This window comes from Phalangium opilio, unplaced genomic scaffold (genome assembly GCF_054372755.1).
Source record: "Phalangium opilio isolate 3A_F unplaced genomic scaffold, DU_Popi_V2 ptg000024l_1, whole genome shotgun sequence".
Taxonomy (NCBI): domain Eukaryota; kingdom Metazoa; phylum Arthropoda; class Arachnida; order Opiliones; family Phalangiidae; genus Phalangium; species Phalangium opilio.
Genome location: NW_028324155.1, coordinates 9,767,945 through 10,000,000, shown reverse-complemented (window position 1 = coordinate 10,000,000; position 232,056 = coordinate 9,767,945). Strand labels below are relative to the sequence as shown.

At 39.4% G+C, this 232,056-nt stretch overlaps 19 protein-coding genes and 3 long non-coding RNA genes across 57 annotated transcripts; 10 read left to right on the top strand and 12 right to left on the bottom strand.

Moving 5' to 3' along the window:
• The first annotated feature begins 23,683 nt into the window (after positions 1-23,683).
• LOC149692812 (uncharacterized) lies at positions 23,684-29,023 on the top strand. Its single transcript, XM_089868777.1, has one exon. It carries the CDS (start codon positions 23,684-23,686, stop codon positions 29,021-29,023), a length of 5,340 nt encoding a protein of 1,779 aa, XP_089724903.1.
• A 36,634-nt stretch (positions 29,024-65,657) lies between these two features.
• Positions 65,658-68,669, bottom strand: LOC149692811 (uncharacterized). The gene is made up of 2 exons (XR_016382919.1): positions 68,381-68,669; positions 65,658-66,631 (listed from the first exon to the last, which is right to left on the bottom strand). It is a non-coding gene; the product is annotated as an uncharacterized LOC149692811 (long non-coding RNA).
• A 4,619-nt stretch (positions 68,670-73,288) lies between these two features.
• LOC149692810 (uncharacterized) lies at positions 73,289-75,455 on the top strand. 2 transcript variants are annotated; one of them, XM_089868720.1, is made up of 4 exons: positions 73,289-73,444; positions 73,548-73,707; positions 73,778-73,865; positions 74,201-75,455. In XM_089868720.1, exons 2-4 carry the CDS (start codon positions 73,576-73,578, stop codon positions 75,151-75,153), a joined length of 1,173 nt encoding a protein of 390 aa, XP_089724846.1. In that variant the 5' UTR covers positions 73,289-73,444; positions 73,548-73,575; the 3' UTR covers positions 75,154-75,455. The 2 variants fall into 2 exon arrangements, with proteins under 2 accessions (XP_089724846.1, XP_089724845.1); XM_089868719.1 differs by having other exon boundaries at positions 73,503-73,707.
• Positions 75,456-76,455: 1,000 nt separating this feature from the next.
• Positions 76,456-83,665, bottom strand: LOC149692809 (uncharacterized). 2 transcript variants are annotated; one of them, XM_089868716.1, is made up of 8 exons: positions 83,533-83,665; positions 82,076-82,399; positions 81,710-82,000; positions 81,507-81,637; positions 80,217-80,282; positions 79,997-80,039; positions 79,087-79,410; positions 76,456-78,950 (listed from the first exon to the last, which is right to left on the bottom strand). In XM_089868716.1, exons 2-8 carry the CDS (start codon positions 82,358-82,360, stop codon positions 78,333-78,335), a joined length of 1,758 nt encoding a protein of 585 aa, XP_089724842.1. In that variant the 5' UTR covers positions 82,361-82,399; positions 83,533-83,665; the 3' UTR covers positions 76,456-78,332. The 2 variants fall into 2 exon arrangements, with proteins under 2 accessions (XP_089724842.1, XP_089724843.1); XM_089868717.1 differs by lacking the exon at positions 80,217-80,282.
• A 4,556-nt stretch (positions 83,666-88,221) lies between these two features.
• On the top strand, positions 88,222-91,542 carry LOC149692808 (N-acetylglucosamine transporter UNC93A-like). The gene is made up of 4 exons (XM_089868718.1): positions 88,222-88,568; positions 88,626-89,127; positions 89,268-89,535; positions 89,588-91,542. The coding sequence occupies exons 1-4, from the start codon at positions 88,222-88,224 to the stop codon at positions 89,809-89,811; spliced, it is 1,341 nt and encodes a 446-aa protein (XP_089724844.1). The 3' UTR covers positions 89,812-91,542.
• Positions 91,543-91,635: 93 nt separating this feature from the next.
• On the bottom strand, positions 91,636-96,958 carry RabX4 (RAS oncogene family member RabX4). The gene is made up of 7 exons (XM_089868746.1): positions 96,756-96,958; positions 95,866-95,926; positions 93,948-94,008; positions 93,792-93,869; positions 93,182-93,271; positions 92,739-92,852; positions 91,636-91,814 (listed from the first exon to the last, which is right to left on the bottom strand). The coding sequence occupies exons 1-7, from the start codon at positions 96,877-96,879 to the stop codon at positions 91,716-91,718; spliced, it is 627 nt and encodes a 208-aa protein (XP_089724872.1). The 5' UTR covers positions 96,880-96,958; the 3' UTR covers positions 91,636-91,715.
• Positions 96,959-97,598: 640 nt separating this feature from the next.
• LOC149692806 (uncharacterized) lies at positions 97,599-104,714 on the bottom strand. 2 transcript variants are annotated; one of them, XM_089868714.1, is made up of 6 exons: positions 104,563-104,714; positions 104,001-104,178; positions 103,699-103,922; positions 100,779-101,093; positions 100,147-100,652; positions 97,599-100,054 (listed from the first exon to the last, which is right to left on the bottom strand). In XM_089868714.1, exons 1-6 carry the CDS (start codon positions 104,572-104,574, stop codon positions 98,830-98,832), a joined length of 2,460 nt encoding a protein of 819 aa, XP_089724840.1. In that variant the 5' UTR covers positions 104,575-104,714; the 3' UTR covers positions 97,599-98,829. The 2 variants fall into 2 exon arrangements, with proteins under 2 accessions (XP_089724840.1, XP_089724841.1); XM_089868715.1 differs by lacking the exons at positions 103,699-103,922; positions 104,001-104,178; positions 104,563-104,714 and adding an exon at positions 101,915-102,338.
• A 3,112-nt stretch (positions 104,715-107,826) lies between these two features.
• On the top strand, positions 107,827-123,667 carry Tm1 (tropomyosin 1). 21 transcript variants are annotated; one of them, XM_089868738.1, is made up of 9 exons: positions 107,827-108,139; positions 109,111-109,236; positions 113,972-114,105; positions 115,864-115,981; positions 116,850-116,920; positions 117,951-118,026; positions 119,464-119,526; positions 120,429-120,498; positions 123,104-123,667. In XM_089868738.1, the coding sequence occupies exons 1-9, from the start codon at positions 108,026-108,028 to the stop codon at positions 123,184-123,186; spliced, it is 855 nt and encodes a 284-aa protein (XP_089724864.1). In that variant the 5' UTR covers positions 107,827-108,025; the 3' UTR covers positions 123,187-123,667. The 21 variants fall into 21 exon arrangements, with proteins under 21 accessions (XP_089724864.1, XP_089724863.1, XP_089724859.1 ...); XM_089868737.1 differs by lacking the exon at positions 123,104-123,667 and adding an exon at positions 121,739-122,540 and having other exon boundaries at positions 107,832-108,139; XM_089868733.1 differs by lacking the exon at positions 119,464-119,526 and adding an exon at positions 119,605-119,667 and having other exon boundaries at positions 107,836-108,139.
• A 914-nt stretch (positions 123,668-124,581) lies between these two features.
• Positions 124,582-159,248, top strand: Syx1A (Syntaxin 1A). 2 transcript variants are annotated; one of them, XM_089868723.1, is made up of 11 exons: positions 124,582-125,129; positions 125,261-125,645; positions 142,008-142,085; positions 152,844-152,943; positions 153,045-153,119; positions 153,187-153,260; positions 154,153-154,261; positions 154,331-154,404; positions 154,469-154,606; positions 154,678-154,788; positions 154,923-159,248. In XM_089868723.1, exons 2-11 carry the CDS (start codon positions 125,613-125,615, stop codon positions 155,001-155,003), a joined length of 873 nt encoding a protein of 290 aa, XP_089724849.1. In that variant the 5' UTR covers positions 124,582-125,129; positions 125,261-125,612; the 3' UTR covers positions 155,004-159,248. The 2 variants fall into 2 exon arrangements, with proteins under 2 accessions (XP_089724849.1, XP_089724848.1); XM_089868722.1 differs by having other exon boundaries at positions 124,582-125,645.
• LOC149692804 (uncharacterized) lies at positions 147,114-148,719 on the bottom strand. The gene is made up of 3 exons (XR_016382918.1): positions 148,019-148,719; positions 147,332-147,947; positions 147,114-147,249 (listed from the first exon to the last, which is right to left on the bottom strand). It is a non-coding gene; the product is annotated as an uncharacterized LOC149692804 (long non-coding RNA).
• A 510-nt stretch (positions 159,249-159,758) lies between the features above and the next one.
• Positions 159,759-162,530, top strand: LOC149692802 (uncharacterized). The gene is made up of 4 exons (XM_089868721.1): positions 159,759-160,522; positions 161,051-161,396; positions 161,457-161,820; positions 161,891-162,530. The coding sequence occupies exons 2-4, from the start codon at positions 161,092-161,094 to the stop codon at positions 162,362-162,364; spliced, it is 1,143 nt and encodes a 380-aa protein (XP_089724847.1). The 5' UTR covers positions 159,759-160,522; positions 161,051-161,091; the 3' UTR covers positions 162,365-162,530.
• A 72-nt stretch (positions 162,531-162,602) lies between these two features.
• On the top strand, positions 162,603-171,722 carry FER (tyrosine-protein kinase Fer). Its single transcript, XM_089868713.1, has 14 exons — positions 162,603-162,752; positions 163,584-163,636; positions 163,723-163,794; positions 163,870-164,266; positions 164,949-165,045; positions 165,118-165,448; positions 165,522-165,767; positions 165,825-166,107; positions 166,632-167,006; positions 167,094-167,270; positions 167,741-167,954; positions 168,400-168,675; positions 170,381-170,503; positions 170,652-171,722. Coding segments are annotated over exons 3-14 (2,670 nt in total). The 5' UTR covers positions 162,603-162,752; positions 163,584-163,636; positions 163,723-163,792; the 3' UTR covers positions 170,801-171,722.
• LOC149692801 (uncharacterized) lies at positions 169,157-169,758 on the bottom strand. Its single transcript, XR_016382875.1, has 2 exons — positions 169,341-169,758; positions 169,157-169,231 (listed from the first exon to the last, which is right to left on the bottom strand). It is a non-coding gene; the product is annotated as an uncharacterized LOC149692801 (long non-coding RNA).
• A 1,215-nt stretch (positions 171,723-172,937) lies between the features above and the next one.
• On the top strand, positions 172,938-176,070 carry Oda (Ornithine decarboxylase antizyme). 2 transcript variants are annotated; one of them, XM_089868712.1, is made up of 4 exons: positions 173,064-173,224; positions 174,508-174,668; positions 174,803-175,046; positions 175,130-176,070. In XM_089868712.1, exons 3-4 carry the CDS (start codon positions 174,911-174,913, stop codon positions 175,243-175,245), a joined length of 252 nt encoding a protein of 83 aa, XP_089724838.1. In that variant the 5' UTR covers positions 173,064-173,224; positions 174,508-174,668; positions 174,803-174,910; the 3' UTR covers positions 175,246-176,070. The 2 variants fall into 2 exon arrangements, with proteins under 2 accessions (XP_089724837.1, XP_089724838.1); XM_089868711.1 differs by lacking the exons at positions 174,803-175,046; positions 175,130-176,070 and having other exon boundaries at positions 172,938-173,224.
• Positions 176,071-178,592: 2,522 nt separating this feature from the next.
• Positions 178,593-189,800, bottom strand: Rbcn-3B (WD repeat-containing protein Rbcn-3B). Of its 8 annotated transcripts, none has more exons than XM_089868664.1 (23): positions 189,517-189,800; positions 188,931-189,116; positions 188,601-188,707; positions 188,442-188,520; positions 188,188-188,356; positions 187,674-187,765; positions 187,040-187,159; positions 186,678-186,823; positions 186,467-186,490; positions 185,198-185,288; positions 184,448-184,616; positions 184,294-184,376; positions 184,068-184,227; positions 183,780-184,000; positions 183,185-183,701; positions 182,584-183,112; positions 182,283-182,507; positions 181,607-182,205; positions 181,164-181,551; positions 180,659-181,063; positions 180,481-180,580; positions 179,413-179,517; positions 178,593-179,327 (listed from the first exon to the last, which is right to left on the bottom strand). In XM_089868664.1, exons 2-23 carry the CDS (start codon positions 189,090-189,092, stop codon positions 179,142-179,144), a joined length of 4,677 nt encoding a protein of 1,558 aa, XP_089724790.1. In that variant the 5' UTR covers positions 189,093-189,116; positions 189,517-189,800; the 3' UTR covers positions 178,593-179,141. The 8 variants fall into 8 exon arrangements, with proteins under 8 accessions (XP_089724790.1, XP_089724793.1, XP_089724795.1 ...); XM_089868667.1 differs by having other exon boundaries at positions 180,659-181,027; XM_089868669.1 differs by having other exon boundaries at positions 180,659-181,012.
• Positions 189,801-190,150: 350 nt separating this feature from the next.
• Vha14-1 (V-type proton ATPase subunit Vha14-1) lies at positions 190,151-191,178 on the bottom strand. Its single transcript, XM_089868710.1, has 5 exons — positions 191,050-191,178; positions 190,745-190,826; positions 190,602-190,684; positions 190,420-190,542; positions 190,151-190,360 (listed from the first exon to the last, which is right to left on the bottom strand). The coding sequence occupies exons 1-5, from the start codon at positions 191,098-191,100 to the stop codon at positions 190,331-190,333; spliced, it is 369 nt and encodes a 122-aa protein (XP_089724836.1). The 5' UTR covers positions 191,101-191,178; the 3' UTR covers positions 190,151-190,330.
• A 39-nt stretch (positions 191,179-191,217) lies between these two features.
• Rpe (ribulose-phosphate 3-epimerase) lies at positions 191,218-192,186 on the bottom strand. The gene is made up of 4 exons (XM_089868707.1): positions 191,959-192,186; positions 191,654-191,896; positions 191,496-191,582; positions 191,218-191,429 (listed from the first exon to the last, which is right to left on the bottom strand). Exons 1-4 carry the CDS (start codon positions 192,184-192,186, stop codon positions 191,322-191,324), a joined length of 666 nt encoding a protein of 221 aa, XP_089724833.1. The 3' UTR covers positions 191,218-191,321.
• A 130-nt stretch (positions 192,187-192,316) lies between these two features.
• On the top strand, positions 192,317-195,175 carry LOC149692795 (mitochondrial mRNA pseudouridine synthase Rpusd3-like). Of its 2 annotated transcripts, none has more exons than XR_016382872.1 (7): positions 192,317-192,645; positions 192,712-192,768; positions 192,977-193,109; positions 193,182-193,289; positions 193,365-193,579; positions 193,683-193,966; positions 194,030-194,166. XR_016382872.1 is itself a non-coding variant. In XM_089868696.1 (7 exons), the coding sequence occupies exons 1-7, from the start codon at positions 192,447-192,449 to the stop codon at positions 195,164-195,166; spliced, it is 1,050 nt and encodes a 349-aa protein (XP_089724822.1). In that variant the 5' UTR covers positions 192,317-192,446; the 3' UTR covers positions 195,167-195,175. The 2 variants fall into 2 exon arrangements, 1 of the variants encoding a protein (XP_089724822.1); XM_089868696.1 differs by lacking the exon at positions 193,683-193,966 and adding an exon at positions 194,963-195,175 and having other exon boundaries at positions 194,030-194,163.
• On the bottom strand, positions 195,173-196,062 carry RpL24-like (ribosomal protein L24-like). The gene is made up of 4 exons (XM_089868708.1): positions 195,870-196,062; positions 195,608-195,794; positions 195,395-195,541; positions 195,173-195,316 (listed from the first exon to the last, which is right to left on the bottom strand). Exons 1-4 carry the CDS (start codon positions 195,948-195,950, stop codon positions 195,225-195,227), a joined length of 507 nt encoding a protein of 168 aa, XP_089724834.1. The 5' UTR covers positions 195,951-196,062; the 3' UTR covers positions 195,173-195,224.
• An 8,079-nt stretch (positions 196,063-204,141) lies between these two features.
• Positions 204,142-210,265, bottom strand: LOC149692793 (kinesin-like protein KIF18A). Of its 3 annotated transcripts, XM_089868677.1 has the most exons (13): positions 210,058-210,265; positions 209,831-209,985; positions 209,370-209,768; positions 209,201-209,298; positions 208,871-209,141; positions 208,727-208,801; positions 208,277-208,666; positions 207,862-208,194; positions 207,726-207,777; positions 207,500-207,649; positions 206,761-207,003; positions 205,187-205,313; positions 204,142-204,332 (listed from the first exon to the last, which is right to left on the bottom strand). In XM_089868677.1, exons 1-13 carry the CDS (start codon positions 210,158-210,160, stop codon positions 204,308-204,310), a joined length of 2,421 nt encoding a protein of 806 aa, XP_089724803.1. In that variant the 5' UTR covers positions 210,161-210,265; the 3' UTR covers positions 204,142-204,307. The 3 variants fall into 3 exon arrangements, with proteins under 3 accessions (XP_089724803.1, XP_089724802.1, XP_089724804.1); XM_089868676.1 differs by having other exon boundaries at positions 207,726-208,194; positions 210,058-210,263; XM_089868678.1 differs by lacking the exon at positions 207,500-207,649 and having other exon boundaries at positions 207,726-208,194.
• Positions 210,266-212,497: 2,232 nt separating this feature from the next.
• On the top strand, positions 212,498-218,863 carry LOC149692792 (uncharacterized). The gene is made up of 6 exons (XM_089868675.1): positions 212,498-212,798; positions 214,429-214,588; positions 214,665-214,843; positions 214,915-215,152; positions 215,213-215,391; positions 215,450-218,863. Exons 2-6 carry the CDS (start codon positions 214,429-214,431, stop codon positions 217,658-217,660), a joined length of 2,967 nt encoding a protein of 988 aa, XP_089724801.1. The 5' UTR covers positions 212,498-212,798; the 3' UTR covers positions 217,661-218,863.
• A 31-nt stretch (positions 218,864-218,894) lies between these two features.
• On the bottom strand, positions 218,895-220,347 carry LOC149692791 (protein disulfide-isomerase A5). Its single transcript, XM_089868702.1, has 7 exons — positions 220,156-220,347; positions 219,867-220,061; positions 219,664-219,802; positions 219,534-219,599; positions 219,369-219,464; positions 219,171-219,296; positions 218,895-219,104 (listed from the first exon to the last, which is right to left on the bottom strand). Exons 1-7 carry the CDS (start codon positions 220,298-220,300, stop codon positions 218,951-218,953), a joined length of 921 nt encoding a protein of 306 aa, XP_089724828.1. The 5' UTR covers positions 220,301-220,347; the 3' UTR covers positions 218,895-218,950.
• Between the last annotated feature and the right edge of the window lie 11,709 nt (positions 220,348-232,056).

Sequence of the window (232,056 nt, the reverse complement as noted above, 5' to 3'; positions counted from 1 at the left end):
TTAGCTTCGCTTAGCTTCGTTTAGCTTCGTTTAGCTTCGTTTAGCTTAGCTTAGCTTCGATTAGCTTCACTTAGCTTCGTTTAGCTTCGTTTAGCTTAGCTTAGCTTAGCTTCGTTTAGCTTAGCTTAGCTTAGCTTCGTTTAGCTTCGCTTAGCTTAGCTTAGCTTCGTTTAGCTTCGTTTAGATTAGCTTAGCTTCGTTTAGATTAGCTTAGCTTCGTTTAGCTTCGTTTAGCTTAGATTAGCTTCGTTTAGCTTCGTTTAGCTTAGCTTAGCTTAGCTTCGTTTAGCTTCGTTTAGCTTAGCTTAGCTTCGTTTAGCTTCGCTTAGCTTAGCTTAGCTTCGTTTAGCTTAGCTTAGCTTCGTTTAGCTTAGCTTGGCTTAGCTTCGCTTAGCTTCGTTTAGCTTCGTTTAGCTTAGCTTAGCTTAGCTTAGCTTAGCTTAGCTTCGTTTAGCTTCGTTTAGCTTCGTTTAGCTTAGCTTAGCATAGCTTAGCTTAGCTTCGTTTAGCTTCGCTTAGCTTCGATTAATTTCGCTTAGCTTAGCTTAGCTTCGTTTAGATTAGCTTAGCTTCGTTTAGATTAGCTTAGCTTCGTTTAGCTTCGTTTAGCTTCGTTTAGCTTAGCTTAGCTTCGATTAGCTTCGTTTAACTTAGCTTAGCTTCGTTTAGCTTAGCTTAGCTTAGCTTAGCTTCGTTTAGCTTAGCTTAGCTTCGTTTAGCTTAGCTTAGCTTAGCTTCGCTTAGCTTCGTTTAGCTTCGTTTAGCTTAGCTTAGCTTAGCTTAGCTTCGTTTAGCTTCGTTTAGCTTAGCTTAGCTTAGCTTAGCTTAGCTTAGCTTCGTTTAGCTTAGCTTAGCTTAGCTTAGCTTCGTTTAGCTTAGCTTAGCTTAGCTTAGCTTCGTTTAGCTTCGTTTAGCTTAGCTTAGCTTCGTTTAGCTTCGTTTAGCTTAGCTTAACTTAGCTTAGCTTCGTTTAGCTTCGTTTAGCTTCGTTTAGCTTAGCTTAGCTTCGTTTAGCTTCGTTTAGCTTCGCTTAGCTTAGCTTAGCTTCGTTTAGCTTCGATTAGCTTCGTTTAGCTTCGTTTAGCTTAGCTTAGCTTCGTTTAGCTTCACTTAGCTTCGTTTAGCTTAGCTTAGCTTAGCTTCGTTTAGCTTAGCTTAGCTTCGTTTAGCTTAGCTTAGCTTCGTTTAGCTTCGTTTAGCTTAGCTTAGCTTCGTTTAGCTTAGCTTAGCTTAGCTTAGCTTAGCTTAGCTTCGTTTAGCTTCGCTTAGCTTCGTTTAGCTTCGTTTAGCTTAGCTTAGCTTCGTTTAGCTTCGCTTTGCTTCGTTTAGCTTCGTTTAGCTTAGCTTAGCTTAGCTTAGCTTCGTTTAGCTTCGTTTAGCTTAGCTTCGTTTAGCTTCGTTTAGCTTAGCTTAGCTTCGTTTAGCTTCGTTTAGCTTAGCTTAGCTTCGTTTAGCTTAGCTTAGCTTAGCTTCGTTTAGCTTCGCTTAGCTTCGTTTAGCTTCGTTTAGCTTCGTTTAGCTTCGCTTTGCTTCGTTTAGCTTCGTTTAGCTTAGCTTAGCTTAGCTTCGTTTAGCTTCGCTTAGCTTCGTTTAGCTTCGCTTAGCTTAGCTTAGCTTCGTTTAGCTTAGCTTAGCTTAGCTTCGTTTAGCTTCGTTTAGCTTCGTTTAGCTTAGCTTAGCTTCGTTTAGCTTCGCTTAGCTTCGTTTAGCTTCGCTTAGCTTAGCTTAGCTTCGTTTAGCTTAGCTTAGCTTCGTTTAGCTTAGCTTAGCTTAGCTTCGCTTAGCTTCGTTTAGCTTCGTTTAGCTTCGTTTAGCTTCGTTTAGCTTAGCTTAGCTTAGCTTAGCTTCGTTTAGCTTCGTTTAGCTTAGCTTAGCTTCGTTTAGCTTCGCAAAGCTTCGATTAATTTCGCTTAGCTTAGCTTAGCTTCGTTTAGCTTCGTTTAGATTAGCTTAGCTTCGTTTAGCTTCGTTTAGCTTAGCTTAGCTTCGGTTAGCTTCGTTTAACTTAGCTTAGCTTCGTTTAGCTTAGCTTAGCTTAGCTTAGCTTCGTTTAGCTTAGCTTAGCTTAGCTTCGCTTAGCTTCGTTTAGCTTCGTTTAGCTTCGTTTAGCTTAGCTTAGCTTAGCTTAGCTTCGTTTAGCTTCGTTTAGCTTAGCTTAGCTTAGCTTAGCTTCGCTTAGCTTCGTTTAGCTTCGTTTAGCTTAGCTTAGCTTCGTTTAGCTTCGTTTAGCTTAGCTTAGCTTAGCTTAGCTTCGTTTAGCTTCGTTTAGCTTCGTTTAGCTTAGCTTAGCTTCGTTTAGCTTCGCTTAGCTTCGTTTAGCTTCGCTTAGCTTAGCTTAGCTTAGCTTAGCTTCGTTTAGCTTCGCTTACCTTCGTTTAGCTTCGTTTAGCTTCGTTTAGCTAAGCTTAGCTTCGTTTAGCTTCACTTAGCTTCGTTTAGCTTCGTTTAGCTTAGCTTAGATTAGCTTCGTTTAGCTTAGCTTAGCTTCGTTTAGTTTAGCTTAGCTTAGCTTAGCTTAGCTTAGCTTCGTTTAGCTTAGCTTAGCTTAGCTTAGCTTAGCTTCGTTTAGCTTCGTTTAGCTTAGCTTAGCTTCGTTTAGCTTAGCTTAGCTTAGCTTAGCTTAGCTTCGTTTAGCTAAGCTTAGCTTCGTTTACCTTCGCTTAGCTTCGTTTAGCTTCGCTTAGCTTAGCTTAGCTTCGTTTACCTTAGCTTAGCTTCGTTTAGCTTAGCTTAGCTTAGCTTCGTTTAGCTTAGCTTAGCTTTGCTTCGCTTAGCTTCGTTAAGCTTCGTTTAGCTTCGTTTAGCTTAGCTTAGCTTAGCTTAGCTTCGTTAAGCTTCGTTTAGCTTCGTTTAGCTTAGCTTAGCTTAGCTTAGCTTCGTTTAGCTTGGCTTAGCTTAGCTTAGCTTAGCTTCGTTTAGCTTCGTTTAGCTTCGTTTAGCTTAGCTTAGCTTCGTTTAGCTTCGTTTAGCTTAGCTTAGCTTAGCTTAGCTTCGTTTAGCTTCGTTTAGCTTCGTTTAGCTTAGCTTAGCTTCGTTTAGCTTAGCTTAGCTTAGCTTAGCTTCGTTTAGCTTCGCTTAGCTTCGTTTAGCTTCGTTTAGCTTCGTTTAGCTTCGTTTAGTTTAGCTTAGCTTCGTTTAGCTTCGTTTAGCTTAGCTTAGCTTCGTTTAGCTTAGCTTAGCTTAGCTTAGCTTAGCTTCGTTTAGCTTCGCTTAGCTTCGTTTAGCTTCGTTTAGCTTCGCTTTGCTTCGTTTAGCTTCGTTTAGCTTAGCTTAGCTTAGCTTAGCTTCGTTTAGCTTCGCTTGGCTTCGTTTAGCTTCGTTTAGCTTCGATTAGCTTCGTTTAGCTACGTTTAGCTTAGCTTAGCTTCGTTTAGCTTCGTTTAGCTTCGCTTAGCTTCGTTTAGCTTCGTTTAGCTTAGCTTAGCTTCGTTTAGCTTCACTTAGCTTCGTTTAGCTTCGTTTAGCTTAGCTTAGCTTAGCTTAGCTTAGCTTAGCTTAGCTTCGTTTAGCTTCGTTTAGCTTAGCTTAGCTTAGCTTAGCTTAGCTTCGTTTAATTTCGCTTAGCTTAGCTTAGCTTCGTTTAGCTTCGTTTAGATTATCTTAGCTTCGTTTAGCTTCGTTTAGCTTAGCTTAGCTTCGTTTAGCTTCGTTTAACTTAGCTTAGCTTCGTTTAGCTTAGCTTAGCTTAGCTTCGTTTAGCTTAGCTTAGCTTCGTTTAGCTTAGCTTAGCTTAGCTTCGCTTAGCTTCGTATAGCTTCGCTTAGCTTCGTTTAGCTTCGTTTAGCTTCGTTTAGCTTCGTTTAGCTTAGCTTAGCTTAGCTTAGCTTCGTTTAGCTTCGTTTAGCTTAGCTTAGCTTAGCTTCGTTTAGCTTAGCTTAGCTTAGCTTAGCTTAGCTTAGCTTAGCTTCGTTTAGCTTAGCTTAGCTTAGCTTAGCTTAGCTTCGTTTAGCTTCGTTTAGCTTCGTTTAGCTTAGCTTAGCTTCGTTTAGCTTCGTTTAGCTTCGCTTAGCTTCGTTTAGCTTCGTTTAGCTTAGCTTAGCTTCGTTTAGCTTCACTTAGCTTCGTTTAGCTTCGTTTAGCTTAGCTTAGCTTAGCTTAGCTTAGCTTAGCTTAGCTTCGTTTAGCTTCGTTTAGCTTAGCTTAGCTTAGCTTAGCTTAGCTTCGTTTAATTTCGCTTAGCTTAGCTTAGCTTCGTTTAGCTTCGTTTAGATTATCTTAGCTTCGTTTAGCTTCGTTTAGCTTAGCTTAGCTTCGTTTAGCTTCGTTTAACTTAGCTTAGCTTCGTTTAGCTTAGCTTAGCTTAGCTTCGTTTAGCTTAGCTTAGCTTCGTTTAGCTTAGCTTAGCTTAGCTTCGCTTAGCTTCGTTTAGCTTCGCTTAGCTTCGTTTAGCTTCGTTTAGCTTCGTTTAGCTTCGTTTAGCTTAGCTTAGCTTAGCTTAGCTTCGTTTAGCTTCGTTTAGCTTAGCTTAGCTTAGCTTCGTTTAGCTTAGCTTAGCTTAGCTTAGCTTCGTTTAGCTTAGCTTAGCTTAGCTTAGCTTAGCTTCGTTTAGCTTCGTTTAGCTTCGTTTAGCTTAGCTTAGCTTCGTTTAGCTTCGTTTAGCTTAGCTTAGCTTAGCTTAGCTTCGTTTAGCTTCGCTTACCTTCGTTTAGCTTCGTTTAGCTTCGTTTAGCTTAGCTTAGCTTCGTTTAGCTTCACTTAGCTTCGTTTAGCTTCGTTTAGCTTAGCTTAGATTAGCTTCGTTTAGCTTAGCTTAGCTTCGTTTAGTTTAGCTTAGCTTAGCTTAGCTTAGCTTAGCTTCGTTTAGCTTAGCTTAGCTTAGCTTAGCTTAGCTTCGTTTAGCTTCGTTTAGCTTAGCTTAGCTTCGTTTAGCTTAGCTTAGCTTAGCTTAGCTTCGTTTAGCTTCGTTTAGCTTCGTTTAGCTTAGCTTAGCTTCATTTAGCTTCGCTTAGCTTCGTTTAGCTTCGTTTAGCTTAGCTTAGCTTCGTTTAGCTTCACTTAGCTTCGTTTAGCTTCGTTTAGCTTAGCTTAGCTTAGCTTCGTTTAGCTTAGCTTAGCTTCGTTTAGCTTAGCTTCGTTTAGCTTCGCTTAGCTTCGTTTAGCTTCGTTTAGCTTCGCTTTGCTTCGTTTAGCTTCGTTTAGCTTAGCTTAGCTTAGCTTCGTTTAGCTTCGCTTAGCTTCGTTTAGCTTCGTTTAGCTTAGCTTAGCTTAGCTTAGCTTCGTTTAGCTTCGCTTAGCTTCGTTTAGCTTCGTTTAGCTTCGATTAGCTTCGTTTAGCTACGTTTAGCTTAGCTTAGCTTCGTTTAGCTTCGTTTAGCTTCGCTTAGCTTCGCTTAGCTTCGTTTAGCTTCGTTTAGCTTAGCTTAGCTTCGTTTAGCTTCGTTTAGCTTCACTTAGCTTCGTTTAGCTTAGCTTAGCTTAGCTTCGTTTAGCTTCGTTTAGCTTAGCTTAGCTTAGCTTAGCTTAGCTTCGTTTAATTTCGCTTAGCTTAGCTTAGCTTCGTTTAGCTTCGTTTAGATTAGCTTAGCTTGTTTAGCTTCGTTTAGCTTCGTTTAGCTTCGTTTAACTTAGCTTAGCTTCGTTTAGCTTAGCTTAGCTTAGCTTCGTTTAGCTTAGCTTAGCTTCGTTTAGCTTAGCTTAGCTTAGCTTCGCTTAGCTTCGTTTAGCTTCGTTTAGCTTAGCTTAGCTTAGCTTAGCTTCGTTTAGCTTAGCTTAGCTTAGCTTCGTTTAGCTTAGCTTAGCTTAGCTTAGCTTCGTTTAGCTTAGCTTAGCTTAGCTTAGCTTAGCTTAGCTTAGCTTAGCTTCGTTTAGCTTCGTTTAGCTTCGTTTAGCTTCGTTTAGCTTAGCTTAGCTTCGTTTAGCTTCGTTTAGCTTAGCTTAGCTTAGCTTAGCTTAGCTTCGTTTAGCTTAGCTTAGCTTAGCTTAGCTTAGCTTCGTTTAGCTTCGTTTAGCTTCGTTTAGCTTAGCTTAGCTTCGTTTAGATTCGTTTAGCTTAGCTTAGCTTAGCTTAGCTTCGTTTAGCTTCGTTTAGCTTCGTTTAGCTTAGCTTAGCTTCGTTTAGCTTCGCTTAGCTTAGCTTAGCTTAGCTTCGTTTAGCTTCGCTTAGCTTCGTTTAGCTTCGTTTAGCTTCGTTTAGCTTAGCTTAGCTTCGTTTAGCTTCACTTAGCTTCGTTTAGCTTCGTTTAGCTTAGCTTAGCTTAGATTCGTTTAGCTTAGCTTAGCTTCGTTTAGCTTAGCTTAGCTTCGTTTAGCTTCGTTTAGCTACGTTTAGCTTAGCTTAGCTTCGTTTAGCTTAGCTTAGCTTAGCTTAGCTTAGCTTCGTTTAGCTTCGCTTAGCTTCGTTTAGCTTAGCTTAGCTTCGTTTAGCTTCGCTTTGCTTCGTTTAGCTTCGTTTAGCTTAGCTTAGCTTAGCTTAGCTTCGTTTAACTTCGCTTAGCTTCGTTTAGCTTCGCTTAGCTAAGCTTAGCTTCGTTTAGCTTCGTTTAGATTAGCTTAGCTTCGTTTAGCTTCGTTTAGCTTCGTTTAGCTCAGCTTAGCTTCGTTTAGCTTCGTTTAGCTTAGCTTAGCTTCGTTTAGCTTAGCTTAGCTTAGCTTAGCTTAGCTTCGTTTAGCTTCGTTTAGCTAAGCTTAGCTTCGTTTACCTTCGCTTAGCTTCGTTTAGCTTCGCTTAGCTTAGCTTAGCTTCGTTTACCTTAGCTTAGCTTCGTTTAGCTTAGCTTAGCTTAGCTTCGTTTAGCTTAGCTTAGCTTTGCTTCGCTTAGCTTCGTTAAGCTTCGTTTAGCTTCGTTTAGCTTAGCTTAGCTTAGCTTAGCTTCGTTAAGCTTCGTTTAGCTTCGTTTAGCTTAGCTTAGCTTAGCTTAGCTTCGTTTAGCTTGGCTTAGCTTAGCTTAGCTTAGCTTCGTTTAGCTTCGTTTAGCTTCGTTTAGCTTAGCTTAGCTTCGTTTAGCTTCGTTTAGCTTAGCTTAGCTTAGCTTAGCTTCGTTTAGCTTCGTTTAGCTTAGCTTAGCTTCGTTTAGCTTAGCTTAGCTTAGCTTAGCTTCGTTTAGCTTCGCTTAGCTTCGTTTAGCTTCGTTTAGCTTCGTTTAGTTTAGCTTAGCTTCGTTTAGCTTCGTTTAGCTTAGCTTAGCTTCGTTTAGCTTAGCTTAGCTTAGCTTAGCTTAGCTTCGTTTAGCTTCGCTTAGCTTCGTTTAGCTTCGTTTAGCTTAGCTTAGCTTCGTTTAGCTTCGCTTTGCTTCGTTTAGCTTCGTTTAGCTTAGCTTAGCTTAGCTTAGTTTCGTTTAGCTTCGCTTGGCTTCGTTTAGCTTCGTTTAGCTTCGATTAGCTTCGTTTAGCTACGTTTAGCTTAGCTTAGCTTCGTTTAGCTTCGTTTAGCTTCGCTTAGCTTCGTTTAGCTTCGTTTAGCTTAGCTTAGCTTCGTTTAGCTTCACTTAGCTTCGTTTAGCTTCGTTTAGCTTAGCTTAGCTTAGCTTAGCTTCGTTTAGCTTCGTTTAGCTTAGCTTAGCTTAGCTTAGCTTAGCTTCGTTTAATTTCGCTTAGCTTAGCTTAGCTTCGTTTAGCTTCGTTTAGATTATCTTAGCTTCGTTTAGCTTCGTTTAGCTTAGCTTAGCTTCGTTTAGCTTCGTTTAACTTAGCTTAGCTTCGTTTAGCTTAGCTTAGCTTAGCTTCGTTTAGCTTAGCTTAGCTTCGTTTAGCTTAGCTTAGCTTAGCTTCGCTTAGCTTCGTTTAGCTTCGCTTAGCTTCGTTTAGCTTCGTTTAGCTTCGTTTAGCTTCGTTTAGCTTAGCTTAGCTTAGCTTAGCTTCGTTTAGCTTCGTTTAGCTTAGCTTAGCTTAGCTTCGTTTAGCTTAGCTTAGCTTAGCTTAGCTTAGCTTAGCTTCGTTTAGCTTAGCTTAGCTTAGCTTAGCTTAGCTTCGTTTAGCTTCGTTTAGCTTAGCTTAGCTTCGTTTAGCTTCCTTATTAGCTTAGCTTAGCTTAGCTTAGCTTCGTTTAGCTTCGTTTAGCTTCGTTTAGCTTAGCTTAGCTTCGTTTAGCTTCGCTTAGCTTAGCTTAGCTTAGCTTCGTTTAGCTTCGCTTAGCTTCGTTTAGCTTAGCTTAGCTTCGTTTAGCTTCGTTTAGCTTAGCTTAGCTTCGTTTAGCTTCACTTAGCTTCGTTTAGCTTCGTTTAGCTTAGCTTAGCTTAGATTCGTTTAGCTTAGCTTAGCTTCGTTTAGCTTAGCTTAGCTTCGTTTAGCTTCGTTTAGCTTAGCTTAGCTTCGTTTAGCTTAGCTTAGCTTAGCTTAGCTTAGCTTCGTTTAGCTTCGCTTAGCTTCGTTTAGCTTCGTTTAGCTTCGTTTAGCTTAGCTTAGCTTCGTTTAGCTTCGCTTTGCTTCGTTTAGCTTCGTTTAGCTTAGCTTAGCTTAGCTTAGCTTCGTTTAACTTCGCTTAGCTTCGTTTAGCTTCGCTTAGCTTAGCTTAGCTTCGTTTAGCTTCGTTTAGATTAGCTTAGCTTCGTTTAGCTTCGTTTAGCTTCGTTTAGCTTAGCTTAGCTTCGTTTAGCTTCGTTTAGCTTAGCTTAGCTTCGTTTAGCTTCGTTTAGCTTAGCTTAGCTTCGTTTAGCTTAGCTTAGCTTAGCTTAGCTTAGCTTCGTTTAGCTTCGTTTAGCTTCGTTTAGCTAAGCTTAGCTTCGTTTACCTTCGCTTAGCTTCGCTTAGCTTAGCTTAGCTTCGTTTACCTTAGCTTAGCTTCGTTTAGCTTAGCTTAGCTTAGCTTCGTTTAGCTTAGCTTAACTTTGCTTCGCTTAGCTTCGTTAAGCTTCGTTTAGCTTCGTTTAGCTTAGCTTAGCTTAGCTTAGCTTCGTTTAGCTTGGCTTAGCTTAGCTTAGCTTAGCTTCGTTTAGCTTAGCTTAGCTTAGCTTAGCTTAGCTTAGCTTCGTTTAGCTTAGCTTAGCTTAGCTTAGCTTCGTTTAGCTTCGTTTAGCTTCGTTTAGCTTAGCTTAGCTTCGTTTAGCTTCGTTTAGCTTAGCTTAGCTTCATTTAGCTTCGCTTAGCTTAGCTTAGATTAGATTAGCTTCGTTTAGCTTCGCTTAGCTTCGTTTAGCTTCGTTTAGCTTAGCTTAGCTTCGTTTAGCTTCACTTAGCTTCGTTTAGCTTCGTTTAGCTTAGCTTAGCTTAGCTTCGTTTAGCTTAGCTTAGCTTAGCTTCGTTTAGCTTCGCTTAGCTTCGTTTAGCTTCGTTTAGCTTCGCTTTGCTTCGTTTAGCTTCGTTTAGCTTAGCTTAGCTTCGTTTAGCTTCGCTTAGCTTCGTTTAGCTTCAATTAGCTTAGCTTAGCTTCGTTTAGCTTCGTTTAGATTAGCTTAGCTTCGTTTAGCTTCGTTTAGCTTAGATTAGCTTCGTTTAGCTTCGTTTATCTTAGCTTAGCTTCGTTTAGCTTAGCTTAGCTTAGCTTAGCTTAGCTTCGTTTAGCTTCGTTTAGCTTAGCTTAGCTTCGTTTAGCTTCGCTTAGCTTAGCTTAGCTTCGTTTAGCTTCGCTTAGCTTAGCTTAGCTTCGTTTAGCTTAGCTTAGCTTCGTTTAGCTTAGCTTAGCTTAGCTTCGCTTAGCTTCGTTTAGCTTCGTTTAGCTTCGTTTTGCTTAGCTTAGCTTAGCTTAGCTTAGCTTAGCTTCGTTTAGCTTCGTTTAGCTTAGCTTAGCTTCGTTTAGCTTCGTTTAGCTTCGCTTAGCTTCGATTAATTTCGCTTAGCTTAGCTTAGCTTCGTTTAGCTTCGTTTAGATTAGCTTAGCTTCGTTTAGCTTAGCTTAGCTTCGTTTAACTTAGCTTAGCTTCGTTTAGCTTAGCTTAGCTTAGCTTAGCTTCGTTTAGCTTAGCTTAGCTTAGCTTAGCTTCGTTTAGCTTAGCTTAGCTTCGTTTAGCTTAGCTTAGCTTAGCTTCGCTTAGCTTCGTTTAGCTTCGTTTAGCTTCGTTTAGCTTAGCTTAGCTTAGCTTAGCTTCGTTTAGCTTAGCTTAGCTTAGCTTAGCTTCGCTTAGCTTCGTTTAGCTTCGTTTAGCTTCGTTTAGCTTAGCTTAGCTTCGTTTAGCTTCGTTTAGCTTAGCTTAGCTTAGCTTAGCTTCGCTTAGCTTCGTTTAGCTTCGTTTAGCTTAGCTTAGCTTCGTTTAGCTTCGCTTAGCTTCGTTTAGCTTCGTTTAGATTAGCTTAGCTTCGTTTAGCTTCGCTTTGCTTCGTTTAGCTTCGTTTAGCTTAGCTTAGCTTCGTTTAGCTTAGCTTAGCTTAGCTTCGTTTAGCTTAGCTTAGCTTCGTTTAGTTTAGCTTAGCTTCGTTTAGCTTCGTTTAGCTTAGCTTAGCTTCGTTTAGCTTAGCTTAGCTTAGCTTAGCTTCGTTTAGCTTCGCTTAGCTTCGTTTCGCTTCGTTTAGCTTAGCTTAGCTTCGTTAAGCTTCGCTTTGCTTCGTTTAGCTTCGTTTAGCTTATCTTAGCTTCGCTTAGCTTCGCTTAGCTTCGTTTAGCTTCGTTTAGCTTCGATTAGCTTCGTTTAGCTACGTTTAGCTTAGCTTAGCTTCGTTTAGCTTCGTTTAGCTTCGCTTAGCTTCGTTTAGCTTCGTTTAGCTTAGCTTAGCTTCGTTTAGCTTCACTTAGCTTCGTTTAGTTTCGTTTAGCTTAGCTTAGCTTAGCTTAGCTTCGTTTAGCTTCGTTTAGCTTAGCTTAGCTTAGCTTAGCTTAGGTTCGTTTAATTTCGCTTAGCTTAGCTTAGCTTCGTTTAGCTTCGTTTAGATTACCTTAGCTTAGCTTAGCTTCGTTTAGCTTAGCTTAGCTTCGTTTAGCTTAGCTTAGCTTAGCTTCGCTTAGCTTCGTTTAGCTTCGTTTAGCTTCGTTTAGCTTAGCTTAGCTTAGCTTAGCTTCGTTTAGCTTCGTTTAGCTTAGCTTAGCTTAGCTTAGCTTAGCTTCGTTTAGCTTAGCTTAGCTTAGCTTAGCTTAGCTTAGCTTCGTTTAGCTTAGCTTAGCTTAGCTTAGCTTCGTTTAGCTTCGTTTAGCTTCGTTTAGCTTCGTTTAGCTTAGCTTAGCTTCGTTTAGCTTCGTTTAGCTTAGCTTAGCTTAGCTTAGCTTCGTTTAGCTTCGTTTAGCTTAGCTTAGCTTCGTTTAGCTTCGCTTAGCTTAGCTTAGCTTAGCTTCGTTTAGCTTCGCTTAGCTTCGTTTAGCTTCGTTTAGCTTCGTTTAGCTTAGCTTAGCTTCGTTTAGCTTCACTTAGCTTCGTTTAGCTTCGTTTAGCTTCGTTTAGCTTAGCTTAGCTTAGATTCGTTTAGCTTAGCTTAGCTTCGTTTAGCTTAGCTTAGCTTCGTTTAGCTTCGTTTAGCTTCGTTTAGCTTCGTTTAGCTTAGTTTAGCTTCGTTTAGCTTAGCTTAGCTTAGCTTAGCTTAGCTTAGCTTAGCTTCGTTTAGCTTCGCTTAGCTTCGTTTAGCTTCGTTTAGCTTCGTTTAGCTTAGCTTAGCTTCGTTTAGCTTCGCTTTGCTTCGTTTAGCTTCGTTTAGCTTAGCTTAGCTTCGTTTAGCTTCGTTTAGCTTCGTTTAGATTAGCTTAGCTTCGTTTAGCTTCGTTTAGCTTAGCTTAGCTTCGTTTAGCTTCGTTTAGATTAGCTTAGCTTCGTTTAGCTTCGTTTAGCTTAGCTTAGCTTCGTTTAGCTTCGTTTAGCTTAGCTTAGCTTCGTTTAGCTTAGCTTAGCTTAGCTTAGCTTAGCTTCGTTTAGCTTCGTTTAGCTTAGCTTAGCTTCGTTTAGCTTAGCTTAGCTTAGCTTAGCTTAGCTTAGCTTAGCTTCGTTTAGCTTCGCTTAGCTTCGTTTAGCTTCGTTTAGCTTCGTTTAGCTTAGCTTAGCTTCGTTTAGCTTCGCTTAGCTTCGTTTAGCTTCGCTTAGCTTAGCTTAGCTTCGTTTAGCTTCGTTTAGCTTCGTTTAGATTAGCTTAGCTTCGTTTAGCTTCGTTTAGCTTAGCTTAGCTTCGTTTAGCTTCGTTTAGATTAGCTTAGCTTCGTTTAGCTTCGTTTAGCTTCGTTTAGCTTAGCTTAGCTTCGTTTAGCTTCGTTTAGCTTAGCTTAGCTTCGTTTAGCTTAGCTTAGCTTAGCTTAGCTTAGCTTAGCTTCGTTTAGCTTCGTTTAGCTAAGCTTAGCTTCGTTTACCTTCGCTTAGCTTCGTTTAGCTTCGCTTAGCTTAGCTTAGCTTCGTTTACCTTAGCTTAGCTTCGCTTAGCTTAGCTTCGTTTAGCTTAGCTTAGCTTAGCTTCGCTTAGCTTCGTTTAGCTTAGCTTAGCTTAGCTTAGCTTAGCTTCGCTTAGCTTCGTTTAGCTTCGTTTAGCTTCGTTTAGCTTAGCTTAGCTTAGCTTCGTTTAGCTTCGTTTCGGAGCAGGACAATTTGGTCTCGCCGAATTGGTCTCGCCATTTTGGTCTCGCCGATTTGGTCGCGGGACTAATTGGTCTCACCGATTTGGTCTCGGTACTATTTGGTCTCGGGACTATTTGGTATCGTGATTATTTGGTCTCGGGACTATTTGGTATCGTGATTATTTGGTCTCGGGACTATTTGGTATCGTGATTATTTGGTCTCGGGACAATTTGGTATAGTGATTATTTGGTCTCGGGACTATTTGGTATCGTGATTATTTGGTCTCGGGACTATTTGGTATCGTGATTATTTGGTCTCGGGACTATTTGGTATAGTGATTATTTGGTCTCGGGACTATTTGGTATCGTGATTATTTGGTCTCGGTACTATTTGGTCTCGGGACTATTTGGTATAGTGATTATTTGGTCTCGGGACTATTTGGTATCGTGATTATTTGGTCTCGGGACTATTTGGTATCGTGATTATTTGGTCTCGGGACTATTTGGTATCGTCAAAAGTGGATGAGAGGAAAAGTATGAAAATGGCCAAAAGTCGCGAGTCATCAGAGTTTCGCCGTAGTTGATCGTTTTATTGGCGTAGCTATACTGGGCCTGTTCACTCCCTTAAAATAGGTCTTGTGTTAATACGCGGTTACCGTCGTCTGCTATTGTGTATGCTAGAACTTCCTCAATTTGTGTTTGTAGTCAGGACAGAGTAGCTGATAATGTTTTAAAAGGTATTTGAAGGTATAATATGGATTTAAGTAAGGTTATCGAAGCAATAGAAGAGCACAAAAAACTAGATACGTTTAAAACAAATCTCGGTAATTTAGCTATAGCGCGAGCAGCTTGCGTCGTGATGCGCGTGATCGAGTGGACTATGGTTAAACCAAGGAGCATAAATGTCTGAACTACTTTCAGTCGAGAGTTTGCAAGTCCATCAGTCACTAGTAAACTAAATAGTTATTGGCTTCGCTTAGCTTCGCTTAGCTTCGTTTAGCTTCGTTTAGCTTCGTTTAGCTTAGCTTAGCTTCGTTTAGCTTCGCTTAGCTTCGTTTAGCTTCGCTTAGCTTAGCTTAGCTTCGTTTAGCTTCGTTTAGATTAGCTTAGCTTCGTTTAGCTTCGTTTAGCTTAGCTTAGCTTCGTTTAGCTTCGTTTAGCTTAGCTTAGCTTCGTTTAGCTTCGCTTAGCTTCGTTTAGCTTCGTTTAGCTTAGCTTAGCTTCGTTTAGCTTCACTTAGCTTCGTTTAGCTTCGTTTAGCTTAGCTTCGTTTAGCTTCGTTTAGCTTAGCTTAGCTTAGCTTCGCTTAGCTTCGTTTAGCTTCGTTTAGCTTCGTTTAGCTTAGCTTAGCTTAGCTTAGCTTCGTTTAGCTTCGTTTAGCTTAGCTTAGCTTCGTTTAGCTTCGCTTAGCTTCGATTAATTTCGCTTAGCTTAGCTTAGCTTCGTTTAGCTTCGTTTAGATTAGCTTAGCTTCGTTTAGCTTCGTTTAGCTTAGCTTAGCTTCGTTTAACTTAGCTTAGCTTCGTTTAGCTTAGCTTAGCTTAGCTTAGCTTCGTTTAGCTTAGCTTAGCTTCGTTTAGCTTAGCTTAGCTTAGCTTCGCTTAGCTTCGTTTAGCTTCGTTTAGCTTAGCTTAGCTTCGTTTAGCTTCGCTTAGCTTCGTTTAGCTTCGTTTAGCTTAGCTTAGCTTCGTTTAGCTTCACTTAGCTTCGTTTAGCTTCGTTTAGCTTAGCTTAGCTTAGATTCGTTTAGCTTAGCTTAGCTTCGTTTAGCTTAGCTTAGCTTCGTTTAGCTTCGTTTAGCTTAGCTTAGCTTCGTTTAGCTTAGCTTAGCTTAGCTTAGCTTAGCTTAGCTTAGCTTCGTTTAGCTTCGCTTAGCTTCGTATAGCTTCGTTTAGCTTAGCTTAGCTTCGTTTAGCTTCGCTTTGCTTCGTTTAGCTTCGTTTAGCTTAGCTTAGCTTAGCTTAGCTTCGTTTAACTTCGCTTAGCTTAGCTTAGCTTCGTTTAGCTTCGTTTAGATTAGCTTAGCTTCGTTTAGCTTCGTTTAGCTTCGTTTAGCTTAGCTTAGCTTCGTTTAGCTTCGTTTAGCTTAGCTTAGCTTCGTTTAGCTTAGCTTAGCTTAGCTTAGCTTAGCTTCGTTTAGCTTCGTTTAGCTAAGCTTAGCTTCGTTTACCTTCGCTTAGCTTCGTTTAGCTTCGCTTAGCTTAGCTTAGCTTCGCTTAGCTTAGCTTCGTTTAGCTTAGCCAAGCTTAGCTTCGCTTAGCTTCGTTTAGCTTCGTTTAGCTTAGCTTAGCTTAGCTTCGTTTAGCTTCGTTTAGCTTCGTTTAGCTTCGTTTAGCTTAGCTTAGCTTCGTTTAGCTTCGCTTTGCTTCGTTTAGCTTCGTTTAGCTTAGCTTAGCTTAGCTTAGCTTCGATTAGCTTAGCTTAGCTTAGCTTAGCTTCGTTTAGCTTAGCTTAGCTTAGCTTAGCTTAGCTTCGTTTAGCTTAGCTTAGCTTAGCTTCGTTTAGCTTAGCTTAGCTTCGATTAGCTTCGTTTAGCTACGTTTAGCTTAGCTCAGCTTCGTTTAGCTTCGTTTAGCTTAGCTTAGCTTAGCTTAGCTTAGCTTCGTTTAGCTTCGTTTAGCTTCGCTTAGCTTAGCTTAGCTTCGTTTAGCTTCGCTTAGCTTCGTTTAGCTTAGCTTAGCTTAGCTTCGTTTAGCTTCGCTTAGCTTCGTTTAGCTTAGCTTAGCTTCGTTTAGCTTCGTTTAGCTTAGCTTAGCTTCGTTTAGCTTAGCTTAGCTTAGCTTAGCTTAGCTTAGCTTAGCTTCGTTTAGCTTCGCTTAGCTTCGTTTAGCTTCGTTTAGCTTAGCTTAGCTTCGTTTAGCTTCGCTTAGCTTCGTTTAGCTTCGTTTAGCTTAGCTTAGCTTCGTTTAGCTTCGCTTAGCTTCGTTTAGCTTCGTTTAGCTTAGCTTAGCTTCGTTTAGCTTCGTTTAGCTTAGCTTAGCTTCGTTTAGCTTACCTTAGCTTCGTTTAGCTTCGCTTAGCTTCGTTTAGCTTCGCTTAGCTTAGCTTAGCTTCGTTTAGCTTCGTTTAGCTTCGTTTAGATTAGCTTAGCTTCGTTTAGCTTCGTTTAGCTTAGCTTAGCTTCGTTTAGCTTCGTTTAGCTTAGCTTAGCTTCGTTTAGCTTCGCTTAGCTTCGTTTAGCTTCGTTTAGCTTAGCTTAGCTTCGTTTAGCTTCACTTAGCTTCGTTTAGCTTCGTTTAGCTTAGCTTCGTTTAGCTTCGTTTAGCTTAGCTTAGCTTCGTTTAGCTTCGCTTAGCTTCGTTTAGCTTCGTTTAGCTTCGTTTAGCTTAGCTTAGCTTCGTTTAACTTCACTTAGCTTCGTTTAGCTTCGTTTAGCTTAGCTTAGCTTAGCTTCGTTTAGCTTCGTTTAGCTTAGCTTAGCTTAGCTTAGCTTCGTTTAGCTTAGCTTAGCTTAGCTTAGCTTAGCTTCGTTTAGCTTCGTTTAGCTTAGCTTAGCTTAGCTTAGCTTAGCTTCGTTTACCTTCGCTTAGCTTCGCTTAGCTTAGCTTAGCTTCGTTTAGCTTAGCTTAGCTTAGCTTCGTTTAGCTTCGTTTAGCTTAGCTTAGCTTAGCTTAGCTTAGCTTAGCTTAGCTTCGTTTAGCTTCGCTTAGCTTAGCTTAGCTTAGCTTCGTTTAGCTTCGCTTAGCTTCGTTTAGCTTAGCTTAGCTTCGTTTAGCTTCACTTAGCTTCGTTTAGCTTCGTTTAGCTTAGCTTAGCTTAGCTTCGTTTAGCTTAGCTTAGCTTCGTTTAGCTTAGCTTAGCTTCGTTTAGCTTCGTTTAGCTTCGTTTAGCTTAGCTTAGCTTCGTTTAGCTTAGCTTAGCTTAGCTTAGCTTCGTTTAGCTTCGCTTAGCTTCGTTTAGCTTAGCTTAGCTTCGTTTAGCTTCGCTTTGCTTCGTTTAGCTTCGTTTAGCTTAGCTTAGCTTAGCTTAGCTTCGTTTAGCTTCGCTTAGCTTCGTTTAGCTTCGCTTAGCTTAGCTTAGCTTCGTTTAGCTTCGTTTAGATTAGCTTAGCTTCGTTTAGCTTCGTTTAGCTTCGTTTAGCTTAGCTTAGCTTCGTTTAGCTTCGTTTAGCTTAGCTTAGCTTCGTTTAGCTTCGTTTAGCTTCGTTTAGCTTCGTTTAGCTTAGCTTAGCTTCGTTTAGCTTAGCTTAGCTTCGTTTAGCTTCGCTTAGCTTCGTTTAGCTTCGCTTAGCTTCGTTTAGCTTCGCTTAGCTTAGCTTAGCTTCGCTTAGCTTAGCTTAGCTTCGCTTAGCTTAGCTTCGTTTAGCTTAGCTTAGCTTAGCTTCGCTTAGCTTCGTTTAGCTTCGTTTAGCTTAGCTTAGCTTAGCTTAGCTTAGCTTAGCTTCGTTTAGCTTCGTTTAGCTTAGCTTAGCTTAGCTTAGCTTAGCTTCGTTTAGCTTAGCTTAGCTTAGCTTAGCTTAGCTTCGTTTAGCTTAGCTTAGCTTCGATTAGCTTCGTTTAGCTACGTTTAGCTTAGCTCAGCTTCGTTTAGCTTCGTTTAGCTTAGCTTAGCTTAGCTTAGCTTCGTTTAGCTTCGTTTAGCTTCGTTTAGCTTCGCTTAGCTTAGCTTAGCTTCGTTTAGCTTCGCTTAGCTTCGTTTAGCTTAGCTTAGCTTAGCTTCGTTTAGCTTCGCTTAGCTTCGTTTAGCTTAGCTTAGCTTCGTTTAGCTTCGCTTAGCTTAGCTTAGCTTAGCTTAGCTTCGTTTAGCTTCGTTTAGCTTAGCTTAGCTTAGCTTAGCTTCGTTTAGCTTCGTTTAGCTTCGTTTAGCTTAGCTTAGCTTCGTTTAGCTTCGCTTAGCTTAGCTTAGCTTCGTTTAACTTCACTTAGCTTCGTTTAGCTTCGTTTAGCTTAGCTTAGCTTAGCTTCGTTTAGCTTCGTTTAGCTTAGCTTAGCTTAGCTTAGCTTCGTTTAGCTTAGCTTAGCTTAGCTTAGCTTAGCTTCGTTTAGCTTCGTTTAGCTTAGCTTAGCTTAGCTTAGCTTAGCTTCGTTTACCTTCGCTTAGCTTCGCTTAGCTTAGCTTAGCTTCGTTTAGCTTAGCTTAGCTTAGCTTCGTTTAGCTTCGTTTAGCTTAGCTTAGCTTAGCTTAGCTTAGCTTAGCTTAGCTTCGTTTAGCTTCGCTTAGCTTAGCTTAGCTTAGCTTCGTTTAGCTTCGCTTAGCTTCGTTTAGCTTAGCTTAGCTTCGTTTAGCTTCACTTAGCTTCGTTTAGCTTCGTTTAGCTTAGCTTAGCTTAGCTTCGTTTAGCTTAGCTTAGCTTCGTTTAGCTTAGCTTAGCTTCGTTTAGCTTCGTTTAGCTTCGTTTAGCTTAGCTTAGCTTCGTTTAGCTTAGCTTAGCTTAGCTTAGCTTCGTTTAGCTTCGCTTAGCTTCGTTTAGCTTAGCTTAGCTTCGTTTAGCTTCGCTTTGCTTCGTTTAGCTTCGTTTAGCTTAGCTTAGCTTAGCTTAGCTTCGTTTAGCTTCGCTTAGCTTCGTTTAGCTTCGCTTAGCTTAGCTTAGCTTCGTTTAGCTTCGTTTAGATTAGCTTAGCTTCGTTTAGCTTCGTTTAGCTTCGTTTAGCTTAGCTTAGCTTCGTTTAGCTTCGTTTAGCTTAGCTTAGCTTCGTTTAGCTTCGTTTAGCTTCGTTTAGCTTCGTTTAGCTTAGCTTAGCTTCGTTTAGCTTAGCTTAGCTTCGTTTAGCTTCGCTTAGCTTCGTTTAGCTTCGCTTAGCTTCGTTTAGCTTCGCTTAGCTTAGCTTAGCTTCGCTTAGCTTAGCTTAGCTTCGCTTAGCTTAGCTTCGTTTAGCTTAGCTTAGCTTAGCTTCGCTTAGCTTCGTTTAGCTTCGTTTAGCTTAGCTTAGCTTAGCTTAGCTTAGCTTAGCTTCGTTTAGCTTCGTTTAGCTTAGCTTAGCTTAGCTTAGCTTAGCTTCGTTTAGCTTAGCTTAGCTTAGCTTAGCTTAGCTTCGTTTAGCTTAGCTTAGCTTCGATTAGCTTCGTTTAGCTACGTTTAGCTTAGCTCAGCTTCGTTTAGCTTCGTTTAGCTTAGCTTAGCTTAGCTTAGCTTCGTTTAGCTTCGTTTAGCTTCGTTTAGCTTCGCTTAGCTTAGCTTAGCTTCGTTTAGCTTCGCTTAGCTTCGTTTAGCTTAGCTTAGCTTAGCTTCGTTTAGCTTCGCTTAGCTTCGTTTAGCTTAGCTTAGCTTCGTTTAGCTTCGCTTAGCTTAGCTTAGCTTAGCTTAGCTTCGTTTAGCTTCGTTTAGCTTAGCTTAGCTTAGCTTAGCTTCGTTTAGCTTCGTTTAGCTTCGTTTAGCTTAGCTTAGCTTCGTTTAGCTTCGCTTAGCTTAGCTTAGCTTAGCTTCGTTTAGCTTCGCTTAGCTTCGTTTAGCTTAGCTTAGCTTCGTTTAGCTTCGTTTAGCTTAGCTTAGCTTCGTTTAGCTTCACTTAGCTTCGTTTAGCTTCGTTTAGCTTCGTTTAGCTTAGCTTAGCTTAGATTCGTTTAGCTTAGCTTAGCTTCGTTTAGCTTAGCTTAGCTTCGTTTAGCTTCGTTTAGCTTAGCTTAGCTTCGTTTAGCTTAGCTTAGCTTAGCTTAGCTTAGCTTCGTTTAGCTTCGCTTAGCTTCGTTTAGCTTCGTTTAGCTTCGTTTAGCTTAGCTTAGCTTCGTTTAGCTTCGCTTTGCTTCGTTTAGCTTCGTTTAGCTTAGCTTAGCTTAGCTTAGCTTCGTTTAACTTCGCTTAGCTTCGTTTAGCTTCGCTTAGCTTAGCTTAGCTTCGTTTAGCTTCGTTTAGATTAGCTTAGCTTCGTTTAGCTTCGTTTAGCTTCGTTTAGCTTAGCTTAGCTTCGTTTAGCTTAGCTTAGCTTCGTTTAGCTTCGTTTAGCTTAGCTTAGCTTCGTTTAGCTTAGCTTAGCTTAGCTTAGCTTAGCTTAGCTTAGCTTCGTTTAGCTTCGTTTAGCTTCGTTTAGCTAAGCTTAGCTTCGTTTACCTTCGCTTAGCTTCGCTTAGCTTAGCTTAGCTTCGTTTACCTTAGCTTAGCTTCGTTTAGCTTAGCTTAGCTTAGCTTCGTTTAGCTTAGCTTAACTTTGCTTCGCTTAGCTTCGTTAAGCTTCGTTTAGCTTCGTTTAGCTTAGCTTAGCTTAGCTTAGCTTCGTTTAGCTTGGCTTAGCTTAGCTTAGCTTAGCTTCGTTTAGCTTAGCTTAGCTTAGCTTAGCTTAGCTTAGCTTCGTTTAGCTTAGCTTAGCTTAGCTTAGCTTCGTTTAGCTTCGTTTAGCTTAGCTTAGCTTCGTTTAGCTTCGTTTAGCTTAGCTTAGCTTAGCTTCGTTTAGCTTAGCTTAGCTTAGCTTAGCTTAGCTTCGTTTAGCTTAGCTTAGCTTAGCTTCGTTTAGCTTAGCTTAGCTTCGATTAGCTTCGTTTAGCTACGTTTAGCTTAGCTCAGCTTCGTTTAGCTTCGTTTAGCTTAGCTTAGCTTAGCTTAGCTTAGCTTCGTTTAGCTTCGTTTAGCTTCGCTTAGCTTAGCTTAGCTTCGTTTAGCTTCGCTTAGCTTCGTTTAGCTTAGCTTAGCTTAGCTTCGTTTAGCTTCGCTTAGCTTCGTTTAGCTTAGCTTAGCTTCGTTTAGCTTCGTTTAGCTTAGCTTAGCTTCGTTTAGCTTAGCTTAGCTTAGCTTAGCTTAGCTTAGCTTAGCTTCGTTTAGCTTCGCTTAGCTTCGTTTAGCTTCGTTTAGCTTAGCTTAGCTTCGTTTAGCTTCGCTTAGCTTCGTTTAGCTTCGTTTAGCTTAGCTTAGCTTCGTTTAGCTTCGCTTAGCTTCGTTTAGCTTCGTTTAGCTTAGCTTAGCTTCGTTTAGCTTCGTTTAGCTTAGCTTAGCTTCGTTTAGCTTACCTTAGCTTCGTTTAGCTTCGCTTAGCTTCGTTTAGCTTCGCTTAGCTTAGCTTAGCTTCGTTTAGCTTCGTTTAGCTTCGTTTAGATTAGCTTAGCTTCGTTTAGCTTCGTTTAGCTTAGCTTAGCTTCGTTTAGCTTCGTTTAGCTTAGCTTAGCTTCGTTTAGCTTCGCTTAGCTTCGTTTAGCTTCGTTTAGCTTAGCTTAGCTTCGTTTAGCTTCACTTAGCTTCGTTTAGCTTCGTTTAGCTTAGCTTCGTTTAGCTTCGTTTAGCTTAGCTTAGCTTCGTTTAGCTTCGCTTAGCTTCGTTTAGCTTCGTTTAGCTTCGTTTAGCTTAGCTTAGCTTCGTTTAGCTTCACTTAGCTTCGTTTAGCTTCGTTTAGCTTAGCTTAGCTTAGCTTCGTTTAGCTTCGTTTAGCTTCGTTTAGCTTAGCTTAGCTTCGTTTAGCTTAGCTTAGCTTCGTTTAGCTTCGTTTAGCTTAGCTTAGCTTCGTTTAGCTTAGCTTAGCTTAGCTTAGCTTAGCTTCGTTTAGCTTCGCTTAGCTTCGTTTAGCTTAGCTTAGCTTCGTTTAGCTTAGCTTAGCTTAGCTTCGTTTAGCTTCGTTTAGCTTAGCTTAGCTTAGCTTAGCTTCGTTTAGCTTCGCTTAGCTTAGCTTAGCTTAGCTTCGTTTAGCTTCGCTTAGCTTCGTTTAGCTTAGCTTAGCTTCGTTTAGCTTCACTTAGCTTCGTTTAGCTTCGTTTAGCTTAGCTTAGCTTAGCTTCGTTTAGCTTAGCTTAGCTTCGTTTAGCTTAGCTTAGCTTCGTTTAGCTTCGTTTAGCTTCGTTTAGCTTAGCTTAGCTTCGTTTAGCTTAGCTTAGCTTAGCTTAGCTTCGTTTAGCTTCGCTTAGCTTCGTTTAGCTTAGCTTAGCTTCGTTTAGCTTCGCTTTGCTTCGTTTAGCTTCGTTTAGCTTAGCTTAGCTTAGCTTAGCTTCGTTTAGCTTCGCTTAGCTTCGTTTAGCTTCGCTTAGCTTAGCTTAGCTTCGTTTAGCTTCGTTTAGATTAGCTTAGCTTCGTTTAGCTTCGTTTAGCTTCGTTTAGCTTCGTTTAGCTTAGCTTAGCTTCGTTTAGCTTCGTTTAGCTTAGCTTAGCTTCGTTTAGCTTCGTTTAGCTTCGTTTAGCTTCGTTTAGCTTAGCTTAGCTTCGTTTAGCTTAGCTTAGCTTCGTTTAGCTTCGCTTAGCTTCGTTTAGCTTCGCTTAGCTTCGTTTAGCTTCGCTTAGCTTTGCTTAGCTTCGCTTAGCTTAGCTTAGCTTCGCTTAGCTTAGCTTCGTTTAGCTTAGCTTAGCTTAGCTTCGCTTAGCTTCGTTTAGCTTCGTTTAGCTTAGCTTAGCTTAGCTTCGTTTAGCTTCGTTTAGCTTAGCTTAGCTTAGCTTAGCTTAGCTTCGTTTAGCTTAGCTTAGCTTAGCTTAGCTTAGCTTCGTTTAGCTTAGCTTAGCTTCGATTAGCTTCGTTTAGCTACGTTTAGCTTAGCTCAGCTTCGTTTAGCTTCGTTTAGCTTAGCTTAGCTTAGCTTAGCTTCGTTTAGCTTCGTTTAGCTTCGCTTAGCTTAGCTTAGCTTCGTTTAGCTTCGCTTAGCTTCGTTTAGCTTAGCTTAGCTTAGCTTCGTTTAGCTTCGCTTAGCTTCGTTTAGCTTAGCTTAGCTTCGTTTAGCTTCGTTTAGCTTAGCTTAGCTTCGTTTAGCTTAGCTTAGCTTAGCTTAGCTTAGCTTCGTTTAGCTTCGCTTAGCTTCGTTTAGCTTAGCTTAGCTTCGTTTAGCTTCGCTTAGCTTCGTTTAGCTTCGTTTAGCTTAGCTTAGCTTCGTTTAGCTTCGTTTAGCTTAGCTTAGCTTCGTTTAGCTTAGCTTAGCTTAGCTTAGCTTAGCTTCGTTTAGCTTCGCTTAGCTTAGCTTAGCTTCGTTTAGCTTCGTTTAGATTAGCTTAGCTTCGTTTAGCTTCGTTTAGCTTAGCTTAGCTTCGTTTAGCTTCGTTTAGCTTAGCTTAGCTTCGTTTAGCTTCGCTTAGCTTCGTTTAGCTTCGTTTAGCTTAGCTTAGCTTCGTTTAGCTTCACTTAGCTTCGTTTAGCTTAGCTTAGCCAAGCATCGTTTATTTTCGTTTAGCTTAGCTTAGCTTCGTTTAGCTTAGCTTAGCTTCGTTTAGCTTCGTTTAGCTTAGCTTAGCTTCGTTTAGCTTAGCTTAGCTTAGCTTAGCTTAGCTTCGTTTAGCTTCGCTTAGCTTCGTTTAGCTTCGTTTAGCTTCGTTTAGCTTAGCTTAGCTTCGTTTAGCTTCGCTTAGCTTCGTTTAGCTTCGTTTAGCTTAGCTTAGCTTCGTTTAGCTTCGTTTAGCTTAGCTTCGCTTCGTTTAGCTTAGCTTAGCTTAGCTTAGCTTCGTTTAGCTTCGCTTAGCTTAGCTTAGCTTAGCTTAGCTTCGTTTAGCTTCGTTTAGCTTAGCTTAGCTTAGCTTAGCTTCGTTTAGCTTCGTTTAGCTACGTTTAGCTTAGCTCAGCTTCGTTTAGCTTCGTTTAGCTTCGTTTAGCTTAGCTTAGCTTAGCTTAGCTTCGTTTAGCTTCGTTTAGCTTCGCTTAGCTTAGCTTAGCTTCGTTTAGCTTCGCTTAGCTTCGTTTAGCTTAGCTTAGCTTAGCTTCGTTTAGCTTCGCTTAGCTTCGTTTAGCTTAGCTTAGCTTCGTTTAGCTTCGTTTAGCCTAGCTTAGCTTCGTTTAGCTTAGCTTAGCTTCGTTTAGCTTCGCTTAGCTTCGTTTAGCTTAGATTAGCGACGTTTAGCTTCGCTTAGCTTCGTTTAGCTTCGTTTAGCTTAGCTTAGCTTCGTTTAGCTTCGTTTAGCTTAGCTTAGCTTCGTTTAGCTTAGCTTAGCTTAGCTTCGTTTAGCTTCGCTTAGCTTAGCTTAGCTTTGTTGAGATTTGTTTTATTTTAATGTATCGCGACGACTTGTTTAGTTTGAAGGTATCGCGACGACTTGTTTTTTGTTATTGAACTGATAAACCGACCACCCAGTATGGAGCCATTCCCCTTTTTTTAGATCACTATCTAACCCTAAAAGTTCGCGCTTGTTAACCTTTTTCGAATACTTTTACCTAAAAATAGGAGTGCCTCCCCCCTTTTTGAAAGAAGAGAGGACTTTTTACTTTGACCCTCTCTAAAAATATCTCTCTTGTACTAGCCACCGAGCTGTAAACATGTAACCAATTTTAACTCAATAAATTTAACTCATTTTCTAGTTTTTACAATTAAACTAACGTCTAAATAATTTCCCTGACGACTCGAATTACAACATGGTGCCGAAACCCGGGAACCCCTTTAGATAATAGTTAGATTTAATTAAAATGAGTGAAATTTCCCGATGAAAACTTTATTGTTCCCGAAACGACCCGAAACGAAGAAAGACGAAAAGACTGAAATTAAAAGTAACAATTAAGGTGATTGTGAAATTACGCTAAAAGAATCGACGACATGGCAGACGAAATAGACGACGATACTGGATTACGAATGATGAAACAAAAGAGAACGACTTTAAGACGAATGACCACAACGCTAATTAACAAGATAGAAAGAGAAGTAAATTCACCATCGACCACAGTTTCCAACATGAAGGTTCACTATGAACAGTTAAGTGCTAAAGAAAAGCTCTTATTCGGATTAGACGAAGAAATTATAAACTTATCCGAAGACGAAGAAACCTTGAACCAGGAAATGGAAAATGCTGAAAATTACAGAGAAGGAATAGTAAGAGTAAAATGTTTATTGACTGAATTTATAGAAAGTAGAAGACTTCCTACACTTGATTATGCATCGATCAACCCTTCCGCAAATGGAAACGGTTCCGTTCATAGTCAAGAAAGAAGAACCCCATCCATTAAGCTACCTAAATTGGTTATTGAAAAATTTATGGGAGATCCAAGTCAGTGGAATGGATTTTGGTCCCAATTTGAAATGGCCATCCACAACACTGCAGAAGATGACGTCACTAAGTTTGGATACTTAAGGTCATACGTTGGAGGAGAAGCCGCAGGCTCAATAGATGGTTTCTCCTTAACCTCTGCTAATTATAAGAAAGCAGTAGATAAACTCAAGAATAGATTTGGGAGAACAAGGATTATCAAGAGTGCTCACATGAAAAATCTCTTGAGTGAAAACCCAGTCAAGGATATGAATGATATTAAAGGACTCAGGAAATTGTACGATCGGATAGAAGTTCAAATTCGTAGTCTAGAAACTATGGGGGTTCCGCTAAGCTCGTATGACGTCATGTTCATGCCGCTGTTAAGAACCCTTATACCCGATGAAATGTCTTACGAATTTGATAGAAAACATCCAGATGATGATGATTATGGAGGAGAGGAAATTCTGGAATTTGTTAGACAAGAAATAGAAGGAAAAGAAAGGCACGCTATTCTGACAGGATCATGGAAAAGTTTGCAACCCAAGAAACCCCAGTTTCCACAAAACAGTCAGCAGGACCGTTTTAAAGCCAGAAATTTCAAACAAGAAAACGCGCCAAGGATGAAAATACCTACCGCAGCGGTGCTACACGTTAACGCCTCCAAGGATGTAGAGGTAAATCCAGAACTAGAATGCATTTTTTGTGGAAAAACTACCCACAAGACCAAGGATTGTACGTCATACAGCGCTACCGAACGAAAGGATATTTTGAGAAGAAAAGCACGTTGCTTTATATGCATGCAGTACAGACATAGAGCGAGAGATTGTAAGGCCGAATTGAGCTGTCCACTATGCCAAAAGAGACACGAAGTCTCGGTTTGTGAAATGAAGTTTCCGGACAAAGGCAAGGAGAGGGAAGCAGAACAAACAATAAGCCAAAACTGCGCCCCTCTCGCTCGAGAAGGAAGGGAAGAAGTGGTTTACCTGAAAACTGCAGGTGTTCTTGCTATTCATGAAGATTCATCCATGAATATTCGACTTTTTCTTGATGACGGTAGCCAGCGTACGTTTATACGCGAAGACGTTTCAAGAAAATTGAACCTGCCAACTATGGGAATAGAAAACGTGAAAATATTCGCCTTTGAATCGACCATTCCTACTATAGTTAAACGAAGACGAGTCAGGTTAACCTTAAAGGACCTCGAAACAGAAATGGAATTAACAATAGAAGCCCTAGAATCTCCTAAGCTATGCTCTGGCACGCTGCAAATTCCTAGCTTAATACTACAAGAAGAAATGAACAATCGAGGATTAAAATTGGCGGACGAAAATTTAGAATCGAAAGAAATAGATCTTCTCATAGGAAGCGAATATTATTGGAAGGTAGTCACCGGAAGAATGGAATTTTTAACACAAAGACTAGCAGTGGTAGAAACAATTTTTGGATGGACTGTCCACGGATTTTCTGAAGGCTCAGATAAAGAGATTGCCGTTAATTCCGTAACAGTTCTTTCTGTTACCTCTCTAGAGACCGAAGAAGAACTAGCTTCACAACAGTTGAAAAAATTATGGGAACTGGACGCGATTGGAATATCTGACCAGACAGATTCGCTGGAATCCACTGAAGAAGGGAAAGCAATCGAATTATTTAAATCTACAATCAAGTTTGAAAATAATCGGTACGAGGTAAACCTCCCGTGGAGAGAAGAAAAGGAACTTTCCTCAACAAATTATGGCAATGCCAGAAAGCGTTTCGAAAGTTTGAAGAAAAGATTCATTAAGAATCCAGAGCTATACTTAGAATATTCGAAGGTCATAAACGATTATCTAAGACAAGGAATCGCCGAGAAAGTATTGATGCCAGATTCCACAAACAAAGTATTCTACTTGCCGCATCATCCAATCATTGACAAGCAAAGAACGAGTACGAAATTAAGAGTAGTATTTGACGGTTCTGCGAAAGAAGAAGGACACCCCTCTCTTAATGAATGTCTCTATACCGGTCCAACCATGAACACGGATCTATTGAAGCAGTTGATCACATTCAGGATGAAAAAGGTTGCTTTCACTGCCGACATCGAAAAGGCATTTTTGCAAGTTAGCCTGGCGGAATCGGATAGAGACGTGGTCAGATTTCTTTGGACAGAAAACCCCCAAGAAGCAACTGAGCCATTGGTTTTGAGAATGACGAGAGTCTTATTTGGCGTTTCTCCAAGTCCCTTTCTCCTCGCTGGAACAATTAGACATCATATTGAAAAGTACAAGAACACGCACCCTGAGGTCTACGAGCTCTTGTTACATTTTCTGTATGTAGACGATTTGACTGGGGGTGAAGATGATGTGAGAAAGGCCCTTGAAATTACACGGGACTCTAAAGAAATTATGATGGAAGCCAACATGAATCTCCGCAAATGGAAGACTAATTCTAGCGAATTAAGAGAAAATTGGGATGAAACAATGAAAGAAAAGGAAGAATTAACAGAACATCAAGATGGATTTTCTCTATTGAAGGTTTTGGGAATAAAATGGAACCCTGAACAAGATGTCATCCAGTTTGACGCTACGGATCTTCTTAACTTCCTTGAAGAAAGAAAGGACACGAAAAGATTTGTATTAAAGGCTTCTTCAAGAATATTCGACCCTGTTGGATATTTGGCCCCTTTTATCATTCGCGTAAAATGCCTTTTCCAAGAAATCTGGGAAAGAGGTACAGACTGGGATGAGAGTCTACCTTCAGATATCCAAGAGAAATGGAACAAGTGGTGTGAAGAACTACCTGCCTTAAATGAGGTATACATTCCAAGATATTACTTTGAAGAAGCTGAAGACGGAATCATAAGGAACGTAGAACTACATTGTTTCTCTGACAGCAGTGAGAAGGCTTACGGAGCTGCTCTCTACCTAAGATTTAAAACGAAGAACGAAAAGATCCGAACGATACTCGTAACAAGCAAAACACGAGTAGCACCCCTGAAGAAGATAACGCTACCACGCCTTGAATTAATGGGAGCGGTGATTGCTGTTCGCTTAATGAACCACACTAAAGATTACTTTTCTAAACTTAACCCAAGAATGTTTTACTGGACTGATTCAACCATCACCCTGAATTGGATTCAAGGAAGCGCCAATAGATGGAAACCTTTTGTAGCGAACCGAGTTCGTGAAATTCAGCAAGGCTCTGAACCAAGCACTTGGAAACATTGCCCCGGAAGGTACAATCCGGCAGATTTCCTAACTAGAGGAATGAAGTTACAGGACCTACTCCAAAATACGAGTTGGTGGACTGGTCCAGAATTCTTAAGAACAGAAGTTGAATTACCCAAGCCATCAGAAGTAACAGAAAACTTTGAAATCGTCAACGAAGAACTCCGACCGAAATTTGATGAAATAATTCAAAGTCCATGCGTCATGGAAATCAACGAGCCTCTTTTCAACCTTGAAGACAAGAGCAAACTTTCGCGGGTAATTCGCATTACTGCTTGGATTATGAGATTTATAGAAAACTGCAAGAAAGGAAATCAAAAGAAGAAAGAAACATCACTCGATAGCGAAGAAGTTAGAAAGGCGGAGTTGTATTGGATCAAACGATCACAAGCCGAAGCTTTCGGTCCTGAATTGAAGATTCTTGAAGCTAAGAAAATTGTACCGAAAGAATCCAAACTCTACGACCTCTCCCCATTCCTTGACGAAGAGGGAGCACTAAGAGTTGGTGGAAGATTAAAATTAGCAGAATTCTCTTATGCCGAAAGACATCCCTATATAATTCCAGAGAAACATTATTTCGCAAAACTACAGATCTTGTATCACCACGAGAAATCAATGCATGGAGGTCTATCCGCAACTTTAACTCATCTTAGAGAAACATTTTGGGTGATCAGAGGTCGTCAAGTGGCCAAATCTATTCTAAAGAAATGCATGACATGCAAAAGGTATAACGCCAAGCCTCCTATTGTAGCTACAGCACCTTTGCCTAAAGAAAGAATGCTAGAATCAAGACCATTTGACGTCACGGGGATTGACTTCGCGGGCCCAGTTTACGTCGAAATTGAAAAAGAATCAAAGAAGGCTTACATAGCTCTATTCACCTGCAGTACAACAAGGGCTATTCACCTAGAACTCGTTACAGACCTGACGACAGACAAGTTTCTCCTAGCTCTAAGAAGATTTTTTGCGAGAAGAGGAATCTGCTCTGAAATTCAATCAGATAACGCAAAGACCTTTAAAAGGGCCGAAAAGGACTTGGAAGAATTATTTAAGCTAACTAAAGAACCACCCGTACAAAATTATGTTGGACAAGAAGGAATCAAGTGGACCTACATAATTGAAAGAGCCAGTTGGTGGGGTGAATACTGGGAAAGGCATGTTAGAACAGTGAAGACGGCATTGCGTAAAAATTTGGGAAAAACTTCTTTAAGCTTCGAAGAGTTCCAGACTACTCTAAGTGAGACAGAAGCCGTTTTGAACTCCCGCCCCCTCTCTTACGTCATGAATGACAAGGACGAACCAGTTCCGTTAGCTCCCTCGGACTTTCTTACCGGAAGAAAGGTCACGTTACTACCACCGAGAACCTTTACGAAAGTTCAACTCAAGAAAAACGACTTGAAGAAAAGACTGCTCTATAGACAGACTCTATTAGACTCCTTTTGGAGAAGATGGAGGAAGGAGTATCTACTTGAGTTGCGTTCAGCCCATCGCAGTCAGTTCGTTAAGGGAACCAAAGAATTTGAAGTGAATGACGTGGTTTTAATCACAGAAGATGTTAGGCCAAGATCCATGTGGAAGATGGGAAAAATAACTGAAGTATTTCGAGGACGTGATGGTCTCATTAGATCATGCTCGTTAAAAACCACGAACGGAAACATCATAAAGAGGCCTGTTCAGTTGCTTTGCAACTTAGAAGTTAATGACTAGAAACATGAATGACAATGTCATTGCGCGGGGATGATGTTGAGATTTGTTTTATTTTAATGTATCGCGACGACTTGTTTAGTTTGAAGGTATCGCGACGACTTGTTTTTTGTTATTGAACTGATAAACCGACCACCCAGTATGGAGCCATTCCCCTTTTTTTAGATCACTATCTAACCCTAAAAGTTCGCGCTTGTTAACCTTTTTCGAATACTTTTACCTAAAAATAGGAGTGCCTCCCCCCTTTTTGAAAGAAGAGAGGACTTTTTACTTTGACCCTCTCTAAAAATATCTCTCTTGTACTAGCCACCGAGCTGTAAACATGTAACCAATTTTAACTCAATAAATTTAACTCATTTTCTAGTTTTTACAATTAAACTAACGTCTAAATAATTTCCCTGACGACTCGAATTACAACAAGCTTCGTTTAGCTTCGTTTAGATTAGCTTAGCTTCGCTTAGCTTCGTTTAGCTTCGTTTAGCTTCGTTTAGCTTAGCTTAGCTTAGCTTAGCTTCGCTTAGCTTCGTTTAGCTTCGTTTAGCTTAGCTTAGCTTAGCTTCGTTTAGCTTAGCTTAGCTTAGCTTAGCTTCGTTTAGCTTAGCTTAGCTTAGCTTAGCTTAGCTTAGCTTCGTTTAGCTTAGCTTAGCTTCGATTAGCTTCGTTTAGCTACGTTTAGCTTAGCTCAGCTTCGTTTAGCTTCATTTAGCTTAGCTTAGCTTAGCTTAGCTTCGTTTAGCTTCGTTTAGCTTCGCTTAGCTTCGTTTAGCTTAGCTTCGTTTAGCTTCGCTTAGCTTCGTTTAGCTTAGCTTAGCTTAGCTTCGTTTAGCTTCGCTTAGCTTCGTTTAGCTTCGTTTAGCTTAGCTTAGCTTCGTTTAGCTTAGCTTAGCTTAGCTTAGCTTAGCTTCGTTTAGCTTCGCTTAGCTTCGTTTAGCTTAGCTTAGCTTCGTTTAGCTTCGCTTAGCTTCGTTTAGCTTCGTTTAGCTTAGCTTAGCTTCGTTTAGCTTCGTTTAGCTTAGCTTAGCTTCGTTTAGCTTAGCTTAGCTTAGCTTCGTTTAGCTTCGCTTAGCTTAGCTTAGCTTCGTTTAGCTTCGTTTAGATTAGCTTAGCTTCGTTTAGCTTCGTTTAGCTTAGCTTAGCTTCGTTTAGCTTCGTTTAGCTTAGCTTAGCTTCGTTTAGCTTCGCTTAGCTTCGTTTAGCTTCGTTTAGCTTAGCTTAGCTTCGTTTAGCTTCACTTAGCTTCGTTTAGCTTCGTTTAGCTTAGCTTAGCTTAGCTTCGTTTAGCTTCGTTTAGCTTAGCTTAGCTTCGTTTAGCTTAGCTTAGCTTCGTTTAGCTTCGTTTAGCTTAGCTTAGCTTAGCTTCGTTTAGCTTCGCTTAGCTTCGTTTAGCTTCGTTTAGCTTAGCTTAGCTTCGTTTAGCTTCGCTTAGCTTCGTTTAGCTTCGTTTAGCTTAGCTTAGCTTCGTTTAGCTTCGTTTAGCTTAGCTTAGCTTCGTTTAGCTTAGCTTAGCTTCGTTTAGCTTAGCTTAGCTTAGCTTAGCTTCGTTTAGCTTCGCTTAGCTTAGCTTAGCTTCGTTTAGCTTCGTTTAGATTAGCTTAGCTTCGTTTAGCTTCGTTTAGCTTCGTTTAGCTTAGCTTAGCTTAGCTTCGCTTAGCTTCGTTTAGCTTCGTTTAGCTTCGCTTAGCTTCGTTTAGCTTCGTTTAGTTCGTTTAGCTTAGCTTAGCTTAGCTTCGTTTAGCTTCGTTTAGCTTAGCTTAGCTTCGTTTAGCTTCGTTTAGCTTCATTTAGCTTAGCTTAGCTTCGTTTAGCTTCGCTTAGCTTCGTTTAGCTTCGCTTAGCTTCGTTTAGCTTAGCTTAGCTTAGCTTAGCTTAGCTTCGTTTAGCTTCGCTTAGCTTCGTTTAGCTTAGCTTAGCTTCGTTTAGCTTCGCTTAGCTTCGTTTAGCTTCGTTTAGCTTAGCTTAGCTTCGTTTAGCTTAGCTTAGCTTAGCTTAGCTTCGTTTAGATTCGCTTAGCTTAGCTTAGCTTCGTTTAGCTTCGTTTAGCTTCGTTTAGATTAGCTTAGCTTCGTTTAGCTTAGCTTAGCTTAGCTAAGCTTAGCTTCGTTTAGCTTCGCTTAGCTTAGCTTAGCTTCGTTTAGCTTCGTTTAGCTTCGTTTAGCTTAGCTTAGCTTCGTTTAGCTTCGTTTAGCTTCGTTTAGCTTCGTTTAGCTTCGTTTAGCTTAGCTTAGCTTCGTTTAGCTTCACTTAGCTTCGTTTAGCTTCGTTTAGCTTAGCTTAGCTTAGCTTCGTTTAGCTTCGTTTAGCTTAGTTTAGCTTCGTTTAGCTTAGCTTAGCTTCGTTTAGCTTCGTTTAGCTTAGCTTAGCTTAGCTTAGCTTAGCTTCGTTTAGCTTCGCTTAGCTTCGTTTAGCTTCGTTTAGCTTAGCTTAGCTTCGTTTAGCTTCGCTTAGCTTCGTTTAGCTTAGCTTAGCTTCGTTTAGCTTAGCTTAGCTTCGTTTAGCTTAGCTTAGCTTCGTTTAGCTTCGCTTAGCTTCGCTTAGCTTCGTTTAGCTTCGCTTAGCTTAGCTTAGCTTCGTTTAGCTTCGATTAGATTAGCTTAGCTTCGTTTAGCTTCGTTTAGCTTAGCTTAGCTTTGTTTAGCTTCGTTTAGCTTAGCTTAGCTTCGTTTAGCTTCGTTTAGCTTAGCTTAGCTTCGTTTAGCTTAGCTTAGCTTAGCTTAGCTTAGCTTCGTTTAGCTTCGCTTAGCTTAGCTTAGCTTCGTTTAGCTTCGTTTAGATTAGCTTAGCTTCGTTTAGCTTCGTTTAGCTTAGCTTAGTTTCGTTTAGCTTCGTTTAGCTTAGCTTAGCTTCGTTTAGCTTAGCTTAGCTTAGCTTAGCTTAGCTTCGTTTAGCTTCGTTTAGCTTCGTTTAGCTTCGTTTAGCTTAGCTTAGCTTAGCTTCGTTTAGCTTCGTTTAGCTTCGTTTCGTTTAGCTTCGTTTAGCTTCGTTTAGCTTAGTTTAGCTTCGTTTAGCTTCGTTTAGCTTAGCTTAGCTTAGCTTAGCTTCGTTTAGCTTCGTTTAACTTCGTTTAGCTTAGCTTAGCTTCGTTTAGCTTCGCTTAGCTTCGTTTAGCTTAGCTTAGCTTCGCTTAGCTTCGTTTAGCTTCGTTTAGCTTCGCTTAGCTTCGTTTAGCTTCGTTTAGTTCGTTTAGCTTAGCTTAGCTTAGCTTAGCTTCGTTTAGCTTCGTTTAGCTTAGCTTAGCTTCGTTTAGCTTCGTTTAGCTTCGTTTAGCTTAGCTTAGCTTCGTTTAGCTTAGCTTAGCTTAGCTTCGTTTAGCTTCGTTTAGCTTAGCTTAGCTTCGTTTAGCTGCGCTTAGCTTCGCTTAGCTTCGTTTAGCTTCGTTTAGCTTCGTTTAGCTTAGCTTAGCTTAGCTTCGTTTAGCTTCGTTAAGCTTCGTTTCGTTTAGCTTCGTTTAGCTTCGCTTAGCTTCGTTTAGCTTCGTTTAGCTTCGCTTAGCTTCGTTTAGCTTCGTTTAGCTTCGTTTCGTTTAGCTTCGCTTAGCTTCAATTAGCTTCGTTTCGTTTAGCTTCGTTTAGCTTCGTTTAGCTTAGCTTCGTTTAGCTTCGTTTAGCTTCGTTTAGCTTCGTTTCGTTTAGCTTCGTTTAGCTTCGTTTAGCTTAGCTTAGCTTCGTTTACCTTCGTTTAGCTTAGCTTAGCTTCGTTTAGCTTCGTTTAGCTTAGCTTAGCTTCGTTTAGCTTAGTTTAGCTTCGTTTAGCTTCGTTTAGCTTAGCTTAGCTTCGTTTAGCTTCGTTTAGCTTAGCTTAGCTTAGCTTAGCTTAGCTTCGTTTAGCTTCGTTTAGCTTCGTTTAGCTTCGTTTAGCTTAGCTTAGCTTAGCTTAGCTTAGCTTTGTTTAGCTTCGTTTAGCTTCGTTTAGCTTAGCTTAGCTTCGTTTAGCTTCGCTTAGCTTCGTTTAGCTTCGTTTAGCTTAGCTTAGCTTCGTTTAGCTTAGCTTAGCTTCGTTTAGCTTAGCTTAGCTTAGCTTAGCTTAGCTTCGTTTAGCTTCGCTTAGCTTAGCTTAGCTTCGTTTAGCTTCGTTTAGCTTCGTTTAGTTCGTTTAGCTTAGCTTAGCTTAGCTTCGTTTAGCTTCGTTTAGCTTAGCTTAGCTTCGTTTAGCTTCGTTTAGCTTCGTTTAGCTTCGTTTAGCTTAGCTTAGCTTCGTTTAGCTTAGCTTAGCTTAGCTTAGCTTAGCTTCGTTTAGCTTCGCTTAGCTTCGTTTAGCTTAGCTTAGCTTAGCTTAGCTTAGCTTCGTTTAGCTTCGCTTAGCTTCGTTTAGCTTAGCTTAGCTTCGTTTAGCTTCGCTTAGCTTCGTTTAGCTTCGTTTAGCTTAGCTTAGCTTCGTTTAGCTTAGCTTAGCTTAGCTTCGTTTAGCTTCGCTTAGCTTAGCTTAGCTTCGTTTAGCTTCGTTTAGCTTCGTTTAGATTAGCTTAGCTTCGTTTAGCTTAGCTTAGCTTAGCTTAGCTTAGCTTCGTTTAGCTTCGCTTAGCTTCGCTTAGCTTCGCTTAGCTTAGCTTAGCTTCGTTTAGCTTCGTTTAGCTTAGCTTAGCTTCGTTTAGCTTCGCTTAGCTTCGTTTAGCTTCGTTTAGCTTCGTTTAGCTTAGCTTAGCTTCGTTTAGCTTCACTTAGCTTCGTTTAGCTTAGCTTAGCTTAGCTTAGCTTAGCTTCGTTTAGCTTCGTTTAGCTTAGTTTAGCTTCGTTTAGCTTAGCTTAGCTTCGTTTAGCTTAGCTTAGCTTAGCTTAGCTTAGCTTCGTTTAGCTTCGCTTAGCTTCGTTTAGCTTCGTTTAGCTTCGTTTAGCTTAGCTTAGCTTCGTTTAGCTTCGCTTAGCTTCGTTTAGCTTAGCTTAGCTTCGTTTAGCTTAGCTTAGCTTCGTTTAGCTTAGCTTAGTTTCGTTTAGCTTCGCTTAGCTTCGTTTAGCTTCGCTTAGCTTAGCTTAGCTTCGTTTAGCTTCGTTTAGATTAGCTTAGCTTCGTTTAGCTTCGTTTAGCTTCGTTTAGCTTAGCTTAGCTTCGTTTAGCTTCGTTTAGCTTAGCTTAGCTTCGTTTAGCTTCGTTTAGCTTAGCTTAGCTTCGTTTAGCTTAGCTTAGCTTAGCTTCGTTTAGCTTCGCTTAGCTTAGCTTAGCTTCGTTTAGCTTCGTTTAGATTAGCTTAGCTTCGTTTAGCTTCGTTTAGCTTAGCTTAGTTTCGTTTAGCTTCGTTTAGCTTAGCTTAGCTTCGTTTAGCTTAGCTTAGCTTAGCTTAGCTTAGCTTCGTTTAGCTTCGCTTAGCTTCGTTTAGCTTCGTTTAGCTTCGTTTAGCTTAGCTTAGCTTAGCTTCGTTTAGCTTCGTTTAGCTTCGTTTCGTTTAGCTTCGTTTAGCTTCGTTTAGCTTCGTTTAGCTTAGTTTAGCTTCGTTTAGCTTCGTTTAGCTTAGCTTAGCTTAGCTTAGCTTCGTTTAGCTTCGTTTAACTTCGTTTAGCTTAGCTTAGCTTCGTTTAGCTTCGCTTAGCTTCGTTTAGCTTAGCTTAGCTTCGCTTAGCTTCGTTTAGCTTCGTTTAGCTTCGTTTAGCTTCGCTTAGCTTCGTTTAGCTTCGTTTAGTTCGTTTAGCTTAGCTTAGCTTAGCTTCGTTTAGCTTCGTTTAGCTTAGCTTAGCTTCGTTTAGCTTCGTTTAGCTTAGCTTAGCTTCGTTTAGCTTAGCTTAGCTTAGCTTCGTTTAGCTTCGTTTAGCTTAGCTTAGCTTCGTTTAGCTGCGCTTAGCTTCGCTTAGCTTCGTTTAGCTTCGTTTAGCTTCGTTTAGCTTCGTTTAGCTTAGCTTAGCTTAGCTTAGCTTAGCTTTGTTTAGCTTCGTTTAGCTTCGTTTAGCTTCGTTTAGCTTAGCTTAGCTTCGTTTAGCTTCGCTTAGCTTCGTTTAGCTTCGTTTAGCTTAGCTTAGCTTCGTTTAGCTTAGCTTAGCTTCGTTTAGCTTAGCTTAGCTTAGCTTAGCTTCGTTTAGCTTCGCTTAGCTTAGCTTAGCTTCGTTTAGCTTCGTTTAGCTTCGTTTAGTTCGTTTAGCTTAGCTTAGCTTAGCTTCGTTTAGCTTCGTTTAGCTTAGCTTAGCTTCGTTTAGCTTCGTTTAGCTTAGCTTAGCTTCGTTTAGCTTAGCTTAGCTTAGCTTCGTTTAGCTTCGCTTAGCTTCGTTTAGCTTAGCTTAGCTTAGCTTCGTTTAGCTTCGCTTAGCTTCGTTTAGCTTAGCTTAGCTTCGTTTAGCTTCGCTTAGCTTCGTTTAGCTTCGTTTAGCTTAGCTTAGCTTCGTTTAGCTTAGCTTAGCTTAGCTTCGTTTAGCTTCGCTTAGCTTAGCTTAGCTTCGTTTAGCTTCGTTTAGCTTCGTTTAGATTAGCTTAGCTTCGTTTAGCTTAGCTTAGCTTAGCTTAGCTTAGCTTCGTTTAGCTTCGCTTAGCTTCGCTTAGCTTAGCTTAGCTTCGTTTAGCTTAGCTTAGCTTAGCTTCGTTTAGCTTCGCTTAGCTTAGCTTAGCTTCGTTTAGCTTCGTTTAGCTTCGTTTAGATTAGCTTAGCTTCGTTTAGCTTAGCTTAGCTTAGCTTAGCTTAGCTTCGTTTAGCTTCGCTTAGCTTCGTTTAGCTTCGTTTAGCTTCGTTTAGCTTAGCTTAGCTTCGTTTAGCTTCGCTTAGCTTCGTTTAGCTTCGTTTAGCTTCGTTTAGCTTAGCTTAGCTTCGTTTAGCTTCACTTAGCTTCGTTTAGCTTCGTTTAGCTTAGCTTAGCTTAGCTTCGTTTAGCTTCGTTTAGCTTAGTTTAGATTCGTTTAGCTTAGCTTAGCTTCGTTTAGCTTCGTTTAGCTTCGCTTAGCTTCGTTTAGCTTCGTTTAGCTTAGCTTAGCTTAGCTTCGTTTAGCTTCGTTTAGCTTAGTTTAGCTTCGTTTAGCTTAGCTTAGCTTCGTTTAGCTTAGCTTAGCTTAGCTTAGCTTAGCTTAGCTTAGCTTCGTTTAGCTTCGCTTAGCTTCGTTTAGCTTCGCTTAGCTTAGCTTAGCTTCGTTTAGCTTCACTTAGCTTCGTTTAGCTTCGTTTAGCTTAGCTTAGCTTAGCTTCGTTTAGCTTCGTTTAGCTTAGTTTAGCTTCGTTTAGCTTAGCTTAGCTTCGTTTAGCTTAGCTTAGCTTAGCTTAGCTTAGCTTCGTTTAGCTTCGCTTAGCTTCGTTTAGCTTCGTTTAGCTTCGTTTAGCTTAGCTTAGCTTCGTTTAGCTTCGCTTAGCTTCGTTTAGCTTAGCTTAACTTCGTTTAGCTTAGCTTAGCTTCGTTTAGCTTAGCTTAGTTTCGTTTAGCTTCGCTTAGCTTCGCTTAGCTTCGTTTAGCTTCGCTTAGCTTAGCTTAGCTTCGTTTAGCTTCGTTTAGATTAGCTTAGCTTCGTTTAGCTTCGTTTAGCTTCGTTTAGCTTAGCTTAGCTTCGTTTAGCTTCGTTTAGCTTAGCTTAGCTTCGTTTAGCTTCGTTTAGCTTAGCTTAGCTTCGTTTAGCTTAGCTTAGCTTAGCTTAGCTTAGCTTCGTTTAGCTTAGCTTAGCTTCGTTTAGCTTCGCTTAGCTTCGTTTAGCTTCGTTTAGCTTAGCTTAGCTTAGCTTCGTTTAGCTTCGTTTAGCTTAGTTTAGCTTCGTTTAGCTTAGCTTAGCTTCGTTTAGCTTAGCTTAGCTTAGCTTAGCTTAGCTTAGCTTAGCTTCGTTTAGCTTCGCTTAGCTTCGTTTAGCTTCGTTTAGCTTCGCTTAGCTTAGCTTAGCTTCGTTTAGCTTCACTTAGCTTCGTTTAGCTTCGTTTAGCTTAGCTTAGCTTAGCTTCGTTTAGCTTCGTTTAGCTTAGTTTAGCTTCGTTTAGCTTAGCTTAGCTTCGTTTAGCTTAGCTTAGCTTAGCTTAGCTTAGCTTAGCTTAGCTTCGTTTAGCTTCGCTTAGCTTCGTTTAGCTTCGCTTAGCTTCGTTTAGCTTCGTTTAGCTTCGTTTAGCTTCGTTTCGTTTAGCTTCGCTTAGCTTCAATTAGCTTCGTTTCGTTTAGCTTCGTTTAGCTTCGTTTAGCTTCGTTTAGCTTAGCTTCGTTTAGCTTCGTTTAGCTTCGTTTAGCTTCGTTTCGTTTAGCTTCGTTTAGCTTCGTTTAGCTTAGCTTAGCTTCGTTTACCTTCGTTTAGCTTAGCTTAGCTTCGTTTAGCTTCGTTTAGCTTAGCTTAGCTTCGTTTAGCTTAGTTTAGCTTCGTTTAGCTTCGTTTAGCTTAGCTTAGCTTCGTTTAGCTTAGCTTAGCTTCGTTTACCTTCGTTTAGCTTAGCTTAGCTTCGTTTAGCTTCGTTTAGCTTAGCTTAGCTTCGTTTAGCTTAGTTTAGCTTCGTTTAGCTTCGTTTAGCTTAGCTTAGCTTCGTTTAGCTTCGTTTAGCTTAGCTTAGCTTAGCTTAGCTTAGCTTCGTTTAGCTTCGTTTAGCTTCGTTTAGCTTCGTTTAGCTTAGCTTAGCTTAGCTTAGCTTAGCTTTGTTTAGCTTCGTTTAGCTTCGTTTAGCTTAGCTTAGCTTCGTTTAGCTTCGCTTAGCTTCGTTTAGCTTCGTTTAGCTTAGCTTAGCTTCGTTTAGCTTAGCTTAGCTTCGTTTAGCTTAGCTTAGCTTAGCTTAGCTTAGCTTCGTTTAGCTTCGCTTAGCTTAGCTTAGCTTCGTTTAGCTTCGTTTAGTTCGTTTAGCTTAGCTTAGCTTAGCTTCGTTTAGCTTCGTTTAGCTTAGCTTAGCTTCGTTTAGCTTCGTTTAGCTTCGTTTAGCTTAGCTTAGCTTCGTTTAGCTTAGCTTAGCTTAGCTTAGCTTAGCTTCGTTTAGCTTCGCTTAGCTTCGTTTAGCTTAGCTTAGCTTAGCTTAGCTTAGCTTCGTTTAGCTTCGCTTAGCTTCGTTTAGCTTAGCTTAGCTTCGTTTAGCTTCGCTTAGCTTCGTTTAGCTTCGTTTAGCTTAGCTTAGCTTCGTTTAGCTTAGCTTAGCTTAGCTTCGTTTAGCTTAGCTTAGCTTAGCTTCGTTTAGCTTCGCTTAGCTTAGCTTAGCTTCGTTTAGCTTCGTTTAGCTTCGTTTAGATTAGCTTAGCTTCGTTTAGCTTAGCTTAGCTTAGCTTAGCTTAGCTTCGTTTAGCTTCGCTTAGCTTAGCTTAGCTTAGCTTAGCTTAGCTTAGCTTAGCTTCGTTTAGCTTCGCTTAGCTTCGTTTAGCTTCGTTTAGCTTAGCTTAGCTTCGTTTAGCTTCGCTTAGCTTCGTTTAGCTTCGTTTAGCTTAGCTTAGCTTAGCTTCGTTTAGCTTCGTTTAGCTTAGTTTAGCTTCGTTTAGCTTAGCTTAGCTTCGTTTAGCTTAGCTTAGCTTAGCTTAGCTTAGCTTAGCTTAGCTTCGTTTAGCTTCGCTTAGCTTCGTTTAGCTTCGTTTAGCTTCGCTTAGCTTAGCTTAGCTTCGTTTAGCTTCACTTAGCTTCGTTTAGCTTCGTTTAGCTTAGCTTAGCTTAGCTTCGTTTAGCTTCGTTTAGCTTAGTTTAGCTTCGTTTAGCTTAGCTTAGCTTCGTTTAGCTTAGCTTAGCTTAGCTTAGCTTAGCTTAGCTTAGCTTCGTTTAGCTTCGCTTAGCTTCGTTTAGCTTCGTTTAGCTTCGTTTAGCTTAGCTTAGCTTCGTTTAGCTTCGCTTAGCTTCGTTTAGCTTAGCTTAACTTCGTTTAGCTTAGCTTAGCTTCGTTTAGCTTAGCTTAGTTTCGTTTAGCTTCGCTTAGCTTCGCTTAGCTTCGTTTAGCTTCGCTTAGCTTAGCTTAGCTTCGTTTAGCTTCGTTTAGATTAGCTTAGCTTCGTTTAGCTTCGTTTAGCTTCGTTTAGCTTAGCTTAGCTTCGTTTAGCTTCGTTTAGCTTAGCTTAGCTTCGTTTAGCTTCGTTTAGCTTAGCTTAGCTTCGTTTAGCTTAGCTTAGCTTAGCTTAGCTTAGCTTCGTTTAGCTTAGCTTAGCTTCGTTTAGCTTCGCTTAGCTTCGTTTAGCTTCGTTTAGCTTAGCTTAGCTTAGCTTCGTTTAGCTTCGTTTAGCTTAGTTTAGCTTCGTTTAGCTTAGCTTAGCTTCGTTTAGCTTAGCTTAGCTTAGCTTAGCTTAGCTTAGCTTAGCTTCGTTTAGCTTCGCTTAGCTTCGTTTAGCTTCGTTTAGCTTCGCTTAGCTTAGCTTAGCTTCGTTTAGCTTCACTTAGCTTCGTTTAGCTTCGTTTAGCTTAGCTTAGCTTAGCTTCGTTTAGCTTCGTTTAGCTTAGTTTAGCTTCGTTTAGCTTAGCTTAGCTTCGTTTAGCTTAGCTTAGCTTAGCTTAGCTTCGTTTAGCTTCGCTTAGCTTCGTTTAGCTTCGCTTAGCTTCGTTTAGCTTCGTTTAGCTTCGTTTAGCTTCGTTTCGTTTAGCTTCGCTTAGCTTCAATTAGCTTCGTTTCGTTTAGCTTCGTTTAGCTTCGTTTAGCTTAGCTTCGTTTAGCTTCGTTTAGCTTCGTTTAGCTTCGTTTCGTTTAGCTTCGTTTAGCTTCGTTTAGCTTAGCTTAGCTTCGTTTACCTTCGTTTAGCTTAGCTTAGCTTCGTTTAGCTTCGTTTAGCTTAGCTTAGCTTCGTTTAGCTTAGTTTAGCTTCGTTTAGCTTCGTTTAGCTTAGCTTAGCTTCGTTTAGCTTAGCTTAGCTTCGTTTACCTTCGTTTAGCTTAGCTTAGCTTCGTTTAGCTTCGTTTAGCTTAGCTTAGCTTCGTTTAGCTTAGTTTAGCTTCGTTTAGCTTCGTTTAGCTTAGCTTAGCTTCGTTTAGCTTCGTTTAGCTTAGCTTAGCTTAGCTTAGCTTAGCTTCGTTTAGCTTCGTTTAGCTTCGTTTAGCTTCGTTTAGCTTAGCTTAGCTTAGCTTAGCTTAGCTTTGTTTAGCTTCGTTTAGCTTCGTTTAGCTTAGCTTAGCTTCGTTTAGCTTCGCTTAGCTTCGTTTAGCTTCGTTTAGCTTAGCTTAGCTTCGTTTAGCTTAGCTTAGCTTCGTTTAGCTTAGCTTAGCTTAGCTTAGCTTAGCTTCGTTTAGCTTCGCTTAGCTTAGCTTAGCTTCGTTTAGCTTCGTTTAGTTCGTTTAGCTTAGCTTAGCTTAGCTTCGTTTAGCTTCGTTTAGCTTAGCTTAGCTTCGTTTAGCTTCGTTTAGCTTCGTTTAGCTTAGCTTAGCTTCGTTTAGCTTAGCTTAGCTTAGCTTAGCTTAGCTTCGTTTAGCTTCGCTTAGCTTCGTTTAGCTTAGCTTAGCTTAGCTTAGCTTAGCTTCGTTTAGCTTCGCTTAGCTTCGTTTAGCTTAGCTTAGCTTCGTTTAGCTTCGCTTAGCTTCGTTTAGCTTCGTTTAGCTTAGCTTAGCTTCGTTTAGCTTAGCTTAGCTTAGCTTCGTTTAGCTTCGCTTAGCTTAGCTTAGCTTCGTTTAGCTTCGTTTAGCTTCGTTTAGATTAGCTTAGCTTCGTTTAGCTTAGCTTAGCTTAGCTTAGCTTAGCTTCGTTTAGCTTCGCTTAGCTTCGCTTAGCTTAGCTTAGCTTCGTTTAGCTTCGTTTAGCTTCGTTTAGCTTAGCTTAGCTTCGTTTAGCTTCGCTTAGCTTCGTTTAGCTTCGTTTAGCTTCGTTTAGCTTAGCTTAGCTTCGTTTAGCTTCACTTAGCTTCGTTTAGCTTAGCTTAGCTTAGCTTCGTTTAGCTTCGTTTAGCTTAGTTTAGCTTCGTTTAGCTTAGCTTAGCTTCGTTTAGCTTAGCTTAGCTTAGCTTAGCTTAGCTTCGTTTAGCTTCGCTTAGCTTCGTTTAGCTTCGTTTAGCTTCGTTTAGCTTAGCTTAGCTTCGTTTAGCTTCGCTTAGCTTCGTTTAGCTTAGCTTAGCTTCGTTTAGCTTAGCTTAGCTTCGTTTAGCTTAGCTTAGTTTCGTTTAGCTTCGCTTAGCTTCGCTTAGCTTCGTTTAGCTTCGCTTAGCTTAGCTTAGCTTCGTTTAGCTTCGTTTAGATTAGCTTAGCTTCGTTTAGCTTCGTTTAGCTTCGTTTAGCTTAGCTTAGCTTCGTTTAGCTTCGTTTAGCTTAGCTTCGTTTAGCTTCGTTTAGCTTAGCTTAGCTTCGTTTAGCTTAGCTTAGCTTAGCTTAGCTTAGCTTCGTTTAGCTTCGCTTAGCTTAGCTTAGCTTCGTTTAGCTTCGTTTAGATTAGCTTAGCTTCGTTTAGCTTCGTTTAGCTTAGCTTAGTTTCGTTTAGCTTCGTTTAGCTTAGCTTAGCTTCGTTTAGCTTAGCTTAGCTTAGCTTAGCTTAGCTTCGTTTAGCTTCGTTTAGCTTAGCTTAGTTTCGTTTAGCTTCGTTTAGCTTAGCTTAGCTTCGTTTAGCTTAGCTTAGCTTAGCTTAGCTTAGCTTCGTTTAGCTTCGTTTAGCTTCGCTTAGCTTCGTTTAGCTTCGTTTAGCTTCGTTTAGCTTAGCTTAGCTTAGCTTCGTTTAGCTTCGTTTAGCTTCGTTTCGTTTAGCTTCGTTTAGCTTCGTTTAGCTTCGTTTAGCTTAGTTTAGCTTCGTTTAGCTTCGTTTAGCTTAGCTTAGCTTAGCTTAGCTTCGTTTAGCTTCGTTTAACTTCGTTTAGCTTAGCTTAGCTTCGTTTAGCTTCGCTTAGCTTCGTTTAGCTTAGCTTAGCTTCGCTTAGCTTCGTTTAGCTTCGTTTAGCTTCGCTTAGCTTCGTTTAGCTTCGTTTAGTTCGTTTAGCTTAGCTTAGCTTAGCTTCGTTTAGCTTCGTTTAGCTTAGCTTAGCTTCGTTTAGCTTCGTTTAGCTTAGCTTAGCTTCGTTTAGCTTAGCTTAGCTTAGCTTCGTTTAGCTTCGTTTAGCTTAGCTTAGCTTCGTTTAGCTGCGCTTAGCTTCGCTTAGCTTCGCTTAGCTTCGTTTAGCTTCGTTTAGCTTCGTTTAGCTTCGTTTAGCTTAGCTTAGCTTAGCTTAGCTTAGCTTTGTTTAGCTTCGTTTAGCTTCGTTTAGCTTCGTTTAGCTTAGCTTAGCTTCGTTTAGCTTCGCTTAGCTTCGTTTAGCTTCGTTTAGCTTAGCTTAGCTTCGTTTAGCTTAGCTTAGCTTCGTTTAGCTTAGCTTAGCTTAGCTTAGCTTCGTTTAGCTTCGCTTAGCTTAGCTTAGCTTCGTTTAGCTTCGTTTAGTTCGTTTAGCTTAGCTTAGCTTAGCTTCGTTTAGCTTCGTTTAGCTTAGCTTAGCTTCGTTTAGCTTCGTTTAGCTTAGCTTAGCTTCGTTTAGCTTAGCTTAGCTTAGCTTAGCTTAGCTTCGTTTAGCTTCGCTTAGCTTCGTTTAGCTTAGCTTAGCTTAGCTTAGCTTAGCTTCGTTTAGCTTCGCTTAGCTTCGTTTAGCTTAGCTTAGCTTCGTTTAGCTTCGCTTAGCTTCGTTTAGCTTCGTTTAGCTTAGCTTAGCTTCGTTTAGCTTAGCTTAGCTTAGCTTCGTTTAGCTTCGCTTAGCTTAGCTTAGCTTCGTTTAGCTTCGTTTAGCTTCGTTTAGATTAGCTTAGCTTCGTTTAGCTTAGCTTAGCTTAGCTTCGTTTAGCTTCGCTTAGCTTCGCTTAGCTTAGCTTAGCTTCGTTTAGCTTAGCTTAGCTTAGCTTCGTTTAGCTTCGCTTAGCTTAGCTTAGCTTCGTTTAGCTTCGTTTAGCTTCGTTTAGATTAGCTTAGCTTCGTTTAGCTTAGCTTAGCTTAGCTTAGCTTAGCTTCGTTTAGCTTCGCTTAGCTTCGCTTAGCTTAGCTTAGCTTCGTTTAGCTTCGTTTAGCTTCGTTTAGCTTAGCTTAGCTTCGTTTAGCTTCGCTTAGCTTCGTTTAGCTTCGTTTAGCTTAGCTTAGCTTCGTTTAGCTTCACTTAGCTTCGTTTAGCTTCGTTTAGCTTAGCTTAGCTTAGCTTCGTTTAGCTTCGTTTAGCTTAGTTTAGATTCGTTTAGCTTAGCTTAGCTTCGTTTAGCTTCGTTTAGCTTAGCTTAGCTTAGCTTAGCTTAGCTTAGCTTAGCTTCGTTTAGCTTCGCTTAGCTTCGTTTAGCTTCGTTTAGCTTAGCTTAGCTTCGTTTAGCTTCGCTTAGCTTCGTTTAGCTTCGTTTAGCTTAGCTTAGCTTAGCTTCGTTTAGCTTCGTTTAGCTTAGTTTAGCTTCGTTTAGCTTAGCTTAGCTTCGTTTAGCTTAGCTTAGCTTAGCTTAGCTTAGCTTAGCTTAGCTTCGTTTAGCTTCGCTTAGCTTCGTTTAGCTTCGTTTAGCTTCGCTTAGCTTAGCTTAGCTTCGTTTAGCTTCACTTAGCTTCGTTTAGCTTCGTTTAGCTTAGCTTAGCTTAGCTTCGTTTAGCTTCGTTTAGCTTAGTTTAGCTTCGTTTAGCTTAGCTTAGCTTCGTTTAGCTTAGCTTAGCTTAGCTTAGCTTAGCTTAGTTTAGCTTCGTTTAGCTTCGCTTAGCTTCGTTTAGCTTCGTTTAGCTTCGTTTAGCTTAGCTTAGCTTCGTTTAGCTTCGCTTAGCTTCGTTTAGCTTAGCTTAACTTCGTTTAGCTTAGCTTAGCTTCGTTTAGCTTAGCTTAGTTTCGTTTAGCTTCGCTTAGCTTCGCTTAGCTTCGTTTAGCTTCGCTTAGCTTAGCTTAGCTTCGTTTAGCTTCGTTTAGATTAGCTTAGCTTCGTTTAGCTTCGTTTAGCTTCGTTTAGCTTAGCTTAGCTTCGTTTAGCTTCGTTTAGCTTAGCTTAGCTTCGTTTAGCTTCGTTTAGCTTAGCTTAGCTTCGTTTAGCTTAGCTTAGCTTAGCTTAGCTTAGCTTCGTTTAGCTTAGCTTAGCTTAGCTTAGCTTAGCTTCGTTTAGCTTCGCTTAGCTTAGCTTAGCTTCGTTTAGCTTCGTTTAGATTAGCTTAGCTTCGTTTAGCTTCGTTTAGCTTAGCTTAGTTTCGTTTAGCTTCGTTTAGCTTAGCTTAGCTTCGTTTAGCTTAGCTTAGCTTAGCTTAGCTTAGCTTCGTTTAGCTTCGTTTAGCTTCGCTTAGCTTCGTTTAGCTTCGTTTAGCTTAGCTTAGCTTAGCTTCGTTTAGCTTCGTTTCGTTTAGCTTCGTTTAGCTTCGTTTAGCTTAGTTTAGCTTCGTTTAGCTTCGTTTAGCTTAGCTTAGCTTAGCTTAGCTTCTTTTAGCTTCGTTTAACTTCGTTTAGCTTAGCTTAGCGTCGTTTAGCTTCGCTTAGCTTCGTTTAGCTTAGCTTAGCTTCGCTTAGCTTCGTTTAGCTTCGCTTAGCTTCGTTTAGCTTCGCTTAGCTTCGTTTAGCTTCGTTTAGTTCGTTTAGCTTAGCTTAGCTTAGCTTCGTTTAGCTTCGTTTAGCTTAGCTTAGCTTCGTTTAGCTTCGTTTAGCTTAGCTTAGCTTCGTTTAGCTTAGCTTAGCTTAGCTTCGTTTAGCTTCGTTTAGCTTAGCTTAGCTTCGTTTAGCTGCGCTTAGCTTCGCTTAGCTTCGTTTAGCTTCGTTTAGCTTCGTTTAGCTTCGTTTAGCTTCGTTTAGCTTAGCTTAGCTTAGCTTTGTTTAGCTTCGTTTAGCTTAGCTTAGCTTCGTTTAGCTTCGCTTAGCTTCGTTTAGCTTCGTTTCGCTTAGCTTAGCTTCGTTTAGCTTAGCTTAGCTTCGTTTAGCTTAGCTTAGCTTAGCTTAGCTTCGTTTAGCTTCGCTTAGCTTAGCTTAGCTTCGTTTAGCTTCGTTTAGCTTCGTTTAGTTCGTTTAGCTTAGCTTAGCTTAGCTTCGTTTAGCTTCGTTTAGCTTAGCTTAGCTTCGTTTAGCTTCGTTTAGCTTAGCTTAGCTTCGTTTAGCTTAGCTTAGCTTAGCTTAGCTTAGCTTCGTTTAGCTTAGCTTAGCTTCGTTTAGCTTCGCTTAGCTTCGTTTAGCTTAGCTTAGCTTAGCTTAGCTTAGCTTCGTTTAGCTTCGCTTAGCTTCGTTTAGCTTAGCTTAGCTTCGTTTAGCTTCGTTTAGCTTAGCTTAGCTTCGTTTAGCTTAGCTTAGCTTAGCTTCGTTTAGCTTCGCTTAGCTTAGATTAGCTTCGTTTAGCTTCGTTTAGCTTAGCTTAGCTTAGCTTAGCTTCGTTTAGCTTCGCTTAGCTTAGCTTAGCTTCGTTTAGCTTCGTTTAGCTTCGTTTAGCTTAGCTTAGCTTCGTTTAGCTTCGCTTAGCTTCGTTTAGCTTCGTTTAGCTTCGTTTAGCTTAGCTTAGCTTCGTTTAGCTTCACTTAGCTTCGTTTAGCTTCGTTTAGCTTAGCTTAGCTTAGCTTCGTTTAGCTTCGTTTAGCTTAGTTTAGATTCGTTTAGCTTAGCTTAGCTTCGTTTAGCTTAGCTTAGCTTCGTTTAGCTTCGTTTAGCTTAGCTTAGCTTAGCTTAGCTTAGCTTCGTTTAGCTTCGCTTAGCTTAGCTTAGCTTAGCTTCGTTTAGCTTCGCTTAGCTTAGCTTAGCTTCGTTTAGCTTCGTTTAGATTAGCTTAGCTTCGTTTAGCTTCGTTTAGCTTAGCTTAGTTTCGTTTAGCTTCGTTTAGCTTAGCTTAGCTTCGTTTAGCTTAGCTTAGCTTAGCTTAGCTTAGCTTCGTTTAGCTTCGTTTAGCTTCGCTTAGCTTCGTTTAGCTTCGTTTAGCTTCGTTTAGCTTAGCTTAGCTTAGCTTCGTTTAGCTTCGTTTAGCTTCGTTTCGTTTAGCTTCGTTTAGCTTAGTTTAGCTTCGTTTAGCTTCGTTTAGCTTAGCTTAGCTTAGCTTAGCTTCGTTTAGCTTCGTTTAACTTCGTTTAGCTTAGCTTAGCTTCGTTTAGCTTCGCTTAGCTTCGTTTAGCTTAGCTTAGCTTCGCTTAGCTTCGTTTAGCTTCGTTTAGCTTCGTTTAGCTTCGCTTAGCTTCGTTTAGCTTCGTTTAGTTCGTTTAGCTTAGCTTAGCTTAGCTTCGTTTAGCTTCGTTTAGCTTAGCTTAGCTTCGTTTAGCTTCGTTTAGCTTAGCTTAGCTTCGTTTAGCTTAGCTTAGCTTAGCTTCGTTTAGCTTCGTTTAGCTTAGCTTAGCTTCGTTTAGCTGCGCTTAGCTTCGCTTAGCTTCGTTTAGCTTCGTTTAGCTTAGCTTAGCTTAGCTTCGTTTAGCTTCGTTAAGCTTCGTTTCGTTTAGCTTCGTTTAGCTTCGCTTAGCTTCGTTTAGCTTCGTTTAGCTTCGCTTAGCTTCGTTTAGCTTCGTTTAGCTTCGCTTAGCTTCGTTTAGCTTCGTTTAGCTTCGCTTAGCTTCGTTTAGCTTCGTTTCGTTTAGCTTCGTTTAGCTTAGCTTCGTTTAGCTTCGTTTCGTTTAGCTTCGTTTAGCTTCGTTTAGCTTAGCTTAGCTTCGTTTAGCTTCGTTTAGCTTAGCTTAGCTTCGTTTAGCTTCGTTTAGCTTAGCTTAGCTTCGTTTAGCTTAGTTTAGCTTCGTTTAGCTTCGTTTAGCTTCGTTTAGCTTAGCTTAGCTTAGCTTCGTTTAGCTTCGTTTAGCTTAGCTTAGCTTAGCTTAGCTTAGCTTCGTTTAGCTTTGTTTAGCTTCGTTTAGCTTAGCTTAGCTTAGCTTAGCTTAGCTTTGTTTAGCTTCGTTTAGCTTCGTTTAGCTTAGCTTAGCTTCGTTTAGCTTCGCTTAGCTTCGTTTAGCTTCGTTTAGCTTAGCTTAGCTTCGTTTAGCTTAGCTTAGCTTCGTTTAGCTTAGCTTAGCTTAGCTTAGCTTCGTTTAGCTTCGCTTAGCTTAGCTTAGCTTCGTTTAGCTTCGCTTAGCTTCGTTTAGCTTAGCTTAGCTTCGTTTAGCTTCGCTTAGCTTCGTTTAGCTTCGTTTAGCTTAGCTTAGCTTCGTTTAGCTTAGCTTAGCTTAGCTTCGTTTAGCTTCGCTTAGCTTAGCTTAGCTTCCTTTAGCTTCGTTTAGCTTCGTTTAGATTAGCTTAGCTTCGTTTAGCTTAGCTTAGCTTAGCTTCGTTTAGCTTCGTTTAGATTAGCTTAGCTTCGTTTAGCTTAGCTTAGCTTAGCTTAGCTTCGCTTAGCTTAGCTCAGGTTCGTTTAGCTTCGTTTAGCTTCGTTTAGCTTAGCTTAGCTTCGTTTAGCTTCGCTTAGCTTCGTTTAGCTTCGTTTAGCTTCGTTTAGCTTAGCTTAGCTTCGTTTAGCTTCACTTAGCTTCGTTTAGCTTCGTTTAGCTTAGCTTAGCTTAGCTTCGTTTAGCTTCGTTTAGCTTAGTTTAGCTTCGTTTAGCTTAGCTTAGCTTCGTTTAGCTTCGTTTAGCTTAGCTTAGCTTAGCTTAGCTTAGCTTCGTTTAGCTTCGCTTAGCTTCGTTTAGCTTCGTTTAGCTTAGCTTAGCTTCGTTTAGCTTCGTTTAGCTTAGCTTAGCTTCGTTTAGCTTAGCTTAGCTTAGCTTCGTTTAGCTTCGCTTAGCTTAGCTTAGCTTCGTTTAGCTTCGTTTAGATTAGCTTAGCTTCGTTTAGCTTCGTTTAGCTTAGCTTAGTTTCGTTTAGCTTCGTTTAGCTTCGCTTAGCTTCGTTTAGCTCCGTTTAGCTTCGTTTAGCTTAGCTTAGCTTAGCTTCGTTTAGCTTCGTTTCGTTTAGCTTCGTTTAGCTTCGTTTAGCTTAGTTTAGCTTCGTTTAGCTTCGTTTAGCTTAGTTTAGCTTCGTTTAGCTTCGTTTAGCTTAGCTTAGCTTAGCTTAGCTTCGTTTAGCTTCGTTTAGCTTCGCTTAGCTTCGCTTAGCTTAGCTTAGCTTCGTTTAGCTTCGTTTAGCTTCGTTTAGCTTAGCTTAGCTTCGTTTAGCTTCGCTTAGCTTCGTTTAGCTTCGTTTAGCTTCGTTTAGCTTAGCTTAGCTTCGTTTAGCTTCACTTAGCTTCGTTTAGCTTCGTTTAGCTTAGCTTAGCTTAGCTTCGTTTAGCTTCGTTTAGCTTAGTTTAGATTCGTTTAGCTTAGTTTAGCTTCGTTTAGCTTCGTTTAGCTTAGCTTAGCTTAGCTTAGCTTCGTTTAGCTTCGCTTAGCTTCGCTTAGCTTCGCTTAGCTTCGTTTAGCTTCGTTTAGCTTCGTTTAGCTTAGCTTAGCTTCGTTTAGCTTCGCTTAGCTTCGTTTAGTTTAGCTTAGCTTCGTTTAGCTTAGCTTAGCTTCGTTTAGCTTAGCTTAGTTTCGTTTAGCTTCGCTTAGCTTCGTTTAGCTTCGCTTAGCTTAGCTTAGCTTCGTTTAGCTTCGTTTAGATTAGCTTAGCTTCGTTTAGCTTCGTTTAGCTTCGTTTAGCTTAGCTTAGCTTCGTTTAGCTTAGCTTAGCTTCGTTTAGCTTCGTTTAGCTTAGCTTAGCTTCGTTTAGCTTAGCTTAGCTTAGCTTAGCTTAGCTTCGTTTAGCTTCGCTTAGCTTAGCTTAGCTTCGTTTAGCTTCGTTTAGATTAGCTTAGCTTCGTTTAGCTTCGTTTAGCTTAGCTTAGTTTCGTTTAGCTTCGTTTAGCTTAGCTTAGCTTCGTTTAGCTTAGCTTAGCTTAGCTTAGCTTAGCTTCGTTTAGCTTCGTTTAGCTTCGCTTAGCTTCCTTTAGCTTCGTTTAGCTTCGTTTAGCTTAGCTTAGCTTAGCTTCGTTTAGCTTCGTTTAGCTTCGTTTCGTTTAGCTTCGTTTCGTTTAGCTTCGTTTAGCTTCGTTTAGCTTAGTTTAGCTTCGTTTAGCTTCGTTTAGCTTAGCTTAGCTTAGCTTAGCTTCGTTTAGCTTCGTTTAACTTCGTTTAGCTTAGCTTAGCTTCGTTTAGCTTCGCTTAGCTTCGCTTAGCTTCGTTTAGCTTAGCTTAGCTTCGCTTAGCTTCGTTTAGCTTCGTTTAGCTTCGTTTAGCTTCGCCTAGCTTCGTTTAGCTTCGTTTAGTTCGTTTAGCTTAGCTTAGCTTAGCTTCGTTTAGCTTCATTTAGCTTAGCTTAGCTTCGTTTAGCTTAGCTTAGCTTCGTTTAGCTTAGCTTAGCTTAGCTTCGTTTAGCTTCGTTTAGCTTAGCTTAGCTTAGCTTCGTTTAGCTTCGTTTAGCTTAGCTTAGCTCCGTTTAGCTTCGTTTAGCTTAGCTTAGCTTAGCTTCGTTTAGCTTCGTTTCGTTTAGCTTCGTTTAGCTTCGTTTAGCTTAGTTTAGCTTCGTTTAGCTTCGTTTAGCTTAGTTTAGCTTCGTTTAGCTTCGTTTAGCTTAGCTTAGCTTAGCTTAGCTTCGTTTAGCTTCGCTTAGCTTAGCTTAGCTTCGTTTAGCTTCGTTTAGCTTAGCTTAGCTTCGTTTAGCTTCGCTTAGCTTCGTTTAGCTTCGTTTAGCTTCGTTTAGCTTAGCTTAGCTTCGTTTAGCTTCACTTAGCTTCGTTTAGCTTCGTTTAGCTTAGCTTAGCTTAGCTTCGTTTAGCTTCGTTTAGCTTAGTTTAGATTCGTTTAGCTTAGCTTAGCTTCGTTTAGCTTCGTTTAGCTTAGCTTAGCTTAGCTTAGCTTAGCTTAGCTTCGTTTAGCTTCGCTTAGCTTCGCTTAGCTTCGCTTAGCTTCGTTTAGCTTCGTTTAGCTTCGTTTAGCTTCGTTTAGCTTAGCTTAGCTTCGTTTAGCTTCGCTTAGCTTCGTTTAGCTTAGCTTAGCTTCGTTTAGCTTAGCTTAGCTTCGTTTAGCTTAGCTTAGTTTCGTTTAGCTTCGCTTAGCTTCGTTTAGCTTCGCTTAGCTTAGCTTAGCTTCGTTTAGCTTCGTTTAGATTAGCTTAGCTTCGTTTAGCTTCGTTTAGCTTCGTTTAGCTTAGCTTAGCTTCGTTTAGCTTCGTTTAGCTTAGCTTAGCTTCGTTTAGCTTCGTTTAGCTTAGCTTAGCTTCGTTTAGCTTAGCTTAGCTTAGCTTAGCTTAGCTTCGTTTAGCTTCGCTTAGCTTAGCTTAGCTTCGTTTAGCTTCGTTTAGATTAGCTTAGCTTCGTTTAGCTTCGTTTAGCTTAGCTTAGTTTCGTTTAGCTTCGTTTAGCTTAGCTTAGCTTCGTTTAGCTTAGCTTAGCTTAGCTTAGCTTAGCTTCGTTTAGCTTCGTTTAGCTTCGCTTAGCTTCCTTTAGCTTCGTTTAGCTTCGTTTAGCTTAGCTTAGCTTAGCTTCGTTTAGCTTCGTTTAGCTTCGTTTCGTTTAGCTTCGTTTAGCTTAGTTTAGCTTCGTTTAGCTTCGTTTAGCTTAGCTTAGCTTAGCTTAGATTCGTTTAGCTTCGTTTAACTTCGTTTAGCTTAGCTTAGCTTCGTTTAGCTTCGCTTAGCTTCGTTTAGCTTAGCTTAGCTTCGCTTAGCTTCGTTTAGCTTCGTTTAGCTTCGTTTAGCTTCGCCTAGCTTCGTTTAGCTTCGTTTAGTTCGTTTAGCTTAGCTTAGCTTAGCTTCGTTTAGCTTCGTTTAGCTTAGCTTAGCTTCGTTTAGCTTCGTTTAGCTTAGCTTAACTTCGTTTAGCTTAGCTTAGCTTAGCTTCGTTTAGCTTCGTTTAGCTTAGCTTAGCTTCGTTTAGCTGCGCTTAGCTTCGCTTAGCTTCGTTTAGCTTCGTTTAGCTTAGCTTAGCTTAGCTTCGTTTAGCTTCGTTAAGCTTCGTTTCGTTTAGCTTCGTTTAGCTTCGCTTAGCTTCGTTTAGCTTCGTTTAGCTTCGCTTAGCTTCGTTTAGCTTCGTTTAGCTTCGTTTAGCTTCGTTTAGCTTCGTTTCGTTTAGCTTCGCTTAGCTTCGTTTAGCTTCGTTTCGTTTAGCTTCGTTTAGCTTAGCTTCGTTTAGCTTCGTTTAGCTTCGTTTCGTTTAGCTTCGTTTCGTTTAGCTTCGTTTAGCTTAGCTTAGCTTCGTTTAGCTTCGTTTAGCTTAGCTTAGCTTCGTTTAGCTTCGTTTAGCTTAGCTTAGCTTCGTTTAGCTTAGTTTAGCTTCGTTTAGCTTCGTTTAGCTTCGTTTAGCTTAGCTTAGCTTAGCTTCGTTTAGCTTCGTTTAGCTTAGCTTAGCTTAGCTTAGCTTAGCTTCGTTTAGCTTTGTTTAGCTTCGTTTAGCTTCGTTTAGCTTAGCTTAGCTTAGCTTAGCTTAGCTTTGTTTAGCTTCGTTTAGCTTCGTTTAGCTTAGCTTAGCTTCGTTTAGCTTCGCTTAGCTTCGTTTAGCTTCGTTTAGCTTAGCTTAGCTTCGTTTAGCTTAGCTTAGCTTCGTTTAGCTTAGCTTAGCTTAGCTTAGCTTCGTTTAGCTTAGCTTAGTTTCGTTTAGCTTCGCTTAGCTTCGTTTAGCTTCGCTTAGCTTAGCTTAGCTTCGTTTAGCTTCGTTTAGATTAGCTTAGCTTCGTTTAGCTTCGTTTAGCTTCGTTTAGCTTAGCTTAGCTTCGTTTAGCTTCGTTTAGCTTAGCTTAGCTTCGTTTAGCTTCGTTTAGCTTAGCTTAGCTTCGTTTAGCTTAGCTTAGCTTAGCTTAGCTTCGTTTAGCTTCGCTTAGCTTAGCTTAGCTTCGTTTAGCTTCGCTTAGCTTAGCTTAGCTTCGTTTAGCTTCGTTTAGCTTCGTTTAGATTAGCTTAGCTTCGTTTAGCTTAGCTTAGCTTAGCTTCGCTTAGCTTCGCTTAGCTTAGCTTAGCTTCGTTTAGCTTCGTTTAGCTTCGTTTAGCTTAGCTTAGCTTCGTTTAGCTTCGCTTAGCTTCGTTTAGCTTCGTTTAGCTTCGTTTAGCTTAGCTTAGCTTCGTTTAGCTTCACTTAGCTTCGTTTAGCTTCGTTTAGCTTAGCTTCGTTTAGCTTAGCTTCGTTTAGCTTCGTTTAGCTTAGTTTAGCTTCGTTTAGCTTAGCTTAGCTTCGTTTAGCTTCGTTTAGCTTAGCTTAGCTTAGCTTAGCTTAGCTTCGTTTAGCTTCGCTTAGCTTCGCTTAGCTTCGTTTAGCTTCGTTTAGCTTAGCTTAGCTTCGTTTAGCTTCGCTTAGCTTCGTTTAGCTTAGCTTAGCTTCGTTTAGCTTAGCTTAGCTTCGTTTAGCTTAGCTTAGTTTCGTTTAGCTTCGCTTAGCTTCGCTTAGCTTCGTTTAGCTTCGCTTAGCTTAGCTTAGCTTCGTTTAGCTTCGTTTAGATTAGCTTAGCTTCGTTTAGCTTCGTTTAGCTTAGCTTAGCTTCGTTTAGCTTAGCTTAGCTTCGTTTAGCTTAGCTTAGCTTAGCTTCGTTTAGCTTCGCTTAGCTTAGCTTAGCTTCGTTTAGCTTCGTTTAGATTAGCTTAGCTTCGTTTAGCTTAGCTTAGTTTCGTTTAGCTTCGTTTAGCTTAGCTTAGCTTCGTTTAGCTTAGCTTAGCTTAGCTTAGCTTAGCTTAGCTTAGCTTCGTTTAGCTTCGTTTAGCTTCGCTTAGCTTCGTTTAGCTCCGTTTAGCTTCGTTTAGCTTAGCTTAGCTTAGCTTCGTTTAGCTTCGTTTCGTTTAGCTTCGTTTAGCTTCGTTTAGCTTAGTTTAGCTTCGTTTAGCTTAGTTTAGCTTCGTTTAGCTTCGTTTAGCTTAGCTTAGCTTAGCTTAGCTTCGTTTAGCTTCGTTTAGATTCGTTTAGCTTAGCTTAGCTTCGTTTAGCTTCGCTTAGCTTCGTTTAGCTTAGCTTAGCTTCGCTTAGCTTCGTTTAGCTTCGTTTAGCTTCGTTTAGCTTCGCTTAGCTTCGTTTAGCTTCGTTTAGTTCGTTTAGCTTAGCTTAGCTTAGCTTCGTTTAGCTTCGTTTAGCTTAGCTTAGCTTCGTTTAGCTTCGTTTAGCTTCGTTTAGCTTAGCTTGGCTTCGTTTAGCTTAGCTTGGCTTAGCTTCGTTTAGCTTAGCTTAGCTTCGTTTAGCTGCGCTTAGCTTCGCTTAGCTTCGTTTAGCTTCGTTTAGCTTAGCTTAGCTTAGCTTCGTTTAGCTTCGTTAAGCTTCGTTTCGTTTAGCTTCGTTTAGCTTCGCTTAGCTTCGTTTAGCTTCGTTTAGCTTCGTTTAGCTTAGCTTAGCTTCGTTTAGCTTCGTTTAGCTTAGCTTAGCTTCGTTTAGCTTCGTTTAGCTTAGCTTAGCTTCGTTTAGCTTAGCTTAGCTTAGCTTAGCTTAGCTTCGTTTAGCTTCTCTTAGCTTAGCTTAGCTTCGTTTAGCTTCGTTTAGATTAGCTTAGCTTCGTTTAGCTTCGTTTAGCTTAGCTTAGTTTCGTTTAGCTTCGTTTAGCTTAGCTTAGCTTCGTTTAGCTTAGCTTAGCTTAGCTTAGCTTAGCTTCGTTTAGCTTCGTTTAGCTTCGCTTAGCTTCCTTTAGCTTCGTTTAGCTTCGTTTAGCTTAGCTTAGCTTAGCTTCGTTTAGCTTCGTTTAGCTTCGTTTCGTTTAGCTTCGTTTAGCTTCGTTTAGCTTAGTTTAGCTTCGTTTAGCTTCGTTTAGCTTAGCTTAGCTTAGCTTAGCTTCGTTTAGCTTCGTTTAACTTCGTTTAGCTTAGCTTAGCTTCGTTTAGCTTCGCTTAGCTTCGCTTAGCTTCGTTTAGCTTAGCTTAGCTTCGCTTAGCTTCGTTTAGCTTCGTTTAGCTTCGTTTAGCTTCGCCTAGCTTCGTTTAGCTTCGTTTAGTTCGTTTAGCTTAGCTTAGCTTAGCTTCGTTTAGCTTCGTTTAGCTTAGCTTAGCTTCGTTTAGCTTCGTTTAGCTTAGCTTAGCTTCGTTTAGCTTAGCTTAGCTTAGCTTCGTTTAGCTTCGTTTAGCTTAGCTTAGCTTCGTTTAGCTGCGCTTAGCTTCGCTTAGCTTCGTTTAGCTTCGTTTAGCTTAGCTTAGCTTAGCTTCGTTTAGCTTCGTTAAGCTTCGTTTCGTTTAGCTTCGTTTAGCTTCGCTTAGCTTCGCTTAGCTTCGTTTAGCTTCGTTTAGCTTCGCTTAGCTTCGTTTAGCTTCGCTTAGCTTCGTTAGCTTCGTTTAGCTTCGTTTCGTTTAGCTTCGCTTAGCTTCGTTTAGCTTCGTTTCGTTTAGCTTCGTTTAGCTTAGCTTCGTTTAGCTTCGTTTAGCTTCGTTTCGTTTAGCTTCGTTTAGCTTCGTTTAGCTTAGCTTAGCTTCGTTTAGCTTCGTTTAGCTTCGTTTAGCTTAGCTTAGCTTCGTTTAGCTTAGCTTAGCTTCGTTTAGCTTAGCTTAGCTTAGCTTAGCTTCGTTTAGCTTAGCTTAGTTTCGTTTAGCTTCGCTTAGCTTCGTTTAGCTTCGCTTAGCTTAGCTTAGCTTCGTTTAGCTTCGTTTAGATTAGCTTAGCTTCGTTTAGCTTCGTTTAGCTTCGTTTAGCTTAGCTTAGCTTCGTTTAGCTTCGTTTAGCTTAGCTTAGCTTCGTTTAGCTTCGTTTAGCTTAGCTTAGCTTCGTTTAGCTTAGCTTAGCTTAGCTTAGCTTCGTTTAGCTTCGCTTAGCTTAGCTTAGCTTCGTTTAGCTTCGCTTAGCTTAGCTTAGCTTCGTTTAGCTTCGTTTAGCTTCGTTTAGATTAGCTTAGCTTCGTTTAGCTTAGCTTAGCTTAGCTTCGCTTAGCTTCGCTTAGCTTAGCTTAGCTTCGTTTAGCTTCGTTTAGCTTCGTTTAGCTTAGCTTAGCTTCGTTTAGCTTCGCTTAGCTTCGTTTAGCTTCGTTTAGCTTCGTTTAGCTTAGCTTAGCTTCGTTTAGCTTCACTTAGCTTCGTTTAGCTTCGTTTAGCTTAGCTTCGTTTAGCTTAGCTTCGTTTAGCTTCGTTTAGCTTAGTTTAGCTTCGTTTAGCTTAGCTTAGCTTCGTTTAGCTTCGTTTAGCTTAGCTTAGCTTAGCTTAGCTTAGCTTCGTTTAGCTTCGCTTAGCTTCGTTTAGCTTCGTTTAGCTTAGCTTAGCTTCGTTTAGCTTCGCTTAGCTTCGTTTAGCTTAGCTTAGCTTCGTTTAGCTTAGCTTAGCTTCGTTTAGCTTAGCTTAGTTTCGTTTAGCTTCGCTTAGCTTCGCTTAGCTTCGTTTAGCTTCGCTTAGCTTAGCTTAGCTTCGTTTAGCTTCGTTTAGATTAGCTTAGCTTCGTTTAGCTTCGTTTAGCTTAGCTTAGCTTCGTTTAGCTTAGCTTAGCTTCGTTTAGCTTAGCTTAGCTTAGCTTCGTTTAGCTTCGCTTAGCTTAGCTTAGCTTCGTTTAGCTTCGTTTAGATTAGCTTAGCTTCGTTTAGCTTAGCTTAGTTTCGTTTAGCTTCGTTTAGCTTAGCTTAGCTTCGTTTAGCTTAGCTTAGCTTAGCTTAGCTTAGCTTAGCTTAGCTTCGTTTAGCTTCGTTTAGCTTCGCTTAGCTTCGTTTAGCTCCGTTTAGCTTCGTTTAGCTTAGCTTAGCTTAGCTTCGTTTAGCTTCGTTTCGTTTAGCTTCGTTTAGCTTCGTTTAGCTTAGTTTAGCTTCGTTTAGCTTAGTTTAGCTTCGTTTAGCTTCGTTTAGCTTAGCTTAGCTTAGCTTAGCTTCGTTTAGCTTCGTTTAGATTCGTTTAGCTTAGCTTAGCTTCGTTTAGCTTCGCTTAGCTTCGTTTAGCTTAGCTTAGCTTCGCTTAGCTTCGTTTAGCTTCGTTTAGCTTCGTTTAGCTTCGCTTAGCTTCGTTTAGCTTCGTTTAGTTCGTTTAGCTTAGCTTAGCTTAGCTTCGTTTAGCTTCGTTTAGCTTAGCTTAGCTTCGTTTAGCTTCGTTTAGCTTCGTTTAGCTTAGCTTGGCTTCGTTTAGCTTAGCTTGGCTTAGCTTCGTTTAGCTTAGCTTGGCTTAGCTTCGTTTAGCTTAGCTTAGCTTCGTTTAGCTGCGCTTAGCTTCGCTTAGCTTCGTTTAGCTTCGTTTAGCTTAGCTTAGCTTAGCTTCGTTTAGCTTCGTTAAGCTTCGTTTCGTTTAGCTTCGTTTAGCTTCGCTTAGCTTCGTTTAGCTTCGTTTAGCTTCGTTTAGCTTAGCTTAGCTTCGTTTAGCTTCGTTTAGCTTAGCTTAGCTTCGTTTAGCTTCGTTTAGCTTAGCTTAGCTTCGTTTAGCTTAGCTTAGCTTAGCTTAGCTTAGCTTCGTTTAGCTTCTCTTAGCTTAGCTTAGCTTCGTTTAGCTTCGTTTAGATTAGCTTAGCTTCGTTTAGCTTCGTTTAGCTTAGCTTAGTTTCGTTTAGCTTCGTTTAGCTTAGCTTAGCTTCGTTTAGCTTAGCTTAGCTTAGCTTAGCTTAGCTTCGTTTAGCTTCGTTTAGCTTCGCTTAGCTTCCTTTAGCTTCGTTTAGCTTCGTTTAGCTTAGCTTAGCTTAGCTTCGTTTAGCTTCGTTTAGCTTCGTTTCGTTTAGCTTCGTTTAGCTTCGTTTAGCTTAGTTTAGCTTCGTTTAGCTTCGTTTAGCTTAGCTTAGCTTAGCTTAGCTTCGTTTAGCTTCGTTTAACTTCGTTTAGCTTAGCTTAGCTTCGTTTAGCTTCGCTTAGCTTCGCTTAGCTTCGTTTAGCTTAGCTTAGCTTCGCTTAGCTTCGTTTAGCTTCGTTTAGCTTCGTTTAGCTTCGCCTAGCTTCGTTTAGCTTCGTTTAGTTCGTTTAGCTTAGCTTAGCTTAGCTTCGTTTAGCTTCGTTTAGCTTAGCTTAGCTTCGTTTAGCTTCGTTTAGCTTAGCTTAGTTTCGTTTAGCTTAGCTTAGCTTAGCTTCGTTTAGCTTCGTTTAGCTTAGCTTAGCTTCGTTTAGCTGCGCTTAGCTTCGCTTAGCTTCGTTTAGCTTCGTTTAGCTTAGCTTAGCTTAGCTTCGTTTAGCTTCGTTAAGCTTCGTTTCGTTTAGCTTCGTTTAGCTTCGCTTAGCTTCGCTTAGCTTCGTTTAGCTTCGTTTAGCTTCGCTTAGCTTCGTTTAGCTTCGCTTAGCTTCGTTTAGCTTCGTTTAGCTTCGTTTCGTTTAGCTTCGCTTAGCTTCGTTTAGCTTCGTTTCGTTTAGCTTCGTTTAGCTTAGCTTCGTTTAGCTTCGTTTAGCTTCGTTTCGTTTAGCTTCGTTTAGCTTCGTTTAGCTTAGCTTAGCTTCGTTTAGCTTCGTTTAGCTTAGCTTAGCTTCGTGTAGCTTCGTTTAGCTTAGCTTAGCTTCGTTTAGCTTAGTTTAGCTTCGTTTAGCTTCGTTTAGCTTCGTTTAGCTTAGCTTAGCTTAGCTTCGTTTAGCTTCGTTTAGCTTAGCTTAGCTTAGCTTAGCTTAGCTTCGTTTAGCTTTGTTTAGCTTCGTTTAGCTTCGTTTAGCTTAGCTTAGCTTAGCTTAGCTTAGCTTTGTTTAGCTTCGTTTAGCTTCGTTTAGCTTAGCTTAGCTTCGTTTAGCTTCGCTTAGCTTCGTTTAGCTTCGTTTAGCTTAGCTTAGCTTCGTTTAGCTTAGCTTAGCTTCGTTTAGCTTAGCTTAGCTTAGCTTAGCTTCGTTTAGCTTCGCTTAGCTTAGCTTAGCTTCGTTTAGCTTCGCTTAGCTTCGTTTAGCTTAGCTTAGCTTCGTTTAGCTTCGCTTAGCTTCGTTTAGCTTCGTTTAGCTTAGCTTAGCTTCGTTTAGCTTAGCTTAGCTTAGCTTCGTTTAGCTTCGCTTAGCTTAGCTTAGCTTCGTTTAGCTTCGTTTAGCTTCGTTTAGATTAGCTTAGCTTCGTTTAGCTTAGCTTAGCTTAGCTTCGCTTAGCTTCGCTTAGCTTAGCTTAGCTTCGTTTAGCTTCGTTTAGCTTCGTTTAGCTTCGTTTAGCTTAGCTTAGCTTCGTTTAGCTTCGCTTAGCTTCGTTTAGCTTCGTTTAGCTTCGTTTAGCTTAGCTTAGCTTCGTTTAGCTTCACTTAGCTTCGTTTAGCTTCGTTTAGCTTAGCTTCGTTTAGCTTCGTTTAGCTTAGTTTAGCTTCGTTTAGCTTAGCTTAGCTTCGTTTAGCTTCGTTTAGCTTAGCTTAGCTTAGCTTAGCTTAGCTTCGTTTAGCTTCGCTTAGCTTCGTTTAGCTTCGTTTAGCTTCGTTTAGCTTAGCTTAGCTTCGTTTAGCTTCGCTTAGCTTCGTTTAGCTTAGCTTAGCTTCGTTTAGCTTAGCTTAGCTTCGTTTAGCTTAGCTTAGTTTCGTTTAGCTTCGCTTAGCTTCGCTTAGCTTCGTTTAGCTTCGCTTAGCTTAGCTTAGCTTCGTTTAGCTTCGTTTAGATTAGCTTAGCTTCGTTTAGCTTCGTTTAGCTTAGCTTAGCTTCGTTTAGCTTCGTTTAGCTTAGCTTAGCTTCGTTTAGCTTCGTTTAGCTTAGCTTAGCTTCGTTTAGCTTAGCTTAGCTTAGCTTCGTTTAGCTTCGCTTAGCTTAGCTTAGCTTCGTTTAGCTTCGTTTAGATTAGCTTAGCTTCGTTTAGCTTAGCTTAGTTTCGTTTAGCTTCGTTTAGCTTAGCTTAGCTTCGTTTAGCTTAGCTTAGCTTAGCTTAGCTTAGCTTCGTTTAGCTTCGTTTAGCTTCGCTTAGCTTCGTTTAGCTCCGTTTAGCTTCGTTTAGCTTAGCTTAGCTTAGCTTCGTTTAGCTTCGTTTAGCTTCGTTTCGTTTAGCTTCGTTTAGCTTCGTTTAGCTTAGTTTAGCTTCGTTTAGCTTCGTTTAGCTTAGTTTAGCTTCGTTTAGCTTCGTTTAGCTTCGTTTAGCTTCGTTTAGCTTAGCTTAGCTTCGTTTAGCTTCGTTTAACTTCGTTTAGCTTAGCTTAGCTTCGTTTAGCTTCGCTTAGCTTCGTTTAGCTTAGCTTAGCTTCGCTTAGCTTAGTTTAGCTTCGTTTAGCTTCGTTTAGCTTCGCTTAGCTTCGCTTAGCTTCGTTTAGTTCGTTTAGCTTAGCTTAGCTTAGCTTCGTTTAGCTTAGCTTAGCTTCGTTTAGCTTTGTTTAGCTTCGTTTAGCTTCGTTTAGATTAGCTTAGCTTAGCTTAGCTTAGCTTTGTTTAGCTTCGTTTAGCTTCGTTTAGCTTAGCTTAGCTTCGTTTAGCTTCGCTTAGCTTCGTTTAGCTTCGTTTAGCTTAGCTTAGCTTAGCTTCGTTTAGCTTCGTTAAGCTTCGTTTCGTTTAGCTTCGTTTAGCTTCGCTTAGCTTCGTTTAGCTTCGTTTAGCTTCGCTTAGCTTCGTTTAGCTTCGTTTCGTTTAGCTTCGCTTACCTTCGTTTAGCTTCGTTTCGTTTAGCTTCGTTTAGCTTCGTTTAGCTTAGCTTCGTTTAGCTTAGCTTCGTTTAGCTTCGTTTAGCTTCGTTTCGTTTAGCTTCGTTTCGTTTAGCTTCGTTTAGCTTCGTTTAGCTTAGCTTAGCTTCGTTTAGCTTCGTTTAGCTTCGTTTAGCTTCGTTTAGCTTAGCTTCGTTTAGCTTCGTTTCGTTTAGCTTCGTTTCGTTTAGCTTCGTTTAGCTTCGTTTAGCTTAGCTTAGCTTCGTTTAGCTTCGTTTAGCTTCGTTTAGCTTCGTTTAGCTTCGTTTAGCTTAGCTTAGCTTCGTTTAGCTTAGTTTAGCTTCGTTTAGCTTCGTTTAGCTTAGCTTCGTTTAGCTTCGTTTAGCTTAGCTTAGCTTAGCTTCGTTTAGCTTCGTTTAGCTTAGCTTAGCTTCGTTTAGCTTTGTTTAGCTTCGTTTAGCTTCGTTTAGCTTAGCTTAGCTTAGCTTAGCTTAGCTTTGTTTAGCTTCGTTTAGCTTCGTTTAGCTTAGCTTAGCTTCGTTTAGCTTCGCTTAGCTTCGTTTAGCTTCGTTTAGCTTAGCTTAGCTTCGTTTAGCTTAGCTTAGCTTCGTTTAGCTTAGCTTAGCTTAGCTTAGCTTAGCTTCGTTTAGCTTCGCTTAGCTTAGCTTAGCTTAGCTTAGCTTCGTTTAGCTTCGTTTAGATTAGCTTAGCTTCGTTTAGCTTCGTTTAGCTTCGTTTAGCTTAGCTTAGTTTCGTTTAGCTTCGTTTAGCTTAGCTTAGCTTCGTTTAGCTTAGCTTAGCTTAGCTTCGTTTAGCTTCGTTTAGCTTCGCTTAGCTTCGTTTAGCTTCGTTTAGCTTCGTTTAGCTTAGCTTAGCTTAGCTTCGTTTAGCTTCGTTTAGCTTCGTTTCGTTTAGCTTCGTTTAGCTTAGTTTAGCTTCGTTTAGCTTCGTTTAGCTTCGTTTAGCTTAGCTTAGCTTAGCTTAGCTTCGTTTAGCTTCGTTTAACTTCGTTTAGCTTAGCTTAGCTTCGTTTAGCTTAGCTTAGCTTAGCTTAGCTTCGCTTAGCTTCGTTTAGCTTCGTTTAGCTTCGTTTAGTTCGTTTAGCTTAGCTTAGCTTAGCTTCGTTTAGCTTCGTTTAGCTTAGCTTAGCTTCGTTTAGCTTAGCTTAGCTTAGCTTCGTTTAGCTTCGTTTAGCTTCGTTTAGCTTAGCTTAGCTTCGTTTAGCTGCGCTTAGCTTCGCTTAGCTTCGTTTAGCTTCGTTTAGCTTAGCTTAGCTTAGCTTCGTTTAGCTTCGTTTAGCTTCGTTTAGCTTCGCTTAGCTTCGTTTAGCTTCTTTTAGCTTCGTTTCGTTTAGCTTCGCTTAGCTTCGTTTAGCTTCGTTTCGTTTAGCTTCGTTTAGCTTCGTTTAGCTTAGCTTCGTTTAGCTTCGTTTAGCTTAGCTTAGCTTCGTTTAGCTTCGTTTAGCTTAGCTTAGCTTCGTTTAGCTTAGCTTAGCTTCGTTTAGCTTCGTTTAACTTAGCTTAGCTTCGTTTAGCTTCGTTTAGCTTCGTTTAGCTTCGTTTAGCTTAGCTTAGCTTCGTTTAGCTTCGTTTAGCTTAGCTTAGCTTAGCTTAGCTTAGCTTCGTTTAGCTTCGTTTAGCTTCGTTTAGCTTCGTTTAGCTTAGCTTAGCTTAGCTTAGCTTAGCTTAGCTTAGCTTTGTTTAGCTTCGTTTAGCTTCGTTTAGCTTAGCTTAGCTTAGCTTCGCTTCGTTTAGCTTCGTTTAGCTTAGCTTAGCTTCGTTTAGCTTCGTTTAGCTTAGCTTAGCTTCGTTTAGCTTCGTTTAGCTTAGCTTAGCTTAGCTTCGTTTAGCTTCGTTTAGCTTAGCTTAGCTTCGTTTAGCTTCGTTTAGCTTAGCTTAGCTTCGTTTAGCTTCGTTTAGCTTAGCTTAGCTTCGTTTAGCTTAGCTTAGCTTCGTTTAGCTTCGTTTAGCTTCGCTTAGCTTCGTTTAGCTTCGTTTAGCTTAGCTTAGCTTTGTTTAGCTTAGCTTAGCTTCGTTTAGCTTCGTTTAGCTTCGTTTAGCTTCGCTTAGCTTCGTTTAGCTTCGTTTAGCTTCGTTTAGCTTAGCTTAGCTTCGTTTAGCTTAGCTTAGCTTCGTTTAGCTTCGTTTAGCTTATCTTAGCTTAGCTTAGCTTCGTTTAGCTTCGTTTAGCTTCGCTTCGCTTAGCTTAGCTTAGCTTAGCTTAGCTAAGCTTAGAGTGGCTAGAGTGGTTTAGAGTGGTTTAGAGTGGTTTAGAGTAGTTTAGAGTGGATTAGAGTGGCTAGAGTGGTTTAGAGTGGTTTAGAGTGGCTTCGCTTAGCTTAGCTTAGCTTTGCTTAGCTTAGCTTAGAGTGGCTAGAGTGGTTTAGTGTGGTTTAGAGTAGTTTAGAGTGGTTTAGAGTAGTTTAGAGTGGCTTAGAGTGGCTAGAGTGGTTTAGAGTGGTTTAGAGTGGCTTCGCTTAGCTTGGTTTCGCTTAGCTTAGCTTAGCTTAGCTTAGCTTCGCTTCGCTTAGCTTAGCTTAGAGTGGCTAGAGTGGTTTAGAGTGGTTTAGAGTAGTTTAGAGTGGTTTAGAGTGGTTTAGAGTAGTTTAGAGTGGCTAGAGTGGTTTAGAGTGGCTTCGCTTAGCTTCGTTTAGCTTAGCTTCGCTTAGATTAGCTTCGCTTAGCTTAGCTTAGCTTCGCTTAGATTAGCTTAGCTTAGCTTCGCTTAGATTAGCTTCGCTTAGCTTAGCTTAGCTTCGCTTAGCTTAGCTTAGCTTCGCTTAGCTAAGCGAAGCTAAGCTATTCTAAGCTAAGCCATGTCTTTTCTCTGTTATTTCAAAGAGAATATACCAAGAGGAGCGGAAGCTCTAGCATTTTTTGGTAGCCCTGAGTTTTAGTGTTCTAGATCCGTTGAGTCACGTGATCACGAAATTCGCGTCGTCTATTCCGTAGTCTGCTAAAGTAGGGTTAGTTTCCTTATATCAGACAACAATGTTGTTAACACTATGGGATGGTTTAAAAAAATGTTGAAGGTAAGTTAATAATACAAAAATATTACAATTTAAAAAATGTACTTTTCTCTCGAATACTAGCGCATTTGAGCGCATTAATCAATTGTTCTTTAGCTTCTGTTAACACTAAGACTCGGCTCTAAAATTGTCGATATGCAGACGACATATTCTAACCAATGAGAGGTGTAGCGAATAAGCCAATCACGAGAAACCGGATGTAGTTCCCTAAAGCTCAAAGCCACCAATTTTAAAAGCCTTGGCAAAGGCTAAAGCTTCCGCTCCTCTTGGTATATTCTCTTTGGTTATTTCAACATAGTATAATAAATTTATAAATTTCCTCCTACCATGGCTAAATAATTCTACATCAACAAGAAATTAGTGTTGCCCATTCACGTTTTCGCCGTTCTGTGTTGGTTGGCGACGAGTAGACCACTCTGATCAATACGGTAATCCAACTATAGGCCTACTTTATTCTGCAGTACTCGCTTCAGGGTCATTAATACTTTAGTCCAGGAATGACATTTTACGAGTTTGTTCTTTCCCCCATACCTAGTTCCAGTTTTTAAATACGGCATAAACACTATTCCAAGTATACATATTTTATTCCTGTTCGTTATTATGCCATGTTCCCATTATACTTTATTCCACCATCCCTTGTTAAACATTATGCATGTCAAAAATCCCCGTTAAAAACTTAATGTTAATAAAATTTAATTGTGAAATGGTAATATAAATTCGAAATGGAAATTCTAAATTAATGTTGTAATTAACTTAATAGATTTCCTTGAAAAAACCATGAGTTTCATCGAGTTTTCTTGTTTTATACTTTTCATGCAAAATAAAATTGGTTTGAAACCTGTGAAACCCTCGATAATATGGTATAAAATTAATCGCTAAATTATGAGCGTAAATAACTTAATAAGTTTCCTTGAAAAAACCATGAGTTTCATCGAGTTTTCTTGTTTTATACTTTTTTATGCAAAATAAATTTGGTTTCAAACCTGTTTAACCCTTGATATTATGTTATAAAATTAATCGCTAAATTATGAGCGTAAATAACTTAATAGGTTTCCTTGAAAAAACCATGAGTTTCATCGAGTTTTTGGTAAATTTATGCAATTTAGTATTCTTGTAGCAAACTTTTGAAATTAGCGGCCTTATGCATGGGGACGTTTGTTGGTGAATTTTATGCAAATTAGTATATTGGCTGCAAACTAATGAAAATACTGGCCTTATGCAAGAAAAAGTCAGAATTTATGCAAATTAGTATTTTGGAAGCAAACTTTTGAAAATGGCGGCCTTATGCAAAAAAATTGGTTTCCTGCAAACTTATGCAAATTAGTAGCGTCCGATTTTAGCGCCGAAAATAGCATTCACTAATTTACCGCCAACTTAGAATCTGCCGAAAATTGCCGAAAGCAAAAAACTCAATAGTACAATAGTACTTTTATCACTATGCGTCGTCTGCTAGAAAACACCCTTTGGCTACTCTTGCTTTGGCTAGATTGACTTGGCTTTCGTCTTAGGCGGTAAAATAGAGTATTAATTCGGCAAATCAAAAGACTAGGCGGTAAAATCCAAAAAGCCATGATTAAAGCTAAATAACGACTTCATTTGAATATAATACAATGTACTCCACCCTCGTCTAATGCAAGACCATTTAAATACGTTTAAATATTAGAAATCAGAGAAGAAGTTTGATGAGAGGGAAAACAAAGAAAAAGGGTTAGCCTGGGAAGAATGACGTTACATATCTGAAGAATTAAGAGGATACAGAGTGTCATCCCCTTCTATTATTATTATCCCCTTCTGCTATAACTAACGTTTTTACTAGTATTATATTAAGAAAGTTACATTTATGAAAGTTAAGTAACTTAATTAAGGTATGGAGTTGTCAAAATGACAACCAATAATCTATATCTATATAAATCAAAGTCCTGACTGACTGACAGACTGACTGATAATCAACGCCCAGCCCAAACCGCTTGCCCTAGAAGGCTGAAAATTTGCAGGAACGTTGCTAATAAGTAGTAGGCGCGTACTAAGAAAGAGTTTTCCAATCCGCCGCCATCTTAAAAAATGGCGCCCAGAAATGTAAAAAATATTCTCTATACAATTAAGTACGCGCGTTTCAACCGATTTCACAAATATTTAGTACACTGGTTTGCTTTAACCTTAAGACGGGCTGAATGGTCTTTCGGGTTCGATTTTTCGCCATCTTTTAAAATGGCGCTCAGAAATGTAAGAAAATATTCTCTATGCAATGAAGTCCGCGCGTTTTAACCGATTTCACAAATATTTAGTACAATGGTTTCCTTTAACCTATAGACGGGCTGAATGGTATTTTGGGTTCGATTTGTTGCCATCTTTTTAAATGGCGGCCAAAAACTTAAAAACCCTTCTTTATGGAATAATGTCTGCGTGAAAGGTAATAAAAATGTCCCGACGGGCTGACGGGCAACGCCGAGTGCCCTCGCTCTTAGGGTGCTACAAAAATATTAGTCATCAGTAAAATCTACACATCCTTTATATCATTTTAGATGTAGTTCTTATTACACGCGAGCGACGCTGCGGGTAACGGCTAGTAAGTTTCATATGTCTTCAAAACGATCCAAATTCATTTTTTTCACACCATTATTAAATATTTTAATTTTCATAATATTTTACATGAAAGAAACCTCAGCTTTATTATTTATATTTTTTCAATATTAACTAATTATTTTTTTAATTTTTAGTCAGGTATTTGACAATTTTTGAAATCTTATCCGTTGAGTTAATCTTGCGTACTAATCAATCTAGTAATGGCGACGTTTAGTCTTTGCGGGCATTTTAAGAACCCAATAGTTTGGTCATCGGTTGCCCGAACGCAGGACAAGATGGTTATGTCCTTTTCGCGTCCTTGGTAACCATCTACGGTGTTAAACTCGAACCTTCGGCGCGTAGGTTGCGGAAAGTTTCTCATCAGTAACTCGCGTTGTCCTTGGTTAGGGGTTAAAATTAAAGTTTTGTCATTATTAGGAACTATTTTGACTATTTCCTTGCACATTTTTTGTATGATTTTAGCTTCGGCGTCATTTTGAAAGCTGGTGTTGCTACTGTTGTTACTTTACTATCTTCGAGATCGAAGAAAACGAACGGTTTTAAAGGAAAGTTGTTCAATGTTTTGTCGACGCCGTTGGAAGTATACAAAGCGTTGTTGTAGAAGTACATGGATGGGAATGAGCAAATTTCCGAATGCATTCGGTACTGTTCTTTCAACATAACGATGGGTGACTCTTTAGATCGATAAGAGTCGTAAAACCTCTCGAAGAGTGATTTTTGAAAGTTAAAGGGCTCCTTCGGACCCTTAGACACATGGCCCCACGGATTTCCGAGCCCCCCTACCTAGCCAGAGAGAGGGAGAGTACTGAGGAAGATCGTCTATGAAGAGGGGATGGAAATCCGCGGGGCCATGTGTCTAAGGGTCCGAAGGAGCCCTTTAAAGGACGCGGCTTTTATAAGCCTTTATCTACCTTCTTCATTTGTTGTTCATGGGGGTGGAGTGGGATGTTCGACTTCTTACTAGAGGGCAAGACAAACACCTACCTCTTTTCACTAATGATTCAACCTCGGTAACGCTAGACAAGATGTTAGAATGCAGTCAGTTGTGGAGAGTTAAGGCCTTTTAACGGGAACGAGGGGCTTATAAAATTTCTGAATCAAAAGTGACCGCGTTTGATGGTATGTGTCAATTAAGAGTCAAAATAGATTCTAATCCAAATTCTAATCCAAATTTTAATATTCAACATAATATTCAATCTTGTTCATAAATTTTCACAAACTTTTTAGGGGTCAAAATAAGAATTTAAACAAAGTTTAAACTTACATCTAAGGGAGGTTTTCGACTTATAACCTCTTTTGAATGTCTCCTCAATTGGAGTACCACCTACAGCCTTTAAATTTTAAATGTAAATTTAAGGGTATTAGGGTAAAATTTTATAGTTACGCACTAAAATAATATTGTTCAAAAATAGAAAATTAAGATTTTAAAATTGAATCAATCCGTCAACCATAATCTAAGTTCTTTAACCATAGTTTCAAATCAGTTTATCAAAAATAATATCAAGTTTTTAATTTCTAACGCCAAATAGTTTTTCTTCCATATTCATCTTAGGGGTTAAGGGTTTCTCTGGGTTCTTGAAAAATACTTTGGTTGCTAAGTATTTCATTTTGCACTGTAGATATAGGGGTATAGGATAGTTCTAGAAAGTTCTGTGTCAATTTTGATGGGCTAGTTCATCTTCTATTGTACGAAGCCGTGAATTTCTTTCAGTTTATTTTAAAGGGATAGGTTTAAGTTTAAAGGGCTAGTATTATCTTTATAGTGTTAATTTAAGGTATTTCGTTATTAATTTAAAGATCAATCGAAAATTTAATTTGATTTTCGAGACAAGATGGTTATACTCTTTGCGACAATATTTTGGCCGGTAACTGCTGAGGATCGCCGATAAGTATCAACTTTGATATCGGATACTGTAATGGCAGTAAAATGTCTGGTTCGCAGCACTGCGCAGCTTCGTCAACTATGCAAGCGGTGAATTGTAGCTGAGGTTTGGCGTTAGGTCCAAAAACGCCGTTAATGTTCCAATGAACCACCTCCAGCATGGCCGTCGAGAGAGGGGGCAATTCGGTCCATTTTCCCGGGGTCCGTACCTCTCGGGGGCCCGGCCGGGTCTCGACCCTTGTTAATTCTAGAGGATAATCGTTGTGAAAATGTAAATATTGAACTTAAAAGAATGTTTTCTTCAACTGAGTGTTAAGAGACTGCAAAGTGGTCGGCGGACCGTTGAATTTGTTTCGAAAAAGTCACCCGACCCCCTCACCCCACAATCATTGACGTCAGCAGCTGATGTAAAACGTGTCAAAAAGGAATTATTTCGTGATTGTTAAGCGGTTCCTCACATCAGGTCAATCTCTCTTGTGATTGGTTGTGAGCCACCCCGCTCCGGCGTTTACCCTGGCCCCACTTCCGAGAGTTCGAGACCCCGCTGCGTTTGTTAGAACCAGCGATCGTACCAATAGCAAAGCTACTAGAATTAGCCCTTTGCCGGATGAGAAAAATGCCTTAATACTGTTTTCTCCTAGGGGGGAGGGGGGAGGGTTGTGACGTCAATAACGACTTTTTCAAAATAAAAATTCAACGGTCGGCTGACCTTTTTAATACCCTTTTAACGGTAAAAGACAAAAAGGTAATGAAGAGTGGTAGTTTTATAACTTGATAATTCTCTATAAATGCTCTCAGTCTCTTTACTCATTAAGCATGAATGACTGAAAGTAAAATGTTAACCATGGAAAAACTTCCACATTCTTACAGTTGTTTCTTTGCTGTGGACGATGAGGCAAACATAAATATTATTAAATGGATAATAAGCTAATAAGTCACATAGCAACAATTTTCTAACTTCAAAGCTGATGGTTAAGGGTATAGGCAATGTCGTCTAATACTTTAACAACGCAACAAGTAGTACAGACAGCGTCTCGAAGTCGCTCATAAATGGGTGCTTATTTGTAACTTGATATTTTGCGAGTTAAAATTAAAGAAGCCAAGAGTATCCTATGTGAACTTATAAACTAAATTTCCGTACAAAAACAATAACTTGTAAAATTATGAAGAGCTTCACTTTGGACCTGCTACACTCTGGAGTGCTTTTAGCGAATGCACGGAGTGCTTATTTTGGCGGACCCACAGTTGTGCACCCATATGTTTTTCTAGGGGCCCGACCGATAAAGATTCCCGGGTCCCGCAAAGTCTCTCGCCGGCCCTGACATCATACGAATGAAAATCTACTAAATCGCGAGGTTCCATGATATCGGGGCCTGGGATAATGTCATGGGCGCTAAATGGCTGAAGTGGGAAAATGGGCAATGCTGACGTAGAAGGAACCCTAAATTGTGCTGGCCTGAAAACTAGATCATGACTATGAACTAATTTAGCGTTGGTCACTCTGTAAGCGCCTCTATCCCGTACCTATATGTGTTATAGGTTGGTCCGTGCTTTCAATAAAGGATCTCAAACGTGTTTTAAAGCAAAAGCGTATAGAAACCAAAAAGTGTAGTTCATTACCGCCTGGGCTGAACGTGTTAAAGTAGGAGCCCCTTCTCTATCGCGTTGTTCCGACCCCCCCCCCTTTTATTTAAAGCATTTATTGAATTAACTAGTATCGTCCGTTACATACTGCGCGTACATTGATATCTCCCGTCTTTATATATGGATAAATAAAAAGTTGATAGACCTACACGATAATTAAATATAGTACATATTATTTGGCCTACTGTGGATGAAACACAATTTGGTCTACAAAACACAACACTATGTAAACGCGCAATTACTGACATTGTGGCCTTTCCTAAACCGTAAGTGACCGTTTTTTAGTGGTCTTTACGGGACCTCATTAGAACGATTGTTGAAATAACTAAATTATGGCGCCTAAACAACTTACCTGTATCGGTCTTGAAATACTGCAACGTGGCAAAAGTGGCTCCAACGAAAATTTGGGGTTGTCATTTTATCAGCGATCAAGATTTAAAAGAATTCAAAATTGCAATTTTACTCTGGAGGAAACTTCGCCTTGATTATTTTTTTTTCATGAATATCCCCGTTATCATTGATCAATCTGAAGTAAAAAGACGCAAAAAAATTCACATTCTTAAAAAAGTCATTTCCGCTCTTATAAAAAAACCTTTCATCTTACGCTTCCCCTGGCACGAGACCTGTGACTGTTTTTTGGCCTAATTGGCCATATGTCTAATCAGCGCCACTAGCGGATGGTCTGAAAACTACTCCAATAGAGTCTAGGTATATTTAAGCGGGTTTGCAGAATTTCCGTCAGATGGCGCGGCGTTCGAGCCACCTGGCGGAAATTCTGCAAACCCGCTTAAATATACCTAGACTCTATGGGAGTAGTTTTCAGACCATCCGCTAGTGGCGCTGATTAGACATATGGCCAATTAGTTAGACTGATAAACTCAGCTTCACCATCTAAAAAACTCGCCTGTAACAAAACCAAATCAAGTGAAATATTAGTTGTCCCGCCGTCGCCGGGATCCCATAAAACGTGTAAAGCGCATGCGCGCGCGTATACATTAACAAAAAATAGAGATAAATATTGCCTCAAGATCCGGTAGCATGGTGGCTATTTAAAATTTTTGTTCCATTTATTTAAATAAAATTTCATTTAAAAACTCATTCTTTTATTTAAATAAAATTTCATTTAAAAACTCATTCTTTTATTTAAATAAAATTTCATATAAAACCTCATTATTTTATTCCATAACAATCCAACATTACTATAGGTTAGGCCATAAGTTTATCATGCCTCTAAGAACACAAATATGGGTTTCAACTGGGCATCTTCCGCAGGCTACTGCGACGTCAATTGGCTGAAATAGCTTTGCACAGTGTGTTTCTGTGGCGCAGTTGGTAGCAACAGTGAATGCATTAACGCAGCTTGAGTTTGAATTTTTCTTGGCGTTCAGTTGAAAGTTGCTGAATGTTATTTTAAGAAATTAATACCTAAATTTTTCATAATTGGTTCATTGGAATGTATGGAGACCTTTATAACTATCCGAACGTTTGTGTCAAGGTGGCATTATTTACATCCCCGTATCTCTAGTAGAACCAGAGTTACAAGCCTCCCAAACTTTAGCGTAAAGCTATTCCTATGGAGGGTATGGTTATAAACATTTTCCTAAATTACTCGATCCCCACGTTTTAAGTATCGTTGGATGGGGGAAAATAGGACTATAACATACTCAAGGGTCATCCCTGTATATATAGTATAACAATAGTTACGAGCCATCAAAGTTTAGTGTAAAGTAACATTCTAACTATAAGTGAGACCAGAGGTGGTTTTGCCGCCTAAGTCGAAAGCCAAGTCAATCTAGCCAAAGGGTGTTTTCTAGCAGACGGCGCATAGTGGAAAATTTCAGACAGATTCCATGTTGGCGCCCAAGGTTGGCGCCGACTTGACGCCGGTAATATAGTGATCGCCCGATGATTTTAGCTTTGAAAATCGGCTCCCCTCAGGCTCAGACCCTCATAAACTTGGAATGAGGGGAAAATTGAAATAGCAGACGAAATTAGTGATGTTCGGATTCCGAATCAGGGTTGGAAATAAGACAGGTTTACAAGTCCAAAACCAGTTTATTAATTGCTCGGACCAGTTTATTTATTCCAAAACCTGGGGTCAGTGGTCCCAGGGACCACTTTATTAATTATCGTTTTTGGAAAAAATAGACGGTGGGACCAGTTTAATAATTCGGGGTTCCTTATTATAATTTTTCAAGCTCAACACATTTTCTACCAATTTTACTCTTATGTAGTTAGTACTCCTTGGCTACAGTTTCCCTACAAAAGTTTTGTAGTCTATTGACTATTGATCTTGACTAGGGTCTGTTCTAGAATGAGTCTCTTGTAGTCGACAGCCTAGACGATAGTCAGTACTAGTTGTCAGTAGTTGCATTAGGCTGTAGTGTATGGTCACATTACAGGATTTTGATCTGGCTTACTGATAGCGAGAAAAGATATTGCCACCGAATTTATGTAAAATGCAATAAGGAATAGGGATAGTTCAGAAAAGGATTCAGAACTTCAAATATCATTAGACATGTTGATTGATATTTAGTGGCAACTAGTTGAAAAATAATGATAAGAAATAAAAGTTAACTATTTTTAATTTTCATACGCTACTTTTACTGTCTTTACGTGCTTTTTATTCGCACCAGTTTAGAAATTTAACTTATAGTGGGACCGGTAAAATAATAATTAATGTGAGGGTCACTGGTCCCAAGGACCAGTTTAATAATTCCAACATGAGGGGTCACTGGTCCCGAGGACCACTAACCAAATTGACCTTATTTCCAACCCTGTGAATCCGAATAGAGTTATCTCAAAAAGTCAAAGCGCTACGTCACACATGCCTTTTGCCCATAGAACCTGAGCGGTACTAAAGTTGGCCACCGAGTGCCAAACCTAAGTCCGTGACGTTTTACTTCGACACTGACGTCACAGCTGGGATTACTCTATGCATGCACTCTCCGTGGTTTAATCATAGATAATAAACACAAGGATCGGAAGGTATGCCTTCCGTAGTGCATCTCTCTTTGCCGCGCTTGTGCGGGGGGGCCGCACACCAAACTTCTGCATTTGACTTCCGCTTATGCGCAGACGAGGTCTGAACGCTCGTTTTTCGCGCCGCCCCGTGGCACCCGTGTGGCCCTTAATCTAAACCGAGGCTTAGGATGTTTTTCAATAATTATGGAAAATACTAAAGTATAAATTAACCTGACCTTTAAGGGCTATCCTTCTTTTGTTTCTAGTAAGTAGTTTATAGTCAGTTAAAGCCAAGATATGCTCATATGATACTATAAGATGATAACCGATAGGCCTAAAAACTTTAAAGAATGCACGTGGGAAAATTTGTTTTTCCACACGTGCATTATTTATCCATGATTCTACGCTGTACGCATGCGCTGGTTTCCGGAAGTAGAACCTACCCAGTTTGTACAAAGCGCGGCAAGCTCTGCCCCGACCTACTGATCCTGGTGTTTATTATCTATGGTTTAATAGCCCACTCACCACTCAGCCTCGCTCATCTCAATAGAGTAATTTCTTTCCCATATACGGCAACGTCATAACCCTCTATCTCTTACCTTAGTGATATCCCCCTCCCCTTCCCTTCCGGGGGCAAATAGTATTCTCTAGTACAAAGTTGCCCCTAACGTGGGGATACACAGTTCACCCCCCTCTCAACCGAAATTACTCTATACCGCTTTAGTATGAAGTTGGAAAATATTTTCTTTAGTACCTTACATTGAGTTGGCTATGAGATTTCGTTTTGTAAGTACTGGCCGAGGGGGCCGTCGCTCCTTCAAATCTCGTACACCTAGGTTTTCAAATCATTCAAATCACGTCCCAAATCTAGCAAATCACTTCCCAAATCTAGCAAATCACTTCCCAAATCTAGCAAATCACTTCCCAAATCTAGCAAATCACTTCCCAAATCTAGCAAATCACTAAAGTCGCTATGAAATTAATCAAATCGTTCAAATCGCTGCACAAATCAGTGACCTTCAAATCTCGTACACCTAGGTTTTTAAATCATTCAAATCACTTCCCAAATCTAGCAAATCACTAAAGTCGCTATGAAATTAATCAAATCGTTCAAATCGCTACACAAAGCAGTCAAATCAAGAAATCGTCAAATCATTAAAATCAGTATCAAATCATTCAAATAAAGAAATCGTCAAATCATTAAAATCAGTATCAAATCATTCAAATCACTATACAAAGCAGTCAAATCACTATACAAAGCAGTCAAATCACTATACAAAGCAGTCAAATCAAGAAATCAACAAGTCATTAAAATCACTATACAAAGCAGTCAAATCAAGAAATCAACAAGTCATTAAAATCACTATCAAATCAACAAATCATTAAAATCACTATCAAATCAATGCCAAATCACTCGGATTCATTCAAACCACTACCAAATCACTCGGATTCATTCAAACCACTACCAAATCATTCAAATTATTTTCCAAATCATTCAAATCCTCGACAAATCATTCAAATCATTTTCCAAATCCTTCAAATCACATAATTCGAATCGAAATCATCGTAAAATCGTGAAAATCACTCTCAAATCGGCTTCAAATTAGCAAATCATCAAATCTATAGTGATTTCAAATCTCGTACGCTCTGCTCTGATGCGTAATGACGGCCCCCTCGGTACTGGCATGGATTTATAATAGAAGCTTACGCTTCCTGGATATTCCACTCGCCTTAAAACGCGCACAACATTTATTCCTCGTCTGAAATGGCGCGAGCTAGTAGGAGCCTGGCAGGCGCGTTTGTGACGTAGAATTTGAGGCAAATTCAGAGGGGGGTGGAAGTTTTTCACGCGCTTAAGTTTTAATTTTTAATAGCGCGCGCGAAACAATTTTTAGAAAAGCACGCGCGCCGAGAGAAAAACGTTTGCCTCAATTTCTACGTCATCAGCCCCCCAGTCCCCATCCGCGTGAATTTTATGACATAAATGTGTTTAAAATCAAAATGCCTTACTGAAGGCTACAGTGGAATATCCAGGAAGCGTAAGCTTCTATTATAAATCCATGGTACTGGCTTCCCAAGTTCCCAGCCGCCAGCAAAGAGAATATAGGGGCGGAGTGGAAAGAGGGGAAAATTTTGTCACTCTTTTCTACCGCGCATCTTCAACGCGCAGTACCGAGGCATTTCCGTTTGAGACATTAAACGGTATCGTAGGTGGCGCGACTGAGCCGGAAACTCCCTCGTAACGCTAGTATAATTTAGGCGAGACATAACTATTTACGCTTGTGGAGCGGGGGAGGTTCCACTCCTCTCCTATATTCTCTTTGCCGCCAGCGCTTTTCAGTTGCCACCACTGAGTCCACTCTAATTCGACCGCTTATGAAAATATGAAATTTGGTTGTTTATGTGAACAATGCGATTAAGTTAGATAAAACTTGGAAGGTCTCAACGCTATGTAAGTTTTGTTATTTCTTCATAGTGGGTGTATTAAATATATATTCTTGTATTTAAAGAGTATTCTGACTCTGAGAGTCTCTCTCTGACTCACTTTGCGTTAGCACTTGGTCACAGCCAAACAACAAAGAAATGAAATTGACTATGGCTGCGGACTTGAAACACTTCCCTCACAAACCATTGGCGTTTATTTCATTGGCATTGGGTTTCCTTATTATATGGACCGCTGTACTTGCTGGAATCCTGGTCTCCAGAACAGTCAAGGTATCTTAATTGGTATTATACAAATAAAATATTTACCTTATCATATAATTGTTTATTTGTAATTACTTAGGATCAAAGTATAGCTGATGAAACCATAGATGTTTTCCATATACACGAACATGTCGGCAAAATATCCTTCTCATTGGGTCACGAAATGGGTATATAATATAACCATGGATAAAGAATGCGCCTGAGGAAATTTGTTTTCACGTTATAGGATAGGTAACTCCCTATCTCCAACGACCGACCTCTTATTCTGTATATAGTCTGTTACATCATCAGTTGTCAACACGCACAGACCTAGGTTACATAGAGACCTAGCTTTGCGGGTGCTGACAACCGATGTTGTAACAGAGTATATACAGAATAAGCTGTCGTTCGAGATAGGGAGTTGCCTATCCTATAGCGTGAAAACAAATTTCCTTACGCGCATTCTTTATCCATGAGGACCATGATATAAAGTTACCATTAATTAATTTTTTTCACTTTTTAGTAACAACTGTTGATTGGTTGTTATCAGATAATCCTCAACCCACTAGGGACACTATAAAGGTCACTTGGAAGATGACGGACAATGTCATTGAAACTATTCGCAAACAAGGAGTAGCTACACACTGGGTTAAAATCAGTGAAAATAATGCTGGATTACTCGATACAATTGAAGCGAAACTTCAGCGTATAAGAGATAGCGTCACTATCAACTCGAACCCAGTTGATGTTGTGCATTTATTTACTGACCTCAACAAACTGTTGCTGAAAAAGTCCTTCAAACATCAAGAATTGATGGAACATCTTCAAACTCTTCCTTTACCAAGTGCCTCGTATACTCTCTTTGTTAAAGGAATGTTCCAACGTTTTGGCGAAGTCGCTTTGGGAACAGTTTTTGTCAAAACTGACATCCCGCTTAACAAAACAGAGTTCATCGAGCTTAAGACGAGTAGCCAAGAATTGATGGATTTGGCCTTCAGCTTTGTCCCTAATTCTCACGGACGTTGGAAAGAATTACGGGAACAAGATCCACAGATTTCCGTTATTAATAACGCAGTTGCTGAAAAAATTCTGTCTCACGATGCCTCTCATCATGAGCTGGAAAGGAAAGGATTTTCGGCAGGATTAACGATGGCCTATCTTGATGGAGTAAAGGAACAAATATCAAATCTGCTACTTACCAAAGAAGTTTTGAACACGGCTATCAGTGTTTGGGTTGATAAAACGTATCACAAGGCTAGAAATTCTTTAGCCTTTCACCTTTCAGTCTCTATTGTAGCTTTATTGGCGGTGCTAGTTTGTCTCATCGTGACCGGTTGCACCTTCACTTACATTGGAAAACTACAGAACGAAGGGAAACTGTGTCAATACGGCAATGACGCCTATTATTCCAGCAGCGATAAGGCTCAAATTTTACCAGATTCTCCAACTTATTTAAAACCTCAGTGTTATCTTTAAATTTAAACATGATTTTGATTGAACATTTTAATGTTAGTTTCTCTCTAGTATTCTTTAGAGTAGCTAATTTTTAAAATATGCACTATCTCTAGCAAATAGTTTTAATTTTTTTTTTTTTTTTAAATATAGGGTGATACGAAAATGAGTTTAACGTTTTTCCTAGCATTTTCAGTCCTGCCATTTTACACACGGTTTTACTATTTAATATTTATTCTACTTTTGAATCTCAATGGTTTGTTTTAGCTTTGTTTTTACAGAAATAAAAAGAGAATACAGTGAAAATAAAGTATATTTTATAAATATGTGGTGTTATTCATTTCTTTTTCGCGAGATTATTACCTCTCCGAGTGACGATGACGTCACGGAGAGGTATTACACTGGACGTGTGTATGTGTGTCTGTCACCGCGTTCGCAGTTGGAAAATCGGAGCAAACGTGTTCGCAGAAAGTAATTTTTGTCTTCTACTTCCATCGTTAGGATTAAGAAGTAAGCGGCGATCGGCTAAGGTTAGGAGAAACGTTTAGCCTCCCAATGGCAGGGCTTCCACCAACGGTTCACGCAATTGGGGGTTTTCTTAGCATTTATTGTGATTGATTGCCTTATATATACCCTAAATTTCCAAAATTGTGAAAGAGGCATACGCTTGAATTCAAACGTCAACAATAGCTATGTTTAAAATGATTTTAGTAATAAAGTTTCTTAAAACGATTTAACTAGAATTAAGGTAAATTAATGATCTTAATTGCATCTCGACTCGGAGAGGTTAATTTTGGCTTACCAACTTGTTATATTTGATAAACTATTAAAGAAATAGTTTTAAATAAATGAGGAAACTTTACTTGATTTCTCACATGGTAAAAACTATTGCTTGTCTTGCCGCGATGAACCTTTATAATCTTTCTCAAAGTCAACATAGATTAAAGTTGGAATTCATAAACGTCGTATGCAATGCAATTTAGTACAGGGCGAAGGCGGAGAGTCGTGCGCAAACGTACTAAATTGCGTTGCGTCCGACGTTTATGAATTACACCCTAAGTGATGTTTCTCAAAGTCAACATGGATTAAATGATGTTTCTCAAAGTCAACATGGATTAAATGATGTTTCTCAAAGTCAACATGGATTAAATGATGTTTCTCAAAGTCAACAGGGATTAAATGATGTTTCTCAAAGTCAACATGGATTAAAGGATGTTTCTCAAAGTCAACATGGATTAAATGATGTTTCTCAAAGTCAACATGGATTAAATTATCTTTCTCAAAGTCAACATGGAATACATGATTTCTTTCAAACTCAACTGAAAATTCAATTCAACAATTCTTATTTTTATTTACACAAATAACAACCAACCATTTTTTCTACACAATCTTTCACTGCCGAAAACAATTTATAACAAACGAAGTTGTTACTTCTGAATGATTAAGTTCTATCAGTTTTAAAAAAATTGACGCAATGATGGCCGCGCATTAGAAAATTATTTAATTAAATTATAAATGCGATTCTTAACTTTTCTTATTTCATAGCTACCCATTATTTGCTGTAGCCGATTTAATTATACAAAATATAACATAATTTGTTCAAAAAAAAGACGCGGTGGCGGGGGACTTGGTAACAAAATTGACTAGCTACTTTTTAAATATATCGTTAGAATCTTTGTACTTATTTAAATACATATATACTAGGGGAGATAAATATTTTGGAATCATCCTCCAAAGATGCGATAGAGTGGTATGAGGAGTTAAAATGAGTTAATTCTAATTATATGTTAGATTCGTTATATATATATTTAAAAATAAAAATACTGTCCTTCGTTAAAGAGTTGCTACAAGATAAAATAGTTGTATAGACTAATGGCACCCAATGTTATTTCCCCGTAGAGCTTAATACAGTCGAAGGCAGAGGGCTGCCATTACCCTATAGATTATCTTGGGTGACTGTTAGTTTCTTCATTAGTGTTAAAAGTTCTTATTCCATTAACGTCACCGAGTGTAATGAAAGTTACTCTTAACAATTTGAAAATCTAATATCTTTTTAACAGTAAGCCCTGATAATTTCGTGGGAAACGCTGCGTCTTTGGAACTAATTGCATTGCAATAAGAATAATTTAATTTTAAACTATCACTCCTAGAGATACTAGTACACAGTACTATCACCATGCTCCATCACGCACGAAATTCTCCGAGCTCATTGGAACTTTAAAGGGAGGGTGAAGTAGAAAATCAAGTGATTTTTTATCGATTCTTCTACCAATTTTAAGACCACTCTGCATAGTCAAACATTCAGGAAATACCAGCTCCGAATGATTTTAAAATTCAAATTAGTTTTTCTGATTTTAAGGATAATTTTAAATAAGCCCCTCCGACCAATCGCGTAACGCCTTGCCTTTTTATTAACAAAATTTTCGTGGCACGTTCCGTGTCGAATGAAATTTATCAGGAGATTTGATAATATTTGCGCGCGACGTGACAATCGTGGCGCGAGACATGGAGCATGCGTGCCACGAGAATTTTGTTAACCAAAAGACAGGGCGTTACGCGATTGGTCGGAGGGGCTTCTTTAAAATTATCCTTAAAATCTGAACCTAATTTGAATTTTAAAATCATTCGGAGTTGGTATTTCCTGAATGTTTCACTATGCAGACTGGTCTTATAATTAGTAGAAGAATCGATAAAAAAATCACTTGATTTTCCACTTCACCCTCCCTTTAACAATTTGAAAATCTAGTATCTTTTTGACAGTAAGCCCAGATAATTTTGTGGGAAACGCTGCGTCTTTGGAACTAATTGCATTGCAATAAGAATAATTTAATTTTAAACTATCACTCCTAGAGATACTAGTACACAGTATCACCATCACGCACGAAATTCTCCGAGCTCATTGGAACTTTAATAGCCCATTTTTTTTCTTTATAGCCTAAACCTCAAAACTTCTTTTAAATTATGATATTACTAAAGTATATCTGCCCGAGTGATAACCAGACAACGACATACAAGATCTATGCCACAAGCTTATATAGTCAAGCCTTTTTCATTTTAAATTTCCTAAATGTGTTTTTTTCAATGTTTCTCTAGCATCTTTAAAAGCGTTGATCATCTATATTTTTATTTTACCTTTGGAGATTGAGGGGAGAATTAAGAGATCACAAAATCTTTGTTAAGACTAAAGCATCGATAAGGAGCCTTTAAGGAGTGACGGATGTTGTTAAATCCGCGGTGGAAGCCAAAATATCTTGATAATCTTGTTCCAACACTTTATCTAAAAGTAGGCACTCTATATGATGATCGTCCAGAGTATCCGCAGTATCAGTGCTAGCTAAACTTTCCGTATCCGAAAGTAATTCTTCCCTTTGAGTAACTTTTACGGGGTCAAAGTTTGGATTTCTTAATGGTGTACTGGTATTGCTACCACTACCACCACTAGCGACTAAAGAAGAACCAATTAACGGACTAGTAGACCTATACAGAGAACTACTCTCCGCATTCTCGCCCATGACTACTCTGGCCGATGAACTCTCTCCCTCAGTTGGGTAACTTAACCCATTTGAATCGGCAACGTTTTTGGCCAAATTGTACAGTTTCGCTACGTTTTTCTCTGGTTTTTCCATTGAGGAGGCACGAGCAGACTGTAAATTATAATTAGAAGCTTCTTTGGCCATAATGGGGGCTTCTTGAGAAGATAGATTGGTAATTGTAGGGCTATGGTACGCGGGACTAAACATTCTTAAACCAGGTGTCATTGGAGTAAGCTCTTCCATTTCAGCCAGCGAAATTTTTTGTAGAGGTAGATCACTCGGTTTATTCTGAAATAACCAAAGTTTCGGGGGCAATGTTAAAGAAGAGATACGATATAAGCTCTTCCCACATGAGCAAAAAATGATCATGTTGCACCGAAAGATTTCCCCGCTTTGCCTCTATGTTCTACACTTAATTACTTACAGTGTGAGATAATTCCTGGGAAGGCTTAGCACCATTACATTGGTTTTGAGTTTGACTTTGAGGAGTGGGAGGTGGGTCTTCAGCACCAACTCCTTCCGTTCTAGTCTCAGTGACATATTTTAAATAACTATCTTCATTTTCATCCAGTTTTCGTTGTGAATCACCGTTAGGTTCTTTAGATGGTGTTCCCTCAACCTTTTCCCTCATTCTTCGACGAGTATGAATTTCGTCACTAATTCTTTCTAAGTTATGAAGGGCTTCGGAATATCCCATTTTGACTTTCATAACGCTTTCTTCTAATTGTTGAACTTTCCGTTTTTGCTCCTGAAGATTTAACAGACGTTATAACTTCAGTTAAAATTAAATCCTGAAGCTTCAAGGAAAAAGTCGCGTAACATAACATTATACATTAAAAGAACGGCCTTTTTCTAAATATATTGGTTCTGTGGCGTCTGCTAAATCGAACCTCTTACAGCCTGTTAGAGTTCAACCAATCCTGTAGGGGTAAGTGGTTCTATTTAGCCGACGCCACTAAACCTTTTATATTTAGAAAAAGGCCGTTCTTTTAAAGGGACTGTAAAGAAGGGATCGGCGGGTGGGTAAAAATTATTTGAAATACGTCAGAGACACGTGACTTAAGAAAGGCGTGGTTCAAAGAAGCTTAGTTCGTTTTATTTCGAAAACTGACACTTCGGAGAATTGGCGCTGGAATCTCGCAAAAAAAACAAGGACTAGGTGTCCAGTCCCACTCCATGTGGATTCTTTGTATCTTGTCACGTGGTGCCTGTGACGTATTTCAAAAAGTTTTTACCCACCCGCCGATGCCTACTTTACAGTCCCTTTAAGGTATAATGTTACGAGACCTGAACTTTTCCCTTAGAAAATTAAATTAAATTAACAACAGGCTAACCTCTAAAAGTTGATTAAATTGAGCTTTCATTTCAAAATAGGGCCTGGAATTGAAAAATATATTCGAGAAAAGTAAAAAAATTTGATTCAATTCATCTAAAATTCAAATATTACGCGTCTTTTCATTCAAGTAAAGAATTGAGTGCACGAACTCGATATTTTTAAGTACACGACGAGGGCATTTTATATTTTATTTTATTTTCTTTTCTTCTCATACTTACAAGAGTTGCAACTGATGCTGATTGGCTAGATTGTTCAGCTGTAGAAGACTTCTGCGTGTGGATAAACTTTGAAACAAAAAAATTATAAAGGGTGATAATAATTACCAAACCAAAAACGGAACGGAGGAAAAAATATATATATATCGTTAGTACGGTGGAGACGTAATTTGTTAAAATAAAAAAAAAAAAGCTACAACTTAGGAGGGAGTGAAAAACCAAGAAAAATTAATTATTTAGCTTTAAAGACTCGTGATTTAGATGGACGAATAATAGAGAAATAACTACTTTGAAAACTACAGCGAGCATGCTACACTGAACTGAACAAATGAAGAATATGGTTTTTTTTTTTTTTTTTTAATCAAGCAGAAAAGTTCGGATAGAGATCGGGCGACAGAAGAGGGAATACTTACACCAACCAAGGAAGTTATTGATATAAAAGGAATCCATTCTTCCCATATAGTCTATTATATCTATTAACTAAATAATATCTAAAACATAAAAATAAATAAAGCAAGATTTGAGTCTTAAAGGGAGGGTGAAATAGAAAATCAAGTGATTTTTTATCGATTCTTCTACCAATTAGAAGACCAGTCTGCATAGTGAAACATTCAGAAAATACTTCCGAATGATTTTAAAATTCAAATTAGGTTCAGATTTTAAGGATAATTTTAAACAAGGACTGCCGACCAATCACGTAACGCCCTGCCTTTTTGTTAACAAAATTCTCGTGGCACGCGCCATGTCTCGCGCCATGATTATCACGTAGCGCGCAAATTTTATCAAATCTCGTGATAAATTTCATTCAACACGGAACGTGCCACGAGAATTTTGTTAACAAAAAGGCAGGGCGTTACACGATTGGTCGGAAGTCCTTTAAAATTATCCTTAAAATCTGAACCTAATTTAAATTTTAAAATCATTCGGAGCTGGTATTTCCTGAATGTTTGACTATGCAGACTGGTCTTATAATTAGTTGAAGAATCAATAAAAAATCACTTGATTTTCCACTTCACCCTCCCTTTAAGTAACCAATCCGAAAACAAAACAAGTACAATACAGTTGTTATAGTAAAAAAAAGGGTTAAATATTTCTTCTCTTATTCGACTGAAACATTTTATACTATAGGATGTTTAAATTTAACTTGAAGTGTTTCACTGGTAGCCCATAGACTTCACGAGTTATATAAATGCACTCAATTCTTTACAAAACATTCAAAGAGCTTCTCTCTGTTATGGTTATCCCTCCCTCCTTCGTAGCCAGCCATGATAAACATGATTTATTGAGAATTACCTAGACTTTACGATGGATTTCTTCAAAAGAACGTGAAGTTGTTGAACATACTGTTCAGCAGCATTGTATGCCTGAGACATACGTTGATGGGCAGCTTTGCTGCTTCTTCTTTCGTGCTCGGAATCATTAACCTAGATTAAAGATTTCTTAACGTTAAAACTGTCCTTTGATGCCCCTGAGAGAGAGGGGGGGGGAGGGCTTACTTTCATGGTTGCATGATTTAACATTTCTTGCCAAGCTGGATCAAACGTTCGCCCTTCTTTACACAACCCTTCTTCGGAGAGTTTTACCATTTCTTTAGCTGCAGCGTGAGCACTACTGGCTCTTTCAAACCTCAAAGCCGCTTTCTGCGTTTCTTGCTGCAGTTCTTTAGCTCTCATTCTAGCTTCGTAATAGGGTCGGCCTCGTTCTATGCAATTTCCTAATACAGCTGCCATTTGATTAATACGCTGGGAAGATTCAGTAAGTAAAAGTCTAAAATTGGCACGAGCATCCTAAGAAATGAGTTGGGTTTAATTCATCAATTAGCCTCTTACGCTGCGCAATTTTCGTTTAACGTAATTACTTACGTCTAATTCAATTTCTAGCTTATTGATTAGGTCAGTGGCTGTGTTGAGTTTCTCTAGTTCTACCTGAACACGTGGATCGACCACGTCTTCAGATGGTTCAGAAATGAGTTTACGTTCATCTTTTGTGTTTGGACTAGCCAATTTAGTGGCAGAGTTTGAGTCATTTCTATTTTTTTCTTTGGAATTATACGAAATATTATTTGCGCATTCTGGTTTGTCATTTAAACTAACACTGTTCATCATGGTGCTTTGCATTTGCGCAACATCGGATAAATCTTGAGACATTGTGGTTTTGGTAAATTTATCTCTTCAAGATGACAATTACTAAAAAATAAATTCAGGTAACTTTGTTTACATAAAAATGTGTTTCAAACATTAATATATCTATTTTCAGCATTGCTTTTAAGCAGGGTTCATACAACTTTTGGAAAACAAATTTCCCTGAGATTTCCAGGTTTTTCCCATATATGGAGTATCCTATGGAGCAAATGTTAACGAAGGAAAGGGGGGGGGCAAATATGACTATTACATAATCAAAGGACATCCCCGTATCTCTAATATAACCAGAGTTATGAGCCTCCAAAGCATAGTGTAATGTTAATCCTATGGAGGGTATGTTTACGAACATTTTGCTTAGTTACTCGGCCCCTGTTTGTCGAAGCCCTAAATTTGTAGTACTGTTGGAAAGGGGACAAATAGGGTTATAACATAATCATGCGCATATCTCTAATTGAACCAGAGTTATGAGCCTCCAGTATAGACTAATGGCACCCCATGTTATTTCCCCATAGAGCTTAATACAGTCGAAGGCAGAGGACTGCCATTACTCTATAGTGTAATGTTAATCCTATGGAGGGTATGTTGATGAAAATTTTGCTTAGTTACTCGGCCCCTGTTTGACGCAAATTTTCCTGAATTTCACTAAAAATTCGAAAATTCCCTGATGTTTTAATCAACTATTTATTTCCCTGAATTTCACTAAAAATTCGAAATTTCCCTGATGTTTCAGTCAACTATTTATTTCCCTGATTTTTCCAGGTTTTCCCGGTTTTCCACGTTTGTATGAACCCAGTTAAGTTATCTTCTATAATTACAATTTAAGAATTTTGGCTAAATTGCTAAGAATCTAAATAATTTTAATCTTTAACTTCATATTACAATTACATTGAGCTACTTCCACACGTGATTTCAACGTGATAAGTACCGCAGTTCTATATAATGTAGATAAAGGAATGTTTACCCCTTGTGATAACAACTAAAAAGCTCGAAATCATCTCATAATTGCTTAAAAACTAATGATATGTCATGATAATTAAAAGAGGAAGGGACTCCTAACCAACCCACAAGGACAGCTTCTTCTACAACAGTACAACAACTGCGTTAACCAGCTTAAGCCTTTGCCACATAGCTTTTATTAGAAATAAATATCTTTGTTAATAAAAACATTGAATTCGTACCAGTTGTTCGCTTAATTATGAGGCATCTTCAAATCAGTTTCACTTTAACACAAAACACTATAATTATTAACGTCATCCGAACGGTGAACCCGATAAAAACGACATCAAGTTCTCCACCTTCGCAAGTTCGCAACTGGCCAACACCAACACCAGGAGGCAGGAAAGGCAGGAGAAATTTGTAGTTTTGCATGGACATAGCCCCCTGGATCACGCGACTCGCGGACGCAGGCTGCTCGCGCTATAGAAGCCCGCCCAATGGGCCCAAAAACGCCTATCAAGCATTTTAAGCCGAAAATCAAAGCCGTCAGCTTTTAACATGGTCGTCTATGGGAGGAACACCCTTTTTTGGCCCTAATTTGGCAAATAATGGCTCAAATCTCTTGAAATTTTAATTGGATGTGTAAAATAAGGTTTGTGATTTTTGTGAAAAATTTCAAAAGATTATATCGTATAGTTTTCTTGTAAAAAAAAAATTAAAACTTAGACAAAAATCAAAGCCGTCAGCTTTTAACATGGTCGGCTATGGGGGGAACTAAGTTTTTTGGCCCTAATTTGGCAAATACTGGCTCAAATCTCTTGAAATTTTAATGAGAGGTGTAAAATAAGGTTTGTGATTTTTGTGCAAAGTTTCAAAAGATTATATTTAGTAGTTTTTTTGTAAAAAAAAATTAAAACTTAGCCGTCTATGGGGGAACCAGGTATTTTGCCCCTAATTTTGGAAATACTGACTCAAATTTCTTGAAATTTTAATGCGAGGTGTACTGAAGGAATATTAATTACCGAGCGAAGTTTGAAAGCTCTAAAACCAATAGTTTTTTCCCTGAAATTCAATAAAGCTTTGTTTGTACATGAGCACAACCATTATTCATTTTAAATTTCCCGGTAAGGTTTCGGTGCGAAATATTGGTGAGAAAAACTGGTTACTAGCTGTTGAAACTGGTTTTCACTTTACCTCCCACTCTCCTTCCACCTTCAATCCTCCATCCTTCCAGAGAGAATTTGTAATTTTCTAGTGATAATAAAAAATTCATAAGCACATACAATTTGTTATAATTCCTGAAATGCTAATTAGTATCCACAGTTAGAAGTTCCCTAGATTTATATTTGTATGGTTAAAGCATTTAAATCTTAGAAATAGGTTTGTTTTCCCCACAAATAGTTGGGAAATTTCAGTTAGAATAACTTTGTGTCAGCTGTGAATTTTCCTCTTAAAATTAAACTGAACCACATCAGTTCATTGGCAAGCACCTGAATTCCGTATGTTAATTCCTATCTTTTCAATAGCATCTAGGAAGAAATGATTATCATATAGGTTTTTGACCAAACACGCTCTGAAAAAAGCCGACAGGTGTCAAAGGTCACCGGAAGCAATCTAGTTCTTCTGGTTGTGCTCCTGTACAAACAAAGCTTTATTGAATTTCAGGGGAAAACTATTGGTTTTAGAGCTTTAAAACTTTGCCCGATCATTAAAAATCCTTCAGTACACTTCTCATTAAAATTTCAAGAAATTTGAGCCAGTATTTGCCAAATTAGGACGAAAAAATGGTGTTCCTTCCATAGACGGCCATGTTAAAAGCTGACGGCTTTGATTTTCGGCCAAGTTTTAATTTTTTTTACAAAAAAACTACTAAATATAATCTTTTGAAACTTTGCACAAAAATCACAAACCTTATTTTACACCTCTCATTAAAATTTCAAGAGATTTGAGCCAGTATTTGCCAAATTAGGGCCAAAAAACTTAGTTCCCCCCATAGCCGACCATGTTAAAAGCTGACGGCTTTGATTTTTGTCTAAGTTTTAATTTTTTTTACAAGAAAACTACACGATATGATCTTTTGAAACTTTGCACAAAAATCACAAACCTTATTTTACACATCCGATTAAAATTTCAAGAGATTTGAGCCATTATTTGCCAAATTAGGGCAAAAAAACGGTGTTCCTCCCATAGACGACCATGTTAAAAGCTGACGGCTTTGATTTTTCGAGCAAAAATCCCCGATACGCGCTTTAACATAGGAAAATAATTCTTTGGGCGGGCTTCTATAGCGCGAGCAGCTTGCGTCCGCGAGTCGCGTGATCCAGGGGGCTATGGCATGGAGTAGCTTTATAGGAGTGATAATTGTAGATGCATTAGAAGAGCATTAATATAAAGTCCGATTTTTGACCACACAGATTTTGGTCAAAAATTAAAGTTTTAAAAGTATATTTCTTTTTCGACAAACGGTTTTTATTTTGGGTTCCAATTTCCATTAAAGCGTGATGGGGCTCTAATTCCATTTACTTTTCTTATAGGCCCTAATAATGAAAACAAATTTGTCAAAAAAAGACTCTTAGTTGGGATGTCAACTCATCAAAAAAATCTCGGTTTTTACATGGATAAAGAATGCGCGTGAGGAAATTTGTTTTCACTCTACAGGATAGGCAACTCCCTATCTCGAACGACAGCTTATTCTGTATATACTGTTACAACATCGGTTGTCAGCACGCGCAAATCTACGTCTCTATGTAACGTAGCTTTTTACGTGCTGTCAAGAGACATAAAACTTCAGGATCTTCAGGATTTAAAATATCCGCTAGGTTTTTTAGCTCGAGTGCACGGACCCCTAGGCTTAGTTTAAAATACGTTTGAAATTGTCTACAGCCTACTACACCTATTTGAAACTAAGGCCTAGAGGTCCGTGCACTCGAGCTAAAAACACTCGCGTATATTTTAAATCCTGAAGATCCTGAAGTTTTATGTCTCTTGACAGCACGTACAAAGCTAAATTACATAGAGAAATAGCTTTGCGCGTGCTGACAACCGATGCTGTAACAGAGTATATACAGAATAAGCTGTCGCCCGAGATAGGGAGTTGCCTATCTTATAGCGTGAAAACAAATTTCCGCACGCGCATTCTTTATCCATGGTTTTTACCTATTACCGTTTTCGTAAATAACCAGGGGAGTTTGTAAATTATAATTGCCCTGGTAAATTATCCTGTGTACGTTACCATGGTAAATTACCGATTTAGAATCCTAGTTCTTACCTTTCCATGATCAACTGTCCATTCTAATCAGTCGGCAACAATCCATCTAGAAATAAATGTTATTTTCATGGGCCTTTAATAAATCTATTATTCTAAAAGGAATGTTTTGGACAAGGATGTAGGCCTAGTTGGGTTTTGACCAACACACTCCCCTAATCGTAGTGAAAACATTTCCAATTTTTTAAGTTTAGCGTCCCGTAGAAAAACCTTTTTTTCTTTTTGTTTGCTTTTTTGGTGGAATCCAGAACATCGAATTATAAATTGGGTTATATTGTACGAAAAAGTCTATGAAAATATTACCGTTTCCATGGAAACGCGGCGGCCCTGTCAATTAGGCTCGTAATTCGCGATACCCCTGAATTTTGAAGTTACTTTAGTTAACGCCCGTACCTCCTCCAACAAACTACGACGCGATTAGTAAACATTGAGGGGTCGCAAACTTGTCGTAAGAAACGAAAATGGCTAGCCGAATTCCCTTAACCAGGAGTTCATAATAACCCCCCTTCGGGGAGGAAGTACGAAACTTGCCATAGAGCTAATGGTAAAAATCGCGAACAACAAGATTTTGTCGTTGCGCATATAAAGGACTAGCCTGTTGATGGACATACAACTTTACAGTAGATTGTAGTAGTATCTATACTCCTTGGTTTTCGTTCCAAAACTTGGCAGGGATCTCCGTCGTTAAGAAAAATGGCGAGTATGTGGACGTAGAAACACGATGGAATTCTTATATTAAAGATACTGGGAATCAATTTGTCCATACCGTGTTAATTTAACCACGGAGTTCTCACACATATCACAAGAGAACAATAATGACTATCGTTTAAATGTTTTGTAGAAAACTAGAAACCATCGCAAAGCCAACTTCTTAGCCAAGGCTTAATGTACACCGCGGCTGCCCGCGCCGACAGACGTGAGACGCTCACGCGACTCGCGAGCCATTTTCGCTCCCAAAATCACAAGATAAAAATAGTGCTAACCCGCAATATGGGAAATTAATGCGCGTGGGCGCTAAACATTGGGGTAACTATTTCTTTGGGAGTTAAGCGGTGTATAAATCCGCTGAGCTTTACGGCGAAACTTTGTTGTTACGGGCTTTTTAACCAGTTTCGTACTTCCCCCCCCGAAGGGGGGTTATTATGAACTCCTGCCTTAACTCAAATACACTGATTTCCCTATAGAAAATAGTTTGGCGTATTTACAACTTATTAACCGTGTTTTTGAAATGGAAGATCATGTTAGAAGATGAGATTATCCGACCCCTCAAATCTTAATATAACATAGAAGATGCCGACGTGAAAAAATTTTCCATAAAGAGTCGAGTTCTCTATTGAAAACGTATTTGTTATTTAGTTCTGGTGAATAATGCTAAACGGTTTAAGCGTCAGCTTGAATAAAATATGCGAGGGCGGAGAAAAAAAAAGAACGAAAAAGTTTGAAAAAGTCGAAGCAAAGTGAAGCGCAAAGTGCAGTCGTTTAAAAACATCAGCAGAAAAATTCACGCTAACGCATTCTTAAGAAATACTGGAGTATTTCCTTTGAATTGCTAAAGTTTGCGTCGGTGGGCGAGGAGACAAATGAGCGCGGAGTTAATTACTAGAAGAACGCCACACGTTTCTTAAATCTCAGCCGCTAAAGTCATCAAGATAATCCCCTCTCAAAAATGTTCAAAAAGGAATATTTCCCACCCGTGAAGAACTTTCTGATTCTTCTGTTGGCTTCCCCGTTGTACACCTTAGCTCCTACGTCGCTAAAGGATTTACAGACTAGCGTAATTTTCGTTGACGGACTGGGCAGTAAATCGCAGACCTTGAAACACGTCACAAAGTTAGTGGTACAGTTGACCGCGGCTACTTTCTTATCCAAAAGATTCGGTGTGAAGAATTTGTTAATCGCCTCTACTTTGGCGCGATGCGTCTTTCCGTTCGCGCTACTTTATCCGAAATGGTACGTTTTGTATCCTTCCGCCATTCTGGACGGTATGGCGGCGGCGCCAATGTCCTCGACGAGGTAAGAGCGCCAATATCCGTCGTAGCGGGCAAGACGATAGCTATTTATTCGTTTTAGGTACTCGTATACCATGGACCTTATTGAATCCTTCTCAGTCGCCAGCGGTAAAAAGATCTTCGACACATCCTCCTTGTTCTTTGGGGCCTTGAACTTTACCAACTCCTTGGGTCACATGATGGGTTGCCTTTTCTCTTACTTTGTCTTGTATCCGGTTGACAAAGTTACGGTTCTCGAGGAATACTCGAGACTATGCGGTTCGTCATTTTGCGACCAGACAGCAGCCATCGTCAATACGTCTAGGTTTAAAGAACTACCACGAGTGACCACCTATTCCCTGTACGGTGGTTTCGCCGCTTGTATGTTCGCCTCGGGGCTACTGTTGCTGCTATTCCTGGACCCGGAAAATGAAACGTCCTCGAAAGAAAGCAATTCCTCGGTGGCCAAAGTCTCATTCCTGGACACACTCAAGGTTTTCGGGAATAAGTTTTACGTCCTCTTGAGTCCAACGTCAATTTTCAAGGGCATGATGGCTGGTTTCGTCAGCGGAGAGTTTTCCAAAGTATATCCGCTCAATCCCTCTTTGGGTGCTTAGGGTAGATTAGGTTAGATTAAATGGTCGCTCAGGGTTGTCCGTCTTTTCCGGCTCGTCCCTTAACGGCTAAGCCTAATTTTGTTTTCTAAACCTCGCGTACATTTCAGGCGTACGTCAGTTGTACGTACGGTGTCCACGAAGTCGGATTAGTCCTTCTTTTGTTCACCATAACGGACTGCGCGGGCTCTTTCGTCAGCAGTTTCGTCAACAGTCAAGCGTGTCGAATCCTCTCTTTGACGTTTGCCTACGTTTCAACGGCGGCCATTTTGGTTCTGTTGATGTTGTGGATCCCTCGTTCCGACGAGAAATACGTTCTATTTCTCTCAGCCGGGATCATGGGTTTCAGTAACGCCATCGTTAGATGTCAATTAACGTGTGAGTATGACGTCATTAATGAAGCGGTTTAGCTAAACTTAATTGGTCGCAGCCTTCTACGGATTGTTATTTAGCGACGTCAAAGAAGCCGGTTTCAATATGTTCGCCATTTTGGAAGACCTCGGCGAGATCGTGGCTTGGGCTTACAGCAGTTATCTTTGCGTTGACGTCAAACTGTATATTTTGGCGCCATTTCTCTTAATAGGCCTTTTCGGGTACGTCAGCGCGGAAATGGCCCAAAGTTCAAAGGTTAAACAATTTTCGGAGGCGGCTTGAGGTGACGATGAAGGCCGACGTAGAGTGGAGTTACAGTATTACTACGAGTACAGTTCCTACGATGAAAAGCGATACAATCGTAATAAAATATACATTATAAAACATTTATTCGTGTTTTTATGAAAACATTTTTAAAGCACCTTTTTTTTTTAACAAATTTTTCATTTTTTTTTTCTTCATCTTCTCGCTTCGGTATTTCTTTTTTTTTTTTTACTTTGTATAGCAACATTTTTCGCGTTAAATTTTAAATGAACATTCCCTAATTAATAAATAAATAGTTGGTAATTAAGCGTGCTAATTTAACTTATAATTTTTGACAAAATTCTTGAATGAACCGTAAAATTACGAAAACCTTTTTGTTTTGTTTTTTTATACAACTGGGAATTACGTTTACATTATCTCTAGTAATTAGTTGGTCACGCATATTTAACAACCGGGGTTTTTCTGTTTTTTTTTAAATCTAATTGTAGGTAATTAGCACGATTATGTACATTAGTTTTGTTTATTATAAATGCTTTTAAATGTTATTTAAATTAACGTAAAATTAATCCTTACTAATTTAAGCTCGATCGTAAAATAAATAAATACGATAATAAAAGTTCTTGAACTTTGAACTCCCGTTTTACGCGCTATGTACAAGTTTTAAAATTATTACGCTAATTAACTACAGCGTGCTTGAAATATTATTCGAGGGGTTAATCACTTCGCCTCCTCGCATTTAATAATATATATAAATAAATAATCTGAAAATATTACGATTTCAAAGGAAGAAATTAATAATAGTATTTAGCCTTATTACGTCACGAATGACGTCATCTCTTACTCAGGCGGGAAACGTAATTAGTTTCGCGGGAAAGGAAGGAAGGGGGGGGGAGGAATTAATCTTAAGTTTACAAATAAGGCTATTTTTAAGTTAATGTTTCATTGTCTATCGTTAATTAAGTTTAAATGAATCAAGGTTAACTTAATTTGGTTTTCTGTTTTGAATATATATATTTACAATTACACCTAGGTTGTTTGTCTTAGCTAATTAATTAATTTATTTATTTTTAATTGGTGCTTTGACTTTTTTATATATATTAAATTAAACTAGAACAAAGCTCCGATTTCACGTTGTTGTTTTTTTTTGTTTGTTTATCACAATAACTATATTACGCTTATCGGTAGAAAATCTGATGAGGCAAAAATTAATTTCATTTCATTTCACGAATACTTAACCGTACTTTAAGTAGTTCTATATTCATGGAACTTTTGAATAAATTCGTGTTTTTTTTTTCGAAAATGAGAAGAATTTTTATCTTCATCTTTTCGAGAAAAAACTTATTTTTTTTGGGGGGGAGGGGGAGATAATTTTTGTTTTTATAAAAAGCCTCGGTTGTTTTTTTTTCACACGCCTAGAATTGTTTGTTTTTGTTTTTCTTTTAGATATGAATAAATACTTTGTTTATAATTTTATTTATTGGCGTGTTTGTATTTTTTTAAATAAAGAGATCGCGATCTTAGGAAAATACCCCAAATTCCAAATGCGGTTTAAGGTATTTCAAGAGCGCCGCGACTAACGCAAAATCGAGGTATCGGCCACTTAATCATTTGAATTAAAATCACATTTTAAGTAACCGACCCCTAAACGCGAAACAGTCAATGTTTTTTGGCTGCTTTTCCATTAATTAACGTTTAACTAATTAATATTAATACACGCTGTTATTCTTTTAAATTAAAATTTAAAAGGTTTCCTGTCTCTATATAATTACTATTTGTTATTTCAAAAACGAAGACATCACCGGTCCAATGACTACACGTGGGTTTTTTTTGGGGGGGGGGGGGGATTTTTGGGGGGGGGGGAGATTTTGAAGGTCAAGGGTTAAGGGGTTGAGGTGTGGGGGGGGGGGAGTTGGGGCCTAGCCCTAGCAATTACAACGATAAGCGTTCGAGGCAATTTGCTTATTTTGATTGAGGTCGGCGTTTTCCCATTGCTGTCTTTCCATTTCGTCAAAACGACTCGCCTAATAGTAGTTAAACTACTGGTTAATTTAACCCGTAAAAGCCGGACACTAATGCCACTCGAGTGGCTTGGTTCACGGGGAAACGACATCGTTACAAAATTGGGAAAATTCCCCTTGACTAAACCGTTGCCTACGTTAATCAAGGCCTGTGCGCGGCGCCAATTTTTATTTTTATTTTGGCAATTTAAGTTGCCAAATTCTTTCACAGGAGGCGCTATTAGCTGGACCTGAGGCGCTAATAGCTGGACCTAAATAATTTGAAATGTTCATTTTCTCGCGCTCAGAATTTTAAATACTCATTTTCGCGTGCGTTTCGGTCCAGCTGTCAACAAAGAGGGTATAGGGGAGGAGTGGAAAGAGGGGAAAATCTTGTTGCTCTTTTCTACCTTCTACCGCGCATCTTCAATGCGCAGTACCGAGGCATTTCCGTTTGAGACATTAAATGGTATCGTAGGTGGCGCGACTGAGCCGGAAACTCCCTCGTACCACTAATATGATTTAGGGGCAACATTGTAATTTAGCCTTGTGGAGCGGGGGAGCTTCAACTCCTCCCCTATACTCTCTTTGCTGTCAATGAAATCTCGCGGTAAAATAGTGTGCTACCACGAAGCTAGGGGGAAAAACTGTGACGTCAATATTGGGTCCCGAATTTGTATTGCCCAAGCTGACGACGTCTCGCGACTGCCAATATGGTCGCCTGAAAATAAGGTAAGAGATAAGAGCATGTGACGTCACTACAAAGTTCGTGGTAACACGTAGGGAGAAAATAAGAAGTCGCGTTTCTTAAAAGTCGCCCCCTTCGAAGTCACCGCGCACAAGCCTTGATTAACGTAGGCAACGACTAAACACAAGCCACACGCCTTTACGAGTGACATTTTGCCACGCGACAAATTTATGGAGAGAAAAATAATTTGGTTAACTTACCCTAGATTCTCGTTGTTCCCTGATTTTCCTAGCTAACGCGACAAAGGCCTCCTGTATATTGATGTTGTGTTTACAGCTACATTCGAAGAACGGGATATCGAAGCTTTCGGCCATCTAAACATCAGTGACGTCAACCACGCCAGTGCAAAGAGTTTCGTCAAAATTTAATAACGAGGAATTCTACCTCCCCCCCCCGCGTCTCTCGAATTTTCCGAGACAACCGCGTTAATTCTTAATCCCCCCAGTCGCTTCATTAACAGCGCTTCAACTTGTCAGACACTAAGCCTAACTTAATTAAACTGAGGCTAAGCCTAACTTCGTTACACTTTCTCCGTTCCTAAGACTGACGTTAAGCCTAATTCAAAACTTCCAGATTAAACGTATGAAAATTAAATCAGAAGTAAATAATCTATCGAAGTAAACTACTCAAGAAAAAAACCTACCTTTTCTCCTCTTTCGTATTCGATGGCCCGTTGTTGCGTGGCGTCACATTTGTTACCAACTAAAACTTTCACAACGTCGGGTGACGCGTTCTAAAGAAAAAATAAATCTATAAAACAAAGCCGTAAATCTTTTCACTTCTAACGGATAAAATCGGGTGAAACGTAAAAGCAGAAGTGAGATGAGACTAGAAGTGAAGGGCTCTAGCATTGATAGTAGATCCTGGCATTAGTGAACAAATTTGAGGATTTTATACCGCTCCCCACGCGCCTACACTACTGAGAAAAATATTGGTCGAGTCCCAAAAACATTTCTTACCCCCTTCCCCTCAACCTAAAGCGGCCGAACACGGACGCGGCTCCTTGAATCTAGTTCGGCCGTCTACCACCGCGAGCTTCTCACGTTTTGGAGGGGAAATTCTGAAACCGCTACTAGAGGGCCAACCGTTCTTGTGTTATCAAGAATATTCACTTTCGCCGAGTGAAGAATTTGGATAGCTCAGTACTTCTAGTCTCATCTCACTTCTGGTAAAAGTAATAATGGAGTTGGGCCTAACGTAGTTTTCCCCCTTAAAGGTCATGACCCGTAGAAATACGTTATCGGAATAATTACCTCTTCTACGTTACGAAACCAGTATGAAAGATGGTTGAAAGAGTCCATGTTTGTGACGTCATACATTACGATGATGCCCTGCGCGTTAAAAAAAATAAAGAAACGCCATTTAAACCGAGTTTGAAATTTTAGGCTTAACAAAAATAATTAGTCTACCATGGCGCCTCTGTAGTAAGCCGTGGTTAAAGTTCGAAATCTTTCTTGGCCCGCGGTGTCCCTAAAACCAATTGAATAAAGTTATTAAACAGTTTAGGCTAATTTAAAATAAAATCAGCCAAGGGTTAAAGGAAGTCCTATTCGATAACAGTCTGATCCGATGAAATACAAGGCCTTTATATCGATTGCAATTTTACGAAAAAAAAAAAAAAAAAAAAGGCCCGAAGCCCTGAATCAGGCCAACTAGGTCACTCAGTCAAGTTCGCGATATTTACGAGACTCTAAAGATATAGTTACGTCATCCTACGTCACTCCATTAGACGCTAGCTGCCAATGACGTAGGTAGGTCTACAACCACCCGTACCACTCTTATTGTCCGTCTTACGTTTCATCTACAAACTCGCGGGCGGTTAGCTTATTAATTTGTTAATAAAGACCTAATTAACAATTAATGCTTCAATTCATAAAGGAAACTAAGAGGAAAATTGTAGCTTTACATCGCATGCGCGCTAGAGAAAGGCCGCCTATTATAGTCGACGTCGTCATCCATTTAAATTCCAGTTCAAAAAAAAAATTAAATAAAACCTATTCCTAAACGTTCTGTCGGGTTTTTCATTAAGCCTTTGTTCAGCCTTTTTATAGGGAAATTCCAGAAGAAAGAAAAAGTTAATCACTAAAATCGATATTTGAGGGAAACGCGAGAGAGAGAAGGGGGTGGGGCGGAGGGGAAACTCCTTTTAACAGGAAATCAACAAGACAACTAGGCGCCAAAAACAGTGTTACCTTAGTGATATCACCCTAAGTCTAGACCACCGAGAAATCAATGGAGCCCTTTATAAAAGCTTCTTTAAAGGTCTCGGGTAACGATGAGACATTCGCGTTTGGCGTGTCACGTGAAATTTGCAACCCTAGTCAAAGGGTAAGGGACGGTAGGGTATATTTATTTTTACGAGATGCTGGGCTCCCTGGAAATCTAGCCAAACAATAAGGAGTTCCCGGAGAAATCCTTACTAGGAAACAAACGCAATCGGTAGAGCGACGGGTATCTCTTCCTGGGAAGTTGGCGGCAGTTCTTATAAAGACGCGGTTTTTCTTCGAATTTCTGCCAAGGACTTCAATCTTGTTTAGAGTACTGATCCTCCAAATCGCGATCATTTAATTCGTCGCGTAGCTACTTAGGTCAAAGGGTCACTTACGCATCTACAAATTAATTTTTAGTACATATTCGGTAATAGCGATCAAGAGTGGAATTTAACTTTAATCGTATCGAATTTAATTCATTTGTAAGACTTTTCCCCGAGACCCGGATTGGTTCATCCATATGGCCTTGACACATTTATTCCAGTTGGAAATGGAGCAACAACGCTATTGGATCAATGCCTTACTTCCCGGTCCCGGTTTTCCCTCTCGATTACGATACAACCTCGCTCGCTAAACGCCAGTTTAATATTACCAACTAAAGCGTATGAGCTCTTCGTCGCTACCATTTTAAGACCCTTCAAAAACGCTGTGGTCAGTTAAACTTGACTTTTCCGAGATGATAGTCTCTTTGAAGAATACATTACAATCGAGGATAAATCCTCAAGATTGAATAGTTTGAATTTCTTCTTACAATATTATTGGGGTTCATATATTCTAATTTAATTTTATTATTAAATTAAATTAAATAACATATATGCGAATAGGGGCTTTACCGATTTTCCCCTCTAAAAACCGAGGTAATGCGGGGAAAGTATTTTACAGGCGTTCTATGGGAAAACAAGGTTAACGTTTGCCCCTGCGGGTGGGCTGTTCCTAACACAGCGGTGTAAGAGGAGGTAAACAGTTCTACAGGCGCGCCTAGTAAATATGCGGGGTTTTTAACCTCCTGGATGACATCTTCCCCTTTACCTTTGGCAGGCTTAAAATTAGAACTCACCAAATTTGAAGTTTGATTGGCATACCGTCTAAATTGATTATTTTTTGTTTGAAATCGATACCTGGAAGGATGGAATATGATTATTAAAATCATTAATTAAGTCTAAAGATATTTAAGCCTGAAAAAATGGACTCGTAAATCGTATTTGTCATTTAACATTCGTAACAGTTGGTTTTATCGTTCACCAAGCCCTCGGGGATTTTAAGAACTTGTCCGTGACGATGGGACAATCGTCAAAAACCTTTGTTTTATCAATTTGACAAGGGCAGCGGTAAATGCGTCAGCTGGTCTCGGTGGCAAAAAGGACTCGTTCTAGCCTCGGATACGACGAAATCGATGACTGATGAGTCATATCATTTAATCCGGTCACGTGTCGAATGAGGACGAAAAATACTGGCCGCGACGTAGTTTCGAAAATAAGCAATTTTCCATCTTGAACGCGGAAGTAAATATATAGTTTTAGGCCTGACGAAATCCAAGTCGCGATTGTTAAGCCTTTTTTCGATGCCATAAATAATGCCGCCTTTTCCGACCTATCCGAAAATAAAACTTTGGCGCCCGAATGTCCGGCTTTTCACGGAGAGCGCGGCGCGAGCTCCTCTATTATTGGACAGTTACTTCTTTCGGAGCCATATAGACAGAACCGAGGTTTAAAATCCTCTCATTTTACGACGTCATTTAAAATTGGCTTAATCCGACCCGAGCCGAGCCTATTTTTAGATTAGGTTCAAGATATACCCTTGAACTTGAACAATAGCTTCATAAAGCCTACTTTTCAAAGACGTTATGATTAAAATTAAAGTTTACGGATGGTAAATTCAATAACTAGAGTTAGGCTTAGCGTTTTGACAAGGTTTTAGGGGAGGTTATCGAAAGGGTTATTGACTCACCGATTGTGGAGATGTACGTGTCGTAAAACCTTTCGTCGCAAAATCTGTGAACGATACACGTTTTTCCAACATTACTGTCTCCTAAGACGAGAACTTTGTACGTCGCTGCGAAATCTACCGCCATGACGCGATAGTTTTCCGATGACTGAGTGACTGACCAAACGTTCTCTGCCCTCCGAGACTATATTCCCAGCTTCTCGCCAATATCGATCTGGAATACCGACCATAGATATCACAAGTATAGTACGCCTTCAAACTACACTACGAAGTCTCGCGGACTTTGTCATCTTGAACAGCGAATGTCGATACTAAATTTCGAATAACCATGGATAAAGAATGCGCGTGCGGAAATCTGTTTTCACTCTACAGGATTGGCAACTCCCTATCTCGAACGACAGCTTATTCTGTATATACTCTGTTACAACATCGGTTGTCAGCACGCGCAAAGCTAGGTCTCTATGTAATCTAGCCTTGCGCGTGCTGACAAGAGACAAAAAACTTCAGGATATTTTAAACGATTTTAAATCCTGAAGATCCCGAAGTTTTTTGTCTCTTGTCCATGGAATAACCTTGATATACTAGAATCCTTACGATCACCTCGTTAGAGCGCACCGCAGTTTTTGTATTGCCAAAAAAAAAAAAGAAACCACTTTTTCTACCCTTACATTTAGTTGTTTCTGATATCGATGAATTTTCGCCTTGGCAGCGCTTTCCTCTAAAAGCATCCCGGCAATTGGACAGAAATTACGTCATCTCTTCATTGTGGAAAGAGCAAAGCCAACGAGAAACAGTCGTCGATTGAAACGTAGAAAAAACGAAAGAAATTGTAGTACGAGAATGAAGTATAATTTTTAATAAACGAGATACTTTATTCAACAATCTGTACACTGGTCCAATTGGTTTTTATTTATTTTTTTCAAATCAATATATACATTTATATATATACAGGGTGTTTGTGAAAAGTCCATCAATAATGAAAGGGCGTATTTATTGGGCCATTTTGAGTCGAAAATGTTCTATGACATTTTGCCGTCCGAGCCACGGTTTTCGAGTTATGATTTGAATATTTTAGGGATGACCCCTTCATTAAATTAGCGCTGTCTTTCAATTTCTTAATTAAATTTAAGGGGTCATCCGTAAATTACTCCAATCATAACTTGAAAACAGTGGCCCGAACGGAAAAATGTCATAGAACATTTTCGACTCAAAATGGCCCAATAAATACGCCCTTTCATTATTGATGGACCTTTCACAAACACCCTGTATATACCGCTTTTTCTTAATAATTTCTACAACATGATAGAAAATAAAGAAAAACATGAATGACTAGATTCGTTTATTACGCCGCCCGCGCAGCCGCCTTAATGATTGCTCTAAGCTCAATTAAAGTTTTCAACAACTGGCAAAAATATATAATTATCAGCAATCAGGGAGGATTTAAATTAATTCGTGTTAAAATTAATTAATTAAATTCTACTATGAAACTTTGCATAGTCAATTTCGAAACCTTTTAAGTAGATGGGGGGGAGGGGGGAAAGGTCGGGAAAATACTCCATAAATGATTTTTTTTCATTAACGTGCGATAGAGCTATAAAGTTATAATCGGCTGCCATTTTATAATTTACATTTTAATAATTAGGCCTATCATCATCTTGTTTAGGAATTTTTAAAGTTTCTAACGCAAATGTTAATTAAATTAACCGTTTTTCAAAATAACTCGCGGTTTCACGCTACTCGCGGAGGGATGGAGGGAGGGGGGGGGGGTTAAGAGAGAGAAAAGGGGGTGTGGCCTTTTAAATTAGTAATTTATATTTAAGATGAAATATACAAGACGCGCTGAGTTTAAAATTAAAAAAAAATAGGTAAAAATAACTTATTTACATTCGAGAGAGAGAGAGAGAGAAATAGTAGGTCAAAAACTTTCACCCACCTTTTATAGTATATTGCAATCAAAGTCGTTTTCACGCGGATTAATACTCCCTGTTTTTTTTATTTTTCGTTCTAATCTCGAGTAAGTATGGTTGAATGACAATATTAACGCGACATAATGGAAAGAAGAGAGAGAGAGAGAGAATCATTTAACAGCGAGGAAATTTTGTAATTTTTGGACGGTCGACCTATCGAGGGAACACAGATCAAAGTCAAAAGAAGCTCCGGAAACTTGATAAAGTCCCGTCTCTTCGATTAAATCCACAATCCTCTGTAAATGTTGTCGATCTTTCAAGGACATAATCTTACCTTGCAAATCTTTCAATTCGTTCAAATAAGCGTGATCCAAGACTTTCTTGGCTTCGTCGGAAACCTCCTCGGCTTCGGACGAGGCGTTTAACGAATGCGGAGGCGTCGAAGGTGGAGAATCTCTGGCGCTGTTACCATTTGTACTCGGCGTTTTGCGAAACACTTTCGTCGACGAAGAGTTTTCCGTGTTGGTAATCGTTTGCCTATTTTCTTTGGAAGAGGAACGTTCGCTTCTGGCTCGCCGACGACGTTTACTTTCCGGCGGCGGCGGTTGTTGTTGCTGTTGCTGATCCTCCTCATCGTCTTCGTCAGATTCCGATTCCTGGTCGCTCGATAAGGGGGAGAGGACCGACTGTTCCTCCATTTCCGCCATCAGGGATGCCAAAGGTCGACTTTTGATTTCCTCACCAATTCCACCACCGCTTGGCGACCTAGAGCTGGCCACGGACTCGTTACTGGAAGGGGCATCTTCCTCCTCCTTGCTTTCGGGGGGCGACTTAACTTCGGGGAGGGGAGGGGGCGGCGGTGGCGGTGGCCGAGGAGGTTTAGGCGGTGACGGGGGAGGGCTCTTTTCTTTTTTGGTCAGGGCTACACTTTCTTTGGGTTTGCGTTTTTTCCCTTCGTTTTTAGAGTTTTTGACACTAGGATTGTTTTCCTTGGAACTGGTTCCGTTGCTCGAAACCCTTTCTATCGTTTCGACAACGGGTGGTGGGGGCGTTTCTTTCGAAATCTCTTTCGACTCCTTTTTCGCGGTTGCCACAATGGCGGGAGATTCCCTTCCTCGAGATTCCCTCGTTTTAGAGGAGCTCGACGCGTTTTTCTCACCCCGCGTCATTGTTGTACTACCACCAGAGTTATTGTTGGATAGAGAGTTATTCGTTTTCGAGGAGGTGACGTTACCATCCTTGTCCTTTGGCCGTTTTTCTTTCGTTTTACGCGGTTGTTCTTTACTTTGGGGCGCTTTATCTCGCTTCTCGGGTGTCGGGGGAGTTTCCGTCACCCCCGCCTTACTCGTTTTCGATTCCTTCTTTGAAATTGAACCCGAAACCGACTTACTAGCGCTAAAAATTTGGTTAAAAACAAAAGAAAGGGAAACGTGGTCACCCGACGTAAATCAAGGTGACTTTGGGAGAAACAAATTTCAAGGACTTACCCGTCTCTGGAAGCGGACGAATCAACGGAAGTGGTTCTTTTGCGCCTTTTCGTGGGTGCGGGAGTGGCGTCCGTTTCATTGTTTGTCGTTGACCTTTTGTCAGGAGGATGAGGGGGACTTTTAGGCGTCGCGAGGCTTTTATTAGACGAAGACGAGGCGTTGTTGGTCACCTCTTTCTTCCTCTCAACCTCTTTACTCGACGAAGATGAAGAAGAAGAAGACGTATGTTTGGATGATGATTTGTGCGAAGACGATGATTTTGATTCTTTTCGCGAATTTTTCAAAGTTGCCGCGTTCGAGGATGATTTGGCAGTCGACGTCTCCGACGACGGAGCTGACTTTGAAGATGAAGATTTTGATGACTTTTCTTTGTTTGATTCCGACGTTTTCGCGTTCGACTTGGCTAATTGATCGGGAGATGGTTTAGTTTTGATGGGAGTTCCGAATATGGCCGTGAAAGGTTGACTGGCGACGGGTGGAGGCGGTTCGGGTGGCCTGTTGCTCTCCTGGGGGGTCAAATGGAGACAAAAACCAGGTCAATTTTGAGGGTAGACGCGACATATTGGGGGGCTGGACCATTGGGAAATGCTCTAAAACAAATCTAAAACTGATCTCAAAGAGAAAAGACTCGCCTTAACGGTTTGAGCGGACTGTTTGGAATTGTTCTGAGAGGAGGCGCTGGTCTTGAGTGTTTTCTTTGGCACTTGATTGGAACCTTTTTGAGCTGAGACCGATGACGATGAGGAATTATTGAAAGAGGAGGATGGTTGTTTCGAGGAAGAAGTGGGTCTACCGGCGGAAACGAGGGCGCCGCCCCCTCCCACCAGAGAAGCCTGATCTCTGGCGTTGTTCGAACCCTGATAGGGTTCAGTCTCGGTCCGAACATGGTGATTGGGTCCGGAAGACTCGTCCGCCGCCGCGAGAGATGCCGCTCCGCTTAAGGCAACCTTAAACCAACAAACAACCCCCTTCAAAATAACGCTCGAATAGATCTTGACCAACTTTTGACCATATGCTACTTGGACAAATGAAACTTTCGCCAATACAGAAAGCTGACGGATTTTTACGGGAGTTTTTAGAAATCGTCTATATTTTTAAAAGATACCTCGTTTCTTATTGGCGTGTGCGCAATATACCACGGTGCTCGACGTGGCCACGCGTCACCCCCTTCAACATTAACATTCTTAATAGCTTTTCAAATAACGATCTTAAAAAAATCCGCGTACTTCCTCCAAAACAATTTGAAACTATTTACAAACCTGACACGCACCTTTTTCAAAGGATTAAACCATTTAAATCGTATCTTTAAGACATATTTATACCAATTTCAAAATAAGAGTAAGCCTATAGTACTTCGGTCGCTTCAAAATCTCTTAAAACTAAAAATAGAAATACACACTTTTCCAAAAAACTAAAAAATTACTTCCCGAATAAATTTACGAACTCTTGAAAATTTCAAAACCAATTTCAAGCGCGCTTGACAAAAATGTAGATAAAATTTTAGTAGGACAAAGTTTAAAACTCTTTAAAACACACTCGTACAAATTATAAATTTTCCAGGTAATCATTTAAAACCCTTATAAACCATCAAAGCCCATTTTTCGGTAACATCCGTCACTTTTCCACGAAATTGATAAAACGCGAACCCTGATCAATTTCACAACTCAAAGATTTTTCCGCCAGACAGTTATACAACCTTTCCACCGCAAAAGCAATTTAAACTTTATAGAAAAAAGCCCCGTGAAAGAAAATAAAATAGAAACAATACCCTATAATTTGAGGTCCAAGAAGTTAAGGGACTATTCGGTGGCGATCTTATGGGACTTATATGAGGCAAAACCGGTGACGAAAAGTACATCTGTTGACCTCGCCAAGGAGGTAACAAAACTGTGGCGAAAACTCGTCGAAAATTAAAACTTTCACTTTGAAAAATTTATTTAAAAAAGGCCAATTTTAACTAATATATACGTCGATTGAAATATATTTGGGCGGATTTAAGCCATTAATTTCTCGGTTTTGAGCCGATTTAAAGTTAAAAGATGGTAAAAAAAGGCTTAAAACCTTCTTGAACGTAAAAACGAGGGGGAGAGGAAGACTGCCGCGTCACCATCTAGCCAGCCAAGTCAACCAACCTTCCTTCCACAACTCGCACCCACCGACGAGGAAAAACTAAAACTGGGGCACGTGTCACTGGAGCTAACTAAATTCCCCCCCCCCCTTCCCATCTTCCAGCCCAACAACTCTACACTCCGCTAACTCCCCCCCACACCATTATAACAGAGATAAAGAGGGCTGAGAGAGACAGAGAGGTTGGATACTCGAGCGCTTGCTGCCAAGTCAAGAAATATTTATTGAAAATTACTTACGGGTTTCCCCCCCCCCGCACACACACACAATTATAAAAGAGATAAAGAGGGCTAAGAGACAGAGAGGTTGGATACTCGCGCGCTTGCTGCCAAGTCAAGAAATAATTATTGAAAATTACTTACTGGTTTAATGGACATATTTTTCGTCTAGGCAACGATATTAAATCAAACCGTTATTAAAAATAAAAGAATCCGATTATGGACAAACTTTAAAATGGCATAACCCTAGCTTAAAAACTCTTCAAGGGAAATTCCTCGAGTAGGTGACGTCCCAAATTAGACTGTATTCAATTTGGATTAATGTAAAAAGCGTCGCGAATATAAACTTTGAAAAGAAATGTAACTATCCGACCCCTCCGTATCTATGATTTCATGGAAAATACACTGAAATTCCACAAGAACGTGATATTCAACAGTAATCACCATAAAGTGTCGCGAATATAAACATTGAAAATAAAGGTAACTATCCGACCCCTCCGTATCGACGATTTCATGGAAAATACACTGAAATTCCACGAGTACGTGATACTCAACAGTAATTTACAGTAATCACCATAAAATGTGGCGAATATAAACTTTGAAAAAAAAAAAGGTAACTATCCGACCCCTCCCTCAGAAACTCGCTCTTTAATAAGCAAAGTAGCCCGTGTTTTAGAAAAGGAAAAGAACAAAATTTCTAGAAGAAATTCCTTAAAAGAGGGAGAGGGGGGGGGGGTAAAAAACGGTGTTGGGGAAACTGGTTTGACAGCTTGTTTTTTCTCTTTTTTATTCACCCCCTCCTGGACTAAAGAGAGCGGGGTGAAAGGGGAGGGGGGCAGGTGAAAGTAGTTTTTTTATATTATAATTGGCTTAAGCTATTCCCCTTAGGATTTATATATAAAAAAACTGTTTATACATTACCAAAATTTATTTTAAATAAAAGCCCCGCCCATTGAAATGTAAACAAAATATGTATTTTAAAATTACACAAAATCCTGAAAATACTACTAAACATTACATATATTTAACATGGGGGCTCAAATTTCATATATTTTAAATTATTTAAGAAATTAATTATTTTCCCATTTCTTTCTTTCAAAATTGCCTAGATAAATCTTTACTCCATTTCTATATTTCTTTCCCACACTGAACTATATATTAATTTAAAACCAAAACTAAAGGTAAAAAACAAAAAAAGTGAACTTACGGCCCCTCCTTTCATCAGTTTCTTCCTAAATTCTTCCGTTGGATTTTGGAAAGTAAGTTTTTCACATCGACAATTGACAATGGGTGGTCCTTCCAAATGTAAGTAGAGATCGTAGTCGAATTTGATTCTTTTTGGTTCCTCTTTATTTTTAAAGCAAACCTCGATAATCATGTTGAACCCCGCGTAACCAGACTCATTCACTTGATAAGGGGGTTCTTTTATAACTAAAAGTAATTAAAATTAAAGAAAAAAACGTTAGTTAAGAGTCGCTTTGAATTGCGCGAATTAATATATATATTTACCTCTTTTGGGTTTTTGAAAGCTTTCGTGCAGATAGAAGATGACTTTCTCTACAAAATGTTGAATGTTGCTGCCATCAGGGCCACGAACGAATATTGACCAATCATGAGTAAATCCTTCGGCCGTTGGCTTACTCTTTAGAGCAGCGCGATGACCGAGTTCTAATTTAACTTCGACAAACTGAAATATTTAATAAAAACCACGCGTTAATCAAAGATATCTACCAGATACCCATTTGAGTAAAACCTAATGATTATGTGGTAGGTTGAAAGAAATGAGTCATTTCTGGTATATTTACTATCTTAAGCCTAAATATAACGCTATAAAACCTTACGGAATGTTTATTAAACATCAATTCAACAGAATTACAACGTTATAGCCTTCAAATACATTGTTTTTCCCCTTAATTTAATCTCCAAAACAACATTCAGCAAGATAAGAAAACAAACCCATATGCCAAGGCTTAACTCGGCGTCGTTTATTTATAGGTAAAATAAGCGTAAATTTGCCATTCCACGTGCTCTAAACGCTAAATATTTTTAGTAAAAAGGTTTAATTAATTACCTGAGCTGCCATTTTAATAATTTACGACATATTATTAACGTTTTTAGAATATATCTCCAAAATTAAGTTTCTGCATCCGAAAAATCATACTGAATTTCCCGTAATGGCGGACGAAGTAGGGAGCCAAGGAGGGAAGAGGGAAGGGGAGAAAATGCGGGAAAATCCGAACGCATAAAAAGTGAAATTTCCCTCTCTGGCAACACTGATTGAAAAAATTCCATCCTCAAAATTATATTTATATAAATAATTAGGAACAAATATTAATTTACACGCTATCAGCCTCATTATTTATACAGTAAATAATAATAAATTTTAAAAATAAAATTCAATCCCATTCTATCTTTCCATAGAGGCTAGTACAGTGAATACGCTAAACTGCAATTACGATATTAAATCAAAAAATTAAGTTTTTTTTCGTTCGCTCATTGGCTCAGTGCCAATCGAAGCGCATCCATTTAAATCTTAACGAGAAATAATTATTCATGAGCGAATAATAGCGTTTTCCTTTGGGTCCTCGCGGAGCGCTCCCATGGAGGAATAAAACTAGGAGATCCTATTCTTCAAAAACAGTCTTTAACGAAGCTGGAAACTAGTAATACCATTTTTATTGCTCCTTGGGAGCGCTCCGCGAGGACACAAAGGAAAACGCTATAAGAATAAATTCAGGGTTATAATCAGGATATGCCCGGATCTTAGACCTACCGGATGAAAGCCCGTACAAAATTCCAAGTATAAAAATCAAAATAAACTCCAAAATAGGACAGCGTGTACAAATACGGGTTATGGGAGAAATTCTCCGACTCATATTCGTAAGCAAAATATCTAAGGATAGGCCGAAGAATATCTATAAACAAAGTGTGAACGCCAGATTGGTTGGAGCGCCTGAAGAACTTTGAGAAGATGCTTTTAAAACAAAGATAGTAGGACTATTTTAGGACGGTGAATTTTTGAGAGTTACCTAACCAAACCTATCCCCCCCCCTTGAGAATTTTCATCTATATCCTTTCACCCGCGCTAAGCCTATTTCTATTAGCAAAAAAGTGTTTCTGTTGATGAGTTGTGGTGAAAGCTAGTTGTCATTTAATCTACCTTAATTCCATCTTGCGTCATCATTACGAGAGAGTAGCGTCATTAATTTGCCGTCTTAATTAAGTCTCATCAAATCTTTGAAAAAGTGGAAAACTGAACCAGGACACTTAGGAGATCCGAAAGCAGGGGTAGGAAGGGAGGGGGAAGAGCCTGCTTTCTGGCAACATTCGACTCGAGTGTAGGAGATGAGCCGAGTCTACTCTCGTTAAAAGATCTAAGCTAAACGAGTCCTATAATTTGTCCCAAATGTAAAGATTATTTCAAAGGTGTCCGTCACTATCTCTGGACCGCCTGTCTTTACTATCAGATAGGGACAATTTATGATCTAAGTATCTGACGCTCATTCGCGGGGCGGTCTAGATCTATAGAGCTATTTCAGTTGTGACGTCAGTGCCTAGGTGAAACGTCACGGGCTTAGCTTTGGCAGTGGGCGGCCATGTTTGGTACCGCTTTGGTTCTATGGGCAAATAGCATGGGTGACATCACACTAAGGCTTCTGAGATAGCTCTATTCGAGACGTGGTTGTCGTATGTCCAATTTCTTGGTTTCGTTAAATAGATTACAAGTTGATCTATCACACCCTGGAAGGGTTTCCTAATACCCTTAACATTTACAGCTTTCCGACGCCCTAAAGTTCGGATCCCGATGCCACGTCGGGTCTAAAAGGGAATCTTTATAAAAACGCCATTTTCTCGAGGCCCGCTTCAGAGAGGATCGACTACTTGGCGTGCTTAGATAGAGGACGAGAGTATCTACCAAACCTTATCATTTAAATTAGCAGAGTCGCGACCATATTACAAACAACTAAATTCCTAATCCGAGTCTTGCGAAATTTTACGCTTAAAAGCCAAAGTGTCTAGCGGGCTTAAGACCCGTTTAAACGGACACCGCGCTCTAATCTAGATTTCTCCTTCAAAAAGGGAGGAATCAGTGCCAAGATACCTTGGTTCTTAATTCGCGCTTCTCTTTCCCCAAGTATGGGTTTGTTCATTCCAGCGGGAGATTGCAACTGAAAAAAGTTTAACAGCGCCGGCGTTCCTCCGTTCGAACAGGAGGCAATCTGTGACTGACTCGAAAAGAATTTTGCCACACTTTCTTCCAGAGAGGGGACCTTTAGCTCTAATTTTAGAGAAATTCGACACTGGCAACGCGTACGCCAAAGGCAAAGGAGGCGAAATTCTTAGGGCCAAAACGAAGAAGTTTGCCATATATATAAGCCTTCCAAAGTCAATTAACGGCGTTACCAAAGAGGGGGAGAGCCTCGAAACGCCCCTAGTTTGTCCCAAAGTTCAATGGGATTTTGTAGATTTCAGATATAGCGTCATTCTCGAGGGAGCCAAGGCAAAAATTCTCGAAAAAACGCTACAACAGAGGATACGACTGTAGCATTTAAACCTTCCCGAATTTACGACGTTATTTAAACTACGGCGGATGAATATATAATGGATTCTGGCCGTAGGAATGGGGTAAAAGAAAGACGGGATTATCCTAGGAAGTTCTATCGTCACTTCCTCCCAGCTTCTTCCGCGCGCATCCCAGAATGCGACGTCACGAGCCAACGGAAGGCCCGGTAGCCAATGAGACGCGTCGGAAACGTATAGTTTTGGCCTGTTGAGGGAACTTTCTGACTTTCTACCAAAACCAAAAGATGGGTTCCGACTTCCAACAGGGATTGAGAGGAGAAAAAAAGTTCACTTTACACTGTTTGGTGGCGCATCTGGTTTCTCAAAAAATATACATGTATAGCAATGGCGCAGCGCTCGTAAAATAGAAGTACATCGTACGATGTCTTGGGATACGTGGTACTTTTAACTTTTAGGTCATCTTATAGTTTCTTGGGTCCGAAATTTAAAAATCATCCTATTGTCCATGCAGGGACTCTAACTTTAGGGACTACAAGGTAGTCAGTAAAAAACTAGGTTCGGGGACCCCCGGACCCTTCGCTGTCCTATGACCCGGCAGGGACTCTCAAAACTTTTAAAGTACTCCTACGTCCTCAAGTGGCGTATTTACTTCTACTGTTGAACTTCGTTCGTAAATAGAGATTTGTTCGCCAGAGTGTTGGTGTTCATTTAGTTATTTTTTTTTCTTTTACCCGTGATGCCTTTCGGGGCGGGGGGGAGTCGTCGGCGGAAGGGGGAAGAGTGAATGGAGGGGGAAGGGGAAGGGGGAGTCGAGAGTGTCGGTGTCGGGAAAAGTATTTTGCGCGAAACTCTTTTTAGTTCTCTCGAGATTCACTCGGTGAAGGCAAGTTAACGCGGTCGCATCGGCTTGTTGCCACGCTGCTCGAAGTTTTCTTTCAAACGAACTAAGTTCTAGTCGAGCGTATTTCTTCTTTTCGGTTTAAGTTAAACCCAACAGACACAGCCTAAAAATGGAGGCCATCAAGAAGAAGATGCAGGCGATGAAGTTGGAGAAGGATAACGCCGTTGACAGGGCGGAAACGGCCGAGCAGCAGGCAAGAGACGCCGTCTTGCGTTCCGAAAAGGTAAGATTCGACTACAAAAAAAACACCCCTATAAGGCCCGAAATTACCCCCTGGTTAACCTCCTTAACCTCGCCCCGCCCCGCCCCCACCCTCTCTCGAATCGCGCGCGCGGTCCAGTTTCCCGATCTTGACCCACTAACACCGTCGGATTAACGTAAAGAACGATTTGCGAAACGGATGGTTTAGATTTCAAAAGAGAGATTAATCCAAGTACGACCTCCGGACGTTAAACGTCAACGTCGGACGTCTACTAGCGATTGCATTCCATAGCCGTTTCCCAGAAGTCGAGGAAAAACGGACAAAAGAACGCGTACGCGTAGCTTGAGAAATTCGCCAAAAAAACCTTTCATTTAGTTCCTAAAATCTAGTTAAACCTACTTTTTGACATTAATTCGCTAACGTTAGGAATAGTTTTCTCGGAAATAGCATCGCCATTAGGCTTAGGAAGTCGGGATAAAAATATGATAGTTATGGAACGAAGTTCTGGTTAGTTTCCAAAAAGTTTCTTCAAGGCGCGTTGGAGATGGAGAGAATTCCTCTCTCTGGTTGACATTTTAGGAGGCAAAAACTATTTTTAGCCGCGCGAGATTTTACGTTGCCGCCGCGTCTCTCTTCTAAACATGGAAAGAAGCTTTTCCTATCGCGAATATTAGCCCTCTTAAAGTTTTTTTTCCCAAAACTAAACGCGAACTTTACGATCCTTCCTTATTTGGGAGTAACGCCAGGCAAAAGAGAGAATTAGTCGTCGGAAACAGTATCTCTTAATCTCAACCTCGGAACAAAGGTATAAATTCATCCGGAAAGAATTTAAATTTCAATTCCTCGAGTACCTCTTAATCCCTCCCTCCCTCCCTACGCCTCTGTCGTAAAAATATTTCAAACGATTCCATCTTCAGTTTGAAGTATTATTATCGTTATATTTCGAGTTGATACTAAATACGGTAATTGTTTATTTTGGTTCGCGTACTTAGGCGGAAGAGGATGTCCGCGCGTTGCACAAGAGGATCCAACAGATTGAGAACGAACTCGACACCGTCCAAGAAAATCTCGCCCAAGCCACCAACAAGCTCGAGGATAAGGATAAGGCCCTTCAAAATGTGAGTTTTTCACCCTCTAGGAGGGGCCCTTCGCCTCATCGATGGGGGCCCCCTGTATCGACCATTTTCGAAAAGCTATCTAATTATATCGATTAGTGATAAGAGTGGGTGCCTAGAAATCGCGGGGGGGGGGAAGACACCACCAATAATGGGACCCCAATATAAGAAGGGTTAACTAGAAATCATTGGGTCCCAAAAAGTATAAATGGAGTCTTTATTTGGAATCTTCTTCCATTAAATGCACCCAAAAATGGGGGAAATGGACCCTCAATCGTAAGATGTCCAAAATGCAATAAAAATAAACTTTGGAGCAAGGTGGGTGGGTACGTAAATTTAAATTTAGGCTTAGCAAACATGGTGGGAAACTAGACCGTTGTCCCTAAATATAAATTAGCCTTAGCATAATTTCAATTAAAGGAATAGAAATAGGGTTTCAATTTGCCAATACTCTGGATAAGGAGAGAGAGAGAGAGAGAGAGAGAGAGAGAGAGAGAGAGAGAGAGAGAGAGAGAGAGAGAGAGAGAGAGAGAGAGAGAGAGAGAGAGAGAGAGAGAGAGAGAGAGAGAGAGAGAGAGAGAGAGAGAGAGAGAGAGAGAGAGAGAGAGAGAGAGAGAGAGAGAGAGAGAGAGAGAGAGAGAGAGAGAGAGAGAGAGAGAGAGAGAGAGAGAGTGAGTGAAAAGAAAACACTTGGAACGTAAAATTTAAAAACTCGGCCAAAGAGTAAAGCCGCGTAACGCCTCGCTTAAGGAAATTTGAGTCGAGGCGCTCCGCATTCTTGGCACTCCAAATCTAGGCATGACGTCACCCATCCAAATTTGGTGCCGGGACGGTTCCGAAGGCGGAGACACCGCGCTCTTCTTCTTCTTCCATCTCTCTCTCTCTCTCTTCGTACCCCATGGGAAGTCGACACTCTCTCCCCCCCTCTCCCCGCGTCGGGGGATCTATCTCGCCATCATCTCTCCGTCTCAGCATCTTCCATTTGGGATTGAAGGAAAAGTTTATTCTAGTTTCGGTTTCTAGAAACTTCGGCGTTCACCTACCCGGGTTTAAATATAAACACACATACACACACCTCGTCGTTCCAGATTTAAAACCTCGCTTAATCCTAGAAAGGTCTACACGCGTCTGCAATTTATTTGTTATTTTAAAAGGGATTTAGGCCTACTTATGATATACGAAATGATGACGTATACATTAATGAAATTGTTTTCGTAAACAAAGGCTTAACGCGAATGTCATTAATGAGGGAATTAGAGAATGTTTAATGTTTAAAAGGTTCAATAAAACGATCTCCAAGGATCTTAGAATAGAAGGTGCGGGTTTACTTAAGATGAGGGGGTTAAAATAGTTGAAAAAGGACCAGATTCCTTCCGGAATTCCTCCATTGATATATTTCTTATATCTATGACATAAAAACTTGGGGGAGATGTACAAGGTGATAACTTTAAAGTGGGCCAGGCACTTATTGGACCGAGACACTGGCATGACGGGGGGTCAAATGTTCGTACGGGTCATAGTTGCCAAGAAATTGCGCCAAGAGTGTTTCAACCTGTACGGATCTTAGGCTCTATCTTCGAGGCAACCGTGGGACGCGTCGCTATTTTTGGAATGTCAGAGACAGTATCTCGGGGGGGGGGGAAGGGGAAAGAAATCGCCGCTTACCAAAACATTTCGTCAAAGCAATATATAATTTAAGCAAGTTATATCAAGGAAGATGGAGATAGGGAAGTTTAGTCAGTATAGGAATCTCTCTTCACGAAATGTAGCAGGTCACATGACTTATATTCGGCGTTAGTTTGAACTGCGCAGGAAACCGGTAGTGCCGCCTATCCTCAGCACGATGCACGAGAAAAGTGCGGCGCATGCGCACATGCACATCCACGCCGAAAACGGGATTTTTGGGCGACCATCTTCCTTGGTTATATATCGCGATTTTAGTTGAATAAATTTGAATATTTATATGAAAATATTCTATTTAAAATATTTCGGTGTCGATGAATAGTATAGCTTAACGCCAGGCAATGTTAAAACGTCGTTTAGGCAGCAGTTTTTTTCTTTTTGAGGAGATAAATTAATGGGGGCAAAATTGAAACTGAATCGGACATCATATAATATTATTTTTGTGGCGGCTAGAGTTCCTTAAATACGGCTCCGAATGGTTATTGCGTCAAGTATCCGAGCCCTTGAAAATTATCAGTATATCACGAAACAAAAACAGGAAGAATGGGCCCAGTTTATCTTCATATATACGAAGAAACCCGAGTCGCCCTTTTTCAACTTTTTTTTTTTTTCTTGTCGAAGGAAAGTTTTAGGAAACAATTTTTTGGGCCATGTTGTCGCGAATTAGTGACTCAATCTACAGCAAAAACAACAGTATCGAAGGAATTAGAAACTCGTCGCCTTCTTTTCAGCGAAACTCAATCCATTTTTTCCCCCGAATGACTTTACAATGAAAAATATTCCGAAAAAATATTTGGTTAACTTTCTATTCCTTACGTTCTATTTTCTTTGGGCGCACTTTAGTGGGTATATTTCTCAAGAGCGGTTAAGCTTACGTCTACTCGATGCTAAAGGATTTCTCCGTTTCTGATTTCTCGCACAATGACTTCTTTTGTCGGGTTTCGCGAATCTAGCGCGGACAAATAAAGAGCGACCAATTTAAAGCCTTTTTTAGAGAAAGTCTAAATATTTTTTTAAAGTTACGAAATTTCCCGCAATTTTTCTGGAGGGAGTCAGAGTCAGAGGGTGATTTTCGGGATATCGAGACCGATTTTGCTTAGTTTCAATGAAATTTAGTTAATTCCGGACCTAAATGACGATATTTTACTTAATTAAACGATTTAACATTAAAACAACACGGTTTTCGGGCTGAAAATCGGGTAGAAACGAGACGAAACGTTTTCCCGCCGTAATTCAAAGTTCCCCGCCTTTCACCCCACCTGTTATAATTTTAGCGCGTCAGAAGAAGCCGATAGAAACTTTATCAATTTGGAAAATAAATGAGTAACGCGCTCAAAACGGACTAAATGAAATTAGTTTATCTCAACGAGGACGTTGATTAAAAATAATCTGATAAAAAATATATAATACTTGTAAATATAGATCGCGGAATACGACTATAATAACTAAGCCAAAAAATAAAGCGCTTACTTAAAATTGTAAAATTTAACTTTCGATTCGGGGCAAAAAATGATCGGCTTAATTTTTGACAATTAAGGAAAGAGCGAGCCGGTACCTAGGGCATTTTTAATTAGGAACTACTTTGTATAGGCGTATTTAGAAAAGGGAGCGGTGTATATTACGTTATCGACTAGATTTACTACTTTTCCAACTTTATACGTATACATCCGCGTCGTCTAGGTGTTGGCTTATTTCGCGTCCGGAATTTGGTATTTCGGTAAAGTAAAGCTAAAGCGAGCCCTAATTCGATCGCGCGCCGATTTAATCGAGATTAAATTAAAAGTACGCGTCCATTTCGAAGAATAAAGTTCGGACGAGTCATTTCGTGTTCGGTTTCGATTTCAAACCGGATTTAATTATAATAATTAAAAAATTAAATTAAGCGAGTTAGGTTTTAAATTTCAAAATGACGTCCTTGCAACAAGGCACGCTTTTGGAGGTGCTCAAGAAGAAAATGAGAGCGATGAAAGAAGAATTAGAATCGGCCAAAGAATTGGCCGAGGAATCGCAAGCCCGCTTACAGGAAGAAATACGAAGACGCGAAGAAGTTAGTCTTAATTAATACTATTAATTTGGAATCAGAGTCGAGAGATCAGGGATTACCTGGAAGAGATGAGCCAGCCAGGAATGATCTCATTTGGGAGGGGATGGGCACTCTCCTCTTAGCATCCGGATGTCTGTGGGACCCTATTAGAATTTTTTGGGTAATTTTATGGGGCCCCCTATATTTATAACTGTGCTAAAAATTGAGGTTAGGGCCTTGGAAGTGTTTATTTTGATTTTTGTTACGGGACGGGGGGGGGGGGGGTGCTTATACAATTTTTGTATTTGTCTGTCTGATTACGGGTGTACTGTGAAAAATGCTTATTCTGCGGATGGGCCTCTAAGTTGAGGATGATTAAAATTAAGGTTAAATTTCACAGAGGGTTACCAATATCAAAATGAACCTTGGAAATGATAATGTACTAGAATTATGGGTTTATATGGGAGAGAGCTTATGCTATATTTGTCTCTGGGTGTCTGTTGATGTATTTGCCACTTCTGAATAGAGTGCTGTCAGTTGTGACGTCAGATCCAAGGTTAAACGTCACGAGTCTGCCTTTAGCAATGGGCGGCCATGACAGTTACCGTTTTTTCTTAATGGGGAAAACAGCATGGGTGACGTCACACCGGCGCTTCTGACAGCACTCTATTACAATCTATAGAGTGCTGTCTGTTGTGACGTCAGATCCAAGGTTAAACGTCACGAGTCTGCCTTTAGCAATGGGCGGCCATGACAGTTACCATTTTTTCTTAATGGGGAAAACAGCATGGGTGACGTCACACCGGCGCTTCTGACAGCACTCTATAGGAAACCATGAATTAATTTCCTACCCTACATTAGTGTGTGGGGGGGGGGTTATATGACCTCTGAATGTCATATAAAACAAGGTAGCTGTATAAGAAAAATTTTCTTCTTAAGTATAGCTACGTAGAAAATGGTCTATACTCATTTGGTACGCGTAATTATGGTCATTTTACTAATTACGTATTTTTAATTGCCACTAAACTCTAGGCTGAGAGTGAGGTTGCCGCCTTGAACAGGCGTATCCAACTCTTGGAAGAAGATTTGGAGCGTTCTGAGGACCGTCTTAAGACCGCCTCTGCCAAGCTTGAGGAGGCTTGCCAGTCCGCTGACGAAAGCGAACGGTCAGTTTTTAACAAAACCTATCTTAACAATTTTCCAATAACCCTATCCTTATATTTTGGCTATTTACTGTTCTATATTACACCTAAATTAAGACCTAAAAAAACATCAAAAATGTATATTTTATTTTATTAGATTATTATAAGTCTATGGGTTATCTTTAGCTATAGTTATACACAGTTTTCAGACTAGGAGGATTGATTCCACGCACACCAGGAGGCCAGGCTATTTGGCGATTTAAATGCGGCTGGTACGAAGTAGTCTGGCTTCCTGGTGTAAATGTTGTCAATGCTCCTAGTCTGAATACTATCTATCATAAATGTCGTTAATTTTAACATTATTTTATGGCGTTTTAATATTGGTCAGTCGCAATTTTGAAAGGGACCTATTTTAACAATAGAAAAACAATTTTTCTAATATATTTTACGCCCTTTCCAAGATTGTGACTAAGTATACTACCAGGGTTCATACAAACCTGGAAAACAGGGAAAACCTGGAAAAATCAGGGAAATAAATAGTTGACAAAAACCTCAGGGAAAATTCAGGGAAATTTCGAATTTTAGTAAAATTCAGGGAAATCAGGGAAATTTGCGTCAAACAGGGGCCGAGTAATTAAGCAAAATGTTCAATATAACAAATCCTCCATAGGAATAGCATTACACTATACTTTGGAGGCTCATAACTCTGGTTATATTAGAGATACGGGGATGTCCTTTGATTATGTTATAGTCCTATTTGCCCCCCCTCCCTTCCTTCGGTAACATTTGCTCCATAGGATACTCCATATACGGGAAAAACCTGGTAAATTCAGGGAAGTATATGGGGAAAAACCTGGAAATCTCAGGGAAATTTGTTTTCCAAAAGTTGTATGAACCCTGTACTACGCGTGTAAATGTTAATAACATCCCAAATAAATTTTCCTTTAATTTTAAATATACGCGTTTAATTACCCCAAATTTAGTTCAATTATTTTCGTTTTCTTAATTTTCCCTATCCTTGAACCGTAGCTATAAAAAACCCCATTCAATTATAAAGTTTTCTCATTAAAAATAAAAAAAATTGTGGAAAAATATTTTAACGAGAAAAAACAATGTATTGAAAAGGGTTTCAAAAACAAAAATAAGGAAAATATGAAAAAAAAAAGTGCGTGTTTAGAGCATGTTTTCCCATATATTTACTAACCCATTGCAGCATTAGGAAAGCTCTCGAAAATCGAACAAATATGGAAGACGACCGGATAGCCTTATTAGAATCGCAACTAGCTCAAGCTAGGTTGATCGCCGAAGAATCAGATAAAAAATACGAAGAGGTGAGTTTACCACAACAGGATAGCCTATAGGAGGAGCGTTCTTTTTTTTTTTGGTTCAAATGGGGTTATTAGTCGAAATAGGCACCAGCAGCTGGTTAGGTTAATTTTACAGCGTTTCTACAAAACGGTTCGTCTTGATACTTCACTTCGAGGCTTTCCAACGAGAGATCCGCACACCCAACTAAACTTTTCCCCATCAAACAATTCATTCCCGTCGTAGATAAAATCGTAACAACTAATAAGTTAATTGAACAGAAGCAACATAAATCTTCGTTTAACTTATTGGGTGTTCCCCGAGTGTACTTTTGTGACTAACATCAGTTCCTCAGTTGAACACGTTGACGTAAAACAAAGTAGAGCTTTGCCTCGTTGTTGTCCCCCCGTGTCCTAAAGGTTAACCGTGTTAAGGTGAAAAGGCTGAAAGAAGAACTGGGTTTTAATCTTCGTCTAGTATGCGCAAGATGTTGGAGCACAGAAATATTACAGATGAGGAGCGCATGGACATCCTCGAGACCCAATTGAAGGAAGCCAAGCTCATGGCTGAGGAAGCTGACAGGAAATACGATGAGGTCTGCTTCTTACAAAAACAATCCATCGATTTCGCTACAGCACCCCCCCCCCCCCATTTGATAAATAATAACATGCTCATGATAACTTTCTCACTGTGCGCATGACAACGAGTGAATGTTAATGAAGGAATTTCACGTGCGATTCATTTGAACGTCACTATCATATCTCATTCTTAATTAATTAATTTAATTCAAATGATTAGTATTTATTTTTTTCACGGAATCATTCAGTGTACTACATAGTATAGTGGTTTCAGTATTGTGTTAGCGTATAGTGGTAATAGTAGTAAAAGTAGTAGTTGTAGATTCACGTTTCACCACACATTTCATTTTAAATGGTATGTTTGGATTTTTAGCGCGAAAGGAAAGCATGTGTGTGCTCATTAACGTTTCTTAATTAAAAAGAAAAAAAAATACGTCGTTAATTTTTCAACAGGTTACTATTTCAATTAACAATTTACAAATTTCTCGTAGAAAATTTGAATTTTACCCCCAAATTTCAGTCGTTAAAAAATGCCTGCAACTACAGGTCTGCTTTCAACCTAACCAGCATGGTTTTAATCTTAATTAAATCTAAACAAAGTAAATTAATTAATTAAGGGAGTTAATTTGAATTGAATTAAAGTGATACTTAAATACTTCCCCAAAATAAAACGAAAATATTTTTAATACGTACAAAATCCAATAAAAGTTTACGGTGGAAAATATAACTAAAAATCTTGGTTGGATTTTGTAGTTAAATTAATATTATATTTTCAAATTGAGGTGGTTATTTAAGCGTCTCTTAAGGCTTACAGCATGGATTTTAGTGTTAGTTAATTATCTATGATACAAAATTTGAACTGGCGCCTTCTCGCAAAAATCTCAGGTCGCTCGTAAGCTGGCCATGGTTGAAGCTGACCTGGAGCGTGCTGAAGAGCGTGCCGAGACTGGTGAATCGTAAGTTACGGGATACCAAATCCCCCCAAAACCCCAAAAAGCGTGTGAATATTATTAATATTCGTTAGTTTTACGATTAGCATGCTGGTGTCTAAAAAACTTATTGATATAAGCAAAGTATAATCCGATTGCCTTTTTAGAGATGAATAATTTATATTATTTTGCTTATATTTAGTGGCGTGTACTTTTTAACTAAAAAAAATCTACTGAAAGCTATATGGGCGGGCGGGCTAGATAGCTGTTGTAGTAAATAAACTATAGTTTGAAATATATTTAAGCCAAAAATTGGCGGATTTAAGCTATGGTTTTTCGAGCCACGCTAGTAGATTTTTTTTTTAAACTGGGTTATTTTTTATTTTGATTATTGTATAACTTAACTATTTTGGAATAGGCGCAAATTAAAGGGATACTAAAATGTTCTAATATGAACATCTCCATGTTATTACTAAAATGTTTCGATACATTATTGAAGGCGTGACGGTATCCCTTTAAATCGTGTCAATCCAAATTAGTGCGTGTTTTAATTTGTGTATTAATTGAATTATATACTAACTTCTATTTAAATATTTACTCTTTCCCTTCAACCCCTTCTTCCCAAAACTCTCCCGTTTTTTATTTGTTTTTTTCTCCTTGGATTTTTTTTTTTTTTTTTGAAAACAACTCCATGTGCGTTGCATGTGTACTTTTTTTTGTGCATGGGCTTTTGCGTGGTGCGAGATAGATGGCTCGTCGTATTGCAATGTTGGAAGCTGATCTGGAAAGAGCGGAGGAACGTGCCGCTACTGGGGAGAGGTAAAGTAGTTTACCAAAACCAAAGGAGTTCATTACCCGAAATAGTTAATTAATCTCAGTTAATGAACTTCCGTTAACAATTAGTAGAGCAGCTAAGACACAGTTTTTTGGGTTTATTTTGGAAATGTTTCAGTGTGTTAGTATTATATTTGCACGAGCATGATTGATTGTTTCATTTTTGGTTTCGTTAGGTTTTCTGGCATGATTTTATAATTAATACGAATTTTAATTTCAACAGCAAAATTGTAGAGCTTGAGGAAGAATTGAGAGTTGTAGGCAACAACTTGAAATCTCTGGAAGTCAGTGAGGAGAAGGTATGTCCAAATCTTTCTTACTTTATCATTTTAATTGAATTTAAAAAAAAAAATTAAAATTAAATATCTATATTAAAATTGTATAAAGTTATTTAAATTAAGAAATTATTTTAAATAATTTTGAGTAGCAGCGTAATTTTTCGCTTTTTAGCATGAATTATATTTATTTATTTATTTATATATTGCTCAGATATTATTTATTTATTTATTTATTATTTTTATTTATTGCATGATATTTTTTATATATTTGTTTGATTACTCATACTTTATATTTTGGTTTGGAGCTAATTAGCTACACTCAGGCTTATTACTTCGGCATATAATTAGGCAGACTGGTTAAGCCCACGAGTCATTTAAATTGACCAATCTGTCATACTTAACATTTATCGTTACTTATAATCACTGTCAAACTAAATTTAAATTAACCCCAATTAAACCACAACCAGGCCTTTATATAACTACAATCATCTCGATTAATAATTGGCCAACATATTTAATCGTCAATTAGATGAAATACCCTAAAAGCCTAATTGGCCTCCAAATATTATTCAGCATGTCATTGTTATTCTGTGATTTCTCCGTTATTTCCCTGACCAACCATGGTGGGTGCTTTCCTGTTATATTATAATTTATTCCCGACCCCTTGACCCCATTGGCATGACCTTTTATTTTTTTTTTTTGAATTTTTTGAATTTTTATTTTCACTTTTATTTATTTCGAAATCAACAAATTATGATTTTATATTTTTGGCTGGCGAACTTTATTTTTTTTAAGTTCGAAGTTTTTTATTTTCTGCTGCTGCTCACGACTGTTATATAACGAGTTTGGCTTAAAATGTACATTTTTTGAAAATCCCCAGAGTTTTAAACCAATTTTTGAGTAAAACTCTAAAAAAAATTATTTTTGTAAAACCTATATTATACATTTTTTATTTTGTAAAATTTTCCTAACGAAACTGTTACTTTTAAGTCAAATTCGTTACCGCAGTTAGTATTGTGGGTATATAAAATGGTTTTTGTCGAGGGGAGAACCACTTCGTATATATTTTTTAATTATATCAAAAATAAATGTTCACTACATACAAATACGATGTGGAAAATATTTTTGTTCATATTATATTTTATTATCATAAAGTTCTCTATAATTTTGTTCAAAGAGTGGTTTGCCCCTCGTTTTTTCGTAGGATATCTATATTTTTTTAGAAATATTTACCAAACCCTAAAATTTTTTGACACTATCCAATCTTTTTTTTCAACGTTGAACGTTCAATCTCTCTCTATCTCTCTCTCTCTACTACCTTTCGCTCGAACACCAAATCTTTTGGACACTACTATTTCTTTCCGAACCCTGGCTCCTTCTCTCTCCTCCAACAAAAAACAATTTAACCCGAACACAAAAAACAAACTACTACTAAAAAACAACCAAAAACTGGGTTAGGCCGTTCAACGTGAGGAGGCATACGAGACTACCATCCGTAGCAGTAGTTCCAAACTAAAAGAGGTGAGTAAGGTGGCTGAGTGGACACTCGCGTTAATCGGTGTGTGTTTTGTGTTCTTTTCGTTGCGACGCGCAATCTAGGCTATGCAAAAGGAAGAGACCTACGAGATGACCATCAGGCAGAGTTCCTCTCGACTCCAAGAGGTAAAGTTTGGTTTAAAACAACGTCCAACGACAACAACGCCTGTCGTCAATTCCGAGGACGATCCTGACAAAACATTTCCTTCATTTTATCCCCTTTTAATTTCCCGTGGCAAACGTTTTTTGATGCCATTTCTTTCATCGTAGTTCGCCAAAGAAGGCAGACACTCTATTTCGGAATAATATTTAAATGCAATTTTTCACCTTTCGAAAACATTCAGAGTGTCTGACATCTTACATTATTTTTTCGAACAATTTTTACGAGTGTTTTGAATTTTTATTTCTCTCAAATAATTTTGGGTTGAATTTCTTATATAAAGATATCAATTTATACCCGAAATTGATTCAGCCCAAAATTACGCGAGAAAAACGCCTTCATCGAAAGGAAAAACACATTTTGACTTCAGTTACTAAAGTGTCGAATAATCTTTCATTGAAATTTCGCCGCGGAGAAAAAAACAAAACGTTTTTTTCCTTCGAAAGTTTTACAAAGTGAATCGATTGAACTAAAAACATTATTTCACGTTAAAATACTGACTATACACTTTGAGTGACTTATTTTCCATTGAAAAATCGCTTAAGCTTTTCTATGGAAAATGAAGCCAATGAAACGCCATAGATTAGAGGAGTGAAATAATGTTTTCAATTCAGCCCGAATTAGTCATTTGGAAACGAAACGATTCGAATTGATCTAAGACTAATTTGGGCAATTAAATTATTAATTAAACTTATTCTAATTGACGATGTTAATTAATTAACCTTAGGCCGAGGCTCGCGCTGAATTTGCCGAGAGGTCCGTTCAGAAACTCCAAAAGGAGGTGGACAGACTCGAGGGTATGTTTTTCATTCTTAAAATTCCGCTTCATCAACATTACCAAACATTTTCTAATACTAACAACAACAACAACAACAACATTAATATAATTTTAAATATTGCAATTGTTTTTATATATATATTTTTTTGCCGTGTGTTTTTTTAACTAATCCGTCATTTGCATATTTGCGCGTGCGCATGAACCAAAAAAAAAAACACAGATGATTTAATGGCAGAACGTGAAAAAACTTCAATGCTACAAGAAGAAATGGAATCCACGTTGAAAGACCTACAATCCATGTGATGCCTGCGACAAATCCCTTATCCCCCCCTCCTTCGTTAAACACGCTACCGAGAAACGAATAAACAAACGTCTGCATGCGTATCTTCTCTTTTTTTTAATAAATGTCGAAAAAAGAACTGCCATTCCGTATTTGTTTAAAAAAAAATAATAATGATAGAGAAAAAGCTCGTCAACGCACGTAATTAACTATTTGTTCGTTGTTTTTGATTTTTTTTTTTTACTAAAAGCCATATAAAATAAAACCAGAAAAAAAAACCGAATCATATTAAGACTATTTGTATAATATAAAAAGAAAACAAATTTCCATTTCTTTAAACTTTTTTTTTTTTTTTGGTTTATTTTTGGCTTGGTTATTTTTGAGTTTTATTTTCAATGTTTTTAAAAGAATAATCTAAAAAATAATAATCAGGGCAAGTAATTTTGTTGTTTCTCTTAATTTCTTTTTTTTAAGTTTTGGTTGTACTATAAGTAAATAATATAATCAGAAGTATATAAAACTAGAAGTAAATGAAGATATCCCAATTTTTTATATTCTCTCTAAAAAAATTTATGTAAAGCGCCGCCGATAATTTTATTCTCCTAGTTGCTATACTTCCGAATGAATTCCTAATTAACGTTTAGTTAATTAACTAACTACGAATTTTGCTGATTGATTATTGTTATTGTTATTACTAACAAATTTCCGCGCGTTGTCAATCGATCATTGGAAACTAAAAAAAAATAAAAATGTCAAATCAACGTAGTTTAACTTTAAACAAAATAGAAAACGTACGTAAGAAATTAATCTCGCTTAATTTAAACTATCACTATCACACCCGGCCGTTTTAATTTTAATTTTAACGAGACTAAAATTAGAATGAATAAAAAGCTAACTACTACTACTACTACTAGCAGCAGCGTAACGTTATAGACTATTATATATTATTTGATAATTAACTTGGTCCCTAAACGCTTAGACGAGCTGGTTCACGAAAAAGAGAAATACAAAGAAATTTCGGACGAAATGGACAAGACTTTTGCGGAGCTTACCGGATATTAACGGAGAACTATTTAAAATATAGCTTGACGCTAATTTTTCAAAAAAAAAAAACAAAAACAAAACAGCATCGACAAATATTCCACGTCTATTATTTACCGTAACTTTTGCTGAATTTTTATATACGGCGGATTTTTACCATCAAGAACTCTCAAATTTAAAACCCAATACCACCATCCATACATAGCTTTGTCTAATAAAAAAAAAAACGAAACAACAAGGAACGTATTATTTTGAAAATACCACTGAGAAAACCATGTTCTAAACCGTCTAAACTAAAACGCGAACGCGGTTATTTTAAATAAATAAATTTATTCATTTCGCAATTAGGCGCTTAGTGATGGAATTTAGGTTTTATATTTTAAACGATCATTATTAATATTATTGTTTTTAATTTTAATTAACTTTGGTTGTAAAGTTTGGACATTTTTTTTCACGTGGTACTTTGAAAATTTTCTCAACACCAAAATGACATGACAAAGCGCTTTAAAAGTTATTAATTAAACAAAAACAGATTTATAAAATTAAAAAAAAAATATATGATTTTAATTAAGATGAAAGATTAGGTTCTAAGAAGCGGCACCACCAATTTATTACCGAGCGAATAAATAAAATTTAAACAAAGAGATCATTTTCCTAGTGGGACAGGCAATAAATTTTTCCGCCTAAATTATGACTTTTCAGTGATTGAATAATAAAACAAATTAAAATTAAAAAAAAAACATCCGATTATGATTATAGTGTTTCAGTTTTCGTCCTATTTTTGGGTGATTTATTTTTTTTCCCTTCTTCTTCTGGATTGGTATTATTATTTTTGAAACATCCACTTTTTTTGGCATGCGTTCTTTTCATTTCTTTTTTTTTTTTTAATTTGAACTGATTTTCCATAGCAGCATGATTTTTTTGAGCTATGCAAAATCGGTTGATATTTATTGGGAATTTAACGAGACTGAAGTTCATCATCAAAGTCGTTTCATCAAAAAGATCCCGGCAAAACTGATCCTTATAAGTTATAACCAACCATCTTCCGATCCTCGAATTAACAAACTCTATCTTCAACGTAACCAAAATACTAATTTTTTCCACGAAAACATTCGTAAAATCCGAACTACTCTCTACCTATCTGGTCCGAGACCCAAGAATGTCCCGCGCGGCGAAGCCAAAACCGAATTCATCACCGGAAGTCTGCATGCCACGGGGACCATGATATAGAGACCTTAACGAATAGAGGCTTGTCTAATTGTGACTAAAACGGGGCTTTTTTTTCAAACTTGACTTATTCTAGACGAGCTGGTTCACGAGAAAGAGAAATACAAGTCGATCTCGGACGAATTGGACCAAACCTTCTCGGAACTTACCGGATACTAAAGATCGTTTTTGCTTGACTAACTTACGTAATTACGTCTTTTTAAATTCCAATTATCGCGTTGCTACGGGATTTTTTTTATCAACAAATTTCGACATCAATGGAATTAAAATACGACGTCCTACTCTTTCTTTCTCTCTTTTCAAAATTACTTTTAATTTTCCCTAATTAATAATAAATAACTCGAATCGATATAACATCGGAATTCAAGAGAGAGAAATGCCAGTAATAATAACGCGTAATAGTAATTCCATCTTTTTTTTTTCGAGAGCCTCGACTAATTAAAATTAATCTACGCGATTTTAAATTATTTCGGGAGTTGTTTTCAGGACAGGATCCGACCGACAAAAAAACCAAAAAAAAAAAATTGCAATGTTTATTTATTATTCGAATTGTACTAATTTATACCGAAACAAATCGAGGCTTTTCATTTTCACGGCCTTTTGTTAAATCTTAAAGCGACGCAATAAAAAATGAAATTTGTATCTGTATTTTGTTTCCTATATTTAAGCTTACTCCCTAACGATAAATGCCCCCTAAATCAATCTACGAGTTCAAAAACCGTCGTGAAATTCAGCGCCTCAAGAACGCCTGAGCTGGTGAGACCAGAAGTGAGATGAGACTAGAAGTGAAGGGCTCTCTAGCATTGGTAGTAGATCCTGGCACTAGTGAACAAATTTGAGGATTTTATGCCGCTTCCCACGCGCCTACACTACTGAGAAAAAAATTGGTCGAGTTCCAAAAACATTTCCTACCCCCTTCCCCTCAACCTAAAGCCGCAAAACACGGACGCAAGTGCTTGAATCTAGTTCGGCCGTCTACCGCCGCGAGCGTCTCACGTTTTGGAGGGGAAATTCTGAAACCGCCACTAGAGGGCCAACCGTTTGTGTGTTATCAAGAATATTCACTTTCGCCGAGTGAAGAATTTGGTTAGCTCAGTACTTCTGGTCTCATCTCACTTCTGGTGGGACCCGAAATATATAATCAGGCTCGTAACCAATACAGGGAAAACAACTTGTTTTTCATATCGCGAGCTAGATACGCATATATAAATAGTAAAAATAATTATTTCTTGATTTAAGATTTAATTTACTTAAAATTTGGGAACTTTAAAATTATTTATGGGGTTTAATAGCCCTTTTAATAAAAGGAAGTTTTGGGCGGGAAAGACGAACCTCCCAGGCTGAAACGAGCCCGTGTATTTCCTACGAGCGCCTGTAGAAATGTTTCACACGCCCAACTTCGGTGTTCAGCACTAAAGCCGACTTAAAAATCTCGCGCCAATAAACTTAATGAAAATTATAGTGTTTTTAAATAAAACCTAAACCGCGTCGTAAATAAAAAGAAAAACTGATCGTCAATAATTTATCATTCGGGGGATTGGGGGGGGGGGAAGCGCGTAAAGCAATAAATAAATAAATAAAAATCAATCAAACCGATGGATTTGATTTAATATTTGTACGATGAAGAAAAAAGTAGTACCAATAAAGGTTGAAGTTATAGATGGCGGAGCGTTAGATTAATGAAATACTAAAGGAAGGAGGGGGATAATAAATCGATAACAATAGCGTGGGAGTGGTCTATAATCCAGATGCGCCATAAGGTGATTACGTCACCAACACGTCTAGAAACAAAAAAAAAAATAGAGGAGAAATCCAACATTTTCTCTCCGTCATTATTAGACGAAATTTCGTATTGTAGTTCTTTCTGGTAGTAAATGGTGCGCGCGCGCCCGCGTCCACCGTGCAAATATATTTATTTAATTTTAAACGTAATATAATTTAAAACCCAAGTTAGGCTTAGCGACTAAAGTCTTAATATTAATAAAAAAAAATCAAGATATACCGAATCAGTTCAGAACCAGAAAACGGACGTATTTATTCGCGGAAAAGGAAACGGATAAGAGCTGAGGGAGAGTGAAAATTCATCGCCGTTGATCGTATTGGTAGCCAGCCTCTTTAATTTTACCTCGTGTTTTTTTTGTGGATTTAATTTCGATTTAAAAGAATTAAGAAGGGTCGACTAGGCGTAGGAAAAGTCTGGTCGCGTTTAATTTTAACCGTTAGAGGTCTCTAGAATTGTCGGAGGCAACGAGCGAGCCTGTGGATCAAGTTGCTCGGAGACGGTTTGGAAAATCGGGGAGAGGCTGCTGCCGCCGCCGTCGGGCCCAAGGAAAAGCGAGTAAAATCAATGAAGGCGATGGAACGCGTTCGAGTCTAAGCGAAACGTTTCGGTTCGTGGCCGCGGACAACGAGAGAAACATAAAAAAAAAAGAATAACTCCGAACAAACTATAGTGAGTCCTCCGTGGGAAGGTGCCGATTAAAATCATGTCGAAGAACGATTGAAAGGATTAAAAGTTACTAGAAAAAGGGAAAAGAAAACGCAAAAAGAGTGCGCGAGAGCGCGATCGCTTTAATCAAAAGAGGATGACCAAGGATAGATTTGCGGCTGTGAAAGCGGTGAGTTCTCCAAGCGTACGCCCCCCTTGGACGTTAGTTTCTCCGCTAACCCTAGAAGCCCTCCATTGATGCGGCAATGCGATACTTAGGGCGCTACCAGGCCTTTGCCACGACGGACAAAATTCAAAAATGGGAGCTCTATCTAATATCCGCGCCCCTTACAAAAGTCAGAAACGAAAAGTCTTATTTCGGGAGCCGAGTATTATTAATTTGTCGTGGCGGTATTGTCTAAGGGGGGCTCCTAAATATCGCCCTACGTATAGATTAGGGTGTTTCCAGTCGAGGTTCCGTTTGACCTATTTAAAAACAATCGAGGCTAGTCTACTACCGCGCCTGCTGTATTTCCTGCCTTTTTTAAAGAGAATCTAGACGTAATTCCTTCAAAACTAGGAATAGGAACTTGGTTATAGGGGCCGAGGCTTAAACATTCCGTTACCGATACTATTACGGTATCCACACCCAAAGGGGGACCCCCAGCGAATATTAATACACGGAATTTTTTCCGTCCAATGTTTCAAAGCCTAATTGAGATATAGGTGCTTTTAATCTTTAAACGGGGGAAGAAATGAAATTCCGTAATAAAGATTCGAATTTGAAGATTAAACGTTTCCTCTGGCGGCTGCAATTTCAAGGAGCCCGCGTGGGGGGGGGGAGGGGTTTCAAAGCAAAATTGCGTATCTGAAGATACGTCCTTGTTATTCCCAAATTATTGAACACGCAAATTGTGTTTTTATTTTTTTTAAAAAAAACGCGTATATTTAGATTTGAAACGCGTTTTAATCTCTGCTGCAATTGAATTCAGGACCGCGTTTATACATAGTTGCTTAGTACATTGTTAAGAATAATCTATCGGTTTCTTTATAAGGCGCTAAATGATATAGAGTGAGAGATGAAAGGAATTTAGAATCTAGGAACATTGGCGATTCGTCCTCGGATATAATATAATTCCAATATTCTCAGTTAGAGTATTTAGAGTATAAAAGCGGGTCACGACACGAAAGCGCGCATTACTCAAAAGAGGGGGGGTTGTCGGGAAAACGTGCGGATCTCTTATTTTTCGTATACTGGGGTTGGGGTTCTTCGTACGTCTTTGCACGCGGCCCGTTTTCCAATAATTAATCCGCGAACGATCACGGCAACGAAAAATGCCCCTCACCACACTCACTCTACCCTAGACCTTGAGAATCGCCTATATTTTTAGGCGCCTAGATTACGAGCGACGCTAGCCTTAGGCCTTAACCTGCCTCAAAAAGACTCTCGAAACGAAATCGCCAAAATATACGCCAGATTTCCTTTTCAGCCACGGCAAATTAGACCGTAATAACGTCATAGTTGTAAATTAAATTAAATTGGTTTAAGTACTATTACATTAGGAAGAGATAAGTCATTAATTTGAGTTACGACACCCTTCGTTATTTTTGGTCCAATTTCGATATATTTTGTATAGCCCGTATCAGAAGTGAGATGAGACTAGAAGTGAAGGGCTCTAGCATTGGTAATAGATCCTGGCATTAGTGAACAAATTTGAGGATTTTACGCCGCTTCAATCGCGCCTACGCTAGAGAGAAAAGAATTGGTCGAGTTCCAAAAACATTTCCTACCCCAGTTCCCCTCAACCTAAAGCCGCGGAACACGGATGCGGGTGCTGAAATCTAGTTCGGCCGTCTACCACCGCGAGCGTCTCACGTTTTGGAGGGGAAATTCTGAAACCGCTACCAGAGGGCCAACCGTTGGTGTGTTATCAAGAATATTCACTTTCGCCGAGTGAAGAATTTGGTTAGCTCAGTACTTCTAGACTCATCTCACTTCTGCCCGTATTCACCTCCAACTTGATTAATTTAATCTTAATTAAATAATGGTCTAGCGCTCGATTAAAAGGCGAGTCGGCGTCTACAAAAACGCCGCAGTCCCCACGCGCTCTGATTGGCTCCCGACGTGCTAAAATGGTCGGAGCAATTCGTGACTAATATTGTAGATATAACGGGAAAATGCTCAAAAATTGATTGCAAAAATGGTTACGGAGCGATTCTTTCCCCCAATTGATTCGTAGGTCAAAAATAGGCCTTCCCTCTAAACGAGGATTTTACGCCCCATTAGGTACGGAAGAATGAAGACGGAGAAGGAATGACTAAGAGGAACCCGGCAGCGGCATTGTAGAAAAATATTTCGGGAGCAATTCCCATTAGGACAACTTGGGAAACCCTAGCTTTGTCATTTTCCGTTCCCCTTTAGTCCTACTGGATCAAAAATGCCTCTTCTCCCACCACCCCAGCGTTAAGAGCCTCTTCCTCGAGAACTAGCATCGATTATCATTTAAAATATTTTACATTTGTCTCGGAGAAGCCAAACAAACTCCGAGAATAATCCCAGTAGAGTTCGAGACAATTACAACACCAAGAGGAAGGCGTGATTAACACGTGACCTCGGCGCGACATTTACTAAATCCTTCGCCAGTGTTCAACCCTAAATCTCAACTTCTCCCCAACGTTTCAAATCTATCATAGAAAACACGGACAATTTCCCTCTATCCAAGGGTAATAATTACTCGCGATTAAACCTCTAGTATTTAAGGATTGTAAACAAATTCATTTATAGACTCCACGGGTCAATTATGTCGAACAGATACGCGTTTCCCCTGGCCTGAATTTTTATTAATAACTTAATTTTAAATTATTACGTCCTTCGTGCGCTATAGATGGCGTAGATTTTGTTTATCAAACGTTTTAAGCGATTTGATTGGCTCTATCACCATGGCGTTTTGACACCGTGACCCGTAGAGAAAAACGAGAGAATAAAATGGAAAAAATAAACTCCACTTACCAATTAAAATGTTTGAGGTGTCCAATTAAGCGTAATCCAATCGTGTATCCAAAATAGACGCGCGCAAATTTTTTCACAAGCACAAAACACGCGTTAGGCCTATTCCCAGGTAGCCAGCCGTAATGCCAATCACAATTCGCGCGCGCTAATTATTAACACGAAGACCGAGGCTTAGCTATTAATAACTTTTCAATACCCGAATATTGAATATACTTATCGATTTTTTTTGATATATTAAAACTCACCGAATCGGTACTTATTTCGGAGAAATATATTTTTGCGCCCATCGCTAAAAATTAACACTTTCTAACCTATTATTTACGGATGGTGTTGATGACTATGGGGCAATGCAACTTTACCAGGGGCAAGAAGCGTCCCGCGTGAGGACGGATGACTGACGTCACAGCTCACCCCGGCGCCCCTGGAAAAAATGGACTACCTTCGTAACGGAGCTACGGGTCATTTATACCAAAAGCGGATTATGCTTCACACATAAAGTACGCAAGTCCCACTTTTCCATAGCTTTGGCCATGGATTTCATGATATTCCCGAAGTAAAACTAAGCAGACGAAAAAAAGAGGTTTTAACCAATCATAAGCCCCTAACCGTAGATAACCGCTTTAATGCCAGACCGAGGGGCTAGCCACTTATGAAATCAAGTGTACACTCGACAAGAAATCATTTTGAAATCAAAATAAAATCTTGAAATCATTTTGAAATCAAAGTAAATTCTTGAAATCATTTTGAAATCAAAGTGAATTCTTGAAATCATTTTGAAATCAAACTGAATTCTTGAAATCATTTTGAAATCAAAGTGAATTCTTGAATTCGTAGTGAAATCATATTGAAATCGTAGTGAAATCATAATGAAATCGTAGTGAAATCATATTGAATTCTAGAAATCGTCTTGAAATCATTTCGAAATCAAAACGCAGTCTTGAAATCATTTCGAAATCAAAACGCAATCTTGAAATCATTTCGAAATTAATATGAAGTCTGGAAATTATTTTGAATTCAAATTGAATACTTGAAATCATAGTGAATTCATAGTGAAATCATTGTGAATTCTTAGTGAAATCATTGTGAATTCTTGAAATCTTGGTCTATATTGGTTAAATCATTGTGAATTAGTATTAATCCTATAGGTAAATTCGAATACTACCCCAACGTCCATGTTTCTCTTTACACAATAATATTCAAATTGGTCTATTCCGAAGTATATTTAAGATGTTTGCATGACTCAGGCCGTGGGAAAATTCCGCGCTCGGTTCCGTGCCTAGTGCGGCCTAGTGGTGATTTTCCGAGGGGTCGGTCATTCATGAAATCCCGTACGCTACCCGTGAAATCCAATTTAAGAAATCCGAAATCAATGCTGATTTCGAAATCAAATAAAAAATCCGAAATCAGCAACGAAATCACAAAATCGGTAAAGAAATCATAAAATCAGTAAAAAAAATCACAAAATCAACAAAGAAATCACGAAATCAACATAAAAATCACAAAATCAGAAGCAAAATCAGTAAAGAAATCGTGAAATCCATTACAAAATTCACGAAATCCAAAATCAAAAGAAATCACAAAATCCGACGAAATTACGGGGAAAAATCTCAAAAACCGAGGAAATCACGCAAAAAAACTCAAAATCCCAGGAAATCACGCGAAAAACCTCAAAATCCCAGGAAATCACGCGAAAAACCTCAAAATCCAACGAAATCACGCGAAAAACCTCAAAATCCAACGAAATCACGCGAAAAACCTCAAAATCCAACGAAATCAAGGGGAATATCGCAAAATCAGTCGAAATCACGGTAAAAATAGCAAAATCCGACGGAATCACGGGGAAAATCTCAAAATTCGATGAAATCCATTGGATTTTATCAAATTCTGAAATCAAACAAAATCCGACGAAATCAAACGAAATCCGATGAAATCAAATGAAATCCGACGAAATCAAATGGGATTTCGAAATCCCGTACACTTTTTCCTAAACGTCCGACCCCTCGTGATTTTCCGTGATTTACCAGGCTAGCTAGATAGTGATTTCCTTGTAATTCTTGTGATTTCCTTGTAATTCTTGTGATTTCCTTGTAATTCTTGTGATTTCCTTGTAATTCTTGTGATTTCCTTGTAATTCTTGTGATTTCCTTGTAATTCTTGTGATTTCCTTGTAATTCTTGTGATTTCCTTGTAATTCTTGTGATTTCCTTGTAATTCTTGTGATTTCCTTGTAATTCTTGTAATTCTTGTGATTTCCTTGTAATTCTTGTGATTTCCTTGTAATTCTTGTGATTTCCTTGTAATTCTTGTGATTTCCTTGTAATTCTTGTGATTTCCTTGTAATTCTTGTGATTTCCTTGTAATTCTTGTGATTTCCTTGTAATTCTTGTGATTTCCTTGTAATTCTTGTGATTTCCTTGTAATTCTTGTGATTTCCTTGTAATTCTTGTGATTTCCTTGTAATTCTTGTGATTTCCTTGTAATTCTTGTGATTTCCTTGTAATTCTTGTGATTTCCTTGTAATTCTTGTGATTTCCTTGTAATTCTTGTGATTTCCTTGTAATTCTTGTGATTTCCTTGTAATTCTTGTGATTTCCTTGTAATTCTTGTGATTTCAGAAAAATTTAGATTGAATTCATATGAAATCCTTGGAAATCAGATTGAATTCATATTAACTCATATGAAATCAGTTTGAATTCATATTAACTCATATGAAATCAGTTTGAATTCATATGAAATTATGTGAATTCTTTGGAAATCACATGAATTCTTTGGAAATCACATGAATTCTTTGGAAATCAAATTGAATTAATTTGAAATCAAATTGAATTCAGTGGAAATCAAATTGAATTCATTGGAAATCAGATTAAAATCATTGGAAATCAGATTGAAATCATTGGAAATCAGATTGAAATCATTGGAAATCATTTTGAAATCATTGGAAATCAAATTGAAATCATTTGAAATCGCTTGAAATCTTTGAACTCGCTTGAAATCATTTGAAATCGCATGAAGTCAATTGAAATCGCTTGAAGTCATTTGAAATCGCTTGAAGTCATTTGAAATCACTTGAAATCTGAAATCACTTGTACACTTTTTCGCCCAGTGGCAAGCCCCTCGTGCCAGACCAATCGGCGACGGCTATTACTATTTTCTTGAATGGGACCTCGACTCGACCTCGCCGTCGACATAACCGGAAAGCTCGGAAGGCAAAATACCGTAATCGTTCGTTAGTCGTTATATTATATTCATTGTTTTAAAGTTTCGAAAATTTTGAGTTATTTAATTAAGTCTTCAACTAAATATTATAAGAGTTTTTTTTAATTTCAACAGAAAAATAGCTCTGCGAATAATAGTAGACACGAAAACTACCCTAAATTAAGCCTTGGCTAGGTATTAGCGGTATCCCGATTTCCCAGCCGCCGGCAGCTGAGCTCGCCGTAGCCGCGGGAATAGAAAACATTCCTCGTAAAAACAGATACACGGCGTCTTAAAAGTCCAAGAAAAAGCTACCCAGATTGATAAGATCTTCTTGCCTTACTCCCAAATAATCTTTCGTATTGTGAATAGTTTTCACTAAAGAATATTTCAGACACTCTACTCAATATTTATAGTAGTACCCTAATTTCAACAGAAAATTTGCTCTGCGAATTATAGTAGACTCGACGAAAACTACACTAAGCCTTGGCTAGGTAACAGCGCTATCCCGATTCCCGAGCCGCCGGCGGCTGAGCTCGCCGTAACCGCGAGAACAGAAAACTTTCCTCGTAAAACACAGATACACGGCGTCTTAAATAGTCCAAGCAAAAGCTACCCAGATTGATAAGATCTTTTTTCCTTACTCCCAAATAATCTTTGGTATTGTGAATAGTTTAAATCTAAAGAATATTTTAGACACCCTATTCAGTCTTTATAGTAGTTCCCTAATTTACGTACCAGGTAAATTGGTTCTTAAGGCGGAAGTATCGAAGGATTCGAAAGAGCCGCGTTACCGAATTTTGTTCCTCCGCGTAAGGGGAGGTTCTTTTCTAGGAGCTTGGAGAACATCGTGTAGCTCCCCCAGGCACCTGTTACGTACTTCATGTGTAAAGCCTAATCGGCTTCTGTTTATACGACCTTTCGCGGGCCCGAATCTCCAAAATTGGAGGATGCTTGACGGATTTTTCTATAAAATCGTGTTTCCCGAGTCTAACTTGGTATTTTAGAACACATTTAGACTAAACGTTACAAGATTTACGGGGTAAATTCAGACATAACCGGGAGACCGATATACACCGCGCAAGGCCGATAAAAAGCGCGAAACTAACGGCTTAGGTGATCACGTGATGCTCATAACCTCACCCCCTTGGTTTTATCAAAGATAAATACACGAGTTTGAATATTGTCATTTAAAAATGATTTTAGTGATTAGGAATAGGATATTATGAGTTTTGGCGTTTAGGCCAAAATATTTTATTTCAAAGGCTTGTAACATTGGTCAGTTGAAATAAATCCGTCGTTATTCTTTTTAAACGAAGCGTGTAAGTATCTGAAAACATGTTTTGATTTATACGGATCTCCATTATAAAAACCAGAATAGGCTTAATCCGTCTCGAAGCTATTTTTCTTCTTCTCTTTTCAAACCGAGGGGCTTGCCACTGGGCGAAAAAGTGTACAAGTGATTTCAGATTTCAAGTGATTTCAAATGACTTCAAGCGATTTCAAATGACTTCAAGCGATTTCAATTGACTTCATGCGATTTCAAATGATTTCAAGCGAGTTCAAAGATTTCAAGCGATTTCAAATGATTTCAATTTGATTTCCAATGATTTCAAAATGATTTCCAATGATTTCAATCTGATTTCCAATGATTTCAATCTGATTTCCAATGATTTTAATCTGATTTCCAATGAATTCAATTTGATTTCCACTGAATTCAATTTGATTTCAAATTAATTCAATTTGATTTCCAAAGAATTCATGTGATTTCCAAAGAATTCATGTGATTTCCAAAGAATTCACATAATTTCATATGAATTCAAACTGATTTCATATGAGTTAATATGAATTCAAACTGATTTCATATGAGTTAATATGAATTCAATCTGATTTCCAAGGATTTCATATGAATTCAATCTAAATTTTTCTGAAATCACAAGAATTACAAGGAAATCACAAGAATTACAAGGAAATCACAAGAATTACAAGGAAATCACAAGAATTACAAGGAAATCACAAGAATTACAAGGAAATCACAAGAATTACAAGGAAATCACAAGAATTACAAGGAAATCACAAGAATTACAAGGAAATCACAAGAATTACAAGGAAATCACAAGAATTACAAGGAAATCACAAGAATTACAAGGAAATCACAAGAATTACAAGGAAATCACAAGAATTACAAGGAAATCACAAGAATTACAAGGAAATCACAAGAATTACAAGGAAATCACAAGAATTACAAGGAAATCACAAGAATTACAAGGAAATCACAAGAATTACAAGGAAATCACAAGAATTACAAGAATTACAAGGAAATCACAAGAATTACAAGGAAATCACAAGAATTACAAGGAAATCACAAGAATTACAAGGAAATCACAAGAATTACAAGGAAATCACAAGAATTACAAGGAAATCACAAGAATTACAAGGAAATCACAAGAATTACAAGGAAATCACAAGAATTACAAGGAAATCACAAGAATTACAAGGAAATCACTATCTAGCTAGCCTGGTAAATCACGGAAAATCACGAGGGGTCGGACGTTTAGGAAAAAGTGTACGGGATTTCGAAATCCCATTTGATTTCGTCGGATTTCATTTGATTTCATCGGATTTCGTTTGATTTCGTCGGATTTTGTTTGATTTCAGAATTTGATAAAATCCAATGGATTTCATCGAATTTTGAGATTTTCCCCGTGATTCCGTCGGATTTTGCTATTTTTACCGTGATTTCGACTGATTTTGCGATATTCCCCTTGATTTCGTTGGATTTTGAGGTTTTTCGCGTGATTTCGTTGGATTTTGAGGTTTTTCGCGTGATTTCGTTGGATTTTGAGGTTTTTCGCGTGATTTCCTGGGATTTTGAGGTTTTTCGCGTGATTTCCTGGGATTTTGAGTTTTTTTGCGTGATTTCCTCGGTTTTTGAGATTTTTCCCCGTAATTTCGTCGGATTTTGTGATTTCTTTTGATTTTGGATTTCGTGAATTTTGTAATGGATTTCACGATTTCTTTACTGATTTTGCTTCTGATTTTGTGATTTTTATGTTGATTTCGTGATTTCTTTGTTGATTTTGTGATTTTTTTTACTGATTTTATGATTTCTTTACCGATTTTGTGATTTCGTTGCTGATTTCGGATTTTTTATTTGATTTCGAAATCAGCATTGATTTCGGATTTCTTAAATTGGATTTCACGGGTAGCGTACGGGATTTCATGAATGACCGACCCCTCGGAAAATCACCACTAGGCCGCACTAGGCACGGAACCGAGCGCGGAATTTTCCCACGGCCTGAGTCATGCAAACATCTTAAATATACTTCGGAATAGACCAATTTGAATATTATTGTGTAAAGAGAAACATGGACGTTGGGGTAGTATTCGAATTTACCTATAGGATTAATACTAATTCACAATGATTTAACCAATATAGACCAAGATTTCAAGAATTCACAATGATTTCACTAAGAATTCACAATGATTTCACTATGAATTCACTATGATTTCAAGTATTCAATTTGAATTCAAAATAATTTCCAGACTTCATATTAATTTCGAAATGATTTCAAGATTGCGTTTTGATTTCGAAATGATTTCAAGACTGCGTTTTGATTTCGAAATGATTTCAAGACGATTTCTAGAATTCAATATGATTTCACTACGATTTCATTATGATTTCACTACGATTTCAATATGATTTCACTACGAATTCAAGAATTCACTTTGATTTCAAAATGATTTCAAGAATTCAGTTTGATTTCAAAATGATTTCAAGAATTCACTTTGATTTCAAAATGATTTCAAGAATTTACTTTGATTTCAAAATGATTTCAAGATTTTATTTTGATTTCAAAATGATTTCTTGTCGAGTGTACACTTGATTTCATAAGTGGCTAGCCCCTCGTTTCAAACCCTTAAATCCGCCAAAAGAGTTGGAGAAAGTCCTCGGATCTCGGATTTGACCCGCGTTTAATAAAGAAATCCCTTATTATTTTCTCTCGGCAAATACAACACCCCCCCCCCCCAGCTTTTTCTCTGTCTCTCCCCCCACCCCACTCCAATCTTCTGTCGGAACTCGGAAACAAAGGAGGCTAGGAAACCGAGATGTTCTTATTTTAAAGGAAAAGCGTCACTTCTTGAATCGTCCTTTTAAAACGAATACGACCGCGCTTAAATCGGACCAGAGATAAGGTAGAGTTAGGACCGATAGTTTGAAATATTATATTATTATTGTTGATGAGGAGGGTACGCGCCCTAGCACCGATGCCAAAGGCATATTGTGCATCCTCGTAATCAGGCCTTGAATAGGCCTGTAGCTGCAGCGTAGCGAAGAATTCGCTCCACCGTGAGAGAGGAGACCCTCGAGGGTTCCAGGGTGTGTGAATCAAAATATTCTAATCTAAGCGAGGCGAAGTAGTCGCACTCGCAAAGTACGTGGGCGGATGTTTCTTCCATCTCCTGACACGACCTACAGAGAGGGTCGTCGGAAAAACCCATCAGATGGAGGTGCCTATTAAGCCGGCAATGCCCGGTCAAAAGACCGGTGGCCAGCCTAATATCCCATCTGCCGAGCGAAATTAGGTCCCTAGCACGAGACCTGCAGGGACCATCGACAAACAACTTTGTCTGTCTCTGGCCCTCCATGCTGTGCCAGAGCTGATTTTGTATGACAGTCAACCTGTCATGCAGACACCGTTTGACGTGCCTGTAGGGGATGGGGACGGCCGGCTCCGGCCCCAAGAGCTTGGCCTCCGCACCCCTTTTCGCAAATCTATCGGCTTGCTCATTGCCATAATATCCGCTATGCCCTGGCACCCAGTACAGCAGAACCCTGTTGCAGGATGCCAGTCGCGCTAGCAGGTCGAGGCAGCTACGCACCAGTTGAGAAGAAATCTGACACTGGTTCAGAGCGTTCAGGGCAGCCTGACTGTCAGAATAAATTCTCACAGTCCGTCCGGTATACCCTTTGTTAATACAGTAATCTGCGCAATAACAGATCGCGGCAATTTCAGCCTGGAACACACTAGCGAAGGTGCCCAGGCAAGCAGAAAAGCCGACCCTTGTGGTTTGACAGTAATAGCCGGCGCCAGCGCCGGAATCAGTCTTGGAGCCATCGGTGAACCAAATGGTTTCACCCCCAGTGCCAAGAGGCAGCAGGTTAGTCCACTCTGCCCGACTGGGGAAGTGGATACTGAATGGCTTAGTGAAATCAAAACTGGTAACGGTTTTGTCAGAGCACATCGTAAGCGACGGCTCAAGTGCGGCGTACTCCCGAAAGAGCTTCGTATGGCTGTAATCCAAAGTCTTGGAACCCAACAGCCACTAATGTTGAGCCTGTAGGCTCCCATGACAGCCTCCTCCTCAATGAAGAGATGAAGAGGAAGCATGTCGAGGAGCACCTCCAGGGAAGCAGTTGGGGTCGATCTCATGGCCCCCGTAACACCAATGCAGGCAAGCCTTTGAAGCTTGCGCAGGGCAGCCTGCACCGTCTTAAGCCGGACCCTTGTCCACCAGACAAGTGCCCCGTAAGATAGTATGGGTCTGATGATCCCAGTATAGAGCCAGTGTACAGCCTTGGGGTTGAGGCCCCAAGTCTGGCCGACAGAGCTCCTGGTCCTCCAGAAGAGCATCTTGGCCTTCTTAATACACCGATCAAGATGCGGCTTCCATGTGAGTCTACAATCAAAAGTCACCCCCAGGTATTTCACCTCGGAGGACTTTGTCAGGACCTGGCCAAAGAAAGAGATATCATTGAACAGATCCTTAGTATTCTTCCTCGTAAAAGGAACAAGGACAGTTTTATCAGGATTAACGGTGAGGTTAACCGCCTGACACCATTGCTCCACGCTAGAGAGAGCAGATCTCATAAGCGCGGCAACAGTATCCGGGAACTTCCCCGTAAAGACTATCGCTACATCGTCCGCATACCCGAAGCAGCAACAGCCCCCAGCACCCCCGAGCCTCCCCAGGAGCTCGTCCACCACCAGGCACCACAACAGGGGGGAGAGCACTCCACCCTGAGGGCAGCCCCTGCTGGTAGTCACCCCTAGAGAGTCCCCAAGGAGGGACGCCGACACCTCGCGGTCGGTAAGCATGGACTTGATCCAGCGGCCAAGAGTGGCGCTGATGCCAAATCTCTCAACAGCTTCAGTAATAACCGAGCTAGAGACCTTGTCAAAGGCCCCCTCGATATCGAGGAAGACAGCCAGTGAAATTTCCTGAAACTCGAATGCCCTATCCAGGCAATTCGTAAGGCCGTGAAGGGCCGTCTCAGTGGATTTGCCTTTTTGGTAGGCAAATTGTGAGGAAGAGAGAGGAGTTACCGAAAGTACCTCGTCTCTGATGTACCTGTCCACCAACTTCTCCAGAATTTTGAGGAAGAAGGAGGTCAGGCATATGGGTCTAAATGCTTTCGCCTCGAGATAGGAAGCCTTCCCGGGCTTGGGAATAAAGATGACCCTAGAGCGTTTCCAGTCACGAGGTATGTGACCGAGAGCAATGCAAAGTCTGTAGATCTTGCATAGCGGAGAGGCGATGTGGTCTAAGCCCTCCTGCAAAAGCAGAGGGAAGACCCCATCGGGTCCCGGAGACTTGTAGGGCTCAAAACAGTTGACAGCCCACCGAAGCTTGGGAATCGTGACAACCTGTCTGGCTACAAGCCAGTCTTCCCTCTTAGCCCTGTGCAGGACAGGGTAGAGAGAGTCAGGGTTTGTTGGATTAATAAAGGTAGAATCAGGAAAATGGACCTCCAGCATATGCTTGAGAGTCTCAGCCCCAGATTTAGTGTACACACCCTCCCGTAGCTTAATAGCATTAAGTCGATGTGTGCTGTCGTGCGCTAGAATCTTCATGACCCTAGCCGTGGCAGGGACATTGGAGATTTGCTCACAGAAGGTCCGCCAGGAGTCCTTCTTAGCAGCTCTAATGGCCCTGTTGTAGGCGTTAAGGGACTGCCTGTATCCAGCCCAGTCACCCGTGCGCTTGGCTTTGTTAAAGAGCCTGCGCGTGTATTTACGAAGCCGGCTGAGATCCGCGTTCCACCAAGGGACAAGCCTCGAGCGGTTGACGGTCTTAAGTGGGCAGTTCCGGTGGAACGACTCCATGATGGAGCACTGTAAATCACCAGCAGCCCGATCAAGATCCTTAGGTGAAGTAAGTTTAAGAGTGTGACCCCCTCCGTAGCGTAGGATTAGGTCTTCCCTATAGCCGGCCCAATTAGTCCGTTTTGGGTTGCGTATCTCCGTCCCCGCCGGGACAGAAGTAATCGCGACAGTAAAGCAGATGTGCCTATGATCCGACAGAGACGGTTCATTTGACACATGCCAGTTAGACACGGAAGACACGAGGTTTTCTGTGGCTAGCGTGAGGTCAATGACCTCCCTTCTATTAGAAGTAACAAAAGTAGGTTCATTGTTTTGATTAAGAATATAGAGTTTACAACCAACTAAATATTCTAGTAAATCATCACCCCTCTTGTTGCAGTCAGAGCTGCCCCACGTGATGTGATGAGCATTGGCATCGCAGCCAATGATTAGTTTGTCCCCTCTCTTTTCACATTGATTGACCAAATTGATCACCTCAATTGTCGGGAGAGAGTCCGCGTCGTGGGCAAAGTATGCGGAGGCAGCCGTGATAGTCAACTTGGCATGCCCAGTGGCCAGGACTAGATTCACGGCCGCCGTGTCCTGGGACGTGTACAGCGGTAGAGAGATACAACAAAGATCCCTCCGAACCAAAATACACGCCCTAGGTCTAGCAGCAGTTTGGTCATAGAATAGTGACCCCGCCGCGTCAAGACCGAGGATTTTGCCATGGCAAATCCACGGTTCTTGTATGAGGGCCAGATCAAGACCCTCTATAGCAAACCTCCTGCAGAGTACCGCAGAGGCCGCCTTACTATGGTGCAAGTTGATTTGAATTGCACGTAGCGTCCCCATGGTCCCTAAGAGAGGGGTTCAGAAGGGACCTAGCTACACCTCATCGGTCCCGAGAGGGCTAATGGCACCTCCCCCCCCGACAGGCGAGCTCCCAGTCCCAAGATCCTCCCCCTCACCAGGACCACTAGAACGCTCATCGGCTGAACCCCGAAGGGTCCCATCCGATTCTTCCAGTAGGGTGGACTCATCCATGGAAGAACAGACTTCCGAATGAGCCACCCCCCCCCTCCCCCTCTGTGCCTAGAGCGACACCAGAGAGCTCCTCCGCGAGATCCCCCATCTCGCTAGTCCCACCCCCCGCCGCAGACTCGGCTACAGTGGTTTTAGTGGTTTCCGTGTTCTGAAGGAGTTTGAAGGAACCCTTGTCCACTCCAGTATAGCCCACGAAACCAGCATTCTTAATGGCTTCCAATGAGGAGCCATCAATTAGCAGTACCCAGTACCGTACGGCCCTGTCCACGTACGTCCGGATACATTTCCAGCGTTCAGTGGCAAAACCTGCATTAAGGACCTTTAGGCGCCGAAACAGCACCGCCGGCTCCTTGGTGATCTGGTCCTTGGTGCGGAACATTACCTTAAACGGCTTAGGGAGTTCGCTAGCTCTCATTACTGAGAGCACCGCATCCCCCACCACCGAGTAGGCTAAGTTGTCCTTCAACCATTGCCCAGTGAACGAATCCTCACAGGAGTATACTAGGGCCCCGGTCGTCAGGCTAAAGTTCGCAAGGCGCGGTAGAGGGCTCCCCGAAGGTATCCCATCCAGCGCCCTTAGAATCGCCTTCTGAATTGGGCCCACGTCTTCCTCCGTGATGACCGCCGTCGGATAGCCTTTTTTGACAATGGCCATCTTTTCTGAGCTGGCGGCGTCACTATAGGACTTAGCCTTTTTCGACGCCGCCTGCGAGGTACTTGGTGAGGGAGTCGAATCCTCCGCTCTGGGCCTCTTCATTGGGTTGTCACGAGCCATCGCACCCCCAGCGGCGGTGGAGACCGTTTCAGACCCCGATTTGACCTTTTGCCGAGCAATCCGTCGTTTGAGACGACGACGCAAGGTACTTTTCGAGGGCTTGCCAGACACACGCACCGATAAATCGTCACGAGTATCGCTGGATACAAGCCCTTGTGAAGTGGTATCAGTGTGGGTTCTGCCTTGAGCAGACCCCTGCACCGTAGGTTTGGTAGTGTTAGAGTTGTTTTGATTTAATTTATCCATGGGAATCCCACGAGTAAGGGGGCAAGTAAAAGGTCACCACCCGGTAGTCCCCCACCCGGGTGGAAGGCTAGATACAACGGGGTGTCGCCCGGTGCCCCGAGGGGATCGTTAGCGATACCGAAGTTTTACTTCCCCAGTACCATGCAGCCCTCGGCACGATGCCTCAACACCTTGGCTTGGGAAGGGCGCGTATCCGCTTAGCCCACACAACGTAGTGGTTAACCAGCTCTCACCACCGAGGAGGTGTGATACTCCGCATCGATGAGGACCCAAGCTAGCGTGTGTGAAGTTAAAAACGCGAGCGGGAAGCCAAAGCAAGGGGGGGAAAAAGATACACCCCATCTAGCTTGCGTCCCCAACTTCGAGAGCCAGTTTGAAATATTAGGCATCGTAGCCGCTTTTACTACTATGACCAGAAGCGAGATGAGACCAGAAGTACTGAGCTAACCAAACTCTTCACTCGGCGAAAGTGAATATTCTTGATAAGACACCAACGGTTGGCCCTCTGGTAGCGGTTTCAGAATTTCCCCTCCAAAACGTGAGACGCTCGCGGTGGTAGACGGCCGAACTAGATTTCAGCACCCGCGTCCGTGTTCCGCGGCTTTAGGTTGAGGGGAAGGGGTAGGAAATGTTTTTGGAACTCGACCAATTTTTTTCTCTCTAGTGTAGGCGCGATTGAAGCGGCATAAAATCCTCAAATTTGTTCACTAGTGCCAGGATCTACTACCAATGCTAGAGCTCTTCACTTCTAGTCTCATCTCACTTCTGCTATGACGTAATAATTAGAGTAGCGCGGAAGGTACGAAGCGCGTGACTGTTATCGGCACGTGCATGCCGTAAACGAGACAGATACCATTTTGAATCTGGGGGTGAGGTCTACTCGAATTGGCCGTTGTAGACGAATTTCGCTGGTGATATTAGCCCTTTAAGAGTGGGCATAAACGCCAGGGTTGCCGAAATAAGGTCGAAATTACTAGCTATGTCGCCAGGCTCAAAAAAGATGAGGCTTTTATGCAAATTTGTTCGATAAGCGAAGGAGCCAGAATAGAGGGGGGTGTCAGAGGGAAGGGGGGGTCTTCAGCCCGCCACAAACAGACCAGATTTCAAAAATGAATTTTGTTCGCCGAATTAATTCGAGACTCACAATTTTTTCTCTTTCTTTTTTTTTCTTCTCTGGCGGGTGGTAATTAGGCCCAAGGTGATGACGATGTCGCCGTTAATGTCGACGATGGCCGAGGAGGAGCCTTCATGGAAGAATTCTTCGCCGAGGTACGTAATTTACACTTTCTTTCATATATTTATTTCGTGATAAAGTCCGAACCCTTTCGCGTAAAGAGAGACTGAAATGTAATTACGAATAAAAGTAAAGCGTGGAATTGGAAAGAAATGAAATACCATAGTTTTTAATCAATCAAATGAAATTATGGGCCACAAATATTAATAATCACGAGCAACCAGAACGAGCTCGGAACATGGTTGGAACGTTTTCCGTTTTAATAAATGACCATTCGGACCCCCCCCCCTTTCCACCGTCCCCTCTATCTCTCTTTGGAGGCCCGAAAAGCCAGGACCCCGAGCTTGAGCGAACGACACGCTACAACAAATTGCCCATACAGGTACCCTGATAAAAAGGGCCCATCATTTTAGGGAAGAACGCGTTGCGGTCCCGAGCAACTATCTTTCTCCGCACACCTAGAATCTATAGACGACGGTTCATCAACGGAAGTAAACCCTTAAACGCCACGATCCCAAGCCTAATTTTGACGCAATTTCAACTTAGGTCTACCCTTAACAACCAGGCCATTCAACCTCGACAGACCTGACGATTGTTGTCTAGTCTTTTCTGTCGCGAAAATATGATAAATAGGTTTTACTTCGAGTTACGTAGTTTGTGTTAAAAAACCTCGAGTAAAGACTCGTAAGAACATCGGGCAGCAGGATGTAGGCGATGGGGGGGGGGGAGAGAGAGATGGTAGGTACGGTACAAAACCGGGAGAGTTAAAAATTCTCAAAGCGTAATAATGTAGACGATGCTTTTGTGGGGAGTGGAGCAGCGCCTGCGCCAAGCGGAAAATTTCGTAAATCGAGTGGAAGGACTCGAAGTGGGGACTCGCCCCTCTATACTTTACTCTACCCCCTCCCCCGCTCTCGGGTTTTCCGTTTTCTCCAGAGTCTAGACTATAGAACTTCCTTTCGAAAGAAAACTGTTCGATAATAAAAAAATCTCGGAGTATCTACTCCCTCGGATCATCTGGAACAAGGCTCTTCTTAGATCAAGATTATAGCACCGTAGTGTTCCCCTCGAAGGACAATTCTGTCCTAGTGTCCTTGGGATTTTAATGACCTCTCCATAAAGAGACCCTGAAATATCCAGTGGAAAATGAGACTCGAAAGGACTTCTGGGTAGTAGAAAATGATATCCACCTCATGATGGAACCGCATTTATTTGAAAATATTTCAATATTTCAAATTAGGCTTAACAAATTTTGAAATTTTTACTAAGCCTAAATTTGAATGTTTTTCAAGTTAGGCTTAAAGCGACATTTGTTTTCAGGGCGAGTCATTTTCGTTAAGCCTAATCTAACGTTAAGAAATAGGTTCTCGCCGCCCGTTATAGCGCTATAGTAATAGTTTACAATTTTAAGAATTTTACAAGAAAAAAAATGAGGTTTTTCATAAAATTCTCAGCTTGAAACATCCCTCTTATGTTAGGCTTTCCCTCAAGGTTGCCTCGGTTGGTGTATTAAAGTGCGGGGAAGTAACCGAGGAGGGGGAGGAACTATTTTAAATTTGATCATTTCAATAGGAAGGGGGGTCGTGCCTCTCTCTCTCTCTCTCGCCCCCCCCCCCGAAACATTTGCGAAAGTGGGACGAACTTTCGGAGAATATATAATAAAACCGAGGGAGACGTTTTAACTGGGCTCCGAAGATCCGAGACGGGGACCGGGGGGTGAGGGAAGGCTAAAAGCCTCCGTTTATAAGCCTTTCAAAATTGGCTCCATAAAGAAATGGATCAACTAGAAATAGTTGGCAGATTATTGTACGGTCTTTCGTAGCAATTCTCCCTTGCTTTTTTTTTACTATTAATGATGAAATTGATTTACTTCGGTTTGATTTACTTTCGAAGAAATCTCGAGGATACTCTCGTGAAGGGGAGGGGGGACTTCGCAATAAGGCGGGAAAGGAAAAAATGCTTTGCTGAACATATTTTCTCGTGCTGTACCTAGCAGAAAATTCCCCCCTTTCACACTGTACACTCGTAATCCTAATTTAATTTATATCTAAAATTAAAGGATTCGAGCCTAGCTTCTATATTGGATTACCCGGCCATGGTTTAGGTCTAAAATTGTCCTAAAACGCGCGCGTTTTTCCTAGTTTTTACCTTAAATTCATTGTTTAATAGCTTGTTCGGGCAGTTTTAGCCTCTTTAAGCCTATTTTAGACCTAAGATCTATCAGAAGTAAGATGAGACTAGAAGTAAAGAGCTCTAGCATTGGTAATAGATCATGGCACTAGTGAAGAAATTTGAGTATTTTATGCCGCTTCCATCGCTCCTACACTAGAGAGAAAAAAAATTGGTCGGGTTCCAAAAACATTTCCTACCCCCTTCTCCTCAACCTAAAGCCGCGGAACACGGACTCCGGTGCTTGAATCTAGTTCGGCCGTCTACCACCGCGAGCGTCTCACGTTTTGGAGAGAAAATTCTGAAACCGCCACTAGAGGGCCAACCGTTCGTGTGTTATCAAGAATATTCACTTTCGACAAGTGAAGAATTTGGTTACCTCAATACTTCTAGTCTCATCTTACTTCTGGATCTATTAATCTAACGGGTTTAAGCTATATTTTTTGAATAAACTTTAAATATAGTTTAATGTTGACCTAATAATCAAATCCGAGAGGCTGAATTTAAATAAAAGAAAAATGAAAAAGTTATTTTTAATTTCAAATGAAGGAAAAGGATTGAAAAATTGAGCTCGTTACTCGAATCCCGAAAATGAAGTTCCCAAGAAAAGAGGATTAAATTTTTCCACTTTCTTCTACTTCGCCCCCCCACCCGCCTCTCTCTCTCCCGCCCTTTCCTTAACGGATTAATACTTCTAAGCAAAGAAAGGGGGAGGGGTGGGTGGGTGTTGACCCATCAACCCCTTCTTCGCGTCTCTTATCTTCTTGACTTTCCCGCCAAATCCATTTGGCAAACCAAAAGAGGAATGGAACCCCACCCGCGTAAACTGCCAAATTCCCTCCCTCTACCCTTTTGCCAAATTACTATAGGGTTCTAAGAGGCTAAACCCCCGCGAATCATTCCAACGATTTTCAATTTCAAGAGACTCATCTCGGTCTTCCGAAAAAGGGACTCCGCGGTTATCCCGGTTTTACGTTACGCAACTAGAGTTTCTTCTTCGTCAGTCCGCCCGCCCGCCCGCGCTTATCGTTTATTAAAATAAAATGAAATGAAGAAAAAATGGAAAGCTCGAGACACGACGACAGATCGCCACAAGAAAATCATCTGGCGCCCTTTACAATTTTCAAATTAGGCTTAACGCCTTCGTTGTAGGTTCGTTTCTGTGTCTATTACGCCGCCTTTCAATCGCTCTATTTTATCAAGTTATTTGGCTCGTTTTGGTCTACCTTGAATGTTCAATTCGACAGTTTTAAAGCCCCCGTTAGCTTTCAAAGGATTATCTCGCCAACCGATGGTTATACTCGTAGCCTATCTTTCTATACAGTTACTTCTTTAAAATACCCTTTTATCAAGGGCTAGACTACATGGTCGGGGTTAAACGAGTCAAAAAGCTGGTACTCGGAAACCATGACCTTCGATCGCTCGAGGGACACTAAAGGTGGGGTGGGGGGAGTGAGGCTTACCTTCACGCGTCCCTGAAACCTCTCCTCGTCACTCCAGTCAAAATATTGATTTAGGGAATGAGCGGATGGGGCTACAAACCTCCCTCCCCCCGGGTGGGTAAAGAATGAGACATTTTTCGATAAACTTTCTAAGCCTTGGCTAGAAATTTAATATATTCATCCAAAACTTGTCAACTGACGCGGACTTTAATTCGCCATAAAATGAGTGGGTTCATTCCCTCGACTCCTTGTCTCCCACCCCCTCGCTCAATTGCGCGTGCTTCAAAAGTGATGACTATATGAATTTTCTTTTTGACCTTAAAATAATCCCGAGTGTCCGACTTGACGGTATAGTTCATCCTCTCGAATTAATAATAGCTATCGTGTTTAGGCATTAGATCTCTTTTTAGTCTATTTACCAGTCCCACGAATATTTAAGAGACTCGTGAATATCTTAAAGTAAACGATTTAAAGGTGGCTTTCCGATCGGGCTTAGCGGTGTTTGAATAAATTGAATTAGGCCGAGGATCAGCGTTATTTCGGTGTATTTTTAGTCTATTTATACGTCACTTTGAATCTCGGTTTGATCTTAGACGAAGGTCTATATTAGTGGCGTGACTGCTAATGGAACGGGGTGTCGGTGGATGTCCCGTAAGATCGAGCCGGAGTGTCAGAGGCGCGCGCGGTGCGGCTCGAATGTCGTCTTGTTTTGACAGTTATTTTACTAGCGGCTTTATTTAGACGTAGCTAGTCGCCGAACCTTGTTTGTTTGCTTTTAGATTTAAGATTGTTTGAGAAGAGGCGCGCGCGAGAGGAGATGAGACGAGACCGTGAGGCGCGACACTCGCTTCGAATATCCCCAACGATAATTAACCTACGCGGGAGATGTCAACGAGTATCTAACCCCTCGTAGAAGAGTCAGTGCACGAGACGGACCGCGCGAGACCGGAACTTATTCGAACTTAATGAGGTAACGAACTCGAAGGGGGAAAGGGGAGTTATCCCGTAGGGTTTCCATTGATTTAAAGAGGCCCTCGGCCTATCGCTAAATGAGTGGGAAGAGGACGCACGCGGGATGAAGCCCGATTCGCTTCTAGAGGCTAGTTTTAGAGCAGCCGCCGCCGCAGAGTGACGGAGCGAAGGGGCCTCGGAATACATCTACAGAGATCCGGTGTTGGCCTATTTTCTATTTTTCTCGCCCCCTTCCCCCCCACACACACTCTCACTACGAAGCCCTAAAGCGAGGAACGAAACAAATTGGATTAATTTGTTAGAATTTACGTAATGATAATTAAACAACGCGTCTCAATTAAAATTTACCCTTTAAAACCGTTTTGGAATTTGTATTTATTTATCACTTTGGATTTATTTATACTTTTGATATTTTCAATGTTTTATTAGAACATTACGAGTTAAAGGGAGAAGCCCACGAGCAGGGTTTCTCGAGCCCATGTATTTCCTACGAGCGCCTGTAGAAATGTTTACCTCACTGCGCTTCAACGCTTTTAGGGAAAGCTTCAATACAGGCACAAAAGTTAAAATTACTTAAAGTTTTGTTTCCTATCAAAATTGACCGAGTATTCAAATTCTATAAATAAATAAATAAATATTTACAATCATTAAAATTAACTATCATTTTTAATTTAAGTATATCTATATATATAAATTACTAGAATAGGCCTGGTTTCTCTTAAGCCTAAATCTTCGAGGCTGGTGAGTTTTCAACCTGACATTTAGCCCCGCCCTCTTCTTCTTCCGGGAACCCTCTTGAAAATTCATTTTGTTTTTGTCGATTCCTTGTTTACACGCGTCTTCAGGAAGCCCGTCAAAAGGATTGAGACCCCGAACTCCCGCCATCGACCCAACTTTGACCCTCCCGCGAGACTGGACATTATCCCTAAAAAAACGCGTCCAAATGATCAGTTTCCTTTTTTAAAGCTACTTACGTTCGACCCCTCGGTTTTATCATTTCTTTTACACTCTCCAGTTCTTCATCCGAAGGGGGTGCCTGGGGGCGGGGGGTTGGCGAATCTTCTTCAAATAATATTTGAAACGTCTGACGGCTTGTCGACGAAAATCTGGAACTAGTTGCACTTTTTTATTTATTTTCTTTAAGGAGCCAAACCATCTCGTGTTCAATTGAAAGTTACGTTTTTTTAACATTTTTATTTTTCAATCAGGGAACAAGATTGCGGTACTCCCACCGCGTACCACTTCAAACTCCCGGGGGCCCCAACTTTAAAACTCTTCGGATAGACCCTAGCTATTTCACCGTGGTTTATTTAACTAGAGTATTTTAACGAGAAATTATTTATTAGGTCAAAATATAGTTAACAAATATAATAATTATTAGTTACGTTTTTTCCAATATGAGTTATGGTTTTTTTTATGGCAAAATATCTCGATATATATTTAGATTTGGCAATCTATAGCCGTTGGGTAAAAATTCAATAATATATTTTTGGGGTTCCGCCCGAAACATTTTCTTACAGTGAAGAGGAAAGGCCGAAATAATCAATAATTCGCGCGGATAGCGGCCAGAGGCACCGCCGTTGCACGCCTCGTAAGCTTTTGACGTCATTTTTAAAACAAAAATGACCAAATATCGTAAGACGAAATTTTATGGCTGGTCACGTGATTGGTTTATAGATACAACTGGTAGTTTTAAGTTTTAGCCTAATTCCTTAGATAATTAAAACTTTAAAACGCTCGGGCGCGGGCGGCCATTCAATTAAATAACTTAAATTAGGTATTTAGTTTTAAACGGAAAACCCCGTTAGGCCTTGGCGGATAATAAATAAATAAATAAACGCTAAGCAAGGCCTAACTTTTTTTAGAATGCAGCCGGTTTTGTCGGCCCTAAATTTATCAATGAAGGAACGTACGGGGGTTGTTTGAAATCCTCGTTAAGCCTTGGTTAGTTTTCCCGCCTTTCGTTGTATTAACCCTTTCTCTTTGGAATTAAGAATAAGAATAGCCCGTTGAAAATGGGAACGGTAAGACTGCGGGCGCCCGGCCAAGCCAGCGATCTATCGGACTCTCTCTCTCTCTCTCTCTCTCTCTCTCTCTCTCTCTCTCTCTCTCTCTCTCTCTCTCCCTCTTTCTCTCTCTCCTCTCCGTCTTTCTTATTATTTTCAAGTCTTTTAGATTTTTTTCGGAGCATCCGAAAGTGGAAATGCCGGGGGGGGGGGAGACTGAGTGGAGGAAGGATGACGTAATAAGATGCCCTTTGTTCTCAGTATATTCGAAAGGGAATCTCACTCTGAGAGAGGGAGACAAAAAAGCAAAAATAAAATAGAAAATAGAATGGAGAGAGAGACAGAGAGAAAGAAAGAGGATGCTGAGTTTTCTATAGTTTTAAACATTTTTTGTTGTCGCGAACGGATGGAGATAAAAAACACGCAACTTGAAAGAATTAATTTCTTCTAAACAAATTATACGATTGGCTGATAAATTCTAAATATTATCATTGGGCTAGTCTGATTGGGAGCGTTTCTGAATGACGAAATTATTAAGTCAATTTTGAGAAAATTAAATTTTTTCTCATAAATTGTGTCGGAGGGGAAGTTTCTATTAAATCTGTGATTATCTCCAAAACCAATTATAGGATTTTTTATAAAATTACACCGCGATATTTATCATAATTTAAGGCATCAAACTTTGGTTCAAATTTGAGAGAAGCGAAATTTTGTCAAGAAGTGATATCTGGTTTATTAGGGAGAAGGTGTAAGATGCCTAAGTATTCGCGCACCATAGTCCCAGTCCCCTTTCAAAATACAAAGGGGGACGTAAAAGGAGGCCGGGCTATTTCGCCTCTCCTCAGACGGAAAATTCGTAATTTTCGTCATTCGCGTCGCGCTGACGTGAGTTTTCAAGAACCAATGAGATGCTGGTTGTAATTTAGAGGCGGCGGGGATTAACTCCGGACCTACGTTTGGACTGGAGATAAAGCTAGATTATAAATTTGGCGAATTTTTACCTTCTCCCTATTCAACTAGATATCACTTCTTGATTTGGTTAAGCCCTATTTTTATCGGCGTGAAACTGAAAGAATGGCGAAAATGTTCCTTTCGCTTTCAAGGGGGGGGGGCGCCGACTCTGACGAAAATTAAGTTAATTACTCTTTACAGAATTCTTCCGTTGTCTCTAGTATTCTCTAGTTCGCTATCCGTTTAGGCGCCGCCCCCATCTCCCGCCAAACACCGAAATACCTGCTGAGGGGCTTTATTCAAATCTGAGCTCGCTCAACCTTATAGTTTAGAATGAAACTCAAACTGGGGAAATGGCTATTCCTCGCCGGCCTTAAATAAGGCTCGCGACTTAGGTTGTCGCCAAGATTTACTAGATGAAATGGTTAAGAATTTAGAAGATATTACGATTTAAAATTAAGCCTGGAATAAATTCGTATAGTAAGACTACCTAACCATCTAATCTAAGTATATAACGTTGGAATTTGGTTGACGGCGAGCGCGGTATATTTGCGGGTTTTAGGACGGGCTGTAAGCGCCAAGCACCGAGCGAACCGGGGTTTCGGGTTACGGTCTCTCGTCATTCTATTGTTCAATTAATTCCGCGAGGAAGGAGCTGTGGGAGGCGGAGTTGGACGATTTCGGATGAATAGATTCGGACCATCGGGCGACGTAAATTAGTCGACTGACCCTTATCTAATTAGAACAATATGTTTAATCTACCTTACTTACACGAATCGCGCTCCTTCCTAAACGCCTCCCGTCAACATGGACAACCACCCCAATGCCTAGAACAAATTGGCCCCGAAAAAATAAATAAGAGAGTTTTAAGAAAGTTCGAGTAGACTTCCTTGGCTTTAAATCTTTTTCATTCGGACTTAAGCCTAAATTGAAAATTAATGAATTGAGAAGCACGCGCCATCATTTTTTTTCTCGCGCCACTCAAACTTGAAAAAGGATGGACTTTTTCGTATATATTTATTAAATGATTTTATTTTCATCATAGCCCACTTGATCAGGCACGCTGGCTGCACGCGCTCTAGAGGTTCGGTCTAAACTTTCAAACCCATCTGGTTTTAACATGGGCGTCTATGGAAGGGGACCAGTTTCATCAATATTTTGGCCCAAATAGTGCATCCACTGGTTCAAATCTCTTGAATTTTTAATGAGACGTGTATTGAAAGGTTTGATATTATCCTGTAAAATTTAAAGTCTTTAGCTATAATAGTTTTTTTTATAAAAAATAAAAACCATCACATAGTAGAGAAATTGATAGTAGAGAAATCCTTCAATTTCTCTACTATGTGATGATTTTTATTTTTTATAAAAAAAAACTATCATAGCTGAAGACTTTAAATTTTACAGGATAATATCAAACCTTTCAATACACGTCTCATTAAAAATTCAAGAGATTTGAACCAGTGGATGCACTATTTGGGCCAAAAAGGTTGAAAAAACTGGTCCCCTTCCATAGACGCCGATGTTAAAACCAGACGGGTTTGAATTTTAGACCGAACCTATGTCATTTTCATTCTTAGGGTCGATTGAGGGGGCTTCTAGAGGGCGTGCAGCCAGCGTGATCAAGTGGGCTATGTTTTCATTTAATATTTGAAAACGAGTAAAACATTTTGATGAGAGTGTTATACCCCTCGAATCCGGAGTGCCGTAAGAGATTCGAATTAAAAGGAGGAGAAATTAAGGGAGAGGAAATATTTGGCGCCAAAAAGGTGTTTCTATTTAAGCCGATTTAACGACGTTTGATGTTTTCTATAAACGCGACTCTAGCTGCTGGGGCTTCCTTCTGCTACTACTAATGGGGTGACCCCCCCCCTCCGGCTGGCATCTTATATTCGAGACAAAAGGGCGGGGGTCTTCTTAAAGAGAGGCTGAAAGACTAAATATTCAAATTTACCTAAGAAAATTCACCGAATATGTTAAATAGAGGAGGAGAATTAAGTACTAAGATTCGAGTTTGAATACGCGAAGATAGCCGACATTTAGGGGTTTCGAAAGGAAGGTGTTTTCTACGAGCGCCTGTAGAAATGTTTACTCACGCGTACTTCGGCGCTCAGGGAGAAGCTGTCTTGTAGGCGCTTCGTAATATATTCCAACACGAATTATTTAAATTGTTTATAATTTATCGTAATAATACTTACGTCTATATAAAGGGATGATTATTACTACGCTTAATAGTTTCTGGATATTATTTTACTCTCTCTTTAATAAGGCCACGAATTAAAAGGTGTTTTACGTCTCTGAACTTTGCCCTTCAGAGTTGAGCGAGCGGTTAGTTAGGTTGGCCCTTACGAATAGACGAGCCAAGGACAAAATAAAAAAATAATGATAAAAAGGAAGAAAGTGGTGGAAAGTATTTTTGGGCCAATAATTTCTTGGACCCCCGAAAAATATTTATTCATTTTTTTTTTTTTAATATATAAACTATATATTTTTTCTCTTCATCCTCGTCGGGAAAATAGTGTAAAAGAAAAATGGTCATAGCCCGCAGTCATAAAAGGGCTTTTGACCTTGCTCAAATTTTTTCGACTTGATATACTGGATGAGATGGTTGAATTCTTTCCCGGAGTAAATTCAAATTCAAAATCAAACGAAACTCGGTGTAATTACTCTATTAAATGAGTAGTTTAAAGGAAAGCGCGGCTCCATGATCACCCCTAGCATTCTAGCTAATCTTCTGCACACGAATTTTACCTTGCCAAAGGCAGGAACCAATCAGACCTAATGCACAAGTTCCCATTGGCTTAACTAGCCTTTAGCAAGCTTAGCCACTGTGTAGCAGAAAAGCCATCTATAAAGGGGCATCAATGGAGCCGCGCTTTCCTTTAATATGAGTTTTTTTTTAATTTAGTTTAAGACGTAATTCTTAACCATCTCATTTAGTTCGCGAGACGTTGCTCCTTCGTGTAGAACGTCTTAGATGGAATTCTCCGTCGTTCTTTGGGATTGGGATGGCGGCGGCAGAATGTTTTATGTCGAAAGCGTGGCGGAGTACTGTCTCTACTCTTCCACTGCGGCTCCTTCACTCGGACTTTTATTTATATTTAGTTTTTAAGCGATTTTCCTAACATTTCGACATTTCTCTTAACGCCGTTCTTTTCTTCTTTCGCGACTCGGGGGGGGGGGGAGGTGGAACAAGCGGGCCTAATATTTCATTTTATTTAAAATGGACTTTTCTTATTTTATTTGACTCGAAAAGGTGGAAGAAATTCGAGAAAACATTGAAAAAATTCAAGCCAATGTCGAGGAAGTTAAAAGAAAACACAGCGCCATTTTATCCGCGCCCCAAACGGACGAAAGTAAACAATTCCTTGATTTCTTCTTTCCAAGTTTTTTGTTGTTTTTTGACGTAAGAATAAAACGGATACGTTTTGATATTATTCATTTCTTGCCCGGTCAGAGGTCAAACAGGAGTTGGAAGATCTTATGGCCGATATTAAAAAGACAGCGAATAAAGTCAGGGCAAAATTAAAGGGTAAATTAATTCGTTATTATTTAACGTTAATTGGATTAGATTTAATTGATTCAACGTATTTTGATAGTCATGGAACAAAACGTGGAACAGTTAGAGCAAACGAGCATGATGAGTGCTGATTTTAGGATACGCAAAACGCAGGTAATTTAATTGATTAAATCAGAGGTATATAATACTTCTCTTCGAGAGAAGTGTACCGCAAAGCGGGGTAAGTGTAATGTCACTCTTCCCAACATCGGAACATTTAGAGCAAGGTTACTAAACCGAATCACATACACGATAAATAGTTCCCTCGTCTTTACTCTATTAGCGTTTAAATATTTGGAAAGACGCGCTTGCGCATTTTTGTCCCAAGTCAAGACGAGGTTTGTGGGATGATTGCTGGGGATTTAGTGCCAAACAATTAAAGAATTCACCTTACGGCGCGATGCCCATTTGTAGTTTGATGAGCTGGAAAGCAAACTAAAATTGTGAGCCTGGGAAGAATGACGTTACATAACTAAAGCATTAAGAGGATACATAGTGTCATCCTTCTTCAATTATCCCCTTCTGATTAAATTCATCCCGATGGGCTAAACTTTACTTTAGCTCGCACATTCAAAATACAGTTTTTTAAATAAATATCATTTATTCAAGGTTAATTATAGGATAATTTGTTAAAATTGAGGTGCGGAAGTTAATTAAAATATATATTTTCCATGTTTTTCTATGCTTTACCCTTTATATTATAGGTTAGGTTAGGGTTAGGTTCAGGTTTGCTTAGGTTAGGTTAGGTGAGGTTAGGTTTGGTTAGGTTATATTTTTAGATATTCTATGGTATTTGGTGGCTAAGAAGAAGAAACTGGTCGGGGTTTTCTGGTCATGAAAATATTGATTTAAATAGTTTCCGCGACTTAAATGTAATTAATTATCATATAATTAACATTCAAGAAATGATATTTATTGGAAAAACTGTATTTTGAATGTGCGCGAGCTAAACCGTAAAGTTTTTCCTCACGATGAATTAAACGAATTATTTCCTTTTGTTTTTAAGCATTCTATGCTGTCTCAAAAATTCGTCGAAGTAATGACGGATTATAATAAGACGCAAACAGACTACAGAGAAAGATGCAAGGCCCGAATTCAAAGGCAGTTAGAAATAAGTCAGTGGCTTGATTTAATTTTTATTTTAAGTTAATGGGCATTAAATGAACGCTCTTAACTGATTACAGCGGGGAGAATGACGACTAACGAAGAATTGGAGGAAATGTTAGAAAGCGGAAATCCCGCGATATTCACGCAAGGAGTAAGCGTTGATCAAAAGTAGGCTTAGATATCGTCGTCCGATCTGATTTTAAATTTTCATTCAGATCATGATGGAATCGTCGCAAGCGAAACAAACGCTAGCGGATATCGAAGCTCGTCACGCCGATATTATTAAATTGGAAAACAGTATCAGAGAGCTTCACGACATGTTCATGGATATGGCCATGCTCGTAGAAAGTCAAGTAAGATCATGACGTCATCACCATCATCGTATATATATCGTTTTTCAAAACGATCGGGTCCCTTTTTTTAGGGTGAAATGATTGATAGGATTGAATATCACGTTGAACACGCCCGAGATTACATCGAAACTGCCAAGCAAGACACCAAAAAAGCGCTCGTCTATCAGAGCAAAGCTCGAAGGGTAAGTTGGTTCCCCCCACCCCCCATCGCCTCTTTTTTCTATCATTTCAAGTGTCCGACCTCAATGAGAGTTTAAAGTTTGGCCTGACAAAGTAATTAACGTTTATCTTTTAATTTTGTTCCGGCAATTTGCAGAAGAAGATCATGATCTTGATCTGCGTCGTAATTCTGGTGGTGGTGCTGGTCTCGACACTAGGAGGAGTGTTGGGATTGTAGAATAATTTAAACAAACAAACATACAAAAAAAAAACCACACGTAAAAACAGTCTGAATCTGCCTTTGCCGGTTGGAGACGCGCTGGTAATCTGGTACATGACACTATCTTTCTCCGTAATATCCTGACCTCCTTGACCCCCCAGTCCCCCCTTGACCCCTAAAAGTACACTTCTACATCGTCCTAAAGAAAGAAAAACTACACATTCCAAAAATTTACGTAAATTCCATAGTTAAAGTGACGTAAATACGTTTTTTTCTCTAACTCTAATTCCACGAAAAACAAAAAAGCTTAAGAAAAATTGGTAACTAAAAATCATCGCTTTATCTCAATCTCTTTCTCTCTCTCTCAATCTTGACCCCTCTTTGACCTCTTGACGTCATAACCCCGCCCCCCCGCGTAGTTTATAGATAACTATCCCAATTTAAAAAAAATAAAAATGTGGCTGCCTATGACCTACGACCCCTAAACGTCTTTACTAAAATTAACCAAAAAAAAGTCGTTTTAAATATATTATAGATTAAAAAAATAAAAAAACAATCGGGAAATATATAAATGTTTTTTCTAATGTTTATTAATTATTTTTTGAAACAAACAAAAAACAAATCATCATCGTCAATCGTAGGAAATTAAAGAAATTAACAAAAATTATATATAAAAACCAAAAGCTGTCTTCATCAATGTTATACCAAATAAACAAAACTGCTTTTTCTCGATGTTCTAATATCTATAAGTGAATAAAAACAAAACCCCCCCAAACAAAAAAACAATTAAAAAAAACAACGTGTTAATTTGTGGAGAAAAACAAAACGAACTATTACGTCTACGAATAAAAAAACAAAAAAAAATAAAACCAGCGCAAATTCGACCAGTGAAGGTACATTCTGTGGAATTACTTAAAAATAAGTGCATGCAAAAAAAAATAAAGAAATATATTTAAAAAACAACAACAACAACATAAGAATAAAAAAAAGGTCTTCATTCGCAATAATCTTAACTCTAAATATTCTACTGAATTTAAGCAGTAGTTAATCGTATTATTTTTAACAATATTCTCTCTAAAAAAACAAAGATTTCATCAAAAAAAAAACAAAGAATGATTTCCCCATATTGTGATAATCGTGTTAATTATATATATAAAAATAACGCGGCCTTTTTTTAAAAAGGCTCCTTAATATTATTGTTGTATAAAAAAAAATAATTATAAAAAAAAAACAAAAGCAAAATATTAGGATAAAGGTTTAAAAAACAAGATATATTGAAATTGAATGATGAAAAACAATGAGACGACGCTCTTACATAAGTGGAATGGAAAGTTGTTTTTAGGAAATTGAAACGCATTTTTTTTGAGAGAGCTATTTAACGAAAAACAAAAGCATAATACGAAAAGAGAAAAACAAAAAAAGGAACGGTATCCGTGGGAAAAAAAAACAATTTAAAAATTTAACGTAAATTTAAATTAAATTAAAACGAACCAATAGAGATATAAATATATGGCTATATTTAATACCTAAAATAGTTTTTTAAATAATTTCAGTAAACATAAATGTTCATTTTACGGTAATTATTTCGTAAACAACAAACAAACGTAAAAAACTTAAAAGGAAGTTTCACACCCCCCCCCCCTCCCCGCCCTCATTTTATTACGTAGGAAAAAAATAATAAATGAAATACGCTAATGAACCCTTTAGTATAAAGGCAAACGAAAAACATTGTAGGAAAAAACAAATTGTTTTTTTAAAAATGTACTTATTTATTTATTTCTAAGACATTCCATATTTCCGTATTATTTGTTATTTTTAATATTTATTTTATTTGTAATTAAGATTATTTTAATTTAATTTAATTTAATTTATTATTAAGTTGTTTATATTTATAATTAATTTAAAAGGGAAACTCTACTCTTAAATAAATTGTACCTTTATTCTTAAAAAATATAAATATATGTTTAAAAAAACAAAAAACAAAAACAAATTTGTTTTCATTTGCTGAAAATAAATATTAACATAGGCCCAACGCGCAACTTTAAAAAAAAAAAGGTTGTCGATTCTACTTAAAAAAACAAATAATTAACTAACCGTAATTTAAAAGTTTTAAATAATTATTAAATCGTGTTGTGGGGGAGTATATTTAATTAAAACAAAAATTAATCATTTTTAATATAGGAAAAAATATTTAGTTTAATCGCGAGACTTAATTAAAATTAAAATCAGCCGCTGATTTAATTATGGTGCGAAAAAAAAAAAATAAATAAACACCGGGCCAGAAAAAAAAAGGTGCAACGATTCAAAACTTAATTAAATTAATTAAACTCTCCGATTTAACTAAACATTTAATTATAATTAAATAATGATTACGGTAGGATTAAAATTTTCATTCGCATTTTTTAGACGTCAGGATCCGGATACATTTTTAAACCTACGTCTATAAAATTCAATAGAAAATTTTTTTTTTTAGAAAAATTATCGATAAAATTTATTTTCCAAAAATAAATAAATAAATAAATTAATTAATTAAAAACTCGGGTGTTTAAAAAAAATAAAATAAAATACATAAAAAATAAATACAAACTACATCGATGTGTTTTCACATTTTGAAAACTCTTTAGACGTCTCTCTTTCAATTTTCGTGCGTTCCATAAATAAAAATAAAACAACAAAATAAAAAACAAAGTAAATAAACAAAATACAAGAATTTTTTCTCTTTAAAAAGATTGTTGCTAAAAAAAATACCAAAAAGCTGGAATCGACGTGTTTTACATAAAATTTAAACGAAAATAAAAAACATTACGATGAATTGGTGTTAGTTACGATTAATATATAATTAACAAAATGGCCTAAAATAATTAAATTAAATTAAATTAATTAAAGGATGATTAAAATTTAAGAAAAAAAAATAAAAACAATTTTTTTTCGGTAGAAAAACAAATCCAATAAAATGGATTAGAAAATAAAATTATTTCTAAATAAATTTATTGAAAATGTCAGATCACGCGCGTAAATAAAAAGACAAAATAAAAGTATACTATTTTATTTTTTATATTAGATAAAATAAAATAACGGAAAAAGAAAAATAAAAATAAATGAAAATTTCTTTGTTGTTTAAAAATCAAGACGAAAAGAAATTAAAAACTAGAAATTAAAACAAACAAACTTTAGCAAATTGAAAATGAAACAAAACAGACTTTCGCTCTTAAAAATTGCAGCACATAGTAGGAGTTAAAGGTCACGCCCCCCCCTTTTTAGTATTTAATAAACAAAAACAAATTCCGTTTTTTCTAAAAAAAAAATAACTTTGAAGACAAAAAACAACAACAACATTAACTTAGATATTTGGGGTTTAAAAATTAATGTAAATATTACTTTAAATTAAATTAAATTTAATTAAAACACACGTGCAATATATTAAAATATATATAAAGTAGTTTATAAAAGAATGTAAAAATAAACTTTCTTATACAAAAAAAAATGAAATACAACTCGAAATGTTGAACTTCTCTTTAAAATTTGGAGAGGAAATTTTATAGAGAAAAATATTTCGTTTTGTAAAAAATTATTATCCCTTGAATTTTTTAAATTAGTAACGGTAATTAAATTAAATTATTACTAAAATTAAACCAAACCAAAAAAAAAAGTAGAAGTTTAAAGAAAAAAAAACAAATTGTCTATAAAAATTGCCTTGCCTTGCAAAAACAAAAATTAATAAAAAAACAAATGTGTGTTGGCCTTTTCATAACAACAAAAAAAAAATAATATTAAAAGAAAAATTAATCGGGCAAAAAAAAAAAGTTGAGTTAATTAAAATCATCTCTATTCTAAGTAAAAGTCGCCAATGTTCATTCAAAGAAATATCTAGTAGAGATTTAAAGATGGTTATCAAAATTTGGGCTACGCGCGAGATATTATTCATTTTTACAAAATCTTATGTACAAACTGTATTAAAAAAAAGAAGAAGAAAACTATAGAGCACCCAGCTACGTTTAAATACATTTTTTCAGTCAAAAGAAACAAACCTAAAAATTACTACGTTGAAGAGGCTATGCACCTTCAGAATCATTTCATTGTAAATACTGTTTACAATAAATTGTGGTTTGGTCACATACGTCACTTTTGCATTGAGACAAAAATAGGGAACGCCCCCTCCCCCTCCCCGACCGCCTTTCTCAGACACGTGGACTTTAAAAATAATAAAATCCACGTGCTTAATTTGGCGCGTGAAATGGGAAAAGCCCGCCAAATGAAGCGCGCGCCTGGTAATATGGATTATGGCGCGTGAAATGGGAAAAGCCCGCCAAATGAAGCGCGAGCCTGGTAATTTTGCGCGTGAAATGGGAAAAGCCCGCCAAATGAAGCGCGCGCTTGGTAACTTGGCGCGTGAAATGGGAGAAGCGCGCGCCTGGTAATTTGGCGCGTGAAAAACATCCTCAAAAGCCCTTTAGCCGTATTGGTTGGCGTTGAATATTGATAGGGGTGATGATGACTACTTTAACCCGGCGCGACAGCCTTTCTCTTCGTAAAGACAGCTTGAACAAAACCAGGAGACAAATGATGTTCGTGACAATGGAATATTTCACGGACGAAAAATACTAGCGTAGATTTATTTATTTGAGGAATCCGTCAAAAATAAAAACAAAAGTCTGATGACGTGACAGCCATACGAAAGAAATAAATTTTTAAGCAAACTTATTTGCGAATTTGTAAAATTGAAAGTGAAAATTGTTTTCCAAAAAAAAAGGGCTTGCCGCAATGTCAGGGATGGAAGTCCCTCGGTATACGTTGCCGCGTTAGAAGTAAATAACGTCATGTAGGCGTAGCGACAGCTAGTACTCTCGCTCGGTGGGTGAAAACGTACAAGTGTTTTATTCCAAATTCTGTAAAACAAAATTTGTCATTTCGAATAGAACGTCGGCAGAGTCGAAACACCTGACAACTGTTTTCCTCTACTAACCCATTTTGCTGGAAGAAGAAGAATCATATTCGAAGTACGCCGGTAAATATAGCCTTCTTAAAGTACGCGTCGCGAGGTGTCGGACATTGGTCAAAATCGGTATCGTAACCGAACCTCGAAAGCAAACCAAAATTACGCGGCTTTTCAGAAAGGGGTATAATTCTTATTGGGTGTTCAATCGGTGGTCAGGTGGCCTTATTACTTATCGCAAATCGTGCCAAGTGTCCCTCCCCTCGCTATTTATTTCTCAAATTATAAATTAAAATCGTCGTATTTCGTCAAGTACAAAACGATAACCTTGAATTGTTTAGCGATTTGTCGGTAACGTTACAAAGGTACAAAACTTACCACGGTATAGTTTAATAACTCCCCCATTGAAGTTAAAACAATGCGTAGTAGGTGCGCGCGGTAGTAGGGTTTGAAATAAATTTACAGGAACTGCCTTGTACCGAATAACTTATTGTTAAAGAAAGCTTAGTTGGACTTCGTGCTACGAAATATTTTAACCCGAGTCTTCAATCCTTTTACTGAAAAACTAAAATTATACCGTTCTTCGTTAGTCAAGTAAAACTAGGTAAGGTTTCTCTGTTTTTTTTTCGCGCTGTACCACTACAGTTTGTTGTTAATATTGGGGTTATAACAAATTAAACGAAAACCCATGTGGCGTTTTTCAAGGTATATGTTAATAATAACTGTACATCACGAGGTTGTGACTTTTTTTCTCTCCCCATTTTGCTGTTCAATGGTAAAGTTACCGCCGAGGGAGTAGTCACTCAGGCTGTATTTTACTTCAGTAGAAGCGTATAGGAATTAATGTTAGGACGGCGTCCGTAGACCTTGGTTCGTATCGGCGAAATATTATTTATTTAGTTTGTTAGTGAACGTCCCCTCGGTTTAGTCGTAAACTTTCAAAGGTCTACGTGGAGGTTTTCCGAGTAGAAAACAGAGAATCGTATATCTGTTTTGCTAATTCATTTTCGCGCTAAATTCCTCAAGGTTTTAGCCGGCTAGAAAGTACACTCTTAAAAACAAACTTTTATTTTCGAAAACGGAACTTTGTTTCGGTACTAACCCTTTTGAAAGCCGATTTTTTTTATTGTAGATAATTTGGAAGCGAAAACGGCGATTTTGTTAAGACGGAAAATGAATATCGCCGCGATATTTTTATCATTGTATTTCGGTGGAATTTTGGCCATCGATGAAAAATCTATCGTAACGAATGAGACACCCGGAGGTATTTTAGAAGGTGATACTACGATAATGAGAAATGAAAGTACGATTGGAACAAATGAAACAACCGGAAATTGGACGTCGTCCGATGATACGGAGAATACTACCACTTCCGGTTCCGAAGAGGGTACTATGGCGCGTTTTTCCCCGGTGGATTTGGCGCATATATTAGAGAACGATATGGATTCTAGCGATCCATTCGCCTTCAATAAATCCAGGTGAGTTGAAGCGCGTTTTCTTTATGGTTTTAGTATTTGAACTCTCTCGTTTATTGGCAGCCTGGATCCGACGATCGGTACTCATATCATAGCGCCATGCATGTACAACAAGGATTCATTTTGCGCCCAAAATATCCCATTGACTAGTCTCAACGCCCCGGCAGTTGTCCTGGACATGAGGGGAGTTGTTTGGGATAACGCCACCGCTAGTATCCGCCTAGAAGACGTCGTTCAATGGGAAACCATCAACGGGAACATTCCAAACGGTTCCATAGTGCTTTTCGAAACTGGTTGGAGTCGTTTTTGGTCCAACAGTACCGCTTACCGCGGATCCGACTCCGCCATTGATCCAATTCAGTTTGTCTTCCCCGATATTGACGTGTCAGTCGCTAACTGGTTGGTCAATGGAAGAAACTTTACAGGGGTAAGTTATTTGAAGCCCCAAACTGTCTATCTATAAATTCGTAGACTTGACCTTGGAGACGATTTATTAGGTTGGTATCGATACCTACTCGCTGGAACGAGGAAATGCCACGGAAGTTCACGAAATCTTAGCCAGTCATAACATGTTCGTTATGGAAAACTTGGTTAACTTGGATTACCTTGAGGCTCACGGTACCGAATTGACCGTGGTACCTTTAAAAGTGCAAGGAGCCGGGGCTGTACCTTGCGGAGTCATTGCCAAGGGCAAAGGCGAACCCGTTTTGCATCCACCACCGGTCAAACCCGAACCGTCAACGACTCTGGCAACTACTACTATTCCGGAGGTGACCACCGCGTCTCCAGCCATTTCGACAACTGAAAGCTCAAATAGCAACGTCATTCCCGACTCTCAAGAAAGCTCAAAAACTCCCAATTCCTCGGTCCACTTTCAACCGGCTAATATTTTGATGATTCTTTCGTGCATTTTCTTGGGAATCATAAGTTTCGGACGTCAGGAAAAGTTTCAATTTCATTATCTTTATTAACTCAATACATGTTTTTAATTAGAATTTAAATGGAATTATTACGTATTGTTATTGTACATAACATTTTGTTTTTGTTTGTAATATTTGTATTTATCGAAGACGTTTCTATATTAAATCACGAACACCGCTCACGCTTATTATAATTAAAGATATTATATATATTTAAAATTTACAAATTTTTGAAAAATAAACTATTTTATAAATAAAGCGCGGGATGTCGCTAGCGAGCTTAGCGGAAGTTTGTTTCCCCACCCCACTCCTCCCAGTCTCCCACTTTCCTACTGAGTGAGGGAAAGTTTAATCTTGTCAAGTTTAAAACTAATTTTAATGAATTGAAATAAGTTTAAGGTAAAGAAATCATCTATATACGTTTGGAATAATCATTAATGTAAGTAATTCCATAAGTTTTAGGGGTATTTATTTCGTAGTACTTAAAAGAAGTGCTAAAAAACGCAAATTAACTTAAGCCTTGGCTAATGACTTTGACAAGAAGCACTTTTAAATGTGGGTGGTGGTGGGTTCTCCCCCCCCCCCCGGCACCCCATGGCTAGTTTTCAACCTTAGGGGCACTATTTTGAAAGGTTTCCTTACACACGAAGAAGCCCCTTAATGAGTAAGCCTATTAATGTTATACGTAGTAGGGTAGGGTGGTTGTAAACCTTCTTCATTTTTGTCCAACATCGCAAATGCTAATTTGTTAATAGTGGTCAGCGAGAATTTACCATCACGCGGGAGGAGGGGGGGGGGACTTCCAAAAATTGCTTCCGCGTTAGATGTTACCTTTGTCAATGATAAAGACTTTCTCAATTGTATCGTATAAAGGAAAAGTGTATCGTATAAAGGAAATGTGTATCGTATAAAGGAATAGTGTATCGTATAAAGGAATAGTGTATCGTATAAAGGAATAGTGTATCGTATAAAGGAATAGTGTATCGTATAAAGGAATAGTGTATCGTATAAAGGAATAGTGTATCGTATAAAGGAATAGTGTATCGTATAAAGGAATAGTGTATCGTATAAAGGAATAGTGTATCGTATAAAGGAATAGTGTATCGTATAAAGGAATAGTGTATCGTATAAAGGGGATGTATGCATGTATCGAAAATTTGGGATGGTTACGAATGTTCCTCAAACTGGCCCAAACTTAAAAATAAAAAAAATTAAAAATTTACCCCAAAATTACTGACAGATTGTAAATTTGTAAATTTTTCAATGTTAGATGAAGTCCCGTTTTCAAAGACTGTACCGTTTGAGACCTTTTCCGCAATTATGGTAGGCTCCTGATAATAAAGTGAAAATAAATACCAATTAAGCTTATCGTTTTTGATATGATAAATGTTTATGGTTCAAATATATAGATGTTGCCTGTTTCGAAATCAACTTGTAGTTTTGCTTTTCGAATCTTTGATTGAATTGTAACCAGTAAAAATGTATTAGTATAAACGTAACCCCCCCCCCCTTTTATTCGAGCCCTTTGTCCGAGACAATTTGTTATAAATGTTTAGGAATAACAGTATGGGTTTCGCGGAAAACCTTCAAAGCAAGACTTCGCACGAAGCTTTGGTGTCTTTACAAGACGCCGAACTTCGTTTATTGGAAAATATGAGAAAATGCATCTCGCTCAGAGTGAAATGCGATCGAGAGTACGCCGTGGCCTTGAATTCCATTCACGCTCAAGCTTTAAAAGTAGAACAAACGGAGGAATTAAAAAGCAGTATCGTGGCCAGGGCATGGACCTCGATCATCGAAGAAACGAACAGTCTCAGCCATCTAGTCAAACAAAACGCCGATTTCCTGGCCACTAGAACCTTAGAAACATTGACTAATTTGATATCGGAGAAACGCGCCTTGAGGAAACATTACGTCGAGGAACACACCAGAATTCACGGAAATCTCTCAAAGGTAAACCACGCACGCGACTCAAAGCCAAATTAATTTGACCATCCTTAATTTGGCCTTAATTTCTATTAACGCTAATATTTTGGGAGATAGATTTGTAAGTACCCGAGGGACAATTTAACGTTAGATTAATTAACCCGAGGATTAATAATCGCGAAGGCATTAAAGGGAGGGTGAAGTAGAAAATCAAGTGATTTTTTATCGATTCTACTAAATATAATAGCAGTCTGCATAGTCAATCATTCAGGAAATACTTCCGAGTGAATTTAAAATTCAAATTAGGTTTAGATTTTAAGGATAATTTTAAACAAGGACTGCCGACCAATCACGTAACGCCCTGCCTTTATATTAAAAAAATTCTCGTGGCACGTTCCGTGTCGAATGAAATTTATCACGAGATTTGATCAAATTTGCGCGCGACGTGATAATCGTGGCGCGAGACATGGAGCGTGCCACGAGAATTTTGTTAATAGAAAGGCAGGGCCTTACGCGATTGGTCGGAGGACCTTCTTTAAAATTATCCTTAAAATCTGAACCTAATTTGAATTTTAGAATCATTCGGAGTTGGTATTTCCTGAATGTTTGACTATGCAGACTGGTCTTATAATTAGTAGAAGAATCGATAAAAAATCACTTGATTTTCTACTTCACCCTCCCTTTAAGATTAATCTCGAGATCAATTTAGATTCGAGAAAATGTCGTGAAAATTAAAATTGAATACGAAAAATGTATGGAGTCCTGGAAAATTGCCAAAGCTAAATACGAAGATCAGTACATTAAAGGTTAATTAATTAAATTAATCAATCGTAATTAATTAAATAAAAATTAATTTGATCGTAATCAACAAACACTAGGAAAAAGTAACAAAAAATTAGAAGAATTGAAAGAAAAATACCAAAAAAGTACTAGAAAACTTCATCGTTTACACAACGAATACGTTTTATTACTATGCGAAGCTTCGGAATACGAAGCGCGATTGCGAACAGTTCTAATCCCCGATCTACTCGAATACCAACAAATTGTCTTGCAAGAATCGGTGGAAACGTGGAAATCAATCCTGAAGGAATACTCTCATTACACGGACGTCACCAGCGAAGGCTTTCAAGCCATTCAAAAGAAAATGAGGGACACCGTCGACAGAGTTACCGGCGAAGAGGAGTACAAAGAATTCTCAATTAAAAATAAGTAATACTTAAGTGTTTCATTTAAAATTGAGATTATTTATAATTATTAATTAAGGATTATTGACCCCTTTCAGGTCAGTTCCTTTGGAACCGGTGTCTTTTCAATTCGAAGAGAGCATCCTAGAGGATTACGCTGGCAAATTAAAAGCCGCCGAGTTGACGGTGGACGATTTCACCTTTGACGCGTTAAAAGCCAAAATGGAGGAAGTTTGGAGCAAATTAACTCAAATTAAAGGAGATATTAAGAGCCGGGAAAATCAAATGACTCAATACGAAGCCGAGATCACCGCCTTAAGAAGAACGGCCGATACCGCCTTAACGTAAATTAATAATTAACTCGTTACGAACTTCGTTAATGAACTTTTTCATTAATTAAGGCTAAGCGTCAAGAAACGCGCTGTTGATATTTTAAAGAAACAATTAGGAGAATTAAAGTGCCAAGAAGAAATTCTAAAGAAGCTATGGGAGATTTTGGACGCTCCTTTGAACATGGTCGGACCCGAAGGACCTCCTCCTGGTCTGGAATTGGAAGATACCACCACGGGCGCTAACAAAATGGACGCCGCCGCCGAAACCGCCAGCATCACCAGCCATAAAGTTGGCCGATCCGCTAAAGTTGTCATTGACAGAATTTGCAATCAACTTCATATTAAACGAAATGTAAATTTAATTAATTAGCGCAAGTTTTTAATGATATCTTGTAATTACTTCGTAATACAGGGTTCATACAAACCTGGAAAAATCAGGGAAAACCTCAGGGAATAATCAGGGAAATAAATAGTTGACAAAAACCTCAGGGAAAATTCAGGGAAATTTCGAATTTTTAGTAAAATTCAGGGAAATTTCGAATTTTTAGTAAAATTCAGGGAAATCAGGGAAATTTGCGTCAAACAGGGGCCGAGTAATTAAGCAAAATGTTCGTAAACATCCCCTCCATAGGATTAACATTACACTATACTTTGGAGGCTCATAACTCTGGTTCTACTAGAGATACGGGGATGCCCTTTGAGTATGATATAGCCCTATTTGTCCCCCCCCCCTTCGTTAACGGGAAAAGCCTAGAAAATTCAGGGAATTATATGGGGAAAAACCTGGAAATCTCAGGGAAATTGGTTTTCCAAAAGTTGTATGAACCCTGTAATATGTGTAATTATTTTTACAATAAATCATTGTATCGTTGTCAGCCAGGTGAAGCTTCTCCCAAGCTTCCTCCGCGCAGTACCGTCGTTTTCAATAACTCGAAAGCCAGTCCTTTAGCCAAGAAATCATCGGTTAATAATATCAGTATGGAAGATGGGGCACCGGATTTATTGGGTCTTCACGACCACGATGACCGAGACGACAAAAGTCGAGCCAATCTCTCCTCTTCCAAGGAAATGAAAGATTTGAGGGACGAAGATTGGTTCCACGGAGTTTTACCTCGCGAAGAAGTCATCAGGTTGTTAGTCAAAGATGGCGATTATTTAGTCAGAGAAACGCTAAGGAACGACGAGAGTCAGATTGTCCTGTCCGCTAATTGGCAAGGATACAAACATTTTATCGTCCAAACAACCGCCGATGTAAGTAAATATTAAATAATGAATTTTATTATTTTAATTGACTAATTGGTGTTTATTTTAATTGACTAATTGTTGTTTATCTTGAAGGGGAAATTTCGTTTTGAAGGACCCGCTTTTAACACGATACGAGAATTAATCAAATACCAACAGAATTGCGGTCTTCCCGTCACCATCAGATCGGGGGCCATTCTAAGAAACCCCATTTTAAGGGAGAGATGGGAACTCAACAACGATGACGTTCAATTACTCGAGAAAATAGGAAGAGTACGTTTTCATTTCATTTGATATTAATATTTGAGGTTAAAGGCCGACTTCCATCGAAAAGAGTTCTAGCGAACTGAAAACCGAGCATCGAGACTAACAATTAAGCGACCGTGCCGATTTTCGAATCCCCGCTGGGTTAAAAGATGGAAGGGTTCTAGCGGCTAACTGAAAGCCGTGCAATGTGGTTCTAGCGAACTGAAGATACACAGTAGAGAATTTCCTTCAGGGGAAAGCAACAATTCGAAAGGAAATAAATTTAAAGGGATTTCTATTGTTCATCTTCAGTTCGCTAGAACCTCCACATTGCACGGCTTTCAGTTAGCTAGAACCCTTCCATCTTTTACCCCAGCGGGGATTCAAAAATCGGCACGGTCGCTTAATTGTTAGTCTCGATGCTCGGTTTTCAGTTCGCTAGAACTCTTTTCGCTGCTGGAAGTCGGCCTTTAACGAGTAATTTAATTGTTCTTTAGGGAAACTTTGGCGACGTTTACAAAGCGATTTTAAAATCAACTTCCGAAGAAGTGGCGGTTAAAACGTGTCGTATGAATCTTCCCGATGAACAAAAGAAAAAGTTCCTTCAAGAAGGTCGAATATTGAAACAATACGATCATCCAAACATTGTGAAATTCATCGGAATTGGAGTTCAAAAGCAGCCAATCATGATCGTCATGGAGCTAGTTCCAGGTATCTATTGATATTAACAGAAGTGAGATGAGACCAGAAGTACTGAGCTAACCAAATTCTTCACTCGGCGAAAGTGAATTAATATTCTTGATAAGACACCAACGGTTGGCCCTCTGGTAGCGGTTTCTGAGTTTCCCCTCCAAAACGTGAGACGCTCGCGGTGGTAGACGGCCGAACTAGATTCCAGCACCCGCGTCCGTGTTCCGCGGCTTTAGGTTGAGGGGAACTGGGGTAGGAAATGTTTTTGGAACTCGACCAATTTTTTTCTCTCAAGCGTAGGCGCGATTGAAGCGGCGTAAATCCTCAAATTTGTTCACTATTGCCAGGATCTATTACCAATGCTAGAGCCCTTCACTTCTAGTCTCATCTCACTTCTGATATTAATCCCTTAATTAGCTCGCTCCCGGCCGCCTTAATGAACTTGAAATAATAATTGTCGTTGCAGGAGGCTCTCTACTACTTTATTTGAGGAACAACAACCAAACTCTAACGGTCCCCCAATTATTGGCGCTGAGTATTCAGGCGGCGTCCGGGATGGAGTATTTGGAGGGCAAAGGGTGCATTCACCGCGATTTGGCCGCTAGGAATTGTCTGGTCGGAAGGGGCGACATCGTCAAAATATCCGACTTCGGAATGTCCCGCGAGGAAGAGGAATACATCGTTTCGGATGGCATGAAACAAATACCTATCAAGTGGACCGCCCCCGAAGCACTCAATTTTGGTAAGCAATTAAAGATGGGGGGGGCGTACATCTTGGGGACTAATAACGCGGGGGGGGGGGGGCAGGGTTCATACAACTTTTGGAAAACAAATTTCCCTGAGTTTTCTAGGTTTTTCCCCTATATGGAGTATCCCATGGAGCAAATGTTAACGAAGGAGAGGGGGGGGGAATAGGACTATTACATAATCAAAGGACATCCCCGTATCTCTAGTAGAACCAGAGTTATGAACCTCCAAAGTATAGTGTAATGTTAATCCTATGGAGGGGATGTTCACGAACATTTTGTTTAATTACTCGGCCCCTGTTTGACGCAAAAATCCCTGAATTTTCCCTGAGGTTTTTGTCAACTATTTATTTCCCTGATTTTGCCAGGTTTTCCCGGTTTTCCAGGTTTGTATGAACCCTGGGGGGAAGCATTTTTGGGTCTGAATTTTTTCCCAGAACCTTTTTTTCTCCCTTATAAGCTACCGGAGGGGGGGGGTTATGGTTTGAATTATTTACTTACCCTTTAGTCCACACTTTATTCTTGTTCAAGGACATAGTTAGGAACCACAGGCTAAAAAAGAGGAACTTTGTACTTAATGGAAGAATTTTTAAGAATAACAAGTAATAGGAGAGAACTGTTAGCCCCCCCCCCTGTAATTGCAAAGAGATAAGGTACTCACAGGAAGGCCTAAATTTAAAGGATATAATATATTGAGGGATGGTTCTTGTTACTTGGCGCCAGGGGCGAATGACTGTATGAGTAATCGCTTGTTAAGTGACTGACCCCTCGCTTTACTCCGAAATATCCTCTTTTCTAGCAAAAGTAATAAAACTTGGGATTGGCGACTCAGGGGCAGGCGGGGGTCCTTGTTACTTGAAAAGAGAAGAAAGGGACCTGTCACCTTGGCTCGAAAATGGGGGAGGGGAAGGGGGTTGGGGGTTTCTAAGTGACGCCGGCTAAGTCCCGGGCCGGGGGGAAACCAAACCGCATTCTGGTCCTGTGTTGCAATATTTGATGAAATCTCTCTCTGGCCCCAATGGGTTTAGTACCCGTCCGTTTAGGGGGTCATTTTGGAAAGTTTTACAATCCTGTCAATTTGAAATATGGCGGCCTATTCTTACTTGGGACAATTTTTGCTAGAAAAATATTCCTTTTAAGACTTGCTACTAAATTTTAAAGGAACTGCTACACAATTTTAAAGTGTATGTGACACGAATTTTCTTAATTTAATCATTTTACAACAATTATAAGCGAACCACGACGGTTGAGGGGGCAAATCAAATGGTTATATAGAGTAATGTCAGTTCTACTATGCGAACGTCATACCATAGAGTAGTGTCGATAGAGGGGGGAGTAGACTGTGTATCCCTCCCTCCAGGCGCGCTTTTGTAAGAGGGGATACTGTACGCGCCTGGTAGGGGGGGGTGACACTGAGCTAAGAGATAGAAGGGTATGACGTTTGCATACGTAGAACTGACATTACTCTAATTCTATCTCTTAGCTCAGTGTCATCCCCCCTACCAGGAGCGTACAGTATCCCCTCTTACAAAAGCGCGCCTAGAGGGAGGGATAAACAGTCTACTCCCCCCTCTACCGACACTACTCTATTAAAGCTTTTTAAAGCGTAAATTATTGGGATAGAAATTAATTGTAAGCGGGTGACGGATGGCGGCCATCTTGGGGGGAAATGATATATAAATAATTAAATATTTTTCAAAGGTAAATACACTTCGTTATGCGACGTTTGGAGTTTTGGTATATTGGCTTGGGAAATCATGTCTTTAGGCAGCACCCCTTATTGCGGACTTTCGAATAATCAAACCAGGGAATTAATTGATACTGGTAATTTAATCTCTTCTCTGTTATCATTTCCTTTTTGGAATCGAAATTCAGAAATTCATTCTCAGCGATATTTAATCTATCTTTTTTTAATTCCTCGTGACTCTGCCTCTCTCTCTTTCTCTCTCATCTCTCTCTCTCTGGTTCAAAGGGTACCGTTTACCGAATCCCGAAAATACCCCCGAAGCGGTTTACGAAATCTTGTTGCGTTGTTGGGAGTATACTCCAGAAAGGAGGCCTCATTTTAGAGAGATAAGAACGGTTTTGGAAGCTATCGCCGCTGAAATCGCTCAAACATAATGATAACTCCCCCTTCCTCTCTCTATCTAATAGTTCCTTTTGTTCCCCCCCCCCCCAAATAGATAGATTTCTTCTCGTTGTTCCGATTTAATTTCGTTAATCACGCAGTTTTTATTTTAATTACAATCGCGATTCTCTCTAGGATTAATCTTCGTCACAATGGCATTTAAGTTTTTTTTTTAGACTTTGGACGTTCCCTAGTCTTTTTGATACCAAAATGTTTTATAAGATTTTAATTATTAAAGATTAAAGATACGTTATTAAATATATTATTACGAAAGTATTAACCTATTATTTTAGCTTTATTAATTAAATATTAAATCCACCTTATTCCCCTTTCGCCGGAAGTTAGGCTTAGCTCGGGATTCATGGAGGTGAATAACGGGAAGAAATTCGTCTGTCGTCTGCTACATAAGCCAAAAATATGTACTGTAGCAGACGACAGACCAATTTATTCCCGTTACTCACCCCCCATGAATCCCGAGCTAAGCCTAACTTCCGGCGGAAGGGAATAAGGTGGATTAATGATCGTAGTTGTCTAGGAAACGTTAGAAAAGATCTGATTTTTTTCTTTTTTTTTTGGTTTTTTCGTTAGGATTTGTTTCAATTTTTAATTTAAACCTATTAAAAATTATCCCGTAATTATAATAGATTAATTTAATCAATTAAAGCTCTCAGGATATTTAGATTATATTGTTTTAAAAATGACGCGAGACGTAAAGTTTTTAATTAGAAAAGTGTTACTCATTAATTACAACACATTTTTTATTACATTGAAGTATTTTTAAATACCTGTAACCATTTTATCCTAAATAAGTGCATAATTATTTTAATACGCGCTACGTGATTAGTCAGCTCTAGTCTCGCCTTAAAAATGTGCCTTTGCAAATTATAGGGCCAGTATATTTACATCAAATTCTATGGATATAAAAATAACAATGGATTTTTATTTATTTTTTACGTATAAACATGGTGCCAATATATTGATTCCAATAAAATAGGAGTCTAAAAAATACGTTTCAAGTCATTTCATTACTATTTTCCTACATTTTCTTACGTATTAACGTATTTTTTATGATTTTAGGCCTACATTTATTTATTTATTTATTTATTGAATGAATGTGTTGTTCACAAAGTCAACAGTGTGACGTATGTGTGAACATCGTAAGTCGAGTACATAGCCATGTTACAGAAAGACACTATGGGAGCACAATAATATGGGAACGAACAAACGGTTAATAATGTAATAATAAAAAAAAAAGAAATAATATTAATAAGTATAACAATAATAATAGTAATTATACAATTAAATAATAATACTGATAAGAATTAATAGAATGTCAGAAAATTTAGAAAATAAGAATTCGCTGCACAATAATGTAATTTTTATATAATCATTGGGGGAGGGTTGAGGAAGTAGAGAGCTCACAAGTTAGCACGAAAAATGTCTAAAAATTTACGACGAAAATGGGATTTATTAGTCAGAACGACAACATCATTGGGCAACGAATTCCAATCGTCAATAACAGCACACGCAAAGTGTGTTTGTCGGAATGTAGTAAGCACCCTAGGTTTGACTAGTTTGTGTGAGTGACCACGGGTTCTTGCATTATTATGGCGGGTGAAAAATAACGAAAAATTTAAATCTAGGTTGTTATGTATAATGTCAAAAACTAAGCATAGGTTATTAATTTTATGTCGTAGAGTGATAGAATCAATATTTAATAGGGAGAGTCGTTGGGGAGCCGGAAGCTTACTAATTTTGTGTGGGAGTTTCGAATATGCGTTTTGAGCTTTTTGCAAAGCCTCTAGATCAGTTAAGAAATGGGGGGACCAAATTGGTGAACAGTAATCAATTATAGGGAGGACCAAGGAGTTGTACAAAGTTTTAATGAGAGGTATAGAGTTAAAATTTAAATTTAGCTGTTTGCAAACGTTTTAGGCGAAAATTCGTCCAAACACGTGCCAATATATTGACTCCAATAAAATAGGAGTCTAAAAATACGTTTCCAGTCATTTCATTACTATTTTCTTACGTATTAACGTATTTTTTAAAATTTTAGGCCTAAATTTAGCTGTTTGCAAACGTTTTAGGCGAAAATTCGTCCAAAATTCGTTAAGCCTAATTTCAAAAATAATTTTAAATTTTGGCGCGTAATTTTTGCGTCACATGTTTGGAAACGCAACTTTCCAAATTATCTCCGATTCTATTCACCCATTGGTTGATGGATGTTTGACGTCATCCTGTAAAGGAACAAAAGAGAGTCGCGCTCCGTGGCTGATTCCAGTTTCATTCAGTCGAGGCCACTCGGGCGGTATGAATCGTGAATCCCTTGAAGACGTGCTTTTGAGTTTAGATAATAATAATCCAAGTTTATTTGATATGCCTGCGATAATTAGTAGTAGTAGCGGACGTAGTCTTAGGTAAGTCGTAAACTCTTTTTTTATTTACTTAAATTATTCTTAAAAAGTGTAATAAAACTGTCATTTCGTAATGGCTATTGTACAGCGGCTGAATGTGCGCCTGTTTTTCATATTATCGAGTACTGTTTTAACAACTGCGTACTACTAAATTGATATGTTATTACCCCTAAATATTGCTACGTTTTTCAAATTAATTACCTTGTTTATTTCCCCAATCCCTAAAAAGTAAAAATAGGCGCACTGTAAGACACTCGTCAACCTGGCCTACTAGCTAAGCCTTGGCTATCGCGGTGTTTGTGTTTACTATAGCAATGTTTTGCATTTTAATCATTAATAAGCACGCATAATTATTATCTAACTTGCATATTAACACCGCGCTAATTTTTTTTGAAGTTCAATTTCAATATTTACGATAAATTGCTTTAGTTATATAAATTCATTGCCGTGGGAAAAAAATATTTCAAAATGGCGTTCGTTTAATCTTTAATCTCGGGTTTTTTTTAAAGGGTAGGCCTAGGTTATTTGTGACGTAGGTGCTTCTTGCTAAATAGGTTATCCCAATTTTTTTTTCCCCTCCAATAATTATCGAAAGTTTTGAAATATTTTTTTTTTATGGCACTAAAGATATTTATTGCATTGCCGCCTCTATTGACACTCCTTACACTGCTGTTTTGGGAATACTTTAATCACGATAATTCCTGGTAGTTCCGGCGCATTTTGTAGAATTAATTCCCCCGTAAGATTCCTCTTGTTTGGTTGTTTGTCTTGCCTATTTTGGTGTAGAGAAGTTTCCAGCGCGTAAAACAAATGGGATATTTCTTCAGTCACGAGTCTTGGCAAACGCTTCGCAGTTGATCAAGAGCCAATATTTTTGAAAGTTTGGCTTTGCTGCTGGGCTTAAGATTTGTTTATTTATAGCGGTTTTGTAGAGGGTTTCAAAACAAAGTCACCCCATGCTTTTAATAGCCGTCGCATTATCTTAGCATGAAAACAAAACCTCGTAGTTTGTAGTATAATGAATGGTTTGGTGTGATTATAAGAGTTTTTGCACTCGTCAGAGCTTAACCTTGGGAGTGCACCGCGCTTGCTTTTTAAGTTCATCAGCACTTGATTTCGCTCGTGTCGTGTCGTGTCGTGTTTGGTTTGAGGTTGACGCGTTGTTTGACAATGTGGGAAATGTAAGATTAGAATTCGCTCCCGCATTTGCATTTCCCGGTTGCCTTCAATTGTTTACTCGTTTGTTTCGCGCAAAATTGATGGGTTGATGTTGAACTATTTGATAGTTCGTCTTTACGACACTACTCCGTCAAACTTGGCACCGGGCCTCTGTGGTGCTCCTGATGTCCCCCACACTAAAAATTGTGCGTCACTACATGTCACAGAGGGCAGGGATGTGGGGATTTTAAGTAAAGAGCCCGTTGCAGTCAGTTTGGATTCGATCAAGGCAAGCGCAACTTTATTTATTTTCATTTCTAGTTGGCCAAATAAATCGGATTCAAATGCGCCCTTTTGAACCCGATTTTTGCGCCTTTCAAGTCGTGTCTCGCGTAAAGGAGCTAATGGTTTTACTCTTTGCAGAAAGAGTTAAGGCAACAGTCGAGAGATAATTACGTGGTATTAACGTTGGACTTTCAAGTCACCGATAATACCAGAGTAAAATGGGAAACTGTCGTATACAATAAGAAGATGTACGTTCAGGTTCCAAATGGTATTTTGCCAGAAGGTTCCAAGGAAGCTTTCGTGTCCTTATTGGAGTTCTCCGAGGAGCTACTGGAATGCGAATGCATTGTAGTCTGCTTCAACAAAAACCGCGGAGATAGAGGTAAGTACCACCACCCGGTGTTCCTTCCCAAAAAAGGGTAACAATGACACTAAAACGCGTTTCCCCCCCCCTTATTATTCTAGCCCATTTAGTTCGAACTTTCATGTTCTTGGGCTTCGCTATGCTTCCGCCGGGACATGATCTGATTCCATCAGGATCTTCGAACGAAACCCTTTTTATGGCCTATACCACCGGCTAAATTGGGGGTTCGTCACGTTGCCTTAAAACTTCTTCTTTGAAAAGCAAAACAAACACAAGTCTTTTTCAAGACTTTAATTTTTAACATCAAACGGACTCTTTTTCTATCAAATCTCCGCGTCACTATTTTTCCTCGCTGACTTTTCTTCGTAACATAGACCCAATTAAAATTGCCTTAAAAACTATAAAATATCACTTGAAAACATACATATTCAATTTTTTTAACGTAAAACGTTCAAAAGAGCAATCTCAGAAATAGTTTTATCGTTGTTTTTCAGTTCTTTGTTCAAAATGTTTTAAATAATCATTAATAATTCTTTTTTTTTCTTCGTGTCTGTATCGTCAACTTAAATGGGACCAAATTATTTCCGGGATTGTAAACAAACAAACAAACAAACAAATGATGATAATAAATCAATAAACAAAGTTTTTCTTGGGTCAAATGTTGCGGAAAAAAAAGTGTAGTTGGATGCCATAAATGTTTAAGAAATTTTATATTTGTACATTCCTGTGTGCTTTAATTATTTTTGCCCCTTTTTGTCTTAAAAATTCTTATAAAAAACGTAAACAAGACCCTCAAAATTCCCCTTCCCCCCCCTCGTCTTAAAGTTCATAGTTCATTTATTCCCAGAAAAGAATTTTTACGAAAGAAAAAGCCCAGTGAATTATAATGTTAATAACCCTAATTATTTTTAAAATAAACCGACAAAAAACACGGACTCTCTTTTCTTTAATTATCTAACAATTTAAAAAACAATATTGTATTTGTAACTCTCTCACTGTATGTCCATTGGTTTACGTTTAAAATAAAACACTTTTCAAATGATGTGTGTAAAAGATTCAATTTTCTTGGGAGAAAGGGGAATTTTTCTAGAAAATCTCTCCGTACTAACAAAAAAAGGGTTCTTTATTCTTGTTGAAAAATAGGTGGATTTTGGCCCCGAAAGGTTGAGTCACTCCAAAGAGGGAGAGAGAATCAGTATAGGCAGGTGATCCATGCGTGGTGAAAATGGGGGTAAATCTACGGTACACCGCGGCGCCTGAGCGCAGCTTTCTCGCGCACAGTTGACGTAGCTGATGACAGAGATAAGGCGAGGAGGTCAATCCCCCCATGCGCAAAGGATGTGCGTCCTAAAACTAAACGTACCGAAAATTGTTTTTACTACCCCCCTATTTTCCCATTTTTGGGCGGATTTTATAAAGCGCGTTTCTATCTCCCTCTTTCTCTCCTCTTTAGTCGCTCTTTGGTCAATAAAATCGAAAGAAAGAGTGATTGACAACCATTCTTTAAGTCCTTTCATTCTTACTGGTGCCGGACTCCCGGGGGTTGTTTGTTGGCGACATAAATAAACGAAACGGGGGGAGAAGTTTACTACCTAGTCTGTTAGCCTATTTTATTTTTGCTCTCTTTGGAATGGCCTCACGCGAAGATTTCTTACGTAATTACAAGTATGGCTGGCGTTGGTAGGAAGCCAAAAAAGTTCCCTAGACTAGATGACTGTTACTAACCGCCGCCCGTTTTTTTTTAAGTAGAGGAAAAAGCTAGCTATGCCTACCGGAGTTATCCCTGATTAAAAGTTACCAAACTGGAGTTGCGGGATTGTTTTTCTTTTCACCTGATTTAAACTGGTTCTAATTTTTATTTGTCCTTGGGCCTTTTGCGTGCGTGCGAAGTTTGAACCCTGGAATAAGGATAAGATTTGTAAATGCGATTAAATATTGCGAAAGGTATCAATTGATTATGGGTTTCGTGTCAATTTAACTCGGTATTGTTGCCAAACTTGAGGGGAAGAGCGTTTTTAAACTCGCCCGCCTCAATTGGTTTGCGCTTTGATACGCGCTTAGAGTGATAAGTTTTAGTTGATTCCACGTTAAATCCTTATCTGTTAACATTGAAGGATCAACTTAAATCTATATTTAAAACCAAAGTGGAGCGTTTGAAACTTGAACCTAGAACTCGAGGGGCTAATCACCGATTACGGATTACTCATATATAACAGGGCTGTGCGGGTCCATATTTTTGGGTGTCGGGTAAATTTCGGGTAATAGAAAATTGTACCCGCCGCGGGTATCGTGTCCAATTTTCAATTACCCGTCGGGTCTTCGGGTCCTTCAAAATCCCAAAAATTAGCTTTTGGGTCCAATTCGGGTCTCTGCTTTTCCTTACAGTCCAATTAAAAGCTAGATTTCAAAGCTGAGCCATTATCCCCCATATTGTAATTCATTAAACAATATTAATTAATAACTTAATACTAATTAAATTATTTAATTATGAAAGGCAGAAGTATTGAAACATGCGCAGTAACACGTCATGAACTGGACGCGTCAGACTCGGCGGGTATTGGCAAAGGCTTAAAATTGGGACTCGGGTACCCGTAAGGGTCCTAAAAAATGGGTATACGGACTAAATACCCCGAAGACAAAAGACCCCCGGTCATAATCCCCCCATTTTTAAAAACGTACAAAATCCCCCCTCTCTCAAGACAAAATCCCCCGGTCATTTTCCCCCCATCCAAGTTAAGAGTACAAAATCCCCCCACTCTGTAGACAAAATCCCCCTACTCTCTAGTCAAAATCCCCCTACGCTCTAGACAAAATTCCCCGGTCATAATCCCCGGTTAGGTTAGGTTTGGTTAGGTTAGGTTAGGTTGGGTTGGGTTAGGTTAGGTTAGGTTTGGTTAGGTTAGGTTGGGTTAGGTTGGGTTGGGTTGGGTTAGGTTAGGTTGGGTTGGGTTGGGTTCGGTTCGTAATATTTTGGAAATATTGTAACAATGGTACGCCTTTTCCAAAATATTATTTTTTACATTTATTTTCTTCTGAAGAACACAGTTTGGGGGGAATTTGTCCTGGGGCTGGGGGTATTTTGTCTTCGGCATCCATTCGGGGGGAAATTGTCCGGGGGATTTTGTCTCCTACCTGAGGGGATTATGTCCTTTTCTTCTCAAATGGGGGGATTATGTCCAGGGGGGATTATGTCCTACATTCTAAAAAATGTGTTTCGGGTATCGGGTTGGGTACCCGCACACCCCTGACTCGTAGAGCTATTTCAGAGGGGGTAATGGCAACGTCACCAATGCTATTTGCCCATAGAGAAAACCCTCATAAAATGGCCGTCCTACATTCAAAGGCAGGCCCAATTTTCGTAGCAGACGAAATTTTTCCCCCACTGAAATAGCTCTATAATCACTTTAACACACTCAAAGGTACAGTCGTGTACACCGATTACACTGAGTGACCAGCCCCTCGTTAAAACTAGCCCCCCCCCATTGTTCATCGGTGAATCAGTATAGACTTATCATTTAAGCCCTAAAGGGAAGATTACCACCATAAACAAAGAACACACAATCATTTTAACAATAACTAGTATTTATTTAATATCATATAGGTGTGGAAATCACACGATACACTCTTGTTTGTTTGTTGGATGCTTGTTTACCCACCTACTACACATTCCAAAGAAATAATAATAATTGAATCTCCCGGGGGTGGGGGGGGGGGTAATGTTTAATTAGGTTAGGTTATTAATTAGTTAAGGGACATTTTGTCGGTCGTTAAACACTCACATTTATACATTTAAATACATATGTTACATAACTATTATACATAAATGTTTACTACGAATTATTAATATTTGTTTTTTTGTCTTGGAAAATACAAATCACTGTACATGAATACTAATTAGTTATTTTTATTTTTAGCCAAGGAATGTTAATAGACGTATCGTTAATTTAATTTAGTTTTAATTCATTGAAATTATAAATAAGTTTGTTTGAAGAGGAAAAGGTACTTTATTTTAATTTTTATTTGTTTTTTTGGGAATATGGTTATTTTATTCATTTATTGTTTAATCTTAAATTAAATTTAGGGTGTTTTTAATTGAAAGAAAGGTTAATTAGTTCAGGTAACGTTGTATCTATATTCAGTTCCGTCGCACAGAAGTAAAATGACTAGTTTACTGGCCACCCAAACTAGTTTCGCCATTTTTAAGTGATTGCTTCTGACCGCGTCCGACAACGGAGGAGTCGAGTAGGTTCGAACGCAACGAGTTTGGGCGTTACCTAAGCCGAATAAACCAGTGGCCGTCTGCAAAGACATTGTATTATCTTTATAAAACGCGTTGTTTTGTTTTGTTTGGGGGGCCCGGGAATGGGGGGGGGAGGACACTTACCTGCCAGAAACAAAGTTTATTCTCTCCCGTGGAATACGAAGCCAGATATTTTCCATCGGGGGAAAAGGCGCAGGCTGTGATGGAAGCCGCGTGGGCGGCGATGCTCTGAGACCATGCATTATAAGAAAATGCGCTTTTTTATTCGTGGGAACTTAACAATTTAGCCTATTACAGGGTTCATACAACTTTTGGAAAACAAATTTCCCTGAGATTTCCAGGTTTTTTAATTCCCATATACTTCCCTGATTTTTCCAGGTTTTTCCCGTATATGGAGTATCTTATGGAGCAAATGTTAACGAAGGAGGGTGGGGGGGGGGGGCAAATGGGACTATAACATAATCAAAGGACATCCCCGTATCTCTAGTAGAACCAGAGTTATGAGCCTCCAAAGTTGGGTGTAATGTTAATCCTACGGAGGGAATGTTGATGAACACTTTGCTTAATTACTCGGCCCCTGTTTGTCGTAGCCCCAAGTTTTTAGTATGGTTGGATGGGGGGCAAATAGGGCTATAACATACTAAAAGGACATCCCCGTATCTCTAGTAGAACCAGAGTTATGAGCCTCCAAAGTATAGTGTAATGTTAATCCTTTGGAGGGGATGTTTATGAACATTTTCCTTAATTACTCGGCCCCTGTTTTTCGTAGCCCTACGTTTTTAGTATGGTTGGATGGGGGGCAAATTGGACTATAACATACTCAAAGGGCATCTCCGTATCTCTAGTAGAACCAGAGTTATGAGCCCCCAAAGTTGGGTGTAATGTTAATCCTTTGGAGGGAATGTTCACGAACATTTTGCTTAATTACTCGGCCCCTGTTTACTTGATCCCCAAGTTTTTAGTATGCTTGGAGGGGGGGCAAATAGGACTATAACATACTAAAAGGACATCCCCGTATCTCTAATATAACCACAATTTGACGCAAATTTCCCTGAATTTTACTGAAAATTCTTAATTCCCCTGAGTTTTCCCTGAGGTTTTTGTCAACTATTTATTTCCCTGATTTTTCCAGGTTTTCCCTGTTTTCCAGGTTTGTATGAACCCCTGTATTAACGTATTTACGTCAATTACCTGTGACTTGGAGGCCCTTAATTCGTAAAGCGCGAGATTTCCATTTTTGGCTCCAACAGCGATACGTCTCGTTGATGGACAATAGCTTATACTGTGGAATCTGACAATGAGAAACATTGAAGATTGATTGATCGAAGACTATCTTCAAGGGGGGGGGGCGTGTATAGACGATACTAACCGACAAATGGCCGGGAATGTTTCGGAGAGTCCTTTGGATTTTAACTGCGTATGGTCCAAGCAATGCAGGACAATATCCATGACTTCGACGAGAAGATCGGCGACGTCGGCTTGCATTTTCTCGATTAAAAGTTCGACAACGCGGAGGATTTCGGGTCTGGCTCGACTCAAGACGGTGTTCTGCAAGGCGATGTTTAAGGACTGAGCGTTTTGGGCCAGCGTGTTGTAGCGAGCCACTTCTCTGGCCAGGGTCGTAATGAAAGCGGGAGGACGCGCCGTGGCGATCAGGGACAAGGCGTGACGAGCCGTTCGACACGAATCCGCTTTGGGAGTCAGCGGGAGCCCGTAAGACATGCTAGGAAGAAAAGGGCTTCGAGGCATTAATGAAAATCTATAGTCAAAGAAGCTGCGCAAAATTCCAAAGTAACGGTTAAAAAACACAAAGCGATTAATTAGTTTTAAACGAAATTAAGAGAAAGCGACGTCATGGGAGTGTATATATATACCTGGGTACCAACTTCTCGGATTCGCAACAAAGTTCCAGTAAACCCAACAAGATTTTGGAAACTTCCAAGTAAGGTTCCCAGACGGTGAAACCGCGACCAATCAGATCTATGGCGGCTCTCCTCAAGGAAGTATGAGCCGGTAATTCGTTGGAAGGAGGTGCTAAGAGAAGGTAGGCCAAAGCTTGACTGGTATGCCTAGCTAAGGAATAATTAGAAAGGCCGAATCCTTCCACCACGCTCTTCTTTTTCTGATCTTCGGCGGATCGTCGACGACTTTGTTCAATTTCGTGACCGTATTCCGCTCCAATGACTCCCAACAGGACAATGGCCGTCGCTTGGCGCCGTTTACTATCAGTCGTACTCGATGGTTTCCTCGTTAATTGTTCCGCTATCATAATTAGATCATGAAACGGACAAGTTCACTGAGCGGCTTTCATTCTTACCTTCGGAAGGTTCTTCGTCATCCTCGTCGGAAGAATGAGTTTCTGTTTTTGGTTCCAAGACTTGATCGCTCCGATTGTTGCTGGTGTTATTCGATTCTGATAAGGAATTGGAAACTAAACTTGCGATGTCGTTGGAATTATTCAATTGATATTGTTGAATTTGTTGCTGAATAAGTTGTTGCTGATTGGGAATTCCCGGATTGCCGCCCCCGCCGCCGCCGCCCGGTTGTAGCTGCTGTTGTTGCTGAGCGCCGCCCGGATAACCCTCTCCGTAATTTGGCAAATAGCGCGCCCATTCGTCCACCACTCCCTTCCGACCTTTGGGACCTATCCTCCTCAATTCGGCCAGGAGTAGGGCTTGGGCCGCTTCGCGCACCTCCAAGCATCTGTCTTGCCACCTTCTAGCCAACATTTCGACTTGAGGTCGCTTAAAGGTCGGGGTTTTAACCAAATCGGGGAGGAGAACGCAATGAAGGGCCGCTAGGAGACTCCAACCTTGTTTGATTTGAGCTTGGTGACCCGTCATCGCTTCGTTCTCGGCTTCTTCCGAGTTTTTAAGCATTTCGGCCGTCACTCGGCTATCGGCGCGACTTAGCTTTCTACCCGGACCCACCACCAAGTTCCGCCATTGGTAATAACTCTTTTTTTTTTAAAGAAAAGGAGTGGGTGGACTTACCTTTGAAGTCTGCGTCGTCTTTCCTGTTCGGGAATGAAAGTGGCACTGTTCATGGACATGAGAGTGTTGGCCAACGAGATGATGGACAACAGATGATGCGTCGTCATGGCTGTCGATATTTGCCAATGACCTTTCGAGGAGAATTGCCGAGCTCGATCTTCTTCGGCCACCAATTCAGCGGGAATGACTGGATTGATTCTGACGTGTTTTCCTTCCATGGCGCTTCTGGAAAGAGAACGGTACCCGCTTCAACGTTACTTGGGGGGGCTGAAGAGACTTGAGAGAGTTGGTCGAGACTTACGTATTTTCGATTATAAGTGGAGGGAACATTTTGTACGTGTAGGTGGGTAACAATAAGGCCATTCGACCGCCTCTCGACAACAAACCGTAGCTGATGGGTCTCATGGGTCGCAATAAACCCAGTTTACTCTCGCAGACTCTGTCCAAATCGGCGTCCAAGCCCCAAGCGTGCAAGAACGAGAGCAAAAGTTGAGCTATATCCATCGTTAAGTTACCCTCCGCCAAATTCAGTCCTTTGGGTTTTTTGCCTCCGGAATTGGAACCCTCCGAGTTACTTCCGGATCCTTTTCGGCCGATGTTGATCTCGCCCGTTCCGCTTTTAAAGCCGACGCTCTCGGCTTTGGCTTGAATTTTTTGGGCGGCGTTTTCGGCGCGATGTTTCACTTGGGCTAGGAACCCCGGGAGTTTTCTATGGGAATCGGGGGAATTGACTAGATTCTGATATTTTTGGTGTTCCGTTTGATTGATTAAACCCTGCGCTTCCAAAGAACCGGGAGACATCGTCGAGTATTCCTCCGATAATAGTTGAACTACAAATTTTGACTCGAGAGTTAAAAGAACGAGAAAAGAATGAATGGTTCACGAAATATAATAATATTCACCAATGAGAGCTTCGATATCGAAAAACAAGACGTGGCATTCTTGATCTTTCGGATTGGTGTGCATTCCTTGCAACATTAAAGGATGGGCGTGAGATTTCTGCGCAACTTCGGTATTTTGTTGCGGCGTATTATGCGGTTGTTGCAACTGATGCAAACCCCTTTGAGCCGCGTGTCGAATTGCCGAAAGATTGCGATGCCTCAAACCTCGGAAGAAATGAATGGCCGGATTGGTCAAGCGATCCCCCGTCGTGACGATATGTTCGTCGCAAGCGTTCAGAACTTCCTCGGCCATAATTCCCACCAAAACCCGATCCAAATGACCCGTTTCCATTTGCCAGATATAAACGGAGCCGTCCGCGCACCCCACGACCATAAAATCGTCTAATGGTCGCCATTTGATGGCCTGAACGGGGAATAAGTGTCGGCTGGCCAGGAGAACGCATTTTCTCTCTTTTAGACTCAACAAAGCTACGGAATGATCGCTGGCCACTGAACAAACGCAGTTTAGGATGCGAGGCTGCCATCCAAAAGAAAAGCCTTATTATTATTAACCGTTTTATAAGGACTGAGGGCGCCGAGTATCGTTTAATTATACATTGCAATTGTTGGGAGGAACCAGCAATTGTCCGATCTCTCCGGCGTGAATGCAAAAACGGTGCAATAAAGTTCCGGCGTAGATATCCCAAAGACAAACGGAAAAGTCCACGCCTCCCGACAGTAAATGTGCCAAATCGTATCGATTGTGAATGTGATGAGGGTACAGTAAACAAGTCACTCGCCCATTATGACCGTGGAGTAATTGGTGCGGAGGCCAATCTGAAACCGCGACAAGTTATCCCAAAATTTTCCTGGCCGCCCCATCAAGGACCTAAATCTTAATTACCTTCCAAATTTTGATGGCGTCCGTAAAGCAAATGTAACATGACAGTTTGCGAGGCCGATACTATGATAATACTCCCGTCTTCGCGTCCGCAAACGAATCTGCCTTGTAATGGCAAGTAAACGCTGGCTGTTAGTTTGAAATTTTGACCTTCTTGACCTCTCTGTCAAGAAGAAATACTTTCAAACTCAAGTCCCCTTCCTCTAAACTTTAAACTAAAAATCCATACTAATTGATCTAGAACTCCGGGTGGCGGAGGTTTCATATCTTCCCAGGCTTCTTGTAAGCTGATACTAAAATGAGGGCTAAGTTCTGCGCGCCAAAAAAATAACGGTTGCGAGGTTTGAATAATTGCCTTTGTTTGGAAAGGACTTGTCAAGTACCTGGCGGTTTATCGAAACTTTCTTGCTGTAGGATACCTAAATCTCTGTTTGTTACTTCAGGAATGCTCCAAGTTATGATACGTCCGCTAGAATCCCCTCGTAATAGAATTTTGTTGAAACTTCCGCGAGTAGTTAGGAAATAGCTCATAGCCGGCGGACACAGTAACCTCTGTTTCGGGGATTAGGATTTCATCGAAATTAAGATAAGGAACGAACTACTCGAGTTGACGCCATTAAAGGGAGGGTGAAGTGGAAAATCAAGTGATTTTTTATCGATTCTTCTACTAATTATAAGACCAGTCTGCATAGTGAAACATCCAGGAAATACCAATTCCGAATGATTTTAAAATTCAAATTAGGTTCCGATTTTAAGGATAATTTTAAACAAGGACTGCCGACCAATCGCGTAACGCCCTGCCATTTTTTTAACAAAATTCTCGTGGCATGTTAAGTGTCGAATGAAATTTATCACGAGATTTGATAAAATTAGGCGCGCGACGTGACAATCGTGGCGCGAGACATGGAGCATGCGTGCCACGAGAATTTTGTTAACAAAAAGGCAGGGCGTTACGCGATTGGTCGGCAGTCCTTGATTAAAATTATCCTTAAAATCTGAGCCTAATTTGAATTTTAAAATCATTCGGAAGTATTTCCTGAATGTTTCACTATGCAGGCTGGTCTTCTAATTAGTAGAAGAATCGATAAAAATCACTTGATTTTCTACTTCACCCTCCCTTTAAACTCTCTTACTTCGTCCATGGGAACGTTTAGTAAACAGTAAAGCAACGGTCGATCGTTGGAATTAATTGGGGCGTGAAATTCTTTGTTTTCAACGATAGTGCTTAATTAGAAAATGTTCTTTGTTAATTTTTAACCTTACATCGCAACGAGTACTTATAAGTTAATTACACCATTGAGAAGGGTTTAAACGGGGATTTACTTCATGGGTAAAACGTGGTTAAAATCGCCAATGGGAGGGAGTTCCAAAGATACATGATTTACAAATCATGTAAAGCGTGTATAATTTTTTTTACATCAAATACGAACAATCATTAGAGTTAAACGATCGCAACCTTCGAAGGGGTTGAAATTGAAGACAAAAAACCCGATTTTAATAGACAGTTTAAGCCTTTTGTAAGTTTTGCTGCAACGCGAGTATTGGGAAAATTGAACGATGTCTTTCTACATCGAGAGAGTTACGCAATCGCAATTAACCTTTTGTAAGTTGCAATCGCGTGTTTGGGAAAGTTTTAACGATGATGGTTTACATCAAACGCAATTAACTACAACTACGTTTAGTCGGAAGAAATACCAAGATTCGGAGGAGATAGAACGATGAGGGGTGAGGACGCGTAACCCGAGAGAAATCGGTACGTTGCTGAACGATTTCTCTCGGATGAACCATCCTTGGATTTAGAATAGTGAGAAAGGTTTAGTAGCATCAGAAGTGAGATGAGACCAGAAGTACTGAGCTAACCAAATTCTTCACTCGGCGAAAGTGAATACTCTTGATAACACACCAACGGTTGGCCCTCTGGTAGCGGTTTCAGAATTTCCCCTCCAAAACGTGAGACGCTCGCGGTGGTAGACGGCCGAACTAGATTCAAGCACTCGCGTCCGTGTTTCGCCGCTTTAATTTGAGGGGAAGGGGGTAAGAAATATTTTTTCTCTCTAGCGTAGGCCCGATTGAAGCGGCGTAAAATCCTCAAATTTGTTCACTAATGCCAGGATCTATTACCAATGCTAGAGCCCTTCACTTCTAGTCTCATCTCACTTCTGGTAGCATGCGGAAACGGAAAAGAAAACGACTAATAAGAATCAGATTGATTGAATGAATGATAGTTAAAGCGACAACGTTTAGATTAGAGACATTTAGTCAAAGTTTTGAAGGTTGAGAAACTAAGAAATGAAAGAAACAAAGGATATATAGGGGGGAGTACGTCATTACATCAAAATAAAATCAAAAAATCAAAACTTTTTTTCTTTTGAATTCTTTAGGGACAATTTGTGTTCACTGACCTAACATTTTTTCCCCGGAGTTTGCTGCCATTTTTCAAAAATAAATTAAAATATTTATAAAATACAAAAAGAATTAAAAGAACTTAAATTAAAAAATTTCTACGGTTAATCGAGTTTCAACTTCAAGAAATCTTTCTCAGTTATTCTCTTAATTGGGATTACGGGGGTTTAAGAATAAAAAATATTATTATTTATTTCAGAGTCATATTACTTTGCCGGCAATTTGTAGAGATACCCTTTTCCTCCGTCACTCCATATTAGCACCCTGTCAATGGCGATAAAATCCCCTCCCGTCCATCTCTCGCCCACTCTGTTGTCGGCGGAACATAGCAAAGAGAAATCTGTCGCGTCGTAAATCTTAGGAGGAAGAAAATTAAGAGCATTTTTTCAAGGTCGTATAGGCTATTTAAGGTGAAATTCATAAACGTCGGACGCAACGCAATTTAGTACAGGCAAAGGCAGGACGTCGTGCGCAAAAGGCGGAAGTTTGCGCACGACGCCCTGCCTTTGCCTGTACTAAATTGCGTTGCGTCCGACGTTTATGAATTCCACCTTTAGTCATAAAAGAATTACCTGCCAGTACTTGGTACAGACAATGAGGACAGTTCTTTGATTGTAGGCACAGCAACTAAGCTTTAAAGCATTCAGGCATCGAATAGGTTTTGATTCGTCTTCGTAAATTGGCTCGGAACTCTTTTAATTAAATAATATTTGTGGCCAAACGAGTTAGTTAGTTATTTTAGTTTTTCAAATTTAAATTTATACAGTTATTTTTAACTCAGGGTTCATACAACTTTTGGAAAACAAATTTAATTTCCCTGATATTTCCAGGTTTTTTAATTCCCATATACTTCCCTGAATTTTCCAGGTTTTTCCTGTATATGGAGTATCATATGGAGCAAATGTTAACGAAGGAGGGTGGGGGGGTAAATAGGACTATAACATACTCAAAGGACATCCCCGTATCTCTAGTAGAACCAGAGTTATGAGCTTCCAAAGTATAGTGTAATGTTAATCCTATGGAGGGAATATTCACGAACATTTTGCTTAATTACTCGGCCCCTGAATTTATACTAAAAAGTGGAAATTTCCTTGAATTTTCCCTGAGGTCTTTGTCAACTATTTATTTCCCTGATTTTTCCCGGTTTTCCAGGTTTGTATGAACCCTGTGTTAAGGGAAGAACCGAGCGAGCGGCGGGGAACAAACCTTGGGTTCCGTTCCATTTAGAGTCCATATCTTAACAGTGCCCGAAGCTGATAAAGCCATGACCACGTCATCTGTTAGAAAATTGCCCCAATCTTCAGATTTTATTTCGGGTTTTGATTTAAACGGATGTTGTTTAATTTTAGCGCGGACAAAAGCATAAACCAAAAACGGAACGAACGTGCGCGGAATTTTCCAAAATAAAAATAAAAATAAACAAAAAATCAATGCAAACATTTTAAAATTATAAAGGAAACAAAATTTTGAATGAAACATTAGGTAACTAAAGCAGAAACTAAAAAAAAAAAAACAACCCAAGTGCAACTAATAATTCAAATAACATAAAATAACTACGAAGCAAAATTTAATAAACAATTTGTATAAATTAGGTACAAAATATATAGAATTTTATTTTGGGAAAAAACGATTTGTTTTTGCTTTTTTTTCTTTAGTTTTTCAAAGGATGGAATTTCTTTTCTACTTTATTTATTTGTTGTTTGTTTGTGCAATTACTCACCCTGTCTTTTGACAGGCCTTAATATTTGCATAGCGCTTATCCAATCGGGATTAGCGCGCGCCGAAAGAGAGAAAAGAATATCTAAGGTAGAAACATCCATGACTAGAATCTCCGCGTAATACCCGTTGCAAAATAAACGAACGTCATTTGCACCAGCCATGTGATACGCCTTCATTTACGTTAATGTAATGTTAATTAAATTAATTTCCGTTAATATTTGAAGGAGTGAAGGAAACGAGAGTAATTATTATTACTTGTATGTTCGTATGAATGTAAGGCAATTTAGTATGCTCTAAACAACGACCATCTGTTAGATCCCATAGAGACATTTCACTATAAAATGAATGATACGATAGTTTCAAACTGAGATATTTTTCATGTTATTGCCGTCCGTTTCTTTGACGGAAGTTTACCCAGTTTCTGATGAACTGACTAGCAAAGAACTATCAGAGGCATTACTTCCTTGGGAAAGACATAATACTGGTGCAGTGTGACCAAATAATAATGAACGTGGAGTGATCTAAAGTAATTCCAAACTTAATTATCATCTCGGGTATAGAGTGCTGTCAGAAGCGCCGGTGTGACGTCACCCATGCTGTTTTCCCATAAAGAAAAAACGGTAACTGTCATGGCCGCCCATTGCTAAAGGCAGACTCGTGACGTTTAACCTTGGATCTGACGTCACAACTGACAGCACTCTATTGTTTTTTCTAAGGACAAGGGGGTACTTTGAACGAACGTACTTGGAGATTATCTCCCACGTCCCATATGCAAATTTGCCCGTCATTGCACCCGGTTATGATAGTTTTTTGATCTCGGGTAAAAAATATTGATGAGATGCAGTGAGTTGGTGCTTCGTTACCCCATAAAACAACGGGAACCACCAGTTGGTTTGATACCGTCATGATTATCACCGATTACTTTGCCCTCTGTTTAAGTTAATTAATTTTTAATTTCTTTAAGTTAATTAAATTAAATTAGGAATTAGATTTTAAATAGAGGATGATGGTTAGGCCTATAAACTATGTATGTTTTTAAAACATTTAAAGGAGATTAAGTAGGATTAATTAATTAAATGGAGAGTTTAATGTTTATTATAGTCTGCCCTCTGTTTAAGTTAATTAATTTTTAATTTCTTTTAAGTTAATTAAATCAGGAATTAGATTTTAAATAGATGTATGATTGTTAGGCCTATAAACTATGTATGTTTTTAAAACATTAAAAGGAGATTAAGTAGGATTAATTAATTAAATGGAAAGTTTAATGTTTATTAAACCTATATTTTAGAACGTATTACTTTTATTATTAGATTAAGTATATTTAACTTACAGTTAATTAATTAATTTAGCGGTTTACACTCCTCATCTGGTTAAGCCTAAGCGCATCATTTCTTTGGCCGCTTTTATCCTTTGGTGTATGTTCTTTTTGAACCGGTTTTAATCATTAATTCAACATATTTTATACTAGTTTACTTTATTATTTATCAAATTATACTATTTTTCGTTAATTATTTGAAGAAAAACTCGAAAAAGCGTCGCGAAACCGGCCCCTGAATTGACACTACAGAAAAATTACTCTTAAAATAGGCCAAAGGTCAAATCTACTAGTCCCGCCTCCTGGCGTTTCCCCTGAATCTTAGACGAGGGGACCGACATTATCAAATATTAGACCAATTAATATTTTAGGTTGTAATTGCGTTTAAAACAAGTTTATAATATAAAAAACAATTATTTTGTAATTATTCTTAACTTTTCTTTCAATATTAATGAGTTAAACTCAAAATATATTTAAAGTTACGTACATATTTATGGAGTGACGAATCCCTTAGCGGTACATCATCAGTCACATGTTGGCTCCGCCCCCTTACACAACATTTGTCTAGCTATGACGTAGTTTGGTCTAATAACGTTAGTTTGATATTTGGCCTTCCTTTTAAATTGAATTACAAATAATTTCAAGGAGGTTTTCAGATATTTACACCATTTATTGAAAGAAATCATTCAAAGACAAAATACAGACTTATTTTCTAGTTAAATGACTTTAAATTTAACAAAAACAATTAAGTTATCAACAATAATTAATAGGAATGTTTCTTGAATATATTTTAAGTTATATATTTAATTTTATTACAATATAGAAACATTTATCTATAATCTTCGGCAGTAAACATACCCTAGATTTGAAAATAGGTTTAAAAATATGTGTATTAAGAGATAGAAACTTAATAATTACCTTTGCTCTGCGGAGAATTGAATCCTTAGTTGGATCATAGGGATGATCCTTAGAGGGGATCTCCAGAACAGCGGGAATGGGATCAGTATGACTATCAATAGCGTGTCTAATCATTTCCGCAATCTGAAATATAACTGTTAAGGTTTTAACAAACCTATAATGGATTATAATATTTGGCTTACATTCTGGTTTATGAGAATTACGTCAATGTCATCTCGTCTCAGGAAAGTTTTGAAAGATTCCTCAATATCCGAAATACTGGTATCTGAAAGTTAATCACGATTAAATTAGGGTAAAGCCTTGTATTTTATTGTTATGAACCTACTTTTATCCACAACCATAAAATTAGGTTGACGAGACTTGTTTAATTCCCCAATTCCTCCCAGAAGAAACCCAACACATGTATCCTATTAAAAATTAAGTTAAAATTGACATTGACATTAACATTAATTAGGATTTAGGCCAACTACTGCAGTTGCAGTAGTAGTAGTAGACTTAGACTAGGAAAAGGCCAAGGCTTAGGGTTCAAATCGCATTTTTCCATAACAATAAGACTTTAAACTGATTATTCCAAATATTTTCGGGAATGAATATGATTTAACAGTAATAATTAACTTAATTATGATTTACCTCGTCTCCAATTACGGAAATTAACTTCCCTTTCACAGCAGAGTGAGCCATTTCTGTCCGATAAACAAACCTTAAAGCCAACGAAAAGCAAAGCGAAATTCACGTGATTTCGATGTAGGCGTTAACTAAAGGTCGAAAGGTCATCCTATCTAACAGAAGTATATCATATTGTAGAAGTGCGCAACTTTAATAACAAAATCGAATTTTTTTAATATACAAAAATATTTGGATTTGCAATTACAATTAATTAATTAATTTAGTTAATCTAGAAACTATTTAGAGATGGAGTTCTTGACAACTGCCTTCATTTGCGCGATGACGTCACTTGGACTTTGACTTTTTGTCACGGCAGTTCCAGAAACAATCATATTTGCCCCAGCCTGTGAGAAATCATGGGTAAGTACCGAATTTCTTTCTTTATACTACTCGGGTAGAAACGAGATTACCTCCGCGCAGAGGTCGATGGTATTTAAGCCTACACCTCCATCCACCTCTATATCTAGTTCAGCGTATTTTGACCTTAATACTTTAACCTAAAAAAAAAAAGCGCGAATTGTCAAGATGTTTTCCTATTGATAATGGGCATACTTCTACAATAATTTACTTTTGACATCATGTCGGCCATGAACTTTTGTCCACCAAATCCCGGTTCAACGGTCATTACTAGAACCATGTCCACGTGTTCCACCAGTTCTAAGACGCTTTCAACAGGCGTATTTGGTTTCAGGCCTACACCAACTTTCATGTTGGCTTCGCGAACTTTTCTTATAACGTCCATGGGACTTTGCGTCGCTTCAATATGAAATGTGTATTGGTCAGCTCCAGCATCCTGCATTGGTTCAATCCACTGCAATTTTAATCAACATTAAAATAATTAGCTTGATCGTTTTAAAAACGTCGTTTTTCAACCTTTTCTGGTTCTTGAACCATCATATGAAGGTCAAAAAAGGCCTTTGGTACGTTAGTTCTTAAACATTTGACCACTGGATGACCAAACGTTAAGTTGGGTACAAAGTGTCCATCCATGACGTCCAAATGTAGATAATCGGCACCACTGTCCAACATTCTTTGACATTCTGAAGATAAGGAGGACAAATCCGCGTTCAGAATGGATGGTCCAATCTTAGCTTGAGGCATTGTTTTGTTAAGTCTTCAGAGTCCAAGTACAGCGGCCTACTAGAAATTGATTTCACCAAAGGTCTTCAACTTCTTTACCCAACGGGATTAAGGAAGAAGAAAGATTAGGTCAAAGGTTATGGCGCGAAATTCAAAAGACTTTCCCCCGGGCACGTGTTTATATATTGTTTGTTTTGGCGTCTGCTAATATTTTCCCCGTGGAGTAATTCTGGTAGGGCCTTGGTTAGGCGGTTTTTAATAAATTTAATTGGATCGATATAATGATGATAATTAAGACAAATAGTCAAGTTAATTTAACTAAAACGTTAACAAGATTATATTGCGCGGGAAACGTGGTAGTATCGCGTAAAAATGACAGGGAAGCGAATGAAAACAAGAGTGTTTATAAAGATATACATCCCTGGAAAAATATTGTGGAATTTAGAGAATATATGCATCAAAATATAATTTATAACGAGGGTAATTATTAATTAGTCATTAATTGAGGTGAGGCCTTATAATTTAATTTAACTTAAAATGTTTCAGGAGGAGTTGTCGCGATAAATAAACCATACGGGCTTGGGATGAATAAGCCTAAAAGTGGTAAAAAATTTATAGAGTGCTGTCAGTTGTGACGTCAGATCCAAGGTTAAACGTCACGAGTCTGCCTTTAGCAATGGGCGGCCATGACAGTTACCGTTTTTTCTTTATGGGAAAACAGCATGGGTGACGTCACACCGGCGCTTCTGACAGCACTCTATTTCTTTTAATCAAAAATTAACTTTTTAAGTAAATAATTAGTGTTTTTTAGATTCAAAGGAATTCTTTAGAACTTCTCTAAAGTCTTTTGTACCGGAATCAAACTTTTATTTCAATGAAGCCTTGAGTTACCTTAAAGAAAAACTGAAAATGCCTAATTTATCAGTTGTAAAATCTCCTGAAAGGTTAATTAATTGGGGTTTAATTATAATTAAGCGGAGTTTATTCATCTGACAAGTAACTTTAACATCATAAAGGTACACTTCTGGGGTCTTATTATTAGCTTCTGATGAAACAGTTACAAAAAAAATAAGAAAATCTTTTCTTTACGGGAAAACAATTAAGACACCTTACATGCATTTTAGGTTTGATTAATTTTAAAAGCCCCTTTTTTTATGGCAATTATGTTAATCGAATAAGAATTATTTTAATTTAATTAGATGCGTTGTAGATGGTATTCCAAAACCCCCTCAAGGTTACGAACAAGTTGGTTTGAAATCTATCGAAACAAATGGCAAAAACGAATACAAAATATGCAAGTATGTCAAAAGTGCCTCTTTAAAAGGTGAAATGAAGTCAATACACGCGAATCATCAAACTTTAAGTCATAATGATGAGTTAGGAGTCTCTTTAGTTGACTTGAGTGTCACATCTGGTAATTAAATTATTTAACAGGGTTCATACAACTTTTGGAAAACAAATTTCCCTGAGATTTTCAGGTTTTTTAATTCCCATATACTTCCCTGAATATTTTCCAGGTTTTTCCCGTATATGGAGTATCCCATGGAGCAAATGTTAACGAACGAGGGGGGGGAGAGTAAATAGGACTATTACATAATCAAAGGACATCCCCGTATCTCTAGTAGAACCACAGTTATGAGCCTCCAAAGTTGGGTGTAATGTTAATCCTATGGAGGGAATATTCACGAACATTTTGCTTAATTACTCGGACCCTGTTTGACACAAATTTCCCTGAATTTTACTTAAAATTCTAATTTTTCCTGAAGTTTTTGTCAACTATTTATTTCCCTGATTTTTCCAGGTTTGTATGAACCCTGTTTAATATAATAAAAATAGTGTTAATTAATTTTAACATTAATTGCAGCAAAGGCGCATTTCCCAAGATTATTTATGATAGAAAGAGGGGTGGTAATATTAGGAGATACATTATTCTCAAATAGAATCATTACTGTCTTGGGAAAAAGGATGGTATCTCCAAAACCAACAACAAACCAAATGGTAGAATCAAAAGTGGATGAGAGGAAAAGTATGAAAATGGCCAAAAGCCAGTCGCGAGTTATCAGAGCATGGAAGAAGAAGGGTACCATGATCAGAGTTTCGCCCTAGTTGACCGTTTTATTGGCGTAGCTATACTGGGCCTGTTCACTCCCTTAAAATAGGTCTTGTTAAATTAATTTGCGGTTACGCGGTTACCGTCGTCTGCTATTGTGTATGCTAGAACTTCCTGGATTTGTGTTTGTAGTCAGGACAGAGTAGCTGGTAATGTTTTAAAAGGTATTTGAAGGTATAATATGGATTTAAGTAATGTTATCGAAGCAATAGAAGAGCGCGTAAAACTAGGCGTTAAGCTGCCTATTGGGGGAACGGGGGACAACTTTTAAAGCAATGGGATGGACGGACAGGCACCAAGTTTATCAAACGATGGTGTCGCCATCTCGAAAACGAAATTTTAATCTCCGCCTTTTACATGTATTCTTGAAATTAGTCAAATTTCCCGCCTTTTCTTTTAGTTCCCTTCTTTGCACCACGATGGCGCTACAAGCGTGTGATAGAGTTCATTTCGGTCTACAAAAGGCCACTCTAGTGGTAATTTTCTCAACTCAATGCTACTTTCATTCGCGAGTTTGCAAGTCCAAAAAAATAGTTGTTGGCGAAACTTTGATGTCCGCGTTTTTTAACACAGGCTCTATGGCCATTTTCATACTTTCCCTCTCATCCACATTTGGTAGAATACAATATTTTGGAATTTTAATAAATAAATAACTTTAAAATTCATTAATTCAACTGTAACTTGCAGCATTTATCACCTAAAGTTTGTCAGAAACTAGAAATATCAGTTGATGGAGATGGATTTGGATATATTCCAGTCCAACTTCATTTACGAAAAATCTCAATTCATAATTTATCAAAATCAAAATATTTTGATATTGTGGCCCCAATTCCCCCTCATATGACTTGGACTTGTCAAAATTTAAATTTAAATGAAGAAAATAAAGATTAAATAAAATTGTTTGGGAAAAGAATTTATTTTCAATAATAGATGTCAGTTTTAAGGTTTTTTATTCATAAACTTCAGCTTCCATGGCATCTTCTTTGTCTGACATTTCTTCGGTAACTTCCACAATTCCAGCTTCTCTTCGAAGCATACCAGCTAAGAGAAATTAAATCAACAACGTTAAAAACGGAACGGGTTAATTAATTAATCATTAAATAATAAAGATTATTTTACCAGCGGGAGACTTGATAAGACTGAGATCTCTTTGAACTTCTTTGATGTCCTTTTCTTTCTCCAGTTGTTTCCCTTTCTTCAATCGATTTTCTATAAATCTAGCTTGTCTGCGTTGTTTAATATGTTCTATTTTCTTAATAGCTTCCACTGTAAGGTAGAAAAATCATTAATAGGCAATTAATTATACAGGGTTATAGTAACTAAGTAACAAACCTGTGTTTTGCCATAATTCCCTGTCATATTTAACTGGTGTATTTCTCTTCTTTTCAAATTCAAATGCGGGGTCAATGGTCAATTCTTTGCCAGCAGATTTACGGAAAGCTTTTGTCCATCTCGTCTTTCTAGGGTTACGCTTCCTCTTGAATAATTTGTGGCACTTTGAACGGCAAAACCTGAAAACCTAATGTGAAAATCTTGTTTTTAATAACAAGACCAAAGGCCAAGGCTTATAAATTGACGTTAATATAGTCTTTACCTTGCAATCGTTCCTTACGAATTGTATTCCGTGCCCGGGATATAAAGGAGACGAACAAAAATAACACTTTTCAACCCTCATTTTTCACTAATTTAATTAAAATAAATTTGATGGCAAGTCATAACACGTGCTCAGGGTGCCCAAGTTGGCATTCACTAAATTACCGCGGCGCCAACTTGGAATCTGCCGAAAGTAAAGAACCATACAATAGTACTTTTCCCACTATGCGTCGTCTGCTAGAAAACACCATTTGGCTAGATTGACTTGGCTTTCGACTTAGGCGGTAAAATAGAGTAATAATTCGGCAAATCAAAAGACTAGGCGGTAAAATCCAAAAAACCATGATTAAAGCTAAATAACGACTTCATTTGAATATAATAACGCAAGACTATTTAAATACGTTTAAATATTACAAATCAAAGTAATTAAAACGTTTTCTATCAACAAAAAAGCCTGCGAAATAGGGTGTTTCCGCGAGAGTAAAAAGGGAGAAGAAATAGGGGGCGAAAACCGGTTTTCAGGGGATGTCAACATGGCGTCCTAACGTGGCCAGAGCGGGCAGCCGGCAAGGGGAGAGGAAAGTGGGTAGGTAACTTGACGTCACGCGCAAAGACACTATAGTGGCGGTACAGTAGTGTGTTTATTTTAGGCATTTTTCGAAACAAAACAAAATTAAAGCTAATTAACGACTTAAACAAGTTTAAATTAATCTTATAATGCTCTTTCAAAATTTTCGTACATTTAAACATCACTTAAGTGGAAAAACTATACTTAAAATCCACTAAACTCCTCCATTGTTTAACGCAATGACATTTAAACACGCTAAATAATACTAATCAATGTAAATTCGAAAGTTTACTCTCATAAAATAACAGTGCGAAAACTTAGCGGTAAAATTGTCTCTTCACTTTTGGCATTTTTCAAAAGAAAGAAAAAAAAACCCAAATTAAAACTTCTACTGGTTCTATCCAACCATTTAACACAAAAAATTAAATTTCGGCAATTTCCAGAAAAACCCTAATTAAAGCTAACTTGTAGCGAATATACTTAGGGTGAAGGAATAAGCAAGTAGGGCTAGCATACTTCTAAACCAAGAATCGAATAGGCTACAAAGATCCGTCGGGTTCAGCTACCCTCGGTTTATCTAACGGGGTAGATCATTAAATTAAATATAATTGGTCAGTTTGTCTAGGCAGGGCCGGATTAACCACTAGGCAAGTTAGGCAATTGCCTAGGGCCCGGATATTTGAGGGGCCCGTAATCAGCTAGTTTTCAAAAATTGAGAAAATGAAAAACCAACAAATATATTCCCCCCTCTTTCACTAAGAAGAAAAAGACGAAAAGAAACTTGAAAATTCAATGGAAATGTATTTTGAGAAGTTGCAATCCTCGGAGAAAGAAGTTTCATTTTGAATTCGTGTTGTTACTGACCGTCATTATGCACTGGAGTTGCATTGTATGATTCCTTGATAAGCTTCATTCAGGGTGGTAGTGATAATTTGAAATATTTAAAATAATTGCTCAGCTCACAAAAGAGATAATTTACAAAAGTAACGAAGAAAGGGGAAAAATACGTAAATGGTTCTTTGCTGAAGGGTTGGACTCGTAATAGTAGCCACATCATACCGTACTTGACAGAAAATTTGAGTGAATAGCCCTCGATGCGCTACCTTAACTGTTTTAAAATGATTACTTCATTTTTTTACTTCTGTTATAATTATAATAGTGTGACACGAACGGAAGCATCCTTTAACAGTGGTTAAATGAAATACCCATAAATGCCCATTAAATGAAGTACAGAAAATGAGAGTGAATAACCCCTCGATGCCCTAACAAAAATAAAAACCCTTAATCCTTTCTTCAATAAATTTACTTGCGTTATAATTGTAATATTTAGGGCCACAAGCTAGTACTTTCTTTTAAAATTCTTCTCGATTTGTGGAGAAATACACGTAACTTCTAATAATAAACATCTCCTTAAGACCATTCTAAATATAACGTCGGAATTTTTAGAAATTCTCCTCGATTTCTTTGGATTTTGAAATAGGGAAGCGGGATTGAAAGCGTGAAACCCTTGTTGTTGACGGGTGACAGGAAATTTAGAGGGAGTATTAAACCTTCCATTTTAATTAAGGTAACACGATAATCCTCTTTTTCACTTTAAATATGTCGAGCAATCGTAAAACACAATCCCAAATGCTTAACCTTACTGGTACAATTTAATAAAATGCTTAAAGTTACTATTATAATCCCATCCTCTTAAAATACACGAACGTAATAATCACATAACCAAAATTCTGTCCCATTCACTCTCCCTTAAATGACGAACGAAAAATTCTATACTGCCAAACGCGCTACTCTTTCACGTCTACTGGTACTAGTACTAGTAAGAGGACGAGTACAACAGGGCACGCAAAACTAAGAGACTCATCGTAGATGTACATCATACGATGTGGCTAAAAACGATGATAACACACGTGAGTGGACGGGAAGCTTTCAAAATAAAAGCATTTTACGTCTTATGTGACAATCTAATTACAAATACCAGAAGTGAGATGAGACTAGAAGTGAAGGGCTCTAGCATTGATAGTAGATCCTGGCATTAGTGAACAAATTTGAGGATTTTACGCCGCTTCAATCGCGCCTACGCTAGAGAGAAAAAAATTGGCTGAGTTCCAAAAACATTTCCTACCCCCTTCCCCTCAACCTAAAGCGGCGAAACACGGACGCGGGTGCTGGAATCTAGTTCGGTCGTCTACCACCGCGAGCGTCTCACGTTTTGGAGGGGAAATTCTGAAACCGCTACCAGAGGGCCAACCGTTGGTGTGTTATCAAGAATATTCACTTTCGCCGAGTGAAGAATTTCGTTAGCTCAGTACTTCTGGTCTCATCTCACTTCTGCAAATACTAAAAAAACAATCTAAAGCTAACAAGGACACTAATGAAAAGTTCAAACCTGTTTTTAACATTAATGCCCCGATGAATCTTTCTTTGGAGCTTTCCAAGAATTGGCAGAACCGTATTGCAATGATTTAAATTTTGAAGAGATTGAAAACGAACTGCTACATTTCAAGCATTTCGTGAAGAATGAAGAAAGCAAAAACCCAGAATTCTTTGATTCCTTCATTCGTACCAATAATATCATTTCAACTTTTCCAAACTTAGAAATTGTTTTGAGAATTTACTTGTGTTTGCAATGCAAGAGGCGAGAGATCCTTTTCAGCTTTAAAAAGAGTGAAAAACTTAAGAACCACATCAGCCCAGGAAAAATTAAGTTCTTTATCTTTGATATATACAGGGTGTTTCTGAAAAGTCCATCACAAATTAAGGGGCGTGTTTATGGGACCAAACTGAGCGGAAAGTACCAAAGAACATGGGGTGTACAACATTTTGTTACGGAGATATGGCCTTCCAAACATTCGCCCCTAAAACAAGGAAATATCCAAAAATGAGGAGTAACACTTAAGACCGACTAACCAGCTTGTTTAAAATTACTAGACAATTTCAATAGCCTTTAATCGAACAATTGATTTCTACCTTTACTAATCAGAAGCGTATAAATGAGTAGAAGTATGCCTACGGTGGTAATGTAAAATTAATCCCAAGTGACATGATGTTTCAAGATCTTCCCAGCACCAAGTAAAATGGTTCTGATTGAAGGGACTTTTATTAGCACAGCGTAAACAACGTTATTTTCAGGAATTAGTCCAAATGTCCACGGGCGGCATTACAAAAACGAGGCAGTCTTTCGAATGATACTTGGACATGTTGGAAGATCCCTGGCTTGTTCCTGTTATCTCAAACCGTAAAAAGCTACGCAAATCTTCATCATCACGGACAACACTCTTGTACGTTAGGTATGACCTTGAGAAAACCTAAAAGGACATCTCGAATGTATTTGAAAAACCCATCTCCAATTAAGGGGCGTGTTGTTTGTTTCCAACAGAGTAAACTCGCCCAGAGAACAATTACAATGCAGAGCCACGTTTCGGCGTTAATGGCCCACAAAGGTGGTCCCAAACAAAAGAACAAACTTTAATTTGTTTCGTTCAGTAAGTATTTCATGTGTCATAGATAAAACGCCATGATTAATGCACAAAGAAAATGTTATTGACAAGTTTTCGGACCGCGATGCTGAAATGTGGTGGTGCACCATCGTGCATGAACCACATTCTGTTTATTAAACCTAAGGGTACGTCTTCGAGTAGTTCTGGTAAATCGTCCCGTAAGAACTACAAGTAAGCCACACCGTTTAACCTGGGCTCTAGGAAATATGGCCCAATTAAATTGTCACCCACAATACTACACCACACGTTTAAGCTGAATTGTACTTTGTGAATTCTAACGCAAGTTGCGTGTGGTTTTTTCTTAATCAGCAAACCAATTGGCGGCTGCTTGTTTTTGGATCGTCCTCGAAAATAGTGAGAACTTCGCCTATTCTTAAAAAACAGAGCACTATGTTTTTTAAGAAAGGAATAAAAGAGGTTTCACGTACATGTGTTTGTTTTATTAAACTCATAATTCAACGAAGTCTGTTACAATGCCTTTCTTCACAAATGCCGAATATGCGGATATGCACCTAATGTATGGACTAGCCGAGGGGAATGCCGCTGCAGCTGTACGCTTGTATCAGGAAAGATTTCCGCAGAGGCGACTACCAAATCGACTGACGTTCGAGGCTGTGGACAGACGTTTGAGGCAAGATGGACGAATCCAACCGGCTGGACCGCAACCTAGAGCGAGAGCCATCCCAGAGGCCGTAGAAGACGAAGTTCTCACCATTTTCGAGGACGAGCCTGAATCAAGTACCCGCCAAGTTGGTCGCCGATTAGGCGTAAACCACACGCTCGTGTGGAAAATCCTCAGAAGCCACCGGTTTCATCCTTTCCATGTTCAAAAAGTTCAAGGTTTGAATCCAGCGGACTACCCACGACGCACGGCGTTTTGTCAGTGGTTTCTGGCTAAAGTAAACGATATCGATTTCCCACGGGATTTGTTGGTTACTGACGAAGCTAACTTTTCACAAGATGGTATTATTAACTTACATAATAAACATCAATGGTCCCAGCTAAACCCCCACGCAACTTGCGTTAGAAGTCACCAAGTACAATTCAGTTTAAACGTGTGGTGTGGTATTGTGGGTGACAATTTAATTGGGCCAAATTTCCTAGAGCCCAGGTTAAACGGTGTGGCTTACTTGCAGTTCTTACGGGACGATTTACCGGAACTACTCGAAGACGTACCCTTAGGTTTGGTAAACAGAATGTGGTTCATGCACGATGGTGCACCACCACATTTCAGCATCGCGGTCCGAAATTATCTTAACGCGACCTTCCCTTTGCGGTGGTTAGGTCGAGGTGGACCTGTGGAGTGGCCTGCTCGATCACCCGATCTGAACCCTTGTGATTTCTTTCTTTGGGGCCACCTGAAAGACTTAGTTTATCAGACTGAAGTGCCCGATGTTGAAGAGCTACGTCGACGAATAATTCACGGCTGTCAAACAATTCGCGAAACTCCAGGCATTTTTCAACGTGTAAGGGAATCATTTGTAAGACGTGCTAATGTGTGCCTTAACGCGGGTGGTGAACACTTTGAACAATTTTTGTAACTAGTTGCAATTAAATGTTAAAACTTGTCAATAAATTCATTTTCTTCGTGCATTAATCATGGCGTTTTATCTATGACACATGAAACACTTACTGAACGAAACAAATTAAAGTTTGTTCTTTTGTTTGGGACCACCTTTGTGGGCCATTAACGCCGAAACGTGGCTCTGCATTGTAATTGTTCTCTGGGCGAGTTTACTCTGTTGGAAACAAACAACACGCCCCTTAATTGGAGATGGGTTTTTCAAATACATTCGAGATGTCCTTTTAGGTTTTCTCAAGGTCATACCTAACGTACAAGAGTGTTGTCCGTGATGATGAAGATTTGCGTAGCTTTTTACGGTTTGAGATAACAGGAACAAGCCAGGGATCTTCCAACATGTCCAAGTATCATTCGAAAGACTGCCTCGTTTTTGTAATGCCGCCCGTGGACATTTGGACTAATTCCTGAAAATAACGTTGTTTACGCTGTGCTAATAAAAGTCCCTTCAATCAGAACCATTTTACTTGGTGCTGGGAAGATCTTGAAACATCATGTCACTTGGGATTAATTTTACATTACCACCGTAGGCATACTTCTACTCATTTATACGCTTCTGATTAGTAAAGGTAGAAATCAATTGTTCGATTAAAGGCTATTGAAATTGTCTAGTAATTTTAAACAAGCTGGTTAGTCGGTCTTAAGTGTTACTCCTCATTTTTGGATATTTCCTTGTTTTAGGGGCGAATGTTTGGAAGGCCATATCTCCGTAACAAAATGTTGTACACCCCATGTTCTTTGGTACTTTCCGCTCAGTTTGGTCCCATAAACACGCCCCTTAATTTGTGATGGACTTTTCAGAAACACCCTGTATATTGAAAAGGATTTACTAAAAGACTTCATAGACTATGAACAGATAATTTATAAATTTCTTATGTTAGAAAGAAAGGAATTTAACTATTGAGTTCAAAAAGAAATTTAAATATGCAGTTAAGTGTTAAGTCAATTAAAAATATAAAAAGCAGTATTTCTCTTAGATTCTTTTAAACTGTGGTCTGTTGGGGGGCTGGGGGCCCGGAACTAACGCCTTGCCTAGGGCCCAAAATATTGTAAATCCGGCCCTGTGTCTAGGGGTTTTAAGGAGATAATAATAAAGAGGCGAGATTTCGAGTTACCAATGTTAACTAATGTTTAACATTTTATAGTTTTAATAATTATTACTTTCTGCTATTTAAAACTATGGTCATGACCTTACTTAAGTAAAAACTAGTTCTAACAAATTAAACAAACAAATGAAATAATGGAACGAATAATAAAATAGGTATGAAATTAAATTAACGCTAAAGCGTGAGATAACGTTACTGTTTTTCGTCAGGGTCGACGGCTCGCGGCATCTAGGAGATTTGTCCGAAACGGGTGGACAAGCGGAACGTGGTGGTAGAGTCGCGTTTTCGTTAGCGTCCGTGTCGCGGAAGGTTCATCAGCTCGCGTTTATTAATTAATCCATGTGGCGGCGAGATGAATAGTTCTTTACCAGCGGTAGCCCTCGTCGCTTACTTTTCAGTAATTCGCGCTTAAATTTTTGACTCGGGCGCGCGATGTCCTGCGTCCGGTATTAGAACAGTCGAGTCCGGCGAAACTTAGTCGCGGTTGGCGGCATAGCGTAGCTGGTTCGCGTCTCGTGGCTCGGTCGGTGACGGTCGGGCATAACCTCCGGAGAGGGTCGGACAAATTTTAATTCTGAATGAATCTCTTCTATTGATGGACCCGAGTTTTTATTGAAGTTCGCGTGAATGACCTCCTTCACGGGTCAGCCAATCATGGTGACGCTTTTGTGGTATTTTAGACCACGTCAGATTGACGTCAGCACTTGGGTACCGGTGTTACCTTGGCGACCCACGCCTTTTGGATATTTTTGGTCTTTGACCTCTTTGACTCTCGGGAGCACTTCTTATAAACTTATTTACAATATATACACTATAATACAACAGCTATGCATTGGCAACTCTCAATAGAATAAAGAAAAATATTTCGGGGCTTATAAGGAACGCTGAAAGAACCAGTAGATAAAAACGGGAGGGCGTAACTGAGGCTTTAGAATTTGAGTAGCTTCACGAATCTCTTGGCCTAAAGAATAAGCTAGCTAAAGGGTTAAAGACTCTTTCCAATGCAAACAACGACCAGCATTAAGATTGCATTGGAAAGGTCATAGGGAAATTTTTATTGCTTTGAAAGGATATTCCTATTATCAAAGGGATCTTATTGAATTTGGTAAATTAAATTTATATTGTTGTTACAAACTAACTACTTAAGATAATTGTTTTCAAATACCAAATCGTTTTGCTAGTTGTACCGAACCACGTAGCACATAAATTGACAACAATGATCATTAAAATAATATTTAAATTAACTTTAATCATTCTCGGCGTATTAATATTCTAACAGGGATAGATTCATTTTTTTAAGACGGAATGGGTAACAGGGTTATTCGGGTGCAACATGATTAACATCCCTGTAGCGAGATGCGACTCCGGCGAATTAACTACGTTTCCAACCGTTCGGGGGATGAAACTCCAGTAAGAGATAGAAGGGTGTGACGTTTCAGGGTCAGAACTGTTAGCTCCCTATAGCGCATTGTATGGCTGCTTAATAAAATTTAAAATTAGGTTAATCAAAAGGAATTAAATCATTTTATGTAAAACTATTTTATTAAAATTTATAATTTGATTTTAAATTTATACCAATTATTCTTTTTTAAAACTAAAACTGGGTTAAAAACCTAAAAAACGTAAGGAGCTTTTTTATTGGCACCGTAATCAATATCCTTGTAGCGAGAATGGCACTCCGGCGAATTAACTAGTGGTGGATTTGGCTCTTCTATAAATATAAAAAATAAGTTTTATAAAATCCCGTTCTTGTTTTATTATAACTATTCCATTAAACACTTTTCAGAGATATCAACACAAAGGCGACAGACAGCCTTAGGTTATTTCTTCTGGCGCCAACAAAGAGGCAATGCCAGACGGAGTCTCGAGTTCAGCTGCCTCTAGCGGCGCTTCTTGGCGCCAGGGAAATAACTCAAGGAGACCCGTAGTATTTGCGCTTCTCTTTTGAAGTTAAATGAATGGTTTATGTTTGATGATGGCAACAAAGAAAGTTCCACTCGGGGGTAAATTTCCATGACGTCAGTGGCAGTGTCGATGCGTAGCGAATCTCCCTATTCTTTAAAATATATTTCTACAACGCCTTTACAGTAGTACAGTCTCTACTTTCAACTATAAACGACGCCATACGGACCGCTGAACTACGTTTCTAGGAATTTTGCTGCTAACAGGGAGATAAGCTACGCATTGACACCAGTGAAGACGTATAAGAAGGAGAATCAAAGATAGGAAGGTAAAACGATAACGGTGCACTAAAAATTGTGCACCCCACTAAAGAATAATTTTTAACAAGTCACGTAAAAACATTTCCGTATTAGCTAGGTGTGGTTGGGGTGGGGAGGGCGCGTTAGTTTCGTGTAGCCTCATTTAGTGCAGTATTCATGTTTTCAAACACGCTAAGGTAATATTCGAGATGGCTCAACGGTTGGGGTACATTAAGGTCTTACCACACCTAACTGAAAAGGTATTTTCGTCTATCCAACCTCTACACACAAAACCACAAACATACAGACACACAGATCATAATCGTTAACCCAGTATGTCTTTCACACATAACAATGTACTTACTTCAATTTTGGATTTCTAGAAATTGCAATAGAGGTACTTCTTAAACCCAGTCCAGACGAGGCTGCTTCAGCGGCTCCACTTGACAAGGCGCGATTCCTCATCCGTTGTTGAAAACTTGGCCGGGTACCTAAAAGCAAAAGAAAAACAAAACCAAAAAATTTAAAATAAATTTAAAAGCAAAATATTCAAAATCAGACAAAAGCCATGCAAACTAAGTCAATTAAAGGAATAGCGACGTGATTTAAAAATTATCTCAAATCTAAAGAAAACCTTACTTTTTTGAGAGTTTAAACTCTTCTGATTCCAAAAATATGCTTGATTAATATTTAAATATGAAGGAAAACACGGGAAAAAACACTTTGAAAACTTGAAATTTGGGGGGCAAAAGCAAATTTGCGGAGAAGATTTTTGGCGGGTTTTTCTCCTTGATACGTCACTCACGGCATCTCGCGGAAAAGCCAAGCCTACTATTGCGGCGCGCGCGAGAATCTGAATAAATTAGGCTTAACGCGGCGCGGCGACATTAAGAGGCGCGTCACGTGAGCGACATCTAAAGTGAAAATTTCTCCTTACTACGTCATTAAGCTAAACAAAATTTTAACTAGGCCTTTTCCAAACACTAAACTTTGATTGCAATTTTACAAATTTCTACGAAACCAAATTCAAAAGTAAACATATCATAATAAACTAGATTTTTCAAGGATTTTTTTAGCATTTTAAGTTTGTGGGTGACGAAAATTATGTCACTAACACTTTAAAAATGGATAGAATCAATCTTTTGGCTACTAATGAGAGCTATAAAGGAAGTTTGCCGCATAGATTAGGGCCATTAGGCTAAAATAATCCAACGCCATTATTATATTATACGTGGAACCTAAGCCTTAGCCAAAATAGCATTAAAAATGTGGGACTTTCAGCTGTAACAATTTGGACAAATCGCTATCATACTTACTCTACAACGTAACCAAGAGTTAAGATAACAATTAATGGATAATAAACATCAAAAATCATAATGTTTACAAGAGTCTTCTCAAGTACGCGCCGCTTCCCAGTATGCGCGTGATCGAGTTGGCTATGCTTTTGGTTTGAATTTCAAAATATCAGAAGGGGATAATAGAAGGATGACACTCTGTATCCTCTTAATACTTTGACGTGGGACAAAATTCACAAGCGCATGCGTCTTGCCAAATATTTACGCGCTAATAGAGTAATGATGAGGGAACTATTTATCGTGTATCTGATTCGGTTTAGTAACCTTGCTCTAAATGTAAAATGATGTTGGGAAGTGTGACGTTACACTTACCCCGCTTTGTGGAGGTACACTTCTCTCGAAGAGAAGTATTATATACTTTCCTTAATTTTAAACGCTTTAAGTCGAGATTTTTTGCATCACACATAATTTTAGCCTTTTTTAGGCGCATTTTTCTACCAAACACTGCCGCCATTTAATACTAGTCGAAAAAGATTGAAAGTATCCCTTTAAAGCATATTAAAACCACAAGCAACAACATAAACTCCAAAAGGAAACCAAATTTGCAAAAAACAAGGCAAAGGATAACAAAACAATTCTTTACTAATCGGATTAGCCGCAACTTCCGCTCGAAGATTAGGGGATGACGCTCCTAGTCTGGTTAATTGCGGGGATTGAACATTGATTGTTGGAACTGCTTTCTGCTTTCCTTGCAAAAACCTCATCAATGTTCTGGGCGAAACTGGTTTAGAAACAGAAGGCGCGAAAAGTTTCCTTCTTTTGGGACACATTCCCATTTCCAACGTCTTTGGAGTAGTTTTAATTGGATACTTAACTTCGTCCAAACCTGTAAAACAAGATAGTAAATAACAGAAAGCCAAGCCAAAAATAAGGATCCCTGAATTATAGGATTTTGTAGGAGAAAAACCAATATGTTTTTATAGGATATTATAGGACCATAAGAAAATAATATATAGGTGGCTATATATTATTTTCTTATGATGGAGGACTAATAATTATGATCATATGTAATAATCTTTTGGCTTAAACTATGTAGAAAGATCTCAAACCACAAATTGGATTTTAGTTTCAAAATTCAGAGGAACTTAATTAAAAAAATATAATATATAAACAAAATTCTGAGCTAGCTTAGCAATTTCGTTGTCTAATCAAACGCGATCTCGTTAAAAGAGCTGCTAAATTTCATGCTAAACTATACGAAAACTTCCCAAACGAAGTCAAAATATTATAGGACCTTTTCACGAAATTATAGGATATTATAGGATATTATAGGACAGGTTCAAAATATAGGATTTATGAGAATTATAGGATGACTAACTTACTATTAAAGTTTCCAATACGTTGTCCCGCTATAGCTTCAGTAGGCATTGCAAACTTAAAATAATTGGACATAGGAATAGCCGTTGTCGGAGTTGCATTCCGTTTCGCGGGTTTGCATTGAACGGGCGGAAGAAGTACCAAACTTAAACCTCCTTCACGAAATTATAGGACATTATAGGACAGGTTCAAAATATAGGATTTATGAGAATTATAGGATGACTAACTTACCATTAAAGTTTCCAATACGTTGTCCCGATATAGCTTCAGTAGGCATTGCAAACTTAAAATAATTGGACATAGGATAAGCCGTTTTCTGAGTTGCATTCCGTTTCGCGGGTTTGCATTGAACGGGCGGAAGATGTACCGAACTTGAACCTCCTTCAACCGGAGAGATACTCATTACCAGAGTCTCTTTTTTCTCCATTTCCCCATCATTCGATCGAAAACTATCAACTCTTATATAAGAATGATCACCGGGTTCATCCAGGTTATGGCAAGAAACCAAGTTTGGTTTCGTAACCCCGGTGCCGGGCGTCGAGGAAAATAGATTACAAAAAAGCCCCGATTGAGATTGACGATTCCAAGGAGCGACTTGTAGACCTTTAAGCAACATGTAGTTTCTTATATATTCCTGCGGTTCCGGTTCGGGGTTGAAGTTGGCCTGATCAGCCCACGTCACTTCCTTGGGTACCTTAAGCTAAAAAGTAGAGAAAAAATAATGTAAAGAATATATACACGAACGCTTTTTCGTTGGTAGAACAGGAAGAGTAGACGCGTACTTGGTCCAGAAGATTTTCGTATTTTCCTTTCAGGTGATCATCTAAGCGCCCAAGAAGCATTAAAAGCAATTGTTGATCTTTAACTAACTTCAATGCGTTAATGGCCAGTTTGAAAGTCGAGGAGCTATGGTTTAATTGCAACATCAGCAGTTTGTTAATATGTTGCGTTTGGACGTTTGAATAGGCAATCTCGACTTCCATTCTCTTATTGTCGATGTATCTATGTAAAGAGTTATTTGCAAAGGCATCGCCGCAACATTTCTCTTCTAGTAGATTAGAAATCCTTCGTTGGTTAGCTTCCAACTTCTCGGCAAAAATGGCTTCGGCGTTTATACACCTATTTTCCTTAATACTTAAACCCTTAGAGACGCTTAACGTCCTTTCAGCGCTCTATAAGAAAAAAGACGTTAAGTTCCTAGATGTTGATTAGTTTGCGTTATATTAATTTACCCTCTCCTGTTTTAGTTTTTCAAACGTTAAGGATTGAACTTGCTCGTTGCACTGCTCTTTAAATTTCCGCGTAAGCTAAAAAAAAAAACTCAAAACATTAGGGAGTAACTACTTTTACTTTAAACTAAGTTAATTGTTATTCACCGATAAAAGCTTGGCTTCACTTTCACAGTTCATCATTCCAGTCCTTATCTTGATTTGCTCGTCAAATAACGCGTCCAGAGAAATGAGGAAATCAGGATCTAATTCAGATGATTTTGGTGTTTCATTCACTGGAGTCGAAGATCGAGACGTTGTCGCGACGTTCTCGGGATGGATACTGTAGGCATTTGGTTTTAAGTCGAGTTTTATTTCCATGAGTCGAGCCGCGTATTTTAGCGTGTTTCGAGTGTCCTCGTAGGTTAATGACGAAGGGCTATAAATAATTAAGTTGATTAAACCTATTACTAATTAGTGTTAAGGTTATTAAAGTACCTAACAGCAGCAATCGTAACTATTGCACAGTTTTCTCCTAAACTATCTTTCAAAATACGCGTTAGTTTGCTATTACTATAGGGGACAAGATTTCCTTCCTAGATTGGTAAGAAGAAAAATAAATGATTACTACAATAATTTGGAGAACCCTTAAATAAATTAGCAATACCTTATTATCAGCTAGGGCATTTATACAATTTTCGAGTGCCAAAAGGGATTGATTTTTGTTGGCCCCTTCCTTCAGACTTTTCAGAGCCGTGGCACGTTCAGAACCAGCGAAATCCACCAAACTCATCTTGCCCAATTTCGTACATTCATTTGGTCCACGAATTTTGTCTTTTTGTATCAAATTAATTTGAAAAACGGCGTGAGAGCCGGATGACTCGGCATTGGATTTCGTCTGGTGTTGGGTTCGATTTTTATTGCCAAAACCAAAGAGTCGCAGAAGTTCTTCGGCATCTTTGGGTTTGTGAATGGATAACCCCTGGACTTTTACCCCAAAATTATCTTCCCGGATTTGTAAAGGAACTGAAGGTACTAATAAGTCTTTGACAGTTTCATTGTAGACCTGAGTAGGTAAAAACATTTGTTAACCATTCTAAGAAACAACGGTAAGACATTCAATAGTACCTCAAAGTATGACACTGATATCTCGCATTCCTTGTCCTCTACTAAACCCACTCTTCTGAACAGTTCCATGACCATAAGAAAGGATATCCCAGGGTTTTCCGCATTACCTAACATAGTATGGGTTTTCCCAGCGCCAGTTGCGCCATAAGCGAAGACTAAAATACGATAAATTTGAAACCCACAATAAACTTAATTACGCACTAATCCATCCTGTCACTCGATATTACCTGAACGGTTAAACCCATTCATAAGACCATCAATAATTGTTAATGTGGCTTCCTCAAAGACAATTTGGTTGGGGCAGCTCCCATCAAAAACCCGGTCAAACATAAAGGTCTGATTGCGATTGACCTTTTGAGCTGTGTCTCTCCTTGGTTGTTTGACCCCGTCATTTCGTTCAACAGGATCAAAAACTAAGAAAGTTCTAGAGAAAAATACGATATGAAATGGGGTTGCCAACAATACGGTATATTGATTGAAATAGCTTGCCTTTCAGGAACTTCCAAGATTGATCTACTGCTTGCAGCAACTTCAGCGGAATTTAAGGGCCTAACCCTAACTACAACTTTAACGTTCATGCTATAACCCGAAAGCCAAGAACAGGGTGGCGCACTTAAACAATTCTCGACTTCTTTAAAAAGCGTACCGATCTCTAGCTAATCGCCGTACATAGTAACATGATTTAGTCTTTCTTCCATTGAAGAAAACTTAATAAAAAACTTAATCCGCATAAAAAATGAGACGCGCGCATCATTTTTTACAAAAGTAGGTCCGCCACTAAAAAATAACTTTTCAAATATTGAAGGTTGTAGGCCTAGCTTTTAATTTCTTTTTCTTTCTTTGCTCAACAATTGGCGCAAAAAACGTGGGGTCCGTTGAAAGTGTAAAAAAGACGTTTTCCAGACTAACATTTGTGAAAATTTCAAATATAATGCCGCCGCAATGTATTTAGGAAATGGAAAATCATTTGCGTTAAATCTTGGACAATATTTTCGTGAAAAACTGAACATATATATTGGAGCGAGTTTTTATTGCTCCAAATGTTATTCAAACAATTGAACAATATTTCGCATTCGAAGAACATTAAAGCCTATGTAGTTGACGCTTTATCCGGGACGAGTTTCCCCTCGATGCGCTACCCTAATGAGTGAATAGCCCCTCGATACCCTAATGAGTGAATAGCACCTCGATACCCTAATGAGTGAATAGCCCCTCGATACCCTAATGAGTGAATAGCCCCTCGATACCCTAATGAGTGAATAGCCCCTCGATACCCTAATGAGTGAATAGCCCCTCGATACCCTAATGAGTGAATAGCCCCTCGATACCCTAATGAGTGAATAGCCCCTCGATACCCTAATGAGTGAATAGCCCCTCGATACCCTAATGAGTGAATAGCCCCTCGATACCCTAATGAGTGAATAGCCCCTCGATACCCTAATGAGTGAATAGCCCCTCGATACCTTACCCTAATGAGTGAATAGCCCCTCGATACCCTAATGAGTGAATAGCCCCTCGATACCCTAATGAGTGAATAGCCCCTCGATACCCTAATGAGTGAATAGCCCCTCGATACCCTAATGAGTGAATAGCCCCTCGATACCCTAATGAGTGAATAGCCCCTCGATACCCTAATGAGTGAATAGCCCCTCGATACCCTAATGAGTGAATAGCCCCTCGATACCCTAATGAGTGAATAGCCCCTCGATACCTTACCCTAATGAGTGAATAGCCCCTCGATACCCTAATGAGTGAATAGCCCCTCGATACCCTAATGAGTGAATAGCCCCTCGATACCTTACCCTAATGAGTGAATAGCCCCTCAATGCGCTACCCTAATGATTGAATAGCAAGTGGTCCCGAGGACCAGTAATCCCCCTATTTCAATTTAAAAACTAGTCCAAGCAATAGAGCTATCTAAGTTGTGACATCAGTGCCTAGCCTAGGTAAAACGTCACAGGCTTAGCTTTGGCAGTGGGCGGCCATGTTTGGTACCACTTTGGTTCTATGGGCAAATAGCATGGGTGACGTCACAAACAAACTTCTGAGAAAGCTCTATAGGGACTTGGCAATTCACGCTTAACTCCGCCCCCAGCGCCATTATGGTATGTTTTTTTAACAGAATGAAAGCTATATAAGCCCTCTCCTCCTGGTATGTTTTTTAGCACTAGTGGAAGGTAGCCTGACGTTGCATGACGTAGTACTGCCAAGTCCCTATTAATGAACTGGTTTTGGACCAGAGGAAGTGTGCTATTTCCCAAACTGAAGCCAAGTCAATCTAGCCAAAGGGTGTTTTCTAGCAGACGACGCATAGTGGAAAAAGTACTATTGTAGAATTTTTCCTTTCGGCAATTTTCGGCGGTAAATTAGTGAATGCCCCCAAGGGCAATGGAATCGGAATGAGGAACATATGACGTTTTCCATTGGCTCATTTTACTCTTCCACCGTGGAGCAATATCTAAGGAGCACTAGCTTAAATACGTTAAGGAATTTTCATTTCCTCTCTTCTAAAACTACTCCATAGAAAATGCAATAAGGAAGTTGAGGCGTAAAAGGTAATAAAGTGAAACGTAAGAACGAGAGATACTTGATTGAAAATGTCTGGGATGGATCCGCGGGTTTTCACTAATATTTTTTAAGCGCGAACAGCGTATTATTTTTGTGCCTCTAGGCTTTGGCTGGCTTTGCACGGGAAATGTCAAGCGATCTAATTTGAAACTCGTCTAATTTTAAGAAATGTATTGTATAAAATTTTAATTCTTGTATTAGAGAATTGAAGATTGTTTTGTAAGTTTAAAAAGCATCTAAATTATTTTTAATATGAATTAAAATAAAGTTAAAACGCGCGATAAACGATGAAATTTGCTAAGCCTCGGTTAGGTCCGATCCATAAACTAGAGGAATTAGCCTAAATTATGGTTGTTCCGTTGACCTAATTATTCCTTCGCAGTCCATTTCACATTATGCAGTAAGTCAACGATCGTTTTCTGTTTCCTTAAATCCGTTCAATAATTTGCGACGCGAACCGTGCTTTTTGAACCTTTGAATCATTTCTTACGCTTTTATAAATCGGGAATGTTTATGTTGTTGTTGCGTTAAAAGTCGACGTTTCCCATTCCCCCTTTTTACAAGCATAGCCAACTCGATCACGCTTTTGGCTGCACGCGATAGAGTGGTACTGAGAGGGGAGGAGCTACGGGGACGTGACGTCAATATTGGTAGCCAAAATTGTATGGCCAGAGCTGACGACTTCCAATATGATCGCCAAAAACCGAGATAGGAGGATGTGACGTCACGAGAAAGTACTTGATAGCAGACTACAGACAGCCATGTTTAAAGCTGACTCCTTTGATTTTTTGGTTTAAAATGTGTGATACGCGTTTTTAGGCTGGTAGTCTGCTAATAGGTACTTTATCGTGACGTCACACCCTCCTATCTCTTACCTCGGTTTTGGCGACCATATTGGGAGTCGTCAGCTCAGGCTATACAATTTAGGCTACCAATATTGACGTCAGGTCCCTGTAGCTCCTCCCCTTTCAGTACCACCATGGATAAAGAATGCGCGTGAGGAAATCTGTTTTCACGCTATAAGATAGGCAACTCCCTATCTCGAACGACAGCTTATTCTGTATATACTCTGTAACAACATCGGTTGTCAGCACGCGTAAAGCTAAGTCTCTATGTAACGTAGCTTTGTACGTGCTGTCAAGAGACTAAAAACTTCAGGATTTAAAATATCCGCGAGTTTTTTTAGCTGGAGTGCACGGACCTCTAGGCCTTAGTTTCAAATACGTGTGAAATTGCCTACAGCCTACTACGCGTATTTGAAACTAAGGCCCAGAGGTCCGTGCACTCGAGCCAAAATACTCGCGGATATTTTAAATCCTGAAGATCCTGAAGTTTTTAGTCTCTTGACAGCACGTACAAAGCTACGTTACATAGAGAATGAGCTTTACGCGTGCTGACAACCGATGTTGTAACAGAGTATATACAGAATAGGCTGTCGTCCGAGATAGGGAGTTGCCTATCCTGTAGAGTGAAAACAAATTTCCTCACGCGCATTCTTTATCCATGGTACCACTTTATGGGAGCAACACCGTTTTTTTTTTTTATTTTTGCTTTAATTCTGAAAATATTGGTTGAGATCTCTTGAAATTTTAATGAGGCGTGCAAAATAAGGTTTGTTATTTTTGCGCGAAGTTTCAAAAGTTTCTCTTTAATATAACCTATTTTTTGTAAAAACAAAACGAAAATTAGCCATAATTAAATGACTTAGTTTTCAAACTGTTTAAATGTGTTTTCTTCAGTTTCACTGGTTCGAATCTCTTGAAATTTTAACGAGAGGCTTATTGAAGGGTTTTACATTATCGCGCGAAGTTTTAAAAGGAATACTTCTTTACCCCGGTGTTCCTCCCATAGACGGCCATGTTAAAAGCTGACTCGTTTGATTTTTTGAGCGAAAAAGCTGAAAATTCCTGATACGCGCTTTTACACAGGAAAAAAATTGTTTGGGGGGGACTTCTATAGCGCGTGCAGCCTAAAAGCGTGATGGAGTGGGCTGTGGTCCGAGTGTTGACAATTTTTGTCTGGTGTTCCAGATGGAAACTTGTCTGCCTCCCAGGAGAAGAGCCCCTTTTCCTTTGCCGCCCAATGGGCTACCAGGATTACCGCCTCCCAATCTGCCCCAAATGCCTTTAGGTTTATTGGGCGGGCAACGGGGACAAGGACCCCTTCTAAGAAGCAGTCCCATGCATAGTGGTACGATTTTAAATTCCAACTTAAAAAAAAAAAGTGCTGACCTCTAAGTGTGTGGCTTGCTTGATGTCTTTAACAGAAGCCAGGCTACCATGGTGGAAAGCTTGGATGAGAAAATACGTCATCCTATGTTTTCTGTGTGGGGGACTGTCTGTCCTATTAGGGGTCATTTTCGTTATCATTTACTTTATTCTGCGTTCTTACACCACTTCACTACAGTTTTTCGAAACAATTCCCACCTATATTCCGGCAGTGGTGGTAAGATGCCCTTTCTCGATAAAAGCGCCATTTGTTGAAACGGATGACGATGTCCCGATTTATTCTTTTAGCTTATAATAACTGGTTTAACAGTTATGTGTTTTGCCAAAAGAAGAAATCGCTATACGTACTTAATTAAATTGGCGGGTGGTTTCTGTCTAATCTGCGCGTTACTTTGCGTGGTCATCACGGTGACAACCACCGTCGTTCATATGAACCGTCTTCAAATGTTGCACGAATGTATTTATACTCCAAAGGCCAAAACTTGCGTCTGTATCTCGGCCATAGCCGATCCTAACGCGCAAGATGGTACTTAACTATTTTCAACCTTCATATAGTGAAGAACGATTAACTTTTTTCAATTTTCAGGAACACATAGGTTTATTTTTAACAATACACCCAACTGCGAAGTTGTTCATGGTAGTTTGTTCGCTTGTCTGCGGACATTATTTGGGCTTTCCGTTATTGGCATTTTAGTTTGCATTTTTTCTTCAATGTTGGTCTATCAACTTTTAACCCACGAGAAGAAGAAAACTTATTGGGAACAAGTACTTGGCACCCAAGGTTTTTATCCTTTTGTGAAAAGCTAACGAAAATTTCTTGCAGTTGGAGCTCAGGCGGCGATTCTTATACCGTCGTTACCCAAACCACGGTTATTGCAGTTGTTGCGAGGAATTTTATCCTTGGCAATTCTGGGATATGTTGGATTACCGTCTTTTAAATTTACAAAGACCTCTTTCCCCTTCTATGGATCACGATGATCTTTCCCCCACTTCCACAGTCGAATTGTCATCCTCGATGGCGGAGAGACCGGATACGGGTCCTCCTCAAGGTATCGCGGCCGGAGTTCAACGTTCATCAGGATGGAATTGGTTGCCATGGCCCTGGCACGGTGCCAATGCCGCCAGTCATCAAATGCCCAACAGCGGCCATCCCAGAGAGAATGTCAACTTAGCGCCTAACAATTCGGCCAGGAGAGACAGTCTACTAAATCGTATCATGGGAAGGGATGGGTGGAATCATTTGATTGCCAATTCGGCTCTTCCAACTTCTCCCCGAGACGGTGGTGGTCCGGGGACGGACCCCGAATCTTCAACTTCTTCCCCTTTTCAAAATGAATGTCTTCATATGTTCAGGACTAATTCATCCTCGCGAAATGGCGGCGGGGGTCCAATTAGATTCGGGGGAGTCAGGTCCAGAGGCGGCGGTGGTGCCGGAGGACCCAACGGTTACCGCCGACATCCTCAGCATTGGCATAGACGGACCAGATCGAATGACGGAGTATTTCACCATCTTCATCTGGCGGCTGGTCCATCGGGTAGGTGTATCGGTCAACCCCTGGGGAATAACGAAGGCTCAAACTTCTTTTTGGGTTACGAACTTCCGCGGTACATGTGGGGTCCACCCCCGCCTTACTCTCACCCCCCGTCGACCGAGAATTTGACGGTGGAACGCGATAGATCGGGCGGTGGAAATCACGGTGGCGGGAATGAACCCTGCGTTTCATTGAGACCGGGGGATTTGAATTTACCACCTCCCGTTCCCCCGCGAGATTCATCCGAACTTTTGTCCTCGGGATCTGCCCATTCGGAAAAAAGTACCCCGATGTCTCAAAGAAGGTTAATGTGTCACGATTTCGCCGGTGAAGGAATTAGGCTAACTATTAGCGGACATTATCCCACTCTTCAAAGTAACTACGGCGACGTTCGAGGGGGGAATACTATCCTAGTTGGGGACGAGAACGGTCACCATCACGAGGAACATTGCGTGGTGGAAGTCCACGTTCCATACTTGTTTAATAAACAAGAGGTCATCTTTAACACGCTTCCGGCTAGAAGCTCCAAGAAAAGGGAACCCAATCCTTTCAAATCTCTTTCGAACATTCCCCTTTGTCTATCGAGGAGATTGAACAGTTTGAAACAAGATCGAAGGGCGGGACATAATCGTCTGTCGGTCATCGACACTTGTTTCGAGTTGAAAGAAATTCTGGATTGCTCCATCGAAGATCTTCCTTCCCGCGTTAACAACAACAACCGTCACGCGAAAATAGTTCTGACTCAAGAATCTCCGACCAAAACTTTATCGGAAATTAAAAGCGAATCTCAAGGAGAGTATAGTAAGGTCAATTCCGAATTCTCGGATTTGCCCGCTCAGCCGAGTTCCGCCGCCGGTTTCCCCGCCACTATTTTGGAACTTCCTTCGGATTTCCGATCGAGCGTCGTCATCGCCACCAGTCCTTCGACTCCCGTGACGGAAAACGTCACGTTATCCGACATGATGTACGCTCAATCCATGCCGAATCTCAGCGTACCAAACTCGCCGGCCGTTCGTCGAATCAGGAAGATTCCTAGCAGCGGTAACACGTCGACCTCGCAAGATTTCGCTGATTTTGAACTGGACGAAGATAGCGCCCCGATTTTGGTGGCCAGTCCTGAGTGCGATATTTTATCGGTAACGTCGTTGCCGGACGATAACGAACCCGATAATAACGCTTACGCGAATAAAACCGCTAGTCCCAAAAAGGAGATGATGATGGAAGAGTACAACTCGGCCGCGGAAACCCCCGTCGCCCCCACTCCCCCTTTAAGAAGGCAAAGTTGCGTTTGTCAAAACTGTATCGATCGAGCGGAATTCGCTCGCAGAAATCGCGGAACCACGCACGGAGATCGAAGGTATTTTAGAAAGTTTAGTCGAAGAAGGGATAGTTCAATGAGGGACGGCGGTTCCTCTTCTACCGCTTCAGAGTCATTATCAGACTCTTTGCCTTCGGGAGCTAGAAATGACTTTGTAATTACCATCAAGAGTATTAACGTTTGAGAACAAAGAATCTCCGACGCCGCTTTTTACATTTTAGAGAACAAATAAATTAATAAAACAAATTAACCATTCCTCCCAAAAATATTTGTGGCGGCGACAAAAATAAAGAAAAAAATACCACTAACTCGACAAATGTTGAATATTGAGAAACTGTGGATGATGATTTTACGTGGGTTCTTCCTTCCTTTCTTTCAATTTAATATTTTTTGATGTGCGCCGCTAGATTTTAGATGAAAATGGATATTTACTATTTTTAAACAATTTTTTATATTAATTAATTAATTAATTTCAGATTTATTCCGAAGTTTAATAATAACAATAATCCATTTTAAACGCCCCGCCCCCCTTCCAAAGTTCTTCTATTGTTAGAAGTAAATGGATTAAATCTAATCTACGATCTACGAGATCTCGTAGAAATAAAATAATAATAAATAAAAGGAGATTTGTGTAAAATATTGCGAGAATAATTCTTGTGTAATTACAAACTACGAGCACGCTCATAAAATATATATAGTTTGAGTGGAAAGAATGGAATGAATTGATGGTTTGAATCAAATGATCCGTTCCCCCTAATTAAGGAGTCGGTTTCATTTGCCATTTCACGATTTTGCGTTTTTTTTATCGTCAGAAGTGAGATGAGACTAGAAGTGAAGGGCTCTAGCGTTGATAGTAGATCCTGGCATTAGTGAACAAATTTGAGGATTTTATGCCGCTTCAATCGCGCCTACGCTAGAGAGAAAAAAAATTGGTCGAGTTCCAAAAACGTTTCCTACCCCCTTCCCCTCAACCTAAAGCGGCGGAACACGGTCGCTGGTGCTTGAATCTAGTTCGGCCGTCTACCACCGCGAGCGTCTCACGTTTTTTTGGAGGGGAAATTCAGAAACCGCCACCAGAGGGCCAACCGTTCGTGTGTTATCAAGAATATTAATTCACTTTCGCCAAGTGAAGAATTTCGTTCGCTCAGTACTTCTAGTCTCATCTCACTTCTGTTATCGTTGATAGTTTCAAATGAAATAAATACGTAAACTAAATTTAAATTGAAAAATGAACGAAGATGATTGATTTAATCTTTGGATTGAATGTTAATTAACTTAATTTGTTTCGAGTCTGGTGGAGTTTTATAGCTTAATTCTTAATTAAGTGTAAAAGATATATTAATTAATTTGTAAATACGAAATGATAATAATAAACTAGAAACAGAAATGTTTACAATAATAATAATAACAACAACAAATCAATCATTGAAACAACAAGGTAACAAGGTAGGTTTTTAATGATCAAAATAATTTTTTATTGGCGTTTCTTTTCTATTGGTTTAGTAGAAGAGGGTTTACTCGAAAACCACAAAGCTATTATTGCAATTAGAATTATTGAGCCTCCAATTACGCTCGCAGTTGCCTTATTTTCCTTAATGTATAAAGCGCAATATTCAACCAAATTGTCGCTGAAAAAAAACAAAGACGTCAATTATTTTAATTAACTTAATTTTAAGTGAATCTCTTCTTCGTACAAAGGTGTTTTTATCTTTGGAACAGGATTCCCTTTTGAATTTCGATAAAAACCATCAACGAAAGACGTTATTGATGAAATACTGACAGTTGGAACTTCGTATTTGTACATTTTTCCCAATCGGAAACTTAATTGTTAGGAAATTGAATTAATATTTAATTCGTGAATCATCGTAGATTAATTAATTATTTTCAATTACAATAATATTGTAGGACAAGATTGAATATTGAAACGTTCTTTCAAATCTGGGGATGTTTTAGTGTCGACCCTGGCGACGTTCTTTTTGCCCTTTAAGCTAAATATAATGAAAGTTCAAAGTTCTTATCAACTTAATTCATCATTAAAGTTGATTATTATTAAGTACTTAAGCGCCACTGTGTCTAGTATTGCAAAGAGATGGGTGGTTGGAATATCACAGTTTTCTTCGTGGCTACAGAAATAGTTTTCAACCATTTAACCACACGCCATTAGTTTTAAGTCTAAAATACACCTACAAAAGAACTAGCCAATCTCCCGTTGTCGCGCCTGTAGAGGCTTGCGTTAAATGTTCAAAGCTATCATCATTTAATGTTTTTAAAGAAACTTCTTGGCTTCTTTGGAGCCAATCAAACAATTCTTCCTTTTCGTATTTACCTAGTTAAGATTTTTATCGTCATTTAACTTAATTGTTTCGTTTGCGTTTTTATGCGAAAAATACCGTCGTAAATAATAGGATCTTTAACTCTGAGGTAAATAAAGCCTGGCAAATCTTTCACACCGTATTCCTTTGCCAGTTTATTTTGATTTGTAAGCTTAACAATTATCGTATTGAAATTATCCAGTATTTCAGCGTGAGTCGCGGCTAGAAGAGCCTCAGCTTCCACGCATTCTAAACAATCGCAGCATGGTTTGGCTTCAAACGACGAAAGAGCAAAATTAACATATGCTTTTAACAATGTAAACACTAATTGCTTTCTCATAACTTTGATTATAACGTTTATACTCACTAAATAACGCGGCTATATATTTTTCCTTGTTAAGTAGATCTTTAAATTGCGTAATTTCATCATTTGCATTATTAAATTCAATGAATAAATTTAGAAAAATTAATAGAATTAGAGAAAAAGACGTGGAGAAAATATTGGAATCCATCTCGAGCTTTAATCACGTGGTATCGTATCGACGAATCAACGAGCCTCTCTGACAGCCGGCTCTTCGAAAATTTGGAAAATAGTGCCACGCGTTTTGAAGCTACCTTTTTCTACAAATTTTGGCAACGAAAACCAAAAACCTTCATTGTTAATGGTGAGAAAACTTGCAAATTAATATCTATTTCATACTTAAAGCGTGTATTACGTTTAGCATTAATTGGAAAAAATAGTTCAAAGTGGGAAAAATTTACCACGATTTTGCTCATTAAGCCTTGGTCATGACATATACTTTTTATTAATTTGGACTAAATTTTCTCATTTATTTTTAATTATACATGAATTAATTTATTTAAATTTGTAAGCCTACCATAGGTTTCTTGCCTGAATTATGAATAATGTTTAGTCTGAAATCTTAAAATCCACTGAATCGGTGAAATAGACATTTAAACAGGGAGCGAAGGTTAAAGGGGGGGGGCTGAAGAAAGTCCTCCTATTGGAGAATAGCCTGACCATAGCCCACTTGATCACGCACGCTGACTGCACGCGCTCTAGAAGCCCGTCCAAACGATTTTTTTTACATGTTAACTTGCGAATACGGCGCGTCACATAGGTTCGGTCCATAGCAATTTTTCCCTTTTCCACGAACCTTGGGTTCGGTCTAAACTTTCAAACCCGTCTAGTTTTAACATGGGCGTCTATGGGAGGGGACCAGTTTTTTCAACGTTTTTGACAATATTAGTGCATCTACTGGTTCAAATCTCTTGAATTTTTAATGAGACGTATATTGAAAGGTTTAATATTATCCTGTAAAATTTAAAGTCTTCAGCTATAATAGTTTTTTTTTATAAAAAAATAAAAATCATCACATAGTAGAGAAATTGAAGGATTTTTCTACTATCAATTTCGCTACTATGTGATGATTTTTATTTTTTATAAAAAAAAAACTATTATAGCTGAAGACTTTAAATTTTACAGGATAATATCAAACCTTTCAATACACGTCTCATTAAAAATTCAAGAGATTTGAACCAGTGGATGCACTATTTGGGCCAAAAACGTTGAAAACACTGGTCCCCTCCCATAGACGCCCATGTTAAAACCAGACGGGTTTGAATTTTAGACCGAACCTATGTTATTCTCATTTTTAGGGTCGATTGAGCGGGCTTCTATAGCGCGTGCAGCCAGCGTGATCAAGTGGGCTATGGCCTGACAAAACCTTTCCCCCCATTTTAGTTTAGGGCGGCTTAGCGATTTCAAGAACTCAAATGAGACTCGTTAACTAATTATCCAATTCCAATCAATTTAAATCGATTTTAACCGTGTTTAATTATGGAATAATGTGGATATTAGTTAGATAAACTCGTTACGGATAGAAATAAAGCAAAATTGGGTTGTTATTTCAAGACATTTGGAAATATTTAAAGAATTTTTCTAACCTAACATTAACCTGTGTTTACAGTGATGCAAATTTGGGAAAATAAAGCCAAACAACGTGAAAGAAGGGACACGGGACGTTTAGGAGCGTTTTTCTTCACTCTTTGGAAAAAATTTTGGTTTCAATGAGGTTCAATCTAACCCAACGATGAAAGTGGATCATCTTTTGAACAATACATCATTTCAACCAACTTTATACGGACATTCGGGCTCATCTGGTCAACCAGCTATGGTAAATCCTGTAAGTACCATCTTCAGTGTTTCTCTTAGGTAACCATTTTGTAGAGGGAGGGCAATGTTTCATTTTACAACAACAGCTAGAAAGGTTCAAGGTCATTTATTTACTGATGAACAATATTCACTGGAGATTGCGCAACAGGTAGAACTTGTAAAGGTAAGTGGTCATTTCCTGGCAACAGGAATCTGGAAATGACACTGTTACTTACAACTGGGACTCGTAAGTTGGTGATTTGAGTAGGAAAAAGGGTGAGGTCATCTATAAACCATAGTTGGTTACTGCGATCCAACTGATAACTGGGAAAGGTCATTTAAGTATCTTATTTAGTAACTTGGAAATTTCTCTGAAATTTACATACTGAGTGCAATTACGTTGTCATAACAAGGCAATTAAGATTGGCTTAACTCGTGTTACGTCACTGTTTATACGTTATACGCTAGTCGTCTATAAACAGGCTGGAAACACCGACGTAAAATCAAAGTTATTTTTCGCCTTTGATGATCCTTTGACCCGTGCTCGTAACTTACTCTTTCTCCAGGAAACGTATATGATAGTCGACTGACCATCCATAGATGATCTCAAAGTACCCCACACACTCTCATAATAGCCAAAACCAAAGGGGGGATAGCATTGTCGTATATTTATCATTTCTTTTGGGGTTGGTTGGGGGTATCGTGTTACTTAGCTCTAACCCCTCCCCCCCCCCCGGACTCAGAAGAGTACGTCGGGTTAAACGGGGGAGAGGGTGGGGGGTTGGCAAAACTGTTCTTAACTCCCAGGGACCTAATAACCTAATGGGTTCTTGGTCTGATTATTTTTTCACAAGCTCTAGTGGAGGGGGGGCAGGGGCATTATAAGGATAAGGTTCACTAACGAAATTTATCGTCATGTACCAAAGTGTAACGTAGTAGGCTTAGCGTGTGTTGTACCAGGGAAAACTTTACGGTTTTAGTCGAGTTTTCGAGAGGCCCCTGGAAAAAAATAACCGAAGCCAAATAAGTTAAGATTACTCCTCTCGGCTTGGCGATGGAGGGGAGGACGGGGGGGGGGAGAAGACAAAAGCTCGCTTGGTAATTGAATTAAAAGCTTAATCCGAACTCGGCCAAGTCCGAAATGCATGGAGCGACCATAATCCGCGCCTTTTACCTAATAATAATAATAAAGCCACCACCGCGGTTCCTACATTCTATACCAAACCACTATAACCGCCGGCCAAATTCAAAGGAGAAATGTTGTAACTTCGCGTTATTTAGGTTTACAAGGGTGCACGGTGCTGCTGGTTCAATTCTCTATCTTTATTATTACGTGTTTAATTGGGGTTGAATTAATTAATTCACGTTGTTTTAATTTTTGGGTGTCGTGGACACATATCACTTCAGTCATAGTCGGGGATATTTAACTGGCAAACGAATGGGTGCTGATGACGCTGGTGAGATAAAGCGTCGTAGGCTGGAAATAAGGATATTTTTAAAACTGGATATTGGGCCAGCGACCCCCCTCGCCTGGAATAAATAAACTGGTCCATGACCATTGACCAGGGCGCGTCGTCTGCTAAACTAAAGAAGTGGGTAATTAAAATAGTTAAGATAATGTCTGGACTCTGGTTACCCTTGAATTTTCTTAGTGGTCCCATGGACCACTAACCATTGACCCCCCTCCGATTTAATTTTTAAACTGGTCCAGGCAATTTTTAAACTGGTCATTTGCCCTGTGCCACCGCCTTATTTCCCACGCTGGTAGGCTTAGGCTTAATTATGATTTTTATTCTTGAGGGGAAGTAAAGCTTACGAATTGAAATTTGAACGCGATGGAGTGAATTATCTTCATTATTTTAAATACTTTTGATAACATTGTACGATTGTAAAGAACTGGGCGGTATTTAGTTTTACCGTACTTACGACGTAGTTACAGGGAAAAACATCGTAATTACGTTTTCTAGGAAGCTTTCGGGTCGTCCGTTCTCCGATTTCCTTTATCGCGATACGCCATTGGTTAATCCTTCTCTCTTCTTATTGGTTAGAACTACGGCTACCTTTAGTCCCCGCTCGTGACCGCGCTATAGTAAAAATCCTCGTTCCCCCCCCTCCACCCTCGGGGTTTGGGGTCGTAGGTCGCTCGACGCTACCCCCGGCGGGTCCCTTCCCCCCCCCCCGCTATAAGAGCAACAATTGGATAGAGTTCCACACACACTCTCTCTCCGAAGCTAGCTAGTCGTAAAAAGAAGCTTACCCTCCCAGGGGCTGATGCCCCAGAGTGTTTTGGCTCATCTTGGTTAATGGAAGGAACGAGAGGATGGGGGGGGGGGCGAAATTTTTGTTTTTACCCCAAATGTCACGCGCGGGGCGTCCCGGGAACGTGACCGCGATGTTTAATTGCACCCACTAGATCCCAAGAAAAACCGCATAAGGGTTCACCAGAACACTCATCTTCTCTAGAAGAACCGACTCAAGAGGGTTTGGATACTTGATAAATATAAGAATTAGGTATCCTTTAAAATTACCGTAATATTGTATTGGGGGTGTGACTAAAGAAATTTAATTAATCATAGTTTCCCGACTATTTTACCAATAATTTTTCTATTCGCGTTAGTGCGCGACCCCTCGATAAAGATAGATTTTTGAGCATTGGGCTAATAAGAGGCTAGAAGGGTCGTAAACCTTACCCCTACCCCCTGACTTTTGGGGTTGGAAATGGAAAAAAAAAATTATTTTAGTTAGGCCACGTCCCGAAGTTCAAAGTTGAACCTCACCAGCGGTCTTAAAAACTTGTAGGTAGTGTTTGTAATGGACGTCATAAAGGAGCAGCGAAACGTGGGCGCAAACTTGTACTTTTTATCTTTTTTATTTATTTTGTTTTTTTTTTCTCTCGTAATTTTTTTATCGAATAGCCCCTGCAACGTTGTTTTGCCCCGTAGCTTTCTCGTACCGAGGAGAAAACGTTTTACAGGCGCCGCTAGGAAATACATGGGAATGTTTCAGCCTAAATGCTGGCTTCACCTTGAACGCGAGTGTAAGGCAGAGTAAACATTTCTACAGGGGCCGTAGAAAATACACGGGCTTTGAAAACCCTGATAGGTGACTTCATCGCAACGCAATGTTAAATAATAATTTTGAGTTTTCGAGGATTGTAGTCGCGCAACCCTTTTTTTATTATCGAGTCTCGAAAAGGCTTCTCTGAAACCTTTCGATTTCATTATAAATGACGGATTAGGTTTAACAACCTATAAAATGCGGCCCCGCGGACTAATTTGATCTTATTTTACAATTAATATCGCGACTCGTTTTAATGCTTGGTTTACGTAAGGCTGTTGGATCCCCCCCCCATGGTTACGAAAGATGGCGCACGATTTTAATCGGACCTAAGTCGGAATTAGATCAAAAGCGCACACCGACTCTAATTCCAATGATTTTCGAACAAGATACTGGAGAGGTCCTTTACGAAATCCATTTAGTAGTAGACTTAAGGATCGTTTCGAAACCCGTGCTGTGACAGTTGGGGGGTAGGAGGAGGAATTTCAGCCGCCCCCCCCCCGCTACTCCGCTATTGGGGAAACACGGGAGGGAAGGGGGAGGTGGAGGGTGTTTATTCAAGATCTTAGTGTATCGTATCGGAAATTCTCTCAAAGTTCGCTTTGATTTAGTTTGCTTTAGTTTCGAGGAGGCTTGATAGACGACTTATTATATTTGCCTATAGCTTTATCCCCCCCCTTGTCCCTACCTTTTCCCCCGAAAATCTAGGAGCCATTAACGTATAGGAGAAGGACAGTTCGGATTTAGTAAAGAGCCTGTCCCAATGACAAGCGAGTATTAAGTTTCAACCTTCTCTATACGTTCGCCGCGCGGACAGGGTTCTTACGCTTCTTTGCAAAATCAGAGTTTTTAAGCTGACTACCCTGCGATCAGCCAAATCAGGATTTTTAAGCTGACCGCTCTGACTACCCCGCGATCAGCCAAACAAACTTTGCCAACGTTCCGAATTTTCTTAAGCCTATTGGTTATCGCGTTAATCGCTTCGCCATTGACTAATTGCAGAAGTGAGATGAGACTAGAAGTACTGAGCTAACCAAATTCTTCACTCGGCGAAAGTGAATATTCTTGATAACACACCAACGGTTGGCCCTCTGGTGGTGGTTTCAGAATTTCCCCTCCAAAACGTGAGACGCTCGCGGTGGTAGACGGCCGAACTAGATTCAAGCACCCGCGTCCGTGTTCGGCCGCTTTAGGTTGAGGGGAAGGGGGTAGTAAATGTTTTTGGAACTCGACCAATTTTTTTCTCTAGCGTAGTCGCGATTGAAGCGGCGTAAAATCCTCAAATTTATTCACTAATGCCAGGATCTATTACCAATGCTAGAGCCCTTCACTTCTAGTCTCATCTCACTTCTGCTAATTGTAAAGGGATCTTCAATGTCTATCCTCTGCATGATCAGGGAAATACTTTGGGGGGAGGGAGTTTTAATATATTAGGTAAATTTGGTCGTAACCCTGAGCATGGCGATGTCTCCTTCCTCACCTTAACTTAGTCGGAGCGAGAGCAAAGTGCTTCCTCTACTTAAGGGAGTTTGAGTGGCGCCTGAGGGGGTCGAACTGGAACGTCTTGCCGACCACCACCAGATATATTCCCAATCACCCATCTTTATACCTGCAGATATTTCCAAGGATTATTTGCTACGGGATGGAGGGGGGGCGGGGAGTGCCTGTACCTTACTGTGTACACGTATACGCTGTCATCGTCTTGCCTCTCTCTCTCGCATTTGGTGCGCGAATCAAAAATCTAATTACATCTTTCTCCTTTCTTTTAATTATTTACGTAACTCGACCTATTTTAAGTTAGAAAATGAATTTATTATTGACCGTGATGTATATATGTATACATCTTTAAAATATCTAATTTTACGCGTCCTATAATTAAGCGTCGTAACTAACTTTCTCGAAAGTCGAATCAATCTTTGCGAAAAGCCTTTAATTACGAGATTACGATGATTACCCTTAATTATTGATAAGAAATTAATTATCCAAGAAATAATTTAAGCCTAATTTTACGTCCCCGTATAGGGGAGAATGGTTGGGAGAATGAAACTATGGCTTCCGTATCAGGCTTTTATTTTATTTCAAGCCTGTAGCGAATGAACTCTCGACCTTTGACGTGGGAGGGGTCATTGCCCCGCCTTCGTATGGCCTGCCCTCTGACCTCTACCGACCAACCGGAAACTTTTCCTACCATTTTTTGCCCCCCTATTGCTATCCCTCCCTCTCCCTCACTAAATAGGTTTTTATGGCTAGGGTTCGTTGTATATCGTCTATTGTATCGATTAAAAAGAGTACGCTGTCTATGAGAGAAACAGACCTATTCTAGGTCTATAGCGGTGGTGGGCTCTCCTTTGGAACTTTTCAGTTTTTCCGCTATGCTTTATGAGATGCTTGCACTTGGATATTTGCACCATACAGATAAATAAATAATAAATACGTTTATATTTTGAGCCATGATTTTGTAATACATAGTTTAACAGCAATATCCAATTCCCTCGAGGTTTTAGAAAGCGAGTCCATCACCTTCTTATTTTTTGTCACTTACATTTGACACTCGAATAGTTTGTCGCCTCTAGTAGACAGATTTACATAGTTTCCTCGTAACGCTTCATTCTTAGAATTAACCGTATCATCGCGAACGGACTAAAGAATATAAGGGGTATCAGAAGTGAGATGAGACTAGAAGTGAAGGGCTCTAGCATTGATAGTAGATCCTGGCACTATAGTGAACAAATTTGAGGATTTTATGCCGCTTCCCACGCGCTAAAACTAGAGAGAAAAAAATTGGTCGAGTTCCAAAAACATTTCCTACCCCTTTCCCCTCAACCTAAAGCGGGGGAACACGGACGCGGGTGCTTGAATCTAGTTCGGCCGTCTACCACCGCGAGCGTCTCACGTTTTGGAGGGGAAATTCAGAAACCGCTACCAGAGGGCCAACCGTTGGTGTGTTATCAAGAATATTCACTTTCGCCGAGTGAAGAATTTGGTTAGCTCAGTACTTCTGGTCTCATCTCACTTCTGGGGGTATGATAGTTCATATAGAAAAACAATGAATATTTCACAAGGAATTTTAGTATTTTTGTTCTTTGGGGGGTTCATTATCCGAGCTCTTGGTTTTAGGGTACGTTATAGGGTTATCAGAAATAACTCCGCTATGGTTTTATTTGATATGTTATATACATTGTTAAGGTTTCTATAAATTTTATAGCAGTTCTTACTGCATAATGGATATTTTTTTCGGGTCACAAGAACTCGGGTAGGAAGGAGGTTTGGGGAGAATGTATATTTTGCAGTGTATTTGGTTGTCTGCCACCGCCACTACTATTATAATACTGCTAGATTCGCCATAGAAAGGGAGGGACCTTGTATAACTTAAGCTCTTTGAATAGCGTATATAGTATGGCCCTAACGCGTCAGAAGAAAAAAGAAAGAGGAAAATAGCTTTCCGCGGAAGCGATACTCGGCCGCGACGCCCTAACAATAGAATGATCGTTGCCGGCAACTTGAAGGATATATAGCCCAGGCGACAAAAATTCATGAATAAAATGTACCACCACCAGCACCACCGAAAAAGTATCGCCAACACACCGTACCTCTTACTGACTGGAGAGAGTATAATATAACCGTTAGAAGGAAATCACCTAAAAGTATTATATAGACTTTTTTCTTCTTCTTCTCTAACCTAGTTTTTGATAAATAAGTCGATTAAGTTCAGTTTATAATTGTAAATGCCCAAACGTTATAACCGTAACAGTGTTGTCACGGTACTTGGGCAGCTTGGAAAGTCGGGAAATTTCGTGTTGGTTCGGTAATAGCGAGGAAGTATTACGTTTGTAAGTTAATTTTGGTTCTAGTAATTTTTAAACCAACAATATCCTCTATTTAATCCTAACACCCCTGGAGTAGAAACTCGGGAGGTCCCTAAACTATTTCGGAAGGTTACAATATTCCGACTTTTCCGCAATTAAAGGTGCAAATTAAATTGGTCTTAGCAGAAGTGAGATGAGACTAGAAGTACTGAGCTAACCAAATTCTTCACTCGGCGAAAGTGAATATTCTTGATAACACACCAACGGTTGGCCCTCTAGTGGCGGTTTCTGAATTTCCCCTCCAAAACGTGAGACGCTCGCGGTGGTAGACGGCCGAACTAGATTCCAGCACCCGCGTCCGTGTTTCGCCGCTTTAGGTTGAGGGGAAGGGGGTAAGAAATTTTTTTGGAACTCGACCAATTTTTTTTCTCTCTAGCGTAGGCGCGATTGAAGCGGCGTAAAATCCTCAAATTTGTTCACTAGTGCCAGGATCTATTACCAATGCTAGAGCCCTTCACTTCTATTCTCATCTCACTTCTGGTCTTAGTCATTATTTTCTAAAAGACTACTTCGGAGTGATGACCTTTTGTAAAGGGAGTAACTGTCAGGTCAAAAAGTGCGCGGTTTTGTGTGTTGCTGGACGCGCGCGCCTACTCGTATTATATTACATATTCGTATCACTCTGCCCACCCTCTCTCCCCCCCCCTCCCCTCGTCTTCCGTGTAAATATAAAATAGACCCGGATCGGATCATATATCCCCGTTGCGACATGACTCATTTTTTAACACCCATCTCGACATTCTGGTTCTTTCCAACTGGACTTGGAATGGAACTTTGTTTTTCAAGTACCTCGATCCCTGGCTTCTGCGTGCAGGCTCTTTAGGTTTTTTACATCGGGGGTCCCTCCTATAGTCCATTCTGGGTCTAGGGTGATAAGGGGTCATTCAGTCCGCTCGCACGCACAATCAAAATCGGGGGGGGGCTCCAAAACCCCAATTTCCTCCCCTCACCTCACCACACTACCATATTCACCCTTTGTGTTCCGCTTCGAAACGGACGGACACTTTTTCTTTCTCCGTTTTTATTATAGATTCGAGTTGGTTTCGTATTCCGATTGCAGTAGGCGTAGATCATACAGGCGTTATTGGGTTGAAATGAATATCTTGTCACTTTCGAAACCTTTTCAACGGAGAATTCTTAATGTGAGACGAACGATTGGCGTAATATCGCCATAATCGATTGATGGTGGTACTTTTCGATGGTTTCTTTGTTATATTGACGCGATCTTTTACTGTAGGATACGTAATACTCCGGTTTTGCGTCAAGTATCTTCTGTTAAATCCTATTTTTTTTCTTTTGGTTGTTTAGTAACTACTAGTTGTAACCACGACGCCACTGATATTGAGTCCATAACGGGGTTTTACGCTTAAGTGTACTAGTTTTACTAGTTCGTTTTTCAAGGGGCTGAAGTTTCGCGTCATTTCGAGTACTCTCTCTTTAATTCGATTATATTATTTGCAAAGCGGAGTTCTGACACTTCTGCCCCCCCCAGTGTTAGGTCAATCCAAAAGTAGTTCTAGGTCGCTAATGGCGTCTTCAACTATGTTTCTACACTCCAGTATTATTGGGTATAACTAAAAGCCAGTTGCGTCTAAATATTCTTGGTTTGAAATTTCTGATGACGGGTCAGGGAAAACTTAGAAAAGTCAGGGAATTTGAAAATGGGCCGAAAAATTTCAGTAAAGTCAGGGAATTGTATTTTAGTGGGTAAAATTTCTGGGGATTAGTTTTTATTGAAAGAGTAATGAAAGTTTCTCCTCATCCTCTCTTAACACAAAAAACTCTAGAGCAATCCTTAAAAATGTCTAGAATTGTTTTTATGCGAAGTAAATGCTCTCTAAACAAATCTCTCAGACTGTTATTTATCGTTAAAATGTTTCTTAATCATTTTGGTGAAACAAATACATTGGAAAACTTAATATATAGAGTTTATTTAATTATAAGCATTTAAACGTGCTGTAAACATTGACACTTTCGGCCTAAAAGGTCAGGGAAAATCTCAGAAAAAGGTCAGGGAAAATCTCAGAAAAAGGTCAGGGAAAATCTCAGAAAAAGGTCAGGGAAAATCTCAGAAAAAGGTCAGGGAAAATCTTAGAAAAAGGTCAGGGAAAACCTGGAAAAGTCAGGGAATTTGGTTCTGAAAATTTCGTGGCAACACTGTAGAAATTATTTCTGGGTCTACCCCGTTGTTCCCGTATACATTTTCCCGATGACGCGTTTATACGTTATTGATATTTGGGATTAGCGCCATCAATTGCGAAGTTTCTGGCGTGGTATTTGTCGATTCTTCTTTGAAGTGGCGCGCCGCTAGAGACGCGGCTTTAAGCTTGGTCTAACCCATCCTGCTCGCGTGGGATTTTCCTCCTGTCTTTGGACGGCACAGCGACGACGATGATGATGATGATCCCCTTGTTGACGTAGGCGCTTATAAAGTCCCGTTCACGGACCCTCTCCAAAGAGATTTACTATGGATTTTCTGGCCCTGATCCCTCAACGCGACCACCACCACCACCAACTCGAGAACGTATCCCGCGCCCTGTCGTGTTTGACGAGAGCTACATACAGGACCTAGCTATAATAGAAAGCGAAGGTACAAAGTTCCGCCGGTATAGTTTGTCACCGATCAAGTTGTCTAGTGGTCCACTCGGAGCCGGACCCGAATTTCTACTATTCTCTAGGCCTATAATACGAGTAATCGGGGAGGTTTAAGCGATTGAAGCGCCCCATAGGACACTTATACCTCGAGGAAAGAGGACTACTTAGCCCGCAAACTATTGTTCAAGTACGTCGTGTACCATTCGAGGAACGTATAGCATTCGCTTCCGTCAATATACCATTCTTTGATTCCCACTTCCTAAAGGCCTTCTTTTAAAAATAAAACCAGAAGTGAGATGAGACTAGAAGTACTGAGCTAACGAAATTCTTCACTCGGCGAAAGTGAATATTCTTGATAACACACCAACGGTTGGCCATCTAGTGGCGGTTTCAGAATTTCCCCTCCAAAACGTGAGACGCTCGCGGTGGTAGACGGCCGAACTAGATTTAAGCACCCGCGTCCGTGTTTCGCCGCTTTAGGTTGAGGGGAAGGGGGTAAGAAATGTTTTTGGAACTCGACCAATTTTTTTCTCTCTAGTTTTAGCGCGTGGGAAGCGGCATAAAATCCTCAAATTTGTTCACTAATGCCAGGATC

Coding starts and splice junctions, on each gene's coding strand:
- LOC149692792 (XM_089868675.1), top strand. CDS start 214,429: ATGGAAACTTGTCTGCCTCCCAGGAGAAGAGCCCCTTTTCCTTTGCCG. Junction 214,589..214,664: donor AAGCAGTCCCATGCATAGTG/GTACGATTTTAA, acceptor TGTCTTTAACAG/AAGCCAGGCTACCATGGTGG. Junction 215,153..215,212: donor CGATCCTAACGCGCAAGATG/GTACTTAACTAT, acceptor TTCAATTTTCAG/GAACACATAGGTTTATTTTT.
- FER (XM_089868713.1), top strand. Junction 167,271..167,740: donor TACTCGAGAAAATAGGAAGA/GTACGTTTTCAT, acceptor ATTGTTCTTTAG/GGAAACTTTGGCGACGTTTA. Junction 167,955..168,399: donor CGTCATGGAGCTAGTTCCAG/GTATCTATTGAT, acceptor TTGTCGTTGCAG/GAGGCTCTCTACTACTTTAT.
- LOC149692809 (XM_089868716.1), bottom strand. CDS start 82,360: ATGTCTCAAGATTTATCCGATGTTGCGCAAATGCAAAGCACCATGATG. Junction 82,001..82,075: donor AGCTAGAAATTGAATTAGAC/GTAAGTAATTAC, acceptor CTCATTTCTTAG/GATGCTCGTGCCAATTTTAG. Junction 80,040..80,216: donor CAGCATCAGTTGCAACTCTT/GTAAGTATGAGA, acceptor TTTCAATTCCAG/GCCCTATTTTGAAATGAAAG.
- Rbcn-3B (XM_089868664.1), bottom strand. CDS start 189,092: ATGACGGTATCAAACCAACTGGTGGTTCCCGTTGTTTTATGGGGTAAC. Junction 188,708..188,930: donor ACGTGGGAGATAATCTCCAA/GTACGTTCGTTC, acceptor GAATTACTTTAG/ATCACTCCACGTTCATTATT. Junction 184,377..184,447: donor AAGTTTCGATAAACCGCCAG/GTACTTGACAAG, acceptor TTTGGCGCGCAG/AACTTAGCCCTCATTTTAGT.
- Rpe (XM_089868707.1), bottom strand. CDS start 192,186: ATGCCTCAAGCTAAGATTGGACCATCCATTCTGAACGCGGATTTGTCC. Junction 191,897..191,958: donor TGGTTCAAGAACCAGAAAAG/GTTGAAAAACGA, acceptor TTAAAATTGCAG/TGGATTGAACCAATGCAGGA. Junction 191,430..191,495: donor CCATCGACCTCTGCGCGGAG/GTAATCTCGTTT, acceptor GATTTCTCACAG/GCTGGGGCAAATATGATTGT.
- LOC149692810 (XM_089868720.1), top strand. CDS start 73,576: ATGAAATTGACTATGGCTGCGGACTTGAAACACTTCCCTCACAAACCA. Junction 73,708..73,777: donor TGGTCTCCAGAACAGTCAAG/GTATCTTAATTG, acceptor GTAATTACTTAG/GATCAAAGTATAGCTGATGA. Junction 73,866..74,200: donor CTCATTGGGTCACGAAATGG/GTATATAATATA, acceptor TTCACTTTTTAG/TAACAACTGTTGATTGGTTG.
- Vha14-1 (XM_089868710.1), bottom strand. CDS start 191,100: ATGGCTCACTCTGCTGTGAAAGGGAAGTTAATTTCCGTAATTGGAGAC. Junction 190,827..191,049: donor TTTCCGTAATTGGAGACGAG/GTAAATCATAAT, acceptor AATTTTTAATAG/GATACATGTGTTGGGTTTCT. Junction 190,543..190,601: donor TAATTCTCATAAACCAGAAT/GTAAGCCAAATA, acceptor GTTATATTTCAG/ATTGCGGAAATGATTAGACA.
- Tm1 (XM_089868738.1), top strand. CDS start 108,026: ATGGAGGCCATCAAGAAGAAGATGCAGGCGATGAAGTTGGAGAAGGAT. Junction 114,106..115,863: donor TCCGCTGACGAAAGCGAACG/GTCAGTTTTTAA, acceptor ATCTTCGTCTAG/TATGCGCAAGATGTTGGAGC. Junction 119,527..120,428: donor GTAGTTCCAAACTAAAAGAG/GTGAGTAAGGTG, acceptor AATTAACCTTAG/GCCGAGGCTCGCGCTGAATT.
- Syx1A (XM_089868723.1), top strand. CDS start 125,613: ATGACCAAGGATAGATTTGCGGCTGTGAAAGCG. Junction 152,944..153,044: donor CGCGCCCCAAACGGACGAAA/GTAAACAATTCC, acceptor TTGCCCGGTCAG/AGGTCAAACAGGAGTTGGAA. Junction 153,261..154,152: donor TTAGGATACGCAAAACGCAG/GTAATTTAATTG, acceptor TTTGTTTTTAAG/CATTCTATGCTGTCTCAAAA.
- LOC149692793 (XM_089868676.1), bottom strand. CDS start 210,160: ATGTTTGACCGGGTTTTTGATGGGAGCTGCCCCAACCAAATTGTCTTT. Junction 209,986..210,057: donor GAATGGGTTTAACCGTTCAG/GTAATATCGAGT, acceptor ATCGTATTTTAG/TCTTCGCTTATGGCGCAACT. Junction 207,004..207,499: donor ACGTATTGGAAACTTTAATA/GTAAGTTAGTCA, acceptor CTTGTTTTACAG/GTTTGGACGAAGTTAAGTAT.
- RpL24-like (XM_089868708.1), bottom strand. CDS start 195,950: ATGAGGGTTGAAAAGTGTTATTTTTGTTCGTCTCCTTTATATCCCGGG. Junction 195,795..195,869: donor TCGTAAGGAACGATTGCAAG/GTAAAGACTATA, acceptor TTTTCACATTAG/GTTTTCAGGTTTTGCCGTTC. Junction 195,542..195,607: donor GGAATTATGGCAAAACACAG/GTTTGTTACTTA, acceptor TCTACCTTACAG/TGGAAGCTATTAAGAAAATA.
- RabX4 (XM_089868746.1), bottom strand. CDS start 96,879: ATGGCGGTAGATTTCGCAGCGACGTACAAAGTTCTCGTCTTAGGAGAC. Junction 93,272..93,791: donor GGTTTCGTAACGTAGAAGAG/GTAATTATTCCG, acceptor TTTTTTCTTTAG/AACGCGTCACCCGACGTTGT. Junction 91,815..92,738: donor GGGAACAACGAGAATCTAGG/GTAAGTTAACCA, acceptor AACTACTATTAG/GCGAGTCGTTTTGACGAAAT.
- LOC149692812 (XM_089868777.1), top strand. CDS start 23,684: ATGGCAGACGAAATAGACGACGATACTGGATTACGAATGATGAAACAA.
- LOC149692795 (XM_089868696.1), top strand. CDS start 192,447: ATGATGATAATTAAGACAAATAGTCAAGTTAATTTAACTAAAACGTTA. Junction 193,110..193,181: donor GTTGTAAAATCTCCTGAAAG/GTTAATTAATTG, acceptor AACATCATAAAG/GTACACTTCTGGGGTCTTAT. Junction 194,164..194,962: donor AACCAACAACAAACCAAATG/GTAGAATCAAAA, acceptor TGTAACTTGCAG/CATTTATCACCTAAAGTTTG.
- LOC149692791 (XM_089868702.1), bottom strand. CDS start 220,300: ATGGATTCCAATATTTTCTCCACGTCTTTTTCTCTAATTCTATTAATT. Junction 219,803..219,866: donor AGATCCTATTATTTACGACG/GTATTTTTCGCA, acceptor AATCTTAACTAG/GTAAATACGAAAAGGAAGAA. Junction 219,105..219,170: donor CCAAAGATAAAAACACCTTT/GTACGAAGAAGA, acceptor GTTTTTTTTCAG/CGACAATTTGGTTGAATATT.
- LOC149692806 (XM_089868714.1), bottom strand. Junction 101,094..103,698: donor AACTGATGAAAGGAGGGGCC/GTAAGTTCACTT, acceptor TGTTGGTTTAAG/GTTGCCTTAAGCGGAGCGGC. Junction 100,055..100,146: donor TCGTCCGCTTCCAGAGACGG/GTAAGTCCTTGA, acceptor CCAAATTTTTAG/CGCTAGTAAGTCGGTTTCGG.
- LOC149692802 (XM_089868721.1), top strand. CDS start 161,092: ATGAATATCGCCGCGATATTTTTATCATTGTATTTCGGTGGAATTTTG. Junction 161,397..161,456: donor TTCGCCTTCAATAAATCCAG/GTGAGTTGAAGC, acceptor GTTTATTGGCAG/CCTGGATCCGACGATCGGTA. Junction 161,821..161,890: donor ATGGAAGAAACTTTACAGGG/GTAAGTTATTTG, acceptor ACGATTTATTAG/GTTGGTATCGATACCTACTC.
- Oda (XM_089868711.1), top strand. CDS start 172,971: ATGTTTGGAAACGCAACTTTCCAAATTATCTCCGATTCTATTCACCCA. Junction 173,225..174,507: donor AGTAGCGGACGTAGTCTTAG/GTAAGTCGTAAA, acceptor ACTATTTGATAG/TTCGTCTTTACGACACTACT.
- LOC149692808 (XM_089868718.1), top strand. CDS start 88,222: ATGTTCAAAAAGGAATATTTCCCACCCGTGAAGAACTTTCTGATTCTT. Junction 89,128..89,267: donor TCAGCGGAGAGTTTTCCAAA/GTATATCCGCTC, acceptor CGTACATTTCAG/GCGTACGTCAGTTGTACGTA. Junction 89,536..89,587: donor CGTTAGATGTCAATTAACGT/GTGAGTATGACG, acceptor AATTGGTCGCAG/CCTTCTACGGATTGTTATTT.